The 282617-nt window shown below is 44.4% G+C and overlaps 1 protein-coding gene across 8 annotated transcripts; it reads right to left on the reverse strand.

Annotated features, from left to right (window-relative positions):
• Window positions 1–121721: 121721 nt before the first annotated feature.
• LOC144781502 (uncharacterized) lies at window positions 121722–243457 on the reverse strand. 8 transcript variants are annotated; one of them, XM_078660388.1, is made up of 10 exons: window positions 243256–243457; window positions 236496–236616; window positions 187761–187871; window positions 180456–180572; window positions 177870–177983; window positions 176256–176318; window positions 176016–176144; window positions 175657–175770; window positions 170898–171144; window positions 121722–123397 (listed from the first exon to the last, which is right to left on the reverse strand). In XM_078660388.1, the coding sequence occupies exons 1-10, from the start codon at window positions 243277–243279 to the stop codon at window positions 123223–123225; spliced, it is 1215 nt and encodes a 404-aa protein (XP_078516514.1). In that variant the 5' UTR covers window positions 243280–243457; the 3' UTR covers window positions 121722–123222. The 8 variants fall into 8 exon arrangements, with proteins under 8 accessions (XP_078516514.1, XP_078516510.1, XP_078516509.1 ...); XM_078660384.1 differs by having other exon boundaries at window positions 175657–175767; window positions 176016–176126; window positions 243256–243443; XM_078660383.1 differs by having other exon boundaries at window positions 176016–176126; window positions 243256–243443.
• Window positions 243458–282617: the final 39160 nt, after the last annotated feature.

Consider the following 282617-nt stretch of genomic DNA (forward strand, 5'->3'; position numbering starts at 1 on the left):
CAGCAGTCTTGTGTGAGGCTGATGGTGTACTCTATTCTTAACAAGGAGGGGGCATTGGGAAAGAAATGCATTTTAAAAGCTCATCCCGATACCAGGTAGCGATTTCTTTATAACATAATCCACATGCAATGTGGGGATTTGTGTCAGCAGTCCTCAGTAAGGGCTGATGGTGTCAGGCACATTTAACATGGAGTGGACTTTGGAACGGAAATACATTTCAAATGCTCATCCCAATAATTTGTAGAGATGCAGTGGGCGTTGCTTAATTGCCAAGTATTTATATACAAAGTTTCTCTTTTCCATTCAAAAGCAGCAGTCCTTTGTAAGGTCTGGTGGGGTGCAACAAAATTAGCATAAAGTTGGCTTTCAGAAGGAAATGCATGGGGAAAACACATCCCATTAATGGGGCGATGTATTGGTGGCATATTCCACAGGCAATGATAATTACGAAAATCACTCATAATTAGGGTGGCTTTCCTAAAAAATTGGCCCAGTATTTATAGGCAAAAACAGGTTTTTCCCTTTCTCTCACATATCAGCTATACTTTGGTGAACGGATGGCTGTGCGACACAATTAACATGTAGTGGCCCTTGGGGAGGAAATCAATTTTAAGCACTTATCCCAATAACGGGTACTGATCTTTGGGGCTTTACTTAATTTGTCAAATATTTACTTGCAAGGTTTCTCTTTCGTTTTTAGGTGTCAGCAGTCCTTAGTGAGGTCTGCTGGTGCATAGCACAAATTAACATGGAATAAGCCTCAGGAACAGAATGTATTTTAAAGCAAGCAAACCCTAATAACGGGTATCGATTTATTTCTGTAGTTATCCTCAGACACTGGGAATTGCTAACAAATCTATTTACAGTAACACACCCAAATGTGTCGGAGCGCTTTACACAAGCACCAGTTGCATTACAGACAGACACATTCATTTTAGCCAAAGGGCGAATCACAGGATGTTTGAGCCTCCCGCCAGACTCGAAGCGGGTTTTCCAGCTTCAGGGTGTGCCACCCTAGCCATTAAGTCACACCGTCTCCTTTTTAGGTCTCGCCCTGGAACAGGGACGGAGACTTATAGGCGGCTGATGCCGGGGAATGAGGGACACAAAACTGGCACGATTTTTATCATTCGGATTTGGCTGCGCGAACGCGCACGTTCCGTCCTGCGCCGCCCTCCCAGCCTACTGCGCATGCGCCGCCCTCCCAGCCTACCGCGCATGCATGCATGCACACAGACACAGACACACACACACACACACACACACACACACGTCGCAGACAGACACTCGCTCACACACACACCCCCTCCCCCACAGTCACACACACGCACTCCAAGACACATACACACACGCACGCACACACATACACACACATACACAGGCCGCCCCCCCCCCGCGCCTACATGCTCCTCTCCCTCCGCCCGCCCGCCGCTCAGCAACGCACTCACCGGCTTCCTCTCCTCAGCTGCAAGGCCCGGCAGCAGGACTCTTCTTCCCTCCTTCGGCACCGGGGCGCAGGGTAGGCTCCTGCCTGCTCCGGTGCTCCCTGCTCCCAACACGGCTCCAATCGCGGCTCTTCCGTGGGAGGCGGGGTAGGCTCCCGCCCTCCTACTTCCTGTTTCCGGGTGTCGCGCCGGCCTGCCTGACTTCCTGGTCGCAGGCCGGCAGAGTAACGAGGATGTTTTGCGGTATGTATTTATTTATTTAAATATGCATTTTTATATAGCGCAGACTTTACCCGAAGGCGGTATTTATTTATTTAAATTACAAATGGACATTTAGTCAATTACCATTAAAAAGTTTAACTTTTTTGCTAAGATATTCTTGTAATCTTTTATGCAAACAAATTTAAATACTGCATAAATAATTTTAACAACAAATACTTTATATGTAGCTTTTTATGTACATAAGAAAACTATAGCATAAAGCAAAAAACATTGCCATTTACAATAATAATAGCTCAAACTTAAATAATGCGAGACCTATTGCATTGCAAATGCTTGTTCTCTTTTACTCTGTCTGGCTCAAAGTTTGATGAGAAATAATTCTTGCTGCTCAAAAATGAATGGCTGGGCGTACAACCTGCAATCACTGACGCAATTCAAGCACTGACAGTGAGACAAAGTAAACAAGTACAGGTTATCTTTAATAACAATGTAGTAAAACTACTCAAAGTGAATAGACAACACTGTTTGTTATGGTTCAGAATCAAAGGCATCTAGTAGCATCTGATGATGTCAGCCTAAGAGATAAGAAGCCAATCCAATAATGTGTGCACGCAGGTGAAAGGGGAGTGATTGGCCGACCACCTTCAGCAATAGTCACTTAAACCCTTCTTTAAACTCCCCCCCAAAAAACTATAGACGGAGGTCTCTTTTTCATTTCAGTGTCAGCAGGACTGAGTTATTTTAAATGCATTTTGGAACACATCATATGTTTGTGGCGCTCTACCACTCCACAGCACTCAAAGCTGGAGAAGTTTTGAAAACTTTTCTAACAGCTAAGGTTGAATAATAGACAATATCTTAAGTATCTTGATATGTTCCATGTGCTGAGCGCCAAAAATTTAGTTTACAGTATTATTGTATGGTATCATTCAGCCCTCATCAGCGCGGAGATTGGACTGCTTCCGGCCGAGATGGTATTTATTTTGCCTATATGGGGTATCGTTAACAGGTTGCTAACAGGTGCAAGCTGCCATAGATATAGGTTGTCTATACATATCTCGCTTCAGTTCTTGTGCAACTGTATAGCTTTGCTGGTGTTGCTAATGCGCATACTCTCAGTCCTAAGTGTTGGTGCTATCTTGCACACGTACAGTACAAGCTGGCGATCTTGGGGATTTTACCGGTGATCAGGTATCCTGGTGGCAGTGCTTCCTTGGTGAAAGAGTGAGGACAGGTGCACAAACATTTTTCTGCTCAAAAGCCCACTATAAAATATAGGTGCCGGTCCCTGTAGATAAATTAGTGGCCGGCATTGCCCAGTGGGCCAATACGGTAGGCAGTGCCCCTCTTCCTGATGATGGAGGAGATGTACGGGTGGTGAAGTTGTCAGATTAATTGTTCGGCAAACTCACCTTTTCGTACGGGCAGGGATGCCTTAGGTGAAACCTGGGGGAAATGGTTGTTGCAAGGCGGGGCCTGCTGGCACACTCCGCACAGTGAATGTTGCAAGAAGTATGTTCTCCCCTGGCAGTGAAGGATATTGACATGTGTTGATGTTGTTCCGCTTATTTAGGAACGGGCAGGAATGTCCTGATTGGCACCTTGGAACAGCTGTTGCAAAGCGAGGCCTGCTGGTACACTCTGCACAGCGGATGGCATACTCTGCTCAGCGGAGGTCACATTAATGGGTGCAGGATGTTCTTGGAATGGGGAGAGTGATAGTTCACTTGGGTATTCAGCTTCGATAACGCCAGCGGTATGGGCGGGGGGGTGTTCCAGTCAAAGCAATTAACATATTCTTAAAAAGCTGAACAAGTAACAAGTCAATCAAAGGAATTTAACAGGTTCCACAATGGGCACAATTGGAACAATTAGCTCCAGCTAGGAATTAGGCATTGTTCTGTAGGACTAAGGTACTTCTGTAGGCAAAGGGCGAGAGCTTTCATACAGGTAATGCTGGGGACTATTGTGGAGCAAAGTCAGCGCCAGGGGGGAGGGCGAGTGCGCCGGGGAGCTTCTCATCCTGTGGCAGAGCGCAGCCATTCGATGGACCCCAGGAGGGGGCAGATTCCATGTGTGCACTGGGTAGGCTGGGAGGAGGGACTGACCTGCTGGTAGTCCTGGACTCTACTGCCCTAACCCACAATGTATGGACTGAGTAGAATCTTGGGGAGGTTGCCTGTGTTCAGGTACCCCGGTGGGCCGGTGTGTTATGCGGTGCCCTGGATGTCAGGTAATGCAACTGTTGGCTGTAGCGCGTTGGGGCCTGCCAGCACAATGTGCGCAGCAGACAGGGAGATTGTTGGTCTGGGACGGCCAAGTTCAAATGTACGGCCAAATTCTAGTGTACGGCCGAGTTAAAAAGGGAAAGTGTAATGTCGTACCTAATTTGCTTACTGTTGGCTGTAGCGTGTTGAGGCCTGCTGGCACAATGTGCGCAGCAGAGTGGGGGATTGGTGGGCCGAAACGGCCAAGTTCAAATGAAGGGCCATTTTCTAGTGTACGGCCGAGTGAAAAAGTTAGTGTAATGTCGTACCTAATTTCCTTACCGCCGTTAACATGTTGATGCAGATAAAAGTGATGCTGTGAATAATTGTTATATACCCAAGAAAAATACTTTTCTCTGGTAATGGTCTGTGGTGAATTACTTGGGTTGATGTGAATAAAAGGCTACTCTGTAGACAGCATACTGTGAATCTGAGAGTTCTTGGGCGTAGCGGGCGGTAAAGGTGATGGAATTTGGGGAGGAGGGAATGTCACATTGTGCGCTTACTATGAGCAGGCGCCCCCCACACCTAGGGGAGGAGCACTCTTAGTAGCGCCACGGGGCTGAGCCTCCTCCAGGGCCCTGAAAAGGGGGGGCTGGTTATGGATGGGCTGGCTGAGTTGATGTCATTGGGAGGCGGCACAGAGAAACGAAACGTAGCAGGTATTTAAGGCTGTGCCCAGGGGGTTTTGTTCTCTTTGTCCACTCGGACCACAGCAGGGCTACAGGAGCGTTGTCGACCACCCACTCACCCGGCAGAAGAGCAAGGATTTACAGAGGTGGAGGCGGAGTGCTGAGAGTTCAACACAAAGGGTGATGCACAACAATGGAGGTGCAGCCATTCGATGGACCCCAGGAGAGGGTCGATTCCATGTGTGCACTGGGTAGGCGGGGAGGAGGGACTGACCTGCCGATAGTTCTGGACTCTACTGCCCTAACCCACAATGTATGGACTGAGTAGAATCTTGGGGAGGCTGCCTGTGTTCAGGTACCCCGGTGGGCCGGTGAGGTACGCGGTGCCCTGGATGTCAAGTAATGCAACTGTTGGCTGTAGCGAGTTGGGGCCTGCTGGCACAATGTGCGCAGCAGAGTGGGAGATTGGTGGCCGAGACGGCCAAGTTCAAATGTACTGCCAATTTCTAGTGTACGGCTGAGTTAAAAAGTTAAAGTGTAATGGTGTACCTAATTTTTTTACTGCCGTTGACATGTTGATGCAGATAAAAGTGATGCTGTGAATAATTGTTATATACCCAAGAAAAATATTTTTCTCTGGTAATGGTCTGTGGTGAATTACTTGGATTGATGTGAATAAAAGGCTACGCTGTGGACAACATACCCTGATTCTGAGAGTTCTTGGGCATAGCAGGGCGGTAATGGGCGATGGAATTTGGGGAGGAGGGAATGTCATGTTGTGCGCTTACTATAGCTTTTTAACAAGCGTCAATTCTGTTTTGTGTTTTTGCCATAAATGGAGCAGAGCTCCTGCTCTGTCAAACTGTTGGCTGCCACACCTCGGATGACTATGTCCATGTCATCATGGACACTATTTCCAGTACACGAATTGTCACAAACAAATCCATATTTTTTAAACGTTTGGTCACTCTGAATTTTGAAAGAATGTGTGCTTTGTATTTCAACAGAATCATCTTTTGAGCTCTATTTCCTTAAAATCTCAAACATGAATGTCATCCACACAAACCTGAAATTAACATTTTCCATCCTGCGCTCTGACACCCTTTGGGCCTTACCTGTGCTCACTACAACTCTTAAACAAATGTATCAGCACACTGTTGAGCTTGGGTGGGCACCGTGCATCATAGCAAGCTTACCATACTGTGTATCTTAGCAATCTCATCACAGACAAACAAATATATTAAACAACGTGGGAGGTAAAACACAGTCATGTGTTAAACACTTTTAGATAGGTTTGAACTTTAGCTCCCAGTTACCCTTGTTTCCAGATATTTGGATAAAGGTTACTTGACAACAAGAAGCAAGCGACACAAATTCAAAGCTAAATTGGTTACCAGCTGAAGGGGGCACAACCATGTACAACTCCTAGACGCCTTTGTTGTTTATGTGGTTGCGCCTGAAAGTGATTTCAGGAGCTAGGTTTACACCCTGGTGGTCAGAAGACAGTTGGGCATGCCTGTCGCCTATTTGCACATAAAGAAGCGACGTGAAAACGTCTCCAGGCAATATATTTCAACAATATGAATGCAATCACAAACCTTTATGTTAGACAATGCAGATTGCGTCACCTCATTTTTATAGTTGACCTACAGTAGAGGATATATTATGTTTTTTCTGTTTTTTAATATGCTTTTTTTGTTTGCACCCTTTCACTCAGCACTTCAGCATCCGCCAGATGGGTTGAGTCACCGCTTCCCTTCATACTGCAGCTGTCTGGCCCGATGACAAAAGTACACTTCCTTACACAGTGTATGTCAGCAAGAGGAAGCTTTTAGAAAGGGGGCCAAAATGATATTTATCAAAATTATACACTCTTTAACATTTGGTAATCATACTTGAACAATGGACACTCCCTTGAAAACCAACTTGGGAGGTGTGTAAGTCAACAAGAGGAAGCTTTTAGAAAAGGAGCCAAAATGACACTTCTCCCAAAATGATATGCTGTTTAACATATTGTACCATACTTGAACAATGGGCACTCACGTGAAAATCAACTTGGGACTTGTGGAATTTTGACTGTTGCTGTTTCTTGAGAAATTAATTAGGTTTAACTGCCTATAGGCCAAACCCTCTTGTGACTCACACAAAACACTTTTACTGGACTCACAGCCAGTCCATTGATTACACTTTGTTGCTTTATTGTCACTCTTGCTTGCTTCTTTTTTCGTTGGCTTGCTTTCCTCCTCTTGTAGTGGTCTCTCACCCGGAGAATAACCTCTTTACCATCCTTTTGAGTAGTTTACTTGTATCCTTCCACTGCTCACATTTAGGGAAGTACTTTTTTATTTTTCAACAGGCACTCCAGGAGAGAGCATATTTCCTTGCTCTCTCTTGTGTTGTACTGTCACCTTCCATGAAATACCCACCCCGCCTGTTACTTACCCTTCGGGTTCGCCATTGTTCTCCAACCCTTCACAGTAGTTTACATTTTTTGCATGGGCCCTGCAGCTGGCATTTGCTGCTGGGCCTCTTTGAATTGCATAAAGTGTGTTTATGCATATGCACTACTCCCTTGTCCACTACCCATTGCTTTCACCCCCTGCCCCTCCTCTCAGGTACTTCCCAGCTCTCTGCAGTTATTTATTTATTTATTGAAAAAGGACTTGCAGCTGCCCTTTTCTGCTGGGCTGCCTGGCTAGACAAAAAAGAGCTTTCGCGCAAACACAATTACTTTGTTTATTGACCAAAGTGGCGTCTGCTTATTTTGATCAGTAAATAAAAAAAGAAAATGGCGGCAACATTGTACTGTAAGCACGTGCATACCCGATGACATATGTTCGAACACATCCTTACACCGTGCTTACAGAGTGATGCGGTTGTCCGCAACAGCTGTTTCCCCATGCCTTTTCACTCTCTTTTTTTTGCAGATGCCTCAAGCCATTGGCAGAAAACATGTTGCTGATGCTGAGCAGTACTGCCAAAAAGCATTGGCAAAGCCAATAGGTCAACCAGGGGAGAGCTTTTAGTGTGTTCCTATGCCTCTCATGCATAAGCTTAGCAAAACAAAAAATGTAGTGTGCATATCAGAGTACTACTCTTTCACCTTTCTTTTTCGTCTCTCTCACCTTATCCCTGCATTTTCAACCGCTCATCGTTCTGTTCCGTTTCTCTCCCCTTATTCATGTAACCTCACGCTTCCAATGTCCTTTCTTTCATGTCTTTCCTGGACCCTAACACAATACAGCTTACATTTGCAGTTCCAAGTTTTTTTGTCGCTGATCTACCAGAATAAGCCCATTGAGCTTTCCTTACGTGCATTCTTTATTTGCCTGCCCCCATCTGTTTTGTTTTCTTGTCTATTTTGTTATTTTTTGCCTTTTTATGTCTTCATTTGAGAAGAGGTCATAGGTTTCCTCCTACCTTAGGTTTATTTTGTCCACTGTATAATTTTTCTTTTTATTTAACAGTGTGTGCTTGGGCTATTTTGCACAAAGAATAGACCCCGCACCCTTCGAATTTCAATTGCAATAATCCTTCAATCAGTCTCAATTATTAACCATAAATACTGGTAAACATCAAATTGTTCTCCCAAGAATTTTTCGGAATCAGTTTCTTCAAGGAAAAAGTTCTTTTATTCATCAATCATAACAGAATCAATAGCCAACGCGTTTCGTCCGTGATCGGACTTCTTCAGGGCTTGCTTAGTTTCTCCTTTAATTTTAGAACAAGTATTCTTCACATACGTAAGATCTGGTGATAGCATGGGGCATGAACAATCAAAATTCAATACAGTGGAATGTTCCAAGAAAAAGGATCTTTCAATGTAGAAAGCCGCAAAGAGTATCGGCACGTAGTTGATGTGTGGTCATCTGGTTCAGTGCTTGGGCTATTTGCCTGCAGGGTGCTTGCTGCGCCCTTATTCTAAGGGGAAACTGGCATCTGAGTTTGAGGTAACTGCTCAATGAGTTGCTTTACTGTTGAGGGAATGTGTGCTTTTGAGTGTTCTTGGACAGTAAGGATAATGCCAGAAGTCAGTTAGGGAGCCAAGTAGGAGAAACTCTGACAGAAGTTAACATCTATACTACCGAAGGGGTTGCACACATAGGGGCAGATTTACAAGCCCCTTGCGCCACTTTTGCGTCACTTTTCCCATGTTAAAAATGACGCAAAAGTGGCGCAAGGGGCTTGTAAATCTGCCCCATAGGACTTTAACTTGTAAGCAATTAGTAAAGGTAATGGGCTGCCCTCCTCTATGCATGGACAGTGGATCTACATCTACATAAACCACTGTCAGCTTAATAGAAACGGACAGGGCTTGTGGCACATCAGTGTACCACCAACACTCTCACCTACAGTTCTCAAAATATTTTTATATCTCCTCCTACTTCCCAGCCTTAAACTGAGGTAAAAATGAAAAGCTACCTACCATCTTAGTATGCCCACTCCCAGGTAAAGAACCATTATTAGCAAGTTGTCCACCACAGTTTCTATAACTGTGACTTTCATAAACTCCTACTAATCCGGCTCCAATACAGTAAAGAAAAATACTTCCCTCATGTGACGATCTGGGTGTAATATATGATATGGCTGTGAGGCTTTGTCGTGGACTACACTCACAGATACCTTCTTGGGTCCAGTCAGTATCACTTACTGAACCTTAAGCTCAACTCTGGGTAGCTGTGGGCAGTAAGGCTTGGCAAAGGAGCTTAGTGTTAAGCATTAACACTGCCAAACAATGAAATAAGAAAATCACACATCAATAAAAAGACATGTAAGCAATTTATACAAATAGAATGCATTTTAATGAATTTTTAGACAGCTTGATCACCAAAATCCACTGGGGGGTTCCGAAGGTGCAGATTTCAGAAACTTTTATAATTTTTAAATGCAACTGTAAACAAGCATTGGCAAAGGGAAAGTTTGAAAACTTTTGAAAAGTTGGGAACAGTTATTTTGAGTACTCCGGCCCACTGTGGGCAACCAAATCCAGCAGGGATAATGTCTAGGGGCCAAAAAGGATACTTTAGGCAGTAACCTGGTCACCGGAGCATTTTTGAAGCAAGTTTTCAACTTTAAAGGATGACCGCTATAGTGTTTAATGGAGTGGTCCTTATGCTGAGAGATGCAAACAAAGGAGGGTCAAACAATGCTCCTGATGCTGTGCGGTCAACGGGAGCGAGGTCTGGTTGAGTCCTTGGTCCGGGGGCGACTCTGTCGATGGATCTTGAGGTCCCACAATATCCTCTATGCAGTGTTCCAAAGGCTGCCAATGCAGACCTTGAGCTATTGCAAAACAGTGGTTACAATGTAAATCTTTGGTGCAGCCTGGTGACCCTCTTAGGCGACGAATCCAGTCACAACCAACACCCATGGGTCCAGCAGACACGGGTGCACCTTTTGGCTATCTCTGAATTATCCTTTGGGTGGTGATGGAGCAAGGTGAAGAACAAGATTTTGTTCAAACTTGCGAAGTTAATCTCCCATAACAGTAGTAATTAAATTAATAAGCATGTGGTGAAATTACTAATCAACTTAGTTCAAGAATACATTCATTAATACACGCGGGATAAACTAATGTGCTTTATGTTGCAATCGCAAAGAAAAATAATAAACTAACCTTGTCTATTGTCTTTGTCAGTATTAAATGTGGCTGTTTAACTAATGGCATGTGCTTATTTTGTGTGCTTATGTTATGTCTTTTCTGTGATGAAAGCTCATGGAGATCGTGCAGTTCAAAGAAGAATGGTAATTATAATGCTGCTTGATTGTGCTTTGCTAGGTAACATAATTAACAGGATTAATTAGTAAAGGGGGTGGGTAACATAATGGGTCTCAATTCTTTAATTAATTGATGTCTTGTGTTTGTTTAATAATAGTTTCCAAAGTGAGGCCTAAAGGTGGTTCAGAAAATATGGTTGACAGAGCTGCAGACGTAAAAGCTTGTCCAGAGTGGAGCCCTTGCACATGCGTAGCTGTGAAGATTTCTACTGCATTGTCATCGTTAATTGAAAAAGCAGTTCTTTGGTGTGCTGAACGTGCTCTTGGAGAAAAGGCTCAAGGACAGGAACTTAATGTGTCTGCCAAGGCTAGGAAGTAGATGTTTGAAACTCGAGGAAAAGTAACTTTCTTGAGGAAGCCGAAAGTTGTGGAAGCAAAAGACAATAGGGCTTATGTGAAGCCTGGACTTGGTCAAGAAACGGAGATGAGCTAATGTTTTTATCATGGACTGACACAGGACAGCCAATGAAAAGCTTGGATTCGCTCATAGGAATTAAAATGTAGAAAGTTTAGCTAGGAAGAAAGGTATAAAACCTGACATTATGAGCAGAGAAAAAACTCTCGCTTTCCGAATCTTGAATGACGTGACATGCTGTTGGACTTGTGGCGCACGTTAGGACAGCAGACTTTAAATGATTTTTCCTTTCTAGATGAAGTGAGAAATAGACAGGGAAATAGATCTAGGGAATGGAAACTGTTATTTTGTTAATATTTCATGTTTCTCAGCTTGCTTTGATAATGTCAGTTCATTAATTCATTTCCTTATTAAAATGCTGCTTTCTTAATTGCTTATAAAATAAAGATTCTAAAACGTAAATGCTTTTTCTTTATGAAAAATAAAGTTAATAAAATTAGATTTGAAAAGACAAGCTGATCTTGTTTATTCATGGTCTAGTTTCCATCAGTTGATCTGATCGCCTTAGTGGCCTGATTAATAAATGATAAATGTTTAAAACCATGGTGAAAATAGATAAACTGCAGTTGTATATAGTTTTGTAAATAATATGAGAGTAGATTAGTTAATCAGACCACATGATTCAGTTGCTCAAAATTGTCTCATTGGTACTTTGGGCCTTTGTTTGTGATTTATGTTTAATGGTGAGTATTGAGGTGATAGGTAGCGTTTATGAGACAGTTTTTCAATAAGAGCGCTGGATCAATTACTTGGTAGCAGAGGATGGATTATTCAGACAAATATGGTACCATCCAAAATTCAGAATAATTGCAGAATCTTTGTGTCAGAGGTGCCTTATCTGCCAACAGATGGTCCATTTACCAGAAAACAGCTTGACTTCATTGACATGCCACCTCACAACAAACTCAGATATGTCTTGGTGATAATCTCTTTGTTTTCAAGATGGGTAGAAGCATTCCCAACACGTCACAATGATTCAGTTACTGTGGCAAAATTGCTTTTGAGAGAAATCATACCAAGGTATGGATTTCCAGTGACGATCGAGACAGATCGTGGCACACATTTTTAAAACAGATTGCTAAAATTGATTTGTGAAGCACTGGATATTAAGCAAAAATTACATTGTGCTTACAGACCAGATGCATCAGGTGTTGTTGAGCAAGTGAATGGTACAATAAAAAACAGAATAGCAAAAATGTGCTTAGCAACAGGAATGAAGTGGACAGACACACTTCCACTTGTTTTGATGTCTCTGAGAAGAATTCCAGATAGAAAAACAGGTTTGAGTTATCATGAGATTTTAATGGGCAGGGACATGAGGCAAGCATTTGTTCCAGTTGATAAACTGTTGAGCATTAATGATAGCATCATTATGGATTACTGCAAAAATCTATCTGATGTGGTGACTTCTGTGTTCCATCAGGTGGGAACTGAAGTAATTACAAAAGAGAAAGAACAAGCTCATGATCTGTTACCAGGAGACTGGGTAAGGACAAAAGTACACAGAAGAAAAAACTGCCTAGTACCAAGGTGGCAGAAGGCAAGACAGGTGATATTAGTCACAACAAATGAAGTAAAGTGTAGAGGATTGAAGAGATGGATTCATGCTAGCCATACCATACGAGTGCCAGCACCTGAGAATCCTGACGAAGGTGAAACAACAGCTGATTCAGAAGAAGAACCTGAAAGAAATCCAGATCCTGAAGATCGACAAGAAAGTCGGCATCTGGGAAATTCAAATGTGAATGAAGCATTGAATGAAGAAATAGTGATACAAGATTCTGAAAATGATGAAGATCTGTTAGATCAAGAAGCAGAAAAAGAAACTGAACAAGGAGTGATTCAAGATCAAGATCAGGAGAGTATTGAAAAGCAGATTGGAAGCTCTGGAAGAAGGAACGAAAATTCTGAAACTGGAAAATTGGAAGTAATTGAAGAAGAAGAAGAAATTCCAAATACCAGCTATAAGGATGATGTTCCAAACAGAGTGAAACTGCCGAGTAAAGAAGTACCTGAATCTAAAGAAGAATCTGATACAATAAAACTGATTATTAATGAATCAGCTGACAACACTGAAAGTGAAACAGATGAAAGTGCAGATGAATCAAAAGTGAAAAGATCAAGAAAAAGAGCTTGGAGAGTGGAATATAATTTGGCAGAGCCAAAAAGGAAAATAACAAGAAAAGGAGATAATTGGCCAACTGAAAACAAAGGACTAAAATTTAAATTAGTGAATAATGCAAAAGAGCAGGTGGACGAGATCACAAGTCAAAAAGAAGAAGACTCAAATAAGAAAAAACAAGCAGAAAAGAAAATTGAAGTGATAAACAGCAGAGCAAAAAGAATAATTAAGCCAAATCAGAAGTACAAGTCACCTGAGTGGACTTACATCATAATTCCACCAGTAGTAGAAGTAAATAGTAGTCAAGGAAATTTAGATGATGCCAGTGATAATGATTGATTTTGTTCATTTGGTGACACAAGGTCGAAGAAATTGTGTTAGTTGGAAAACACATTGATGTATGACATAAGGTCGAGGAAAAGCTGTTAGAAAGTAAAGTTATCAGTTAAAAAAAAAAGAGGGGAGTATATTTAGTAATTTTTCATTTTTTTTATAAGGTTCTTGTTTAGAAGTAAAGATGCCTTCTACTAATAATAATTTGAGATGCTCAATTTTCAGAAGATGTTGTAAATTGTCTTCAATATGTGTAATCTTGATAATTTTAGTTTGTTAATTTTAGCTGTCATTTTTCCTTTTGGAATAGATAAAGAGATGTATAAAGCTAACATGACTAGTAAAGTTGTGGTTAATCATGATAAAGATGATAAGACAAATAACATTATTGTACATAAACCAGAGATTCACCAAAATAGATCTGTAGGAGATTTTTCTAGCAATACCTTCTCAAGACTTTTATCTGAATACGTTAAGGTGATGGATGCAAAAGACTGTTACATTGGTGTAAAATTACCTACTTCTGTTTCTGAAGGTGTTACGTATAATATGCTTCCTCTTACTTATGACATAACATGTAGTGTAATAGCTAGTTTTTTTTATCAAACTGGACATCTGGAATATTATTATTCAGATTTTGATGAGATTTTTGCAAATTTAAAAGTTGAAAATAGTTTGAATAAAGTGAAACATGCTAAACTGATGAGGGAATTTTTCCTAGTGACTAGTGAACTCACTTATGAGTATGCATTTAAAAATAATTTAATATAAAAATTGAGAACAGAAGAGAAAACATTCTTAAATATGGTGGAAGAGAGAAGGGCAATTTACAAGCGAAATGAGATGATGAAACATACTAAGTCAAAATTTTGGCAGATGGAAGATGAAAAGCTTAATGGAAGAAATGAAAATGTTGCAATTCACATAGATAAACCTGTTAGCGGAAAACTTTGTATAAGAAGAGACAATACTTTGTTTGATAATTATTTTGTTGGTGCAAGTCAATGTGAAGACACTTATCGTATAATAGGGGGTTGGGGATTTAAAGGAGGCAAAGATCCAATTTTTCCTGGAATTTAATTTGTTTGTGGTAATAGAGCTTATTACAATCTCCCAGACCACTGGTATGGGACATGTTATGTAGGTTTCGTTTTTCCAAAATGTTTCATGTAGATAGAAATGCAAAGGGTTCATTTGAAATTGGCAATCACCTGAATAGATTCAGGAGGGAAAGCTTTTCAGAAATATTGGGAGACGTATTTGGTGCAATAATACCCATGGTAGGAATAACACTGAATGTAAATAAAATCAGAAAAATGTCTACAATTGTTGATAGATTGTCAACAGATACTGCTAGTGGATTTCAATTAGTGAATACAGAGCTTATTGCTATGAGAACTATGGTGATGCAAAATCGTCTTGCTTTAGACATTTTGCTGGCAAAAGAGGGTGGAGTCTGTGGAATTTGTATGTCCAACATTGTTGGACATACATACCTGACAAAAGTCAGAATATAGAAATGTACATTAAGAATATCACAGAATTACATATTGAAGTTGAACCTTTAGAAGACGATAGCTTTTCAGATCTCTTAAGTAAAAGATTTGCAGCAATTAAACACTGGTTTCAAGAGATTGGTAGTTCAATTATAGGTAAAATAGTTTTTCCTTTAATAGTTATAGCTATAGTGATATTTTTGTTAAAAATTAGTTGTATGATACACAAAAGAAGAAAACATCTAATAGAAAAGAAAAGAATTTACAAACTAAGAAAAGAAAAGGAAAAAGAAATAGAATTAGAAGAGTTTCGGAGAACTCAATATGAGAAATGCAGAAAAACAGATGAATCTAAAGTTTAGAAATACTAATATTAAGAAAGTCCAAAACATGTTTAAGGGTTGAAAATTTATAACATTTTTGGGTATTATTTGGTGATTTTGAAATCACCAGATGAGGGAGTTGATGGAGCAAGGTGAAGAACAAGATTTTGTTCAAACTTGCGAAGTTAATCTCCCATAACAGTAGTAATTAAATTAATAAGCATGTGGTGAAATTACTAATCAACTTAGTTTAAGAATACATTCATTGATACACGCGGGATAAACTAATGTACTTTATGTTGCAATCGCAAAGAATAATAAATTAACCTTGTCTATTGTCTTTGTCAGTATTAAATGCGGCTGTTTAACTAATGGCATGTGCTTATTTTGTGTCCTTATGTTATGTCTTTTCTGTGATGAAAGCTCATGGAGATTGTGCAGTTTAAAGAAGAATGGTAATTATAATGCTGCTTGATTGTGCTTTGCTAGGTAACATAATTAACAGGATTAATTAGTAAAGGGGGTGGGTAACAGAATGAGTCTCAATTCTTTAATTAATTGATGTCTTGTGTTTGTTTAATAATAGTTTCCAAAGTGAGGCCTAAAGGTGGTTCAGAAAATATGGCTGACAGAGCTGCAGACGTAAAAGCTTGTCCAGAGTGGAGCCCTTGCACATGCGTAGCTGTGAAGATTTCTACTGCATTGCCATCGTTTATTGAAAAAGCAGTTCTTTGGTTGTGCTGAACGTGCTCTTGGAGAAAAGGCTCAAGGACAGGAACTTAATGTGTCTGCCAAGGCTAGGAAGTAGATGTTTGAAACTCGAGGAAAAGTAACTTTCTTGAGGAAGCCGAAAGTTGTGGAAGCAAAAGACAATAGGGCTTATGTGAAGCCTGGACTTGGTCAAGAAACGGAGATGAGCTAATGTTTTTATCATGGACTGACACAGGACAGCCAATTAAAAGCTTGGATTCGCTCAAAGGAATGTAAAATGTAGAACGTTTAGCTAGGAAGAAAGGTATAAAACCTGACATTATGAGCAGAGAAAAAAATCGCTTTCCGATTCCTGAATGACGTGACATGCTGTTGGACTTTTGGCGCACGTAAGGACAGCGGACTTTAAATGATTTTTCCTTTCTAGGTGAAGTGAGAAATAGACAGGGAAAAAGATCTAGGGAATGGAAACTGTTATTTTGTTAATATTTCATGTTTCTGAGCTTGCTTTGATAATGTCAGTTCATTAATTCATTTCCTTATTAAAATGATGCTTTCTTAATTGCTTATAAAATAAAGATTCTAAAACGTAAATGCTTTTTCTTTATGAAAAATAAAGTTAATAAAATTAGATTTGAAAAGACAAGCTGGTCTTGTTTATTCATGGTCTAGTTTCCATCAGTTGATCCAATCGCCTTAGTGGCCTGATTAATAAATGATAAATGTTTAAAACCATGGTGAAAATAGATAAACTGCAGTTGTATATAGTTTTGTAAATAATATGAGAGTAGATTAGTTAATCAGACCACATGATTCAGTTGCTCAAAATTGTCTCATTGGTATTATGGGCCTTTGTTTGTGATTTACGATTAATGGTGAGTATTGAGGTGATAGGTAGCGTTTATGAGACAGTTTTTAAATAAGAGCGCTGGATCAGTGGCCCATCGTCTGGTAGCAACAAAACATCGGCGATGGTCCCAAATGTCATTCTGGGATGTCAGCCAACTGACCTTTGGAGTCTCTCCTTTGAACTGGGGCTGGGTGTCAACTTTTCTCTGAGCCAAACTCCGCTAGCCCAAAGTGCAGCCGATGCAGGCGCTTCAGCATTGCAGCCTCTTTTTGTGTGCTTCCAACGGGTGCAAAGTGGTCTTCTTCTGCTCTTATTTCTAAATCTAGTGAGTATGCATGGGTTTCGGTGATCCCGATTTTAGAACTTTTTATCACTTTGCATAACTGCCAACTTGAAGAGAGATCTCACTGTGTGAGGAGGAGGCTGGACCTTGGATGGGGGCCTCATGCAGAGAAGTACCCAAGAGGTGGTTTTGCACCCACCCAGCCCCCAAGTATCCTCCACCAAATACAAAAAAAGCTTACTAAGGCAGGTGCCCAGGACCTGAGGTGTTTTCACACCCCTTAATGGAAGTCAGCAGTTCAATGCCTTTGACAACGAGTTAGAAAGCCATTGTTTACAGTGGTTTTCAGCTTGTTTTCCCTGCCACAGTGTGATCACTGGGTGAGTATGTGATGGGAACCGATATTGTGTGTCACACGGTGGTACAGTGTGAATTGGCAGGTCTGACTTTGAAATGCAACCACAAACAAGTATTGGCAAACGTAATGCCTTAAAACTTTTGAAAAGTTTGAAAGAATGAGTACTCCAGCCTGACATGGATGAGCAGAACCAGCAGGGATAAGGTCTAGGTGACCAGAAATTATACTTTTGACTGTTGCCTGTTCACCACAGTGTATTTGAAGCAAGTTCCTAACGTTACAGGACAACCTCCAAAGAAGCCAATGGTCCTGATGTTGAGGGATGCAGGCAAATATGCTCAAAAGGATTCTTCCTTTGTGGTGCATTCGATGGGAGTGTCAAGATAGCGGTTTCGCCGACCACGGGTGATATGGGGTGACTTTGGCCAAGGGGATCTGAATCCCTCAAAGTCCTCTGCGTGGGGGCTGGTGTCCTTTGTGAACAACAAATCCACACTTTAATAGCACTCCTTGGTCCACCAGACTTGGGTGCAGTTTTTCGCTATCTCAGATTTGCCCTTTGGCTGGTAGTGGCAACATTTCTGCAGTGGCTACCACTTTGTTCATGTGGGCTCTTTCAGCTCTTGATGTCCTGGCGCTTGTTCCAGGAGATCAGCAAACTAATCCTCGAAGTCACTGGTCTTCGTGAAGCTGGGAAATCAACTTTTCCCAGGGTCAGAAGCCACAGGCACAGTCCCAGTCTTACTAGCCGAGAAGTGCAGCAAGTGCAGTCCTCTCAATAGTGCCCCCTTTCTTTGTGCAGATCAAGAACAGCAGAGCAGCCCTTCTTTGGTACTCTCTTCTCCAATGTAAACTAGGGAAGGGAGCCAGGGGTGCCCTACTCATGCCAGGAAAGGGCCAGAGGGGACCATGCGGTCACTAGCCAATGGGCTACTGGGTCTCCCACTCTCTAGAGACAATGTTCCTGTCATGTGTGGCATCTGGCTATTCTAGAGTGCTCCATTCTTGCCCTCATCAAAATGGCATGACCCTTCTTTGGTCATTGGAAGCAGGGTAGCCCACCCTAGAGGTTTGAACGCAGGTTTTCCTCCCTTATCTCTGTCTCCTGAATGTCTGCCAGGAGAAAAGGCATTTTTCTCAGGGATGTTGGCCCAAGCGGCCTTTCAAAGGCGACTTAAACTTTGAAGCTTGCATTTTGGGCTAACACCCTGAGAGGCTAGCCTGGGAGAGGCGGTGACACCTCACTCTGTGGGAACTGCCTTTGTTCCTGGGCGTGGGAGTTGTTCAAAAGTCTCCTTGAGTGGCCAGAAACCTGTCTATGTGTCCGTGCCATCGTGAGGCCACTGTACCAGCTAGAGTGCAGAGTGACAACTTTCTAAAAGTTGCTTACCATTAGTAGGGACTTTGAATCTGGCCTGTGCATCAGGTCGGATTTAATGTCCCAATGAATTTGCTACCCTACTTGACCCTGTTAGGTGGTCCCATTTAGGAGTTAAACGGGTGGGGTGGCAACTGTTTAACCCTGTATTAGCCAATCAGGCTCCTCACCTTTCCGTAGAAAAACAACAACTTTGAGGTGTTGCTGCTGGAATGGATGGAATGGATGTAGATTTATAGAGCGCGAATTGCTGCCCGAAGGCGTCCAAGCGCTATGCTATGCTAAGACATATAGAATAGCATAAGTGTTACTTAAGTGTATATAGCTCCTTGTCATAGGGCTTCCTAGGTCTTCCTTATGGTAGACTTACATTTATCCTTTTAAAAAGTGGTGGGCTTGCCATTAGGTGTAATAGCAGAGTTGAACTATCGGTGTCACACACTGCCTGTAAGTCTGCAGTGGCAGGCTAGGGTCCATTTTGTCTCTGTCACATGCAGGGTGGCACAAACAGTGCTGCAGACCTGGGTAAACACTCTATCTTACATGCACTGGGAGCCTGGGTACCATATAGTAGGGACTTAAAAGTAAGTCAGTATTTGCCAAATGGATGAATCCAATTAAACAGACCTTTTGCAATAGGTCAGAACACTAGCGCTGAGATCTGGTTAGCAGGTTTCAGTGCACTCTCAGAGTCGAAAAGCCAGCAATTAATAGTCCAAATGGAACACAAATGAGGGAGAAAACTGCATAAAAGCCTGTTTCCTTACATCTCAACACACAGTCTCCTCCTCTTGTGCCTTCTATGTAGACAGTCATAACGCCGGGCCTGGTGATATGTCATTGTGATCTTCTTCCCACCAAAAATCCACTCCTTCTGCTGAGAAGTAGTCTGGGAATCCCTTGCATCAAAACTCTTTTGGGGTCCTTTGGGGAACTCTGTATTATCCTGGTCTTCCCCTTCCCTCTATAAAGAGGAACCTGAATCACCCTTCTTGCGGTCACTCCTGGGTACCCTTTTGGACGTCTGGTACTGATCCAGAGGACAACTTCCTTGTCAATCTCTTTGGGCACTGTGAGCTTGGAGTCTATCAGGTGCTGACGTAACTCTGTAAAGCAATTGCTCAAGATGTGCTCCTCATAAACAAATGTTACAGCCCATCACAACCCTTTACCTCACTATATTTCACCCAACCCTCCAGTGCCTTACTCGATGACTCTACAAAATCCACCAAATACTGGTGTGACTGTTTCTAGCTAGCCCTGAAATACAGGCAATACTTTTCGGGGGTTAAGGCAAATATTTATATGAAGGTATTTTTCAGGGGGGCATACCTAACCAGTTATGTTGCATCTAGAGCCAATAGTGTACCCCTCCCACAAATGGGCATGTGCTTCCTCAAGCTAAACCCCAGTCTTCCCTCTCTATGACATTCCCCACCACACAAGTAGGCACCAGTGGGTTTGGGATGTGGACTCTTCATTTACCCATACACAGCATTTTTGAATTCCTGCCACCACCATCAATGGACTAGGAGACCCTTCTGGGCCTCTAGTGCAGTTAGCACAGGCACCTATCACGAGCCAACAAGGCCTTCTTTTTTGTCTGAGGCCAGGGTCATTTTTTTCTCCTCCAGTGCAAGGGTTACGGATGTCACCCCTGCATCAACAAACAAGGTCAACTTGTTTGCTTTTCATCAGTAAACAAGGCCAACCTTTTCTCTTGAAGGGCAAGGGCGGATGTAAAGAAATGGGTTCTGCCCATTAAATCTTTCTGGATTTTTTAGCTTTTTGATCTATGTTCGCTTTTTAAGATAAGGCCACTGCGGCACAGCAAGGGTAAGAGGAGGCACTTGGCTGGTTACACATGAACATGTGTGCACACATGTGAGGGCTGTGCATGGGAGATGCCTATTCCACACAGCCCAGTAGCTGCGCACATGCAGCCAGGTGCAAACGGGACTCTGCAGGATTGGGTATTGACCTGGGGTAGGCCTTATAATGTTAGTGTACACATATAGGGAAAGTCAGTGTGGTTTACTGTCTTGTATGCAGTGACACTCCATTATACACTTATGTGGAAGGCTGACTTAGACTGCAGCTCAGCTTCCCCATGGTCTACAGACACCAGAGTCATACAGATTTACAGTGTAACCAGTGCAAAAAGAAAAATTCTACAAAGTGCAAAGACACATCTGTACAGTTTATGGGTAATCCAGGAATGTCATATTCTCTGGCTCAGCTCAGGATCAGAGCCCTGGCCTTTTGTCACCCTGCTGGGCTGGGTCGAATACTTTTCTCTCCAGATGCAGCAACGAAGGCCTCCTCACACAAAGGAAGCAATTAACAGTGATCCATTCAGCTCCTCAGAAACAAAGGAGTGGGGCAGACTGCTCAGCATCAATTAGCCAGCTGTCACCCTGTGCCAGGAAGAGGGTCTGCCCAAGCCCACTAAACAAATGAGGGAGCCAAGACCTAGGGAGGCAAACCAGGAGGGAGGATCCTTTGAGATTTTGCTGGCTAAGGCCCTGGCAGTGATGTCAGCGAGGGGTGGAGCTGAGACCCCCAGAGCAGATGTGGCAAGTGATCCTGGGTGATGGCTTTTTGAAATATCCCAGAAGGCTGTGCAGGGAGGTTGGGGCATGGCTTAGAGGTGATGTGCCACAATAGGATAAGTTAATTGTTTGTCCCAAAGCGGCTTGTAGGAGACGCACACCTGGTGTATGATGTAGTCAATGTCTATATGGGTGGGTGGTGCCCGTGGAGTAACTCCCCCTGTACCTGGGGTGAAAATGATACTATGAATTGCACTTTTTCCCTCGAGATCAGTGTCCCTCCCGGGCACTCAGTAAAATCTTTCCTTGGTTTGTTCAAAAAAGGTAGTGAGATTTTCTTATGAGGTTGATATCATTCTTTTGTTTATTATTTTTGTTGTTCATTCATCACATTATTGTTTTCATAATGTTCAGGCAAATGGCCCGGTGGCCTAATGCATTTCGGGCATAGCCCTTCCTCAGGGACCGTATAAGTTTCTGTAAATAACCAAGTACAATGTCAAGTCCAGAGTTCATTCACAATACATGTGGTACATGTTAACACTTTATAGTGCGTTTGTAATCATGCATAAGGGTAAAATTAGGAGATTTCAAAGTGATTCATCAAGTATAACGCATGTTTACATCGTGCATGTCAAACAGTGGGGGTGACTGAATAACGTGTGTGACACGATAAAGTAATAAAATGGAGTGCCGGCAGTGTGTTAAACTATGGGGATGAAGATGTGAGGGTTTAGTGACGTTACTACTCGTGAACTCGTGCTCACACTTTAACAGTGAAATACATGCAGCGTTTGCTGTATAGCAGTTCTGACCTGATTCAAGTGTGAATCATGTCTTTCGAGAGGGTTACTTCGAGGCTGCAAAAAAAAAAAAGTTGAAGCTGGATCAGATAAACGGATCAACATGGTGGCGAATTCTCTGTATTATCCCAAAGGACAAATGGTATCTAGTTCCAAAGGGTTGTATTGCTTACCGGAAAGTGAAAGAACTATCGGTGTTCCGCGCTCGTAAATTCGAAAGGTTCAAAATTCTGACAATGTTCATGCGTTTGAATGCCGTGCTCTAAAAGGATGTGGGATGTCATGTGATGACGGTAATGTCTACCGTACTCTGATTGGCTTGAACGTCGTCGCGCGTATATAAGCATGAATGCTCGTACGAACGAATAAAAATAGTGTAAATCCGAACAAAGATCGACATGAGATAACAGTCGCGTTATGAAATAATGTTAATTCTGTATACCTCCTGTATACAGTGAAAGAAATGGCCCGCCTGTGATTGGCTGCGCGGCCGATCACGTGTTCACCCGGTGAAGTGAAAGTATTGAAAGCTTTACGTGGGTTGGGGAGCGAACAAGGAGCCATGTGTAAATAACAATGGTTAACATTCTGTGTGTTTGCCTGGTGGATGTGAACACGTTACGTATCCAATTAGATGTTACATTCTTGATAATTACAATGGAATACACTAAGTACAAATTGAATTTAAACAAATTTAAAGACAAATTAAAACGATTTTTTTGTGAACTTAATGCTCATGGTAAACATATTCTAGATACAAAGGGTGCTGTGGCTTGTTTATAAATAGCGACTGAATTCAAGTCGTTCATTTAACCCTCGTGGCACGGTCGATGAAAGTCTTTGTATCCAATAAAGTTCTCTTCTCAAAAGATGTTGGTCATTGTCTCTTCCTGGCAATATAGGTACCATTTCAAGTATAGAATATTTTAACTGGCTGGGGTTATGTTGATGTTCATTGTAATGTACTGCAACTGTTGATTTGGTAGATTTCAATCTGATATTGCTTCTGTGTTCGGTTAATCGGGTTTTCATTTTTCTTGATGTTTTGCCCAGATATGGAAGTCCACATGGGCATTTTAACATGTAGATCAAATTTGTACTGTCACAAGTGCCATTAACTTGTAATTTGATTTTGGTTCCACTTGATGGGTGATTGATTTCATTTCCTTTGATTATTGAATTGCAGTTTCCGAAATTGTGACATGGTAGTGTTGTCAGGAACGGCTCCTGACTCCCGTCTGAGCTATGCGCCTGCCTAAGACTATAACTCCCAGAAGGCAGCGGGAGTTATTCAGGGGTTAAAACGGCGACGGTCGCGCACACTCGTGTGCGTAATTCCTGTCCGGAGGTTCCAGCATGGAGGTCTCCCGTGAGGAAAGTCCCGCTTGCACCAAGGTCCTGGTGAGTACTGGGGATTCTAGTTACGAGTGGTGTTAAACGTAACTTGTGTTTGTTCTTATTCTCGCTTCGTTGGAGCGACTTCAGCGTGGATGCGCTTGGTGATTCGTAAGACACTCTGCTCTAAGTTGCGGGTTGTCCGAAGGAGTCGGAGGTGGAGTTCACTTACATCGACCCTGGAATCAGGGTTTTTATCTACCTCCCCTGTTGTGTCTTCGAACTGGGCATCCTATAATGTGTATAATTACTGGCTCATAAGTATCTGTCTCATATATAAGGAAGTTTATAGGTCTCACTAAGAAACTTCATAGAGGAGGCGGCGGTTATACTAATACCGTGGAAGCCAAGTCCTCTGGGATAGTGTGTTGGAATAAGGATATTCGTTTATCCAGCGGCGACGTAACCTCTGGGTTCATATCGTTTTGTGGCAGGATTTTCAATTGGGTAGGGCGGCGGTTATGCTAATACCGTGGAAGCCCATCCAATTAATACTTTGAATGAATAAGAATCAACATTGTTCTGTAATAGCGGAAATACTGTGGAGCCCATAACCTAATTGGTGAATCATATTCTGCTATACACATACCGCCTTTTTCCCTTCCCTTAGAACCGGTGAGTTGTTTGCATGTTATACCTGATAACTTGTAAGGAAGTATTGTCTATCGGCCCTGCTTACCTTCTACTCCTTTGTGCATTAGATGGTATCGTTTGGATGTGCTCTAGCGAATTGGATGGTCCACATAGAGTATGCAGTTCCAGGTGATTTCCAAGGTATGCAAGGGTTATCTAGCGAGACAAACGGGGAGTAGATAGTCGTATGTTCTGTTGTCTGATCTTTTTGCTTTTCTTCTTTCAGGTTCTCCTTCTCGCTGTCCAGGTTCCTTTTTGTTATTTTAGTTTGTTATCTTTTCCCTCACCTGATAACCTTTCAACTCTGTTATAATTTATGTTCAGAGTTCAGGGATGTCTGGAGGTGGACCCCTTAATGCATCATCCGGATCCTGAGGAGTGCTGGTTCTGACAAGTGTACCTTTATATATTTTCGGAGATGCGGTGGATTTTGGTTTCAACAATTCTTTGAGGTTTCTGGTTCTTTCATAAGCGAACCATGGGTTGAGAGTAAAAATTCCATGGAAATCATCTTCCAGAGCTAGTAGCGGCCAGTGTTTCAAAATGATTCTTTTTATGCTCTGACTTCTTGTAGAATATTTAGAGACAAATACTGATCTCCTTTCTTCCCTTATGCATGTTGGTGTTAATAGTTGTTGTCTGTTCATAGTTTTTAATCTATCCACAGCGTGTTTCAACGTGGTTTCTGGATATCCGCACTCCTTGAATCTTTTGATAATGTTTTCTTTCTGTTGTTCATACATTTCTTGAGAGGAGGCAATTCTTTTGATTCTAATTAGTTGAGAATATGGAAGGTGATTTTTCAACGATGGTTGGTGAAAACTCTGATGGTGTAATAGATTGTTCCTGTCTGTGGATTTTTGAAACACTGTTGTGTGTAACTTGTCGTTTTCCTTCATGACTAACACGTCCAGAAAAGGTAATTGACTTTCGTTAATGTTGTATGTGAATTGAATGCGTTCATTGATGTTGTTCAAATCCTGAATGGCTGAAAGTCATTGAGTGGTGGATCCATTCCAAAGAATGAAGATGTCGTCGATGAATCGTTTGTACAGTATGAGGTGATCTTGCCATATTTGATTAAATAAAATGTGCTGGGTCTGGTAGTGGTGCATGAAAATATTGGCGTACGCCGGTGCCGCACAATTCCCCATTGAAGTACCTGTACATTGTGCAAAAAATTGATCTTTCCACTGGAAGTAGCTATGAAATAGCGTGAAATGCATTAATTCAATGATTAACAATTTGAGGTCATCTTCCATTTCACAATCAAGTAGGATGTTCTCCAAAGCTGTCAATCCCAAATCATGAGGGATTGAAGTGTATACTGCTTTCACATCAATGCTAGTTAGAATCATATTGGGTGTGAACGATGTTTTGTGATCTTCCAGTATGTTCAAAAAGTGGGTAGTATCTTTTATATATGTCGGAATTCTTTGTACAAGTGGTTGTAGATGTTTATCGATAAACTTTCCAACGGGTTCATGAATTGAGATGACTGTGGAAACGATTGGGCGGAATGGAGGAACTGTAGGATGTTTATGTATTTTTGGACATATTCTTTTGTCGGATCTCCCATCAGTTTCATGTATGTGTTGATGTCATTGATGTGTTCACACACATTTCTGTTGTAAAAATCAGTATCCATGATTATGAGGGCTCCCCCCTTATCTGCCTGTCTTATCGTGATGTCTTTGTTTTCAGATAAGGTTTGGATGGCCTGCCTCTCTTTTTTTGTGAAGTTGGTTGTTTTGGTTCTTGGAGTTTTAAAAATCTTGACAATATCTTGGTTCACAACTTTTTCAAAAGCGTCAAGCACTTTGTGACTCACGGGAGATACGAATCGACTGGGATTCCTAAGTCCCATGAGTTTGTCTGGTTCCATGTCTTGTCCTGTAATTGGTCTTTCACAACATTCGTAAAGAAATGTCTTAAACGTAAACTTCTCAAGAATTTGTATACACAAATCTGTGTTTCTAGTATATTGGAGTGATAAGTTGGAACAAAAGACGTACCTTTTTTAAGGTTTGTAATTGGAAGTTAGAGATGTTGTGATTAGAAATGTTAATAACTAAGTTCTGTGACTCCTGGTGTTTTTGATACACTCTCTATTGAGTGACTCCTTCCTGTTTCTGGATCTCCCCCTCCTGGTTCTTTTTGGTGTCCACGGCCTCTCTCTAAAAAAGAAGTTGCAGTAGTTGAAGTAGTTGCGTTTTGTTGTTGTCTGTTATCTGTAATTTGTGTTTCATCTTGAGTTCTTTGAGTATTTCTTGAGGTCGTGGGGCCTCTTCTGTTTGATTGCGAATCATCGGAAGCTGTTTCATCCGATGATTTGTATTGGGTTGGTTTTTGTTGACGTCGACGGGCGTAAATATCTGCCCAATTGTAAACTTCCCCTGTTCGGTAATCTGTGGTGTCTCTCTTAAACTTCCTGATTTTGCGGTCACTTATCTCTTTAGTGTAGATGTCCAATTGTGTATTGATAGCTATTAAAACCTGATCCCATTCTTCCTTGGATAACATGGAATTTAATTCGTCTTTTAGTTTTGCGGTTTCTTTGTTCAAATCCTCGATTAGTTTGGCTAGCTCTTCAATTATTAATAATATCAGGTCAAGCGAACATTTATTGAGAATTGCGAACCATTATTCTGTAAATCGTGCGTTGATTTTGCACAGGGTTGATTTTAATGATATCCGTAGACCACGTGGAATCCGTTGGGCCTTATGATATTTGATTAAGGTACTCGCATGGAGTCGTTGGTTGACAATGCGTTTCGACATGTATATAAATTGTTTTATATTTGCTTGAGTTGAACCTGTACTTGTGCTTGGACTTTCTTCCTCTTGTATTAGTGAATAAATTCGCTTAGAATCTTCCTCTGTGTATACCAGAGTTTCCGCTCTTTGGTCAGTGGAATGTAATATATCTTCAAATTGCATGGCCGGTTGGGTGCTGTATCCTCAATAGTACAGTTGAGTTAATTGTTTGTCCCAAAGCGGCTTGTAGGAGACACACACCTGGTGTATGATGTAGTCAATGTCTATATGGGTGGGTGGTGCCCGTGGAGTAACTCCCCCTGTACCTGGGGTGAAAATGATACTATGAATTGCGCTGTTTCCCTCGAGATCAGTGTCCCTCCCGGGCACTCAGTAAAATCTTTCCTTGGTTTGTTCAAAAAAGGTAGTGAGATTTTCTTATGAGGTTGATATCATTCTTTTGTTTATTATTTTTGTTGTACATTCATCACATTATTGTTTTCATAATGTTCAGGCAAATGGCCCGGTGGCCCAATGCATTTCAGGCATAGCCCTTCCTCAGGGGCCGTATAAGTTTCTGTAAATGACTAAGTACAATGTCAAGTCAAATGTTCATTCACAATACATGTGGTGCATGTTAACACTGTATAGTGTGTTTGTAATCATGTATAAGGGTAATACAACCATTTGGAACTAGATACCATTTGTCCTTTGGGATAATACAGAGAATTCGCCACCATGTTGATCCGTTTATCTGATCCAGCTTCAACTTTTGTTTTGCAGCCTCGAAGTAACCCTCTCGAAAGACATGATTCACACTTGAATCAGGTCAGAACTGCTATACAGCAAACGCTGCATGTATTTCACTGTTAAAGTGTGAGCACGAGTTCACGAGTAGTACCATCACTAAACCCTCACATCGTCATCCCCATAGTTTAACACACCGCCGGCACTCCATTTTATTACTTTATCGTGTCACACATGTTATTCAGTCACCCCCACTGTTTGACATGCACGATGTAAACATGCGTTATACTTGATGAATCACTTTGAAATCTCCTAATTTTACCCTTATGCATGATTACAAACACACTATACAGTGTTAACATGTACCACATGTATTGTGAATGAACATTTGACTTGACATTGTACTTGGTCATTTACAGAAACTTATACGGACCCTGAGGAAGGGCTATGCCCGAAATGCATTGGGCCACCGGGCCATTTGCCTGAACATTATGAAAACAATAACGTGATGAATGTACAACAAAAATAATAAACAAAAGAATGATATCAACCTCATAAGAAAATCTCAATACCTTTTTTGAACAAACCAAGGAAAGATTTTACTGAGTGCCTGGGAGGGACACTGATCTTGAGGGAAACAGTGCAATTCATAGTACCACACTATGATAAGCCAGGGGTGCATCCATGCTAAGTCACTTCCGCTCCCACCTAAAGGGTCCTGTGCAGGGGAGAGAGCTCTCTTGGGTGTGCTTTTTTGTTGCACACTGAGACTGGAGACAGCCGCAGTGGACAATTGAAAAGAAGAACCCCCTGATCGCCATCTGAACTAAGGACCCCAGGACCTGTGAGGCACTCGCCAGGTCCAGGGATGCTTGTCCCCTTACTCCCTCTGAGGACTAGTTTGGGAAAAGACTGTGCATATGTGCAAGAAAATATAGAAGCCCAGAGAAAAAGTAAAGAGAGAGGCTGGCACAAGGAGCCAGTGCTACCAGCTCCTTGCAAAGTTTGACACCTTTTAGGCCAGGAGGCTCACCACCAACACCAAAACAAGAACAAAAGCAAGGAAATCGGCCTCATGGGGCCCGAGATAAGGCCTTTTCAAGATCTTTGACCACTACTTGCGATAAAGCGCATGGGGATCCCACGGGGAAAGCTAGGGGTGGGCTCTCTGAGCTACAGGGGGCTCCCTGAGCCGTCCCACAATGAGTAACCAGTGCATGGTGACTGGGTGAAACCGGGCACCCCAAAGGAAACCGCAAGGAAACAAGGAAAGCGTTGCACCTCTCCCTAGCACAGTGGAAGAGCTGCTGTTCAAAAGTTCATGAAGCTCTGAGAAGCGCCCCATAATACCCTGCCGACTTGCCCACATTTTACTAGAAAAAACACTTATTTTTTGCAAGAACAGAGCAGTCTCCAGCCAAAAAGATTTTAGAAGTCCCCACCTTAGATTGGACTCTCAAAGAATAACTTGCCAGGATTTTACTGGTATCCTCAAGCATTCCCCAGGCTGGAGCATGTGCTCTACAGCTGCGAGTGCTGTGCCTTCTAGGGGCAAAGTCTATGGCTGCAGTCTCTGTGGCCTGAAGATAGTCAACAGTAGTTTTCATGTCGTGCAAACACCTTCTAGGGGTGAAGGGTTGTAATTGCACATGTTGTGATTGTAAACGTGATGCCTTTAGGAGCTATGGTTAAATTGCAACATTTTATGCAAAAGCTATTATGAGTGTATTGTGCAAACACCCTATAGGGGTGAAAGGTTGCAATTGAACAGATTGTGATTATAAATGTAATGCCCTTTAGGATCTATGTTTTAAATACGTTATTCATGCTAAAAATTATGCTAAATACACCCAGACAGGCATAGACATATTCTCTTGTGAAAGTTTAATGAAATAATGATGCTAACAAACCTTTATGTTCATGGTATACATGCTTTATTGCAAATATTATCTTCATTCAAAGATATATTCAATTACTGCATTTCGATACAAGTGAATGTCTTGACATGTGAATTTTTGATTTAGAACTCCCTTTGGCTGGGGAAAGAATAATTATGCAATGTCATCAAGAAGCATTTCCATCAGCTGATTTATTTTTGTAAATTGCTGCATAGTATTAAGCAATGTGTGTGTGTAACAAATGTACTTTTTTTCCTTTTTTTAAAAACATAAGCACAGACTGGACAATCATTTATTGAGTGTGTTATTATTGTGCAGCTGTGAATGGTGATTACTAGCCCACATCACCACCTTTGAGTACGCCTTGGATTGCTCTGCTTCGCTACCCTGTGAGAGTCAAGTGCTACAATTGGGTGTTTGGTTCCCAGTGGAGGACAAATGCGGTCCAATTACTTGTGCAGGCCACACAACTAATGACCTGTTTTCTTACATTGGGCAGCTGCAATTTCAAGGCACACTCTACCAGCCTGTCCTCCATCTCCTGTGGGGACAAATTGTGAGTGGACACACTGCTCTCTGCCCTGAACAATTCATGTGAAGCTGCTCCTTGGTGATAATACTCAGCTGGCACTGGGGCTTCCGCAACTTCATCTGCATTCTCCTCTAAGGTAGACTGTAACTGACAGACTTCCTTCCAGGTTCTGAGGGGTAATATGTTAATCCTCCTTCTTATATGGCTTCTTTAGCTTCAGTTCTAGTTGCGTGCACATGCTACTCAGTTCTGCAATACTAAGGCTCTCCACATTAGCCAAATCCACCTCCATGTTCCCAAATTCTTAAGATGCAAAAATCGACCCAAGTAGAAATTACCCATGGACTAATCACAGAAGTTGTCAAAGTGATCCACAAAGGCAAACAATTAACTTGAGTTCAAATCCCTCGTTGGTATTGCACAGAGCAGGCAGACTTAACTTAAGGCAAGGGGAGGGTATATTAAGGCACGTGAAAGCGGACGCGCAGCTTGGGAAATGTTGTCACATCTGCTACATGCACTTTATCACGCTCTGATTGCTTTTGCACATAGATTTTAATACTGCTTTTAGACATTTTAAAACGAGTAATTCTAGAACTCTTGCTCTTTATCTGCTATTCCCCGGTCTATCGCTGCTGGTGCACTTTGTGTGGAGGGAATCAGTGCAGGGTCCAAATCAGCGGCGGCCATTAATTGGAGTTAGCGCTCTAGCGGCTCCAAGAAGGGTGAAGGGGAGGGTAAATTAAGACACGTGAGAGCGGACACACCGAAGGCGCGCCTAAGGCAAGCCCGTCTGCGCCAGTCCGCGCTTGTGCAGCGCTCAGTGCCAGTTGTTATGCCCGTTTTTTCTACCATGTCACCTTTGAAATTGTGCTATTCTAGAGACGAGATTCTGAGGTTGCAACTGCCCTCACATTCATGTCCTGGGCCCAAACATGGGGGTCCACATGACAAGGGGGCCTCACGTTGCCCGTATTGCTGCTTGTCTTTGACAAACTTAAAATGCTCCACTAGCTCCCTCAGTTATCCCCTATTTTTATCAAAAAAGACGCCTCAGCTCCCAGACCTGGGAGAACCCTCGTCTGGTGAAGCCCCTTATGGCCCTAGCGCCCCGTCGAAACTATCTTGTGTTCTTTTAAATGCAAGATCAATGATCAAACATAAGTGTGAATTAAATGAATGTATTTGTTCTTTTTCTTTTGACTTGATCTTTGTTGTTGAAACCTGGGCGGACGAAGTGTCCGGCCCAGACATGGCTAGTGCCATCCCGGCAGGCTATGGAATCGCCAGGAGGGATAGAATTGGAAAAAGGGGAGGAGGATTAGCAATTATTTATAAACAACAATTTAGAGCCTCCTTCAAAGATTCCTTCGATGATTCGGAGGCGGAGATCCTTGCTTTCAAAATTGCTACTAGCCCCATCTACTCCTTCAGTGGGTTATTAATATATAGGCCTCCTGGACCGCGCTCCAAATTCTTAAAGACCCTAGGACATCTTCTTGAAGCCAAGGGTTTGAATCAAGACTTTAATATCCTGGGGGACTTAAATTATCATTTAGACAACATGGAAAATAAAGACTCTCTTGCCTTGCTGGATTTGATGTCAGGGGCAGGCATGGTACAAAAAGTACAAGGACCTACACATTTAGCCAGTCACTTGTTAGATGCAGTTTTTACAGACTCTCCCCAGCTTGAATTCCGGGAGTGTTTGAGTCTTCATTTGCCCGACCATCAGGCTGCATCCTTTACCCTTTCACAAACTTTTGAATACAGGTGACATAAGAGTGGGACCGCCTCTAGTTATTACTCCTGGAACCCATTGTACAAGGAGCTGTTCCTTTCACATTTAACATCTACCCCGCTGCCAGGTGCAGACAACACTGAATCTGCATCACTGCAATATCACGATTGGTTAAGAAATGCGGTACATATAGCAGTCCCCCTGAAAAAGTGTAAGAATTGCAGATTAGTACCTACTGAACCCTGGTTCTCGGAAGAACTTAGAACTTCTAGAAGACATTGTCGTGTAGCAGAAAGGCGCTGGCGGAAACTCTACAAAGACTGTGACAAAGAATTTTATAAAAAATGTCTGATCGAATACAAAGTTCTGATTAAATACGCTAAAACAGAATACTTCACGGAAAGGATAAATTTGGCTAAGAATAACTCAAAGGAACTTTTTGCCACGGTGCTTAAGTTAAGTAATGCTTCTAGTATCGATGATAATTCAATAGATCAGCAATTCTGTAACGAACTGGCCTTAGCATTTCGTAAGAAAGTATCTGATATCTTCGATACCTTTTCCAGTCAAGGACTCTCAAAGCCACAAAAAACCATTTTAGGCTTAACCATCTCAATGCCCATTCCCATTCAGGGCCTTAATTATATTGATACCGATTTTTCTTTTAATGAGTTCCCTATACTATCTACTGAGCAAACCTATAATCTGTTAGCCACGATAAAATGCGGTTCTCCCCTGGATCCTTGTCCTCCCAGGGTGATTGGTATAGCAGCAGATTTAATATCACAGCAACTCACACTAGTCTTAAATATGGCTTTGGAGTATGGTGTGTTTCCTTTAGCCTGGAAGCAGACCTCGATACTGCCAATTAAAAAAAAAACATTTGGATAAAGCAGAGACAGGTAACTATCGTCCTATTGCTCGCCTCCCCCTACCAACTAAGATTTTGGAAAAACACATGAACCTCTATCTTTCCTTCTATCTCGAGAAAAACTTTAAATTGGATTCCTCTCAATTTTGACTTAGAACATCTCGCAGAACTGAGCTGGCTCTTATTACTGCCACTGAGGATGTTAGGAAGCGGTTAACTCAGGAGGTATTGCTGTATTGATCCTCCTTGATTGGTCGGCCGCCTTCGACACGGTGGATCATGGTCTTCTTATCCACCGCCTTCAAGCAGCTGGTGTCGGAGGCACTGCTCTTGCTCTGCTGACCTCCCTTTTAACCCACAGATGTCATTATATTGAAGTAGGAGGATTTAAGTCGGAAGAATTTAGACTTCCTTGTGGGGTTCCCCAAGGCTCCTCCCTAAGCTCTACTCTTTTTAATGTTTATATAGCCCCCCTTGCTAATCTTATAAGAAGTCAAGGTTTTAATTTAGTTTCTTATGCTGACGATACACAGATTATTGTGTCTGTTTCTAGTAATATTTCTGAGTCAGCTTCTAATTTTCAAAAATGCATGAGTGATCTCAGCAGATGGATGGACACCAACTGTTTAAAGTTTAATTCAAATAAGACCGAGGTATTGATATTCGGAAAGGATGCTTCGTTGTGGTCTGCTGACTGGTGGCCCACCAAGCTCAGCCCCACTCTGCTCCCGGTACTAAAGGCTAAAAACCTTGGTGTTATTATTGATCCTTCACTTGGTTTCTCCCAACACCTAAATATGTTGCCATCCTCCACCTACTATGCCCTTCGTATTCTTCGAAAAATATTCCCTTTTATTCCAGTTCACCAGCAAAGAACAGTGATGGCAGCGCTGGTTTTGTCTAAGCTGGATTATTGTAATGGACTGATGGTGGGCGCTTGCAACTCTGTGATTGCTAAGCTTCAGGTCCTCCAAAACGCAGCGGCCCGCCTTTTGTTCGGACTTTCCCGTTTTTCTTCGGCAAAACATGCCTTGAATGAATTACACTGGCTTCCTATCATAAAGCGGATCCACTTTAAAGCCTTGTGTATCTCCTTTAAGGCCTTACATGGCATCGGCCCAGAGTATTTACAGAATCTTTTTCAATGGTATCTACCTACCAGGATGCTTTGTTCCTCATCGGCTAATAATGTTAAGGTTCCTAACTACCGTCTACAGAGATGGGGAGGGAAAAGCTTTCATCACATTACAGCTAGGTGGTGGAATTCACTCCCCACCCATTTGAAATCAGCTCGAGATCTCTTGCTTTTTAGAAAAAGATTTAAAAACTTGGCTCTATACCATCTAATCTTATGGGTTTCTTTCTTATGTGGCAGTTGTGATTTGTTTTCTTGTGGCCAGCGCCTAGACGCCTTCGGGTCATAGTGCGCTATATAAATAAATAAATAAATAAATAAAGGCAATGTGCAAAGGATTTATACAGTACCAAAACAGTTATAAAGTCAAAATAGAAACAATAAAAACCTCAAACCAAATTAGAAAAATAGAGTACAATTTAATATCATAATGATACCAAAATGAAAAAAAATCCAAGAAGATAAACCCAAAATATGAATTATAATTTTTTTTTATGGAAATAGCACCAAAAAGTACCAAGCACCAGTGTTAGTCAATGGTCACAGTAGACTGGGACAAGGAGCAATTTGAGTCTCAACGTGATGGAGCATGGATTGGATACACCAGGCAAGTTTATTTTGAGTATAGATATTACCTTCAGACTTAGGGCCCGATTTGTATGTTGGCAGATGCGACTGGACCATCGAGAATTGTCGTAGCATGAGCATCCATCCAGTGTTTTTTGATGGAGAAGTTAGGAGAGATAGGGTGGGTGAAGTGGTAGATTGGGAGTTAATGGGTGCTGGGATGGGTGAAGTGCTTGGTGATGGTTCTGTGTGTTGGTGTGAGGGTGAGTGTGTGTGTGAGGTTCTTGTATCAGGTGTGATGGTGGTTTCTGGTGTATCTTTAGGTTTGGGTGAAGGTGTGTGTTTGGGTGGAGGTGTGCATTTGGGTCAAGCTGTGGGTTTGGATGAGGGCGTGGGTTTGGGTGAGGGTGTGTGTTTGGATGAGGGCGTGGGTTTGAGTGAGGGTGTTTATTTAAGAGTCTGCTTCGGTGAGAGTGTGGGTTTTGGTGACAGTGTTTCTGGGTGTCTGCTTGGCTCAGGGTGTGGGTGTAGATGTTTTTTTGGATGAGGGACTGGTTGTATCTGGGTGCTTGGTAGAGGGTGAGCAGTTTGGTATAGGTGGGTGTTGGGTTGCAGGTGGGTGTGTATGTGTTGCTTGTGTCTGTGATGGTTGTTGTGATAGTTGTGATCAGAGGTGTGTGCATGCCTATCTGTGAGTCAGTATGTGTGTATTGGGTATGTCTGTGGTGGAGGTTGTACTATCTGTAGTGTTAGCTTGTTTATTTTTTGTTTGTGAGTTTTTGCTTTTGAGGGTTAGTGATGCCATGGGTGTCTATGTTTTTATTTTTCTGTGGAGTGGGTGGATGTGAGTGTAGTTATGGGGTTTGGGGTGGGTGTTGTCACTTCTGAGGAAGGTGGTGTAGAATGTTGGTTGGAGGAAGGGTTAGGGAAAAGGAAGGATCAGGGAGAAGGAAGGGGCAAGTGGCGGTGGGTGGGAAGATATGACAATTAAGGGGGCTGTAGTCCATGACAAGCCTTTCTGGATGGCAAACACAGCACAGTGTATGTCAACCACGAAAGCCACTAACTACATGCTCTGTTGGCTGATTCCCTGGATGGCAAACAACAGTGCAGTTTGCCCTACAAAGAGGCTAGGGGCCACATCCAGAAGCTCCTCAGAGATCCCTGATGGGTAGACAGGGGAGGAGCTCATGTGCCAGAGTCAAAGGAGACCCCAGCCTATTTGGTAACAGGTATTGGCCTACGTTATGGGAGAAGAAGGCTGGGTGCTGATGAGTCTGGTGGTGGTGGACAAGTTAGAAAGTCCAGAAGATGGTCTAAGGCCCACCACAATTTTTAGGTTGTCCGATGGGGAGGCCTCAGAGTAGGTTGATGGAGTGGCCTCCTTTCTAGCCCTGTCACCTTACATGCAACTGGGTCCTTCTGTGTCGGTGGTGGGACCTTCAGGCTCCCAGTAGATGTTCTGTTCCCCTCCTTCTCAGCCAACATCTTTTTTGGTAGCACAGGCGGATGCTTATGAGAGAAATAGTGCAATGATAACGTAATATAGCACTGTTCAGTAAAAAAGCTACATTATTTAATTTGACATGCCTGCAGCATTTGAGTTGTTACTTTCTGTCAACACTGAACATATATTAGTACAATACAGTGAGGATTAAGAATTGGATTTTGATAGGAGACAGTTATGCAGCCACCATGGTACCTGATCACTTGGCTTTGAAATGGGAGTGAAGAATGCCCACAACCAAAACTCTGGAACCACCCCTCCCTTCAGGAAGGTCTCATTAAAAATGCAGGACACGCACCTTGGAGGAACACGCTAGGAAGCTATAAATATTTTCTATGAACAAAGGAACACCTTATGCACACACCGGCTGCTGCTGGGTATATTCCATCAGCCCATTGATAAATTACATCAGTAGTTGCCCTGTGAAGACAGAAGAGGGGTAGCCATGATGTATGAACTAAAAATAATAATTCACATGCTTGCCTTTACTCAAGGATGTTAACATTAACTACTAAGTTCACATGACTTACCTTATTTTTCAGCTACAGGAACAGAAACACGTTCCTTTGTAAGAAAATATCACACCACATCTGCTGTCATATTGTACTTTAACAACTTAAAGGCTGCTGTGGACGCAGACCACATGTCTAGATGAAATTGGACACACATAGTCTCTTTTCTGGAATGTGCACAAATAAGTAAACATTACACACACACACACACTACCTGTCAAGGGCTTGAACACTAGCTGATGGTTTAAAATCAAGTAATTGAAAGAAAATATACATGGGAAGATAGACACATTTTAATTTTTATTTCACTATGTAAACCACAGTTTAGTGTGACACAACAGTTAATTGTATTTTACAAAGGCAACACCTATGACCTTTGACTCAATACAGCAAGGACATGCAGCAGCAGGTAGTACGTTTCCACTGTATCTAGAGCTTGTAGTGTTCCTTTATCTCACAAAAGAGTGGATGCAGATAGACCTTGAAGTCAATGTGTTTTGGCACCATGTTGGAGAGCAGACCCAATCTTAATTTCTCAGGCAACTGGCCTGCATGCCAGTCCTGCTTCTCAGTGTCCCAAAGTGCCAGGCATCTTCACAATAGTGGGTCTGGGTATCCATTATTTATAACTGAAGTCTACATACTTTATCTATGAATATGGAAATGTCATAAACAATAATCACTACAGGCGGCAGTGTCAGGCCTCATACTAGTTATAAATTATTCTTTTACTGGGAGGCTCAGTGAGTAATGTGGGTCCCAATAGTAGTTCAACTATTATATGTCATGGGAACATGTACTGCTGCTTTGCAGGAACTTACAAAATTCTAATTAATACTATGTCAAACCTATCATGTTTGTGTGAGAGAGCAGAAGAACTTAAGCAATGGTTCAAAATAAACATAGTGCACCGAGGCCTAATGGCAACAAACATCATTTTCTATCAAGTTCTGGGTAGGCCACCGCCAAGATGTGGGCCATTAAGTGGGTCAGAGTGTGCCACACCCGCTTCCAGGAGGACTTTCCAAATGACCTTTCAAGCTGGGCCTCAACTGTTATTCTGGTCCAATGTGGCTGGTGCTCCCATCGCTTCTGGCAATGCAGGCTATGGCGCTTATAGACCCCAAGGTCTGCAATTTCCTTGCCATGGCCCACCAGATCTTGTTATGATCGGAGTTGATCTACAAATAAGAAAAATAAAAGCAAAATATAACATATATCTATATCTATCTATATATATATATATATATATATATATATATATATATATATATATATATATATATATATATATATATATATATGGGATTCAGTCTGGCCCAGGGTCGGAGGCTCCCGGGTGCTCTGGGGCGGTGCACGCGAGGCGCAGCAGGACCCGCTGCGATTTACAAGAATTCTGCTTTTCCCGTAGGGAAGTCTTTTCCTCATGCACTCCCGTGTGAAAAATTCGAAAACCACACCGGGTTTGAAGTCAAATTATAATTTCTTTATTCCAGCAACCAGCAAAACCCAACGCGTTTCGGTCTCTACGGAGACCTTGCTCACAGGTTAGTATTTTTGAACAAATGTTACTGTTAAATAAACAAAAACAAAAAAAAAAGGGAGAGAAGGGGGTGGGAACCCTTGCAAATTACATCACTTCCTGTAAATTTGTACAGGCATTCTGGGACATGTAGTTTGTTAATTTTGTTCATACGTGGCGCAGAACGTTGAATTTGTTGGTCTTTTTCAAAAAAATACATATTTTTACAATTCAAACTTATTTGTACCTTGAGCATTGAACTCATGCATTTGTATTATAATTGGACCATAAAGGAAATTCGATTTCTCAACACAATCTTAATGAAGCCCTCAAGTGGGCAAATTTAACCATTTTTACGATTTTTGCACGAGTTCGTCGATTATGCATTTGAATCATACATTTCAATTAATATATAAACAACTGAAGTAAACACTAATGTAATCGCAGCCCTCTAGTGGGCAAAAACGGGTTCTGCACCTTAAATCATGCTTTAACATTTAACTGTGTTAATCCAACGTGTCCTGAATGAAGAACATTTTGTGAGAATAAAGAGTTTTTGTAAAAAAGATACTGAGTGGGCATCAGTCATTCTCTGATAAGTGCAACTTTACAGATGGCAGTGTAGTTCTTCGTCCTGATTGTGCCCGAACGGGCTCAAAGTGCGGAAATTCATAATATGTTTCGACTCTTTTTGTCTCATCACCAATTCACGGTCTCCGCCTCTTCGATTTGGTCCAACACTTTCGATTCCGTAAAAGATTAAGGATTTCCAATCACCTTTGTGTTCCTTCTCCATATGTCTTGCCATGGCATTGCTACGATCACAGTTGATTGTGGCACGAACATGCTCCAAAATCCGGAGTTTTAGTTCTTTTTTGGTGCTTCCAATATATTTCTGGGAGCAAGGGCACTCAAGGGCATAAACAACAAACTGAGTTTTACAATTGATTAATTGTTCAATTTTCCAAGTTTTTTTGTTTGCCATTTGTATCTCCTTGGTTGTCTTAGCAATACAGCATACTTTGCATCCTGAGCATTTGTAGAATCCTTTAGGTCTACGCCATGCTTCCGGTTTCTTTTGTTCCTGAAAATGACTGTGAATCAATTTGTCTTTCAAGTTTTTTGTCCTATGATAGGTTACATTTGGGTGATCTCCTACAATTTGAGCTACTGTGGAATCCATATGGAGAATATGCCAGTTTTTTTTAAGAATCTTAGTGATGGCCTGGTTGGCCGTTGAATGGGTTGTGATGAAGCGAATTTTGACTGATTCATCCTCTTTTGATTTATGTTTGTCCGCCAATAAATCAGTTCTTTCTATCATTGCGGAGCGATTGGAGGCAGTTTGTATCCATGCTGGATTGTATTTCCTCATTAAAAATCTGTTCCTGGCAGCTTCTTTGTGTTTTTGGCCATCATTTTCGTTTGAACAGATTCTTTTGATTCGGAGAAATTCTCCATATGGGATATTTCGCAGAAGACTAGATTGATGAAAACTCTGCGCATGCAAAACCGCATTTGTCGCGGTGCTTTTTCGGTGCAGTGTAGTGTGCAAAACATTGTCTTTGACAAAGATCTCCGTGTCTAGAAACACAACTCTGGAGTCACTGATAGTGTAGGTAAAATTTAAACCAAAATTGGAATTGTTAAGAATGTCAAAGTACTTTTCAAACTCCTCATTAGTTCCTTCCCAAATAAGCAACAAGTCGTCTATATATCTGAACCAAGCTATGGTTTTTTGAACTGCTTGGTCGTTTTGTGATCTCCATGCCCAAGTCTTTTCCCATTGCCCCATTGTCAGGCAGGCATACGAAGGGCTAAAAGAAAAGCCCATCGCGGTGCCTTTCGCTTGGCGATAGATTTCATTTCCAAATAAGAAAATGTTTTGCTCCAGGCACATCGAGATCATCTCCAACAGCATGTTACTGTGATCGGCCAATTGTAAAACTCAGTTTGTTGTTTATGCCCTTGAGTGCCCTTGCTCCCAGAAATATATTGGAAGCACCAAAAAAGAACTAAAACTCCGGATTTTGGAGCATGTTCGTGCCACAATCAACTGTGATCGTAGCAATGCCATGGCAAGACATATGGAGAAGGAACACAAAGGTGATTGGAAATCCTTAATCTTTTACGGAATCGAAAGTGTTGGACCAAATCGAAGAGGCGGAGACCGTGAATTGGTGATGAGACAAAAAGAGTCGAAACATATTATGAATTTCCGCACTTTGAGCCCGTTCGGGCACAATCAGGACGAAGAACTACACTGCCATCTGTAAAGTTGCACTTATCAGAGAATGACTGATGCCCACTCAGTATCTTTTTTACAAAAACTCTTTATTCTCACAAAATGTTCTTCATTCAGGACACGTTGGATTAACACAGTTAAATGTTAAAGCATGATTTAAGGTGCAGAACCCGTTTTTGCCCACTAGAGGGCTGCGATTACATTAGTGTTTACTTCAGTTGTTTAGATATTAATTGAAATGTATGATTCAAATGCATAATCGACGAACTCGTGCAAAAATCGTAAAAATGGTTAAATTTGCCCACTTGAGGGCTTCATTAAGATTGTGTTGAGAAATCGAATTTCCTTTATGGTCCAATTATAATACAAATGCATGAGTTCAATGCTCAAGGTACAAATAAGTTTGAATTGTAAAAATATGTATTTTTTTGAAAAAGACCAACAAATTCAACGTTCTGCGCCACGTATGAACAAAATTAACAAACTACATGTCCCAGAATGCCTGTACAAATTTACAGGAAGTGATGTAATTTGCAAGGGTTCCCACCCCCTTCTCTCCCTTTTTTTTTTGTTTTGTTTATTTAACAGTAACATTTGTTCAAAAATACTAACCTGTGAGCAAGGTCTCCGTAGAGACCGAAACGCGTTGGGTTTTGCTGGTTGCTGGAATAAAGAAATTATAATTTGACTTCAAACCCGGTGTGGTTTTCGAATTTTTCACACGGGAGTGCATGAGGAAAAGACTTCCCTACGGGAAAAGCAGAATTCATATATATATATATATATATATATATATAATATATATATATTTATATATATATATATATATATTTCATATATATATGTATATATATATTACCTACTGGCGGTCGCCAGTAGGTATATATAGTTAGGATTTTTTCTCTATGGGATTTTTGAAAATTCTATGTCTAATAACTTTGGCGTTTGTGGACGGAATTGGCTGAAATTTACAGGAAAATGGCACATTTTGTTTCTGAGCAGCCCTTGAAAATTTGGGGGGGGTTCGTCAAGGGGGGGCCGAGAAAAAAGGGGGGTCCCAAAACGTGTTTTTAACATTGAGTTTTCCATAGGGCGGTTGGCCTCACTTTTAGCCCGAACGGCTGAATGGATTTGCACGAAAGTTGGCAAAATTGTAGGGACTGGTAGCCCGATGTGCCTTTTGTAGGTCTCAATACATGTGCTCCAGTGGATTTTGAGAAATTAACGTTTAAAAAAAGATATATATCTGTAACAGCGGACCGGGCAGCGTCCCAGGACGCGTACTTTTCGCGCAACGGAGCTTTGTGAAGCGAAGCTGATTGGTTCTCTGGCGTCTGTCAACATTCCAAAAAGTCCGTAGCGGCCGCCATCTTGTCTCTCGGTAGGATCGAGAGACAAGAGGAGGCCAAAACAAAGGGGGAAATAACCATAAGGGGGCATAGTAGATCCTCGCTGACCCCCTAGGTTTGATGTGGAGGTTTTAAAAGGGCCCCGCGGGGCAAAAAAAATAATAATAAAAATAATCGAACGGCTGAATGGATTTGCACGAAACTTGGCAAAATATTAGGGACTGGTAGCCCGATGTGCCTTTGCTAGGTCTCAATATATGTGCTCCAGTGGATTTTGAGAAATTAACGTTCAAAAAAAGATATATATCTGTAACAGCGCTCCGCTTCGCGTAACGGAGGTTTGCGAAGCTGATTGGTCATTCTGTCACTGGGCTATAGTTGGGCTACATCTGGCTGATATTTGGGCTACATTTGTTTTTTTGTGTGTCTGGCGGCCATCTTTGGGCTACATTGGGCTACATTGGGCTTCATTGGGCTACATTGGGCTACATTTGGGCTCCAACATATATATAGGCCAATGTAGCCCAATATATATTTTTCAAAGTTAATTTTCGTAAAAACCACTGGAGCATATATCTTGAGACATAGCAAAGGCACATCGGGCTACCAGTCCCTACAATTTTGCCAAGTTTCGTGGAAATCCATTCAGCCGTTCGAGCTAAAAGTGAGTCCAACCGCCCTATGGAAATGAAGGAAATGAATGGGTAATTTGTAATTAGCAAATAGCTAATCGCAAACTAGGAATGGTAAAGAATCGCTATTTATTCCTTAAAGTTCGCTATTTAGGAAATGCAAAAAACTTTGATGATACATATGGCGGTTCATCTCTAACAAGATAAGAAGCATAGGGATACATTTATGATGACTGGCGCATCACCAGGGATGTGTTAGTCATTCTGTGCCGCTGTTCCGTCACCTATGGTGTGCTGCATTTACAATGCGGCGCATCATGGGGCAAAAACAGCACAGATGCGTGATGTATCTGTGCCGTAAAGGTGGCGCATTGCTGGAGTTGTATCGCAAGTGTGATGAAGCTCCAGCAAGGGTCGGGGGTGCCCCTGTCGCAGGGTTTCTGTTCTCACACAGAACTGTGGACAGAGGATTGGAACCTCGGCGAATTAGGGTGTCCCAAAACTCACGTTAGTAATCAAAAACTCCTTAGCAAGCTAGGTACAGTGTCACATTGGATATAACAAACTCTCAATGTTTAGACAATCCAGAATATGAACTTATAGTACCTCAGGATACGTGGAACTCATGAACAGTCGGTCGTTATATATTTCTTAGAAACCAGAACATGGAGTTAAGAAGAACACATGTGTATTTGAAATGTTTATTTACTAATGCCGTCTTCTCAGGCGTAGTATCTTAGATAATACAAGTACACATATTATCAGTAGCAAAATTACCAGCATAGTTACTAGTACATAAAAAGCGAATGGTGATAGTATGTTAACATGCTGTAAATGAATAAGAGTTAGCAACACTTATAAGCAGCCGCGGGCCGTGGAGGGAGTTACGGTGAGGCAGGGAGGCGGGGAGGGGGAGAAGCAGGGTGGAGAATACAAGTACACATATTATCAGTAGCAAAATTACCAGCATAGTTACTAGTACATAAAAAGCGAATGGTGACAGTATGTTAACATGCTGTAAATGAATAAGAGTTAGCAACACTTATAAGCAGCCGCGGGCCGTGGAGGGAGTTACGGTGGGGCAGGGAGGCGGGGAGAGGGAGGGGCAGGGTAGAGAGGGCTCCACCCTGCTTCTCCCCCTCCCCGCCTCCCTGCCTCACCGTAACTCCCTCCACGGCCCGCGGCTGCTTATATCTCACCCTCCCTAATACACATATTATATTATTTGCTAAGAAGGTCTCTTTGTGTTGGTTTAGGGCGTGCCCATACTTTAGTGTCTTAGATTTGAAGGAATCACATCAGCATACACCAGCTCTCTCTTCATGTGAACCGCATCAACTGTTGTGTATGTGTGTTCGGCAAAGCAATATAAAACCCGCCTCATGCCCAGAATTGGCAGAAGTTGCACTTATGTTATGAGTATGAAGTCGTGGAGATCAGACCTCATAACAATTCTGTATCGTGTTGTTCTTGAAACTTTAGCACTCGCTGTACAGATATAGTTTAACAAGCAAAGCAGATAGTAGAGCAATAACATATTATTCTCATGTAAACCACGATGAACTACTAGGTGGAAAGCTAAAGCAACAACTAAGTGTCGTGTGCAGAAGTTGCAAAAAAGGAAAAATGGCGTTTAAACCGGTAATGAGCCCATGCTAACTTAACACGGTGTAAAGATATCCAGGACCTAGATGACACCTCCCCATGATCCGGAAACGAACTGAATAAGATAATAGAAGTGCCATCTCATGAGAGCAGATTGCAAGTTTATATGTGGACGGTCCGCAAGGTAAAGCATTAAAAACTAGGAAAATTTAATGCTAAAGAAAAATAAAACAGCCAAGTACTTTATCGAGTCTTAAGCCAATAGGCAAGGTAAATAATAAAAACTTGACAAATAAGTCAATGAATTGTCAATGAAATGCTAGTACTCAGCATATCAAACATGAAAAAGGTCTATGACATAACTGTGTATGCAAAATAAGCTGCAACAGCCTCCAATAGGAAGTCACCGTCTTCATCCGAAAACAGGTCAGCCATCCAATTTAAAAGCGGAAAAGAACATACGTGCTCTCCCAGCACCGGATCCTCTATCACCATCAGAGGACAGCTCGGTGGGTTTTCAAGAAAGCTCTGTTCCAAGAAAGACTGTGCTGCCGCCAGTAAATTCCAGGGACCAATTAGTCCATGCATCAATGCCACAGCCATAATCCTTTCGCCAGGACAAACCAACTCGTGAGTAATGATAGGAGTCATCAGCTGATTAAAGTCGACGTCAGGAGAAACCGGTCCGCAGAGACACAAATCAATGGCCCAATCGAAATCACAGGTCAGGCAGTGAAATACAGGCTGGACACAGGTGAAGTAGGAGAATCGAAAAGATAATCCATATGCCGTGCTTAATATCGCCAACGGCATTGTGCCATAATATTCTAGCATGCGATTGCGGAACAGTGTCAGCAGCTGCAGGGTGGGAGGTTGCATAGGAGGGACATCCATATTTAAAAATGTAAAAAAGCACAAGAGCGTCCGCTGGTAATGCAAGTAAAAATGCCAATCCACGAAGCAGAGTGGAGAAAATAGAATGAAAGAAAGCAGGGATGACTCCAAAGATTTTCTCAAATGAAGTCACGAGACCACTGGTAACAACTTTAAAAAAGTGCGCCAGGGCCTTTGTGGAGGATGCGTTAAAGATAGTCCGAACCATCTTGCTGAAATTGAAAGGCAAATCTGAATTGAAAAGGGTCTGCACCTCTGTACGGGTGTTCGCTATGTGAAGCACGAAAGTTTCACGGGCCAAACTCAAGGCCACCTCTCTCTGAGACAAAAGAGCTCTTATTCTTGCCATGCCGTTGAAATCTCTCCCAAGGTTGGTATTTGTGGCCAGATTGAAAACTCCCTATGTTCATGTGTGGGAGGAAATAGAACATTTCTGCAGCAAATAACCCGTTCACTTACTGTTACGATAAAAGGAATACTTTTAATTAACTCAGAACAATCTTCATTATTGAGCATCAAATAACTACCATTTTCCAACAACTTGAACGTGGGGATGATAGCAGGAACTGGCGTGCCTTGCAACACGCAAGCCATATTTGGTCGGTGTTTGTTGCATGAACCGTGTAACTGTATGTGCCTACACATTAGTGAATGATCTGGCGTCTCAGTGCATTCCTCTCCATTCAGATAAACTTCTTGATCATCTTTGAAACATCTGTATGTGTATGGAAGCGACCAGACCTCATGAAGAAAAGCACTACCTAAAGGTTCATAACGACCTATTGGTATATATTTCATACAATTTGAAAACTTATATAAAGCAAAAGGCAGCGTTATTAAACCGTGGATAAGGCACGTTGCTAAAAAACCCGCAATCCTCTGCTGATGATGTCACTGAGCATGTCATGAATGATGTAATATGTGACATCATCAGCAGTGGATTACGGGTAATAGTATCTCTAGTTTACTCACCTATAGCTGTCTTTCTTTTAACATAAGTGTCTGTTTCCTTCCCTTATACTTACTGTTTTTGGTTCGCTTCCGGTTCGCGTACCGGCGAGCGAACTGGGAAGCGAACTAAGAGAAATAGAGGTTGGCACAGTTCCAAATATTGTACCAATTTTTTAATAACGGGGCGGTAGGTCTGAAAAGAACTTTTTTTTAATTGTTTTTGTTGTTTTATATTTTTTTTATTATTTTTCAGAATTTTTTTTACTTTTTTTTAATTTTTCTGAACAGTTTTATATTTTTTGGGGTTTTTCTTGGAGGGGGCAATGAAAACGATTCATTGTAAAGGGCTCAACAGGAGCAACAAAACAAAAAAAAAGTATTTATTATTTTGGGCGTTTCGTACAAACTTGCATATGATAGTCAATAGCTCTGTTGATCAGAGTGATGCTTCTTTCTCCGTAGCAAATGAATCCATCGCAAAATACGCAGATGTGTTTTACTTCACCAAATCTCATTTGTATATTTGGCACCATCTCCCTGCCCTCTGGTCCCGTTACTTCCGGTACAACAGATCTTCTGGCCATAATAGGGAGATTATCTAGGTCGTTCCGAAACTGTGCAGCACTGTAGTTGTTAGGATGCCACCTAGTCATATGGCGATGCATTGTGTAGTTTCCGAAACTGTATTTTTTCTCGGTTCCTCTGGACAGTCTATCTTGACATATAAGGCAAGTTACGTATCTTGCATTTACTTTTTTCTGACCTTTGGGAATTTTAAAAAATTGCCAAATGAAGTTTTCTTTCCGGTGAGACGTCCTGGGTTCCTCAGGCAAAAACTGCCTCTCTTCCTGCTCTTCCTCGTCTTCCTCTTCTTGCTGAATTATAACTTGAGCAGGTGGTCCACTCTTCCTTGGATGTGGTGGAGGTGGTGGGGAAGCACCAGCTGAAGCTACTAAAGAAGCCATTGCTCAGTGATCACAAAGGGTCTTTCTCTCACAATGATGAAAGTCAGAGTGAGGAAAGAAGGAGGGATTTTCATCATTTGGGAAAAACAAGAGTTCTCAACCAATGAAAAGTGTTCATTTTAGATTATATGACCTAGTCTTACATCATTAGGAAACCAAAAGTGAAATGAACCAATGAAAAGTGTTATTACCAAGTCACATGACTTGCTGTGTTTACGTTAAGCGCTTTGCAGGGCCTCCCGGTTTGCTTCCAGAAACCTGCGCTTTGCGACTCGCTTCGCGTACCAGTTCGCTAACGTAGCACGTCATATGACGTATCACGCGACAACGTGAAACGTCATGCGGACGGGAGGCGTCACGATGTTGTTTTCTAACGCGGCACTTGCGGTAAAGAAACGTTTACCGGCTCGCGGTCTATTTCGCGGCATCAAGGTCAGCTAACGGGAAGCTTCCCGATTCGCGAAGCGGGAACGAAGAAAAAAAAATATTTAAAAAAAAAAATTATTCATAAACATATAAAATATATTTTTGGATTTAAAGAAGAATACATTTTACAGCTACAGATATTAGCTGTTAAAAAACCAATGAAATTCACTGAAAAAACCATAGGTTATAGACCATATATAGTTAGGAATTAGCATTTACAAAACCTTGAAAATTCACTGAAAAAACCATAGGTTATAGACCATATATAGTTAGGAATTAGCATTTAGAAAACCTTATTTTACTCACACAAAACCATTGAAATTCCATATATAGTTAGTTGCACTAACTATATATCGCGCACCCGCAATCCACTGCTGATGATGTCACATATTACATCATTCATGACATGGTCAGTGACATCACTGATGACATCACTGATGACATCTCAAATGACATCACTGATGACATCACTGATGACATCTCAAATGACATCACTGATGACATCATGACACACCAATACCAGTTACTACATACGCACTCACTGATTCCTACGTCTACACACACATTCACTCATTCACCCATACAATGACTCATACATACAGTCACTTATTATTACAACACTATCATATGCACTCTTACACCTATGCAGACAGTCACACACTGCCACTCATCCATGGAGTTACTCACACACCAAGTCAGTCCTGTAAAGAATCAATCACACTTCCATTTCTTCATCTATACAGTTAAACACAGAACACCATACTTCAGTGACATCACTGATGACATCACTAACGACATCTGAAATGACATCACTGATGACATCTCAAATGACATCACTGATGACATCATGACACACCAATACCAGTTACTACATACGCACTCACTGATTCGTACGTCTACACACACATTCACTCATTCACCCATACAATTACTCATACATACAGTCAGTTATTATTAGAACACTATCATATGCACTCATACACCTAGTCAGTCCTGTGAAGAATCAATCACACTTCGATTTCCTCATCTATAGTTAAACACAGAACACCATACTTTTCACACATATACTAACACATACTTACTCTCTTATACAATCACTGATACAAGTACACATTGATATGCACAGAGTCACACACCTCCCAGCCAGCCACACACACACTCAGTCTTCCATACATCCAGTCATTCTTCAATATGTAAAACGTATTTAAACTTTACAAAAACACACAGACACTAGATGATGTCATCAGTGATGTCATTTGAGATGTCATCAGTGATGTCATCAGTGATGTCACTGACCATGTCATGAATGATGTAATATGTGACATCATCAGCAGTGGATTGCGGGTGCGCGATATATAGTTAGTGCAACTAACTATATATGGAATTTCAATGGTTTTGTGTGAGTAAAATAAGGTTTTCTAAATGCTAATTCCTAACTATATATGGTCTATAACCTATGGTTTTCTCAGTGAATTTTCAAGGTTTTGTAAATGCTAATTCCTAACTATATATGGTCTATAACCTATGGTTTTTTCAGTGAATATATATATGTATATATATATATATATATATATATATATATACATATATATATTACCTACTGGCGGTCGCCAGTAGGTATATATAGTTAGGATTTTTTCCCTATGGGATTTTTGAAAATTCTATGTCTAATAACTTTGGCGTTTGTGGACGGAATTGGCTGAAATTTTCAGGAAAATGGCACATTTTGTTTCTGAGCAGCCCCCGAAAATGTTGGGGGGGTTCGTCAAGGGGGGGGCCGAGAAAAAAGGGGGGTCCCAAAACGCGTTTTTCCCATGTTAATTTCCATAGGGCGGTTGGCCTCACTTTTAGCCCGAACGGCTGAATGGATTTGCACGAAACTTGGCAAAATTGTAGGGACTGGTAGCCCAATGTGCCTTTTGTAGGTCTCAATATATGTGCTCCAGTGGATTTTGAGAAATTAACGTTTAAAAAAAGATATATATCTGTAACAGCGGACCGGGCAGCGCCCCAGGACGCGTACTTTTCGCGCAACGGAGCTTTGTGAAGCGAAGCTGATTGGTTCTCCGGCGTCTGTCAACATTCCAAACAGTCCGTAGCGGCCGCCATCTTGTCTCTCGGTAGGATCGAGAGACAAGAGGAGGCCAAAGCGAAGGGGCAAATGACCATAAGGGGGCATAGTACATTGTCGCTGACCCCCTAGGTTTGATGTGGAGGTTTTAAAAGGGCCCCGCGGGGCAAAAGAAAATAAAAATAATAATAATCGAACAGCTGAATGGATTTGCACGAAACTTGGCAAAATTGTAGGGACTGGTAGCCCGATGTGCCTTTGCTAGATCTCAATATATGTGCTCCAGTGGATTTTGAGAAATTAACGTTCAAAAAAAGATATATATCTGTAACAGCGCACCGCTTCGCGTACTTTTCGCGTTACGGAGCTTTGCGAAGCGAAGCTGATTGGCTCTCCGGTGTCTGTAAACATTCCAAACAGTCCGTAGCGGCCGCCATCTTGTCTCTCGGTAGGATCGAACAGCTGAATGGATTTGCACGAAACTTGGCAAAATTGTAGGGACTGGTAGCCCGATGTGCCTTTGCTAGGTCTCAATATATGTGCTTCAGTGCATTTTGAGAAATTAACGTTCAAAAACAAGATATATATCTGTAACAGCGCTCCGCTTCGCGGAGATAAAATTATATGTGTATTACCTAGCTGTTGCTAACACCAGTTAGCGACGGCTAGTAGAAGATAGCGACCATCTTGGGCCCCACTTTGCATGTGAGTGATATTTATCACTAATGACATGCAAAGTGGGCATGCCAAGATGTTAGCGACTGGAAACAGTCGCTAACATCGCTATCTCCTATTATCCATTTTTGGAAATATTCGAGATAAGCGCGAATATCTCCAAAAGCTACCACCTGCCCTGAGCAGTTCTTAGCCATGTTATCCAATGGGAGGTGGATAACATGGCTAAGAGCATTAGCTCGGTAATGCATGAATATCGCTGAGTTTTCAGCGATATTAATGCATTGCGGTCGTTTTTTATCGTATTTCCGATAAACCTTGATAATAGCAAGGTTTATCTGCGATAATTTCTGACGGTAAAAAAATCGTTGCTAAGCATCGTTAGGGATAAATATTGCTTAACTTTGGTAATATGCCCCAACGTCTGTTAACGTTCGATTCGAAGGAAATCAGGAAGTGTTGAAAAACATTGTCTGCGCCATCTTGTCTTTTTTCAAATGCCACACTTTTGTCGTGCACGGCAGCCATTTTAGATGCCTTGACCAGACCCACTCTGTGCACGCTGTCGATCCTTAGCATGGCTCCCCACCCTCGCAAGCATCTCCCCCAGGCAGTGGTCACCCCCGCTCTCTGTCTTATGCATGGGTAATAAACCTCCCCCCATCTGCGCTGCTCTTCCCTGAGAATCACACCCTGTGCCCGCCCGACACCTCCCTTTCGCCCTATTCACTACCGCACCCTCTGACACTCCTTTTCCTCTGTGTCCGATTGTCCAGGCTGGTCCTAGGGTAGCAGCTAGCCCTGCAGATGTAGTTTATGGCCACAGCTGTAAAGAATCACCCCTCTTCAAAGGAGTTATAGTAGATCAAGGCCCACACTCGATGAGATCCGTCACAGCAGAAGCGTTGCTATTATCTGAAAACCATCCTGTATTGTGATTGGGGAGGGGACCGAGCCTGAAGCGGAAGATTCCAGGGATGACTCTTTGTACATCAAAGTTTTTACAATTATGTGTCACATTAAAAATATATAGCACTCCGACAAAGTAGTAAGATTATAAAACTTTAATAATTTATAAATATATACAAGGAAACAAAAATAGTAATAACATATAAACATTTTTAGGGAAAAACAACGAAGTAGCGGTCGGCTGTGCGAATAGTCCCAACGCAGCACAACGTCCAGATTTCCGGCGTGGGGCGTCGCGGGGGGTGGGTCATCAGTAGCAAACTGTTGTGCGAATAGTTCCAAGGCAGCAGAACGCGCTGAAATCTAGATGACACGAAAGTGATGTCTAGTAAGTTGCCACCCAGCAAATAACGGCATGGGGCGTCGCGGGGGGTGGGTCATCAGTAGCAAACTGTTGCGCGAATAGTTCCAAGGCAGCAGAACGATGGCACCAAGGTGATGTCCAGTAAGTTGCCGCACTGGTTTTGGTATCCTACAATGCTGCTCCGAATAACGGCGTGGGGCGCCCCGGGGGAGGCGGCGTGAACGGGCCTCTTCAGGTGGAGTGTCATCTGTTGTAGTGGGGCGCCCCTTTACCGTTTCAGTTGCCATTCCGTCCGTTTTTGGTCCACTGTGTCAAAAGCCGCAATTCAGCTGAGTTGCGCCCACTCTTGCGGTGCAGCGATAGGCGGCTGTCACAGGACTCTCAAAATGGCGGCAGGCTGTTTCCTTTTTGGGCCTGGTCCACTGAAATCGCCCTGGGACACCTTGGAAATCGGACGCTTGTCTGCTAGGTCTTGGACCCCATTCTCGAAAGCGTCCCCTCCGCCTTGAGAATTCATCAAAAGTTTTGGGGGCTCCGACTCCTGCAGGCTTCTGGTGGGGAGCGGCTGCCATGATTGCTCGCGGAATGACCACGACTGAGCTACGAGATGGTGGTGCTCTCATGCTGACGCCAGCTTCAGTCTGAAACATCCAGAAACAAGGTGGGGCTTTCATCGTTTGGGAAAAAAAAAAAGTTTTCATCCAATGAAAAGTGTTGTTTTTAGGTCACATGATCAAGCCTTCCATCATTAGGAAACCAAAAGTAAAATGAACCAATGAAAAGTTTTATAAACAAGTCACATGACCTGTTATGCGGCATAGGGTGTAAAATGCGGAGAAAATACGTTGGCACGTGAGGCGGCGTCAGTAGCGGACCGATGTGCGAATAGGCCGAAGGCAATACAACGCGCCAAGATCCGGATGGCACCGAGGTGGTGTCATAGTTGAGAGTTCTGAGCAGCGGTTGTAACACTGTCTGAAGCTTATTTGCAGCTGGTGCAGCTTCACTACGCGCCAAGATCCGGATGGCACCGAGGTGGTGTCTAGTAAGGTGCACTGGTGTGGCCATCCTACAATGCTGAAAGTCGGCGTGGGGTGCCCCGTTGGCCTGTGAGTTTGCGTCAGTAGTGGACCGATGTGCGAATAGGCCGAAGGCAGCACAACGCGCCAAGATCCGGATGGCACCGAGGTGGTGTCTAGTAAGTTGCCGCACTGGTGTGGCCATCCAACAATGCTGAAAGTCGGCGTGGGGCGTCCCGTTGGCCTGTGAGTTTGCGTCAGTAGCGGACCGATGTGCGAATAGGCCGAAGGCAGCACAACGCGCCAAGATCCGGATGGCACCGAGGTGGTGTCTAGTAAGTTGCCGCACTGGTGTGGCCATCCTACAATGCTGAAAGTCGGCGTGGGGCGCCGCGTTGGCCTGTGAGATGGCGTCAGTAGCGGACCGATGTGTGAATGGGGCCGAAGGCAGCGCAACAATATTTTCGGAATAGAAGACACCACTAGGCGCTGAGATGCCAAGATCCGGATGGCACCGAGGTGGTGTGTAGCAAGTTGCCGCACTGGTGTGGCCATCCTACAATGCTGAAAGTCGGCGTGGGGCGCCCCGTTGGCCTGTGAGTTTGCGTCAGTAGCGGACCGATGTGTGAATAGGCCGAAGGCAGCACAACGCGCCAAGATCCGGATGGCACCGAGGTGGTGTCTAGTAAGTTGTCGCACTTCTGTGGCCATCCTACAATGTTGAAAGTCGGCGTGGGGCGCCCCGTTGGCCTGTGAGATGGCGTCAGTAGCGGACCGATGTGCGAATGGGGCCAAAGGCAGCGCAACAATATTTTCTGATTTGAAGACACCACAAGGCGCTGAGATGCCAAGATCCGGATGGCACCGAGGTGGTGTCTAGCAAGTTGTGGCACTGGTGTGGCTATTGTACAATGGTAAAAGTCGGCGTGGGGCGCCCTGTTGGCCTGTGAGATGGTGTCAGTAGCGGACTGATGTGTGAATGGGGCCAAAGGCAGCGCAACAATATTTTCTACAATATTTTCGGAGTAGAAGACACCACAAGGCGCTGAGATGCCAAGATCCGGATGGCACCGAGGTGATGTTTAAGTTGCGGACCGATGTGCGAATGGGGCCAAAGGCAGCGCAACAATATTTTCTGAAGAGAATACACCACAAGGCGCTGAGATGCCAAGATCCGGATGGCACCGAGGTGATGTCTAAGTTGCGGACCGATGTGCGAATGGGGCCAAAGGTAGCGTAACAAGATTTTCTGTATGGAAGATACCACTAGGCGTTGAGATGCCAAGATTCGGATGGCACCGAGGTGATGTCTAGCAAGTTGTGCCACTGGTGTGGCCATCGTACAATGGTAAAAGTCGGCGTGGGGCGCCCTAATGGCCTGTGAGATGGTGTCAGTAGCGGACTGATGTGCGAATGGGGCCAAAGGCAGCGCAACAATATTTTCTGACTGACACCACAAGGCGCTGAGATGCCAAGATCCGGATGGCACCGAGGTGATGTCTAAGTTGCGGACTGATGTGCGAATGGGGCCAAAGGCAGCGTAACAATATTTTCTGTATGGAAGATACCACTAGGCGTTGAGATGCCAAGATTCGGATGGCACCGTGGTGATGTCTAGCAAGTTGGTGTGGTCATCCTACAATGCTGAAACTCGGCGTGGGTCACCCCATTAGCCTGTGAGATGGCGTCAGTAGCGGACCGATGTGCGAATAGGCCGAAGGCAGCACAACGCGCCAAGATCCGGATGTCACCGTGGTGGTTTCATAGTTGAGAGGCACTTCATCTGCAGTGGGGCGCCGAGATCCGGATGGCACCGAGGTGATGTCTAGCAAGTTGCTGTACTGGTGTGGTCATCCTACAATGCTGAAATGTAGTGGGGCGCCCATTTACCGTTTCAGTTGCCATTCAGCTGAGTTTCGGCTGCTCTTGATGCTACAGCGACAGGCGGCTGCAAGAGGACTCTCAAAATGGCGGCCTGTTCTTTGGATTTGGGCCTGGTCCACTAAAATGGCCCTGGGACACCTTAGAACTCGGACGCTCGATTTTTTTTTCCTTTCCTGTACATGCAAAAAAAGGTAAATGCCCGGTACGTTACACGCTTCATCTGCCACGATGAACTCTCCAGAGGAACCGAAAAAAAATATAGTTGTGGTAACTATACCATGCATCGTCATATGGAGAGGTGGCACCAATTAATTATAGTGCTGCATAAAAGAGAGATTTGGAGGAGAACCCCTGACCTGCTAGTACATTCATCAAAGAAGTGGCACTGAGAGCTTCAGAGGCAAGGGAAACGGTCCCAAATATTTAGAAGAACTTTGGAAAGATTAAAATGACATGTTTAGATTGTGGTAAATTAATTTCATGTGGACAGATGAGTGTTACTCTAATAAATACAGCATATGAACATCATCATAGTCGATGGTTGGTAGAGACATTTTGACTATATCCTGGACCTGCCCGTCCTCGCCCAAAATGGCGCCGGAATAAATGGGACTCGTAACTCCTTGTTGTGTACTGGTTGCAGAACCTTGAAATCACGAGATACGTATGCAGTTTTGAAGCACATGGCGGGCGGGGACGAGAATTGATTGAATATTTCGACATCCCTATTGATATTAAGTTCTGATGTGTTATTGATTACTGTACTGTTGAAAATTCGAATTAACGTCACCCATGGTACTTGCCCGCAAATGTATATCTAGATAATTTTATTGTAACTGGCCCTGTCGTATTTTAATTATAAAATGTACGTCCACCGATTCCGTAACTGTTAGACACCTTAGTTCTTGCAACCTAATGGCCCGCCCGTTACGTTCCTCTACAGTGTAAATGTCTACTCATCATATACGATTACAGTTTGCTCCGTGGCAGGCCCACGTGGTTATAGGCTCGTATTTGTATAATGAAATTTTCACAATAAAGGTTTTTAAAAGAAAACATGGTAGTAGTATATACATTGGTAAAGTTTTTAATAATAGTCACTGTTTTAGAATCATTAAAAGGCAAGTGAAATAAAGTAGACCAATTACATGAAGGGTAAAAGGTATAATACGAAGGAACGCAGTAAAGATAAATGGTCAAGGGCTGTTGTGTTTTCTATTCCTGCAACATAAAGTGATCGATAAGAATCTCATATTCAGGCGTATCGGCGACTAAGACAGCAGGTCGACCCTCTTTTGCTCAACGGCTCCGTCATGGGACGAAGAAACGCTCTTTTTCTCGAAAAAAGAATATATTTTACTTGCAGGACAGTTGTAAAATTTCCGGGAAAGTACATTAGCCTGGAACATTATAACATATATTTAAGAAAAAATAATGTTGGGAAGTAATTAAAAGCGTAATTTTTAGGTGATATGACCAAGGCTTTCATCATTAGAATAAGAAAAGTAAAATGAACCAATGAAAAGTTTTATTAACAAGTCACATGACTTGTACGTTACGCACTGCGCGCCCCGGATGACTTCCGGATGCGCTAACGCGGCGCGTCATATGACGCATTACGCGACAACGCAGGTCCAGAATATAGTCAAAATGTCTCCACCAACCAGCGGTCGAAACACAACCCCTTTCAGCAGGCTAAATAGTTCTGTTAAATGACAACAGAAGGGACAGGCAACAAGAACCATCAGTCAAAGAGGGGAGGGCTAGTTCTTCTCTACCGGGTTACATTGGGGCGCTACCGGAACTGATCGAATTGGTAGTCTACAGTGTTTCTGGATGTTTCAGACTGAAGGTGGGGTTAGCATGAGAGCACCACCATTTCGTAGCTCCGTTGTGGCCATTCCGCAACCAATCATGGCAGCCGCTCTTTATCGTTATTTTGGGCGGGGTGGGTGGCGGAGCCGAGCTGTTTTGCAGCCATCATTGTGTGGAGTTCAGTTCATCTCACTAGTTTTGTATTTGTCATGAGGGGTTGTTCCTAATGTTTCTATTTTAGCGAGGTCAAAAAGAGATCCCATTAGTGGCCTACTGATTTTACTCGATTCCTTTTCTTTTTTTTTACACGATTTTTCGTTATCTGCAAAGACTAAACAGAGTATTGCGACTCTGTGTTTGTTTGTAAATAGAGAATGAACCAAAGAGAACTAATTCTAAAACAGTAAATACTTGGATAACAATCAATCAAATGGAGAGAGAAGCAGGCACGACGGATTACAACGGGGGCAAAGGCCTGCGTTAACTACCTTTCACTATCTGCAAAGAGAGAGTACTCCTAATAGAAATGAGGGGGGGGGCACCATTCAAAGCAGATCAGTGTGCATAAACACGAAAATGTTTTCACTTACCACGTACTTGACATTCGACAGCTTATGATATTTGCTATTAAAAAACCATTGAAATTCACTGAAAAAACCATAGGTTATAGACCATATATAGTTAGGAATTAGCATTTACAAAACCTTGAAAATTCACTGAAAAAACCATAGGTTATAGACCATATATAGTTAGGAATTAGCATTTAAAAAACCTTATTTTACTCACACAAAACCATTGAAATTCCATATATAGTTAGTTGCACTAACTATATATCGCGCACCCGCAATCCACTGCTGATCATGTCACATATTACATCATTCATGACATGGTCAGTGACATCACTGATGACATCACTGATGACATCTCAAATGACATCACTGATGACATCACTGATGACATCTCAAATGACATCACTGATGACATCACTGATGACATCTCAAATGACATCACTGATGACATCACTGATGACATCTCATTTGACATTACTGATCACATCACTGATGACATCATTCATGTGATAATACGATGAACCTCTTCAGACTCTAATATAACGTTAGATACACTCAGTGTAAACAGACACTCATAGACTGTCACTCATCCATGGAGTTACTCAGACACTTAGTCAGTCATGCAAAGAATCAATCACACCTCCATTTCCTCAACTATACAGTTATACACACCTTACTTATTCAAACATATACTAAAACATATTTACTCACTTATACAATCCTGGATACAAGTTCACAATGATCCATACAGCCACTCACACATTCACTGGCTCTTATGCACAGTTATTTATATATGTCAACTCTCACATGTACTGTGTTTTACATATGTACTTACTTTGACATGTAGCACTGAGATATCCATTCACTCACCAATACACTCATGCACACAGTCAACCGCCCATACAGCTGTTTCCACATGCACTTTTGAACTCATACATCTAGTCAATCAACTGCTCACACATCTATGCAGAGAGTCATACACCTCCCAGCCACCCACACACACACTCAGTCTCCCATACAAATGCTTGGGCAACCAATCAATAACCCATACAGTTAATCATATAGCTAATGATCAACACATGCAGCAGTTTACAGAACAACAGACATAATGATGCACACATTAAGACAGTTTAGTCACTAACCCATGCACTCAGTGAGACACATTTAATTAGTCACTCATACAGTCAGCCATGCCCCTACTAAATCCTTCATCAAGACACTTATACATCCACTCATTCTTCAATATGTAAGACATATTTTAACTTTACAGAATTATACAGTCACTGGATGTAGTCATCAGTGATGTCATTTGAGATGTCATCAGTGATGTCATCAGTGATGTCATTTGAGATGTCATCAGTGATGTCATCAGTGATGTCATTTGAGATGTCATCAGTGATGTCATCAGTGATGTCACTGACCATGTCATGAATGATGTAATATGTGACATGATCAGCAGTGGATTGCGGGTGCGCGATATATAGTTAGTGCAACTAACTATATATGGAATTTCAATGGTTTTGTGTGAGTAAAATAAGGTTTTTTAAATGCTAATTCCTAACTATATATGGTCTATAACCTATGGTTTTTTCAGTGAATATATATATGTTTAACTTGCTTGTTCCTTCTGCTTTCCCTCGCCCTCGCAGTGGATCGCATAGGGTTAGCGGAGTGCGCCAACATTAAATTCCAAAAATAAAGCTGCAATGATGCGATCACACAGAGGTTAAGTAGCCACCAGTGTTGGTATTTATTTCAGGTTACCTATTTCGCTCGCTGAACGAGCTTGGTCACACAGTGATACATGGTAAAGTAAGGCATTACATAGGCAAACTTAGAAACTGACATAGGACCAATACAAGGCACAATATCACATAGCCAAATGGCATCCATTTTGTAGTGTGTTTCCTATGGAGACAATTGGTGGAGTATTCACTCATACCCTCACCCTCACATCATTTGGTTGATGCAATTAAATAAATACATAATGGCAGTGTCAAATGCTATTTAACAAGTAGGACTCAGGAAGACAAAATTATAAATAACGTATACACAATTGTTTGTCACATTCTTGAAAATGTAAGCAGACTAATTTCCTATTTTCTGGAGAGTTGACCTTTCATTCCTATGACTTACATTTCATTCGGACTAGTGCCAATGAAAGGTTAAGTGGGAAATGTTACCATCGGAAACATTCACTCAGCTTAGTGCTGTTAACCAGATTTACTTGGTCAGAACATCCCGCTTATCAAATACAGCCCCACCTGTAAATGGACCAATAGAATGCTGTGAGTTTTATCAGTGTGCTGAATAGTGTCTGCCTCAATTCCCCATTGATCAAAACTACATCCACGTCCAACAAAAATTATATATAAAGTGAACAATGTGTGTAAAAAACAACAAAATAAGCAGAATTAAAAGGAGATAAAGATAAAGTCTCTTATCTGTGCAGTTTGGCCCTCCACCATTGTAAAGAAGAAAAGGGTAGGGGGTAGTTAGACGAGAGGTAGTCCTTCTTAATCTGCCCGTTCCTTTTCTCCTGTAAAAGAAGAAAACACACATCTTAAAATCCATGAGACATCTCATTGGGGATTAAAAACATTTCAACAACGAAAGCACAGGTGCATTCTTTTCAAGGGGAAATATTCATCGTTCGATATTAAACATGATCTATTACATAGTATCATTCGTGGAGATGTATGCTCATCTCCTCATCATAACTCAGCCCATCAGGGCTTTTCGTTTGGAGGTCAATGATGTGCCATGGTTCTTTCTTGCACAAAAGCAGGACCCTGTTCCCCCCTCTCTGTGGGTATTCAATTTGTTTGATGGCAAAAAATGTCAGGAGGGAACTGTTTGAGAGATGGAACTCCGCAAAATGCCTTGTTACAGGGTAGCGTTGGTCTTTGTTAGTTATGGCCATCATGTGCTCTAACTCCCTTTTCTTTGTGGCTAGGGTGGTACTTCCCACATACCTCTTCTTACACGGACATTCCAGAATCTATATGGTAAAGATGCTGCCACATGTGAGAAAATGTTTTATGTGTTTAGCTATAGCACCCCCACAGGAGAAAAACACATAAAACAGTTCCTCACATGTGGCCACATGGTATGTTTGCACACATGTGAACTCAGGCCCCGCCCCCCCTTTCACCACTCTGCAAACGCGCCCATGGCGCGTTTTAAGTTGGGCGATTAACTCCCCTTGAATCCTGAGGGTCCCTGGGGTGCAACTAGCCCACCAGCTACCTCCACTAAGCACCACAGAGCTGCGTTGCAGAGAGGTGTAAAATGGGGCATGGCCTTAGAACACCTCTCTGCAATGCAGCCCCCTGGCGCATACTGGAGGTTCCTGGCGGTCTAATTGGCCCCCAGGGACCCCCAGTATTCAAGGGGAATTCGTTCCCCATCTGCAAACGTGCCAGGGGGGCGCATTTGCACAGTGATTAAAGGTGGGGGCGCAATGCCGGTCTTTTAAAAAAAGAAATCTATTTTTTTGGCCCTGGGGACCCCATCCCCCAGGGCCTGCCCCCTAATTTTTTTTTTTTAAATAAAAAAATTTAAAAAATGTGGAAGGGGGCCCGGTGGCCCCCCTCCCGAGGCCGGCCTTTTTAAAAAAAAAAAAAAAAAATTTTTTAATAACTTTATGGGAGGGGGGCCCCCCTCCCGGGCCACTTGCTATGGCAGAGCGGGAGCCGCGAGGCTCTTGCCCTGCCATAGCAAACTACAGTGTCCCAGGGGTAGGCACCCCGGGACACCCCAGCGCCATCAATGGCTCCAGGAGGGGGGACACCCGCGGCCCCCCTCCTCACATTTTCAAAACCTCGGGGGTGGTGGTCCCCGGGACTGGGGGGTCTGTCACGGACCCCCCAATGTAAATATTTAGAGCCACGGGGGTGGCGGTCCCCGGGGCATGTAGGGGGGCTTGAGCCCCACCACACAGGGTATTTTTTTAAAAAGCCCCAGGGGTGGCGGTCCCCGGGGCTGCGGGCGGGGGCAGTGTGCCCCCCTGCAATCAAAATTAATTAAAGCCCCGGGGCTGGCAGTCCCCGGGGCTTGTGTGGGTGTTAGAGCCCCCCCACATTCTATTAACCAGCCCCGGGAGGTGGCAGTCCCCGGGCAGCGGGTGCCGTGTGCCCCTCGCAACTATAAATGGTTTGCCCCGGGGTGGCGGTCCCCGGGGCAGTGTGGGGGGGATTGGGCCCCACACTTTTTTTTTACCATGCCTCTGAGACTTGGCCTCCCGGGGACTAATTAGCAGCGAAGCGCGGGAGCCCTTTGTTTTTTTTTTAACGGCAGCATCCGCTCACTGTGGGCGGATTTTGCCGATTTAAAAAAATATATATATATTTTTTGGGCCATGGGGTTCCTTGTGGGACCCCCTGAGCAGGCCTAGGGGGTCAGGGTGTTTCTACCCTTCCCCCTTTTTACGTTCCTGACGTTTTTTTCTGCTTTCTTGTGCCTCGGTTCTACCCCCCCATACAGAGATATTGCCTACTGGCGGTCGCCAGTTGGTAGTTATAGTTAGGACCCTGTTTCTATTCAGAAATAATTTTTTTCTTTTGCCAATATCTTTGTCGTCGCTTGACAAATCTTTGCTAGGTTTGCTGAGGGTCAAAAAAAAAGCATGTTATTTAAAAAAATTGGGCAAGATTTGCATTTCGGCAATGTTTTTTTTAAAATGAAGCATGGTCTGGTGCGCTTTGTTTGTGCAGGCCCTCACAGCCTGAGGACCACGTGGGAGCCCCGGCAGGCCCGAGGTCCACCACATCCCCGGGGCTTTCTTTTTAAAATGATTATGTGGCTCCTGGCCCCCACGAAGCCCCGGGGACCATTACCTCCAGGGGCTATTTTCATAAAAAATTCCCCCACTTTCCCCCTGCAGCCCAGGGGACTGCCATCTCCCCGGGTCTATTTACAATAAAATGCGGGGGCAATATGATGCTCCCCACTGCCCCTGGGACTACCACCTCCCCAGGGCTACATTACAACATGCGTGGGGGGCTCTTGCCCCCCCCATGCAGCCCCGGAGACTGCCACTCCCCAGGGCACAAATCAAGTAAAGGCCAGGGTCCGTTGCGGCTGCCCGGCCCCGGGGACCAACACCTCCCTGAGGCTACAAAGAAGATGGGAGGGGGCTCCGCCCCAGGAGCCCTCCATGGCCTTGGCGACGGCCTCCCCCCAGGGCCAGCTCCATCTGAGGTTCCCAACGAATTGGCCACGCCCCGGGGGATAGGGGTCCCTTTTTCGTTCTTTAAAAAAATGGCCCAGCCCCGAGGGCTAAAATCAGCCTAGGGAGGGGGGCTGCGCGCCCCCCTTTTAAAAAAAAATGCAATGGCCTGTCCCCGGGGGATGGGGTTCCTGGGACCAAAATTGGGCCAGGAGGGGAGCTGCTGGGCCCCCCTCCCTTAAACAATTTTTTTTAATGGCCATGCCCCGGGGATGGGGTCCTCAGGGCCTAAATCGGCCTTGGGAGGGGGGCCCCCCTTTTCTGAATATTATTTAAAAAAAGAAAAATCTAGCCCCAGAGGAAGGGGTCCGTGGGGCAAAATTGGCCTCCGTATGGGGGCCACATCACCCCCTCCTTTTTTTCTCATTTAGAAAAAATAATGGGGCAGGCGCCATGGGATAGGGTCCCTGGGACCCAAAATGATCGAGGGAAGGGGGGGCACACAGCTGCCCTTCCTAAAAAAAATGAGCTGGCAACTCGCTGTAGTCCCCGATCTCCTCTGCACTACTCTGCAAACGCACCTCCTGGCACGCTCTTGGATGATGCGGGTCCTTAGGGGCCAACTAGCCCACCTCTTACCTCCAGTAAGCCCCACACAGTGGGATTGCTGAGAGTGGTCGGAGGCCACACCCCTGTTACAGCACTCTACAAATGCACCTCTTGGCGCACTGCCGGTGGGGCGATATTTATTGCTGTGTCAGGAGAGTTTCACCAAAATGGGCGCTATCTTAGCAAGCTCCTTAATGTTAAAGTCGTTTTCAAATCAAACTACTAAATTCATGTTGTTACAAGATTCACCTATGATAAATAAAATCTTTTATATCCAAATCACCACTTAAGTTATTGTGTAATATAAAATCTCAACAGACTAGCATGTAATATATGATGGCATCTATCGTCAATAACCAAGAGATAAACATCATTCATGTTCTCCAGATCTGTGATTCATCATGATACACACTGCAGAACAGGAATCATGTATGAATAAGTTATTTCTTATAGTTGTTTGGAAACGTTAGCACATAGAGTGACTGAATTGTTGTTGGCCCCTTAAAAAAGAATCTTTTACAACCACAATGAGAACATATTTTGTTTTTCTTACATGTTGATCTGCAGAGTCGTAGAGCTGGCTGTAGTCAGACAGAGCCTCCTCTGTCAACATTTGAAGTTCATCTTATGTGAAGTTTAGGGCCCAGTCTCTAGAGGAATCAGCCATTTTAGCTCACAGAGGTCTTAAAACAACAAGGTTGAGCAAGGTGTTCAAAGCTTTAGAGGTAGGTGATGAAACATTATGGATACATGTACATACGTCAACAGCCACATGCACCAATCATTGGACTTGCTAAAGTCAATCTCACAATGTTAACCTATGGGTGTGTACGCCATTGATGGACGCAAGTTCCTGTTGTTGTACTTTGTCTGTCTTGCATGATGGTCAAATCAGGCATCCGCCATTTTAGCTGTACAATGTGGTTATTTCTTGAATGTTTGACAGATTTGCATAACATTACGGATTGCGTTGACACTAATGGTGTAACTGTAGTTTATCCATCACAGATACTTAGCAAACATTATAGAGTATACAGGTTTGGAATGATAAATAAATATAATGCAAGATGAACATCTGCTGACAGAAAAAAAATATATATATTTATAATGCTAACAAAATATAACTCGCGCACCCTTTATATATGTATGTATATTGTTTGTTGTAAAATATGTCATGATTGCAATTTATATGAAGCGATATGTTTGAAATTAATTTTCATCTTTATCAATTTTTCTTTTTTTTTTAACACAAGTTCTGAAACCACTTTAAATTATTCCTGGCAGAGTCCGAAGATGGCAGCCAAGAGTATTCCATCCATTTCCAGACCTTGCCGCCTTGCAAGAGTGTGAGATAATAAAAAATGTACACTTAACCCACATATCATATAGGATTTGGTACATCAGCAGTCCCCAGAACGTTTGCCTCTGAATACATATTCCATGGCTATACCACCACTCATAAAGACAATGGCAGTACTGTATTTCACAGCAAGTGACTCGTTCCAGTACATCGTCGAGGGGCACAATGGAATGTCCCAAGCCAGTGTCTCATATGTGCTACAACAGCTTCAAAATGTGATGATCATTTACAGAATTTACTTCCTTCAATTCCCTAATGATGTGGCCCCCTGAACAATGTAATGGCAGACTTGTTAGCATAGGGTGGCATACCACATGTTGTTAGTGTCACTGATGGGACACGTAGTGGTTTGGTTCCACCCTGCGACAGAAAACAAGTTTACAGCAACAGGAAATATTTCCAATCAATCTGCAGGTTGTGTTCATTGCGGATCTATACATCACCAGTGTATGTGCCATATTTCCTGGATCCACCCATGATGCCTTTGTGTTATGCAGTAGCAGCATAGAACAGCAGATGTGAAGACTTGCAAATATGAGAGCCTGGCTTGTTGGTAAGTGCTGGGTTCAAACATTGTAAACCATAGCATTAATTAGTGGCCAGATACCAGAGCATGGGTGTTGGACTTGGCCCTTTTTGGCTAAAATTCACTAAACTTTTTGCCTTCCCCCTAGTCCTTTTTTTAACTTGGTGTTGCCAACTTAGATGCTTTGGGCACTTTGCCACTGCTGATCAGTGTCTAAGTGCAAGTGCTCCCTGTGTAAAGTGTGATGGTAATTGGTTGTCCATGATTGGTATGTTTGCCTTACTAGTAAAGTCCCTAGTAAAGTGCACTATGCGTGCCAGGGCTAGTAATGCAACTGCTGCTAGTGGGCCTGCAGCACTAATTGTGCCACCCACACCAGTAGCCTTAAAGAGAGAACTCAGGCCTGCCACTGCAGTGCCTGTGCGCAGTTTGTTAAAATGCCATGTTGTCCTGACAAGTGCACCCACTTGCCAGGCCTTACCCTTCCCTTTTTATGCACATCAGACACCTATATGGTAGTTTCCAAGGTACCCTCCTGGGCAGGGTGCAGTGTATGTGAAAGGTAGGAAATGTATTAAGGTGTGTACCATATCCTGACAGAGAAATACTCTCCATTTCGTTTTTCACTGTTGCAAGGCCATTTGCCCATAGGACAGAATGGGGGAGGCTGTGTAATATGTTTCCAGCCTACCTTCCCATAGGCGTAAGATGGAGAGGTGAAGGTTAATGTGCCTGAACTCACAATTTAATAACACATCTTTTTGTGAAGGTGGTTTTTGTGTTGTGTGTTTAGAAACCATTCTTTTAGAAGTGGCTGGGTTTTTGTGTTTTAACATTTCTGTGTGTCTCTGCCTGGTTGTGGATTGACTGTCTGGATTTGAATGGGATAGACTCTGGGTAATGTGTCTTGACCCAGGGGAGGAGGTGAGACAGCAACAGGCTGACCTGCATCTGGAGTGTAGGAGGAAGGAGTAGCCCCTGGAGGTAAAGAGACCTGGGCTGCTGCCATAAACTAATGGTTCCATCTCCTGCTGAGTGATTAAGGATCCAGACCCCCATAATCAAAGGAAGAAGTTGTCACTGGTCAGGGAGATACCCATAACTGGTTTGGACAGGGGCCAGCCCCCCCTGAGCACAAATACTTCAAAGACATTTAGGGGTATAACTATGAGAGCTGAAACCCCTGAACGTTGGAATGGAACGGATCAAGACTGAACAGGAATGGAATTGCTCAAGACTGTTGAAACTAGTTCTTGGTCAAGAGTAACCTCTGCGAAGGAAGAAACAGTTGAAGAGACTGAAGGAAAGGACTGACCCTTGCTGTGTGTTCTGGGGCTGGCCTGTAGTTTGCTGATTTAACCAAGGAGAGGCTAAAGGGACTTTGCTGTGTGCTGTGTCCCCCTGCTTGAAAGGACTTTGCTGTGTGCTGTGTCCTGAAGTAACTTATCCCCAAGGGCCTGAGGATAGCTGGCTCCCTGTTGTGGAAACTCAGAAACACAAAAAATTCCAGGTGTGTCTCAGCAACGATGTGTGCGTGTGCTTTTTGCAGCCTGAGAACCTCATAAGAATTGCGCTGTGATCGTTGGCACCAGGAGTACAAGTGAGTCTCAGCGATGCTGTGTGCTTGTGCTTTGTGCAGCCTGAGACCTTTGTGAAGATCGTCCTATGATTGCGTGCACCCGGAATCCAAGTGAGTCTCAGCGATGCTGCTTGCGCATGCTTTGTGCAGCCTGAGACCTTCGTGAGGATTGCCCTGTGATTGTGTGCACCCGGAGCTCAAGTGTGTCTCAGCGACGCTGTGTGTATGTGCTTTTTGCAGCCTGAGACCCTCATAAGAATTGCCCTGTGATCGTGGGCACCAGGAGTCCAAGTGAGTCTCAGCGATGCTGTGTGTGTGCTTTGTGCGGCCTGAGACCTTCGTGAGGATCGTCCTGTGATTGTGCGCACCCAGAACCCAAGTGAGACTCAGCAATGCTGTGTGCATGTGCTTTGTGCAGCCTGAGACCTTCATGAGGATTGTCCTGTGACCGCGTGCATCCGGAACTCAAGTGAGTCCCAGCGACGCTGTGTGCTTGTGCCCTGTTGCAGCCTGAGATCTTCATCATTGCCGTTAGCCAGGACCGGCATCCCCAGAGGGGCTGTGCTGCCAGCCCGAGCCTGCCTTTAACAAGGAGGGACCTTGAACCATCTCCGTCATCTGGGCGGGCCCGAGTTCCACTGCCCAAGTCAACGATGTCACATCGGAGGCCCAAGTTGCGAGAAGAGTGAGGTTGCACCCCCCAGGTAACGCTCAGCGAGCATGCGTGTGCCGCCGCCTGGGGCGGGGTATGGGCTTGGAGAGGAACGCTCTCGGCCTTTCCCATTCTCACAGCACGAGCCTCCGCTCAAGCTCATATTGAGGCCCGTACTTCCCGATGAGTGGCAGTACTGAGGCCGAGGTGTGGAGCTACACTTTGTTTTACACCATACCCGTGTTGGAGGCATATTGTGGCAGTAGCTGACTGCAAGTCAGCAAGAGTGGCATAGAGACCGTCCAGAGCACCATGATCGGTGCTGGAGTACATTATTTTGGTATTACAAACTGCCCAATTGTTGGATTACGTATTGCTTTATTTCTGCATAACAAACTACCTGATAGTTGTATTACGGATCAAAAGAACCTAGCCAAGGACATACGGGTGGTTCACCAATTGGGTGGAAACCAACCTCTGTTAGCCGAAAAGAAAAATGTATTTTCTTGAGTACCCTCACTCACCCAGGGTTGCTCCTAGGTGACATGCTTCATCATTGGGGCCATCCCAAGCATCTACTGCTTGGGGCGTGCTGCGACTTGTGGAGTTATGTAGGAGCACTTATTTTGTGAGGATATGTGTAGTGCAGTGTAGGGGGAGTGGTGTAAGTGATATTTAAAACTTTACCTAACTAGTGAGGCAAAGTTTTATTCCAGCTCTCAGTTGGCAAGGATAAAAAGGGGTTAATAAAAGGTCAGAAATAACTGTTATGTAATAATAATCCCTAGTATTGTGTCGATATTAGATCTCTCGGGCAATCCCTTGCGGTTGTCCCGCGTTTCAGGCTTAGCCGGATGGGCGGTCGTTCCTTTCGGGTGAGAGCTGCGACCCTCTAGAACGCTCTCCCTTTAGAAATCCGCCTGTTAGAGGATCTATTAGTATTTCGTGGGGCCGTGAAAACTTACCTCTTTTAATTCATCTTATATTCACCTTTCTGTTCCTTTTAGCGTTGTGTTATGTTCTCCATTCCCTGCGCCAGGACGCTCCTTAGCTGGAGCATCTGTGCGCAAAATAAATGTTACTAACATAACATAACATAACATATGTTTCGAGGTATCCCCTAAACCTCTTCTTCAGGACAACAAAGGGACCAGCCCCTTGTGTACCACTCCGTGCAGGTCCTATAGTTAAGTGAAAATAAAGATAATGAATGCACACCTACTGGGTGAGTATTTTGAAAAAATACATATGGTTGATTCCCAACACGTAGTATTTATTTTATGGCCAAATTGCACCTCATGGTCTGTCTGGGTGGAGGGACCTGTAGAACCTGTGCTCAGCAACCCTCCTTCAATTTGACCTACTCGTTCCCAGGGTGGACCGCATCTAGGCGGTAGGGTTGCTGAGGCCTGGCTGCTCGTGCCAAGCTACCGAGGGGGTGAGCAGGGGCTAGCTGAGAAGGTGTCCTTCCTTTCCCTGACTTAGAAGCAAGGGTCCCTATTTGGCCTAAGGTACCTACCTCAGTCAACTAGAAACCCAGTTCTGACAATGGGTGTTACCACCACTGAGGAATCTGGCAATGCCAGATGAAGTCTGCTTTAGTGAGGCACCTGTTAGAACTAAGAGGCCTGTGGAGTGGGCTTTTGAGCTCCTCAAAGCACAATTTTGTGGCCTAGACAAGTCTGGTGGAGCCCATCTCTAAAAGGTGTCCTAAGTAACTATTATAGTGCCTTATGGCAGAGCCTCCCTTTTATCCCTGATGATGACTACAATGTAGATGCACAGGGTGATGTTGCTGATTTGCTCCATGAAGATGACAGCTGTGAGGAAGACGGAAATTACCTTAGACAAGACGTTATAAACAATTTCCTCCCAAGAGCGTATGTTTTTGAAGTACCAAAAACAATTTGTAATTTAATCCTTTATTACCTAACATTGACATTGTTACCATTAAATTCTGGTCGATGTTTAATGTAGGTGGTGGGACATGATTAATTACATGTTTGTGGGAGTTTGATACATTGAACACTCACATAGTTTGTATGTGCAGGTTGGTTGTTTCCTAACGTTTAAATGTCAAGGCCATAAATATAAGTGCAAAATGAGATTAGTTGTAATATGAAGATGTCAATATACAGTATTATACAGAGCTCAAATTTAGATTATTTTCCTGATTGATCTTAAAGGCCACATCACATTGCCATATTCTGTATCACTAGAGAATCATTGGTGATTCTTGAATTGCGCAACATATAACTAGTGAGGTACAGATCGAGTAGGTGAGATACTTGCATATTCATGTTAGTGTGGATATCTTGTTATCAAACTACATTCACAGAGTCATGGATGGATTCTATTGTGTGTGTGTTTTCAGAAATGGCAAGTACTACTATGGGTGTATGCCAAACCCCTAAATTGCTAAGAAGGTTTTAGGATGATTTTATAGTTCTAAATGGTATTTAATCATACATATTGGGCAAAACACAAGTGGAAGTGGCCTCAGACAGATTTTTCGAAAGCAAACATTTGATTGTTTTTAAGTATCTTTGTGCAATGTGAAGACACATATTATTAATAAATGATTTGTTGTTTTAAAGTGGAAAATGAAAGCATTCTTTATTTTAAAAAGTTTTGTGTAATTTACATATGGATGAACTAAAAATATATCAATATGCTGGATCTGAACTATAATCACACCAAGTGTAACATTCACATTAATTTTCTCAAAAATATTTGTATATAGTACATATAAAAGGCTTTTATAATTCTGTTTGATAAATTATTAATCATTTATCTATGTTGGCAATCTTTTTTTCAGTTCAAAATGTTGTTATTGATTTCTTTTAATAAAGAGAAAACCGAACAGAAGAAAACAAGGAGGGAGGAAAAAAGTTAAATTAAACATTTGACATTTGCATAATGTGTACATCAATGTGGCACCTATGATCCTTATCAGCAGAGTACGTTGAAAGCAGTTCGCTGTAGAACAGACCCATAGATTATAGTGTTGGTTCAGCATCTTGAGATTTGGCGGAGATATGGGCCTTAGTGTAGGTAAACAAGCATCCATGCAAGATGTACATATTCTATGAGTGCATCTGGCATCCTGTCTATGGTGGAAGTGGGTGGGGGGAAGAGGAGAAGCCATGTGATAATGCATGAGAGATGTGGAAAACATAAAGGAGGAGAGTTAGCGGATTTACCTCTAGGGTGGCGTGTTGCAGATAAAGCGATCAATCGTATCCCAGATGCGCTAGGAGATTACAAGACAACTTTTGTTATTAGATTGGGTTATATGTGTGCTCCTTAGAAAGGTCACCCAGGCCCACCAGGTGTGGTAAGATACATTGTTACTGGATTTCCAATCATTTCATTTTATTTTTATAGCAATGGTGAGTAGAAGGTCAAGGAGGGAAAGGTCCTTGTCAGGGAGTTCAATTGGGGGTCTGCCAGATAAGGTTGTAGTAGGTGCATCGGGAAGGGGAGTGGAATTGTCGTTTTGAAACATTTTTGAAGCTGTAGGGACACATCATGCAAGTAGGATTGCAGGCAAGGGCAAGAGAAGAACATATGCTCTTTATCACCGGGGGACGAGTCACATGCCAAGCATGTATTGGCGTCCTCAATTGTAATCAAAACACTTTTGCTGGGGTCCAGTACATGCAGTGCACTGCAGACAATCTGGTCTGGGTTAGGGAGGGAATCTGTTTGTGGTGAAGCACGTGTGATCCCATTTTAGCCCAGGGGTCTTTGACCAGGGAAGCAAGGTTTTTGAATGAAAAGTAAGAAGTAAACTTTTGTGCTAAGGGTGGGTGGCGTTGGGTTTTAGAGGAGGTAAGTGTTTTATAGAGTTTTGAGGCAACATGACCGCCTAGTAGGATCAGTTGGAGGTTCTGTAGTATGAATGAACTGTTGGATATCTTGGCCTTAAGTTGAAGAAAGCTACAGAAGTCCATGGTAGTGAGATTGTGTTTATGTTTCAGGGAGGCAAAAGAGAGCGGATCTGAGTTATCATAGAGGTCTGATATCCTTACAATCCCTTTTCGAGCCCATTTTGGTCTGATGGTGTGCGAGTTAGGAATGCGTAGTTTCTTAATTTGCCATAATGGCAACAGAGTCAGTTGTCAAACCAGTATCTTCGGAAAGTGTGGCAAAAACTGTGTCTTTAAAAATTATACAGGACTGGGTGTCAGGAAACTGTGACATAGTCAGAGTTGTTATGAGTGGATAAGATTGGCAGATGGAAGATTCAACGTTGAGCCAAATAGGTTTTTTCAGCACATTAGATTCAAATCACCAGGAGCCCTATGAGGCCAGGTAGGCAGTTTGGTAGGAGATCCAATCGGGGAACCTGCGACCACTGACTTACACAGGCATTATCTTTTTTTTAAGGCTAATTCCGGGCTTTTTATTCTTCCAGAGGAAGTGTAAAACAGCACTAATCAATTTTAAGGAAGACATCTAGGGAGAGACAAGAGGGTAACATACTTGATAAGAAGTTAACCAAAGGTGAGACCATCATTTTAATGGTTCTGAATCTACCCCACCAAGAAATGTGTTTTGGTGACCACATTGATAATAGATTTTTTACTTTATTTAGTGTTTTATCTTCATTATGGGAAACAGAATCGGCAAGGTCTTTGCAAAACCATATTCCTAGGTATTTTATAGTGAATTTCCATTGGAAGTTGGATAAGCCACCCACTGAGGGATGGCAGTGGAAATTCAGTCAGAGAATTTCAGTCTTTTTCTTAAGGGACTATCCTGAGAATTTGGTGAAACGATCAATGTCACAGTCATTGCAAGTTCTGGAGATTCAGAAAATATTAGGATATCATTTGCATACACAGCATTTTCATATGGGATGTTGTTGAAGGAGATTGTCAGGACCATACAGGTTGCGCCTGCATTGCTGGACACTTGCTGTGCCAGCGCATGGATCACGATCATGGTAGTCGTAAACGGGAGTCCGAACTACAACTCCCAGACTTCCCTGTGAAGGGGAGTATTTGTACAGGTCAAACACGCTTCCTGTTGCGTGTAATTCTTGTCAGGTTCCGGGTTCCTGGAGCCGGTCAGAGACGCCGTACTGCTGCTCGTGGTGTTATGGATCCCTGACGGGTTTTATTCCCGTTGTGCCCCCCGTGATCCAGGTAGGATCGGAACTGTGGAAGCGCCTTGGTGTCCACGGGCGTTCTTCGCGCCCCTCCGTGTTTGTTCCTTCTTCGTTGAGCGGAACGCGGTGGTTCTCTGCCACGCGTTGCCGTTTCACCCTTTGGTCAGAATTCTGTTCGCTTCGGGGAAAGCACCAAAGGGACTTTTCTTTATCTTGAACTGCTTCTTTGTTTTCGGGGATTCGCGGTTCGCGGAGCGTTGTGGTGGTCGAAACCACACGCTACCGTGCACTGACAAGTATCCTGCTTTATTTTCATTGAATTCCTACTTCCTAAGTGAGGAGGTTTACTCGCTACTCATCTCGGCATTTTGGCCGAACTGTGTTGACTACAGCTGGGGACATTGTTATCATTTATTTTACCCTTATGACGTTGAGAGCGGATTGATGTGGTTTTTGCTTCCCACTCACTACCGTTTCCACAAATAAGGAACTTGGATTATTATTGGATGACCTGGATCTGTGTTCCTTGTTCTAATCTGCCTAGTGCCTCATTGGTTTACCAGATTCCCAGTTCTCATCCCTCTGGCATTCTGTCATGGTATGTGTGGTGCTCAGGGGACGAATGAGGTGGTCTATGTTTCTGCGAAGGTGTACATGTTCTTTGACCTATGTTTATGTTCCTGTAGGTTTTCACTGAGTGTCAAGAGGTGGTTGCTGTGTTTTCACCAAGGCTGGTTTCTCACATACCACAAGGTACTTAGGGTTTCAGTTAGTGAGAATTACTGAGTGTAGACTGTTGTCACTTGAGTATAATAAGTATATGTTCTTGTCGTTTCAGGTATATCCCTTCCCCAGCTGACCCTTCCCTTTCCCTTCCCTGTTCTGTTTATCCCTCGCCTAATGGCCCAAGACCTCTGTGTGTTTATACGAGAGTTCTTGTGACTTTGGGAGGTGGACCCTTATAAGCAACGATCGGATTCTGTGGAGCAATTCTGGACAGAATTACACGCCCACAAACTTAGCTCTACCCGATTCGATCGTGCTTATAATGGCAACTCTGGAAGACGTGCTACAGGCCTTGGTGCTGGTTCAGCAAGAGCTAGCCGCTTCCAAAACAGAAGCAGCATCTCTGAGGGATAAGGTAGACAGATTGAGTCGTAACCCTTTTGATGCGTCCTCTTCACAGGTTCAGGTCACCGTTCCCCCACCCATTCCGTTGGCTAGTCCGGAACGGTATTCTGGGGATCCCACTAAGACGCAGGTGTTTTTAACATAGATAATGCTTCATTTCTCCTGCAAACTGGCCTCTTTTCCGAATCATCACTCAAGGGTAGCTTTTGCCATTTCATATCTGGTCGGGGATGCCGCCAATTGGGCAGTACCCTTGGTAAGAAATAATGACGCAATTTTATCAGATTGGACAGCCTTCCGTGCTGAATTCGAGAGGGTGTTTGATAGACGGGCCACTACTTTTAGTGCAGATAGAGAATTGCTCACTCTTAGGCAGGGCAGGAGGGATTTAGTATCTTACTTGACTGACTTCAACAGGTTAGTGGCAGAGACGTCATGGCCAGAGGAAAAGAGGATGTCTCTTTTCTACCAAGGGTTGAGGGACGGGCTAAAAGACATCATAGCGCATATAGACCCTCAACCGGTTACCTGCACGGATATGATAAATCTCACCTTACGATTAGATGGCAGACAAAGCGAAAGAGGAGGAGAAAGAAGAAGGTGGGACAGGGTTCCTGTTGGGTCCGAGTCGGTCTCACGGAGGTCATTGCATTCCTCTGACTCTAGCTCAGAACCCATGGAGATCGGAGCGGTAAGAGCTCCTTTGTCTAGAGAAGAAAAAGAAAGCCGTAGAGCCCTGGGGTTATGTCTTTACTGTGGAAAGAAAGGGCATTTCGTTAAAGAATGCCCCACTAAACCTAAGACCTCTGGAGTATGGAACAAAAGTAAGAGAATAGCGGTCTCTTTGGTTGGTGAGTCAGAGGCAGTGACAGGGAGTCCTCAGGAAGTACATAGGGAATCCCAGCCTTTGAAAATTCCTTCGTTAACAGTTCTGGCTTTGAAGGATACGGAGACACATATAGTTCTTCCCATGAGTCTGGAGAGCCAGCGGAGAATACATCAGGTCAAAGTCATGATTGACTCGGGGCCACTGGGAACTTTATAGATAGCAGTCTAGTAGCTTCTTTGTCACTGTTCAGAGTCACTAGAGAGACCCCCGAGGAGGTGTTAGCCGTGGATGGGAAGCCTCTAATATCAGGGCTCATTACGGAACAGACTGATGTAGTGGAATTGTCCTTCAAAGGACCTGAGGGCTGGCACAGAGAAAGGCTGTCTTTAAACATCATAGTGGCCCCTCAGTATGAAGTCATTCTAGGAATGCCCTGGCTAAGCTATCATAACCCTTTGATTGATTGGAATACGAAAGAGGTCCGGTTTTTGTCGGAGGTATGCAAGGAACATCTGAACACTTCCCAGACACAGCCTACGGCAGCCTTTTTTCTTCCAGTGGTGGTGGCTACTGCCGCGGAGAAAAAGGTCATTCTACCCTCCGAATACCATTGTTTTGAGGACGTCTTTAGTGAAAGCCAGGCAGAACAACTACCCCCACACCGGATGTATGATTGTAGGATAGATCTAGTGGAGGGTGCCACGCTGCCGTCATGTCGCGGCTACGCACTGTCGGTTCCGGAGACGGCGCACCTAAAAGAATACCTTGACCATTATGTTGAGATAGGGTTCATCAGACCCTCTAGATCCCCAGCAGCCTCTCCTTTGTTTTTCATCAAAAAAGCAAACGGAGAATTGAGAGCCTGTGTGGACTATCGGGTATTAAATAAGAACACAGTAAGAAACAGATACCCTTTGCCTCTTATTACGGTCTTGTTAGATCAAGTGAGGTATGCCCAGATATACACCTGCTTGGATTTAAGGGGTGCGTACCATCTGGTTCGTGTCAAGGAAGGCGACGAATGGAAAACTGCCTTCAAGACTCTGACGGATTGTACGAATATACTGTAATGCCGTTTGGGTTGTGTAACGCCCCGGCGGCATTTCAGTATTTTCTTAACGATGTCTTGAAGGAGTTTGTGGACGTATGTGCGGTCGTCTACATTGAAGACATTCTCATTTATTCAGATAAGACCGAGAACCACAGGCACCATGTCTCTCAAATGTTACAGAGACTGGGGGAAAACAAACTTTATTGTAAGCTGAGTAAGTGCGAATTCAGTGAGCAAGAGGTGGAATTCCTGGGGGTGATTCTGAGTCCTACAGGGTTGCAGATGTCAGAGAGAAAAGTGAAGGCTGTCCAAGACTGGCCGGTCCCCACTAGTGTAAAGGATGTTTTTTTTTTTTTTTGTTTTTTTTTTGTTTTCAAAAACCTTTATTGTCTGGTAAGAAAGTGAACACAGCTGGTGGCCTACAACCTTCCAAGGGCCGGCCGCTCCATAAACTTATGTCAGTTAACACAGCGTCCCGCCAACAACCCCGCAGGGCCGGCCGCAGTTAAATCCTCATGGCTATCATATCAAAGAGAGCACAAATGACTTAAGTGGAGACGGCATGGTGAAGTATGCATTATTGTAGTGCTGTGGAGCGCTCCACTTGTCCATAACTGTTAAACCCATAGGAACATTATCAACAATTTCTCATTGTAAGTCGTAAGCTTAGCGATCCCAAATAAGGTAACCATATCAACCTATATACAGAGCACAGCCAGTACAGTGAAATTAGGTCAAGCAGCAAGCGACATCACGCCTCCCGTTCTCGCCAAACACTCAAGCCAAGTTAGACAATGAAAAACCTGTAAGGATAAGGAACCTGTCAGCACGATGTCTCATATCAATGCAGTGCAGTCAATTAACTTGCCCCAGTAGTCCCATTGCTCCCGCCAGTGTAGAAGATAAGTGTGGTAAGGGCCCTCACAGCCTGTTTCAGTCGGCCTCAGAGTCAGACTCTGCTCTAGTAAGCATATAAGCAGTGTATGGTCCCCAAATATCGGTAGGCCGAGAGCCAGCCGGCAGTTCTTCGTGGTAACAGAGCAGTTGATCCCGGCAGTACGCCAGGTCCTTCAGCCAGTCTTGCAGGGCAGGTGCTCTCCTGCCACCCCAACACACTGCAACTCTTCGTTTAGCCATTTGCAGCGACAGGCATACAAGTTTACGCACTCCCCTCGGGACCCCTGATATCAAGCCTAGGAGACACACTCGAGGGGTACAGTCAATCACAACCTCAGCCATAGCAGATACTGTCGCGACCACAGCAGCCCAGAATTCTCCCACCTTAGTGCAACCCCAAGCCAGATGCAGAAAGTCCGCAGCCCCAAGTCCGCAACGCGTGCAATTATCGGTTTCACGAAGCCCATACCTGCACAATTGCACCGGAGTATAATAGAGTTGATGCAAATACTTATAATGAATAAGTCGAAAATTGCCATTTGCAGCATAATTACCCGTCATGGAGCAGCACTCCTCCCATTCATCGTCCGTCAATGGGTGCTGTAATACCGCGTCCCATTTACTTTTGGAGCTAGCATCCAACACACCCTCATCTCGCTGCGCAGCTCTATACAACCGAGATACCAGCTTCGTTCTGTCTTTTGCCGAATAAAGGAGTTGCAACCCCTCCAGCACCGGAGGTTCTGCCGGAAAAGACGGATAGTGGCTCCGAAGTGCAGCTCGGAGTCGAATGTATATAAACGTAGCCATACTGGCATTGCCGCCCTTTGCCAAAAAGGCCAGTGTAAAGGATGTTCAGAGCTTTTTGGGCTTTGCGAACTACTACCGCAGGTTTATTTCACAGTTTTCCTTGGTAGCATCACCTTTGTCAAAATTGCTCAGAAAAGGAGTTGTTTTTCTTTGGTCTATAGAAGCAAATAACGCTTTCATGACTCTGAAAGAAGCCTTTACCACCGCCCCGATATTGGCCCATCCCAAACCAGAACTACCGTTTGTAGTGGAAGCGGATGCTTCTGACACAGCAATAGGGGCCATCCTGTCACAACGGAACCAGACCACAGGGCAAATACATCCAGTAGCCTACATGTCCAAGAAGCTTTGTCCAGCAGAGACAAACTATACAATAGCTGAGAAAGAGCTGTTAGCTATAAAGAAAGCGTTTCAGGAGTGGTGTCAACATTTGTGGGGTGCGGCATTCCCGGTCACGGTGTTCTCAGATCACAGGAACCTTCAGTACATGAAGACAGCGAGGAACCTCACTCAGAGACAGATGAGGTGGATGTTGTTTTTCTCTGAATATGATTTCATGATCACGTATAGGCCTGGGGTGGAGAACTGGAAAGCCGATACCCTGTCCAGACAGTCCCATCCTCGCAACGTTTCTGGTATAAAACCCTTAGAAGCGATAGTAGACCCAGGAAAGGTGGTTTGCGTGGTTCAGGCAAACACCTTTTTGGATATGATACGTAACTCAAGATCTCACGATGCATGGGTGTCTTGGGCTACGTTGGGGAGTGGTCGCACTCTGAAGCATGGATTACCCTTTCAGGATGGCAAACTTTCCCTACCTAGTGTAGCCTTAAGGAAGAAGGCTTTTGAATGGTGTCATGATACCTTGCTGGCTGGTCACTCCGGAGTGACCAAGACGGTTCAGTTATTGCAACACCATTTCTGGTGGTAAACCATCAAGAGAGACGTGACCACATGGGTAGGGATTTGTGAGGAGTGTGCCCGAGCCAAAAATGAGACAGGGAAAAGGAAAGGGCTGCTGATGCCTCTACCCACACCAAAGAGACCTTGGCAGACTATCAGTGTTGATTTTGTTATGGGTCTACCCCCAGATCAAGGCAAGACGGCAATCCTGGTGATAGTCGATAGTCTCACCAAAATGGGTCACTTCGTTCCCTGTGTGAATCTCCCTACTGCCAGTCAAACTGCTCAGTTACTGTTAAGCAATGTGGTTCGTTTGCACGGGATACCTGAGGTGATAGTCTCGGATAGAGGTCCGCAATTCATCGCCAGGTTCTGGAAGGCCTGGTGCAAAGCCATGCAGATCCAGTCTTCTCTCTCCACTAGCTTCCACCCGCAGACAGATGGGCAGACAGAGAGACTGAATCAAACGCTAAAGAAATACCTCAGATGTTATGCTGCTGAAGCTCAGGATTCATGGGTCGCCCTGTTGTGGATGGTCGAAGTGGCATACAACAATGCCTGGCACAGTTCACTGGGGGTTTCTCCTTTCTGCGCCACCTATGGTTTTGACGCCCGAATCCTCCCCATCAACATCCCGGAAGCGGTGGCTGATCAACCTACTGTTTTGGGGCAAATGCGCAAAATACATGCAGTGCAAAAAAAGATACGAGCTCATCTGCAGAAAGCGAAGGCTGAGTACAAGAGAGGAGAAGACAAACACCGAAGGGCTTGCCCGACATATGCTGTGGGGGATAAGGTCTGGCTTTCCACCAAGAACATCCGATTCAAATTGCGCAGTATCTTCCACCCTAGATACATTGGCCCTTATGTCATCACAAAGCAGATCAATCCGGTGGCATACAAGTTAAAACTACCGGGTACGCTTCGAATCCATCCAGTGTTCCATTGCAACTTATTGAAACCTGCTTTTGATGCCAAGAGGCGTGCTCCTCCTCCTGTTTTATGTGATGATGGTTTTGAGTATGTGGTGAGGAGTATCAAGGACTCCAAATATCGGAGGGGTGTGTTGTGGTATATGGTTTCCTGGAAAGGATACTCGGCTGAGGATGATTCTTGGGAGCCTGTGCAGAACATTCATGCTCCTGAGCTGTACGTTCGTATCACTGTAGGTTCCCTCGGCGGCCTGGCCCTAGAAGGCGCTAGGAGGGAGGACATACTGTCAGGACCATACAGGTTACGCCTGCATTGCTGGACACTCGCTGTGCCAGCGCATGGATCACGATCATGGTAGTCGGAAACAGGAGTCCGAACTACAACTCCCAGACTCCCCGGTGAAGGGGAGTATTTGTACAGCCCAAACACGCTTCCTGTTGCGTGTAATTCTTGTCAGGTTCCGGGTTCCTGGAGCCGGTCAGAGACGACGTACTGCTGCTCGTGGTGTAATGGATCCCTGCCGGGTTTTATTCCCGTTGTGCCCCCCGTGATCCAGGTAGGATTGGAACTGTGGAAGCGCCTTGGTGTCCACGGGCGTTCTTCCCGCCCCTCCGTGTTTGTTCCTTCTTCGTTGAGCGTAACGCGGTGGTTCTCTGCCACGCGTTGCCGTTTCACCCTTTGGTCAGAATTCTGTTCGCTTCGGGGAAAGCACCAAAGGGACTTTTCTTTATCTTGAACTGCTTCTTTGTTTTCGGGGATTCGCGGTTCGCGGAGCGTTGTGGTGGTCGAAACCACACGCTACCGTGCACTGACAAGTATCTTGCTTTATTTTCATTGAATTCCTACTTCCTAAGTGAGGAGGTTTACTCGCTACTCATCTCGGCATTTTGGCCGAACTGTGTTGACTACAGCTGGGGACATTGTTATCATTTATTTTACCCTTATGACGTTGAGAGCGGAATGATGTGGTTTTTGCTTCCCACTCACTACCGTTTCCACAAATAAGGAACTTGGATTATTATTGGATGACCTGGATCTGTGTTCCCTGTTCTAATCTACCTAGTGCCTCATTGGTTTACCAGATTCCCAGTTCTCATCCCTCTGGCATTCTGTCATGGTATGTGTGGTGCTCAGGGGACGAATGAGGTGGTCTATGTTTCTGCGAAGGTGTACATGTTCTTTGACCTATGTTTATGTTCCTGTAGGTTTTCACTGAGTGTCAAGAGGTGGTTGCTGTGTTTTCACCAAGGCTGGTTTCTCGCATACCACAAGGTACTTAGGGTTTCAGTTAGTGAGAATTACTGAGTGTAGACTGTTGTCACTTGAGTATAATAAGTATATGTTCTTGTCGTTTCAGGTATATCCCTTCCCCAGCTGACCCTTCCCTTTCCCTTCCCTGTTCTGTTTATCCCTCGCCTAATGGCTCAAGACCTCTGTGTGTTTATACGAGAGTTCTTGTGACGTTGGGAGGTGGACCCTTATAAGCAACGATCGGATTCTGTGGAGCAATTCTGGACAGAGATGCCTGGAATATTGTGCGATTCGTTGAGCACCAAGAGCAAAGATCATTGGCAAGCAAGAACAGTAGTAGGGATGGAGACAGTCTTGTTGGGTACCCTGCTGTTGCATAAAAGGGTGGGAGAGAGTTCCATTGATTCTAATTTTTGCAGAAGGGTTGGAGTAGAGGACCTTGATCATCGTGATAAAACCTTTTTCTTTGGCGTGTCTCTAAAGGACAGCTTTGAGATATGGCCAGGAGACCTTGTTGGATGGCTTCTCCTCGTCAAGGGCGATAACCACAGTCAGCGGAGAAAACTGGTTAAAGGCTTTTTAATTTATATGGGAGAAGAGACGGATGTTGTCGCCAATAAGGCGACCTTTGACAAAAGCCTGATTGGGTATGGTGGGTCAGGGGAGCAAGAAGGTGTGCTAAAATATTTCCATAGATATTAGCATCCGTATTTATGAGGGAAATTGGCCTAAAATATTTGGAGTCGGAGTGGACTTTGTTGTCCTGGGGAGAACCAAAATGGTGGCTTCAGAGTCGCATTCTGTTACTCTACTGGAGGTGGCAAAGGTAGAGAGAGTCAGCGCTAATGTGAAAATGGGTGAGCAGACAGAGGTTTTGTAAAATTCGGGAAACCGTCCAGTCCTGGTGGCTTGACGGATAGAATACTTTTGATCACAAGGATTATCTCCTTTCTGGTGATAGGGTTGGCAAGGGAAATGGGGTGCGTTGACAGAGGGGTTGTACAGTTTGGTATAAAATCATTGGAACGTTTTTTTTTTTTTATAAATCTTTTTATTATTATAACACAAGAGGAGAAATATACATATCAGATGTCGTCATCGAATACAACACATCTGTGGACGGGCAAGTGAGTGAAGAAATACCGAGCCCAGAAAACCCCGGGAGCTCAACAGGGCCTCCGGGCAGCGGAACCCCGAACAAATATTCGGTACAATAGGCCACCGTAGGTGCCGGGTAGAGCTGTCACCAATCACCATCCATAACGGGAGAGGAAAAACGCCACTTCTGGAGACCGGAGCCGCCCACAGTCCGCGGCCGACGTTGTTCAACTCCAACTCGGCCGGATTAAAACTCGAGGCCCCGGCTTCAAATCTGGGGCAGGCCAAGAATGGCACACGACCTATCTTTGTCGTCTGAGCCGCTAGAAAATCCGGGAGTGCACCTTTCGAGTCAGGCGCCGTTCACCTGCACAGGGGTCCGGCGGGAAATCAGGATAGGAGTCAGGATTCATGAGCTTCTGGCGGAGGTCGGCGGAGCCGGGAGCTTAAGCGGCCATCTTGGTTACGAGCGTAGCTCCTCCCCACCTGGAACGTTTTTTAAGTCATATTGGTCAAAGTTTGTTGTGTGTTGTGTTTGTCCTTGATTGTTTGAATGAGGGTAGCATTGCATTTAAACTTCAAGTAAGCTGCAATCGACTTCCCAGCCTTGTTCAGGTAGAACAATTGTGTACCTTTTTGGGCTTGGACCCAGAGATGGCGCTTTTGCTGACAACTGAACTGAATTCATATTTAAGTTGTTTAAAGTGTGCCAATGTTGTTGGGTCATTATTTTGTCAGGAGGTAACTTCTTTAGCTTACATTTCTAAGGTCAATTGGTCTAGGGATGGCTTGATGAGTTTACTCTTTTGTGACATTACTTATGATTTGGCCTCTGATATAGCATTTCAGAGAGTCCCAAAGGGTAACCGGAGAGGATACAGAATCTTGAGTAAATTGGGTTAACACATTGTGGAGGTCCTTGACCGTGGTTGAGTCCTCAAGAATTTCTAAGTTCATGCCCCATTATGAATGGAAGATTAAGGAGGATACTGACATTCAGAAGGAGACTTTCAATGTACTTAGAGAGCTGAGCCAAAAGAAAGAACAAAGGACGATTGCAAAGTAGGTTGATTATGATAAGATACAGGACTTTTTCTTGGCCAAGGTCTGAGACTTGGTCAGAGAAATAGGCAATACCCGTATAAGTCTGTGTCCTCTTCCTGTGTTGAATCCACCTGACCTTCAGGACAACATACTCTCAGTCTTTCCTGCACTTGACTTAAACAGTCTAGCCCAGTGATTCCCAAACTTTTGACTCCTGAGGACCCCCACTGAATCACTACTGGAAGCCGGGGACCCTCAAACAATTTGTACAATTTAGATTTCTTTTTAAAAACGCCTTTTGAAGCAGAGGCAATTTCAAGAGGGAGACAGCCTGAATTGGGTCTATTGGCATGGACATGTATGCATACAGCAGTGTATTATTTAGTTGTACCCAAGGGCTTATGGAAAGTGAGCAATCAGACAGAAGCACGAAAATCCTACTGCTGATCCTGGCTGCATCTATTGTTACCTGCCTGCCAAGTAACGGTAACCTATACACATGTGCCTTTCAACATTTTATTGCTTTTATTGTATTGCCTGTATTTTCATTGTTGTGTCTGTGACTGCTGTTGTCTGTCTTCCCCCGCTGCCTGTACTTGGTCCGTGCCCCTTTTTCTTCCCTCTGTTCCCCTCGCTGTCCCGTGCTCTCTCTGCCCGGTCTTTTCTTCTGCACCCCTCGCTGCCCCGTGTCTCTGCCCGGTTTTCCCTTCTGTTCCCCTCGCTGCCCCCGTGCCTCTCTGCCCGTTCTTAGCTGCCCCAATATTTCTGTATTCTGTATTTTGCCTCTGTGCCATTCGTGTTTTGTGCCTGTCTGCCCTCTGTGCCACTCGTTTTTCCCTTGTTTTTGTGCCCCTTTTGCCTTCTGTTCCACTCGTTTTTCCCTCATTTTTTGTGCCTTCCTGCCCTCTGTTCCACTCATTTTTCCCTCGTTTTTTGTGCCTTTCTGCCCTCTGTTCCACTCGTTTTTTGTGCCTTTCTGCCCTCTGTTCCACTCGTTTTCCCCTCGTTTTTTTGTGCCCTTCTGCCCTCTGTTCCACTCGTTTCTTGTGCCTTTCTGCCCTCTGTTCCACTTCGTTTTCCCCTCATTTTTTGTGCCCTTCTGCCCTCTGTTCCACTCATTTTTTGTGTCTTTCTGCCCTCTGTTCCACTCGTTTTCCCCTAGTTTTTTGTGCCCTTCTGCCCTCTGTATCACTCGTTTTTTTGTGCACTTCTGCCCTCTGTTCCACTCGTTTTTTGTGCCTTTCTGCCCTCTGTTCCACCCGTTTTCCCCTCGTTTTGGGTGCCCTTCTGCCCTTTGTTCCACTTGTTTTTTTTGTGCCCTTCTGCCTTCTGTGTCACAGCTCTTGTGTGCTGTGAGGACGCATGGGCGTTTAATTTATCAGTACGACAGGCACTCGAGTCCTGCGGACCCCCTGGGAATGTCTCACGGACCACTGGGGGTCCGCGGACCACAGTTTGGGAAACGCTGGTCTAGTCCATATCTTGGCCAAAGTAAAATCTGGGTCACCAGATGATCCCTGTCCTCCTAGGGTGTTTAAAATAAGCTTCCTGGGGGTGAGCCCAGAAATTCTGTCCTTGCTAAATTTATCACTGGCAACGGGGAAGGTCCACAAACATTTTAAGGAAGCCCTGGTGATCCCATTACTAAAGAAAGCTGGGTCAGACAGTAAGAATTTTAGAAAATGTCGCCCCATTTCCAGACTCCCTTTCTTAACCAAAGTATTGAAGCAACACATGTTTAGAATACGCTCTTCCATTCTGGAAGACCACCAGCTGCTACATGTTTGGCAAGCGGGATTTAGAGCCCATAACAGCACAGAGCTGGTGATGCTCTCAGTGTTGGATGAGCTAAGGCTCACAGCCGACAGAAAGATCCCCTCCGCACTGACCTCTCAGTCGCATTCGACATGGTGAACCAGGCACAGTTGGTGGCCCGGGTCCAGCAGCTGGGAGTTACCGGGACTGTCCTCCATTGGATCATTTCCTTCCTGGAGGATCGGTCCCAAAATGTCCAATTAGGGGAGTATACATGTAGGCATGGAGTCTTGTCATGTGGGGTTCCGCAGGGCTTTGCGCTGTCCCCCATGCTTTTTAATATCTACCTTTAGCCATTGGTGGAAGCATTGGCCAAACTGGACTGTCAGGTTTTCAATTATGCAGATGACACTCAACTAATTGGTCGTATTGGCAATTATACCCAGGCACAGCATAAGGTACACAACATCCTCCGGTTTACGATGAATTGGATGACCTCCAATTCACTCAAGGTAAACCCTGACAAGACAGAGGTTCTTGCCCTTACCACAGGGACTAACCCTTGGTCTAGTCTCTTCTGGCCACAAGAGCTTGGTACCACTCCTACACCGGTGCCAGCTGTGAAAAGCTTGTGTATCAGGTTAGATTCTAAGCTAACCATGAACAACCAGGTAACTGTAGTAGTGGGGAGTTGCGTCGGATTGGACAACTCTGGAAACTTGCACCTCTGCTATCTTTTTCCACCATGCGCACTGTTGTGTCGGCATTAATTCTGTCACGCCTGGATTATGGCAACGCAGTTTACATAGGGCTTTCCGAGAAACTCTTGGGGAAACTTCAGGTCGTCCTAAATGATGCGGCAAGACTGATTTTCAAACTACCAAGAACACAAGCCACAGCCGTGCTTCAACAACTACACTGGCTCCCTATCAAGCAGAGGGTTAGGTTTAAAGGACTGTGCATTGCACATAAAGCCAAGCTTGGTGCCGCGCCTTGCTACATCAAATATTGCCTGAAGTCTTACGTGCCCGGTCGTTGTCTCTGTTCATCTGAAACAAACCAGCTGGCCTACACGCGTTTTAATAGAGCCCCTCTGGGAAGGCGTGCCTTCTCGGTTGTGATTCCCCAGCTCTGGAGCAAGTTACCGGAGAGCCTTTGGGATGAAGCTAGGTTACTCCCTTTCAGAAAGAAACTTAAAACTATTTTGTTTTCTGAGTCATTCGGATAAGCCCCCCCCCCATTCTCTGTGCGATCAGCAATTAACTAAGGAACTTCGGGGTTCTGGGTCAAGAGCGCTTAGAGACCATTGGTGATTTGGCGCTTTACAAATGCAAATTAGCAATAACAATTTGGATTTAGGAGCGGTGGGAAGGAGGTTGAGTTGCAACAATATGGCTGCATAGTCCGAGATAATGCTCACCTGTATGGAGGTAGAGATGGCTTGAAAAAGGAGAGTGGAGTCAACCAGAAGGTTGTCAATTCTGGAGAAAGTGTTTAGAGAGGGTGAGAAAGAGGTTAAGCCGCTACCAGTGGGATTGTGAAGCCTCCATAGGTCTGCCAGCTTGTGAGCCAAGCATAAGGCTTGAAGCTCTTTTAGTGATTTTGTTTAGTGGTTCTGTACCTGAAGACGAATTGTCTGTCCAGGGAGAGGGTCATTTGAGAGATTAAAACAGCCGCCAAGTATTATCTGTGCATCCGAGAGGAGGAGAGCGAGTTTGGCTGACAAAGCGTCACAGAATTTAGGATTGTCTATGTTAGGGGCATATGTATCCACAGCATAAATTTCAGTAGAGGGGTGTGGGTGTTGCAGTCGTGTAATTAACCATCTACCTTTATCGTCTGGTTCTGATGAAATAATTGAAAGCCCGAGTTCTTGGAAATCAATATGGGTACCCCTTTCTTTTTGGATAAGGCAGGGGAGCAGGCAATGTCAGATACCCAGCCCTCACAAAAGGAAAGTGCTTCATTATAGCCAATTTTGGTACCTTGCAGGAAAACCATATTGCCCTTAAGAGAGTGGCAATAGTCTGTAAATTTCCTATGTTTAAATTGGTGATTGAGTTCCTTGGCACTAAGGGCAATCACTTTAAGCATGGAGTTATTAGACACAGGGTCAAGACTGATTTGCATATAGCTGTGTCTGAACTGGGGTGGCGAAGTGAGCTAAAAAACAATGGATTCAACCCAGATTGGTGACTAGGGGTGAGTGTCTGAAAAGTTTCAGTTGCTTTGTTCACCCTAAGTTGACAGGGTATGCCCAGACGTAGGTCCCTTGCTCACTTTGCCACTGGATTCAAGCTAGCCTGGCTGATGAGGGCTGTTAGCCATAAACCGGTCCCATGATGCTTGTTTCTGGTCCATGGAAGACATGGCTTGGCAGTTCGGGCTGGACTGTTCCCATGAGGCACAGGGTTAAGACTGATTTGCATATAGCTGTGTCTGAACTGGGGTGGCGAAGTGAGCTAAAGAACGATGATGGATTCAACCCAGATCTGCGACTGGGGGTGAGTGTCTGAAAAGTTTCAGTCCTCCGTCCATCATCTCCTTGTGTTTGGGTTATTAGCGTCAGCCACTGATTGATGATGGGCGCGTATAAGACCTGGTATTGTAGGTGGCCTCAAGTTGTCGTGTGGTCAGTGGGGGTTCATGAGGCGAAACAGCCATTATAACGCAGCTGTTACCACGCCTGCCTTTACCATGCATGTTTTGCAATGCATGCACCTTTACCACACATAACCTTTAGCACACATTTTTTTTTCAACGCATATGCCTTTATCATGCATACATTTACAATGAATTAATGTTGTAAAAGTATGCATGGTAAGGGCATATGTGAGGTACTTGTTGTAAGGATATATGTGTGGTGAAGGTGCTACCGTTTTGGTAAGGCCATATGCTGGTGAAGCTCGACGTCGTTAGAGGAAATGGAAAGACCCTTCCGTCTCCTCTTTACTACCAGTGCTGCACCTGAAGAAATGCCTTGTCGTCGTTGTGAGTGAGTTAAGGGGGATTGTGCCGGGGGGGGGGTGAGGGCTCTAGGGGGCGGGGTAAGGTTTTAGGGCTTTTAGGATATTTTTAAAAAGGGCTAAGGGGATCACGCAGGGGTACTGTTTTAGGACTTAGGGCAGGGGGTGGGTATTATTTAGATGGGCTGGGGGCCGGGGGGTCACACTAAGGTCCACTTTCAGGGATTAGGGTAGGGGTTGGGTATTTGTAATAAGGGGAGCGGACCAAGGGGGCATCACAACGGGGACCAGTTTTAGGGATCAGGTCAGCGGCCAGGGAAAACCTTTACCACACATATGCCTTTAACATTGATGCTTTTTCAACTAAATTACTTGTTAAAGCATGTGTGGTAAGGGCATCTTGATTGTTAATAAATGTGTGGTAAAGCATTCGCATTGTAACACACGTGTGTTAAAGGCATGCGTTGAAATGGAATTCGTTGTACCGTCATACAACCACTCAATCACACTACTCTGGGTAGGTGGGGAGCTGGAAAGGACAGCGAGTAGTGCAATAATGCACTGGGTCTTGGGAGCACAATTGTTATCCAGCTGTGAGAAGATAAGTGAGAAGAAGAAGTGTAGGGTATGGGCTGTGGATGTTATCTGCAAAACAAGCAGGAGGCTGTAAGCAAGATATACAAAAGAGAAGGCACGAGCTTGCTGGTACAATTGCAAGGTGATAAGATTTACCAGATAAATAGATGGGCCCTGTTAGGCTATGAAAGCTAGTAAGCAATAATGTGAACATTAGATGTGAGCATTTGACACACAAATCTTGGAGCAACCATCCGTAAACATGTTTGAATAGACAAAAACAAATGATAAAACGTGGCTATAAAACAGACTCGGAAATGCAAGGAGTAAGTGGGGACATCGTGAGACATCATGGAGACTTTGTAGGAGACCCCAAGTGTACCCATCGAGATGTTCCAGAGGGTGTTATGTTGCGAATTATTTCATAGTCATTGTGTCATAGTGTAGGAAACATACAACCTCTCAGATTTTGGTAAAAGATCAAAAATAGAAAAAGAGGGAACTAGCTCAAGAATAATGAAAATGCAGGAAATATAACATTTTTTATGACTTTTCACAAAGTTATAGATCACTGTGACAACATTCCGGTCTGAGTTTTTGAGGCAATGTATGTTTTTAGACTCCTTACTACATTACTGTAAAGATTACAAATGATATTATACTCATAGTACTGCTAAAACAAATTATTGAGAAACATGGATCAACAATTTATTATGAGCATGGAGAGATTATATCTCCAATTACAGACTTTCCTGATGACTAATGAAGGACTCCATGTTGACTTGAAAGGTAAAATGTGATTTAGGACCCAACATAAAATGGTATCAAATAATTACATTGAACATCTATTCTGAGACAAATGTTAATAAGATTAACTAGCGCTTGGCTGATGACATACAGTGAATTAACTTACCTGTTTCCACTTGACCAAGGATTCCTGCAAAACCTTCAGTGTGCAGGATTTCATACAACTTCTCCTCCCAGGGAATGAGGTTCACAGACCTAGGAGAACTACCACCAGTCTGCTGGTCCTCGAGGTGGGTTTTTTTCGGGGCATACAGTGCACTCTCCCCCGCAGATCATGCCAGCGCTTTCTAATGTCCTCCTGTGAGCACCCGATATTAGTTACTGCATTCACTCTTGTGACATTTATATCCCACATTTCCCTTTTCTGGGTAATATTCTGAACAAGGGCACCAAACGACTGTGACTGTACCCTAATAATCTTGACAACCATGACAGCTACTTCAGTCTCTGAAAATCTAGGGTTCCTTCTTCCAGCCATGGCAAGACTAAATAGAAAAAACAAAAAAACAAAAAGCCAAGTGAAGAGAAGAGAAAAAAAAGATGAAGAAGTTAAGGGTAAAACTTGCTGAATTTGTTGCTGCTTCCAGGTGTGAAAGGCAAAGGATTGTTGGTTAGGAAGGGGTGTATTTCATAGTGTGTTCGACAGATGTGATTAATATAGACATTACACTCAGGTGTGTGTGATTTACGTGGCCTTCACTAAGACAAATGGATACGACAATGTTAAATAAGTCCATGAAATAATAACTCCAACACAACACCCCTGCATTGTATTGTAATTGTATTGTAATTGCATTAATATAGCGCTTACTACCCCTGACGAAGCGTCAAAGCGCTTTTTCAGTGGGTAGCACGCTACTCCGGTACCCATAGAGCATTAGTGTTGAATTAGTATAGTGAAACATTCAAGTACATTTTAAGTGGTGGATAGGTTAGTCAGTTATTTGGATTCGGAATGATAGAAGAAGGATGGAGGAGGAAAAAAAGGTTTGTATTTATATAGAGCTTGTTACCCCTGATGGGGTGTTGAAACATACTATTCAGGAAGCCCATAAAGGATTAGTGGTGAGTTAGTATGGTGAAATGTGAAAGTAATTTCAGTGGTGGATATTAGTCAGTTATTTGGAGTGAGAAGGATACCGGAGGGATAAAAGGGGAAGAAAGGTTTGCATTCATATAGCACTTGTTATCCCTGATGGATGTTGAAGCACTTTTCTGGCGAGTAGCAAGCCACTCCGGAACTCATAAAGGATTAGTGTTGAAAATTAGCATAGTAAAATATGAAGTAATGTGAGTAGTGGATATGTTATTCAGTTATTTGGGTAGGGAAGGGTAGGTGGCAGGATAGTGAAGGGAAAAGAGGTTTGTATTTATATAGCGTTTGCTACCCCTGATGGGGTTTTGAAGCGCAAGTAGCACGCTACTCTGGGACCCATCAGGATTAGTGTTGAATTAGTATGGTGAAACATGAAAGTAATTTTAGTGGTGGATATGTTAGTCAGTTATTTGGATTGAGAAGGGTTGGGAAGGGGTAGAAAAGAGGGAAGAGTTTAGAAAGGTTTGTTTTGGGTGATCGGTATAGTAAAAGAGGTGTAAGATGATGCAAGGAGGGGTAGAGTAGGAGAGAGCATAAAAAGGGTTATTTTGGGGATCATAGAGTGGTATGGGGTTTGGGGTTAAATGAGAGAGTGGATGTAGAGGATATATTGAGCAAAGTATAGGCTGAGAAATAGGGAAGTGCATTGGAAATGCTAAATTAGAAGAAAGTGATAAATATATAGATCCATAAGTACATTGAAAGTATATAGATGGAGGTATGTATATTGGGCAGCATTTCTGGTCCTGGACCTGACCAGTCTCGAACAGGCTCAAACAGGCAACTGCCCTTGTCCTCTCCACCCTCAACAGGATCAAACAGGCAACTGCCCTTGTCCTCTCCGCCCTCAACAGGCAACTGTCCTTGTCCTCTCCGCCCTCAGCCTCGACGCCCAGGCTGAGACGCGCTAAGCCTGGCATTTTATAGCCCTAGTAATCAGGTGACCCCGTCAGCCAATGGGAACCCTAGCCCTAACACTATCCAATCACAACACTAGCCCTAAAAATCTAATACCAATATTAGACCAGGACCTTACAGCCAATCTTAGCCCTAGTCCAAGCACCCAATCAGTTCAAAAACCTAATCTCTACGTACAGTAGAGGCCCTAGCCCTACCAGTAGTCCCACCCCAAGTCCAAGCAACCAATGGCACAGGAAGCCCTTGTCCCTACTTCCAACAGAAAGCCTAACCCTACTCTTAGTTCCACAACCAGTTCAGCAACCAATCACACCAGAATCCCTAATCGCTACTTCCAATTAAAAGTCTAACCCTAGCCCTAGTCCCAACAACCAATAACACAGGAAACCCTAGTCCCTACTTCCAATAGAAATCCTAACCCTAGCCCTAGTCCCAACCCTACATTGATTGAATCACAGACCCAGAAACCAATCAGAACACTCAAATACCCAACCAATGAGGACACTAACCTTAATCCAATAGAAGCCTCAGATATAACCACCAATCAGTGTACACATGTAACAAACAATATCAGACCATATAAGGTCCCAGCGACCTTATATGGTCGCTGTGGAATAATTAAAATCATTACAAAACGACGGACCAGTACAACATTTTAAAAAAATCTGTCACAGATAAAACACAAATTCAATTGATGCAGAGTGCTTTTTTGGGTTTAAAAAGTAAATTAATGGGGGGCGGACTTGGCCGCAATCAAACATGGCCGCCATGAGAAGCTGGGACAGATTAGAGGAGATAGAACTTGCATACGCACAGCGAGAGGAGATGGTAAAACCAAAGGGGTCGGGGGCTTGCCAGTCTAACAAAATGGATAATCATGTGATTCAAAACGTCCCACAACAGTAGAGGGAGAAGCAGAGCAGGACACTCACTGGGAGCAATCATGGCAGCAATAGTAGATCTTAAAGGCACACTATAATCCAAGATAGACCAAGTGACTACAGAGGTCACCCTGATTAGAGCAGACCTACAGAAACTAACAAAAAAGGTCAGAACGGCAGAGACCCATATACTCCAACTACAGTCCATGTCCAAACGTCTGGAGGACAAAAATCAAGAGTGCCACGCACAGCCTATAAGTATTCAAAGTAAACAAGTTGTCGCGTGTTCCTAAGGTGTCACTCTCCAATCCTTTGAAGTGTTGTGCGAAATAAACTCAATAAGCATCTCCTGACTAGGGGATGTCCCTTAGTGCACAGCCGTCTGTCCTGTAAAGGCATACAATGTTCAAATCCAATGATTGTATCAATCTAAACAGGATGTAGTTTGAATAAAACTTTAATAAAGTAGGTTTTTCTTGCTTTGTTATTTTCCAATCTGATATATAATCTCAGATGTTCTTTCTTTTCACAAACATTTTTTAACTTTCAACATAAAACATTCCCGATGCATTTTGGGCAACTAAGTGCCCTTCTTCAGGGGACCCATCTGTAAATGAAACCAAATAATACGCGCTATTCATCAACTCATGTTTCAACATGTTCATAAAGTGTTAAGTTTCAAAATGTTCAGATGATATTCACATCTACAGTGGGTACACATGCATTTGTAGTTGCTAGGTAATTTAGTGAAGCTGATAGTCTCTGTAAAGTAGAAGATGGTGAATAACGTTCTAAGGAGGTAATCAAAAACGAAAGTGCGAGCTGTAGTAGAGACCTTCAACAACTGTGGTGAATAAACCAGTGATTTATGGAAAGAAGTGCCCCATGTGAGACAATAATATGGACCATGCAGTGAAAAAATGCCATGAATAAAACGAGCAAGTAGTATGAAGACGCAGTGACTGCTCAATGTAAATACAGAGCAACTTACAACGCCCAAATCATGACTATGTACGTCTGTAATACGAAAAAAACACATATAACCAAGTGCTCATGTTCACAAGGTGGAACCAAAGGAACCCAGGATACTAATAGATCCACTTACATGGTGATGCGAAAAAACGCGTCTCTAGAAAATGACTGATAACAAATTACAAACCGCGAGCAGATCGCGGGCCGTTGCCGATGCGAAGCATCTGAAAAAAGAATAGACCATCACGAGTCTATCGAAATTATGAAGCAATATATGCTGTCACTACAAAGTACGAAGACTGTACTTACATGAAACCACAGACACGATGTCCAAACGGTACCGTTGCAGGCACGGTGAGAAAACAGCTGTAAGAACACAGAGTTCGCGGGGAAAGCTTAAGGCGGGCGAGAGGATATCGTCATGTGGTCACATGACCGCGTATGCAACAGCGGCCATCTTATAATGGTGAACAAGCAAAGTGATTTAAACGGGTGCAATAAAGTAAAAAACAACGTGAGAACCATGTGTTTGGGAGTGTAATCACACGGAAAGTTTCCGTAACTGGTGCAACCAAATGTGAAAAAAACAATAACTAAAAGTAGAAACGAACTTCGTTCAAAAAGTCCTAAATGACTAAACACGTAATGTGTATATTAGAGTGTGAGGAAAGTATCCTACATGAATCAACTATAATAATGCATGTGTTACTATACCGCTCAAGTTTCTTCCTGTCAATTGCAGAAAATATCTTAAGAATGTCAATGAACATTTCTCAATAATCAAGTTCTCATTTGTCACATAGATCTATCATATGTACAAGGTTCAACTCATCCTCCTATACACAGAAAAACATTGTTCAATTACTGTTGGAAAGTTAAAGGTAACATAAAAATCCCATCCTATCGTTGAGTCCATTAGGATGCTTTGTGTTCAGAAACGTCTGGAGGCCCAGACACAGTCCTTGACACAGCAGGCCAGGATAATGGAGGCTAAACTCAAATATCAAGACGGGAGAGCGAGAAGAAATAATATCTGTGTGGTGGAGGTCCCAGAGGGGGGTGAGGGTCAGAGGGCTGACTTCTTCCTGGAGGACTTTATAGTAAACACCCTGAAACCTTTAAGACTGTCCAAATTTTTCTCGTCTCGATTGAAAGGGTGCACCAGGCGCCGGTGCCCCTGCCCAAGCTTGGGTGCTCCCTCAAGAACAATAATAGTGTAACTCTTCAACTATCACTACCATGACACAATCCTACAAGCTGCTAGGGCTAGACGGGACATACACATTGAAAATACACAAATGTGCTTCTTTCCAGACTTTACACTACAAGTACCAAAACAACAGAGGAGCTTTGGAAGAGTAATGCGTGAATTGCGAGAGAGAGACATCAAATATATGATTCTCTTCCCTGCCAGACTCAGGATACTATCAGAGGGCAAAACATGGCACTTTGCTATTATTATTATTATTATTAAATTAGTTTTGTAACACGCGCAGCTACCCAAAAAGGGTTTCCCGGCGCCTAGCACACAAATTGCTAGAAAAGAGCAGTCAAGAACCATTTGCTACTAAAAAAGTCACGTTTTAAGATTTGTTCGAAAACTGAGATAGGACGGTTCATTCTTCAGGGACACCGGAAGAGAATTCCAGATTTTAGGGCCAAGACAAGAAAAGGAACGGCCTCCCATTCTTGCAAGTTTAAATCTGGGAATCACGAAGTCTCCATGGGCTGTAGAGCGCAGGGGACGAGAAGGAATGTAAGGATGGATGAGCTCTTGCAGATACGCTGGTGCCACACCTTGTTTGATTTTAAAGATGTAACAAAGGGTTTTCAATTTAATTCTTTGATCAATTCGAAGCCAGTGAAGGTCATGTAAATATGGCGAGATGGAAGCATGTCTAGGAACTTGACAAAGAAGGCATACTGCAGAGTTCTGGACTACCAGTAACTTTCTCAATACCGTTTGGCAGCTACCGAGATAGAGAACATTGCCGTAATCGAGGCGAGAGGTGATGAGTGCCTGGACTACCGTGCGTTGGGTTGAGGCAGGAAGCATCCAAATGATCTTACGAAGCCACGTCAAGATCGTAAAACAGATGGCAGCAACAATCACCTGTTGTCTCATAGAGAGACTATCATCAATAATGATGCCCAGATTACGGACATGGGTGACAGGTCGGGGAAAGGAACCCATTTCCTAAGGCCAGTGGTGAGGGCCCTTTAGGTCCTTGTGCTTGTCCAGGATAAGGACCTCAGTCTTATCCCCGTTTAACTTCAAAAAGTTAAGGCGCATCCACTCTGTCACTTGCCGTAGGCCGTACTGAAGGGCAGATGTCGTAGTGTCTTTAGTGGTGGGCAGCGAAAAGACATTCTGCGTATCATCCGCATATGAATATAGGGAAAGACCCGCCTCTTCCACAATCTCTGCCAGAGGTCTGACATAGATGTTGAAGAGCAGGGGGCTTAAAATGGATCCCTGTTGGACTCCATATGCTGATACGGAGTTATTGGATGATGCCTTAGCAGAAAACACTTGAAAAGTGCGACCATCAAGGAATGAAGCAAACCAGGATAGGGCAGTGCCGTGCAGCCCAAGAGACCTAAGGGCGTTGAGCTAGATGTTATGCGACACAGTGTCGAATGCGGCACTCAAATCTAATAGAATGGGTGCAGCGGTTTCCCCTTGATCTAAATGCTGGCGTAGTTTCTCAGTGAACCCAAGCAGAGCGGTTATAGGTTTACTACACCTGAGGAAGCCTGGAAGTGGTTGGAGGGGTGGCATATGGCCTCCTGGTATGGGGGCAAAGGACCGAGGCTCCCAAGAAGAGAAGTTAACAGCGACAGGAAGACACAAGCACAACAGGATCACCGGGACACAGGAGCCCAGCCGGAACCCCGACACAACGATGATGGGGCGCAGGGAGCAGAATGAGGGGGAACCGTGATAAGTGAGAGACGCTCACAATACACTGACTGATGTAGGCAAAGGACCCGGGTTCTGTGACTGTGCCAGATTAGAGTAATGACACTGCAATTAGCGAAGGTGCCAGGGCGAATGTCAAGCTGGTAAACCATTGGTTGAATTAAGAATGTGTCTTAAACAAGCTTGATTGCTTATACCTATTTGGAGCAGCTTAGGCAACCCCCCAGAAGGGTATTTAGCGCAAACTGTTAATGGGGTGACAGGCTCTCTACAAGTCGGGAAGTTAGGGTAGAAATAGCTGATTCAGCAGGGTAGCAGGGAGGGGGAACGCGGGAGATGGTTGGGGGATATGGGGTTTCAGTTATGAGGTTACTTGTTTTAAACCTAGCGCTCAAGTGAAATTGAGGAGGATCAGACACCATTCATTACATGAGTTCCCGCAGACAGGGGAAGCTGCAGAAAATCAGTTGGAGAGGATGGGAGACAGAATAGGCCCACACCGGGATGGCCCAAGATAACAGAAGGAGTGATGTAGAAATATGGTCCTGGAACGTAAATGGTCTAAATGGTAGAATCAAGCAGACAGACGTATTTAAATTAATCAAAAGACACGCCCCAGACATTATCCTGCTACAAGAGTCACTTCTCTGAGGCAACACATGTAAGGCACTGATTCGCTTTGGCTACATATTGCAGGCACATTCAGGGTATACCCCTGGGGGGTGGGAATTCTATACAAAGCCTTGTTTCCCCTTCAGGTGAATGAGGTGTGGACGCACCCACTTGGGAGATACACTGCGTTAAGTGGCCACTGGGAAGGGAGACAACTCAATCTCTGCTCTGTGTACGTCCCACTGAGGATGCAAATACCTGCACTTGATATGTTGGAGTGCAGACTTCTAGAACTCCCGGTTATTGGGGGGGGACATGAACGATATAGTCTCTACGGAACTGGACACAATGGGTTGGTCATCCACAGGGAGGAAAGCGGGCCACCTATAAGACTTTCTGGTTGCCTTGGGCCTCAGCGATATCTGGAGATGTCAGCACCACACAGCAAACAGTATGCGCAACTATCTGCAGCCCATGGCAGCCAGTCCAGACTAGACTACATACTTACACTGACAGGACGCCTGCGGGACTTCATAGAGGCTACATATGTGGCAAGGTGGGCTGTCGGACCATGCACCTGTAGAGGTGGCACTGAGGGACCCCAAGAGGGACTTTGCCCTACCCCGAGAATAGATCCATGGTACCTAATGGACAAAAATGATCAGAAGATATTAGGAAGGGAGTTGACCATTTCTTTACCGAAAATGAGAGCTCAGTGGACTCCAGGGTTATGCTATGGGAGGTGTTTAAGGTAGTGTTGCAGGGATCTGCACAGGCCATGATTGAGGCTGTTAGGAAAGAAGCAAAGCTTAAAAGTACAGTTCTAGAGTCCGAGATATCTACTATAGAAGCTAGTATAGCGGAAAAAGGGGAGACAGCACCAGATTTGAAACACCAGCTCCAATTGTGACAAAAAGAGTTGAGGGACACACTGGAAGACAGTGCAAGGGTGCAAGCATTTACAACCCAGCACAAATGATATGAAGTTGGAGACAAGGCCAGCAAACACCTAGCATGGCTAGATAAAGGGAGATAAAGAAAGAACAGGTAATTGATGGGTCCCAGAGATTATAGACGCAGATGGGCTGCACCACCAGTCTGGGGAGGAGATAGCAGAACCATTCACTACTTACTATGAGGAGCTAAATACTCCAGAGACCAATAAAACAGAGGAGGAATGCCCAGATTTCCAGTGGGATATACACTTACCGAAGCGTACTAATAAAAATATGGAAATCTTAAAGGGAGACTTGACTGTAGAGGAAGTCGGGAATGTGACTCAATCCTTACAATCGGGAAAAGAAACAGGCCCAAACGTCCTACCGGTGGACATTTTTAAATGTACACTGAGCAAAATCACGACCCATTTGCTGGCTATGCTAGGGGAGGTGGGAGAGATGGGTTCCCTACCCTGCGACCAGGAAACAGCATTGATAGCTGTTACCCAAAGGAATGGAAAGTGCCCAAAAGTTGCGGTTCCTACAGGCCAATCTCTTTACTCAACTATGTGGTGTAGCTGCTAGCTAAGATCTTGGCTTCACACCTTCGAAAAGTAATCACATCTCTGGTACACCCAGACCAATTAGGATTTATGCCTCTTAGGGGCAACATACTTAACCGTAGAAGACTGTTTGGGGTCCTCCCCGCAACAGGTGGAGGTGAGACAGAACCTGCGGCCCTCCTGTCCCTTGATGGCAGGATGGCTTTTGACAGCGTGAAATGGGACTATCTCTTTGCTGTCCTGAGGCACCTGGGATTCGGTAGGAACTTCATAGGCTGGAGGAAACTACTTTAAGTCAACCTTTGGTGAGAGTACGTGTCAACGGCACCGTGTCCAGAGAGTTTCCTATGCGGAAGGGGACGAGACAGGTTTGCCCCCTTTCGCCCATGTTGTTGCCCTAGCTTTGGACCCACTGGCAGCCTGGGTAAGGCAGGACCCCTTGATTTGGGAAATCTCAGTGAGTGAGGAGTGGGAGGAATGCGTTTCCCTCTATGCGGACAACATATTACTATACTCAAGCCAAGGCAATCGGTAGATAGGATACTCCAGATTTTTTGTATCTTTGGAGATTACTCTGGATACAGAATCAACTGGGATAAAGCTCTGCTGTTGCCGTTGACAGGCAGGGTCCTGGTGGAGACAAAAGGTTTTAGGTACCTAGGAATACATATCAACAAAGACCCACGAGACATCTACAATAGAAATTTGGTGTCACAACTAGAGAGATTGACAAAAGATGCAACACTTTGGCGAACACTCCAGCTCACATTAATGGGTCGAGCAGCCCTTTACAAAATGAGGACACTCCCCCGCTTCATGTATGTTCTGCAAAACACACCATATAAGATCCCCCAGGGATTCTGTCAACGGGTGGAGACGGATCTATGCTCATTAATCTAGGGTGTATGAAGAAGGCTTAGCCATCCCAGAAGTCAAAAGTTACTATTGGGCCTCACAATTAGTTACCATAAATGAGTGGCTGTTCGGCAACGGACCGTGCGTGGAGAGTAGATAGGGGAGCCATGGGAGAAAGAGGGTGTCTCCCCTTGTTGTATGACACACAATGACTTAAAGGGCTTCTGACACACAAGTACGGTAGTAAAAATGTGGAACGCTGCAAACGAATACCTGGGTTCGGAAGGGAAACTCACAAAAATGAATTCACTCTGGGAAACTTCTGGGATTGGAGTCGCTAGGAAACATATGGAGAGACCAGGCATACATTACGTTTAACACATTACAACATGCCTACGAAATGGTAAAGGGGGAGTGGTTGAATTACGTACAGCTGGGCCATGCCCTTAGGAAACATATTACAGAGAGAGTGGCTCTGTAAGAAGCATCTCCCCTTTAGGATTGTCTACTAACTGACTCCCTGACCACCACAGCGATATCATTAATATACAAAAAACTAATAAACAACTCTCCGGACGTGCTCGGACCACTGAGGTCGCCATGGGAGGGTGATCTAGGAACCCTAGATGATGACGAGTGGGTGGAAGTGATATAGAGTTGGAGGGAGGTTGCAATAAGATCCAGATTCAGGTTGTTCCAACTGAAAATCCTGCACCGGTCATACTACACTAAAAAGATGCTATACCTCATTGGTCGGATGGAGACAGGGCAGTGCCAGAGAGGCTGCGACCGGGAGGGGACATTCTATCATTTATCGAGGGATTACCCGATCATACCAGGCTACTTACAAGAAATAGGGAGGATCATGGCCAAAGTTGTGGGAAATTAGCTCCCAATTGAACCCAGGAGGTTTCTTGTAAATATCTCGGGTGAGGAAACCTGGCCTAGATACGCCAGAACCTGGCTGACGCTAGCGGCAATGGTGCAAAACTAAATGCTGGGGTGTGGCCTCTCCCCCACAGGTAGCGGAATGGAAATCTGATTTAGATTGGTGTACATTAGCAGAGACAACAATATACCTGAGCATTAGCTGCCCAAAGAAATGGCAGAAAATTTGGGGAAATTGAGAAGATTATAGAGGGTTCTGGGGGGGGGCAGAGAATCAATCGTGCCGACTATACCCACGGAACACCCAAAAGGTCCTCACTCCACAAAGGGTCCACTTAGGGAGGTAACCGAACACTAGCACCATCGATAGTCTCAACTAGAGAGGAGCAGGGTTGGTACAACCGAAAAAGTTGTTCAGCATATTCTTACGATATTTGTTTGTAATGATGTCCTGATCCAAGTTCTAGTGGCCTGACTCTTTGTATTTCACCAATTCCTAGATGTATCGTACATTGGGCGCCATGTTAATAAAAAGAGCCTTAAAAAAATAAAAAAGTACATTCATTTTAAACCGGCCAAAAATCTGAAGGGGCAGAGAATCTCCATAATTACTACGATGCAGTGCTATTGTTTCTAAGCAAAAAACTGTATAGAGGGGACCATGGGGTTGCACGCCATGCTTGAGCTGCCACTCCCGGTCCCCGCACAATGCCCCTGCTGTGCTTGTAACAGTCTGTTAGTTTCTAGTAGGAACTTTGCTGCGTTGCAAGAGAGCTGAGGCAACATACCCTTCAAAAGGGTAAACAGCATTTACAACGCAACTTTTACAACGCAGTACCTTTACCACGCAACTTTTACAACGAAAGTCGTTACAACGACTTGCGCTGGGGGGCGCTCTAGGATAGGGAATAGTTAATTTACTATGCAAAACCTTCCCTACTATCCACGGGGACTGGAGTTGGAATAGTAAATTAAACTATTCACTATCCAGCACCCCCCAACGCAAGTCGTTGTAACGACTTGCGTTGTAAAAGTTGCGTGGTAAAGGCATGCGTTGTAAAAGCATGCGTGGTAATGACATACATCCGTTCAAAAGTGTCATCAGGGTGGAACAACAGGATCCTTGGATGGCCCGGAGGGCTGGTCATAGCAGTTTCCGTCTCAGCTGGCTGACAGAGGGGCAGATGCCCAAAAAATGTAATATCATCTCCCCGGATTGGCCGCATAAACGACATTAAGAGTCCAACCAGGTTTGTTTTCAGGCTTGTACCTGGTCTTTTGATGGGAATGCCCAATTCCGGCCTTGCATCCACCCCCTCAAGAATAAATACATCAAGGAAACCTCTCTGTAGGAGCAGCAAAATTATAGAATTTCCTCCTGACAATCACAAGAAATATCACTTGGAATTCAGGAAGGGAGTAAATAAGTGGCTCTTCACAAACCTGTGCTGAACAATCACAACAATCAACCACCAAATTCTGTTACCCACAAAGAATGTATGGACATCATTTCATACTGCAGATTAACCACCTAAGAACCAGACCCTTTTCATGCTCAAGGATGGTGTACACAGTCACATGCGCAACTATCTTTCATGCTACTTCATTTCGCTCAAAGCTAGAGCACCACTACATGATCACAATGACATGAGAAAACCATTCCATTGCTCATCATGCATGACACCAAAACACTCCCACACACAGAGTACTTTCACAGCCCACACATTTCCAAAGACAAAACAAATTAAATACAAAACTAATGCATTCTATCTCTCACCCGTTCACTCCACTGGTCATCTAAGCACTAAAACACTTCAGCCATTGGCTACACTGTAGTTCAACAATCTTCCAATTAGGCGATCCAAAAAGTGCATAGCACGCAACCCGCCCACTATTGCTCTTCGGTGCTTTGTCAGGTGTTTTAAACGCTATACAAATGCAAACATCATCACAATACAATACTTTACGCAATATGCACCACCAGTTTGAAGAGTCTTTAGCAGCATTGATTGCTAGCTTGCATGGCAGTGAAGCTCAAGCGTGACATTCTGACCATTGCTCACAGGCACTAATGCATTACTTAGAAGTACTGGAAAAAAAACTCAGGCATTGAGAACGTCAACCACTGTGTTGCAGATGACACTGGCAAAAATCTATGGCATAGATGCATCAAGGTAAAATCCGCTCGCAAAGGGGCAGATTCTCAGAATCTGCCCCTTTGCGACCGGTATTTTTGCATTTGGGATTGCGATTACTTGCATTTAAGGAATCTCAAATTGAGATTCCTTAAATGCAATGCATTAAAGTTTAAAAAATAGTGATTTCGCTAATAGGGATCGCAAATTACCATGAAGTTGAACTTCATGGTAATTTGCAAAAACTTAGAAAAATGCACTTGCGCACACACATGCCCTAAGGGCATGTGTGTGCTCAACATATGTGCACAGATCAATTTCAGGGGTGCAACAGGGTGTCCTTTGGACACTCCTGCACCCTTGAAATCGCATTCTCAATTTGCGATTCGCTAATTGCGATTCCCAAATTGAGAATGTCCTCCCATTCATTCCTATAGGCCTCTAGGCCCATAGGAATGAATGGGGAGGCATTCCTTAATTGCGAGCAATTTGCAAGTCGCAATTAAGGAATTTTAAGAAATCGCTAATTTTTTTGTGATTTCTTCATGCATTGCATTTTGCTATTCCTTAATAGCGAATCGTTATTTTTCGCTATTATGGAATAGCAAAATGGGTTCTTGATGCATCTGGGGGTTCATCTTTTTATTGCGAAGTGAGGGGTGATCATGTTTTACAAGTAGGTGTCTGGAGTGTATATCATCACCCTAATGGCACATTCACATCTTATGTCTTCATTTCATATTTGAAAATTAGACTTTGATTACCAAATTTATGAACCTCATGAAATGAAATGTGGGTTTTTGTAGAGCGCGTGTTTGCCGTGGCGTCTTAGCGCTTGCTACCATAGGTTACAGTCGGAGAATCAGCCAGCCGGTTAGGTACAAGTAAATGACCAGGTTTTAAGATCATCAATACAATTGCAATAAAACAGAGGTCCACCCAGGGTTATTACTTTAAACTTTAACTACACCTTAAAAGTGACACACAGCTAACATTAAAACAATTGATAAAAGTCAAAACCCTGTAACTGACAACAGTATGAAGTTGTAACTCCCAAATGTCCTGTTCGCGGTTGCTGTGATATTCGGGAGACCAGTGCCATTCCCAACACACTGTTCAAGTGGCAGAGGAAGCATGCAAAGAAAATCTTGTTGCTATAAAGTTGGGATGTTTTTGGTAATCACATGACGTGGCTATGCAACCTCTACACTAATCTGATCAACGCACCTACACCGGGCCTGGTGAAGATTGCACAGAATGTTCCAAAACACTACATGCAGTATTTTTCAAGTTTGTGTTAGAGGCACTGACATGCTTATCAAAAATAACAATGTAGAAAAATGTAAAGTGAAATATATTTGATAATCAGTGCATTTTCCATTTATTCGGTGTGCATAATGTACTTGTTACATTCATTACCCAAGCCAAGGAATAGAAAAATGGGTGCAGAAGATTAGAAATGTGCTTACATTCTGCATGCTTGTGCATGAGATGTCCGCAACACGTCAGTCGTGCAGCAATAAACATTCTATGACCCATGGGTAGTGTAAAAGGCCAACTTTATTAGGACATGCTTGCATAGTGATACTTTCTTTATTAACATTAAACATCAACTTATAACTTAAAAACTACGATCCCCCAACATCATCACCCGTCCAATCGCCTCTCAGAGCAACTTTCAAACCCCAACCGTCCTTTCTCATTCGATTCTTTCCCAACAAGGTACCGCCCCTGCTGTTCTTCCCCCCCCTCCCCGGGTGTGTAAGAGCCTGCATGTGACTTTTCAGCCACTTGCTAGCCTTGCAACCCGTCCTACCATTGGCATATAAAACACACTTCGCACCCCCCAATCTCCACACTCCCTTGACCCTCTCCCAAGTAGGGTGGGTGGGTGGACAAGAAAACCTACCCCACGCTGACTCCCCCCTGGTGATGCCCAGGGACCGTAAGAGCCGTTAATGCCTCACTGGGCCGGTAATTGACCCACCCTTCCCCCCATAACGGCCTATCCCTAACCATGTCCTCAATCAATCAATCAATCAGGAATTTATAAAGCGTGCTACTCACCCATGAGGGTCTCAAGGCGCTAGAGGGGGGGGCAGCTCTAGGTCAGTCAAACAGCCAGACCTTGAGGTCCTTCCCGAACGTGTGCCTGGTTGGGGAGCGTCTGATGTTCACAGGGAGTTTGTTTCAGGTTTTGGCTGCGATGTAGGAGAAAGCTCTCCCGCTGGTTCTGTTTCTGCAGATGCGGGGGACCTCTGCCAGGGCGAGGCCGGCGGAGCAGAGGTTCTTTTTGGGTGCGTGGAAGGACACTCTCTCGTTGAGGAATTTGGGTCCGATGTTGTGGAGGGATTTGTAGGCGTGGGTGAGGGGTTTGAAGATGACTCTCTTCTCGACGGGTAGCCAGTGGAGGCCTCCTATGTGTTGGGTCATCTGCTCATGCCGAGGTGTCCTGAGGACGAGACTTGCTGCAGAGTTCTGGATGGTCTGGAGTCTGTGCAGAAGAGTTCTGTTGATTCTGGCGTAGAGGGCGTTGCCGTAGTCCAGTCTGATGGTAATGAGTGCGTGGGTGACAGTCCTTCTGCAGTCGGGGGGAATCCACTTGAAGGTCTTTCAAAGGATGCTTAGACAGTTGAAACTGGTGGTGTCGATGGCGTTGATCTGGTGGTCATGGAGAGAGAGGAGTCAAGGATGATGCTGAGGTTCCGAGAGTGGTCAGTAGGGGTGGGTGGGCTCCCGAGGGCGGCGCGCCACCAGGTGTTGTCCCAGTCAGAGGTGCAGGGACCGAGGATGAGGACCTCTGTCTTCTCTGAATTCAGCTTCAGGCAACTGTTCTTCATCCAGGCTGCCACGTTCTTCATACCTTCCTGGAAGCAGAGTCTGGTGTCCTCGTGATTCTTCATGAGTGAAAGAATGAGCTGGGTGTCATTGGTGTAGGATACGGTGGTGAGCCCATGCTGTTTGACGATGGCAGCGAGGGGGGGGCATGTAGAGGTTGAAGAGCATGGAGCTGAGTGAAGATCCCTGGGGTACTCCACAGTTGATTTCCGAGGGTTTGGAGAGGAAGGCAGGGAGTCGGATCCTCTGGGTTCTGCCAGAGGGGAAGAATTGGATCCAGTCGTGGGCGGCTCCTTGTATTCCCATGTAGTGTAGTATGGCTGCGAGAGTGTGATGTGAGATGGTGTAGAAGGCTGCGGAGAGGTCTAGAAGGATGAGGGACGGGGTGTGTCCCTGGGGGAAGCATCCTTTACAACGTAACTTTTACCACGCAGTGCCTTTACGACGCAACTTTTACAACGCAAACCATTACAACGCATTGCGCTGGGGGGCGCTCTAGGATAGGGAATAGGTTTAATTTACTATCCAACACCTTCCCTACTATCCACGGGGACTGGAGTTGGAATAGTAAATTAAACTATTCACTATCCAGCGCCCCAAAGCACTATGCGTTGTAAAGGCATGCGTTGTAAAAACAGCGTTGTAAAGGCATGCGATGTAAAAGCATGTGTTGTAATGTCATACATCCGTCCCTGGTCAAGTAGCATGCGGATGTCTTCAGTGGCGACGAGGAGGGTGGCCTCGGTGCTGTGGTTGCTGCGGAATCCAGACTGGGAGGCATCCAGGATGGAGTTCTCTTCTATGAAGGCAGTCAGCTGGGCGTTTACAAGTCTCTTGATGACTTTGGCCGCCAAGGGGAGGAGAGAGATGGGGCGGTAGTTCTTCAGGTCCGTTGGGTCGGCTGATGGTGTCTTGTGGAGGGGTTTAACTTCCGCCCGTTTCCAGTCGTCTGGGCAGAGGCCTGATCTGAGGGAGGCATTGATGGTGCGTTCTAGTTCGGGTGCGATGATGGTGGCGGCCCTGTGGAATATGTGCTGTGGGCAAGCACCTGGAACCAACTATTTAACAGAAAATATATTTACAGGGGGGGGAGGGGGCGTAACACCCCCAAACATCCACGGAGCTACGCCCCTGACATTTTCTAAACAAATATGCGTGTTCATATAAAAGGCCTGTGCAGCTGTGCTTTTCAAAGATGAGCAAAATCAGCTGCTTTGCATCGTCTTCCTTCAGTTGTGAAATAGTTTTCAACACGTGCTGCATTTTTTTGTGGCTGAGATAAGAACATTTGAAGAATTTCTAATCGAAACAAACATCCAAGATAAATTTCTCTTGATAGTGAACATACTTTATGCGATCCTCCTGGCTAGGAGACAAATCTGCAAAGTTTGGGTGGAGAACACAGCCCGACACACTCAGGTTGGCTTACATCGCTATACGAAACTTCTAAAGTGGACCTTGCTAGAACAGGGAACAAAAGAAATCTGGCCTTTTGGGACATGTTGGTTCAGTGGAGAGGTTGAGCCCGGGTTTTTTTCCCCCAGGTCCAATGATTATGCCTAGAATACTCCATGGACCAAGTAAAAGGGCGCCCGTAGACTATCGGTCCGGCAGGTTGAGACATACCGAGCTGGAGATGGAGTTATGGTGTGCTTGCACTCTACCCTCCCCCCCTCATTTCTTTCGGGATTCCCCTCCCGCCAGTATAAATAATCGTGTCTCAACACATGAGGGGCAAAGATCTGAAGGCTTCTGGCATGTGACACGCGAGGTGGTTGGCAATCCTGAATGGAGGGCAAGGCAAATGAGGATACAAACAAAAAAAAAATACAAAAAAAAATACTTAGTTTGCTGGAAATAAAACATAAAAGAGGAGCCCGAGGGCGACATCAAAATCGTGATCTTAATTGAGTCTCCCTGTTTTCCTTTTTTACTGCTTTTCACGCATAAATACAGACAGAAAATAATTTTTCTTGTCTGTATTTATTTTTAAATGTGGATAAAAAAGGAAATTGGGTGCTTTTTGAGTGATTCTAAATACACTTTGCCATAACTGCTAAGCCAATAACTGTGTGGATTGATAGGCAAAGGGGATAAAAAAGAAAGGAATTTTAGTAAAGAGGCTTAAATAGCAGTAGATATGCACAAGGCTGATACTGAAATGTGCATATTTTCATATAAATGCATTGGTTTATCTTCTGCCGGTGTTCATATCACTGAAACCTGGCAGGTATTCAAGCATGACTGTATATTTATTGGTTAAATAAATGTGGAAATATACCAGTTTCAGCTTTATTTTTTTCACAAAACCCATAATGAGTATGGATAAATACAGATAAAGTTGACAAAAAATAAATAAGGATAAATATAAACGGAAATGTCCAAAAAATAAATACCATAAAACCGGGAGCCCTCATCCTAATATATGTTTATACATTACACAGTGGGCAATAGTTATAGTTATGTTTAGGTCAGAGTTGCCACTGAAAGGACATTTTTATTTTATGAATAACTTTGGTACCATTTGCCGAATGCGCACGAACCTTTCCCAAAGAAAAGTCCCCCGATTTGTTTTCGGTATGCACAAAGGGCATATACAAGAAGTAAAGGTAGACTTTTGTCTCAGTTTAACTTAAGGTTTGGTCTTAAGTCTAACTGAGACCAAAATTTAAGATAAACTGAGACAAATCTAACTTTACTACTCATAAATGCCCTTTGTGAATACCGAAAGTCATAAAGTTAGACTTTCGTCTCAGTTTACCTTTGTGAATCGGGCCCTATATCTAGAATACTGATTTAATGTAATTAATATTGAAGGCAGATTTAAGTAATGGGCTATAATTTTAAGATAAAAGCCACAATGCGAAGTAGAATGTGACAGCCCTCTTTCAACTCCAGAATATCAAGGTGCTTAGAAGGAAGAACATTGTTTCCGAATGAGTACATTTTTGTCTGCTTCCATCTTGCCAACTTTGAAGATTAAATTAGGTTATGTCTATCTTTGGAAATCCTCTTGTTGAAGTACTGCTAACAGTGTTTGTATGGACTTGGAAAACGTTTTTAAAGCCAGTATTGTTTTGTGATTGACTGAACTGAACTTAATTATGTACTCTTCTGCGGAGTGACAATCTCTTATTCAGTCTTAAGACTTGAATTTTGGCTTTCTGAACATATTATGAAGTGGGTTCAACAATATTCAAGGTAGTTGAAGGATTAGCTTCTGTATGCATACATCATTACACTCGGGGAGTAGACTGACTCATATACCACAGTATATGTTGCAGGTGAATCATTGATTCAAGCACACATAGCTGCTGAGTGTTACCCAACTCTAAAGGGTATATCATACTGTTGTACCATAAGACATTGCAGTAATGTATGGAGTGTGAGGTACATTTAAGAACTTGTTATGAGGGAGCAAGCTCTTGCTTGGCAGAGTGAGGACACTTGTGAATAGTAAATGCATTCAGGTTGCTATGTTTCCTTTTAAGTTTCTGCTTTATGGTCTGTGATGCTGTCTGTCATTGGACAGGCTGTGTGCAGGCTCCTTATTTATTACCTTGTACTTCACAAAATAACCACCGTACTTATCTTCGCTTGGCTCCTGAAGTCTCTATATAACACACACACAGTATATTAGCTCAGTTTTGGAGTTTGTTTGTTTATTCTCTTTAGGATCCAAACACGTAAGACAATCCATACCAGATCCCAATTCCATTTCCCTTCTTCCTTCTCAGAAGTGGCTTTTAGACCCCTTGAACAACAAAGTGTGTAAGACGGAGAAGCATTGAAGTCCAGGCTTCTGACAGTTTGCAAAGTCCACATTGACACACTGGTCGGGTGTCATGCATCCAAATGCTTACTCCTTGAGTGAAATAGGGCTAGTTGTTAATTCCCTACAAAAGAATATGACTGAGGGTCGATCAGTGAATCAAACCTTACATCAGCAGTTATCAGACTTTTGTCATCGATTAGATTAATTACAGCAGTTAGAATTACTTTATCAGATGTGAAAGTTAATTTATCCAGTTCGTCTGTGTTGCCGTCTGTGACTGTTGCCTCAGTGCCAACCACTACATTTCTAGTTCCACCAACGCAGTAGAACTCCAAGTATTACAGCAGCGCCTGACCGAAGGCCTTGAGCAGTAGTTGAGCGTACTCTTTCTTTGAAGTTGGATGTAGTATAGCATTAAAAAAAACACTGTAATAAACCAAGTTTAATGTGATGTTATGATTTGCTTTACCGTAACAGTTGCTTTAAAAAAAACTCAGCTAGTTACTTAAAAAACACACCGATTTAAAGCACAGTTATAGACATGAATTAAAACTGAAAGAATATTGAGGTATGCACGTTATGGGTAGCTCCAGAATCCATAACACACAACAGCCATGCACACCATAGATTGCAGACCAAATGTAACGATTATCACCCCACATTATTTATATCAAAAAGAAAAAACACCTACAAACACATTATTAAAGAACAACACATATATGAACCACTTAGTAATACTAAATTGATAGTCATCGCTTTTAAGGTGTATTTGGGTAATGTGATCCCACTTGTAAGATATTTGTAATTGCATTTGTCATATCAAGGGTAATGTCAAGTGACCTGCAATTTTGTGTGCAATTTATGGTTTGCACGGCCTATTGTGTGAGTTGATTGCAGAGGTAAATATAACTTGTGAGTGCAAGTTTTCTTCGATTTTAATTCATCATCACAACTATAATTTAAATGTGTTTTTAAGTGAATATACACATACTCAATTGAAAAACACAGACACTCGCCAGGTATGTTTCTAAGTAAACAATGATATAGCTTATGATGTCATCAATGATGTAATTTGTAATGCCTTACAAAGTACAAAGGGGTGGCACAAGTTATGGTTTTGTGTCATGAAAAATAAAAAGCAAATATCAGTGCTTATTCTTGTTTGTTCCAGAACCATAATTTTATTGATCAATAATTCTATTTAATTCCTAGGATAGATTCTTTTATGATTCACTTCATTCATCTCATCGCCCTGAGCCTTTTGCCAGGCCATGCGCCCATATTGTTGCCTTGGCCAATTCTACAGTGGGGGTTCGCTGCCCCAAACCCATGATGGATACCCAACGTTGCTGCACACACCTTTTACAACCTAGCCTGCAGCAAGGCTCTGCAACTACTAAACTGCCACAGGCGTACGCGCAGCAGAGTTTGGGTAGTTGTCCAAAAGGTTTGGCCCTGTTGCCAACCACCCATCCACACAGGCAACCTCTTCATTTTGTCTGTTTCTCAAAAGACCCATTAATTTGCTTTTATATTTGTGTTTGGCTGGTGTTTCTTGTGTCTGTTAACAACTGAAGTAGCAGAGGGGTGGGTTAAGAATTGCAGGATGAATGGAGGCCTTAGATGTTTTCTCCTGCTCCATCATCTCTGCAGTGCAAATCTCTTCATCTCCATCAGCTACTGCTGATGATGTAGATCAGTAATACTCAAAGTACGTCCCGGAAGCCACAAACGGCCCTCCTGATCTTTCCATGTGGCCCCCTGGTCAATAGCAGAACTGAGCTGTTGTTTCTCCACTCAGCACCAACATTACGAAATAAGTTAAATAAACTGGCAAGCCTTTATTTAATAGTTAATTGAAGTTAAAGAAAAGAAGTATTAGGTTATCCTACACCTCCAAACTTTAGAAACACCTTTATTTTTAAAGGGATCTTGCAGCAAAGGTGTAAAAATATGATAAGGTCTCTTCAAAATTCAAAAAGATTATTTCAATAACATGCAGAACATTTTTACCTTGGTACATCACAATATATCAGAGCATTGAGAAGTATTTTAGTTTTTTTAAATCAATAGTTTTCAAACATGAATTTACACACATTCATTCCTTTACCCACCCTAACAATATTGTCAATAGTGAACTAAGATGCAAGTCAGTTGTTAAGTGCACTCTCAGTGCTGGGTTACTATTATACATGAAAGATATTATAGTTTATTAAATCAAACACAGGAGGTTTTGTACAATGCACATCCAGAAGTCATATATTTTAAACTCATTTTACATATGACAATGAAGAAAAAGGAGGGAAAGCGAAATTAAACAAATGCCTAGGATCATACAGTTCGATAAAGTGAGGAAACCGAGATTAATCCCAGGTTTTCTGGTTTCACATTGTGCAATTCAGCCACTAGATGCATATGCTTTGCTTCCACACCCACCTTACTAGCACTGCCCCCCGGAACACCCCACCCCAACCGCCACCCTGCCGGCATCAATGTGGCCCTCGGTCACATCACAGACAAAACTTTTGGCCCCTAGAAAAATATCTGTGAGTACCCATGATGTAGATTGTCCTGCTGCATATGGCTGGGTATTCTCTACCATCTTCTATCTGGAACTGAGCAGTTTCTCCCTCAGGCAACTGTTCAGGGTTTCTGCTCTATTCAAAATTGTCGATGTGCCTTCTATTACCAATGTAAAGGTACTTTTTGCTGTGTTGCAAGGTTACCTAGGCTCTCAGAAAACAAAAAGCTCAGAATGTTCTTGTTATATCCCTTCTTTTAGTCTTCTTTAGTTTAATTCTCCTAATGCCTATTTTGTATATACTGTGTTTTCTTTTAAGTTGTACTGCTTTAGGCCATTCCTATCTATGTCATCGTTGCTTAGCAATATTGGAATGCTGGGGCTCTTGCTGCTCAATTGAGACTGGATCTTGACTGAGTGACACTCTGGTGGTTTGAGAGCTGAACTTGTTATTATGAATAAATCTTATTTAACCTATTGAACTGGATCTGTCTTCACTGGATGGAACATAAATTTGGCGACGAGGTGGTCAAGTCAGCCCTCTTTGGACCCACATCCAACTAAAGACTTTCAAATTTTATCAAGATTTATATATAACCTCCAGACTACAGTACCCTCTCTGAATTGCTTCATTTGATCCAGCTTGAAGAGTCTTCCAAGATAAATGAATCCAAGACGCAACTAAGATAAGTCATCAAGATAAGTTACTTTTCTACTTTCTATTGAGAGCTTTACTGCATTGGTCTGTCTATCCTCAAGAGACAACTATTTTAATCTCCATGCAAGCTCATAGATCTACTTATCTTTGAACCTCCATTCAAATTTTGACTTATTTTATACCTTAGTCTTATACTCATACGATTTCATCTTCATTTTAAGTCTCCTGGGACACTCGTGCTTGCTGCAAGGAATGAATTGATCGAGTGATTTATGATCTTTCTGTGAAGAAAAACTAAGCGAGTGATTTCCATCGAGAGTACTGTTATGAGGAAGTCTGAGTCCGTTTTTTTTTTCTTTTTCACATTTTCGATTTTGCCCAGCTGATATTCTGACTTTGTTCTCATTGCTCGCGCTTCCCTTCATACCTCACAGCAACATTTGAAACTTTCATTCAACGCTTACCGGCTTTTCCTCAGAACTCCCTGACGTCCTTGCCAGTGCTCTCAGAACTTCCACACACAGCCATTCTCTCCATCTCCCCTTCGTCTTCACGACTCTTCGTCATCACGCAACGCTACTACGCTGCGTAACATCACCGCCATTTTGTCTGTTACCTGGCAACCTCTATCAATACACCATCGCGCAACTTTCATTACCTGATTCCTCTTTTCCCCACTCTCGCTAACGTGCACAGCTACGATTTTTCAACGTCTATTACATTTGCACGTTGTCCGGTACACTTACTCCATAGTGCACTCGCTGATGTGCACAGCTACATTTAAACTTTACTTCGTTGTCTTCACGCTCATAGGCACAGCAACTCCAATTGAACTTTACTTCGTTGCCTTCACGCTGATAGGCACAGCAACTCCAATTGACCTTTACTTCGTTGCCTTCACGCTGATAGGCACAGCAACTCCAATTACACATTCTTGGATATTTCTTCTCTGCCTTCACGCTGACAGGCACAGCTAAGTCAAACTTCACTTTATTATCTTAATTTATATTGCCTTTTGAAATTTACATTCTTTGTTGTTCTTTTTACTCTTTATTTCCTCATACTTACCTTTATTTTTGCCTTTCATTTCCTCATTATGGCCATGCAAACGGCTATTCTTCCTTCTCCTTTCCTTCCTGAACCAGGTTGTCCCAAAATAAAATGTACTCAATGGTACAAGTCTTTCAACAGTTATATCATAGCTATTGATGGGATTAAGTTTCCTCCTGTACGTAAAAATGCTATGTTGTATAATGCTTTAGATGCAGAGGGTCAGAGGATTTTTGACCATCAACCCAAGATTATACGCCCACCCTCTGATGATTGGAATGAATACACTGAAGCAGTTCTCAGATTAGAAACGCATTTTATTGATGAACCAAGCATTATTGTTGAAAGACACAAATTTTATACTCGGAAACAAAGAGAATATGAGAATGTTGATACCTTTTTGGCTGAATTGAGAGTTTTAGCTGCTTCTTGTGAATTTGAAGGTCCTATTGATCAATATTTGGGAGATCAACTAGTTGTTAATTGTCATTCTAATGAAGTCCAAAAGAGAATTCTCTGTTGTAGAAATCCCTCACTCACTGAGACCTTAGAAATTGCAAGAGGCATTGAAAGATCAGTTTCAGCTTCTAAAGAACTTAGCAATAATAAACCTTCTATTTCAGAAACAGTTAACAAAATTTCTCAACAAACATCACAATCTATTTCACAACGAGAAAAAGATAAAACTCCTAACAAATCTGAATGGAAAAAGTCTGACAAATCTCTTCAATGTTTTAGATGTGGTTCAAAATCTCATCTTGCTAATTCTCCAACTTGTCCGGCCTTAAAAAAACAATGCACTAATTGTAAAACAATTGGTCATTTTAATTCTGTTTGCAAATTTAAAGCTAAGACTATGTGTGTTGTAACTGAGAATCCTACTGAAGTAAATTTAATAACTAGGGACAAATCTATAAACAAAATATTACTATCAGTGGACATGATTAATTCACAACAAGATTCAGATAGTGGTGATCCTAAATGTGATGTCTTAATAGGAAAAATTCCTCTCAATGTTACAGTTGATTCAGGTTCTCCAGTTACCATTATTCCAGATTCATTTTTCTTTAAAGAATGGGCTGGGATTGATTTATTACCACCTGACATACATACGGTGGCTTTCAACGATATTGAAATTGAAATGATGGGATATTTTATTGATAATATCACCTTTGAAGATAGAACCATTGATGCTAAGATTTATGTTTCAACAAAGGTTACAAAATCCTAGGTTGGAAGGATCAAGGAAAATTTAAAATGATATTGAGACCAGGTACTGATAATCCCATTTCCTTGGATCGCTTTGAAAATGTCTATTCTGTTACAATGGATCCTTCTTCATTAGACACTATTATGAACAAACATCAAGATGTCTTTTCTGATAAGTTAGGTTCAGTTATAGGTTTTGAACACAAAATAATACTTAAACCAGATGCCATTCCTGTAATCCATAAGGTTAGACATGTTCCCCTAAGCATTAAGGACAGACTTAAAACTCATCTTGACCAATTATGCACTGAGGGCGTGATTGAACAGATTGATTCATCACTATGGATTTCTCCAATTGTCGTTGCCCTTAAAAAGAATTGTGACGAAATTCGGCTCTGTATTGACCGTAGGTCTTTAAATAAGAACATACAGATTGATTGTTTTCCTTTGCCTCGTATTCAAGGGGACGAAAGTCTTTTCTACGATAGATTTAAGAGCGGCATACCATCAAATTGAGCTGAATGATGAGTCCAAGGATCTCACTGCTTTTAACACTCCATTTGGTCCTTTTAGATTCTTAAGATACCCTTTGGCCTTGCGTCAGCGGCGTCGGTCTTTCAGAAACTAATGTCCCAACTCTTTGGCAATGTCAAAGATGTTTTGGCTTACCAAGACGACATATTAATTTCCACCAATACTGTTCAAGAACATCTTGTTAAATTAGATCAAGTTTTAGATATTTTGAACAAACATGGCATGACTGTAAAAAAACAAAAGTGCAGATTTTTACTTGACAAAGTGGAATATTTAGGTCATGTTATTTCTCAAGAAGGCATTAGCCCTAAACAAGACCTGCTTAAGGCTATTCGAGAGTGTGCTCAACCGTCCAATAAGGATCAATTGAGGTCATTTTTAGGGTTGAGCGAGTTTTATTCAAGATTTGTACAAAACTTTGCTCTAATCAGTGAACCTTTAAGATTATTAACCAGGAACAAAGTTAAATTTGTGTGGGGTAATGATCAAAATTCAGCTTTTGAAAAATTAAAAGACTTGATTATTGCTGCTCCCGCACTTAAACCTTTTAATGAAAATGTTACCACTTATATTACTGTTGATGCCAGCAACACAGGTCTGGGTGCCATACTTAGTCAGTTGGACAATGGGAATGAGAACATTGTTGCGTTTGCTTCTAGGCAGCTTTCGTTTTCAGAAAAAAACTACAGTACTATAGAAAAGGAAGCCCTAGCTTGTGTATGGGGTGTCAAACACTTTTCTACTTATGTATGGGGCAAATAATTTGTTTCTGATCACAAACCTCTCATTTTCATTTGGAAAGACAAAGGTTTAAGAAATGCTAGTCCTAGATTGGTTCGTCTATTTTCTAAATTATATGATTTTAATTTTGTAATGAGACATATCCCTGGTGGAAAAAACTTTAAGGCTGATTTTTTATCAAGATGTCCTGTAAATACCTCAGAGGGTGATTCCATTCTTGATGATAAGGAAGTGGTAATTAGTTTGGTTGATGGCCTTAAGTTAACTGAAGGGGTCATCTCCAAATCTGACTGGCTACGAGCTTCAGAATGTGATATTTCTCAAATTCTCTTGAAGAAATTAATATCTGATGGTTGGCCGAGAGAAAGTCAAATTGACAAGAACATAATTCCTTTCTCTAAAATTAAGGATGAATTGAGTCTTGAAGAAAATCTTGTCATGAGAGGGTCTTTACTTATTCCTCCTATGTCTATTAGAGACAAAGTGATTGCTTTAGCTCACAAGGGACATGGAGGAATCACCAGTACAAAGAAAAGATTAAGACTACATTTCTGGTGGCCGGGCATGGATGTTTCCGTAGAAACTTTATTGAACAACTGTGTTGAATGTTCTCATGCTGAAAAATCTTTACGCACGGTCAATTCTCCTTTGTCTCCAGTAAAGTTTCCTGAACATCCCTGGATGAAACTAGGCATAGATTTCGTGGGACCAATCGGAGGTTTAAACCAAGGTTTTAGGTTTATCTTAACCGTTGTGGACTATCATTCTAAATGGGTGTCTTTCAAATTCATGAAGGATCCCAATACTGAAAATGTGATCGGTTTTTTGACCAAATTATTTAGATCAGAGGGAATCCCTAGTTTTCTTATTTCGGACAATGGTGTGCAATTTGTTTCACACAGCATGAGGGATTTTTTAAACAATCTTGGTATAAAACATCTAACTACTGCTTTATACAGTCCACAAGGCAATGGTTTAGTGGAAAGGGTGAACCGTATTTTAAAAGACTATATCCAACTCGCCATTTCTTCTGGCCAAACTGTACAAGATGTGGTGAGTGATAGAGTCTGATCATATAATAATACTCCTCACTCCACTACAGGTATCACTCCATTTGCTTTGTTGCGTGGCAGAGAATCTTTTAATGAATTGTCTCCTGAATGGATGGTCAGTAAAACCAAGAGTCAAGGGAGTTCTTTCAATTTGGATACAGTTAAGGACAGGGTTGAAAATTCTCAAATTCAGTCCAAAATCAGATATGATGACAGTAAACATGTTAAGAATGAATGTTTTTCAGTTGGAGATAAAGTTAGAATAAGAAGACCAGGTAAAGTAAAAGGATCAAGATTTTATCCTGAGACTACCATTGTCAGAGTGGGTAAACATTCTGTCATGGTTTCAGGTGGGAAATGGTGGAGCAACAGATGTGTTGCTAGGGTTGCCGGTGGTAAGTCTGGATCTTCTTCTGATTCTGGTCTGTTGTCACAATCTGTTGAGAGTTTTTATAATACTGTTTCTAATCTTCCATTCTATTCTTCTGGTACTGCATTATCTGTTAGTAATGACTCTACAGTTCCTGATAATATTTCGGATGGTCCTGAGCTTGTTTCTGATGACTCTTTTGTTAGAGTCAGCTCCAGGCTGAGAGCTACTCCGAGATATCTTGATGATTATGTGACCTGAATTTTTTTTCTTTTTACAGGAGAGGAGGTGTGTTATATCCCTTCTTTTAGTCTTCTTTAGTTTAATTCTCCTAATGCCTATTTTGTATATACTGTGTTTTCTTTTAAGTTGTACTGCTTTAGGCCATTCCTATCTATGTCATCGTTGCTTAGCAATATTGGAATGCTGGGGCTCTTGCTGCTCAATTGAGACTGGATCTTGACTGAGTGACACTCTGGTGGTTTGAGAGCTGAACTTGTTATTATGAATAAATCTTATTTAACCTATTGAACTGGATCTGTCTTCACTGGATGGAACAGTTCTTTACAATGCAAAACAGTTCACAGACTACATAGGGAATACAGCACTTATTGCTAGACATGCTGGGTCCATGGTGTCACGAGAGAGTTCGCAAACATGTTGGTTTAAAATAAAGTGAGTTCAGTATAAACAACCCCCTAAAATTACAATTGATCCAAGGGCAAAACTAGTGGAATGTATTTTTAGGTACATAAAGTTATGTTTTACAATTTACAGAGCCTCCAAATGCCTTGGTAGTGCAGGGACTAGTTTTCGAGCCCAAGGAAGCAACACATCCAAGAAGGCACTGGTAATCTGTGGCCTCAAAAACTAAACTGCAAACTTGGCATATCTAAGTTGGAGCCCGTATTCTGCAGTCTAGTTGTACAAAGCCATTATCTTGTGTGTATTGCGTCTGCAGCCTTTGTTAAGCCCACAGAATACCAGCAACATCTTAGGGGCAGCAAATCCATGGCCTTGGGAAATAGTTCAAAGATTATGGCAACACAATCACGTTTTATATTTTACACCATGTTGTTTGGATGGTCCCATTAAGGTTTACCCCACTAAAGCCTTGTGGTCAAGGTTGGTTCTCCCTGTACCCATATATGGCCTTTATTACTATTTTTCAGCTTGCTGGCAATTTCCCCATATCCTGTATTGGTGGTAACAAGAGAATATTTTCTCCCTAGACCAATCAAACCAAGCATTAGAGTATGTAGGCCAAATAAAAGGATGACAGGTAATAAAAGATCCCTCATGCATTTGGAGACCTTTATTATTTACATTTGGTTCCATTAATGGGCCTTGGACTAGCCCGGAGATCAACTGTGGACTGAAATGGTCAAGCTATACAAATGTGTTAACCATTTCAAGCACATCTAGCACCTTTTTTAAAACACTTTTGTCTCATTAACTACTAAACAAGTTTACAGCAAACACAAAAACATATTTCTTAGTAAATTCCAATTTTCATGCTAATTTTGGTGTACATCCGTTCAGCAGTTTTGGCTACAAGTGTGACCAAAAATTCCTATGGGATCCATAATGGAAAGACATCTTTTTGGCCCACCTCCACTTTTTACCCCCTGCATGGAATGTAACAACATTTAGCATGATGGACATTAACTGACTATGCATTAAATGACTGCCAAATTTAGCGATGATCCAAACAAGGGCCCAAGTTAGGCGCAAGTCAACAAAATAACTTTTCAATGGACAGTGTGGTTGAACCATACCTTCACAGTGGTATATGCCAATGGATACATCTTTAAGCATTTGTTACCTTACTGTTCATCACATTCTTGCCACCTTGCTTCTATTTTTGTCTCTGAAATTTCTTCTTTATGTTGGAATTTACACTGATTCTACTTCTCGGTATACTTGATTGGCTCTTTCCTGTTCTCTGATGACAGGGGGAGTTTGGTGTTGTGCAAGTAACGTCTGTGTTACTGTCCATCTTCAATCAAGAGCTACAAGATTGCCACGGAGGTTTTTACCACATACAGAAAGCAAAGTGGCAAGGGTATATGCTGCAGTGCTGTAGCAGGCATCAGGTGTTTCCCTGGGAGGCTAGGATAGTGGGGCCAGTTTTGCAGCGGTGTGGGCCGGTTTTGTTACTGGGGGCCGGCTCTGACGCAGTGCTACAATATCAGCTCCCAATAACAAATACAGCTGTGCTTAAACAGCCTCCCCCATATTCACCCCAGTAGGGGGTGGTCCAAAAAAATTGGCAGGGCTGCTTTGGGTTCCCAGTCCGGCCCTGGTTATATTTCTGCCCTGAATTGTGTGTACCAAAATGTTTTTTAAACCACTATTTCCTGCTGGTTCTCCAAGAAGAGAATGTAGCCACAAAACCCTTCATTTGGGAGACACTGACCCCTACAACAAATGCATAAACTCCTGAGCACCAAAAGTTCAAAAAACTTTTCTTCAGTCTTGATAATTACAAAGTAGACAATGTTAATGTATTCAGTTACCCATATGCATCCAAACAGGTCCAGAAAATTCCAGTAGCCAGCATGGACTAACTGGTAATCTTATTGCCATTATATAATGAAGGAGAGTACTCAAATCCGCATGTGTATTCAACATCGTTTAACTTAGGCACCATCTAAAAACATCTATACGTTAACACATATTGAGCTAGGGTATTTTTATGACTTACCTGAGGCCATAGTGTAAAGTACAGCTGAAGAACGGACATTTTATTGTGATATAATATGGCTTACATAATATGTTTCAAGATGGCCACAGAGTACGCACCATCATACTGTTTCGTCACTGTGGTTTTAGTCACCACCGACTTCCTCAGGGCTACAATAAACAAAATATGCCTTCTATATCCAAAACATATAGTAAACGCAGACATCCATCAACACATCATCGGTGGCATGTAAATGTAAATGTGTGGGACTTGTAAAGCGCACAGCTGCCCGTAAGCGTCCCGGCGCTGAAGACTGCTGGGGAACCCGTCCTGGCTTTCCCTGTGAGATGGCCCCTTCTCGGTATCTCCAAGGTGAAACCAGGCATCCCCGGCGTCTGTAGGGGGCCGTTGTAGAGATGAGGCAAGCTTAATGCCCAGAGTTGCCGAGTGTGATCCCTGGTTAGAGTAGGCACCGAGGCGAGAATTATCGAGTCCGCTGACCCTGGTCCACGACCCTGCCGCGTCGGGAATTGAACCCTGGTCCCGGGCCGTTCTCTGCTTCCCGGTCTGCCGCCTCTAACCAGTGAGCCACACCACTCCACTTACCAGTGAGCCACACCACTCCACTTTGGACATGGAGCTGTCAAACCCTTTTATTTTCATTCCTTGTGCGCAGTCCTAATGGTAGAATAAAGTTAGTGCAACCTCTGAATTTGGTGCATATTTCATGCAGTAAAACATTTTCAAGTACAAATAAAAACAAAAGAGCAGCATGTAAACAAAAACAATGGCTAAAGTCCAGGCTTCTCCAATGAATAACTTGTGAGCTACTGGTAGCTCTCCAGCTACACATGAGTGGCTCTCATGTGTGCTGCTCTGCCTACTAAATTACAAGCTTTATTTGGCTGAATTAATAAATACATACCAACATTGAAAATCGTGCATTTTTCAGAACTCATAAGCTGACGTTTGGCGAAAAAAGCTTTTACTTGGCTGAATATATTTGTAACAAAATTGAAAAGTGTGTATTCAAGACGAAAATGTGTGCATTGTCGGAACTCATAAGATATTTGGAGGAAAATGCCTGAATTTCCAAAAGATTTTTAAAGCTAATATTTAAATGATAAATCATGTAGCGATGGAGAGACTTATTTTGTATTTATTACGTTGGTGGCACAAGAACAGCAACTACGACTGTAGGCATTCCAGATTGGGAAAATCTGGTTTTCACATTGCTACTGCCTTATGCACTGAGGTGATCATTGCTAGTAATCTAGCATAGCGTGGCCACTAATGTAATCTCTTATGGTGTGTTCACTATTGCAACACTATAATATTAGTAGCTCAGGATAATTTTTGTTGAACATAAGTAACTCTTGTTTCAGAAGAAGTTGAAGACCTCTGGTATAGTCAAATCACCATGGTGCAACCTATAACAAAATTACCCAAAAGTACAGTTCATCCTTTGAAAAAACTTTTGTGTTGGAATAACATAGTATAAGAGATCCAAAAAAAGGTAATCTGCCCCTTTAAATCTTTTTCACTCATTGCCAGTATACAAGCCACGCCTTAAGCTTACCTAGGAATTCTCGTAATAACCAATATTAGCACAAATGTCGTAGTCAACAAGTACGCATACAGATAAAATTCAATACTGCAACGCCAAAAATGTAAAATAGAGTATCAAGAACCCCTTCAAATTAAAGTGTGACCATAACTGACTGTCCAAACTTCCACATCTTACCTATTCTGTATTGCAAACCAATACATCTTGTCTATGGACTCCCAATATATGAAAATGTGATTTATATGAGATACTAATATCGCCTATATGTGCATCAGCAGACAATCACAGTATAAGGACCATTCCACTCAATCACAACAATAATAAGGGACCCGTTCACCAGAACGCTTAGCATGTTAAGAGCAAAATTACCCCACCATACATATTAACATCGTTTAAGCATAAACTTAGCCTTGCATGTAAACGCAAACACAAAATAGAGCACAATACGCTGTAACATAGCCACCCTTATTTAGCCATTTGCAGCCCAAACTCATCACAATCGTTCAAACACTAGCTAAGCCTTGCATATCAATCCAACACGTCATTAGTCATTCAAAATCTAATAACTGTTATATAGTGAAGGAGAGTACTCCAGTCTGCAGGTGAATCCATCAGCATTTTACTTGGGTGTCATGTTGAAACACCTATCCATACCTCTTGACTCTGACCACATTACTATCCTGGTAACCAATCACCTGCTACTTACGTGCGTATAGCACCAAATAGTATATCGGTGCATACTCCGTGGCCATCTTGTAACATATTGCCTAAGCCACGTTGTCTCACAAAAAAATGTCCATTCTTCAGCCGTCCTTCACACTAGGTACTCGGGTATGTCAAAAAAATACCCTGGCTCAATATGTGTTAACATATAGGTGTTTCAAGATGGCACCTAAGTTAAACACTGAATGACACATGTGCGGATTGGAGTACTACCCTTAATTATATAATGGTAATAAGATTACCAGTCAGTCCATGTTAGAAACTATGCTCTCCCATTCAAGCTCCTAAATTGTAACTAACTGTCTCTTTTGGTTTTAAGATTTTGAGTAGGAGGCCACAGACATCCATCATATATTACTTCAAAATATAGGGCCAGATCTACGATCCATTTTTGCATGCGCAACCAGGTTTGCAAACCCATTTGTGCATGCAAAAACATATTGGGCCATGTACATAGCCTGTTTAGCGAGTCACAATCTTTTGAGACTCACTAAATAGGTTTTGCGACTCGCTATTTGGAAGGGGCGTTCAAAACAATGTACTAATGTAGTAATATACTAATGTTTTGCAACTGCGACTACTTCAAGTAGGTGGTAATGCATTTGCAAATGGGAAGGGGCCCCCAGGGGACCCCTTCCCCTTTGCAAATGCATGCAAAATAATTATTTAAGGGCAGGCAGTGGTCCCAGGGACCACAGCCTGCCCTTAAAAAATTAAATGAAAAAACGTTTAATATATATATTTTTAATGCATTCCATTTTCCTTTAAGGAAAACGGCATTAAAAAAAAAACAGCTTTATTAAAAAGCAGTCCCAGACATGGTGGTCTGCTGAGCCCAGCAGGCCACCATCCCTGGGAGGGCTGTCATTCACAATGGGCTTGCAAATTGCGAGAGGCTCATTAATATTAATGAGCCTCGCAATTTGCGACCCCATTGGGAATCACAAAACAGTGTAAACACACTGTTGTACATTTCAATTAGTGCCTGGCAATTTGCGACTCGCAATGTGCCGCAAATTGCGAGGCACTAAATGAAAGGGTTGTATATCCGGTCCATAGTTATTTAAATGATCTGTGATTGAACCCATATCCGAAATGTAAATGCCCAACAAGTTAGAAATGTGCTTAACTGCATTAATCACAGAAAGTGCTGGGATAAATAAATGTTGCATAAATGTGTTGCTTTTCGGCACAAGTACATGCAAAAGCACATTTATCAACTAATAAAATGTTTATCTGTCTCTATAACCTTGCCCATCAGGACTGACCTCAGTGTAAGTGTAGGCCACCACCCCTTTTACTGTACAAGTATTTGATTTTAGCATTAAGCTTTAAAAAATACCATAATAGCTTTTAAGGAGAGAGGTTAAGGAAACTAGGAAACCAAGTCTCCTAAAGCCATAGAGTCTCAAACTCCAGATTGTGACTAATCACATCTGGAACATCCAGCCATATAAGGAACTCGATATATTCCAAGAGATCATCACATTTGGAAATCTAACTAGTGACTTAATTGTACCATCTTCTTCTAGGATGGGCTTTGCACTGGTAAAGATGTCTCCCTGATCCCTGTGCCACTGATGATGGAGCCAAAGTGAAATTCCTACAGTCTATCACCATTCAACTGTGGAAACGTTACCCTTATTAATCTGCTATTGAAATGATGTCTACTGTTCAGTACAAATAGTAAAGATAATAATTTCATATTTGTTTGCATCACTTCATACCCCAGTGTTGTTGTCTTAAAGTGGGAAAGATACGAGGCGTTACTACCACCCAATGTAATGGCATTTTATTTATGGAAATTAAAAGGACATAAGGCTGAGTTCACCTTGCCAGATTTCTAATGTGTTTGACCTGCTGTTGACAATATATGTGAGAATACTTTCTCAATCATTTTGCCTGCTTCTAGTAAGAAAAGGACTCCACACTAATGTCGTACATTTAACTTTGTTGATACCTAAAAGAATGTTCGCAATCATCTGCAGACCAATAGACATTTCCATAGACTTTTTATTGCTTTCTATATAAAGCACAAAATAATGACAAAACAAAATGATCAGAAATATGCTTTCCAGCCCCTCCTGAATATTATTTAAAACATATATAGATATCCGCCTCTTAAAGTTTATTACAACAAGTACACTTTGATAAATCCATCCCATATGTCCATTCACACACAAAGGCCACTTATACATCAATTCCAATTATACGGACCAATAAACCAACCATCAGGAAATTGTGTATTAGACAGTCATTAGAACTCAATGAGTCAAAAAGACTCATACGCAGAAATATTTTTGACAAAATGTAACTCAACAAACTGTGAATAAAATAAGTTAACATGAACGACAGCATTTTCTGTATCCAGCCTCACCAGATATGTGCTATTTGCCACTAGAGGTGCAGATTAGAGTGAACAACATTATCTGAAGTTTAATTGTGTATTCAGACTCATCCCTAATTTGTCACTGGAGATGACTGGGCTACAGTGTACTCACTCTGCCTTTGTCCCTCTTCTGACCTTTGGCCTTGCCTTCACACTTTCACCAGTCCAGCTGTCAATAAATAAAAGTAGTAAAATCTGGGTGGCTAAAAGTACCTTCACCGGCTCATTTGTCTGCAGGCATACCATATAATACAGTTCATAGAATTTACTCAATTAGTTTGTCACAAAGGGCACATAAGGTTTCCTCTTCTACCCTGCTATTTCAGTTGTTGCAGCAACACAACACCAAAGTAAACTTTGGCTCATATTTAAATGAGAGGATCTCCCATGAGAGGATAGTCTCCAATATATGGAGTAATCTTTTCCGACATATACACACCGCGAAGGACGTGGAGTATCAACAAGATTCCGACACCACCAGTTGTCCTGTTTACTGTCCTAAATAGCAAATCCAAGACAAAATCTGTGTCTGAAAATTATGCTAAACAAACTCCTATTAAGTATTTTTTTCCATTTTATGGAGCCTACGTTTTAGATTGGTGGATATATCTTATGTCAAAATAGCTGGCTTCCCACAATCCACCACCATGTTTAGCTAAAATTACTAGAACACACAAATTGATCAACAAACCACTGAATTGACACTGGTGACCCACCAGGAGTCACTTTAAAAATAGAAATGCATATTTTTGGCATTTTTACATTTCAGCACACAAAAGGCTTAATACGCATTGTCGAACACGCTCATAATCCAGCATTGCACCAACTAATGCCATTTTGGATGGTTTATGTGGCACTTTTCACCTGTGTCAAACTTCAGGTGTCCATTGTTTCATTCTGTTGTGCAACACCTTTAATCTCTTATGTTTATTTGTTGAAATATTAGTCCTATTTCCACCTTCACCAATATTTTGCAGGTTATCCACTTAATCTCATTTCTTTAGGGAACTTCAGCAGGTAGCTGATACCTGTGACATATTTGCTGTCGACTGATTCTGAGTAAGTCTGTTAATTTTCTCTATGTTGTTTAAGATTGAGAAGCCAAGTTCATCTAATAGTGTTGTTTCTTCTTTTTCGGATGGAGCGTGTTTCACGAGTTTTGTCAGGAAAGTTCATTGAGCCGTGATGCTTATGTTCCAGTACTGCTTGCTTGATCACGAAAACATCTTTCACTCTGTCAACACTGGCGTATATCTTGGCATTGCAGCCAATTTTAAAAGTTCTGAAACAACAAATTAAATATGTATTGTTTGCATCTGCATGTTTTCCTACTGCACATGCTGCTTACTTTAAATCATATGTAACCCGTATCACAAGATCACTTCCATTGTTTGCTAATACATAATTTATTTTCCTCATCATCGGACAAACCTTTATTAGACTAACTAAATTGCCATACAACTTTTGACATAAAACATTCATGAATTCAATGATTCAGTTACCACATACTAAAACAATTTCACAATTCAGCAATATTACAATAAAATCCATTGCACTTTTAGCCAATTTAATAACATACTTTCTAAAAATAGTTAAGATAAGTAAAGAACTTGAGAAACTGAGCTATATGGAGATACACAATCAATGAAACAGATTATCCAATATTTGAATCAAACATGGACAGGCCTCTGGTAAAATGAAAAACTCACTTATAAAAACTGTGGCAAGGATCTAAACCTAGACTTTCCATTAAGAGTAAACAGGTGTATCCTGTAAATCTTTCAAATAAATAAATTCTGCCAGTAATCGGAATACCACAATATCTTTGAAGGTTATTCATATACTTCAAGTCTTTCGCATAAAAGTTCATCTCTTATGCAATTTTAACCGAGTTTAAGTGTACAACAGGCTTTAAAAATAAAAATTGAATTGCTATAGTACACCAATTAAAAACTATTGACACATACCCTTTTGCTAGCACAAGACCATTCAGCTTAATTTTTTCAATGTTTGATCTAAAAGCCTTAGCAATATTTTTTTTGTTTTCTGCCAATAAATTAAGGGCTAGCTTTATTAACAAACGACATAATGAACTGTTAGATCTGTCATCTTTTGGGTGGTCTTCCCCCAAGCTTTATGCATGCTTGCTTCCTCTATTTGCTGATTCTTCTTGTTGACTTTAGGACTCTGAGCACTTTACCACTGCTGACCAGTGCTAAAGTGCATGAGCTTCTCCCCTGAACATGGTAACATTGGTGTATACACAATTGGCATATTTAGTTTACTTGTAAGTTCCTTGTGAAGTGGTATACCACAAACCCAGGGCATGTAAATAAAATGCTAGTAGTGGGCCTGCAGCACTGATTGTGCCACCCACACAAGTAGCCATGCAAACCTGTCTCAGGCCTGCCATTGTAAGGCCTGTGTGTACAGTTTACTGCCACTTCGACTTGGCATTTAAAACTACTTGCCAAGCCTTAATTTCACTTTTTATTACTAAACACCCCTCAGGTAGGTCCTAGGTTGCCCATAGGGTGTGATGCTTTGTAAGCAAAAGCTAGGACATGTATTGATACGTTTTTGCAAATCCTAGTAGTGGCAAATGCCCAAACTCGTTTTTAACTACTCTGAGGCCTACTTCTCTCATAGGCTAGCATTAGGAATCTCTTAACCCCTTTGCTGCTAGGCCTCACCCCCCCCCCCCTTGTGCTAAGCCGTTTATTGGCTATTTGGGGTCTTTTGTGCTTGGGCCCTTGTAACTTTCTGACCACATAAGGTATCCACGTCAAATTTACATCCTTTTCTTCCAACATCATGGGGATGTTAAAGGTACCCAGGGTTTGTGGATTCCCCTGGAGGGGACCCAAAAATTAGCCAAAATACAGCTAATTTATTTTTTAGGGGGGAAATGGGAAAAAAAGGCTACAGATGAAAGCATCTGTTTTTTTTTCCTGCAAATGGTATCAACAAAGGGTTTGTGGTGCTGAAATCACCATCTTTCCAGCTTTCAGAGACAAGCAGACTTTTGTCAGAAAACCAAAAATGTTTACACAGTTTTTGCATTTTACTGGGACATAGCCTATTTTGCAAATTTTTGTGCTTTTAACCTCCTTCCAGTTAATGGTAAAAACGGGTATGAAAGCGATGATGGATCCTGGAACGCTATACATTTATAAAAGGATACACAATTCTGAATTTAGCAAGCGGTCATTTGTGTAAATCCTTCAAGGTTTTCTTATAGAAGCTAACAGTTGAAAATAGGAACATTTTAAAATGAATTAAAAAAAACTGCCATTTGTACCAACGTTTTCACCTGTAACTTCTTCTAAGTATGACAGATTTTTGCAATATACTGTTAAATTTGCTGGACCCTTCTGGTTGCGGGATATATAGGACTTGTAGGTTCACCAAGAACCCGAGGAACCCAGAGCCAATAACTGAGTAGCGTCTTGCAATGGTTTTTATTGTGTACCGGGTATAAGCAATTAATTTGGGAAAATATAAACAGGGAAAAATCGGTATGAAAGACACCTATGTATTTCTGAAATGGGAACAAAATATAGAGTTTAGAAACAGTAGCTATTTGCACATCTCAGAAATTGTTGGTACCCATACCAGCATGTGAATTATAGGACGATTTTCTAAGTGACTTATTTTTTACACATTGTGTTACATTTGGAAGGCAGAAATGCTTTGAAAGTCAATAGGTAATAACAGTTGCTCTACATTTCTGTGATCCCCTAAGTCTCCCAATAAAAATGGTACCTCACTTGTGTGGGTAGGTGTAGTGCCCGTAACAGGAAATGGCCCAAAATGCTACGTGGACACACCACATTTTCAAAGTGAAAACTGACCCTTTTTTTGCACAGTGCCGAGCTGTAGATTTTGAGCCCTAGCTCTGCCGGCACCAAGGGAAACCTAGCAAACCTATACATTTATGAAAACTAGACACCCAATAGAATAGAGGGGGTGACTTGCAAACCTCAAAGTTTGTAAAAAGAAGAACACACTTTCCTCACATTTCTCTGATGAAAAATTCTGGAATCTGCATGGATCCACAAATTTCCTACCAACCAACGTTCCCCCAGGTCTCCCGATAAAAATGGTAACTCAGTGGCGACAGGCAAGGGCCCAAAACATATTGAGGAAACATCAAAATTACCTATCACAAAACAACCTGGTTTTGTAAGAAGGGTCACCTGAGTTTTTGGCCCCGGGCTCGGCGGCCATCTTGGGAAACTACCAAACCCAAACATTTCTGAAAACTAGACATGCGGGGGAGTCCAGCGAGCAAAGGCTTGCATGGACCCCCAAACGTTTTCCTACCCAGAATCCCCTGCAAACCTAAAATTTAGCTGAAAAAAACACATTTTTCACTTATTTTTGTGTGGAATCAGCGTGCCGGCAGGAATGCCCTACCCCACAGCGTTCCCCTCAGTCTCTCGAGTAAAATGATACCTCACTTGTGTGGGTGCCCAATGCAGAATTGGCTAAAAACTTATTTTTTTTAAAAATTAGTGCTTAGAATTCTTGGTGATATACCCTCAATCCCTATGTTTTGCCTCTTCCCAGTCACAGGCCCTTGCCCTACCCACACACGTGAGGAATCATTTTACTAGGGAGACTGAGGGCAACGGTGTGGGGTAGGACATTTGTGCCGGCACAGTGATTCCACACAAAAATATGTGGAACATGTGGTTTTTTCAGCAAAATTTGAGGCTTGCAGGGTATTCTGGGTAGGAAAACATTGGGGGATCCACGCAAGCCATACCTCGCTGACCTCCGGCTGGTGTCTAGATTTCAGAAATGTGTGGGCTTGGTAGTTTCCCAAGAAGGCAGCTGAGCATGGGCCAAAAACCCAGGTGACCCACCCCTTGCAAAAACAGGTTGTTTTGTGATAGGTAATTTTGATGTCTTCTCAATACGTTCTGGGCCCTTGCCTGTCGTGGGTACTTGACCCACCCACGTGAGTGAGGTACCATTTTTATCTGGAGACCTGGAGGAACGCTGGGTGGTAGGAAATTTGTGGATCTATGCAGATTCCAGAGCTTTTCCACCCAGAAATTTGAGAAAAATCAGATTTTTTCAGCTAAATTTGAGGTTGGTAGGAGGTTTCCCAAGATGGCCACGAGCCCCGGGCCAAAAAACCAGCCCCCCCTGCAAAACCAGGTAGTTTTATGATAGGGAATTTTGAAGAGTTCACAGTACGATTTGGGCCATTTACTGTTGCAGCCACTATGCCTACCTACACGTTGGGGATACCATTTTATCAGGAGACTTGGGGGGAATGCTAGGAGGTAGGACTTTTGTGTCAGCTCGGTGATCCCACAACTTTCCCACACAGAAAAGTGAATAAAATGTTATTTTTTTGTCAGCTAAATTTGAGGTTTCCAGGGGATTTTGGGTAGGGAATCTTTGGGGGATCAATGCAAGCCATACCTCACTGGACTCCCAATGGTGTCTAGTTTTCAGAAATGTGTGGGTTTGGTAGGTTTTCCTAGATGGCTGATGAGCTGGGGCCAAAAACCCAGGTGCCCCCCCCTTACAAAAGCAGGTCATTTTGTGATAGGTAATTTTAAAGTCTCCACAATACGTTTAGGGCCCTTGTCTGTGGCGATCCATAAAGATTCCATAACTTTCTATCACAGAAATGTGAGGAAAAGGTGTTTTTTTTAACAAAGTTTGAGGTTTGCAAGGGATTCTGGATAAAAGAACCTGGTGAGAGTCAGACAAGTCACCCCATTCTGGATTCCCCAGGGTTCCTAGTTTTCAAAAATGTATAGGTTTGCTAGGTTTCCGTAGGTGAAGAACAACACAACTGCCAATACTGGACATCACTTTCTCATTTTTATACTGACCTTTATGAATGAAACATACCGGTACGTTTTTTAGTTTCCGTCACTAGTTTATTATTTCATTTTTTTCACTAGTGGAACACTATTTTTTCATAAGCATCTCATCAACTTTTTTGTGCATGTACAAACAAATATAAAACATAAAATATTACACTTAGATACAACAAAATGTCAATGTGCAATACATTTACACATTTTAACACATCCTACCCACATTCTGGCCCATCCATTCATCCTTCACTCATACAACAAAACAAACTCTTTGGACCTATTGTCAGCAATGAATTATCTATCCATATAGATGGTTTTGTGCTTCATAATTTGCAGTCTTGTTTGGTCAGATAAATCATTTGGAAGCAAACCCTGTTATTCAAACTAAATTCTCTCTTAATCTGATTGACAATAGGCACCAAACCAAGTCGACACGTTTCGAACCTCCAAATGCAGGGTTCTCCTCAGGACCAACAGTCTCTAAAAAACAAAAAACGCTAATTTAAAAACTTGCTACAAACAACAGACTTAATTATTAACACTGGCACCACCCGTCGGTACCCAGACACCCTACCTTGTTAATGTGGAACGCAGTCCCTTACTAAAGGTGAAGTTGATTTAGCACAGGTCGCAAGACACACTAAACAGAAGACAAGAAACAGAACCCACAGCACAGTCACAAGTATGTATAAATCGCGTGTCCAGTATAAATACATACAACGCTGTAGAAACACTCACCTATTTAATTGTGTGGGTGCATTTCTGTCGGGGAGGAAAAAGGAAAGGATGAATGAACTATGCACCTGTTAGTCGTGCTCATGCTTACAAATGTAATTGGATAAGACAGCGAAACTCCTAAAGGTGAGCTTACCAAGTCTGGGTACAGCTGTAGTCAAAACCCAGTGGTGGCTTGTCGCAGCACGGCTTTCTTAATTTTCGCTCTGCAACAAAAAACAAAAAACGGGCCTGAATGTAAAAGAGTTCGAACTACGGTGAGAAATAAAGTGCGGAGGAAAACGGGGAGCCTTTTTACCTTTAGCTCAGTCGAACGCTCCTCTCACAGTGTTTGGAGAAATGTAATTTAGACGCAATCCTGCATCTCTTTCAGTTATTGGTTGAAGTGCCGGTCACATGACCGGAATTGAAGTTGCAGCCAGCAGATTCTTAAAGAGAAAGTGAAGTATTTTTTCTTTACCGCATAAAACTTTACTCAGTCCTAAGTGTGCAGGAGCGCTACGCAAGGGACTCATGATAGATTTGACAACTAAAACGGGTCCAAATAATAAACGCACGCAACTGGTGCACACCTTTCCTTGAAACAATTGCGCGATCGTAAACAAGCCATACAATGGCCTTTCATATGGCTGATCATTGTAGCTGCATTAATGAGCTCTTGTGAAATGGACTGACTTATGAATCACATTCGTATCCATAGATACTGGGCCAATACGTTCAGAGCCCTAAATGACGGTTCGATCTCTACTGGCTGGTTAGTGGTTGGATGAACGACATCACAAAGAGAACAATCTATAACACATTGTGTCGAACCCAGTTATCCACTGCATATGATAAAGCATATTGCTCATGAATTCCCTTTAAAAATGTCAGAAATCTCATTAGGACCTATCGCTGCTGTATTGTATTTCATTATCAATAATGCTTCACGCTGGTTGAATTTACCCTCAATATCACCTCCCCGCGGGTCTTTATCGATTTTTGAAATAATGGTCCAGCGTAAATCCTCCTCTTTATGTTTATTCGACAGCCAATGTTGAACCAAAGGCACATTTGGTGTCTCTTTCCTTATTCTGGACTTGTGTTGCGTAATCAGCTGTCGTGCCTCCTGGGTGGTCTTTCCTATGTATAATTTGGAGCACGGACAGGTAATCCCATATACGACATTTTTTGTTTGACAATTTGTTAAGACTTCATGTCTCCAATGAATCCCATTAAAAGTGAATACCGCTCCCTCAATTGTCTGCGCGCAGCAGAAGCAATGCCCACATTTATGGTGGCCTACTACAGGAGGCATTCCCATCATGCTCCTTAAAGTTGTTTTAGGGGTAGAGGGTAATGCTGCCCTGACAATATGTTGCCCAACACTCTTTTCTTTTTTAAAGGCAAAAAGCGGCGGTTCCTTGAAGTCGCTATGTAGGTCCTTAACCAGATGCCAGTTTTGCGTCACCATCTTGCGTAACTGATTGGCATTAGAGCCAAACGTTGTGACACAAACAATTCTTTTTTGTTCTGGTCGTGTTTTCTTTTTTAGTAAAATCTCTCTAGGTACCCACAAACCACGTTTCAATGAGTGACTTAGCAGTTTCTTTGGGTAACCTCTGACAAGCAGTCGCTCAACCAATTCATTTCCATGAAAAAAATATTCCTCCTTATTTGAACAGTTTCTTCTTATTCGAAGGAACTGCCCAAAGGGTAGATTTTGTTTGAGGCTTCTGGGGTGGTGGCTTGTGTAATGGAGTGCTTTATTTGGGTCCGTTGTTTTGCGGAACAGTGTGGTACCCAACATGCCTTCCGACGCATACATTTTTACATCCAGAAAAGTAATGTTTTTATTGGAAGAGGTAAAGCTGAATTTGATATCTTCAGTCTTTTGATTGATCCAAGACATGAATTCGTCTAATTTTTCTTGGGAGCCTGGCCAGACCATAAATACATCATCAATGTATCTCATATACTTTGTGATGTGTTCGGCATATGGGTTGTTGTTATAAATAAATTTGTTTTCATATAGGCACCGCCAGTTCCGGCGCAAAGGGGCAGCCCATGGCCACCCCTTTGGTCTGGAAAAAGAAATCCGTGTCAAATTGAAAATAATTTGTTTGCAACGCAAACTTGTCCAGCTGAACTATGAAGGTTGTGGAGACTCTTGTTGGTCTTTCCCTTTGTTCTAAAAAAAAGGTGAGGGTTTCCAACGCCTGTTCCTGGGGTATCTGAGTGTACAACGAAACTACGCCAATTGTTACTAGTAGTTGTCTTGATTCGTCGAATTCTACCGATGTTATTTGGTTCAAGAAAGCTGTTGTATCTTTTAGATGTGCTGGGATCTCTTCAACAAAGGGTTTGAGAAAAAAGTCAATGTATTTTGACACTGGTTCACTCAGTGACGCACAGCCCGAAACTATCGGGCGGCCCGGAGGGTCCATTTCGTCCTTATGCATTTTAGGAAGGACATAAAACATTGGTGTCCTTGGGTGTTTATTTTGGAGAAAAGCAAATTCTTTGGATCCTAGGATTCCTGAATCCAGACCTTCTTGGAGGATGGAGAAGAGCTCTTTTTGCAAATCATCCGTGGGATTTTTGTTGATCATCCTATAGCAGCTTGGATCATCCAATTGGCGTCTGACTTCCTTTTTGTATTTGTTAATGTCCCAAAGTACTACCGCACCACCTTTGTCCGCCTGTTTTATTACTAGCGATTTGTCATTTTTCAATGAAAAAATAGCTTCTTTTTCTTCTTTGGATATATTGTAGTTGACATAATGTTTTTCATTTTCCAAGGCAGCTATTCCTGAAAGTAATGCTCTCTCAAATGTAATTATTTCTTTGGGAGTTTTGAACCCCGGTGGACAAAAGGATGATTTGTTGCGGAGTCCTGTGACCTCCATGGTTATTTGTTCAGGTGTATCCTTGAAAAATGTTTTTAATCGAAGTTTTCGGCAAAATTCCAAGATTTCCAGCTTCATTTTAACAAAGACAGTGGGTCGCACAGGGACATAGGATAGTCCTTTCTTTAAGATTGATATTTCCGAAGCTGATAGAATTCGGTCCGACAAATTAAACAAAGGTGATTGATCTAACTCCTGTAGTATTGACGCCTGGTTCGCATTTCCCATGGTTGATGATTTGGACGAGTACGTCCTCTTGTTCTTCATTGGCCTCTGACTAAAAAAGGCTGAGGATTTTGCGGTTGGTTTTGCTGGTTTCCTCTATAATTTGGATTACTCCTTGTATCACTCGTGTCTGTCTCGCCTCCCGATGACGAAGATGATGTGTCCGAAAACGTCAGATACTTGTTCCTATAACGGCCTTATGCTTTACCATATGCAGTGGATAACTGGGTTCGACACAATGTGTTATAGATTGTTCTCTTTGTGATGTTGTTCATCCAACCACTAACCAGCCAGTAGAGATTGAACCATCATGTAGGGCTCTGAACGTATTGGCCCAGTATCTATGGATACGAATGTGATTCATAAGTCAGTCCATTTCACAAGAGCTCATTCATGCAGCTACAATGATCAGCCATATGAAAGGCCATTGTATGGCTTGTTTACGATCGCGCGATTGTTTCAAGGAAAGGTGTGCACCAGTTGCGTGCGTTTATTATTTGGACCCGTTTTAGTTGTCAAATCTATCATTAGTCCCTTGTGTATCGCTCCTGCACACTTAGGACTGAATAAAGTTTTATGCGGTAAAGAAAAAATACTTCACTTTCTCTTTAAGAATCTGCTGGCTGCAACTTCAATTCTGGTCATGTGACCGGCACTTCAACCAATAACTGAAAGAGATGCAGGATTGCGTCTGAATTACATTTCTCCAAACACTGTAAAAAGGAGCGTTCGACTGAGCTAAAGGTAAAAAGGCTCCCCGTTTTCCTCCGCACTTTATTTCTCGCCGTAGTTCGATCTCTTTTACATTCAGGCCCGTTTTTTGTTTTTTGTTGCAGAGCGAAAATTAAGAAACCCACGTTGCGACAAGCCACCACTGGGTTTTGACTACAGCTGTACCCAGACTTGGTAAGCGCACCTTTAGGAGTTTCGCTGTCTTATCCAATTACATTTGTAAGCATGAGCACGACTAACACGTGCATAGTTCATTCATCCTTTCCTTTTTCCTCCCCGACAGAAATGCACCCACACAATTAAATAGGTGAGTGTTTCTACAGCGTTGTATGTATTAATACTGGACACGCGATTTATACATACTTGTGACTGTGCTGTGTGTTCTGTTACTTGTCTTCTGTTTAGTGTGTCTTGCGACCTGTGCTAAATCAACTTCACCTTTAGTAAGGGACTACGTTCCACATTAACAAGGTAGGGTGGCTGGGTACCGACGGGTGGTGCCAGTGTTAATAATTAAGTCTGTTGTTTGTAGCAAGTTTTTAAATTAGCGTTTTTTGTTTTGTAGAGACAGTTGGTCCTGAGGAGAACCACGCAATTGGGGGTTCGAAACGCATCAACCTGGTTTGGTGCCTAGTGTCAATCAGATTAAGAGAGAATTTTGTTTGAATAACAGGGTTTGCTTCCAAATGATTTATCTGACCAAACAAGACTGCAAATTATGAAGCACAAAACCATCTATATGGATAGATAATTCATTGCTGACAATAGGTCCAAAGAGTTTGTTTTGTTGTATGAGTGAAGGATGAATGGATTGGCCAGAATGTGGGTAGGATGTGTTAAAAATTTGTAAATGTATTGTACATTGACTTTTTGTTGTATCTAAGTGTAATATTTTATGTTTAATATTTGTTTGTACATGCACAAAAAAGTTGATGAGATGCTTATGAAAAAATAGTGTTCCACTAGTGAAAAAAATGAAATAATAAACCAGTGACGGAAACTAAAAAACGGACCGGTATGTTTCATTCATAAAGGTCAGTATAAAAATGAGAAAGTGATGTCCAGTATTGACAGTTGTGTTGTTCTTTAGTTACATTGGGCTTAGCCTTACTGGGTCAGAGCCACAACCCTGTGTTGTTTTTCCTAGGTTTCCCTAGGTGCCAGAAGAGCTAGGGCTCAAAATCTACATTGAAGCACTTTGCAAAAAAAGGGTCTGTTTTCACTGTAAAAATGTAGTGTGTCCATGTTGCGTTTTGGGCCATTTCCTGTTGCGGGCACTAGACCTACCCACGCAAGTGAGGAACCATTTTTATCGGAAGACTTTGGGGAATGCGCAGTGGGTGGAATTTTGTGGATCCACGCAGCTCCCAAAACTTTCCATCACAGAAATATGAGGAAAATGTGTTTTTTAAATTAAGTTTGAGGTTTTCAAGGGAACCTGGGTAACAGAACTTGGTGAAAGGCACACAAGTCACCCCATCTTGGATTCCACTTGATGTCTAGTTTTTAAAAATGTATAGGTTTGCTAGGTTTTCCTATGTGCCGGCTGCATTAAGACCCAAAATCCACAGGTAGGCACATTGCTAAAAACAAGTCTGTTGCTAGTGGGCTTTCTGCCGCCCTGGGAGGGAATCGGAGGGGGTTGGTGGTTTGCCCGGATATGCCTCCAAGGGCATAAATATAAGCTAATGCAAGCCCTGGTGCCTAGTGGGCTCTCTGACGCCCCCTGTGGGGCAGATTAGGGGCTACTGCCTCCATTTGTCTCCTGGGGGGGGGAAAGACTTTGCCATTTTTTGGGGTGTGTTGGGGGCATTGGTATGTCAATTCTGGCTTGCCCACACCCCTGAATTAAAAAAAAACAATATTCCCTGATGCCTATTGGGCTTTCTGCCCCCCCCCCCCTCCCACGGGAGGCAGACAAGGGGCTTTCGCCCCTATCTGCCTCCCGGGCGCAGAAAGACAGTGGCAATTTTTTGGGGGTTGGGGCATTGGCAGCCCCCACCCCTACGTATATTTAAAAAAATCCCAGATGCTTCATGGCCTTTCTGCCCCCCTGGGGGGCAATTGAGGGGCTACTGCCCCCATCTGCCTCCTGGGGGGGCAGAAATACTGAGGCATTTTTTGGTGGGTGGGGGCATTGGCATGCTGATTCTGGGCAGCCCCCACCCTGAACTTTGGGGGGAAAAAATCCCTGGTTCCTAGTGGGCTTTCTACCTCTGGGGGGGCAGATAAGGGGCTACTGCTCCATCTGCCTCCCAGGGGTGGCAGAAAAACTGTACCTTTATTGGGGGGTGGCGGCATTAGCATGCCCATTTTGGGTAGCCGCCACCCCTATGTATAAAAAAAAACCAAACAAAACCTGGTGCGTAGTGGGTTTCAGCCTAACTGGGGGCCATCAGGGGCTAGTTACCCATCTGCCTCCTGGGGGGGGGGGAGAAGGTCCTTTGCCTTCTTTGGGGGGATAGGGTGGGGGCACTGGGATACCCATTCTGGGCAGCCCACACCCCTGGCATATAGAAAAAGAATCCCTGGCTTCTAGGGTGCTTTCTGCCCCCCAGAAAGTCAGTCTGTGCCAAAAATGTATGGGGGAGTAAAGGTCCTTGCCCAAGGGGCCGCTCTCCCCTCCCAGGTGCTAGTGGGGTGAACCCCAAGCGGGGATCCACTAGGGAAAAGTGCCATTGGAAAGGGGAGATTCTCTCAACAATGCCTTTCCCATGTGTTTCGGTCCTCGGGGGCTGAGATAGCCCCACAAACACCGAAAGTAAGAAACTGAAACTAAGTTTCAGTTTCGTTTTCATTGTAAGGATGATAGCACGCCATGCGCCCAGTCGTCATTTCAAGGAAGACCAAAAACAGGCCTCGGGAGGTTGGGGAAGCTCTTCCCCTCTTCCCAAGGCAAAAACAATGGAAATACCTATGCTGTCTGCAGCAGAGGGATTTTCTGAGCCTGTACTCATGACGGAATGGTTCTGTCATGAGCACAGGAGCACTGGTGCTCATGAAGGAACCATTCCGTCATGAGCACCCAAAGGGTTAATACACTTTAAGCTGAAAGATTAGAATGGAGTAGCTGCACCATGTTTATATCTTTGGAATTGTAATGATACATCATATTTACTGGTAAAGTTGGATTTAACATTACTCCTATCTCCTACGCCGACGACACCCAGCTGATCCTCTCCCTCACCAACGACCCCGCCACCGCCAGAGCCAACCTACACGAAGGGATGACAGACGTAGCCAAGTGGATGATGAACAGCCGCCTGAAACTGAACTCGGACAAGACGGAAGTCCTCATCCTGGGATCTTCACCCTCCGCCTGGGACGACTCCTGGTGGCCCCCAGCCCTGGGCAGCGCACCCAAACCAACAGACCACGCACGCAACCTGGGCTTCATCCTGGACTCCTCCCTCTCCATGACCAGACAAGTCAACGCCGTCTCCTCGTCGTGCTTCAACATCCTGCGCATGCTACGTAAGATCTTCCGGTAGATCCCCACCGAGACCAGGAAGACGGTCACCCAGGCCCTCGTCACCAGCCGTCTGGACTACGGCAACTCCCTCTACGCCGGAACCACCGCCAAACTCCAGAAGAGACTCCAGCAGATTCAGAACACCTCAGCACGACTCATCCTGGACATCCCCCGTCGCAGCCACATCTCCGGACACCTGAGAGATCTGCACTGGCTCCCGGTCAACAAGAGAATCACCTTCCATCTCCTCACCCACGCACACAAAGCCCTACACAACCAAGGCCCAGGATACCTCAACAGCCGCCTCAACTTCTACGCTCCCACATGCCAACTTCGATCGACCGGCCACGCCCTCGCCGCCGTCCCCCGCATCCGAAAAGCCACCACAGGAGGAAGGTCCTTCTCCTACCTGGCCGCCAAGACTTGGAACTCCCTCCCGACCCACCTCCGCCTGACCCAGGACCACCCTGCCTTCAGGAAGCAGCTCAAGACCTGGCTGTTCGAGCAGTAGCGGACACCCCCATCCACCAGCGCCTTGAGACCCACCGGGTGAGTAGTGCGCTATATAAATGCTCTGATTGATTGATTGATTGAACATTACTGTTTTAGAAATGCTACTTTTAGAAAGTGGACATTTCTCTGCTCTGACTGCCCTTTGTGCCTTCAGCCTGTCTCCAATACACGTATGGAGTGGGTTGTGGTAAATAAATAAATTACCGGTACTATTTTTCTATGCATTAAATGAAAAGGATAGCTCAATAAATGAGAGGCAGAGTCCGTGGTATCTGAGTCATACGGGCTTTAATTAAGTGGCTCGAGCCAATGGACATCGGGTTCCACCACCTACTAAGGTTCAGGAAGGGATATTCAACATTTCATTAACATCATACAATATATATAGTAAAACAGTACAGTTGCATTGAATACAGTAGGCGTAACAAGTGAAAAAGAGGAAGATAAGAACATATGGGCGTGAAAGAAGGCGTGCACGGAGGTGTGTGATGTAGACGTCACAGAAGTCGTCACAGAAGTGTCATAAGTGGGTGGACATATGGAGGGGGTTTCATGAGCAGCTGGAACCTTTAACCTACTGGTGCGCGCAAAACGAGTCATGACGTGTAACTGGAGAGGGCTGGGGGGCGCTGACTTCTAGCACTCGTAGAGGAGACTGAAGTCTGGGATGTCAGAACGACCTGTACCTCTAGCGTATCTGATATCTTGTGTTTGGAGTACATGTTGCTTGATTCTAAAAGTCATCAGGGCAAAGGCTGCTTGTCACTAAAGGCTAGTGTAAGCATATATTTCTTCATGTATTGCGTGTGCTATGGGTCTTCTATGGATACTAATTCGGTAAATCACTTGCATGGAGACAGAATGACTGGACTGTAGACGGATATGTTTATGCTGTTCGTTAGCTAGGAATGTGAAGCCGGGGAGCTGAACAGATAACTGTAGGCATAACATATTCTTGGCAGGCAGGCCAGGCCTAGCCGGGCACCGCGTTGCTTGGCAGGAAGTAAGGGAAGGGTCAGGGATGCGGGCGGGGCTGCTTCTCTCGGAGTGGTTCAGGAGGCTTGAGGCCTGGATCTCGTGTCCGGGCCCTGTGGAGCCCTAGAAACGGGTGCAACTCGATGATTTAACGTGCACCATGTAAAGATGTTGGCAACATAGGCCTAAAAGCCTAATTCACGTTGCTTTCACGGAGGACTGGATAATTGACATACTAACGTTGGACGCAACTTATAAATGCGTCTTTATATTCGGCCATGGAGGGAAAATGCATAGAAATCATGCACATATATTACATGATGGGGAACACGTAGGGACACATAACAAGGCAAAATTCAATTTTCCTCAGGGTGACAGCTACACTTTGTGCATTTCCTGTATACAGCCACAAACACAGGAAAGGTAGGTGTGATGGAGAGCTCATCTGCATTATGACAGCCATAACCGGGCAGGAAGAGTGGGGGGAGCTGACACTTACAACTGAATAGGCAGTGTCCTGTTTCCCACACAAAGGGCTGATTACCCCTTACTGAAAGTCTGGAGCCAGGGCTTGGAAGAAAGGACCCATGTCCAGTTCGAAGACTTCCTTAAACTTAGCAACAGCAACTGGCCTCTGCATCTTTGAGTCCTGCCCTGCCAAGTGGTACGAATACAGTCCTGGACCCTTGAAAGGTGATTTCTGCTGCCCAGAACCATCACAATTAATGCAGTGACAACTTTGCGCCGATTGGAACTAACGTACTGCCCTTTGACACCGATGCAGGAGCAGATCAATGACATCGCTTCGATGGAGTGCGCTGATTGACGATGACGGATGGCGTGGCTCGATGACAACGCAGTGCCTGCATTGTAAAGTGGTTCATCAATAAAGCCTTCATCACCTGGGCGGATTGGAACCGGCACATCAAGTCTTCGACGTCGATGCTTGCTCCATCCAAAGTACTTTTTCAATGGAACCTGTGTGAGTCCTGTAGGCCACTTGCCCTCTATTATGGTCAGTCTGAACTTTGGATTTACCCTGGTCCAGCATGACCTCCAGTAACCTCTAAGCACTATTTGACTTAAAGTACTAGATTTTGATTAAATCTTTAAAAATTCATAACTCCAGTTTTACTTATTGGATTTTTGTTGTTTTAGTCTTGTTTTACTCATAAAAATATAATCTTTTATTCTATGTGAAGTATTTTTGTGGTGTTTTCATTGTGTTACTGTGTGTTTGTGTTGCACAAATTCTTTAAACATTGCCTCTTTAGATAAGCCCATCTGCTTACATTGTAATACAATGCTGTGCAGCATAAGCAAAAAGAAAACATAAAAGTGCAAAGACATGCACACGCATATAAGTAATCACACATGCGTGGGCATATGTCATTTCATTACATTGGTCTACCGTGATGACATATGCGCATTAATGCATCACTTTGCATACACTTGCATACGACATGCCACCATTTAAAAAAAGAGAAGTGTTTTTACTTACTTCTTCAAGTAGGTAGCCACCAATCAAAGTGGTAAGTTAACAATATAGTGTAAGTACACAATTAGAGAGGAAAATAAACAATATGTGAAAGCGCATACTTAAAGTGGCCTTGCAGTAAACTGCATGTGCCAGGTAGGAAACAAACTTTAGATCACATGCTTTACATCAAATGCCATTACAACACTGTTGTTACAGCTGTAGGGGGCGTGCTGGTGTTGGATTCACAATCCAACATCTTCCCTGCTGCTGCACAAACTGTAGTAGCAATAGTAAATTATATCATTCCTAAGTCCAGCGTTCCCCCAACAGCAAGTCGTTAAAACTACTTTCGATGTACTAGTTCTCGATGTAACAACGCAGTCGTTGTAACGCTCGCGTTGTAATGGCATGCAATGTAAAGCATGCGTAGTAAAAGTATATATTCGTGCCAGGTGAGCAAATATATTTTTACTAAACATTTTTTTATAGTGTAACAGGTGGTGAAGCAAGAACAGAGAAGCGGGAGGGAGTGAAATTGAAGGGGGAGCAACATTAGCAATTGAGGAGCTTGAATTCAAGTATGTAAAATATGAATAAATACAGGCGGGGGAAGCATTGGATGAGAATGGGAAACAGGCAACATGGAGCCCACTGGAGGAGGGGTGAAACAGCACACAAGGTAGAGATTAACAAAACTGATTCACTCCTATGGTGTGCTGAAAGAGAAAGAAATAATAGTTCCCTGAATGTGAGGAGTGGAAGGGCACAAGTCATCCAATCAAAAGTATGGTAAAGAATCCAGACTCCACGAGATGGCACAACATAAGAAGAGGAAGGGAAAACATTGAATAAGAAGCAATCAAATGAGACTGTTAAGAAAACCAAACAATGCGAAGCCAGCTCAAAACCCACTGCAAGTACTGGTAGTGCCCACAATAGGTATTTTCAACTAAAAGGATCACCCAGTTGTAAGGAAATGCCTCTTTTGGGATGTTCATCCCCACATTTTCAGACTGATGCTGCTGGTTTGTCGATTCTGAGAATGCACTGAGGCCTGCTTATCACACCTCAGTTCCAGTTTTCTAACCCAATACAAAGTGTATGTCGAATTAGCAATTGGCAAGAGCTGACTTACTTATAAGTCCCTACTATATGGTACCTAGGGCATTTTAAGCAGGGTGTCCACCCAGGGCTGCAGCACTGATTGCACCAACCTGTGGGCAATGTACAAAATGGCTCCCAGCCTGCCACTGCAGACTGGAACAGCAGTGGTAACATTGCTAGTTTGACTTTGCCATTTAAACTAATGGCAAAGCCCCCACTCCCCTTAGCAATATATGTAAGTCTGCCCTAAGGAAGGCATATTGAGCTATAAGGCAGGGAGCTGAATACTATTATGTAGGACATGTATTTTTATAAATGTCTTAATAGTAACTTCTAATTTGTCGTTTTGCTGTGAAAGGGCTAGTCGCCCCATTGTCCAATCCAGGGTTACCGGCAGACCCCTCAGCTAGGCTAACTTCTGAATGGGACAAACTAGCTGGGAACTGTAAGGTATCAAATTGATTGTGGCATTAAACCTGACATGATGCCCAGGTCGAATTTAATGTCACTAATAAAGAAATGCAGCTTTTAGAAATTTGCCACTCTGTGACCCAGTTTGTCCAGTGGCCTTACACCCTCACTGGCCAACAGACATCGCTCTGCCAGCCTGGGGAGTCTTGTGAACGACTTCCAGGCTTAGGAACAAAAGCAGCCTGCTAGAGGGCGAGGTGTCACCTCCCCTTCAAAGGAACCCTTCAGCCCAAAAGGTGAGCTTTAAAGGTGAAGTTGCATTTGGTGAGCAAAAGACGTTCACACTGATGATGAGCTGTACTTTGTACAGGTAGATGGGCTGGAGACAGGGACAGAGAGGGGAGACCAATGCCCAAGCCAGTTTTCCTGCGGGTGTGTAGCCAACAAGTAGCCACACCTCTAGGATGGGCTACCAAGCTCCTGACACTCAAGGAAGTGTCCCGACATCTTTAAAGGGGACTCAATAGTGCACTATGAGATTGCTAGATGCCACACATAGCCGGAAAGTCGTCCCCAAGAGGGGGGGGACAGGTAGCCCATTAGCTAGTGACCACATCATCCCCCCAAGGGCTCTTTATGGAAATAAATATGGCACAGCTGCCTCCTTGACCTTTATATCACGTTGGAGCTGAAACAATAAACGAAGAAGGACAGCCCTGCTGCCCAAAGAGAGGCTGCCCTGTCTGCTGGACTGCACCAATTGCACCCTGGGCTAACAAAGAGAAGACTGTGCCTGTGGCTCCTGGCTCGATGAAAAGTCATCTCCTAGCTTCAGACCAAATGAGTGACTCAAAAGAACAGTGGACTGACCACCTGGAATCTGCTCCAGGGTCAGAACAACTTGCCCATGTCGGCAAGCTGATAGACACTATGGAAGATTTGCTACTAGCTGCTGCTGGGCATCCTAAGGTACCGATCCTCAATTGCCTAAAGTTGCACCCGAGTCAGCCAGACCACGGAGTGCCATCCGAGTCCAGATTGGTCACACAAGAGGGACACCAGCCCCCAAAAACGTATATTGTTGGGACTGCTAGGGACAGAGAACCATAGCCCAGCCACTGCTGGCCTTCTACGGTCTCTAAGAGGACTTCAAGGGACCTCGACCTCTGTGGCAAAAATCACCCCGCCTAACCTGTGGACCGAGGAATAACCGCAAAGGCACCACAGTCGAACCCACAGCACCTGGAAAATCCTTGAGCATCTTCCTCTTCTGCAGTGTCAGGACCACTCCATTGAAGACTATGGCGGTCATGCTGTAAAGTTTGTAACTGAACTGGAAAAAGCTCTGGTGGCCAAGGAACTGTCAGAATCTACCCCATTGGACCCTCAACCCTTTTGATTTGGGTGCGCAAGCCAAACTAACTTTTACAATCTTGTCAAAAGTTTACAAACTTTATGGTTACCAATGCTTGTTTGTGGTTGTATCAAAAATTTGGTTTTCCCTAAAAATCTGTATTTATGGAACCCTCCAGTGGATTTTGCTCATCTTAGAATAAAAAAATTCATAAAAATATTATTATTTTAATAAATTGGTGTATTTCTTTCCTGTTGCGTGGCTTTTGTTTGGTACTGTTAAATGCTTTATGCTAGTTCCTTTGTCAAGCCTTGCTCCTTGAAATGAGTGAGTTGGAAAAAATTAAATTTTTCCTGGAGAAACACGGGACCTATCTTTCTATTGGCTGTGGACCATATACAGTGCTTTATGTTCAATGAGTCCAGAAATCTGAAGCCATTGTACTTCATGCTGGTGTAATATGGTCTCTTCAAAGCAAGTGAAGCAAAGTGCATGCAGCTCTGTTCGCAGGTATCGTGATTTAGTTAATAGGTTCTGATGTTTGCCCAGCTATGTCGGCATGGCCACGACATTCTGCACAAAGGTAGGATATTTTAAGATATTCCACACTAAGTACTTACTTAAGAATTTTTCCTCAATAAAGGTGATCGATGAAGCCTGTGCCACCTTAGTCAAGCCTGAATCTATCAGATTTGCATTTCACAAACTGAAGGTAGGAGACAAAGAAGATACATCAGATCTCTATGTCCCATGTTATAAGTAAGCCTGGGCAGAGTTTGAGGAGTTCTGCTACGTGGAACTCCACAAAGTAACCAAAAAACTTCGCTGATAAGCGGAGTTCCGTAAGTGGCAGAGTGCACTTGGTCATACCTTTTCGCATTGATGTTCAGTGCCAGGTGCTTGCCTGCGCTGGAAAATCAACGTGTATGGCACCATGCACAGCGCAAGAAGGCACTGCTTCTTTTTTGCTGCTCGAGTAGATTTTCTACTCGAGTGGCAAATTTCTCAACGCGAACAGGTTTCTCAACGCGAGCGGCCGCGATTGAGAAATCACTGGGAGGTGGATTTTTCTCGCTCGTGCTCAGCAACGTGACCTTGGGGAGTACAAGTGAAGAAAAATCTCGTTGGGAGGTGGATTTTCCCCACTTGCGCCCGCCAGCTTGACGCTGGGGAATGAGAGCGAGGGAAAAAAAACTGCTCCGCGTTTTGCAACACGCATTCTCCATGGAGTGTGTAAAACTCTGCAAACTCCATGAAGAGAACGGAGTTCACCACCTGGGCTTAGTTATAGGTGGTTAACCGGATTAATATTATCTCAGTTGTACAGACATTGAGGTTATAGTGCTTCACACACATCTAGATGTCGATCTCAATTGAGTCCTGTTTCCTATTCAGTAGTGAATCATTAACATAAAGGTGGTTGCCACATTTGCTAACTACTTATTGACATTTCTGGGTTGGCCTTTTAGACTGTCATATCCTTAAAGTCAAAATGGCCTTCTAGTTGAATTATTTTTATATCTTTTCTTCACCAGAGCATAGGGATGTATATCTTGGAGCTATGTGGAACAGAAGAACTCTCATTTTTTCGTATGATTAGTTTTATTTTCTCAGAAACACATCAAGATCTGTTTTTTCCAATATCCTCCACAAATTTGGTTGAGCTTAGTTAATAGCTTTATTCATGAAAGTTCCTTATGTATTATTTCTGAAAAGAATTAACACATTGTGAAATATTTTATTGCACATGTAGACTCTGTTCAAAGCCTGTCCTCTGCTTCAGTTCAAAAATTAACTGCCACTGTTTCAAGCAGCAGTATCCTAGTGACTGCATTGCTGAAATGTGTTCAACCTAAGCCAGACCAGGAATACTCTGTAGTATCTTTACCTAGTTAATCACAAGTATAACCACAAAGTATTCTGATTGTTCTAAATTAGATCATGGCTCTAACTATGATTGAACTTTGCTAACTATTAACACACAAAGTGAATTTAAAACAGTATGCTGGAAAGCCACATCAGGGTGATAGCAGAATACCTGACTTAGCTAACTGAAGCAGCAATATCTTTGAGATGCACAAGATAAGCTTACACCTACAATAAAGTGCTCTGGGGAACATAAATCGCTTTGAAGTTGTTGCAAGACAATCTTCTAGCAACATCTAAAATCAAACTACACAATTCAATAACCAAAATGTTTCTAAAAATAGTGTTATTAGGAGAAAGTAAAAAAAATATTAATAGGGATTCAATCTATTCAATCTACCAACCCGCACGTCCAATTCATTTTGAAATATTAGCAATCTTGTTTCCTAAAAATGGACAGGCATAGAAAGCTGAGTGTGCATGTTTAGGATAACAGAAAGAGGGGGTCGAGGAAGTGGAGTCACAAGTGAAGGATATTTTAGCAAATATATATATATATATATATATATATATATATATATATATATATATATATATATATATATATATATATATATATATGTGTGTATATATATATGTATATATGTGTGTATATATATATATGTATATATGTATATATATATACACACACATAATCATACATAGTGTAACATAATTAATAAAAATGATTGTTTTACATTCTATTATTCTTTTATTTTAAATGTACTACTATAAAAAGCATATATGAAGATATGTATGACATGTATTTTATATAATATATAACACATACATTTAAAAAACTAAAATATATTATTTCAGAAAATAAATAAAATATTAAAAAAGTTAAAACCCCAAAACCACATTTGCTAAAAAGACTATAAAAACTTTTTTTTAAAAACAATAAAAACAAATACTTTAAAATATTGAAAAAAAAAAACAAATAGTACCTTAAAATCTATTTAACAAATATTAGGAAAAGTAGTCTCAGACTATTTCATTTACAATTTCCACTCCAGTCCAAGCAACCGTAGGCAAAGTGTTGGACTTTGGAAAGGTTATATTTATTATTCCACCTCTAATGAGCACAACAGTAGGGAAAGTGTTGGACATTTGAGGGAATAGATTTACATTTCCCACTCCAGTCTAAACAATAGTAGGGAAAGTGTTGGACTTTAGAAGGGTTAAATTGACTTTTCCCACTTCAGTCTAAGCAACAGTATGGAAAGTGTTGGACTTCAGAGGGATTAGAATTATTACTTCTACTCTAGTCAAAGTGACAGTAGGGAAAGTATTGGACTTTGGAGGGGTTAGATCTACTATTTCCAATCCAGTATAAGCAACAGTAAGGAAAGTGCCGGACTTTGGGTTAGTCTTAACCCTCCAGTCTAACCAACAGCAGGAAAAGGGTTTCACGTAAAAAGGATTATGTACATGAAGACATATTTTATTAATTTAGTCAAACATTTTGAATTCTCAATCCAAAACGTTATTAAATTATAGTATATAGGAGCACTGCAAGCTGCAGAGAAAGATGGCCACAAATTAACACGGCACCAAGACCATTACCTCATAATACCCTGTCATCTGTCTATAAATCCTGAACTTGCTGACCGCTTTCATTATGTGAGCAATCGGACACAGAGCGCTGGCAGCAGAGCAGCTGAAACAAATGAGTTTCCATCTGGCTAGGCTGGGTCCTCAGAGAGGCCTGAAAGTAGCGAGGCATAGCTAAAGATCGGAGGTGTTGCCTGGCACTGGAAGCCGGTGTTGCCTAATGGACCTCCGGTGGGTCTTGAGAGTGTCAGGTACGATGCTGCTCCCCGCATCAGAGCCGCAGAAGCAGAGAGAAAGTGGAGTTGATACCGCTGGGGCCTTGGAGGTCAAACAGGACAGACTGCACACAGAGGGGCGTAGAAGGAGGAGCAAAGACAGAGAAATCCTGCTGCGGTGCTGAGAGCATTTAGTGCGTGATGACCGATATGGGAAAGGAGGGTTGGAGAAAGGCGGGCCGGCTTCGGCCCCACCGCAAGTATGGCGGGCACACCGGCCCCCATCTGCTCTCAGTGGTGGGGCGCGCCCTGTCACGTCACAATGACGGGGCGGGCGCGCCTTAACCCTGATTGGACCCCGGGTCTCCTAGTGACCCGGAAGTGATTGAATCACTTCCGGGTCACTGGGGAGCAAAGGCCAGGCCGGTTAGAACCGGCCTGGCAAGTGAGGGGTTTAAAGGCCGGGGAGCGCGGGAGTCTGCCTCTTTGACTCCGCGCTCCACGGCCTGCCCCTCCAGCCTCTAGGAGGCTGTAATTCTTTTTCTTTTGTTTTGAGTGTAAGTATGCCCGCTCCCGCCGCAGAATTGTGTGTTGCGACACGTAGGCATTGATGGCTTGTATGGTCCTGCAGTGAGAGACGTGCGTACTTTTGAACTGTGCCCTTCGTCGTATTTGTTGGACCTTATATTGCAATTTGGGCGCAGGGACGGCAGACAGTCATTTTTAGTTCATGGGCATGTTGCGCTTTTGTCTGCTTTAATTTGTCGTAGCGGTCGGCGGGCGGATTGCTGACCTTGTTTCTCGTTGTTACAGCCAGCGTTACGATTATCCAGATAGTATGCACACGTTTATTCACATAGTGGCTCAAGAGCATTTGGGGGGCTGTAGATAGCGTTGTACTATGTTGGTGTTTATGCACCCATGGGAGAGCAGGCATCGCCAACCAAATTGTTTCAGACACACTCGCTTGAGTCATCTAGGTCAGCTTTCATAGTAGTACTGCTGTGCGCTCCATGTACTTGGTGTTGGTACCGGCAGCATTAGCTCTGTCCCCCTGATTAATATCAGCAGTTGTGAGGTCTCAGCTGTGAGCCATAGCTGATCACGTGTTTCGTTTCTATTGCGATAGTGCGAGCAGCGCGCACTTGAGGTCAGGATTTAAAGCACTGAGGATCCCTGTAAAGTGTAGATGGGGAAAACATTTGAATAGTGCTGGTGGGGGGGAGTATTACCCATTGTTTAACGCTACAGTTACCATTCCACTGTTTTGGCTGTACCCAAGCGGAAGCGGGATGTGGTCAAGTGTGTTTGTTTCAATTGCTATTGCTATAGCGCGAGCAGCGTGCGCTTGAGGTTAGGTTTTAAAGCACTGAGGCTGGGACTGCAGACTACACAGAGCCCTCTGCAGAAGGTGCTGCACTCGTTGGAGAATTGTATGTTAAGTGAGTTATTCATGCCATCTTCAGAAATAGAGTGTCTCTTTTGGTGTTTAAATGTGTGATGTCTCAAACTTCTGCATCGAGCTTCTCCCAGCAGTGATGGTGATCCACAGTGGCAGGATCCGTAGTGTGTGAATATTACCCAGTAATAGGGATAGCTGAAAATTAAATCGGAGGTTATCATCGAGGCTTCTTTTCAGACCCAGGATTGGCATCTGGTGTATTGCTCAGCATTCAGTAGGGATATGAGTCTAAACCACTGTCCAATCACAGAGCGTTTCCCCACTCCAGTGTCTCTTAATCTTGAAATGAGGCCTAAGATTTATTTTGTAGTAAGCCAAGTTTTTAGAACTTGAATAAGATCGATGGTGGCTTTGAGTCACGCAGCCTAAGGACATTCTGGAGCTTCTGGGAGCAATGGGGACTGGTGTTGGGACATGCCAGGCCAGGAAAAAACCGACATAAATTGTTAGCTGACTAGATTGGAGATGTCTAGCCATCTACCTTTCAATAACTTTGCTCATTTGCAATCAGTTGTTGTTGATATTAGTATACCCCAAGCTGTTTTTGTGCTACACTAACAGATGTTATTGTTCCGCAACACAATTACACATTTTATCGTCCATAATAGAATAGATCAGTAACAGTGCTGCTGAATGCGAATATGGGACCCACTCCTTGTGCACATCTTGGTAAGAGGTGTCAACTCACCAGCCATTCTTAGTGGCTGTGCAGGGGCATCTGGATTTATATGTATATTTAGAGACCTAACACCTTTATCCTAAGCCTATCCTGGGAGATGCTCCTGTGGCCTCCTGTGTGTGATCAAGACGTTCCTTACTTTGAGACTCTGTACATTGAGATCGAGAAATGCTTAAACCATTTGTCGCAACTGGCTGCTTCTCGGTGCAGATCACGTAGGTTGGCAGGAGTCATTTGGCGCCACCTGCTATCAATAATTGGCCTAATCAGCACAATCTTTAGCTGGGGGTAATGACATTGGGCACATTATAGCAGTTGTATATAAAAAGGGCGTTGGTTCACTTTTGCTGTGCGATTAGGCATTTTAATAGCAGGACACTTGCATTATATTTGCACAGGAGCATTTCTGACCTCGACCCATGCGCAGTAGTACTATAGCAGGAGTCTGCACACAGGCTCATTATAACCCGGAGAGTAGCTGATATATGTACAATGAAACAAGCCAGCCAGTAGAGAATTACCATTGGGGGGTTATTAAATGAGGCGCGCTGCCGCATAAATGTTACAGTCAGCTCAGTGACTGTGAGATTGAGCCAGGCTGGGCCTGTCCGCCAGGTTGTAAAATTCTACATCTCCCCAGACCTAACGGTAGGGGTGGCGGGGTGGGGGTCATCTATAGGGCCTCCTGCCAAATTGGGACCATTAATATGGATCCGGGGAATGGGGTGGAGCTACTTGGCCTGGCTATAAATAATGCCGCTGGGCTTATCTTTACTGGGGTAATCTGTTATAGACCCCCTGGGGTTTTTACTGTTCAACAACAACAATCGTTGTTAGCCACTCTCACCAACATGGCAGCCACTCACAACAAATTAATAGTCCTAGGGGACTTTAATCTTTGGCTAAATGGTTCCCTTGATGCAGGGTTTCTTAATCTACTCCACTCGTGCCAAGGCCTGGGCCTTTTTCAGCATGTTTTGGGTGCTACGCATAAGGGGGGTCATAGCCTTGACCTTCTCTTCTCGGGTCCTCATTTGCTGCACATGGGGGAAATCTCGCCCATGGACTGGACAGACCACTTCCTAATTAAATTTTATGTTAATTTTTATGTTGCCCAGACCCGGCCTGCACGTACCACCACTGAAATTCACTGTAGGGACTGGAAGGCCCTTGCACGACTGAGATCCTCAGATCTGGTGTTTAAGGTCGGAGACTGCTTTTCCTGGGACAAACAGGTCGACGAGAATTTTGCCTCGTTGTGCCTCAGGATTACTACGACGGTAGACTCTCATGCCCCTTTAAGAAAACGTAGTCGTAAGGGCAGAGCCTCCGCCCCTTGGTTTACTGATACTCTGAAATCCATTAAATTAGCATGTAAACAGGCAGAGAGGAAATGGAGGTGGGGCTACAAAGAATCAGAAAGGCTGCTTTGGAAGCTCAAAATTACCGAGTATAAGACCTTGATTCATAAATCCAAAGCAGAGTACTTTTGCTCCACGATTTGCAATGCTTCTAACAGTTCTAGGAGCATTTGTAACATTCTGAACAGCCTCACCAGTCCCGATTGTTCCAAGAACTCGATACCCCCTTCGCAGGAGCTCTGTGAGAACTTGGCTAAGTTCTTCAGAGAGAAAATTGAGATAATTATCAACGATCTCAAAATTCCCACTGATTCCAGCTGCTCCCATACTCTGGGAGATCAGGCCCTGGAGGGCGGGGATACTGGCCCCTGTTGGCAGCCTGCTGATCAATTATCAGAGTTTCTGCCCCTTGGGGAGGAGGACTTCAGTAGGCTGGCACGGGACATTTCCTCTGGCTCGCCCTTGGACCCGGTCCTGCATAAGATCTGGAAAGAGTATGAGGGGGAATTATTTCCTACGCTTCGCCTGATTTGCAACCAGTCTTTGGCCAGCAGTATGGTACCCGCTCGCTGGAAACAAGCTCTGGTATCCCCACTGCTGAAAAAAACATCATTGGATACAAAATGCTTTAAGAATTACAGACCAATCTCCTTGCTACCTTTTCCTGCAAAGATTGTCGAACGCAGGGTCAGTGTGGCACTTTCTAAACATCTGAAGCAATATCAGCAGCTTGAGGAACTGCAAGTCGGCTTTCGCCCGGCCCATGGGACGGAGACAGCTCTGGTCACTGCCATGGATGAGCTTCAAATGCGTGCAGACAGAGGTCAGGCAGCAGCTTTGATTCTGCTCGACCTGTCTGCCGCATTTGATACCGTCAACCATGTGACCCTCCTGAGTAGACTGTGCGAGGCCGGGGTGAGAGGGTGTGCCCTACGCTGGTTTTGGTCCTTTCTGGAGGATAGACAGCAGGCTGTGTCCCTCCCCCCTTTCCAATCTGCGTTCTTCCCTGTGCCGCACGGGGTCCCTCAGGGTTCGGCAATCAGCCCCATTCTGTTCAATCTTTATTTAAAACCTTTGATATCTTTGATCAAATCATATAAGATCAATACGATCAATTATGCGGACGACACTCAACTGATCCTCTCCTTTAAGGGTGAGGACTCAACACCGATGGAGGTGTTTCATGAGTGTCTGCAGGATATTGCCGGCTGGCTACAGGACAACTCCCTCCAATTTAACGCTGGCAAAACTGAGGTGCTTTTCCTTGCGGGGAACATGGTCCAGTGTCCTTTTCCTGTCAATTTCTGGCCTCCTGAAACATCGACTAAGGTTTTGCCAGTTAAAACTGTGCGTAACCTTGGCATTATGTTAGACAACAAGTTGACCATGGAGGCTCAGGTTGCGAATACCGTGTCTTGCTGCTTTGCCCTGATTAGGTCCCTTCGCAAGATTATGCCACTATTACCAACCCACACTCGTGCTTTGGTGGCCAGATGTAAAATCTTGAGCAGACTCCACTATTGTAACGCCCTCCTACTTGAGTCCCCCAGCTTTCTGTTAGATAGACTGCAAAGAATTCAATCAGCGGCTGCTAAAATGGCCTTGGGTTGGCCTAGAGGAGCGTCTGCATCGGCAGCTCTGGCTGAACTCGACTGGCTTCCCCTCAGGCAGAGAGTACAATTTAAGTCTCTCTGCCTTGTGTTTAAAGCCCTTCATGGACTAGGCCCTAGAGCATTGCAATCTAAATTTTTCTGGTACACCCCCACCAGGGCGCTTCGTTCTTCCTCGGCCCGGCTGGTGAGAATTCCTAGATTCAAGAAAGTCAGGGCAGGAGGAAGATCCTTTAGGGTGGCTGCGGCCAAACTCTGGAACAGTCTACCTTGGGAGATTAGACAAGTTGACAAACTTCTCCCGTTTAGAAAATGTGTGAAGACCTGGCTGTTCCCCATTGGCTGAGTCCTTTGGTTCCTTCCTGACTCCCCTCTCCCTCACTTCTCATGGAGCATCAGCGCCAGGATGCCTGCAAGGCGACAGTGCGCTCTATAAGACTTATAAATAAATAAATAAATAAGCTCCTTGTACCTATGCAGTACACCTGGTGCGCTGCTCTTATGGGTAGTTTATGTTGAGGGTGTGTTCAGATAGTGACGTGCCCACGTTTGAGAGTGGCAAGTGTTTAAAGGGAAACTGACTAGCCAAAAACAGAACCTGGGTGAGGGTGTTTTGGAAGCGTTTGCCTTTTTAACTCATAATTTGCTGACCTTGTTTCTGTGGGTTATAGGTGTTGGGCACTTTGCTGCTATTGATCAAGTGCTAGTAATGCATATGCCCTCTGTGGGATTGTGACAGTGACTACGTTTTCTACGGTGGTCGTATTTAATTTAATGCTAAGTCTCTTGGAAATACATGTGTGTGCCAAGGGCCGGTAAGCTAAATACTACTAGCGGGCTTGCAGCACCAGTTGTGCCACCCGCAGGGGTAGCCCTGTGAATGTATGTCAGACCTATCATTGTAGGGTCTGCGCACGCAGTTGGTAAATTGTCATGTTGGCTAAAAACCTTCTTTTCTTTACACATTACCTACCTCTAGGTAGGCTCCAGGATTCCACTTTTGGTGACATTACTTACTGAGGGATTTATGCTTAGCATGTACAGCAATTTATTTACATGTTTTTGAGGTCAGGTCTACTTGGCACTGGCCTCGGTGAGGGTCATTCACGTACACTATCAAGATCTAAGACGTCAAAACAGTACATCCCAAGGGAATCCTCGCATGTGCGGCGTTACATAGGAAATTAGGGGTCTGTGTCAAAAAACCCTAGGCACCTATTGCAGGTACACATAAGCTTTAGGAGTGCGTGATTTCATGAGGTGCCTCTACACCGAGCTGCTTATACACGTATGCATTGTATGCCGGTGTCTGCCACACAGTATCTATACACTCTCATGCTCATACAGGTAGGCACAATAAAGTATTGTATCACATAGTACCTCTGCACCCATGTGCCTGTGCACTTGTGCCTTTGATATTCGTCTGGCCTCACACGTTACCGCCGCACCCCTGTGCGTGTACAACAAGGCATTATAGGCCTAGAGTTGTCACGCGGTATCTGAGCACCCTTGTGCCTGTGCACCTATACAGTGGGAACGCTCTGTAGGCTGTATCCAGGGGTAGTATCACGCTGTATTGATGCATCCGTGTGGTGTCACACAGTACCGGCGCACCCCTATGCGTGTACAAGGTGGCATTATATGCCTAGGGTTTGTCATGCGGTATCTCTGCACCCTTGTGCCTATCAGCTATTCCTGTGTTGTCGCACAGGACCAGCTCCCCCTGGGGCTGGATTTGGGGCATTTAGATGTCTATGTCAGACAATATACCTGTGAACCATTGGGTGCGGACAGTATCTCAGCACCCTAAGCTGGGGGTGGGTGTGAAAAGGGGGGTGTACAGTCTCACAAAGTAGCGCTGACTTGCGAATTGTGTTTGGTCATCTAAATGCAAAAGGCACTAATCATTGATGTTTGATTTTCATTTATGTATGACTGGATCCACGCCTGATGCCTGGGAAGTGCTCCTCACCGCTGGAACTGCAAGATGTGGACAACCAAGGGGACCAGTAGATCCGAAACGTGAGTGGCAAGCTACGGCATCACGTGTGATGGGCGATCAATTCAAGGGCTCAGTCGGTACCAACAGGAGACGGTGCGGCCCATGCACTATAGTTGAAGTGTATAAGTGTGTCAACCATTGGGGGTTCAATAAACAGTTAGTGCTTCCAAGGATCTTGGTTGCATCCCCCTTCGTCCACTCCACTTATATCCAATAGGATTTTAAATAATTGTAGTTGTAACTTTCATCCTGTTTCATGAATTCATTCATTCATTGTCATTATGCTTTTTGATTATTCTAAATGCTCCATATGTTAATTCTTCTTAACACATTGTTTCTTCACAATGCCTTTCTTTCTATGTGATACACTCCAAAGCATTTCGAGCATTACAGCTCTTCATCAGGGAGTAAAATCTACAATGCAAATTACATTATGAATACATGATAGTAACAGGACTTATGACTGCATGAGATTTTTATTCATTTCATGGTGAAACTGTCATGCACTTTATTATAGTGCCCATTTGTGCAGTAGTGTGTACATAAAGTGTAGTGCCCAGAAAGGAAATCGTGCTCTTCATGTGTTTAGGAGTGTTGGATAATAAAGTTTTAAGAAAATCATTAACAAACATTGGCCAATGTTAGCCATGGAGCCAGATTTCAATAATGCATTTTCTCAACTTCCTATTTTTGCATACACAAGGCACAGAAACGGACGTATGACGTTACAATGCATGCTTTTACCACGCATGATGTTACAACCCAAGTATTACAACGCAAACCTTTACAACGCATAGCGCTTTGGGGTGCTGGATAGTGAATAGTTTAATTTGCTATTCCAACTCCAATGCCCGTGTACACTGGGGAAAGTGTTGGATAGTAAATTAAATCTATTCCCTATCCTAGAGCGCCCCCCAGCGCAATGTGTTGTAATGGTTTTCGTTGTAAAACCTGCGTTGTAAAAGCACTGCGTTGTAAAAGTTTCGTTGTAAAGGATGTTTCTTCACAGAAACATAGGTGAAATACTTAGAAGGATTCGCAAAACCAATCATACAGTGGAACTAAACCCTGTTTAAATTGCCAAAACTGCAACAACATCATACGTGGAACAACTATTAACCACCCGATAATGGGTTATAAAATCAAACTACGTTTAAGTGCCACATGTGACACAACCAATGTCATCTACTTGTTAAAATGCCCATGTGGCAAAGTTTATGTGGGGAAGACCGAGAGGAAACTACGTATAAGAATTAATGAACATAAGTCAAACATAAGGACTAAAAACATAAAGTCAACGGTTGCGACACATTTCTCGGAACAGATGCATAATATATCACAACTGAGATTTATGATTCTGGAAACGGTTGACAGAAAAGAAAGCAGAGACAATCACAAAAATGTATTGAGGTGAGAGAACTTTTGGATATTTAAATTACAGTCTTGGAGACCACATGGTCTTAACGAACATATAGAATATGCCTGCTACCTTTGAGTAACAGGTTTCCATGTTTGCTCATAAGGAACTGTACTAGCTGCCGCCCAATTTCAAGATAACACATTATGTGAACCATGTCATGTACACCGTGCACAATGTTTACAGGAATCATAGATTGTTAAACTTGCTTCAGTTTTTTCTTTCTTTCCTTTCCTCCCTTTCTTACTTGTTTCTTTAGCGTTCTACTCATTATCACTTACATTCACTTTCAAACATTATCGTTGCTGATATGCATACACATCACTATATTCACCACACAGGTAGATATTGCGTTTATGTTATTCCAAAATGTCCGCCACGCTTTTTTCCGACATTCGTCCGTCTTTACCCTCCAGTTTTCCACGTAAAGCCTTAACACGCATGCACAGTATTTATCACCACACACAGGCGAGACTTCGTCCTCGCAAGAAATTTGCTGGCAACAGAAGTTGTACCGTCAGAAACCGCGTAATACAACACAAAGTAATTCCGAAATTTAGTGAAGCGTCTTGATAGATGCGCGAGTGGGAATGTTCGACTTACTAACTTAACGCGCTGTTTGCCATCGCCTTGTTAAGACCATCGGTACATTTTTAACTGTCAAAACCGCCGGACTGTTTATATTTCAAGCCTGCTCAAAAGGTTTTGTGTTTTGAATGTTCTATTTGAACGTCCCGCCTTGAACGCGTTGAACGTTTTTTTTTCTTGCTCAATAATTGTGACTCTTTTCACACAGCATCCGGTGAAGTACATTACTCTGAATTCTAATCGTGAGTAACACCATTTTATTATCCAACACTCCTAAACACATGAAGAGCACGTTTTTCCTTTCAGGGCACTACACTTTATACACCCACTACTGCACAAATGGGCACTATAATAAAGTGCATGACAGTTTCACCATGAAATTAATAAAAATCTCATGCAGTCCTGGTACTATCATGTATTCATAACGTAATTTGCATTGTAGATTGTACTCCCTGATGAAGAGCTGTAATGCTCGAAATGCATTGGAGTGTATCACATAGAAAGAAAGGCATAGTGAAGAAATAATGTGTTAAGAAGAATTAACATATGGAACATTAAGAATAATCAAAAAGCATAATGACAATGAATAAATTCATGAAAACATGATGAAAGTTAAGACTACAATTATTTAAAATCCTATTGGATATAAGAGGAGTGCCCGAAGGGGGATGCAACTAAGATCCTTGGAAGCACTAACTGTTTATTGAATTTCATGATGTTACATCATAGGGACGGAAAGGTCACCCCTAGGAGCAACAAATAATACAAAAAAGAAATAATCAAAGAAATAAGGAAATTTCACCAAACATACTGGCTGTGCGCAAGCTAACTACATAGAATTTAACCATTGGGGGTTGCCATTTCTGGTAAGTTAGCAGTACGCTGCCTTACAGGTGGATACCTTGCAAGCTAGACAAGAACACAGGTATTACGGGCGGATGCGACACATCAACACCCTTGTCGTGGAACGGTTATCTGCCATTACAGCGCCTGTGCTCGAGGGCGCCTTCATAGCGGACACTGCAGTGTTGGAATGCTCCGTAGTAGGAGGATAGGCTTGCACAGAGCTTATCCCAGTAACATAGTGGTCAGGGGTAGATAGTTCAATGTGTACATGATATGCTTATGGGAGAGTTCAAGTGGTGCCAGCACTATATTGGTTGTGTATAGGTGCGTTACCAAATGGTTGTGCCAGCCGTAGTAATGTAGCAGTATGCTGCTTCACAGGTGTATGCCGTGCCAGCTTGACCAAACCCAGGGGTAATGGGCGTATGCAACACCTCAACACCCCTTGTCGGGAAACAGTATTCTTCAGTTATGGCGCCTGTGCTCACACGTGCCATCGTAGCGGACACTGCGTGGTTGGGATATACCGTAGTAGGGAGGTAGGCATACACAGAGAATTTCCCAGAGCCTAGTGGTCAGGTGTAGGTGGTTCACGGACTTCATGATATGCCTATGGGAGATCTTGGGGCCTGTGGTTCTCTGGGTAGCCTTTCAATTGCACCAACAATGAGTGTCAGTGTCTGGGGTGACGGGCTTATCGGTAACAGCATGATGCCATCAATTGAGCCCATTTAGTGGCCCCATGGCGGCATGTCCACTTTCCCTGAGTCAGACAGCCCTAGCATCTCTATCCCGCACTTGGGAGGGTGGTGGGGAAGCACTGGGTACCCCTGGGTAGAAGGGGGGTCTACATGTCTGTGCCCAGGGTACACCCTGTCGCAGAGACTCCAGAGATTGCAATGGGGGGAAGCAAGTCTGTGAGGGCATTGAGCCACTGGGAAAAAAATAACTAGTAACAAACTGGTGAGGCTAGCTAGGGCTTGACACTTACAGACTATGGCCCAGGGGTGCAATCGGGGGGGAGTCGTGCTTCTTAAAAGAGGGCGTCCATTTGTCCACATCAGGGGGAGAAATTGTCCGGGAGAATCTTCTTGCCTACTTAGTAGTGTATAGTGACCTTTAAGTGAGTTTTTAAGGGGGGCCTGCACAGAGCTTATCCCAGTAACATAGTGGTCAGGGGTAGATAGTTCACGGTGTACATGATATGCTTATGGGAGAGTTCAATTGGTGCCAGCACTATATTGGTTGTGTATAGGTGCGTTACCAATTGGTTGTGCCAGCCGTAGTAATGTAGCAGTATGCTGCTTCACAGGTGTATGCCGTGCCAGCTTGACCAAACTCAGGGGTAATGGGCGTATGCAACACCTCAACAGCCCTTGTCAGGAAACAGTATTCTGCAGTTACGGCGCCTGTGCTCACACGTGCCATTGTAGCGGACACTGCGTGGTTGGGATATACCGTAGTAGGGAGGTAGGCATACACAGAGAATTTCTCAGAGCATAGTGGTCAGGTGTAGGTGGTTCACGGATTAATGATATGCCTATGGGAGATCTTGGGGCCTGTGGTTCCCTGGGTAGCCTTTCAATTGCACCAACAATGAGTGTCAGTGTCTGGGGTGACGTGGCTTATCGGTAACAGCATGATGCCATCAATTGAGCCCATTTAGTGGCCCCATGGCGGTATGTCCACTTTCCCTGAGTCAGACAGCCCTAGCATCTCTATACCGCACTTGGAAGGGGGGTGGGGAAGGACTGGGTATGCCTGGGTAGAAGGGGGGTCTACATGTCTGTGCCCAGGATACACCCTGTCGCAGAGACTCCAGAGATTGCAATGGGGGGCAAGCAAGTCTGTGAGGGCATTGAGCCACTGGGAAAAAAATAACTAGTAACAAACTGCTGAGGCTAGCTAGGGCTTGACACTTACAGACTATGGCCCAGGGGTGCAATCGGGGGGGAGTCGTGCTTCTTAAAAGACGGCGTCCATTTGTCCACATCAGGGGAAGAAATCGTTGCAGAGAATCTTCTTGCTTAGTTAGTAGTGTATAGTGACAGGGCATGACCTTTAAGTGAGTTTTTAAGGGGGGGCCTGATTGTCGGAATACAAAATATAATGGCTTGGCTTGTGAATTTTAAGGACATGGCATGACCTTTCAGTGTGGAGGGTAGGGGGGGCCAGATAGTCGGTCAACTACGCTGGCCTGTGGCGGTAAGGTCATGATTGGTGAGCAGTATATTTAAGGTCCTTAGAGGGCGGCGCCATTCTTGAATGGGGTCGCCCAAGGGGAGGGACAAGTGGTCTCTCCTAGAACTCCAGGGGCAGTTACAGCCTGTTGGCTAGATGGGTGAGGGGGAGGGGGGGAGTCACACTTTCTCTATGCTGGTTGGCCACCCTGCACGTGCACAATGACGTCAGTAAACGATGCAGAGATGTAAGGGCCCCCTTTAATAGAGTTAATAGAGGGTACGGGGGTAACCGGGGGGGGAGTACCCTCACGGTAAACGGGCCCTCAGCGGATGTGCACTCTGCCGGGAGGGCGTGGTTGATAGAGCGTACGGGGGAACGGGCGGAAGTACCCTCACGGTAAACGGGCCCTCTGCACATGCGCACTCCGACTGGAGGGCGTGGTTAATTGATAAGGATCTGACATCAGTTAGTGGCCTTGCTGTAGGCCCAAATAGGATACGCAGAAAAGTAATTACTGTATGATTATGTTTCAGATATAGATTCGGATAGAAATTACCTTGTACTAGAATTATGTTAAGGTTAGCCATCTGATATCTGTATATATCAATTGTAATCAAATGACATGGAACGTTTTCTGCGTAATTGTATAAATATTGATTTATTTCAATTTTGATTTAATTTTATGCTATAATAAATACGGCCGGGGGTTGTACGACCCCCGCCTCCAAAGAAATCCCTCTCATTTCATTTTAATAATGTTTGTTGAAGGAAGGGGGGTTATTCCGGCAGTCCTTGGCCATATTGAAAAGGCTGTTGCACAGCTGTGATGATGGAGGAGCCAGTGAATAGATAGCTGGGCGTTCTAATTGAATCATCTACGAAGGGGGTGATGCGCCCATGAGCTGCATGAAAGGGTCGCTGGTCAGTTGCCAGAGGTCTCTTGCAGGTTAGGCCCCCTCCCCCTGCCGGCATGAACCAGTGTAAGTTTATGGAGTGCGGCAGATTTTAGCAGTCCGCGGAGGGGAGAATGTGCTGACCATTATTAAATGCAGCCCCATAGAGCTGGCAGAGCGCGATGCATCCCTTGTGAGGCCATTGTGAGAGAGGCCAACAGTTACACAGGGATAATGGTCTGGAGCACAGGTGGGTGAAGAATTTGCCAGGCGGAGGTTGGGATACCCAACAGGCCACAGAGGGAGTGAGGTTTCACTTTGCTGAATCTATCGGGTCGGAGTCAGTGAGTTGCTCCTCCCCTGAGACTTAAACACACAAGGGCCGATCGTTTGCAACAGCACCAGGGGCTGGCCCCTGTCCACCTCTGGCGGATGTACATGGCGGGTGGTAAATGTAGTAAACTTACCCAACAAACGAAGCTGGATAGGTACCCGGTGCGGGCGGCAGAGGCAGACGCGAATGTGGGAGAACCCTTACTCAAATGAAAGCCATCATGACAGCAGTCGAGGACATGCTAGAACCTAAATTGGACACGGTGACAACAGAACTAACACTCCTACGGGAAGACATCCGAAAGTTTTGCATGAGAGTCACAGCGGCTGAAGCCACAGTGCAAGTCCTGCAGTCTGACACAGGTGCCTTTCGGGACCAAGTTCAACACATACTGCGGGATAATGAGACTATCCTGGCGAAACTGGAGGATTATTAAAGACTTTCGCGACAGACTAATATACGGGTAGGGGGGGCCCAGAGACAGCGGGTGCCCAAGCGTTGAACTGTTTATAGAAGAACTCATACCGCAAGTGCTACAGCCAAAGGGATTGTTGAAGTTCTTCTTGGTAGGAGGGCTCATCGGGCCCTGTTGCAATGCCCCCTGAACCATCATTGCACAAATCTTTATTCACCTAGATTGGGATGCTTACTACAGGCTGCCTGGTGCTCTTGTGACTTAAAGTATGAAAATGCTATAATCTGCATGTTTCCAGACTTCACCTAAAAAGTACAACAGCAACGTAAAAGCTTTGAGAGGGTAAAAAGGAACTGAGAGCAAGAGACTTGAAATACATGATGCTACACCCCGCAAAGCTCCAAGTGATCGTGGAAGAAAAACCTGGCACTTTGGAATGCTTGTGGAGGCATGGGAGAGGCTGGAGGGTTGGAGGCCAGCTGGCCCCCTGAGAAATGCACATGTTGGAACTCGTCATCTGCACAAGGTTCACATGATGCCCACAACCCCGGAAAGAATGCTGAGACAAGAGAGCAGATGCAGAGTCTGTGGGGCGGGCAAACTCAGTGGCTGGAAAGAACATGGCTGAGGCGTCGGCTGTGAGCAGTCCAGAGTGAGAGAAAGTCAGCAAGCAAGGGTCAAGTGAGTGAAAAACTTTACAGGAGGCAATGAAGTGGTATAAATGACAAACTCTTCTTGGCACTGGCGAGGCCTTTGACAAGAAAGTTACACAGTTTAGGGCAACAGCCATTCTGTACTCTCATCCCCACTTTAACTATCTCCTGACTCAACAAATATCAATCAATGCTTTCACAGGGCCCAGACACCTGACATGGGGCATTTCTGATTATGCACCACAGACGGAAATTGTGGGCAGGGCTGCCTAGGAGCAGGGGCACTGCGCACTACACCTGTGGTACTTACAAAATGAGGAGATACAAAAAGAAAATAGACGTCCTGTAGACGGAACTCCAAGAACTAGGAGGGTCTTAAAACTCATGCATAGTGTCAGACTAAGAACAGACGTGACTTAAAGAGACAGACTATAGAGATTTAGTGGAGGTGGATGTCAAGGCGATGTTTCGAGCTACTCAGTGTCGTCGTTATGAAGTCAGCAATAAAGCAGGTAGGTTGCTGGCCTGGATGGACCATACCAATCACATAGATATCAGGGTTCTCAAGATCAAAGGTGCTGGGAGACTGGTCCGCAAAGAAAATGGTTACAGAGCAAAAGAATTTGCCAAATACTACTCGCAAGTATATACCTCTAATACCGCCCAAACAGTAGCAGAGACAGAGGACTTACTGGTAGGTATCTCATTGCCCCGTCTAACTATACATGATATAATGGCAACAATTAGGGAGCTGCAACCGGGGAAAGCTACGGGACTGAGTGGACTCTCCGTAGAGCTCTACAAGTAACTAGTCACAAAGCTTATGCCTCACTTATTAGCTAGGTACAAAAAGGCAAAGGAGGTGGACCTACTTATTTGTGAGCCTAGGCTGGCCGCCATAGTAGTAATACTAAAGGCGGGCAAATCCCCGGACAAATGCACCTCGTACCGGCCAATCTCTCTGTTTAATGCAGAAGTCAAAATACTAGCAAAGCTTCTAGCAACCAGGCTGAGAGCGGTGATTAACACTCTCATACATCCCAACTAGCCAGGCATTATGCCAAATAGAAGTATAAGATTTAACTTATGTAGATTGTTAGGAGGACTGGGTGCGGCATAAGAATTGCAGTAGCAGACAGCGATACTGTCCCAAGATGGCATTCAACATCCCGGAATGGGAGTATTCGTTTGCAGCGCTCAGCAGACTAAGCTTTGGGTCAAACTTCATGGCATGGATAGCACTATTGTATAGCCACCTGCTGGCACGAGTTAAGGTAAATGGAACATACTCTGGAATGTTTTAGCTAAAGGGAGGCACCAGGCAGTACTACCCACTGTTGCCAATGATATTTGCACTGGCCCTCGAACTCCTGGAAATGTGGATCAGGCAAGGCCCTCTAGTGAAAGGAATATACTGGGAGAAAAGCTGGGAGGACCTATATCTCTTGATGTGGGCGATAGAGTGCTCTAAGTGACAGACCCTGAACTTACCATAGATATGCTGATGAAGATCATTCTCAACTTTGGGAAGTACGCTGGATACCATATAAATTGGGACAAATCTCTAGCATAACCCTTAATGGGAGATGTTCCAGGACTGCCCTGAGATTGCAAAATGTCAGTGAAGACACAGATGGGTTTTAATTTTTGGGTGTCAACATTACTAAAGATTAAAACGAGTGTATGGCCTAAAACCTGTATACATCTTTGGATCGATTCCGGCTTGATGTCCTTCATTGGAGACGACTTCCATTGTCGCTAATGGGAAGAGCAGCAGTTTTTAAAATGATGGGTCTTTTGTTGTTCTTATATGCACTCCAAACCACACCATAAAGGGTCCCAGTACACTTCTCTAGGCTGCTACAGGTGAGAGATTCAGCTGCTATTGTGGGACAGAGGTCCCTCTAGAATCGCAAGGAACAAATTTACACGAGGAGTATATGAAGGGGGGGAATAGATAGCTCGGCCAGGTATCTGAATGTACTACTACTGGGCAGCACAACTGCATGTCATAAACTATTGGGCCTTTGCAGACCAGTCGGAGCAGGCAGTGAAAATGGACAAGCATAAACTAGGGGTAAGAGGATCCTTCTGCTACACTGTATGGGAATACCTCCCTCAGAGATCTTATCCCACATACCAGAATGGTGGTATCCCTTTGGCGGGAGGCCACAGTTTATTTGCGATGCAAAAGGCAAACTCACTGTGGAGATGCCCCTGTTGCATAGTCAGAGTCTTAAGGCTGTAGGTAGTCTCATAGGTGCATCTTAAACTCTTTGGGACCTGACTTGCTCTTAAAATTGGGAGACCTTTGGAAGAGGGGTACAATCATGCTACAAGAAAAACTGTAGAAAGACTACAATTTCGCAAGGCTGAAACTTTCCACTACGTACAGGTCAGGCATGCCCTATTCTTACATATTTCTCCAGGAACAGAAGTGCCAGATGCCTCCCCATTGGCGGTAGGAGTGCTAGAGGAGCCCTTAGACAAAGGAGCTACCTCCTTCTACAAACAAATAGTAAATAATTTGCCAGGGCAACTGCATCATCTGAGGGAAGTGTGGGAGCCACATTTTGGCCCACTCGAAGAAGAAGAGTGGGAAGAGGCACCGCAGAGCCTGAGAGAGGTGGCAATATGGTTGGGGTTCCGCACGGTGCAACTCAGTGTACTGTATAGAGCATATTACTCCAGGACTGCCCTAAGCAGAATGGCTTGAGCTGCAGACGAGCGGTGTCTGCTGGGTTATCTGCTGTCATGTCTGCTGTGGAGTGGTAGGGTCCTTTTTCCATATTCTTTGGGAGTGCTCTGTAATACAGACCTACTGGCAGGAGGCTTTCACAGATATGAGGCCAACCTTGGGGACTCAAATAGAAAATAATTCAAAAGGAAATTACTTAATATATTAGATACATAAACGACCACAGTGTACCAGATAATGTGGTTTGCATTGAAACTGATAGTAGCAAAAAATAATACTGTGTGCAAGTGGGGTGTTTTGGACGCTCCTGGACTGTGGGGCTGGAGAAAAGACATAGACTGGTGCATGCAGGCAGAGAAAATATAAATGAGGGCAGGAGGTGCCCACAGAAATGGACCAAGATTTGGGCAATGTGAGATGTTAGAGATGGACCATGAAGAGGGGCAAAACTGGCATTTCGATCTAGGAACGAGGCCAGGTTGGATTGGCTCCCAGGTCGGAGGGGCATGATGAAGGAAGAGAAGGACATGAAGTGTACATGAGTGGGTGGGCAGTGTTAAAGATGCTTCCAGCAGGGTCTGACGGGCAGTTATATTTTGTGGTGTGTCTTTGTTTTATTACAAATGTTAATGAAAACACATTTAAACAAAATTACAGTGCACAGAAATAACTATAAATATTTATTAAAAATGCTAAAATAGAACTAATAAAAAAAGAAAGAACATTTTAAGTAACAAATATCAATTCAGAAACAAATTCTCACAAACACATACGACTGACTATGTTTTAAATAAATATAACAAATTATACATAATTCATTTTATTTAATGAATTACATATAAATATAAATTAATATAAAACATATGATATATTTTTATTTTCTTAACCTACAATACAGCATTTATAGAAATACATGTTTAATAAACATATACAAAGGAAAATACATATTAAAATAAACAAAACATTACAATTGCACAATAATTAACAAATTAGGTAATATACAATTATTAATGATCAAATAAAAGTAATTGCTACAAAAATAGCATTAAATTAAAATGCATTTAATTTAATTCAATTTCCCACCCTATTCCCCTACAAACCCAGCAACCAACAACTAAGATATAACTTAAATAAATCAGTATTAAATAATACACATAATTAACAATCAATTAAATAATTAACAATTAAAAACATATTAACAATAATTGATAATGTGTATAACTTAATGAACTTCCCACCCTGTACCCCTCCAAATCCAACAACCCACTACTAAAATTTAACTTATTTAACTTACTATAACTAATAATAAAATTGAGTTAAAAATAAAAATGTACATTTTAAATTCAAATTATAATATAAAACAACAATATTCTTAAAAATAATATTCTTGACAATAATATTCTACATCATTATATTTTTACATCATTATATTTTTTTCCGATATTTATGAGTTCCAATATTTCGAAGTTGTTATTTTGTCCAAACACCCACAGACTCACATGGAACAGTGACAGTATGAGCAACCACAGTGTAGATTTTCCTCACACGTGCAACAGGTACCACAAGGTTGCAGCAGTGTAAGCATCCTTTACACACAGAGCACATACAGCATGGGTGACGGCAAACAGTGCAAGCTCCATAAACACAAGGAATGAGTATAGGTGGGCATCAAAAGTGCTAAGTTTCATCATAAAAAGAACAGAAACAACATCCTAAAGGGGGTGGAGAACTGCTTTACATTAAAGCTCCAAACCAGATAAATTACTGATGCCCTATATGCATTGCATTCCTGGATCTCAACATGCTACAACTGAGACCAGTGATGTATAAGAATGGAGGAGGGCCCTGCCGATAAAGTGGTGGAGAACCTAGGTAGAATTATCTGTGGTCTTCCTTCTCCCTTTCCCGCCTTTTAGCCCAAGATTGGTGATAGTGGCCATATGGGTCATGTGACAGCGAAGAACGTCATTAGTATGGAGGAGAGCCTCTTTCTGTGACCCAACAAACAAAAGTGAGGATGAGTTAGTGTCTATCATAGCCACAGAGAGCCACTGTTAAGCCATTGTGTAACTTCAGGCCCATTCCTCTTCAATGCCACATGCATGTTGCAACGTTCTGCATTGTCTCCAGCATTAATCAGTGTCCAAATGTGTTCGCTCACCAACATTCTCAATGGCATTGAGACTAAATACCTTATGTATGAAGCCGGCACACAGTTTCATCTTAAGCTGAAAGTTGACTGTCTTAAACTTCCAAACTTGACACTCCAAAATCACATGTCCACAAGAGGATACAGAAAATGTGGTTATGCCTTAGTGGTAAGAAAACTAAAATCAAATCCTGCTCATAGAGCCTGTCTAGCCAGTCCTCTTGCCTTTTTCTTAGCACAAACCACTGCGATCTGTCTAAGGACCAGCTTTAAAGGTCAGCTTTATTTCCATACCATTTGATAGTACTGTGGGGTAAAGTATTTATCAAATAGGCTAAATAGTACCTATCGCAAGTTTGTGCGGAATAACATGGATTCTTATGTTTGCCGCACCAAACTCCACATGGTATGAGTTATGCCAGCAACCCTACATGTGGCCACGGTAAATGCAGGAACCGCCACTGGGAGCACTAGGTCTAGCTACGCCGCAGCTCCCCGTAATTTCTGGATGCAGTAAATACCACTCAAATTGTTAATCCAACCCCTGAGAAAACAAGTGTTTCTGCAGGGGTCAGAATACACCAACTCACTCTTAATCAGAGCCTAAAAGCTATTTAACTACTCCTTCATCTCTCTAAAAAAAAACGCATTAAACTATGCATCAACTCCCACAACAGTTATTGGAACAATCTCTACACCGGCATCCCCAACAAATCAACTCCAAACTCTAAAGAAGCCAGAATCATGCAGGTAATTTACTGTTTGGCTTGAAAGAACGCAATCCCATTTCACTGATTGAACCTCTACTGGCTCCTACTAAAGGAAAGGAAAAAAATCTAATATCTTAGTCTGCTCTACCAAGCAGCACACAGCTGATAACCAGACTACCTCACTAAGCTGTTCGTCCCTGCCTCTCAACTGCTAATCACAACATAAAGACCACACGACTGATGCTTCCAAGAAGTACAACATAAAGACCACACGACTGATGCTTCCAAGAAGTATTAAGGAAGGACACTCCAAGGAAAGAATAATCTCTGTGAAACTCTCTATCACTGTCTCTCAGATGGAAACTGACTTTCTCTAATTGAAGAGCCCGTTAAAAACACACCTTATTAGGCAGATGTTTAGTTAGAACACTGCATTGTGCTACCCTCTTATGTCTTCTTTTGTGCTCAAGGACTAACAGGTTAGATCCCTAAACTAGCATTTGCAATGCAATAGGTCTCGCATTTGCGAGAGTTTAAGCTATTGGCATTGTAAATGACAATGCCTTTTATTTATCTGTTTTGCTAATTAATAAATAAAAACCATTGTCATTTACAATGCCAATAGCTCAAAATCTTGTAAATGTGAGACCTATGTAAAGAAGCGGCCGTCATTGTGCCTGCAGTAGGAGAAACTCACTAAAGGACATACAGCCTGATTCATCAAGAAAGGAAACAGCGACTCTCAACTAGCGAATCACAGCGAATCGCAAATGGAAAGGCGCAGATCGGAATTCATCATAGATAGCGAGTAATCTAAGCGATTCGCACACGGGCGCTAAAATCGATAGCGAGAAAATGAAATCGCCGAAAAAGTCGCAAAAACCCAGATATTCCGTCTCTATTTAGCGCCACGCAAATCCACATTTGCGACATCTCGCCAGTAGCGAGAACTCACCAACGGGAAGTCGCTTTACGAGCGCCGTGATGACGTCGCAACCAGGAAGCAGCCAGTTGCCACACCCATTCTGAACTGCGAGGCTGACCGCGAGTCTGCAGCGAAACTGAGAGCTCCTACCGGGACACCTCCAAAGTAGCGCTAGTCACCCTTTAGCGACAGTAGCAATGACAGAGGAGACTGCACCCGGGCCCAGTGACAGCGGGCGCAAGAGAAAGCTCAAGTTTACCGAGCCGGAGTTGGAGCACCTCATCGAGGGAGTGGTTGAAAACCACGCTAAACTCTTCGGAAAGGACTCCCGGAGGGTGCCAGAGATGGAGAGACGTCGCATCTGGCTAGGAATTTCTGCCAAAGTGAACGCTGTGGGCGTGACACACAGGTCACTGGACGAATTAAAGAAGAGGTGGTACGACCTCCGAGGTCGTGCCAAGGAAAGGGTGGCAGAGAGGCTGGGCGAGACATCTGGTACTGGGGGCGGAGACCCTACTGTCCCTCCCAATACCCCCATGGAGGACCGCGTGGAGGACACCCTCGAGACAGAGGCATGCATAGGTGTCACCAACCTGGACTCATCCCGACCCAGCCAAGACAGCCAAGGTAAGTGGCATGCGACTGCGACCCTGTCCCCTACCAATGGCCATGGCCCTATAGCCTCCCATATGCATTCCAAGTCATACAAACAATGCACATGAGATCATGGCCACAAGCAATGTCGGACATGTACACTGCCCATAATGTAAAATAACCCCAAAGCAGCCAGACGTAACCCAAAATGAGCTATCGCTAAGCTGTACGTGTGACAGATACATGGCATTAATGTAAGTCCAATTCCCCTCACAGGTGGCGGCGACTACAGCAGCGACAGCGACATGCTGCAGATCGCTGAGTCAGAAGAGGATGCGGAGGAGGTGCCAACACCAACACCTCATGCACCATCAGGGGTAGCCCCACACACCGCAGCCAGGCCAACACCAACAGGTCCAGCACCATCCTTGGCAGCACCAATCCCTGCAGCCAGGGCAAGACATACAGCGCCAGCAACATCCGGCGCTGCACCTAACCCTGCAGCCAGGGCCAGAGCAACAGTGCCAGCAACATCCGGCGCTGCACCTAACCCTGCAGCCAGGGCCAGAGCAACAGTGCCAGCAACATCCGGCGCTGCACCTAACCCTGCAGCCAGGGCCAGACCAACAGTGCCAGCAACATCCGGCGCTGCACCCAACCCTGCAGGCAGGGCCAGACCAACAGTGCCAGCAACATCCGGCGCTGCACCTAACCCTGCAGGCAGGGCCAGACCAACAGCTTCAGCACCATCAGGTGCTGCACCTTTGCCAAGCACAACTCCACCACCCGTGGCACCATCTACTCCTGGTGCATCAACTGCGGTGACTGTGCACACACCCACTGTGGACAGCCAGCAGAGCAGCCATGTCAGGGCTTCCCACCATGACACATCACACAGCAGCAGGAGGGGGATGGCTGTGCGCAAGCCAGGCATGAGCACTGAGCGTCGGATGCTACGCATTCACCAACAGCAGGCACGACGGCAAGCGGCCATCCAGCTGCAACTACATAAAATTGGCCGCAATGTGGCCAATGTGGGTGATAGTATTGAGCGCATGGCGGCGGCCATGGAGGCCAACACTGCTGCAGTTATATCGCAGCGCACCTCCGCCCGCCGACGCCACCGGCAGCTCCTAACGCGCCTGACAGCCTACACCCGCTCAAATTACATAATGGGGAATGCCACCTCCCAGCTATCACGACGGTGCCTGGCGCAGCAGCAGCAGCTGATACAATGTGTCGAGGATGTTGGACGGGTGCTGGAGCAGGTCACCACTGCCGTACTGGCACTCCATCCTACTGGTGAAGGCAATGTGGGGAGGGACGACACCAGTGAGTGCGCCTCCAGTGCCAGCAGCTTGTCTGCCTCAATGGTTGGCGTGTTACGCCGCAGCACCAGGCCCACTGCAGGGACACGTGCCGTCCCAGAGGAAGAGCCAGAGCGTCGTTTGGGGGCTGCGCGGCGGAGGCGCAATTGAGTTCCTTGCAAGTTGCCTAGATAATGCTGATGAAACAAGCATGTCCAGTGGCTAGTTAGGAGCAGTATGGCGCAATACTGCTGCAATATTATGAATGTATACTTTACGTTATTATTGTGGATTTAACAATAAGATTTATTCATGCAACATACATGGGCCTCCTGTCATTTTTTACATTGCCATGCAGGAGTGAATGTTGGGTGAGTGGATTGTGGCCTTCAGAAACTGTTCATAGTGATGTGGTTGCGCCGTCTGTGTCCTTCAGCAGGGTTCTCCCCGCGTGCATGCCGCACATGTGCTGGTGGACGGTCGTCCCCTTCAGACTCACTGCCAGAGATCTCGACTGGTATCCGGCGCTTGGTTGCAATGTTGTGTAATATTGCGCAGACAGCCACAATGCGGCAGCACACATCAGGACTGTAGTACATGGCCCCACCTGTCTTGTGCAGTATGCGGAACCGGCTCTTGAGTAGGCCGAATGTCCGTTCTATACAATTCCTTGTCCGTATGTGAGAAACATTGTACCGCCGTTGCTGTTGTGTAGCCGGGTTGAGGTATGGGGTGAGGAGGTATTCCCGGAGGGCGTAGCCGCTGTCACCTGCATGTGAGGAGCAGAGGGTGAGTGCCTGAGCTGCGCAGCTACATCATTGCAATGTGTATTTGTTGACAATGTGTACTTTCCAAGTAGGTGTCCTTCCCCAAATTCTCCCCTGGCCAGTCGTGTGTGGAGGCCGCTGTGCCGGAATATAAAAGAGTCATGGGTACTCCCTGGGTACTGGGCCACGATGTCAGTTATGGTAGTCTTGGCATTGCAGACCATCTGTATGTTGAGGGAGTGGTATGACTTTCGATTCCGGTACATGTACTCCGTCGCAGCTGGGGGGCAGATGGCAATGTGGGTGCAGTCTATGCATCCTATCACAGATGGGAAATGGGCCACATTGTAGAAGTTTAACTTTGTCAAGTCCAGTTCCTGTTGGCTGGTGGGGAATCTGATGTGTCGGTGTAGCTGGGTGAGCATTGCGTCAACAAAAGTCCGGAGGCAGCGTGACATGGTGGGCTGGGATATCCCCCCTGCTGCGGCTACTATCCCCTGGAAGCTACCAGAGGCCAGGAGGTGCAGGCTACACAATACCTGTACATGTGTAGGCACAGCATTGGTCCGCCTTGTTGTGTGCTGCATCAGGGGGTCAAGGTCGTGTATGAGTTGAATTATCATGGCCCCATTCAACCGGTACTTCGCATAGATCTGCTCCCTGGTTTGTCCCAGCAGGGTGATCCGCTGGCGGAATATCCTCTCCTGCATTCTGCGTCTCCTCCGTGCTGCTCGCTGTAGCCTTCGCCGCCTGACCACCATGTACATTCCTGGCATTGTGAGACACCAACTGCTGCTGCTGTGTCTCCTTATGTGTGTTTGGTCAGCCCTGTCCCTGTTCCTGATTGGCCAACAGTTTTTCAAAATTTTCGCAAATCACTTTTATGGTTACCACCTGCTTTGGGTTGTCCTTAATTTGCGCGGCGCTAATGGAGATTTTGAGGTTTTTCGCTATTAGAGAATTTTCATGAATTCCGATTGCGCTAGTATTGCGAATTCGCTAACTTTATTCTCTAATTCCGTGCTTTGGCGCAAATTATTAGCGAATTCGCAATCTGCGTTTTGCGCTTTGGTTATTTTCTTCATGAATGCCGATTTGGGTAATTGCGGGCGCAATGCCATTTTCGCAGCTATTGCGCCCGCAATTTAGCTTCATGAATCAGGCTGATAGTGCTTACAGACTAAAAATAACGTACTGTGTAACAACCAAAGTAAAAGGGCCAGTCCTCATGGGAGGTTACAAATGAAGACAAGGCGGTACTAAGGAGGGACTAACAAGCCTATTAATGAATCAGAAGCCGGCATTTAGGAAGGGCAATGACACAAGCCAATGACAAATATTGGCAGAGAGTGGACCGGGCTTCAATTCCATACTCCAATAGAGAATGACACAGAGAAGTGCATGCGCTAAACAGGCTTGACCTAAAATGGCTATTGCCTCACCTCCCTGAGCATGCAACTGACTTGTTGACTCCACTTCAATTCTTCACAACCTTTATACCATCATATGTGAATCAAGTCTCCATCAGTGGATCATAGACCATTGCTTGTTGATTGTCAAACATCGACCCATGACTATATTCCACATACTTTTTACATATTCCTGAAAGTGCTCTGAGGGAACTGCTAGATAAGTAAATATATAAATATATTGAGAGGCGCAAGGGGCTTTTGCAAGGGAACAACCCATGTATCCATTGCAGAATGGGTTTGAAATGAACTCCCCCCCCCCGACATTTCACAGTCTACAGTACGTAAGAACATCAGAACGTAAGCATACCTTTGGTTTGGACGAATTCCTGTACTCTTTGATTTGTAATCTCCGAAATGCTTGCAAACATATTTAATGTATGCATATTTGAATTTCATGTTGTATTTCCTTTGATCGACAGCAACTCTTTTGTTAAATGTTTCAACAGTTCGGCAGTCTTTCTTTAGGAAAACAACTTTTTGTTGCTTTCCAAGGGAGGAGACAAATTCATCCAGTGTTTCGTAGTCTGCAAATTCTTTTCCAATGACGTCAATTTCTGTAACAGAGCAATTTAACATATCAGAAGACGTTGCTGCAAAAGTTGAGGCCTTGGGCCTCATGTATCAAATAGATTTACCCATTCAATCGCTTTGTGAAGACCTTAACACAATAATTAACCACATATCTCTTTGGAGTTTGGTCAGTATTAATTTCTGTCATGTGCTTGCATAGGGGTGTTTAAAAGTGACTGCAGTCTGGAAGCATGCAGCACCTAGCCTACAAAATAGGATTGCAGTAAATACTTAAAACAAAACATATTTCTAGTTCGCTGTTTGATACGTTGTCACCTGTCTAGACACAGTCTGACTATGTTCACAGTAACAGTGTGATTTACAGTATTCTTTACACAGGAGTCTTCCACAATTCCTAACTTGTGTGGCTCCACAAATGTGTAGAATACACTGGATGCTGTTTAACAAAATTTGTATGTATCAGTCAGTGGTGCATGCATAAACAGCTATATAGCTCTCAGGGCTAGGCCCTGTCCCATAAATGATTGTGTACAGGCTAGCATCTCATTCCACACTCCCATACTACAGATCATACAGAGAAGGATTCCTGAGCTGGGCAAAGAATGAGACAAGGGCATTGTGAATTGGTGGCGGGCTAATTAGAACAGAAGTTAATTTGCCAACATGCCACGGGCAGCAGAATATCTCGCACCCTTTGACCCCAATGACATTTTAGGTTTTTCCTTTGTCCACTCTCAGCCCCTTAACAGTCTCTTATTTACTTTTGAGAGGCTAGGCAAATGGCAAGCAGTGACAATTATAGGGCTCGAAGATCTCTGTATACAAAGACGCGTTTCACCAAAATGCCAGTGACAGCGAAAGTGGCATCACACTCTTAGTCCTTTGGACGCCTCCTATTTGTTGTGAAGCCATTCTAATGATAAAAAATGCAATTTTTCGGAAGCAAACTTCACCATTAGAATCACTGTGTACTTCCCCTTCCTGCCCCTGACTTCAGGGCTCTCAAGACCTGTGACGGACAGGTCAGTGTCAGCGGTACCAAAGGGCAAGCCGTGGCAGCATCTGCTATCCGTGGATGTTCCTAAACACCTTCATGCTTGTTTACCTTCATTTCCTGTTGCTGCTTTCTTCAGGAACCCTAAAACCCTCTATCAAGCAATTGCAGTGCCATAAGTCCCATAAGTATCATAGCGCATGACAAGGGTAGCATCTACTAGCCAGTTCAAGTTTAAATTGGTGTAAATGCTACTCACAAAATAATTCATGCAAGTAAACAGTGCATCTTTTAAAGATTATTTTCATACAACTTCCATCCATCATATTTCACAGCAAAGATAAGATAAAATAAAGAAACCGGAATATTGGTTAACCCTGGGCAGTGAACTCTGCTCCGTTCGTGGAGTTCGCGGAGTTTTCGCACTCCGCAGGGCACGCTGAGTTTTTCTCTTTGCTAGCGCTCGTCAACATCAAGCTTGTAATCGCGAGTATGGAAAATCCACATCCGGGCAAGATTTTTGCTTGCTCGCGCTCGCCAAAGTCTTGGTGGCGAGCGCGAGCGTGGAAAATCAACCTCCTAGCGAGATATCTTAATGCAGGCGGTTGGATAGAGCGACTGAGTTGTTTTGTCACTCCGCGAGCTCTGCCCAGGCTTAATATTACATAAGAAATGTCTTCACTATACAAACACGTAAAGAATCGTCCAAATTTGAGATTTCGCTGGAGAGTAAGGCAAGACTAATTTAGTGGCATACATATTTTGCAACAGGGGGGTTGTTTTAAACTTTTTACCCTTTAGCTGCATTGGCTCTAGTATAATGAGCAGTGATTTCAGCAGCCATATTTTTTTTTTTAAACTTCTAGAAATTAGATATGCAATCGCTGTACAGGAGGCTAAGTTGATCAGACACCTTAGCGTTATACTTACAATAGGCTGATCATTGTTCAGAGGCAGGCTATGCTAATGTAAAGGCTGGATAACGGCGTTGAAAGAACGAGCGTGATAAAATAATTTAAGCAGTTGTGGTGTGGAGAAATTAAAGGGTGAACCACAATCATTACGTCATGGTATGAAGGCAAGAAGGCAATCTTATTTCTGAATAAAATGCTTTTTCACCACATCTGGAACCCCAGGTTCTTAGGAATCTTCCCAATGAATCTGAAAATAGATACCCAAGCTACACCATGATGGGATGCGAATGAGTGGGCCTACAAATTTGACCCTCAATGCGTGCCTGGGTGTAAATCATGGTGAACAGTCACAATATCGAAAAAAAAATATCGACTGGACAGAATATCGAATTTTTTATATAGAATGGACAGAATATCGAATTGCAAAAATATAGTGGTGCAGAATATCAAAATTCAGGTAAGAAATATCGATTTTCATAATATCGAAGTTAGTAATATCGACAGTCATAATATAGTTGTTAAAAATATCGAATTTTTTATAGTGTTTTAAGTGTTAGTATATGTATTAAAAGTATGTATTATTTTTGTAATGTATGTTTGAAATTTTTTAAAGTAATGAATTTTATGTTATTTAATTTTTGCATAATTTAATTTCGTAGCGGGTTGTGGGTTTATAGGGGAATAGGGTGGGTAGTAATTCTAATTATAGTAAATTAAATATACCTTTTTAGGAATTATTAATTATTTATAATTTAATTTTGCATTTTAGTTCTGTAGCGGGTTGTGGGTTTATAGGGGAATAGGGTGGGAAGTAATTTAATTGTTATTAAGTAATTATTTATTTTTATTTATTGGTATTGATAATTAATGTATTGTTAATTAATTATTAATTGGTAATTACATGTTTATTAATTGGTCATTCTGTATTATTATTTGGTAATTAATTTTTATTAATTGACAAATTGATAATTATATTAATGATAATTATATTAATTGTATTAATTTATTATTCAGAGCGGGTTGTGGGTTTATAGGGGAATAGGGTGGGAAGTAATTTAATTGTAATTAAGTAATTATTGAAATCATCTTTGTGTATTGATAATTAATTTACTGTTAATTAATTATTAATTGGTAATATATTTTTAATTAATAATATTTATTGGTATTCATAATTAATTAATTATTAAATATTTTGTAATTGGTAATTATTTTAATTAATTTTCTATTGGTATTTATACTTAATTTATTTTTATTTAAATATTAAATCATTACTTTCCCTACTGTTGCACTCACTGGAGTGGAAATAGTAATTTTTACCCCTACGCTATCCAACACTTTCCCTACTGTTGCACTCTCTGGAGTGGGAATAGTAAGTTTTACCCCTAAGCTATCCAACACTTTCCCTATTGTTGCACTCACTGCTGTGGGAATAGTAATTTTTTATCCCTACGCTATCCAACACTTTCCCTACTGTTGCACTCACAGGAGTGGGAATAGTAATTTTTACCCCTATGCTATCCAACACTTTCCCTACTGTTGCACTCTCTGGAGTGGGAATAGTAATTATTACCTGTACGCTATCCAACGCTTTCCCTACTGTTGTACTCACTGGAGTGGGAATAGTAATTTTTACCCTCCCGCTATCCAACGCTTTCCCTACTGTTGCACTCACTGGAGTGGGAATAGTAATTTTTACCCCTACGCTATCCAACACTTTCCCTACTGTTGCACTCACTGGAGTAGGAATAGTAATGTTTACCCCTACGCTATCCAACGTTTTCCCTACTGTTGCACTCACTGGAGTAGGAATAGTAATGTTTACCCCTACGCTATCCAACACTTTCCCTACTGTTGCACTCTCTGGAGTGGGAATAGTAATTATTACCTGTACGCTATCCAACGCTTTCCCTACTGTTGTACTCACTGGAGTGGGAATAGTAATTTTTACCCTCCCGCTATCCAACGCTTTCCCTACTGTTGCACTCACTGGAGTGGGAATAGTAATTTTTACCCCTACGCTATCCAACACTTTCCCTACTGTTGCACTCACTGGAGTAGGAATAGTAATGTTTACCCCTACGCTATCCAACGCTTTCCCTACTGTTGCACTCACTGGAGTGCGAATAGTAATTTTTACCCTCCCGCTATCCAACTCTTTCCCTACTGTTGCACTCACTGGAGTGGGAATAGTACATTCTCCCCTCCCGCTATCCTACGCTAAAAATATTGAATATTCTTTATTAATATTAAGTTAATATATATATGTATTACAAAAATGCATGTTTATTATATTTCTTTCTTATTAATTGTAAGGTTATTTATGTATTTTTAAGTATGGTTTAGTTAATTATATTTATTATTTCATTAATTTAACATTACTTTTAAGACATTTAAAAAATTTGATATTTTAACAAACTATATTATTTACAACGATATGTTGGATTCAATATTTTTGTACTTACCCGTTTGTAGATAGGAATTAGATATTCTGGCATTCTATATTTTTTCCTCGATATTTTGGCAGGTCGATATTTTGCTCCTCGATATTCTGTCAGTGATCTGTAAATCATAGGGTCCTCAAACTATCCTATTCATTCCATTTTAAAATGATGAGAACCATTCTTTACCTGTTGGAGTAAGGATGCTATCTTGAGAGTCACAGTCCGGGTGGCCTACACCATCACCCTCTTCCTCTTCTTTAACCTTTACTACAAGTATGTCAGGGATGGCCACTTGCTCTGCTGATGAAAATTAAAAACCAAGTTAAACATTAGAATATATTATAATCAAAAGATGGCATGTACAATCAGCACAAGAAACTTCCAACTATAACAAGACTGATATAACTCGTCTACTCTGAGAACGGATCATTTTGGCTAAATGTAAAAAACTATGGAGGAGAGACAATATTGTGCAATTTACAGATAACGCATTACTGTTTGACCAATCAAAGAACTGTAACATTCAAAACACATTTTTTGCTTACCAGTGCTCTGGAAAGTGCTACTTTCTCCTCCTTCATCAGGGTGACCCATCAAACTTATAGGTAACTTTGCTTCATTTTTCAAACAAAGGTCCGAATGAAAAGACGGGAATCCTGCTGAATGATACATAGCTGAAAAAGTCTGGGGTATGAAGTTCACAACAACCTTGGAAAATAACCATACTGTGCCCATAACACAACAGAGGTCTACTTTTTTCTGTTAATTCAATATGCTGTTATTACCTTGCTTGGTGTCGTCCATTGCCATTTCTCGATGTGGAATGTGTCTCTGTGTGTTCTCCCAGCCTACAAAGAAATCAATAAAATTATCACGGTGGAAGGGCGTTTGTTTGAATAATTCATTTTTTGTATGTTTCAGGGAGAGTAGGGCATTTTTGGGAGCAATCGAATATGCACTGAGAGCGTTCAAGAGCGTATGGCCTATAATCACATCAATGTGCCCCGCGTATTTATGGTTGGAACTTTAGTTGGCAAGGAATCAGCATGTTGGCTGATCGCAGGTTCCCACTTGGCAAGTAACAGGTGGCAATTAAGCTGGCCCATTGTTCAAAATGCCTTATGTGTAGTGTCTAGAACAATTCAAACTTTTGCCGGGAGACAGTGGAATATTTGTACTGGTGTCTTGACCAGGACGTGTTTCTTCCCATTGAGGACTTTTCTTGGAGTCTGATTTTCCACTGGTTTCAGTTAGTCAATGAAGTTCTCTTGCAGGCCAGTTCAAATCACATTACAGAAGCCCAACTCTGAAGGCCAAGAGGCCCAGCCACTCCACCGAGTGGTTCATTTGAAGAAACTGCAGGGGAATATTCGTTGTCTGACCCCATGAATAAGGGAGACAACTAGAGGACACGTTTTAGTGACCCCTTTCTAGAACTTTTAAGGAAACCATTATAGAAAGAGGCATACCAGCTCCAAAGACTTATATTTCGGAAGGCAAGTAATGCAGTAAAAACAAAGGGAGGGAAACAAACTGCTATATGACATTTAGATTAACACTCACATTGGCAACAATCTTCATCAGAAATTAAACAAATCTTTATGAAAATATATTTTAGAGGTATATTGTAGTTTTAACTTATTGAAAGCAAAGATTTTGGTGAGGTTTATTTTTGCATTCATATATGGAGCGTACAGTCCCACAATATTAGGGACAAAACATTGTCCTACAAAAACATTGTGGCTAAAACATTGATAACTAAAATATCTTGAAGGTAAACATCTATATAGGGATCCATAGGTATATACTATTTTTAAAGCCAAACATATGTTCAATGACTAAATATAATTACATGGATGATGAGTTGAGGAAAGAACATCTATACTTATCTTGAAATACTTAACTTCACAATATTTTGTTACTCAAAATTCTGGCCACAATATTGTTTTTAGGACACTATTTCTAGCCTCAACATTCTACCCTACAACCTAATTGAGTTGATTAAATAATAGCTATAAATATTGTGTTCTACTCTCAGGGAGATTTCAGATGTTAGTAAAGTTATTTTGGGTGGGGAGGTACCTATAAACAATCTGTATTCTTCTGCGATGCTTACGTAAATACCATAGAAGAAATTCGGAGTTAGGTGGTAATGGAAAATACTGTGATTTCTGAAACAAAAGCTATACACAGAGGAGATTTCACTGGAGAAGTTTCCTCCAGCATAATAAGCATATCTTGGAGGAAATTCCACAAGTTGAGACTCCTTAAGATTTAGCACATACTGCAGATATTTAGGCATTTTCCAATACTCCCTGACTCAAAACCACATTATAAGACTTTTGTCTGAGCTTCAATGCGAGTTTGGTTGTCAGAAGATAATAAACCAAGAGTGATACCTGCACATGCATCGGATGTAGGCTCATGACAAAGCTGGTTTAAGTCCCTGGACATTTCAGAAAAGTCACGGGAGTAGAATGAATCACCAAAATCCCCATGAACAACAGGTTTGACTGAAAAAGATATAAAAATGATGTGTATATTGTGGGTAGAGGTGACTTATACCAGGAACAAAATTACAGTAAAACCATTCAATAGTCGCAGCATTTTTCAAATCAATTTTAGACAAAACTATAATACTTGCACTGGTTACTGCCACTGTGCATCTTTGAGGTACCTTAAACTTCAATGTTTGACTAATCCTCCATAAATAGCACAATTTAACCCAGAGAATATCTCTAGGTACTGACGTCATTCCAGACCTGCATTAGAAGAACATAAATGTTTTAGGTTTATGTCTGCACATCAGGACGAAACATGTTCCACATTACCATATGAAGCATGCGTTCATGTTTTATAAACCTGGACTGAGAATACCTCACCTTCCTTCAGGATGAATCTTAAGCAATGGCCAGTCAGGGACTGATGCCCAGAACACTTGAGGGTAGTTGTATGTCAAATTATCATTGTCAGGTGTATAGTAATATAAAAATAAATATTATTTGCAAAAGCACTGTGCCATTGGGTTTAGATTTTCCATTATTAGCACAAACATATTTAGAACACAATATTTATGTCAGAAGATATATGACAATGATATTCTGGTACCACACCTTTATGGTCTGCCTGGGATTGTACATGACTCAAGAGGGGGTATTTTCAGGTGGAAATTTAAAGGCCAGGCAGGCGTTCTCAAAATGAACTCCACCTGAAATAGGTTACCAAGGAAGGAATTTTCTAGTACTTGACACAAGGTCTTTCTTTCTCACCACACCTACCAGTTAAACCCCAATATTTTGCATAATTTTCAGCCTGGATTTAGGGTTAAGTTGGAGACCTTCATGGAGCTCTAAATAACTTAGGTGCAAGTTGACACTTACCACGCTTGTTTATTAGTCCTGAGCGAGTTTACGGCTTGATAAGTTTGTTTTAATTTATGACAGTGGAAATACAATTGAAGGCAATGCTCTGTTATGGAGTCATGGTTATAATGGTGATCAACATGAAATTATTTTTACTTAATAAGGTGCTGCCATTCGCTGCATTTAATAAAGGTGCACCCTTCAAATGAGTTTGGCGTTATTTCCACTTAGCTCCAAAGAACGGCCTTCTTATGGACAAGAGCATGACATTACTGAGGTGGGTTGAAAATGTTGGCAATAGCCATAATATTCTGGGAAGGTTTTGGGTTGTTGAATAGGAGGGTTGACCAGACGCCATAAAATGACTCACAAGTGAAGAGCAGTCAAATAAACATTACATAAAACTGGAGGCAAAGGAGAGACCAGAGGGACCCTGAAAGTAAGTCCAGCGGTGGGGCAAAAATCAAGCCATTACAAAGTGGACACTGATGGTTAACTAAGAAATAAGGAATTTCCACAGGAAATGATTATTCATGTCCATTTCCCTTGGTTGTTATTCATTCTGGCCCACACTTACACTTGTAGGTTTTCTCAGATAAAACTCTGGGTGAAAGTATACATCTCCTAAAACTGAAGGGGCCAGTAACTGCTAAAACTAGCGCCATTAGAGTTAAGTGGCTACACTTAAAGATGGCCTTCCTAGCACACAACTATATCAGAGGGTATCCTGTCAAAGGCTGTTCCTATGGTCTGAACAAGTTGCAAAGTAAACCTATGTAGTCCTACTCAGTTCGTTCAGGGTCTACCTCCTTTCTTCAGTGGAAGATCCCTCAAAGACTTCTGAGGAGCACCAGCATAGGTTGTATGGGACCTCATGCCCTTTTATACTTTTCACTCACTAAAATAATGATCTAGCTCTCTTAATGCACTTTCCTGGTGGACGTCCATGACAAGAGCTCTGGGTTTTCTTTTGCTGAAGCAACATCAGGAAAATGTGCTTAACAATGTACACAATATAATTTTGACAAGCCAACGTTATTCCAGGAAATGTGACTAAGGGAGTGGGTATTTAGTTTTCTGTGAATAGAAAAAATAAATGGCACTGGCACAAAGGGCGTTCACTCCTTTCACATGAGTTACGATTTAACATTTTCCCTGCCTTTCATAGAAGGCAAGAGCAGGAAAACTGAGTGACGATGTTAAGATCCTCAATAGGGCACAATGGCTACCACTGTAACAAGATGGCTGCTTGGTGGACAAGCACCAGGTCAAAGGTCTACAGTAGCAGAGCCAGCAGAGGTTCCGCTGGTGTACACTTGGCCCTATCCTGACTCTAAATGGAGCAGGGGAACCACAGCTTTGGCTTGCGTAAGTACTGTGGGTTAACTGTGGTGTTTCTGCACCAGCAAACTCTACATAAGGTCTGATGTCTGGAGAAAGATCACTGACCAGAACCACATATGCAATGGTTTGTGCAAAGTTTCATCTCTCTGCCCTACTTGCTAAGACTACGGGGTTAAGAAGAAATGAGAGGAGTACAGATGGGTGTACTGAATAGCAAGAAAGGCTTTCTCACATGTTCACCATTTACAATTCTGTGTATTGAAAGAGCATCAAACTCACATGAACTCATCCGCCCACTAAGTTCTATTCCCTCTGAGCTTTGCTGGTTGCTGTAATATGACTCTTCTTCATGCATGACTCTGAATAATATGTCTGGAGAGACTGCGGGATGAAAAGCTACAAAGACAAACAAATGTGGTTATAAACAATGGCTCCTGATTTTGTTTTGATGATGTAAACATAAACATGACTGAAGGTGAGGACCACCATACTAGAGCAGCAGAATTTAGTAGAACTCATAGTAATTTCATTGTGATAAAGAAAGTGCAGCCACAATATGTAAACTCTGCTACATCCACATACCATTACATAGATCCTACCACATCAACACTTACCAATAAACTGAATACACTATATCTTTATAACACTTACATAAACACCAGTGCATTGGCATGGTTAAGTTAAGTGTTTGTTTTAAGGTTGGTTAGGTAAAGGGTAAAGATAAGATTGATTGTTGAGCTTAGTCTAGGGGTCTACAATAAGGGTAAGAAGAAGGAGTTGAAAGTATGGTCAGGTTTAAGGTAAGGGTCTGAATTAGACTTAGAAATATTATGCGGTTAGAGTTTGCATTATCTTCAGAGGAAAATGTGGGTTTGTGCTCATGATTAGAGAAAGGAGGAGGTTTAAACTTATGGTGTTGGTAAGGGTGTACATTTGCCTCAGGGTTAGGGTCAGGGTATCTATTAGCATTAGAGGTAGTATCTGTGGCAGATAATTGCAATTAACAGTGAATCCAAGTCAGGATGCCTGCTATATGGGCAGCTCATTACATTAGAAAAATAGGCCTGATTTATATGTAGGCGGGCGGCCCGCCATAGCGCCATGGTGGTGGAGTTAACTACTCCGTCGCCATGGTGGAGAGGCTGCTCAGCTAATTTATAAATGAACACTATGCAGGTAGTCAGACAGGGATGTGGAATTCCTATAGCCCAACGCCCAGGCCATATTGTTTGGGGTCAAGGACAACAAGTTTTCAGTGTATTTTGTCCTTGGGACAAGTAGGCCCCACCCCCTGCAGCACAAATCCTTTGGCTGCCATTTTGCAGTACCACATATGGATCAGGGAAGGGCACTGACTGCAGTTAAGGAAAAAATTTTGTCCATATATTAATGCTATTCAAACTTGTATTTATGGTTCATTAATTGAAAGCCTTTATTATTACGGTGGGCGCTCTACGTAAATGTTGTAAGCTCTGACTACACTACTGAGAATTGTTCCAGTATAAAATTTTGTGTTCACACGTTTTCAAAGTTTAGCAATATGAGGCTATGCATAATGCTTCCAGAATGCTGTCTGATTTGATGCAAATATTGGCAGAAGCTTGAAAGCAAGATTGATGATTCTTTGCTTTCAATATAAAATTTTAATAAAAAATGAAAGCAGGAAAAAAACCATTTTGCTAAACCATTGTAAAATTTTAGGTACCATTTCTTCGCAGCATCATTTAGTAACGTGTTGAAGCATGCTAAAATTTCCCAAAAAATATTCATAATGGAATATCAGTAAAACCAGTTTCAATAAGATTGTAGGAAACAAAAGTAAACAAGCATTGGCATAGCCAGTAGGTCTGAAATTGGTGGTCAGCTTTTTAGTTTTGTCAATGTGTGACTTGTTTTGGCTTGGTTTTTGTAAAACCTTATATTGTGTGGGAGCTGCCGGTCCTCACCATTATAACAAACATTGGCAAAAGCAAAAGTTATTTTTGCTCTCAAAAAGCACACACTTCCACAGTAGTTACTGGCACGGAACAAAACGACCTTGTGTGCCGACATGCTCCTTGTGAAAGAGCAGAATGCTGTCACTCACAGTGCAGCCAGATGATACAGAGCAAGAGAGACAGAATTTTAATAAACTCAAAAGGACACATTCAACACCAGAGCAAATTAGGGGCAAAATAATTTTTAAAAGTCTCAAAAGTGCACACATGGTATATGTCCAGAAATTAAATGCAGCTATACGGCTTTCTTGAATCTCCAATAATTTCCAGAAGTAGGACAAGAAATAGTATTTCTAGAAAATATTTGTGAACTCCATTTAAGCATGAGCAAATTTGCTTGTGTAGATTTGCTCATGCGAAAATCTGAGTGTTTGCAAGTTCACTTTCCCTCCAACCACTTTTTTCCCAACTCTGGAAGAAGGTTTACGGCTGCCATTGTCAGGAGTAAATTGCGATCATTTCTCAGTTTGGAAACAGATTAGAGCAGAGTTGTTAAAAACCCTTAAAACATGCAAGTTAGTAGGTTTGAACAGACTGAAAAGGGCATTCTAACCCTGAAATTATTGCTTACCACTACCTTCAGCCCCAGTATGTAGATCTGCAGAAAGGCGGCAAAATAAGGGGATTGCAAGTATTCAGGCACTTCTATGGTATGAAACCTGGCATAACTAGTGAGGATATATCAGAGCTCTTATTTAATAAGTTTGCTGCCATAATGTGTCGCCGCACTACATGGCACCAAAGAGACAAGTGGATTTTGTTACAGGACAAGCAGATTTATGAAGCAACCTGCCCCATGGACATGTAGATATTGTATTAAATTCCACACCCCTGCCTGGTCATTTATAAAGGCTTTGGCAGTGGCCTCCAGTGCCTGCTCATTCAAGCCGGATCCAGTTGCCGCCTTTTGGCCAGGTGAAACAGCTGCCGCCTGGGTTTTGCCACCCAGATTTGTCCCGCTCACCGTTCTTCCCGACAACAGAAGCTTCACCCTCCCCAGTACCTACTTAATGCAGGCCACAGTGCAACCATGCTGCAGGTGCACCAAAAGCTCACCAAAGGCAAGCCCGTCTGTGTCCATCCAAGACTGGACTGGGCCCAGCGACAGGAATCCTGGCCCCACGACCATCCAACGCAACACCACAACCACAGCCACCACAGAGCCAATAAACACAATCACTACTCCTCCGCGAACTCATCAACACACACCAGCAAACACGTTGCTCCTGAGCATCCCTCAGCTCCACGGTAAGGCCTTCCTACTTCACCCATTGTGATTTCACGTGCGACACCTCAGACTCCAACACCACCACCTCCAAACAACCGATGCATGCCAAAACCACCACCCTACACCAACTGTCCACCATGCTCCTCAACTTCCCGTCTCTCTGGAAACACTCCACCAAAATCTGGGACCTCTTCAACAGCAACACACCCGACCTTCTCTTCCTGACCGACACATGATTCAACCCAGCCTCCAGCCCGTACATTGCTGCAGCCATCCCGCCTGCCTACAAAATCATACACCAGGACTGAACCAACAAACTAGGTGGAGGACGCGCAATCATCTACAAAAACGCAATTGACTGTACCACCCCCACGGACTCGGACAACAACCTCATGAAACACCTCCACTTCAAAATGCAAACATACTACAAAGCTACCTGTAACGGGGTAGCAAGAGGTCCATCCCCGAGTGACTGGTGAGTCGCTGATACTGCCTCCCCTCCATCCCTTCAGAAGGAATGGGCTACCTGCCCACTACTCCCCGACATCGAGGAAAAGGAGGAAGGCACCTTTAACTGGGCGTTCAATGATAGTGAGACCACGCCGCCATATGACGTCCAAGGATCCGGAGCAGGGAAAAACCAGGAAGTCCTCTACACAGCGTGCGACGTCACCCCGGAGGAAGTAGAGCGGAGAGAGGAGGTCGAGAGAGAAAGCGGAGAGAGCGCAGGACGGAGAGAGGAGGTCGGGAGAGAAGGCGAGGAGAGCGGAGAGTCGAGAGGATCCGGAGGAGTCCTGCCAGGAGGCCAACGACCCTGTGGAGCGCCGTGCCACACTCCCGAGGGAGGAGTGTGGCTTAAACAGGTACGGCGGCGTTTGTCGACCTGGGTTGGGAGAAGGGGAGACGGTCCTCCCGTGTAAATACCTGTATATATTCCATCCCTATTTTCCCACGTCCTTCCCATCCCCCCCTCCTACACCCGTCCCTCGCGTTAAACCCCGGCACTGTAAATACTTGTACAGCACTCGTCAGCGGTGTACCCTGCACCCCGGTCTCCTCACGGGTCTCAATTATTCAGATTGTGCAACTGACGGCATTCCCTCTGTTGGTTTTCTTATGGGCTGAACGATGCCGAGAGCCAGAGGGTCACCTCCCGACGGATAGCGGCCGGAAGAGAAGGAGAACAATACAGACGCGGAAGACCAAAGCCGCAGCCACGGATCAATCAGACTTTGCCAGAGAGAGACTGACCTCCCGTAGTAGGAGAGCACTGTTAAAAATAAAACCTTGCCTACCAAAGAAAAGTCTCCGGTCTATCCCTACACCCACGCTACACTACCCCTAAACAAACCCTCGCATACCATCCCCTGGGCCCCAGAGCGGAATTTTGTAACCACATCGTAGACTTCATCCCTCCCCTCTCCATCAGATCAACCAACTACATCCTCATCGGGGACCTCAATTTTCATCTGAAAGACACCAAATACCCTACCTCAACTGCCCTCCTCAACAGTCTCAGCAACCTCGGACTCACCCAGCTTGTCCAAGGTCCAACCCAAACAGCAGGCCACACCATCGACCCTGATTTTCTCCTCCAAGAGGATCGCCACAACCAACATGACTCCGCTCACATGGTCTGACCACTACATCATACATTTCAAGACAATCGCCCACCAAGCCACCCCATCAGAAATACCCAAAGCACCATCAAGACACTGGGGCAAAATATCTGAAAAAAACAGGACCAAGACTCTACAGGAACGTTCACCGGGGACCCTGATGTCGACACCGAGGTCTTCAATAAATGGCACACCAACTGCACCAACCGCTCCGACCTACAAAAACAACAAACGAACCAGCTGGTATGCAAAAAACCTCATGGAGTTCAAGCACCTCTGCAAAAAACTAGAAAGAAAATTTGAGACTCACAAATACAGCACCGCAAGATTCACTTACAAAGCCTCCCTCAACCTCTACCACCAACATCTACGAGATGCAAAGAAAAAGGCCCTAAATCTTAGACTTGTAGCTAGCTCCATCAGCGGCAAAAAACTTGTCACCATCGCCAATTAATTCAACAATTTTGCAGCTGTCAACAAAGACAACATCCGATCACAAGCACTCTGCAATGACCACTCTAACTTCTTCGAACAGAAAATTACCAAGATCTACAAAACATTCTACCCACAGCATAACGATACTAACTCCCCCACGAGCTGGACACTTCCTTCATTGGAAACAGCAGCTAAGCAAAGGACGCCCTTCTCAAATGAAGGAACCACTGCCCTGATGAATACTATCCACTCAGGAGCCCACTCAGACCCATGCCCCTACTTCATATACAACCCTGGAAGAACCCCCATCTCCCCCGTGATCACCACTGTCAACAACTCCATAACCACTGCCACCTTCCCATCTTGCTGGACAAATGGAGAAGTCAACACCCTATTGAAGAAACCAACAGAAGACCCCAACACCCTTAGCAGCTACAGACCTATCTCACTCAAACCTTCTCCAGCTAAAGTCATGGAGAAAGTCATCAATACCCAACTCACATATCACTCAGAACTCCATCATCTCCTAGACAGCTCTCAATCAGGCTTTCGCACTAACCACAGCAGAGAGACAGCCCTCATTGCAGCAACAAATGACCTCTGAAGCATCCTCAACCAAGGTAAAACAGCCCCACTCATCCTCCTCAACCTCTCCTCAGCTTTTGATACGGTCTCTCACAAGTCACTCATTAGAACGTTTTTACACTTGGGTATCAGAGGACCGGCCCTCAAGTGGATATCCTCCTTCCTCACGGACAGAACTCAACGAGTTAGACTTCCCCCCTACACCTCAGAACTAAAGAAATGTATCTGCGGATTCCCTCAAGGATCGTCACTCAGCCCAACATTCTTCATCGCCAGTGCCCACGGCATCAACGTACTATCCTACGCCAACGACACACAGCTCATCCTTTCTCTTCTACAGACTCAACCAGCACCGCCAAATCAAACTTTGCCAACTGCATTAGCCAACGTCACTACTTGGATGAAAAACAACTGCCTCCAGCTCAACACAGACAAAACCGAAGTCCAAACTTCTGCAACAACCACTCCCCCTGGAAGCCTTTTGAGGGCCTCTTAACTTGGCCACGCCACCCACCCTGGTGGACCATCCCAAGAACCTCGGGATCATCCAGAACACCAAACTCACCATGTGCATACGGAACAATGCCGTCTCATCATGCTTTCACATCCTGGGAATGCTACGCAAGATTTTCAAGTGGATCCCACTGAACACCAGACGAACAGTCACTCTGGCTGTTATCATGAGTAGGCTTGATTAGGGAAACACCCTCTACATCGGAATCCCAGCCCATGTCCTACGACGACTTCAGAACACCGCTGCCAGACACATCCAGAACATCACATAACATAACCAAATCTCTTCACACCTCAACAATCTCTACTGGCTCCCAGTCCATAAAGATGTAAGTTCAAGCTACTCACCGATGCCCACAAAGATCTCCACAACCACGGTCCAGCTTACCTCAACCACCGCCTCAACTTCTACCAACCACCTAGACACCATTGATTTGCATCAGGAACAAGAGCACACCTCCCTCGCATCAAGAAGACCAGAAGCGGAGGATGCTCCTTCTCATACCCAGAAGCCAAGTACTGCAACGAAGTCCTGATACACCCCAGAACTTGCCCCTCCCTTGTGGACTTCTGAAGGAAACTCAAAACATGGCTCCTCCAGACAAAACAGGCATGATCCCCTCCTCCCCTCCCCCTCCTCAGGGCTGCCCTACTAAGCGCCTGGATACCCTCATGGGTGATTAGCCATGATCTACAAATTCACATAGCCTAACAACAGGAACAGCCATCATGGCGGTTCTTGTCAATGCTTTTTACTGTTTGCTACGGGGCTGAGTCGGAAGAACACAGCCCTGCAGCAAACTGTTTTCTTTTTTTTCAAAAAGAAAGTCCTGAAACCAGATTTCCTGTCCCCTAAGGCGAGTTGGAGCGTTTCAATAGTTTTCATTGTTCAAGGAACAGTAAAACATGACTACATGTCTGCTGATCTAAATTGGGTGGGCAGACATGTAGCCATTTCTTCGACAGTCGTTACTCTCCATGGCTGTTGGAGAAGTTTGTCCTCAGTGGAGACGGTGCAGTCTTTGCTGTGGAAAAACGTAAGGTCCACTCACAATGAAATTTGGCAAGCTGAACATAATATTGGCATGGAGGGATCTCCGAAGCTGTTGCGATGGAGTATCCCACTCCGCCAATATACAAATCAGGTCCAAAGTCTGTTCTGTTCGCAATTACCTCTCAGAGAAAGGTTTTACTTTGTAGCACTTACATTCAATAGGATAATGCATGTTGGTTCTCTCCACATCCAGTGTATCTTGGGTGTATTCTTCTTTCACCTTGTAAATCCGTAGTAAAGTGCCTGGATTGACAATCTGATAGCCTGTTATTAAAGATGTGTAAAAGTTATTGTCTTTTAGAACCTGAACTAAACAGTTGGAGAGAAACAGAGAAATAGAGAGATGCATCACATTGCCGCAAAAAAGAAATTGACTGAAAAACAATAAGACAGAGGATAAATTCGTAGAGTGAGAGAGAAACAAAAAAGACATAATGAGCTCTAAAATGAGAATTTGAAAAAGTCAAAGATGATGTAAATTAAGTAACATATACACACAGATAGCGTGAAAGAGACAGAAAGAAAAATCAATTGCCAAGAGAAATTACAACCAGGCCCTGATCCTGGTGCACTCAAGCTAGCATTTCCAATGTTGAGGTCTGACCTAGCTGTTTCACTAGCCTCGTGTTTTAAAAACATAAAAATATATATATACACACACTGAAAAAAACAAAGGTTTAAAGCAACTTTATAGTGAGATATGGCAATAATAGCTTATATTAAAACATTGAAATTCACAACAAAAACAATGGTTAAAGTGATATTACAGTTATGGTTTGAACTGACATAAAACTAGTATTTAAAAAACAAAGAACCACTGAAATTCACAAGTTATAGTTTACTGAGTTACCTATAACTTGCCCCCCCATGCACAGCTTATAACCTCACATTTTACATAACTCATGACATAAATAACATCATTAAAGATATTACTGATGACACCAGAGTCATATACATCATAGAGCTATCGAGTCTAAACATGTGGGTCCATAGCAGTGGACCAAAGACAAGTGTGATTGTGCATGTTGAAAGTTGTATGGTGCACTGTTTACAAGCCATTAAAGACTGGGGTGCAAGTATTACTCCATGTTAAACAAGGTAAAGGCTGAGTGCAACTGATGTGGATTGCAGAGGTATGTTTCTAAGAAGGTGTGGCTTGAAGCCAAAGCCTGGTCCAAAACATCTGTGAGAAAGGCCAAAGCTTCTGTTGACAACAGGTTAGCCACAACTAGATATCTGGGAATGTGCCCATGTTAAAGAGCCAAAAACAGTGCTGTACATAGATTCTATGTTGCCATGATGTTTCTAAGGTGTGGATGTTTATTTCCAGAACTTTGCTTAAGATTTCAAGTCACTAAAGATTGCTGAATTATGTAAAACATAGATTGTCCTTAGAGGTGGTTTATCTCACAATGGCATTGTTAGCATGGTTCTAAGATATATGTTATGTGACCATGTCAGGAATGTGAGTACTGTATTTCACCAAACTATGAAGGGTTGTCCACAGGGCTTGGAAAAGGGTGTTTTTCCAAAGGCAAATGTATACCGTTGGACCGTGTGACTTAAAACTGTGATGTGAAGTCTTTAAGAGGGTAATCCTATTAAGGTGAACACAAAAGTGGCCTTAAGGGGTAGTGTTTAGGATTACGTTACATCCAAAAACTCTATAGAGCCCTGTCACAATGACTGGATAATATTATCAGTGATGTCATTTGAAACATCATCAGTGATATCATTAAACATGTCATAAGTGACGTACTATGTGAGGTCATAAGCAGTGCATGGAAAAGGCATGTTATAATTAGCTCAGTAAACAAAAATTTTAAAAATCCTTTTTTTGTTTTTGTAAACATTAGTTTTATATCAGTTCAACACCTAACCAGAGGATTACTATAACTTTTGTTTTCTTCTCAGTGATTTTTTTAATGTAAGCTAAGACCTTATTACCATACCTAACTACAATTTTACTTTAACCTTTGTTTTTTGAGTGAAATTCTGAGTTTTTAAAAATCATATTCAGCCAACACCTGTGTTGGTTACCAACCCTTCATGGGTGCATAACACACCAAAGCACAAGGTCTATGCCGCGGGGGTTGGCAGCAGGTCATGGACGTCCAGCCATGCTGCAGAAGCCCATTCCTAATGCAGGGTTTACTATGGAGGGTTGGCTCTGTGACCAATGTGCTGTGAGCGCCCAACCTCCTGCTGTGCATGGCCTTCAGCCATGTCTAGCAGGAGGTTGACCACAGGGCTTGGCCTGTAGTCTGGCCTTCTATCCAAATCCCCTACATATGCCTAACCCACTGATTCTTGATTTTTTTTTCACATTATTTTGGGGTACTTCCACGATATTCACCACACAATCTTGAACCCCATGGTACTATGCAGCTTCATTTGTGAAGCTTGCACGATTAGCTTAAATGGCAAAGGACCACAGTACCTCACAGGAGGACAGCGCTGCATGCAAGCGGGAGTACAACAATATATAAGGCGTGAAATAGCTTTTTTAATTTTGTCTCGAGGTGGAAGGAAATCCCTCTGGGCACCCGCCCCTCAACAAAAGTGCCCTGGCAGTCATGGTTTCTATACAATGGCCCCCTTATATTCTATTGTCTAATGGCCACTGCATCATTTTCTTCTCAGTTCCAGCCAGCCAATCAGATCCTGCGGTACCAAAATGGCCCAATGAGAGAAATAGCTCTCTTTGCAAATCAGAAGACCCTGTTTTATAACATTCAGTAGCATGGCACTCACGCAGGACCTAACATCCAGAGATATTTCTTTAAACATCTTCAAGCTCAACCTGAACATCTTTTTAAGAACAAATTTCTCGAATACAGCTGAATGGATTTACATCAAATCACAAAAAAAGCACACTTTCTGACTAATGTTCTAACTTTCTGCCAAATTTGGTGCAATTGCATGCAACCATTTTTCTGTATTAAAGAGCAACATTTCCTATGGGAATTACCATAATAAATAAACATTTGGGACCATCCTTTATCTTGGCCCCTGCATCACAGATCTTCGTGAAACTTTCCATGAAGGAACTGACGTGGATTATTTTTTTTTAGGAAAGTTTAGCAATGATACGTCAAATGGTGCCAAAGTTATTAGTGAAACATTAAAAACTCCTTCTGAAAAAACAAAGGTTATAGCATAGTTAAAGTTAACAAAACGTTTTTTTCCCTAAACAAACCAAGTTTAACCTACACAAACTTTATAAATTCTAAAGTTATAGTAATAACTTTCATTTACAATGTATCCATCACCTTCAAATTATTATATATGGCGAGTGGTATAGAGTCTTGAAGAGTGGGGTTATATAGAGTGGAGGAGAGTACAGTGGAGAGGCACAGAGTGGGAGTAGTGAACAATGGAGTGGCATAAAATAACAGAGTGGAGTGGCACAAAGTGAAACAGCATATAGTAGAGTGGTGTACAGTGGAGTAGCATAGACTGGAGTGGTGTACAGTGGAGTGGAGTAGAGTGTAATAGCGTATAGTGTAGTAGCATACAGTGCAGTGGCATACATTGATGTGGTGTAGACTGGAGTGGTGTAGTGTAGGGTGGGGTCGAGTGAATAGCATAGAGTGGAGTGGGGTAGAGTGGAATACCATACAGCAGAGTGGTAGAGATTGAAGTTGCATACATTGTAATAGCATAGAGTGGAGTGGCGTACAGTGGAATAGCATAGAGTGGAGTACAGTGGAGTGTCCTAGAGTAGAATAGCGTTGAGTGTAATAGCGTAGAGTGGAGTGGCATACAGTGAAGTCGTGTAGACTGAAGTGCTGTACAGTGGCGTGGGTTACAGTGGAATAGCATTTAGTCAAGTAGCATAGAGTGGAGTGGTGTCCTAATGCACAAGCGTAGAATGGAGTTGCATAGAGTGGAGTGATGTAGAGTGGAGTAGCATATAGTGGAGTGGCATACAGTGGAATAGCATAGAGTGGAGTGGTGTACAGTAGAGCGTCATAGAGTGGAATAGCATATACTGGAGTAGCATATAGCGGAGTGGCATACAGTGGAGTGGTGTATACTGAAGTGGCATATAGTGGATTAGTGTACAGTGTAATAAGGTAGAATGGACTGACATAGAGTGGAGTTGTGTACAGTGTAACAGCCTAGAGTGGAGTGGCGTACAGTGGTGTGGCGTAGAGAGCAATAATGTATAGTTGAGTAGCATACAATGTAGTGGTCATACGTACAGAAACTTGCTTGGACTTAGTCCTCTCGAAATAACATGTAACTAATTAATCAACATGTTTTGTTTACTAATATTTGCATTACACAACATTATTAGTAAGATGGGGAAGCTTGCATATTTGCTTTTACTAACAGTAACCCGAGTGTCCTAAAATGGCCGCCGAAAACGTGGGAACTATTCTACGCATGCGCCTGCCACATCTACCTGGTATGATGTCTTTCGCTTCTGGTGGGAATTTCTTGCATCTGCGCACTAGTGTCAAGATGGCCGCTTCATGTCTCACACATTAAAGCACCTGCTACTGCTTCAACTAAACTTTGTTTGTTCTGCTTAACTATTAATGCTATAGTAAAAATACAGTAATGTGGTTAGAGTAGAGATAAGTGGTATACAGTGCATTCATGTATTTTTGTAATCTAATGTGTCTCTCTTTGATTTTATTAATAGCTCGTATTTGGGCCTAAGGGTGACACGAACAGCCAGATTGAAAACCGCTCTGCGCATGAGTCGAGAACTTTAAGAGACCTCAAGCAGTGGCATTGAACTGGTGCCAGTGACTGTCTTTCCGGCAACGTGCTTGGGAACCACAAATTCATAACCTGGGAAAGGAAAAGAACTTGAAAGTTTGTATAATAAAATGAAATAATATTGATGGGCGGAATAAAGACATGGGAAAATAAATTATGGGCGGGAACATTGATCAACTATATCAAATTGAATTTTCCTCATCTTAGTATGGTGTGATGACCTCTCCTCGTCTTTCTGACCAATCACTGAAAGGGGAACACATAGATTTGCAACAATTAGGGGTGGTACACTGCCCAGAAAATGGTATAACTAAGGTAGGCTTAGTTAGAGAAATTGCCCGACTTGTCCGATTATCTGACCTGTCACTGACCCAATGTATGCTGTAGAAGATCGAGAGCAGTGGTGCTGGCGGAGCACTATGTCAGAAGAATCGGGGTGTTGCTGAGGGAGAATTATCGATTACCCAGTCGAGGTCCGTAACTGCCGTAGAGAGGGGTGTGACGCTGGCGTTGCACCAGTGGAGGTTACCTGTCCCGTTCTGCACCTGTCCTGTCCTATTGGCACCTGATTAGTCGGGAGCCTTTTCTTTGCACCAGCCCGTGGCTAGGATTGGTCCTTACACCATTCTAGGTAAATATAATCTATGTGGTATGTCCTTGTGGTATTTCCCTTTCTCACCCTTCCCAGGTACCAATGTCTAAAGGTGTTACTGTGACTTGCTATTGATTATATTCTTACTTGTAAAATTTCTGGTCACTGTATTGTGGCCGCTGACTCACCAAAAATTTGTATAGATAAAGAGTTTAAAACTTCTCCCGAGTCTGTGGTTATTACAGGAAAGGTAAATTATTAAAATTGCTACCTATTATGGTAACTCCCTTTTCGATCCCTAGGACTTATAGCCTAGGTGACAAGGACTGGTAAGTCATGGTATACAGGTATAAGTCCTAAAAGGAATTAAGATCCTGATAGGCTGTAAGTAAAAGCAGGATTACTGGTTCAAAGGAGTGAATGTTTATTGGCCCAGGTGAGTATGGTAAATTGAGCTGGTAGTCCTGCGCACCATCAATATACTTTTCTGGTAGCAGTATGATGGTTAGGGTTTAGTTAAAGATACATAGTTAGTTGCATATTTGATTTTATGTACTAACCAAAACCCGTTTGTATTGTTATTTGTTGTTTGGAAATCCCGGGATATTGAATAGCGGGTGGTTAATGGTAGCCACACTGCAGTGAGGTTACTTGCCTTGATGAAGTAAGTGCGGAAAGTTAGGTAAAGCTTGAAGCACTAGTTAGGGATTATTTATTAGTATAAAAGTGAGGGTGATTGGTAGCAAAGGAGTTCGCTGGTGAAACTTTGTCTTATATCACCTAGATAGGGTAATTCTGAAGGAGTAACAGGTTCTTTTTTTTGCTTGGGTAAAGAGTAAGCGGAAGGTTGTTTTGCTTGTAGTGCATGAAGGGTAGACGGAAAAAGGTTTACTCGTTGTGAAAGAAATTATCTTTTCTCTTGAATTTAGTCAATCAGGCCCAATAGAAAATATTTTCATGTTGTTAATTAATGAAATGTGTAATTAAAATTTGAAAGAAATTGAGTTGTCGTATTACCTTGCAAAGGAGGAGTAGTTGTGGATGCTGCACTGACGTCATAGAGAGCCGCGCTGGGATTGGTAGCAGCAGCGGGTGGGTAGCAGTGAGAAAATTGTAAAGGAGGGGTGAGTGCAGCGAGTGAGACTCACGTCACAGAAAAGCAGCGCAAGCATTGGTCAACGCTGCTTGTAGCCAGTAAAAACTAGAGAGGGAATTATTATTCCATCACCCAAAACGCCCGCATCATACATGATGATAGAAAGAGGCTACCACACTTGTGTATGGTTAGAAAATTGGATAGAATACACCAAGGAAGATGGTATATTAGCATTTCCAGAACATGGTACATTTAATGGTAGAATACTACACAATTTACAAACTCGTATGAATGAATTAGATCCCAGACCAAAATTAACACAGTATGAAGCTTAAGAAGAGTGGGAGACAGAAGCTTTTGAGCAAGATAGATCTCAAAGTGACAGAAATGTTAGCAGATTTTATCCCAGATTTCCCAAGGAGACTAGAGAGAAGCAGATGAAACAATGGAGACAGTCAATGCTAGTGGAAGGATTATATCCTGTTTTTACCACAGAAGAACCGACTGGAAGTACAAGTACAGAGAAAACAAAACGTTTAATGACTAGTGGTGATGATTCGGATGATGATTATTTCGATGATTTATTAATGAAAAATCTGCCACCTTACCAGGAAGAAACTAATAAAGTTATTCCTAGTGCCCCATTTTTACTACCACCTTTGGTTCCGCAGATTATACATGAAACCTCATTGGAAAAGGTAATACAAGAAAGAGAGAAAGAAGCATTAAACAAACAGCGTAGTGGGTTAATTCAAAAAATCACCCAATTAAATACAAGTCCTGAGCTTTGACAATACCAGTAACTATGGGTCCCGTAGTGCCTTTATATGGAGATAAGCAGCCCAGTCCTAAAACTCCTGTTATGACTACACCCATAGTACATCAGAAAAAACAAGGGTGGCTGGGCCCAAACGGGAAGGAGGGTAGGCAGGGCCACACTAATATGAAGAAGAAACAGTTGCCTAAGCCTCCGGGCTAATTCAAGTACACAATGATTTATGTACAGGTAAACCACAGTTTATTAGTTTACCCAAAAACAGTTTATGTTTTCAATTTTTGCTCAATTTACAAAAAAGGATGTTCGAAAAGACAGAAATAAGGCCACTATCAACCTCATGTCTTAGCCATATACAATTTCAGACAAATGTATATGGCTAAGACATGAGGTTGATAGTGGCCTTATTTCTGTCTTTTCGAACATCCTTTTTTGTAAATTGAGCAAAAATTGAAAACATAAACTGTTTTTGGGTAAACTAATAAACTGTGGTTTACCTGTACATAAATCATTGTGTACTTTAATTAGCCCGGAGGCTTAGGCAACTGTTTCTTCTTCATACACCCATAGTACAGCATAGGAAAGAAAATCTAATAGTTGATCACCAAGCAAGTGAATGCGAGTCAGTAATTTGCTTAAAGGATTTACCTATACAAGAACCAGTGAGTGACTCGATCAGGAAAATTACTCCCCGGTGCTCAAAGGAAGTACAGATTGAAACATCCTCAGGAACGAGAAGTGCAACTGTAGTGAGCCCTGACGAATTAGAAAGATGGACCCGAGACATAGAAAAGCCAAAAACACAGCCAAAGGTATTAGACATATTCAAATTAAGGGTACAATTAGAAGAGATGGTAGCTGGAAATGTAGGATTGGAAAGGTTAAATTCTTTTAATGAAGAAGAATTGTTGTTTATATGCAGAAGTATTACTTGAAATACAAATATATACCTTGAAAAATTGATGAATTTGGCTTCAGAAATGGGAATTGAAATTGGCAAATCAAAGGTATTACAGAAACCATATAGAACTGAATGTTCTGACAAAGATTTGGAAAACATGAATGTGTCAGGACGAAAATTGCAGATAAAGGAATTATTGTCGTTGTTGCAAAAATGGGGAGATTTGGACTAATGGAAAGTCAGATGGACAAAGAAAAAGGAAGAAGCACAGGGAAATAGAAATGTATCTGAGTATTTACAAACAGAAACAGAAAAGCCTGAAAGGTTGTGTCCGATGAGAGAAGTGCCTGGAGGAGGTTATGTACATGTCCAATGGTCCTGACAGGATATTTTAGCATTTACTAATGACTTCCCAAAGCTTAGAGAAAAACCTGTGGAATGGTATCGGCAAGTTGAAAGGTTTGTAAAAGTTTCAATGATACTGTTGAAAGATTTAGAGGGTTTATTTGACATAGTTGTTCCAGCTGACTTATGGACCGAGTGTAAATTTACAGTAGATTGGCCAAATTATGAATACCCTAGAGATCCAAAGACAGGAGCCCCGTCAAAAGAGGTAATGAAAAAGTATAATCAACCTATGTAAGGGAAAGATACCTCCAAAAGAAACAGATTGGACAAAAATAGACAGAACCACCCAAAATAAAGATGAATCTGTACTTGCATATTATGAACGCCTATTGCAGGTATTTAAACAGTACAGTGGTATAGAAAACATTGATAATAAGGACATGACACATTTTATATATCATTTTGTGTCCAGAATAAAACCAGAAATCTCCCAAACAATTAAAGAACATAAACTATGTTGGCATGGGAAGCCTGTCGACGAGATTCTCAAGTATGCAAAATACTGTGAGGATGAAATTGATAATAAGCGAAAGAAATTGGAAGAAAAAGTAATGTGGGCTCAAGTAAAAATGGCAGAGCAGCAGAAACTTCAGTTAAGTCAGCAGGCAAATAATCAAAGGAAAGGAGAAGGCCAAGGTGAAAGTAGAGGGGAAAACCCAGAGGGAAAATGAGTAAGGTAGAGGCACAGAAAAAGTTTCCCTGTCATGGGTGCGGAAAATTGGGGAATTGGAGAAACACATGTAAATTAATACAGAATAATAATGTCCAAAATCAAAATTTAAATGCACAGATGCAGAATGAGGTTTCAATGATACAGCTGCAACAGGTAAAACAGAATCAATTACCTCCTGCCCCTATGCCTGATTTTGTGAGTCAAGCCAAATACAGTGTGGACACCGGATTTCGAGAGGGAAGTGGTAAGAAAAATACGGTAACACTACAGTTTCTTTTACAGGACACATTCTTTGAAGACACTTACTGATGGTGCCTGAGAGGGGGGAAGAGGAATGCGTACTTGGCGCATCCTTACCGGTAGATCAGTCAGGTCCTTACATTGAGGGAAAAGTGGAAGGAAATGATGTTACCTTTTTGTTGGACACTGGTGCTACCCGTTCTACTGTGAGAACAGCAGACATCCCAAACCTACCCCTCTCGGGAGAAGTGATCCAAGTAGTGAGCATTTCTAATAAACAAATTAGGACCCCTGTCACAGAACCAATGGAAGTGTGCATAGGTAATTTTAAAGAGATGCACAAATTCGTCGTGTGCGACTCTAGCCCTGTAAACTTGCTAGGGAGGGATCTACTATGCAAGATGAATTGAACAATCTTTTGCACACCAAATGGTGTTGAAATTCAGACTCCAGATGAAGACGGAGTGTACAAAATTATGTTAACTAAACACGAAACAGAAGTTAAAAAGTTGTCGGTAGGAGATTTACCAGAAGAGCTTCAAACCTATGTAAATCCTGATGTGTGGGATTTTTCTGGAAAGGAAGTAGGTTTGATGGCAAATGTCGATCCCATAAAAGTGACAGTGAAAGAAGGTGCAGTTTACCCAAATATTCGACAGTACAAAATTAGCCCTGAAATAAAAGCAGGTGTTGCAAAAGAAATAGAGCGTTTGGTTGAACAAGGCATTTTAGAAGAAATAATGAGCAGTCCTTGTAATTCGCCTACAATTGGCATAAAGAGACCAAATGGAAAGTACAGGGTGGTCCAAGACCTTCGAAAGGTAAATAAAATTGTTGTCCCATGTTGCCCAGTAGTACCAAATCCAGCAGTGATTCTGTACCAAATACCATGGAGGGCAAGATGGTTCACTGTAATTGATTTATGTCATGCCTTCTTTTCCATTCCATTGCATCCAGACAGCAAGTTTTTATTGTTGTTCAAATTTGATGAGCATGTTTATGTCTGGAATCGTGTTCCACAAGGGTACATGGAAAGCCCATCCATCTTTAATCAGATTTTGGAAAAGTGTCTTGAATCACTGGTGCTGCCCGGACAATCTGTTCTGGTGCAGTATATCGATGATCTATTAATAGCATCGAGAACCAGAGATGACTGCATGATTGATTCCATTGCATCATTGAACCACTTAGCAAAGGGTGGACATAAAGTGTCCCCTGAAAAATTGCAATACTGTACAACCTTAGTCAAGTATCTGGCACACCAGATAAAAAGAGGGGTCAGAAGAGTGACATCTGAAAGAATCAAAATAATTCAAAACATGAAACTATCCAAAACTCAGAAAGAAATCAGAATGTTACTCGGAGTTGTAGGTTACTGCAGGCAGTAAATTGTGGGATTTGCAGTACTAGCTAAACCATTGATTCAGCTGACAAAGAAACGGGCAAAAGATCCAGTCGAATGGGATGATGAAAATATGACCGCTTTTCTAAGATTACGCAACTGCCTGTGTGAAGCACTAGCATTAGGAATGCCTGATTACTCAAAGGCGTTTGCACTATTTTGTGACGCAAGCGACAATCGTGCTCTCTCAGTTCTAACCCAGACCTATGAGTTAAGGCGACGTCCTTTGGCATATTTTTCTGCCATATTGGACACAGTGGCATTAACACTACCAGGCTGTCTAAAATCTGTAGCTACAACTTGTATGAGTCTAGAGCAAAGTGAATCTATTGCCATGGGACACCCTGTAACAGTATATGTTCCACATGCAGTCGTGAATCTGTTAACACAAACTCAGTACTTAACTCCTAGTCGAATGACTAAATATGAAAGAATTATTCTTGGATCAGAGAATGTGACAATTGTCAGGTGTACAGGTCTAAATCAGGCAACCCTGTTACCAAAGTCACACTTTGAAGAAGTAAGGGAGGAAGTTGAACATGATTGTATAGACCTCAATAAATTCAGAACTAAACCACACGCAGACATACAAGAAGAACCTTTAAAAGACCCCGAACATGAGCTATTTGTAGATGGCTCGTGTGTGCGCCATGAGGAAGGAGGATTGAACGCAGCTTATGCTGTGTGTACATTATCTAGTATAGTGGAAGCATCCTAGTCAAGTCTGAACAAATAGCCGAATTGATTGCTTTAATAAAAGCGTGGAAAATTGGGAAAAATTGGCAAGTCACCATTTACACTGACAGCCAGTATGGGTACGGGGTTGTGCATGACTTTGGCCAACTATGGATGCAAAGGGAGTTCATGACTTCTTCAGGGACCCCTATTAAAAATGGACAGTTTGTATAAGAATTACTTGAAGCAATTCAATTGCCAAAAGAATTGGCCGTGGTCAAGTGTGCTGCTCACCAATCTAGAAATGACAAAGTGCCAGCTGGTAATCGTTATGCTGACCAAGTGGCCCAACATTGTGCCAGATACAGAATGGCAGTAAACAAGAAAATAGATACATGTGGAATCAGCTGCCAACTTATGCTGTTAAGAGGAGTAAATACATGGGAGGAAGTGAGAGATTTGCAAAATGAAGTAGAACCCAAAGAAAAGGAAGACTGGGAGAAAATAGGGTGTCAGATAAGACCTGAAGATGGTGTGATAGTTTACCTAGATGAGAGACCAGTATTACCTGATTGTATGCTTGCACCAATGGCCAGGATGTACCATGGGGACACACACATAGGCAGAGATGCAATGATAAGGTTGTTCAGACAGGATTGGTTTAATGCGAAGTTCAGGAACATAGCAGAGAATCTTTGCCAGAGATGCTTGATTTGTCAACGTATGAACCCTGGTAGGAAAAGTGTGGTTTGTCCTGGGAAAATTGTGAAGGCAGAAGGCCAATTTATCAGATTACAAATTGATTTCATTCAGTTACCTGCTTGTCGAGGATTAAAATATGTGCTTGTCATCGCCTGTTTATTTTCCAAGTGGGTAGAAGCATATCCAACCAGATGGAATGACAGCTTAACTGTAGCCAAACTCTTTTTAAGAGAGCTCATTCCTCGGTTCGGTTTTCCAGTAACGATTGAAAAAGACCGAGGGTCTCATTTTAATAATGAAATATTTTGACTGATTTGTGAAGCATTCAAAATTTAACAAAAGCTGCACTGTGCATATCGCCTAGAGGCTTCTGGAGTGGTAGAACAACTGAATGGCACGATAAAAGAAAGATTAGGAAAGATGTGTGAATCTATCAATCAATCAATCAATCAATCAGAGTACTTGTAAAGCGAGCTACTTACCCGTGAGGGTCCCAGGGCGCTGAGGGGAGAGGGGGGTGCTGCTACTGCTTGAAGAGCCAGGTCTTGAGGAGTCTTCTGAAGGCGAGTAGGTCTTGGGTCTCCGGTATGTGGGTAGGGAGGGTGTTCCAGGTCTTGGCGGCGAGGTAGGAGAAGGATCTGCCGCCGGAGGTCGTTCATTGGATGCCGGGGACAGCGGCGAGGGCGAGGCTGGCGGAGCGGAGCTGGCGGGTGGGGGTGTGGAAGCTGAGTCTGCTGTTCAGGTAGGCTGGTCCGGCGTTGTGGAGTGCTTTGTGTGTGTGGGTGAGGAGCTTGAAGGTGATCCTCTTGTCGACGGGGAACCAGTGTAGGTCTCTCAGGTGGGGGGTGAGGTGGCTGCGGCGGGGGACGTTGACGGTCAGTCGGACGGAGGCGTTTTGGATGCGTTGTAGTCGTCGCAGGTGTTTGGCTGGGATTCCTGCGTAGAGTGCGTTGCTGTAGTCCAGTCTGGTGCTGACGAGGGCCTGTGTCACCGTTCTTCTTGTTTCGGTTGGGATCCACTTGTAGATCCTGCAGAGCATGCAGAGGGTGTTGTAGCAAGAGGAGGAGACGGCGTTGACCTGCTTAGACATGGAGAGGGAGGAGTCGAGGAGGAATCCTAGATTGCGTGCATGGTCGGTGGGTGTTGGTGCTGTTCCCTGTGTGGTCGGCCACCAGGAGTCGTCCCAGGCTGAGGGGCTGGGTCCGACGATGAGGACCTCCGTCTTGTCCGAGTTCAGCTTCAGACGGATGCTCCTCATCCAGTCGCGATGGCCTTCATTCCCTCTTGGAGGTTGGTTTTGGCGGTGTGTGGGTCCTTGGTGAGGGAGAGGATGTTGTCAGCGTAGGAGATGATGTTGAGGTCGTGATGGCAGGCCACTTGTGCGAGGGGGGCCATGTAGACATTGAACAGCGTTGGGCTGAGGGATGAGCCCTGGGGGACACCGCAGATGATGTCGGTGGCTTCGGATCGGAAGGGTGGGAGGCGGACGCTCTGTGTTCTGCCGGAGAGGAAGGACGTGGTCCAGTCAAGAGCCTTCTCTTGGATTCCAGCTTCTTGGAGGCGTGTCTTTAGAGTGCAATGGCAGACCGTGTCGAAGGTGGCTGACAGGTCCAGGAGGATGAGGGCTGATGTTTCGCCGTTGTCTAGTTGGCGCCTGATGTCGTCTGTGGCAGCGATGAGGGCTGTCTCTGTGCTGTGGTTTCATCTGAATCCAGACTGGGATGGGTCCAAGATGTTGTTGTCTTCCAGGTGGCGGGCCAGTTGCATCTTGAGGATTTTCTCGATGACGTTTGCCGGGAACGGGAGCAGGGAGATGGGCCAGAAGTTCTTGAGGTCCTTGGGGTCCGCTTTGGGCTTCTTGAGGAGGGCGTTGATTTCGGCGTGCTTCAGCTTTCCGGGAATGTTGCTGTTTCGAAGGAGATGTTGATGACCTTCCGTAGTTGGGGTGCGATGGCTGTGTCTGCTTTGTTGAATACGTGGTGTGGGCATGGGTCAGACGGGGATCCTGAGTGGATGGAGATCATGACCTTGCGTGTCTTGTCGTTGATGTTGGACCAGGAGGTCAGGCGGTTGGCGCTGGTGGTGTTCACAGGGGAGGTGGAGTCTGGCATAGTCGGGACGGTCGTGGTGTTGAAGCTGTCGTGGATGTCAGCGATCTTGTGGTGGAAGAAGATGGCTAGTGAGTCGCACATTTCTTGTGAGGGCGGGATGTTGTTGGTGTTGGCGCTGGGGTTGGAGAGTTCCTTTACGATGCTGAAGAGCTCTTTGCTGTCGTGTGCATTGTTATCCAAGCGGTCTTTGAAGGAGGATCTCTTGGCTAATCTGATGAGGTGGTGGTGTCTGCGGGTGGCGTCCTTGTGGGCTGCGTGGTTGTCCGGTGTGCTTTCGTGGAGCCATGTCTTCTCCAGTTTCCGGCATGCGCGTTTAGAGTTCTGGAGCTCGTCGGTGAACCAGGTGGCTCTCTTGTTGGCATGGCTGTTGGAGGGTTTTTTGAGCGGGGTGAGGGTGTTGGCGCAGTCGTCGATCCACTGTCTGAGGTTTCGGGCTGCGGCGTCTGTGTTGATGGGGTCGGTGGGTGGGTTCTTGGCGAGGGAGGTGATCAGCTGGTCTTCGGTGACTTTGCTCCAGCAGGGGTGAGGCAGATGTTGGGTGCGGTGGTGCGTGGTTGGTTTCTTGAAGGTGGAATGGATGCAGCGGTGGTTGGTCCAGTGGAGTTTGGTGATGTGGTCGAAGGCGACGTGGGAGCCCGTGGAAAAGACGGGATCCAGCGTGTGGCCAGCGGCGTGGGTGGGTGTGGTGACGAGTTGTCTGAGGCCGAGGTTGCCGAGGTTGTCGATCAGGGTGGCGGAGTTGGCGTCGTTGTTGTTTTCGAGGTGGAAGTTCAGGTCCCCGAGGAGTATGTAGTCCGTGGAGGCGAGTGCATGGGTGCTGGCGGGGTCGGCGATGGAGTCGCTGAACTGAGCCCGGGGTCCGGGGGGGTCTGTAGATGAGTGTTCCTCTGAGGGTGGTGTTGGGGTCGGTGTGGATCCGGAAGTGCAGGTGTTCAGCAGTGTTGAGGGTGTCATCTGCGTGGGTGGTGACCTTGAGGGTGGAATTGTGGACGATGGCTATTCCTCCTCCGATTCTGTTGGCGCGATTCCTGCGGGTGATCTTGTAGCCGTCTGGGATGGCTATGGCGATGTCGGGTGCCGAGGAGTCGTTCCACCAGGTCTCGGTCAGGAAGGCCACGTCTGGGGCGGAGGTGTCGAGCAGATCCCAGAGCACGACGGCGTGTTTGCGTGTGGAGAGGGTGTTGAGGAGTATGCAGCGGAGGTGGTTGAGTCCAGTCCTTGGAGGTTTGGTGGTCCTGTCGCAGGTGAAGCTGCAGGTGTGGCAGGAGAAGGGTCGGTGGGTCCGTTTCGGGGCGGCCTGGAAGCAGGTGTGGTTTCGGCTGGCATTGAGTACGTGGAGGGTGCTGGTGTCGTAGTGGATTCGGGTGTTGTGGCGTTCGCGGGGTCCAGGGGTTCCAGCGCTGAGTGTGGTCCAGGCGCGGACGGGAGCAGAAGGGCTTGCCTTAGGCGCGCCTTCAGCACGCCAGCTGCGTGCGGCCGCTTCTCGGCCTGCATATGAGGTGGCTTGGGAGGGAGGAGCAGCTGGGAGGCGGGAGCGGGGAGGCGAATGGGTGTGCAGGGGGGGCGGGGCCGCAGGGAAGCAGCGGCGGGAAAGGGCCGGATCGGGAGCCTCGGGGGGCAGGAGGAACTGGCGCACAGGGCAGAGGGGAGGGAAAAACCCAGGAAACAAGGAGGCAGCAGGGAGGCAAGAACCAGGCAGTCAGGTGACGAGCAGCGGAGTGGGGGCAACCTGCCTGCGAGCAGGGTCAAAGGTCACAAAAAAGCGCTGAAAGGTCACAATAAACAGGGGGAAACGAGTGGCACAAAGGTTACAAGAAAGGGCAGAAAATGTCACAAAAAACGGGGGAAACGAGTGGCACAGAGGCAGAAAGCTCACAAGAAAGGGCGCAAAGGTCACAAAAAAACAGGGGGGAAACGAGTGGCACAGAGGCAGAAAGGTCCCAAGAAAGGGCAGAAAGGTCACAGAAATGTAGGGGCAGCTAAGCAACAGAAGGGAAAACGGGCAGGGAGACACGGGGGCCGCGAGGGAAGCAGAAGGAAAAAACGGGCAGAGAGACATGGGGGCAGCGAGGGAGAGAACGGGCACAGGCGGTGCTGTGCGGAGGGGGAGCGACCTACCTGGAAGGGTCAAGGGCCGGTCTCCTCACCGCGCAGTGGCCAGCCTATATGGGGAGGTCACAAGAATACAGGGGGAAACAAGTGGCACAGAGGCAGAAAGGTCCCAAGAAAGGGCAGAAAAGGTCACAAAAAACGGGGGGAAACGAGTGGCACAGAGGCAGAGAGGTCCCAAGAAAGGGCAGAAAAGGTCACAAAAAACAGGGAAAAACGAGTGGCACAGAGGCACAAAGGTCACAAGAAAGGGCAAAAAAGGTCACAAAAAACAGGGGGAAATGAGTGGACATCTACGCAATTGGAATGGCCTGATGCTTTACCTCTTGTCCTGGAAAGACTCAGAGGCATTCCAGACAAGAAAACAGGATTGAGTCCCCATGAAATACTCATGGGAAGGGCAATGAGGCAGGCATATGTGCCAGGACACAAGCTGTTAACTATATCTGATGATTTAGTGTTGGAGTACTGCAAAGAGTTGGCTGACCAAGTGCCTTCTATCTCTCACCAGGTTGGGAAAGACGCTGTGGCCAGACAATCAACTCCAGCACTTGAGATTGGGTAGTGATAAAAGATCACACCCGGGAATCTTGCATAGCACCAAGGTGGGGAGAGCCACACCAAGTGATACTGGTTACCACCACAGCTGTAAAGTCTAAGGGAATTCCAAACTGGATCCATGCCAGTCATACAAAAAGAGTAACAGAACCTGACGAAGTAGAGGCTGAAGGTTGCGCAGCTGAAGGGTCTCAAGAAGTTGATCCTGAAGTAGTTGACGAAGAACAACCGAGCACCAGTCAGGATGAATGGATTCCAGTAGTTGACATACCTGAAATAAGAATAACAACAAGAAGCCAAAAGTATTTAGATAGTCAGAGTGATAGTGAGGACAAGACAGGAATAGAAGAACACACAGAAATCAAAGCTAATGGTAATCTTGAGGAGGAGCAGATAAGGAGAGAGTAACATACTCAGACCGACGAAAAGCCCATCAGAACTCCTGTGTCTGAGGAGGGACAGATAGGTATTAGAGAAAACGCACAGGCAGAAGACAAACAAGAAATTTTAAGCCCTGAGCAGGACCAGACAGGTCTAGAAAAATTTGTTCAGGAAGCAGAGAAATCCCCAGGCCGAACAAAGCAGAATCCTGAACAAGGTCAGACTAGTATAGAAGAATCCATCCAGGCAGAAACGTCAACAGTAATAAGCCCTAGACAAGGTCAGATAGAGAGGATACCTGAAGACAACGAAAATCAAATTGTGCCACAACTCAAGGAAAACAAAAGAACATCTAAAGAAATTGAAAGCACAGTGCCAGCTAAAAGACTCAGAAAAGGTGATACTTGGCCTGGTTTTGTTAAAGGACTGAAATATCGCCTAGTCACAATAAATGAAGAGCCTGAACAAGTGGATGAAGTGACAAGTCAAACTGAACCGTTGACAAGTAATCAAAGAAGAAGAAGTACATGCTTGAAAAAACTGGACAATAAATTCAAGGGTCCTGAATGGGCTTATGTGATGCTTGAAGAATTTGAGAATCTGGAAATGAGTGATGAAAGTGATGAAGAATTGATTGCTGATCAGTCTATCGAAGAAGTGTGACCAACTTGAAATAAATTCATATTTACATTCTGTGTAAAGTGTACAAGGAGGGGCTAAGTTTCCTTAGCCAAAATGGCTGATACCAGAGTTACTGGAAACTCGAAAAGAAATTGTATAGAGACATGCTGTAGAATATGCATATGATAGTGATTATAGTATGGCTAGGATTGACAAAAGCAATACCTTACTTGATGGCTGCTAAACAGAATGACACTAGTATATATGGAAAGGTAGCTCACCATAAACAAGAGTAGATTTAGAAGCACCAGATGAGATAGAATTACAATATGGTAGAAATAGAAATGAGACGAATTTGAATGTATTTGCAGACCTATTAGTACATTATGTAGAGACAATGCAAGTTAGTGATTGCTACGTCTGTATGAAATTACCGACATCAGTAGCTGAAGGGGCTACTTACCATCATTTACCACTGACATATGGTATTTCATGTAGTATATTAACTAGTTTTTTTTATAGAACTGGAAAGTTACAGTATTATTATTCTAATCTAGACGTAATTTTTTCTGAAATTCCTATACACAGAAAAATGAATCCTGTCCTTAGCAGTAGAGACTCGCAGTTCATGGGTGAATATTTTCTAACAATGAAAACAATAGATATAGCTGAAGCTTATAAAGACAATTTAACTTGTAGATTACATGAGGAAAAGAAAATATTTTTGAATTTAGTGGAGAAAAGGAGACAGGATTTCCACAGAAAGGCCACTGAACCGAAACCCCAGATTCCCAAATGGGCTGAAAGGGAAGAATTTATGGCAACTGACAAGACTCATGCTGCTATGTCTTTGGATTTTGAAAAGAAGGGGAAAACCTGTCTCCATAGGTTGAAAACAGAATATAACCATGTATTCATCGGTTCCAGTGAATGTGAACCCAATTTCCTGATAATTGGGGGTTGGGGACTGAAAGGGGGAACTGATCCAGTATTTCCTGGACTCTATTATATTTGTGGGAACAAAGCTTATTATAAGCTGCCTGATAATCGGTATAGGAGTTGCTATTTCGGAATAGCATTCTCAAAGGTATACCATGTAAAAAGAATCACTGGAAGCAATGAAAATGATAATGAACTAACACAACATAAAAGAGCTAGTTTTTCTGCGCAAGCGGCTGCCACATCTACGTGGTGTGACGTCTTTCGCTTCTGGTGGGAATGTCTTGCATCTGCACACTAGTGCCAAGATGGCCGCTTCATGTCTCACACATTAAAGCACCTGCTATTGCTTCAACTAAATTTTGTTCGTTCTGCTTAACTATTAATGCTATAGTTAAAATGAAGTAATGGGGTTAGAGTAGAGATAAGGGGTATACAGTGCATTCATTTATTTTTGTAATCTAATGTGTCTCTCTTGGATTTTATTAATAGCTCGTATTTGGGCCTAAGGGTGACATGAACAGCCATATTGAAAACCGCTCTGAGCATGAGTCGAGTACTTTGAGAGACCTCAAGCAGTGGCATCGAACTGGTGCCAGTGACTGTCTTTCAGGCAATGTGCGTGGGAACCACGAATTTATAACCTGGGAAAGGAAAAGAACTCAAAACTTTGTATATTAAAATAATATTGATGGGCGGAATACAGACATGGGAAAATAAATTATGGGCGGGAACATTGATCAACTATATTAAATTAAAATGACCTCATCTTAGTATGGTGTGATGACCTCTCCTCGTATTTCTGACCAATCACTGAAAGGGGAACACATAGATTTGCAACAATTAGGGGGGGGTAAACTGCCCAGAAAATGGTATAACTAAGGTAGGCTTAGTTAGAGAAATTGTCCGACTTGTCCGATTATCTGACGTGTCACTGACCAACGTATGCTGTATGAGATCGATAGCAGAGGTGCTGGCTGAGCACTCTGTCAGAAGAATCGGAATGTTGCTGAGGGAGAATTATCGATTACCCAGTCGGGGTACCTAACTGCTGTAGAGAGGAGTGTGACGCTGGGGTTGCACTAGGGGGGGTTACCTGTCCTGTTCTGTACCTGTCCTGTCCTATTGGCACCTGATTAGTCGGTGGCCTTTTCTTTACCCCAGTCTGTGGTTAAGATTGGTCCTTACACCATTCTAGGTAAATATAATCTATGTGGTATGTCCTTGTGCTATTTTCCTTTCTCACCCTTCCCAGGTACCAATGTCTAAAGGTGTTACTATGATTTCTTGAAAACTTTATGTCCTATTGATTATATTCTTACTTGTAAAATTTCTGGTCACTGTATTGTGGCCGCTGATTCACCAAAAATTTACATAGATTACAGGAAAGGTAAATTATTGAAAATCTGCTACCAATTATGCTAACTCCCTTTTCGATCCCTAGGACTTATAGCATAGGTGACAAGGATTGGTAAGTCATAGTATACAGGTATAAGTCCTAAAAGTAATTAAAATCCTGATAGGCTGTAAGTAGAAGCATGATCACTGGTTCAAAGGTGTGAATGTTTATGGGCCCAGGTGAGTATGGTAAATTGAGCTGGTAATCCTGCGCGCCATCAGTGGCTTACAGTGCAGTGGTGTAGACTGGAGTGGCATACAGTGGAGTGGGGTAGAGTGTTATAGTATGCAGTGAAGTGACGTACATTGGAGTGGGGTCCAAAGGTATAGCATAGAATGAAGTGGCATAGGGTGGAGAGCCATACACTAAGTTAAGTTTAAGCTTGTATATTTATATAGAGAGCCTTATCACCCATAAGGGTATTCAGTAAGTATGGGCGAATTTTGCAAAATGGCAAATAATTCTGTGAGTTCGCGGATTTTCCCGTGAACTCGCAGATTTTTTTGCCATTTGCACAAATATGTGACCACATGTGTCTGTAACTTTGCCACCACGCCGAAAGGCGCCGAGGTCCCTCGAGTGAGCTGTCCATCATAGTGAGGAAAGGGCGGGAAGACGTTGCATACCCTAGTGTGTGTGTGGTGGGGCCAAACGGGCGGGGCTTCTACGCGAGTTCACATGCCTCTTGTTTATAAAGGGTCAGAGACCCATCAGAGCGCCAGATGAGGAGAAAGCAGCCTCCTGGTCACAGGAAGTACACGGGGATTGCGATCGAGAAACTCGTGGATGCAAAGACCTCCATCAAGGATTAATCTAATTGTAGGTGGTAGATATGGGGAGGAAGCACACCTGCCTAGCCTAGACCGTGCTCACTAGTTGTTTGGGCTGATTATAATGCGTGACTAAATTTGAGCTTCAACTCAGGCATGCATGACTTAGTTGTACTTGTAACTATTCTCTGACCCTGCCTCAGGCCCCCGGCTGTTTAGGGTCAGGACAGGGTCAGAGAATAGCTGCAATTTCGCGAGATTCGCAGATCACAAAATTGCCAAAAATCCGCAAATTCCGCGAGCGGAACGGATTTCGCGCCCATATTTGGGATAAAGGCATTGTCCATGGGTACGGGGAGATTACGTGATTTGCCCAGAATCACAGGATGTTGAGCCGATGCTGAGGCTCGAACCCGGAACCCCAGCTCCTGAGGCAGCAGCTCTGGACGCTGTGCCATATCCTCTCACTGGAATGGTATAGAGTGGAGTAGCATACAGTGTAGTGGCATACAATGGAATACCGGAATGTAGAGAGTTGTAAAATGGAGTGGCATACAGTGGAATAGCGAAGTGGTGGACAGTGGAATGGTGTAGAGCGGAATAGTGTATAGTGGAGTAGCATCCAGTGGAGTGGCATACAGTGGAGTGGCGTATGGTGGAGTGTCATTGACTGGAATGGCATAAAGCAGAGGTGTGTACAGTGTACGAGTGTATAGTGTAGTGACGTACAGTGGAGATGCGTACAATGTAAGAGTGTAGAGTGGAGTGGCATAGAGTAGAGTTTAGTACAGTGGAGAGGCATAGAGTGGAGTGGCATACAGCAAAGAAGCATAAAGTGGAGTGGTGTACAGTGGCATGGTGTATGGATGTATGTTAAATTTAGCAGCAATGTAAATTATGGTGTGAAAAGTAACGCAAAATAAACATGTGCGCTGCCTTGCATTTCTCCAGATTTACCAATCAATGCAGGGCAACGCATTGTGGCCTTGCACTGCTTTGTAAATCTTAAGTATTGAACTGCCCATGCAACACCCTGCTTGACCCACAGGTACTGAAATCCAACAATACAGCTAGGCCTTAGTAATATTTTAGGCCATAGAATACTGCTGTTACCTTGCAGTGCACCGTGGTACATGGCAGTAATAAGCCAGTATGTGATAGGGTAATAGCCATTTTTAGGGAATGAAAAGGTGGCCATATTACTTTTACTACACTTTGGCTGTGATAAGTTTAAAGGCCTTAGATATAGGTAAATAGCAGGTCCCTATCTATGAACATTTTAATAAAGTGGTAATAGGTAGCAACATTTATTTATATTTTTTTATTTGAATATTTGTATTAAATATGTTTCCATTATTCTACTAGAGGAGAGAACATAAGTGTAACATACCCCAATGTTAATTTCAAAAGATCCACAAAAGCAGTAATTACAATGAAAATTGCTATTATTACATGATGGAATATACAACTAATCAGATGCAGTAATCACAAGGGAAACAGTGCAAAACATAAAAAAGCATATTCATGTCGACTAGTCTGTTCCAGTATCCCATAGTTCCATATACTTCAATCACATCTCAGGGGCAAAAGAGAGACTCAGGGGACAAAGCCAACATGCAGATAATGCTTCCCAAGAAAAAAATACAAGAGATAGAGAATTCATATGAAAGAAATCATTTAACACAGTTTATGGAAAGGAATATAATGAAAAAAGGCCTATGCCTTTTCATTCCCCCCATATAGATAAATGTGTCCCAGCCCATATATGAAGAGTGGCCCATATCTGTTCTTCCCTTTTCCCAGCTGTCCTGACTTTTCAGATATATAAATTATATTCTAGAATTTAAATTGATAGCAAATGGCCATTGATGAAATGTCGGGGGATGTGGATCACGCCATGCTGAAGGTAAGCGGATGTGGATAATGGCCTTAGCTATAAAAACAAAAACATTTTTTTTAAACTGCCCTCACCTCATGAAAAATGTCATTGTGTATACCCAGTAATATTAATTGGCGGGTCAAAGTAATGTCCAGGGACAGTGCAATTTCCATAAATTCCAGACAAGAGCTAAACATATGCCCAGGTCTGCCTCTTGGCTTTGACAGCGGGCAGCAGACAACAGCATTCCCTCCCCATTTAGCAATTTTGGTCATCGTATAGCATAGGTCAAAAAGTGTTTTAAAATGTTGCGCCTGCAATCCTGCGACTTAACTTCAAAGACTCATAAAAACAACATTCAGTAGTATCCAGTTTCCTCTGCCATTTGCTGACGTGTTTTTCCAAATCATCAGGCTTGACACCATTCAAATATTCATACATTTGGCTAATAGTACATCTGGACTTATTCCCCCGATCTTCATCGAGGTTCACTTAACAAATCCGGTCAGCTTCCTTCTCTTTTTTAAAAGAAAGTCACAAATCTGAATATAGTTAAAGACTTCCCTCTTGGGGGAGGAGCCGCGCCAGCGACCAAGATGGCCGCTTGAGCATCGGCTCCGCCGGCCGCCACATCCTGACCGCCTATCCGGCATACTATCCTGTACCCCGTCCCCACTGTCTTGTGGGGGACCGTCGCCTGAGTCACTAGGCGAAATTTGGATTTGATTGCCTGCTCTGGCGTCCGAGTATCGTCGTCGGAAGAATTGGGGCCTACGACCACGAAGACCGGGACCCCGGGTGTGCCACCATCCGGGGTGAAGTGCGACAACATCGGCTGCTGAGACCGGAAGTGGCCGGTCGGTCCCTTGTTTGCTGGGCCCGGGTGGCGATCGAAGCTTCCTTGCCCGCTCTGCACTACCCTACAGACATTCGCAGCAAGACTCTTCTTCGCTCGACTGAGGAGTGGTGGGTTTCTCCTGCGTTTGCGGTTGTGATGGCGTCACGGGACCCGGACAGGAACCTCCCGAAGGCTCAGAAATCGCACCGTCAGGTCCAGTCGAATCGGATCGACAAATATGCTGTCTCAAAGGGATCCCCGTCGGATGCGAAGCGTCCCCCTTCTGGAGGCCCAGAGGGGGACCCAGCCGGAGATGATCCGACCATGAAGGAACTGATGGCGGCCATCAGGGGGTTCAATCCTCTTTGGGGACGATAGACGCTAAGTTGGACACGGTCTCTATCGAGGTGGGTCTTGTCCGGGCCGACCTCAACAAAACTTCCGAGAAGGTCAAGGACCTGGAAATAAAGACGGGGAGCCTCATCGAGGATGTGTCGGAACTTCAAAAGGTGGTGTCCGATCTCAAGGTGGCCCATACCCACTTCGACCAGAAGCTCGATGAGTACGAAGGTCGGGCACGCCGGAATACCATTCGCATCTTTGGGGTTCCGGAGCGATCGGAAGGGGATACCCCGGAACTTTTTGTCGAGGATCTCATCCTGAAACATCTTCAGCCCAAGGGTCTGAGGAAGTTTTTTACTGTGGAGAGGGCCCACAGGGTGCCCGGTAGTCGCCCGAAAACCGGGGCACTTCCGCGTCCCATCATAGCCCGTGTCCTGAATTTTCGGGACAGGGACGCCATTTTACAGTCCGCTAGATCCTCGGGCCCGCTGGCCTACGAAAACGCTTCCTTGCTGTTCTTCCCTGACTTTACCCGGAAGGTGGAGAGGCAGAGGCAGGGATTTGTGACAATCAAAAGGAGACTTCGAGATCGGGACATGAAGTACTCGATGATGTACCCGGCCCACCTCCGAATTGAACACAAAGGCAAGACGTGGTTCTTCGACTCTCAAGAGGTGGTGGCGGACTGGCTTGATCGACTCGGGGACCCTGGTCCCGAGGGACATACCCAGGCGGAGGACGGCGGCGGATGAACTGTTTGGCCTAGGCAACTAACATTTCCTATCATCGATGTAGAGGGCTTGACGGGGGGTTTGTTACTCTTCTCTTCACCCCCTCTGCCATTTCTCGTTTCTGTTTACTGTATACGTTTTAGAAGGGGGGGGAATTGGTAGGTCTGGGTGGTGGGGGCTGGCGACCTGTTGTAAGGTCCTCCTCCATTTTCTACTTTTAGATCTTAGTTAGTGGGGGCGACAGGCACATTGCGAGTTGGGGATGTGTACACGTTACATGCAGGGGTGCAGGGTGGGGGGAGTAGTGTTCGGGAGTTGGGGGGGTTGGGATGTTGTTTTGTTTGTGGTTTGTGACCGGTGTATGCTATGGGACCCTTTGAAACACTCTTGCTTTTCAATGACTGATGGCTTCCTCTAAACAGGGCATGGGACTCTCGGTCCTTAGTTGGAATGTTAATGGCCTGGGAGACAGAATAAAGCGCACTGCCGTGAATCAATTTATCAGACGGCGGTCACCCGATGTTGTCCTGTTGCAGGAGACCCACTTGCTGGGGAAACGCTGTATGGCTCTGCACAGGGGTGGCTATAAGCTGGTGGCACATGCTGGTTTCACCTCGGGCTCCAGGGTGGTGGGCATTCTGGTTAGAAACTCACTCCCACTTACGATCCAGTCTACTTGGTCTGACAACCGCGGTCGTTACGTCGGTGTCTCTGGGGTTTGGGAGGGGAAAACGGTCTCGTTTCTCTCTGTCTATGTCCCCCCATCGCTGCAGACTGACACTTTTTGTGACTTGGGCCGGGTGTTTCTTGCTTTGCCTATGGGCCTTATGGTGATCGGTGGTGATTTTAACGCCGTTATGGACGGTGAATTGGACAGGCTCCCCTCCCGTGTGTTGTTGCCCTCCCGAAGGTGGCTGCCTGATTTCCTCTCGGTTTCGGGTTTGATTGATGGCTGGCGCTTGTGACACCCGGGTAAGGTGGAATACACACACTCGTCTGCGGCGCATCGTTCCCTTTCTCGCATTGACTATGTATTGTTGCCGGCGGCCAATGCGACCGCGGTCAGCGTAGTGACACACTTGGTGCAAGGGGTCTCAGACCACTCGCCGGTTTGGCTGCGATTGTGTGTGGGGCGGAGGGACGTGGGTAGGATTGCTCTCATCCCCGCCTGGCGCTTGCGAGACCCAGTTGTAAAGAGGGAACTGGAGTGTGTCACCAACAGTTTTTTCAGCGAGAACGAGGGCTCGGTCGCTTCCCACTGCTCCTTATGGGAGGCGTATAAGACAGTTGTCAGGGGGGAGGTTCTTTCCCTTGTTGCCGAACAAAAACGGAAGAGAAGGGCTGAGCTGGATAGGGTGGAGGCAGAGCTTTTGGCCTTGGAGACAGCTGCCTCCTCTGGGGGCGACCCGTGGGCGGTTCACCGCCTCGGGCTGCTCCGGGACGAATACAGAACTTTAACTAGGGATACAGCCAGGGCGCAGCTCGACGCCACTCAGGATAGGATCTACGAACACGGCGATAAGGCCGGGAAACTGATTGCTTGGCTAGAGAAGGGCGACTGGGGCTCTAGGCTGGTCCCGGAGCTGCACGTTGCTGGTTCTGCGGACACGTCGGACCCCCAGATGATTGTAGGGGAGTTTGCCCGTTATTACGCTGAGATTTACACCTCCACGGGCGCGTTTTCGGAAGCTGACAACTCAGATATGTTGCGTAATATTCTCCTGCCTGTGTTGTAGGAGGTACCTGGACTCCGCTCTCACAAACGACGAGGTGGCAATGGCTATTAGGGGTGTACATTCCGGTAGGGCCTCTGGCCCTAACGGTCTCCCCATTGAATGATTCAAACCTCATGCCGATAGACTAGCTCCGTATCTGAAGGACATGTTTGTAGAGAGGTTGGAGCGTGGTCAGTTGCCTTACGACCAGCGAATCGCTAATATAGTCGTCATTCATAAGGAGGGTAAGCCTCGGCTGGACTGCTCTTCGTATCGACCTATATCGTTATTGAATGTGGAGCCCAAGGTGTTGGCGAAGCTGCTCGCTACGCGCCTTGTGAAGGTCATCTCCGCCCTGGTCCATCCCGACCAATCCGGCTTTATGCCCAGACGAAATACTGCCCTCAATCTTAGACGCCTTCACGGTGTTCTGGCCAGCGCATCTTATATTCACGAGCCCGCAATATTGCTGTCCCTAGACGCCACCATGGCTTTTGACTGTGTGGAATGGCCCTATCTTTTTGCGGTGTTGGCTAACCTGCGATTCGGCCCCGGCTTCATCGGCTGGGTCCGCCTCCTTTACTCTGCCCCCTGGTCGCGTGTTGTCGTGAACAATCATAGATCCGGTGACTTTTCTCTCTGGCGTGGTACCCGTCAGGGGTGCCCCCTTTCACCGTTGCTGTTCGCTCTGGCCCTGGAGCCCCTTGCGGCCTGGGTGCGCTGGGACCGCTCCATAAAGGGATTGCGCTGGACCCCGGAGTGGGAAGATAAGATCTCGCTTTATGCGGATGATATCCTGTTGTATCTGACTTCCCCCGGGCATCATTGATCGTGTTTATGGACGTCCTCGCCATCTTCAGCAGGTATTCTGGCTTCCTAATCAATTGGACGAAGTCGGTTTTGTTTGTATTGAGCGGGACCCCGCCCCGAGTGCCCGCGGACTGTCCCGTACGGGTGGAGACGACAAGCTTTCGCTATTTAGGGATTCATATCTCTTTAGATCCCACAGTACGTCACCGCTTAAATTTGTTGCCCCCCCTGGCTCGGCTCCGGGCGGACTCGGCTCGGTGGAAGGCGTTGCCTCTCTCCTTGCTGGGTCGCGCCACTCTTTTTAAAATGATGGCCCTCCCGCGCTTTTTGTATGCTCTTCAGAATTCTTTTGATCCTGTGCCCCCCTCGTCCTTTCGCGAGATTGAGTCTCTTCAGCGCGGCCTTCTGTGGGAGGGGAGGCCGCGCATAGCACTTTCTAAATTGATGCTTCCTTGGTACGATGGTGGAATAGGCTTGCCGAATGTTCGCAAATATTATTGGGCGTCACAGCTGGCTCCCATTAATCACGCAATTTATGCATCCCCGGCTGATCCGGGTTACGCCATGGACCGGGGTCAGCTGCCGGGGGGTGAGTTTACCCGAGTGTTGTACGCACGGTGAGGCCGTTTCCCGCTGCATGGGCCAGCCTTGTGCTCTACGAGAGTGTGGCATGAGGCCAATGGTGCCCTTCACTGGCTGGACGTCCGACCTGGTCCACGCCGTTGTGGAGTTCTGAAAAGCTCGGGATGCTTTGGAAGTCGAAGGGGTTCGATCGGTGGGACCTGATAGGCATTTCTCAGATTAAGGATATATGGGGAAAGGACAGGATATTGACCTTTGAGGAGCTGCAGGCCAAGTACCAGTTTGTGATACTGAGCCGTTTCGTTACCTTCAGATTAGCCATGCATTGAGCGCGGTGGTGTCCGGCGGGGCGGAGCTCCCAGAGGCCTCCCCGCTGGAGGATCGCCTGCTTGATGGCCTCTTACCGACCAAGGCGATCTCCCTCACGTACCGTAAATTGGTCAACCATACGGACGACCCGCTGGTGCGCCTTAGCGAGCAGTGGGTTGCCGATGGCCTTGTCCTGGATGATGAAGATTGGAGGGAGGCGGTAGCCTCCCCTAGGGAAGTGACGGTTCCCATGAGGCTCCGCTTGGTTCAGCTTCGGATCTTGCATCGCTCTTATGTAACGGGCCTCGGCCTGCAGAGGATGGTACTGACTGAAACACCTGATTGTCGCTGGGGATGTGGGCTGCCGGGGTCCTTCATGCATATTCTTTGGGAGTGCCGGGAGGTCCGGGTGTTCTGGACCCGAACACATGCAAAGATGAGTGAAGTGTGGGAGATGCGAGTTGATCCCGAGGCAAGGCGCTGCTTGTTAAACGTGTGGGAACCCACGGACCTGCCGACTCATGGTAGGGTGTGGGTGACTCTAGCGTGTGCGATCGCCAAACGCAACATTGCGCAGCTTTGGGGGGCGGCTCGGGCTCCCAGGGTTGGGAAATGGATGGAAGATCTTAATTGGTGCATGTTTCGGGAGAAGTCTGTGTATGTCTCGAGGGGGAGACCCCAGAAATGGGTCAAGGTATGGAGCGCATGGAATGCATATCGTGGAGATATCTGTGAACCAAGCGATACAAAAGGGGATGATGGACGGAGCGTTTGAGCAAATCAAACACTTACCCCCAGTCAACTGATCTGGGTTTAATCCATCACCATTCTTTAGCCCACTCAGCCACCCCATTTCAAACATGGCTATATGCAAATCAGTCTGACCCTGTGCCTCATGGGAACAGTACAGCCCGAACTGCCAAGCCATGTCTTCCATGGACCGGAAACAAGCATCCTGGGACCGGTTTCGGATTCATAATCCTCATCAGCCAGGCTATCTTGAATCCAGTGGCCAAGTGAGCAAGGGACTCACGTCTGGGCATACCCTGCCAGACATAGGGTGAGCAAAGCGATACAAAAGGGGATGATGGACGGAGCGTTTGAGCAAATCAAACACTTACCCCCAGTCAACTGATCTGGGTTTAATCCATCACCATTCTTTAGCCCACTCAGCCACGCCATTTCAAACATGGCTATATGCAAATCAGTCTGACCGTGTGCCTCATGGGAACAGTACAGCCCGAACTGCCAAGCCATGTCTTCCATGGACCGGAAACAAGCATCCTGGGACCGGTTTCGGATTCATAATCCTCATCAGCCAGGCTATCTTGAATCCAGTGGCCAAGTGAGCAAGGGACTCACGTCTGAGCATACCCTGCCAGACTTAGGGCGAACAAAGCGATACAAAAGGGGATGATGGACGGAGCGTTTGAGCAAATCAAACACTTACCCCCAGTCAACTGATCTGGGTTTAATCCATCACCATTCTTTAGCCCACTCAGCCACCCCATTTCAAACATGGCTATATGCAAATCAGTCTGACCCTGTGCCTCATGGGAACAGTACAGCCCGAACTGCCAAGCCATGTCTTCCATGGACCGGAAACAAGCATCCTGGGACCGGTTTCAGATTCATAATCCTCATCAGCCAGGCTATCTTGAATCCAGTGGCCAAGTGAGCAAGGGACTCACGTCTGAGCATACCCTGCCAGACTTAGGGCGAACAAAGCGATACAAAAGGGGATGATGGACGGAGCGTTTGAGCAAATCAAACACTTACCCCCAGTCAACTGATCTGGGTTTAATCCATCACCATTCATTAGCCCACTCAGCCACCCCATTTCAAACATGGCTATATGCAAATCAGTCTGACCCTGTGCCTCATGGGAACAGTACAGCCCGAACTGCCAAGCCATGTCTTCCATGGACCGGAAACAAGCATCCTGGGACCGGTTTCGGATTCATAATCCTCATCAGCCAGGCTATCTTGAATCCAGTGGCCAAGTGAGCAAGGGACTCACGTCTGAGCATACCCTGCCAGACTTAGGGCGAACAAAGCGATACAAAAGGGGATGATGGACGGAGCGTTTGAGCAAATCAAACACTTACCCCCAGTCAACTGATCTGGGTTTAATCCATCACCATTCTTTAGCCCACTCAGCCACCCCATTTCAAACATGGCTATATGCAAATCAGTCTGACCCTGTGCCTCATGGGAACAGTACAGCCCGAACTGCCAAGCCATGTCTTCCATGGACCGGAAACAAGCATCCTGGGACCGGTTTCGGATTCATAATCCTCATCAGCCAGGCCATCTTGAATCCAGTGGCCAAGTGAGCAAGGGACTCACGTCTGAGCATACCCTGCCAGACTTAGGGCGAACAAAGCTCACTTTGCCACTGGAGTCAAGCAAGCCCAGCTGAAGACGGCTGTAATGCCAGAAACCGGTCCTGGGAAGCTTGATTCCTGTCCAGTGACGACAAGGCTTGGCAGTTCGGGCTGGACTGTTGCCATGAGGCACAGGGTCAGACTGATTTGCATATGGCCATGTCTGAACTGGGGTGGCGGAGTGAGCTAAAGAACGGTGATGGATTAAACCCAGATCAGTTGACTGGGGGTGAGTGTTTGTATTGTCAACGCTCCGTCCATCACCACCTTTGGTTTTTCTTTGTTCGCCCTAAGTTGGCAGGGTATGCTCAGACGTGAGCCCCTTGCTCACTTTGCCACTGGAGTCAAGCAAGCCCGGCTGAAGACGGCTGTAATGCCAGAAACCGGTCCTGGGAAGCTTGATTCCGGTCCAGTGAAGACAAGGCTTGGCAGTTCGGGCTGGACTGTTCCCATGAGGCACAGGGTCAGACTGATTTGCATATGGCCATGTCTGAACTGGGGTGGCGGAGTGAGCTAAAGAACGGTGATGGATTAAACCCAGATCAGTTGACTGGGGGTGGGTGTTTGTATTGTCAACGCTCCGTCCATCACCACCTTTGGTTTTTCTTTGATATCTGTGAACCCCCCGCATTGGAGCCATCGCTTGTGGACCTGGAGAGTTCTTAGGTCTGGACTTTTTACTATCTGTCATGTACTGTATAACGCCTAATAGTCAATGTTGGATCTTGCGCTTGTGGTCTTTGCATTTCGGTCACTGTTTGTATGTGTTTTTTGTTTCAATAAAAAGAATTAAAAACCAAAAAGACTTCCCTCTTAACCAGTCCGTAATCCTGCTGCAATTCTTCACATGATGCAATTGTGTCTCTTGTGTAAAAATCCCCTAGTCTCCTAAGCCCCCAGGCCTCCCATCTAAGACAGCAAGTGTCCTGGAACAATGAGGGAAGACAATTAGTTCCCCATATATATTGGGGTATAATAGTTGAATTTCCCTAGTCCAATTCTTTTCTTCATGATTTCCCAGATCTTAAAAGCGTTGCTAAGGGTCTTAAACTTAACTTTATGAAAATAGCTTGGTTAAATTATATTTAAAAAACACATTTTTACCTTCCTCCCCAATAAGTAAATCATAAATGTTGGGGAAATTCTCTACAACATAGTTTCCTACACACCCACAAAGAAGAGGTCTCATTTATTGTGGAGCAGCGGCCCACTGATAAAGTTTAAAATTGGGAAAGGCCCAACCACCTCTTTCCTTACTTAGCGTCAAGTATTTAGGAGCCCTTCTGGCTTTAGCATAAAGCTGCTAACCATATCTTCCATCATTTGAAACCATCGATTTTCAAATTCAAGTGGGATCGCCCTGAAGAAATATAACACACTGGTTTAGGGAAAAGGCAGATTGTTTCCCGAATTCTAAGGCTTCTTTTTCCACTTCCCACATTGATGCCGTTGGATCGGATGTCACAACTGCAAAATCTTTGGCATACGCCAGGATCTTAGTGCTCTTGCCATGAAATCACATAGGCTTGATGAGAGCGTTAGACTCCAGAATCCTGATCAAGAGATCTACGTAAAGGGCAAACAATAAAGGAGAACAGGAGCCTCTCATGATTCTGATGGGGCACGACTGCACCCCCATTATTTGAAGTCGAGCAGCAGGGTTAGGATAGGCAGATTGAATCGCCCTGACATAACCTCGCCCTATTCAAAATAATGTCATACCTGCCCAAAGAGAGTCCCAGGCAACCCTGTCAAATACTTTCTCTGTGTCTAACAGGGCCAGAGCCATAGGTTCATCTGAAATCGCTGCAGCATCAAACTTCATTATAACCCAGCTGATATGATCCGTAGTTCCTCTACCTGGGAGAAAGTCATGTTGCCACCTTGGCAATAACTTGGCACAGCCTTGTTGCTGGGACTTTTGAATATAGCTTAGTCTCAGTGTTAATTAATGTAATGAGCCTATAAGACCCCAGGTCCTGCGGAAACTTCCCGTTTTTGGGTAACACCACTATATCAGTCACAGCCCAAGATTCAGGTATCTGTTGTCCCGTTTGCACCTTCTGGAATAACTTGACCAAATCGGCACCTAAATCTGAACAAAATACTTTATAAAATTCTAGTGGAATTCTATCCACCCTGACAACCTTACGGAAGGGGAGCTCCCTGAGGGCCGTAAATATGTCATCCTTGCTGAGGGACATCAATAAAATTCCTATCTTCAGGGCTGACTTTAATTCAAAAAATGAATCTGAGCTATTACTCAATCTCTTTATCATCCTTTGCCCCCTTCACACCATACAATACGCTGTGGAAGTCTTGAAACACTTCACAGATTCCCCCAGGGTCAGTAACAGAGTGCCCCCCTGTATCGTTGATATCAGTGATTTCCCCATATGTTACTCTCTGCCTGGTGCGCACAGCAAGCAGATGACCTACACGCTTGCTTTATTCATGGCACTCCTTTTTGAAAGACAGATACTTTTCTGCCACTTTATTTGCAGAGATGCTGTTTATGGGCGATTTAGCTTGGGTGACATTTTGTTGGACTACTAGTAGATCATCACCTGAGGCACCAGCAATTAGTTGAACCTCAGCATCCTTTAACTCCCTATATAGTCTTTTCAATATCTGAGTTTGTGCCTTCTGGCAGATAAAACTAAAACTGTGTGCCTCTTCCCTGACTCCTGCGTTAAAGACATCCCAAACTATTCTGGGGGGGAGGTGGGAAGGGGCACTGCTACGATTGCGATCTAGAAACTCCGGAATCCAGTTATTCATACAGGCAATAAATCTCTGAACATGGAGTAGACCTTTTTCGAATGGCCAGGCCGGCATTGACCCTACGCTGCTAATATTCGGTATTTCAGTGGCCAAGGGATTGTGATCAAACATGACTGTTGAGTGTTTCTCAGTTAATATTCCCTGAGCCAAACAGCGGGATACCAAGAAATAGTCCAAATAGATGTATTTTCTATGGGGACCAAACAAAAATTGCATCCAAAGTCCAGCGCATTATTTTTATGCCTCTAAGATGCTGTAGTGCCAAAAAGGCGCAAGGCTTTTGGCCTGAATAACAGTTAACTGCTGAATCAGGTTGACCCACGGGGAAGTTAATGCTCAGATGCCCGCACATTATATTTAGGGTCGGCCATAAGGCCAATTCGAGCAAACCGACATTCAGAGACCATCCATCTGCCATACGTGTCAGATGAGGATTGTTTAGAGCTGCAAATATTTTGGCGGACTAAGATGGCCACCCCTCGAGTATTCGTGCTCTGTGTCATGCATGCTCCTGGCACAAAACCCAAAGATTCAAGCACCATTTTCCTCTAGCACCTCTATGTGCGTTTCTTGCATACATAAAATATCAGCCCGGAGAACTTCAAGATCTTCAGCATTTGTTCAACTTTTTACATTATCATTCAAGCCACAGATGTTCACAGATGCAATAAGTATCTACATTACATAGGTCATAAAGGTAGTCTGAGTTATCTAGTGACTTCTGCAAAATGACTTTACCCTCCATCAAGACTGGGCTGCCCACTGGAGAAATGCCAATTAGGATTGCTTAGTTTTTCTTCCTCCTCTTGTGTAGTGCACCCCACCACATCCCAGCACCTCCTCAGTGACCCCCCCCCTTTTGACCCTGACTAGCACCACCCCACTCTCCGCCCTCCCCCGCACTCTGCCCTCAACCTATTATGAGAAGCAATCAGAACACCACTGGCCTGAATGATGGCTCCCGTGCTCAAATTCCTCCCCAGCTCCAGAGCTCTAATACCTGTAATTCTTGAATAGACCATAAAAGAGTGTGAGACGTAAGAAAAAGAGATTATTGCTTGAAACCCCAAAGCATCACAAATAGGCAAATATGTCTCTGTCCCAAATGCCATTTTTATCCCGAAATAGACAGAAATACATAAATCAAAAAGAATTAATGTGTGCAGAATTAAGCTGTACAAAAACATTGCTGAGACATTATAGTTCAGGCAGTACCCACCTGACAGTTCACTCATGCATTCCTTGGCCTTAATCTCCAAAATAAAAACACAGGTTTTATTGTTAAAGACAATCTTAAGGTGGGTGGGGTTCATCAAATATGCCTCAGTGCCTAATTATCTGACATGGCGTAATAAGCTGTCTGACCCTCCATCTCCTTTGGACTGGTACGTGACATGGCCTTGCAAAAAAAAGAGTGTTCATCAAAGTTTCTCTTTGCGTCGGGCTGAGTTTTCTCGAAAACAACTTGCCGGAGCAGAAAACACCCAAAGTGTACAATGATTGCTCTCGGCCTACTAATGCTTTCGGTTTGGGTGGAACTCGCTTTCTTTATCATTAAGGGAAATCGATGTGCTCTCTGAATTTCTGATTCCCATTCCAGGCAGCCAACTCAGGAAAAGCCCCTTTGAGCAGGTTTACCCTAAACCCCCTAACATCATTGCCTTCAACCCTTTTTTCTAATCCACGAAATCGCAGATTATTGTGTCTCTGCCTATCCTCGAAGTCTTCAAGTTTCCATTGTATATCTGCAATTTCAGACCCTTAAGCATCTGATTGGGCCTTCATCATCCCCATATCGGTTCCCAATGTTGCAGCTCTGTTTTCTATAGAAGTTATACTCTCTCCGATCTCAACAGAAACTTTAGTGATTTTCCTTAGCGCACCCTGCAGCATCTTTGTGGGCACCATAGCCTTCCGGCCATCAGAGCGAGTCTCCTCCTGGAGTTCGTTAATTGAGCTATATATTAGCTTCAAAGATGGCTCTTCTGCAGTGTCAGAGATCTCCATTCCCAAATAAGTCTGACTTTGGCCCTGACTTTGACCCTGCAGCTCCATATACACATGCTTTCTTGTGGAGTAATCCCAAAAATGCAGAGGCTGACAGTTTATTAGTTATCCACCTTTGGGCACTTTTGACTTTCGGTTTGATCTTTGGACTTTCTATTTTGCTTCGCTCGTCTAATCATAATGCCTGGCCTGTCTGGAGACCTGCTTAAAGTAGTACTAGAGGCTGACAAACAGCTTCCGTCTTCTGACTCCCCTGGGCTGGAGATGTTGAAACTATCAGTGAGTGAAAATAACTTATCTACCAGTGCCAAAGTCTTGAAATCTTTATTGTGTGCTTTGGCTGTACGGGGCCTTCTTCAGCCTCTTTTGCACAATTTGACCCTGTCAGGTTAGGGAGAGGAGGTTTGTCCCCCCAGAAGACTGCATAATGAGATTTTCGGTGTTCCCTGTGAAATTTAGGCCAGTCCACTTATTGTGCATGACATGAACATCTAGGCATATGCCTAGAGTGTTACTGTTCACACCACTAAGTGAGAGCAGAGTAGATTGTAGATTAAATGCCCTAGGAAACTTCAACACCAGTCATTATTCCCTTCATTTGGATACCATAACGTAGATGGTTCAGTGGCTGTCCCCATACAACTATTCATTCCTCACAAGAGAATTCTTCCTTCATCAAAGCATGCCGAGACCCACCACTGACCTGGGGATTGAGCTTTGCTGCCATGTGGCAGGATTGCAAGAGGGGCATGCTTTGTTGAACACTGCATCCCCCTTCTCCCAGGGTAGCAGTTCCTGATTCACCAACTGGCTCCAGCCCTAATTCTGAATCCGCAATGAGACCTCCAGTGCGAGCCGCACTAATATTGTCAGCTGCTTCATCATAGTCTACCTGCTTGGCCAGGGGCTGTGCATTACAGGCATTGCAGAGGAAAAAAACTATGTGATGGGGGGTGTGATCTGTGGGTCAGTTCACAATTGCCTGTGTTCAACTCAGCTGTGGGTTGAGGATCCATATTCTTGATATTTTTAAGACCAAGATTCTTTCCCACTCCGTTTGCACCATCACTCCTATCCTGATTGAAGCAGGGCAGACCTGAGGGGCGCAGTGCCGCCATTGGATTCTCTGCCAATCAGTCCCGGTTCATCCATACACTTTTCGGCAGCATAACTCTTGCCAGGGACACTCGCACCGCAAGCCACCCGGACCTCAAAAAACTGGGGTGCATACTGGGCCCAGCACACTATAGTATCCTTACAGCATGCCTAACCTCTCGGACTACTGCTGCCGTATTTGCCCATCAAGCTAAAAAACCCAGCATATTTGCATCCTCGCTTGTGGCCATGCATCTGGACACTGACTACAGCACCTGCATATATCGATGAGTCCCATCGAGCTCTGCCACACGCCGTAGACCTCATGCGTCGACCTGGAACTAGAGAGGAGTGAGCCAAAATGTGACTGCTCACACAGATGCCATCTTGCCTCTCATTCAAGCACAGAATGAAGTGGTGTACTGTGGAATGGTGTAAAGTGTAGTAGCATATAGTGGAGTAGCATCCAGTGGAGTGGCGTTTCCATGGAGTGGCGTAGACTGGATGTGTGTGCAGTGCAAGAGCGTAGAATGTAGTGGCATAAGTGGAGTTGCGTAGAGTGTAATAGCATACAGTGGAGAAGCATAGAGTGGATTGGCATAGAGCAGAATAGCGCATAGTGGAATGGTGTACAGTGGTGTGGCATAAGGATGTATGTAAAATTTAGCAGCAATGTACATTATGGTGTGCGGAGTAACGTAAAACAGCACATTTTGCTGCCTTGCGTTTCTCTAGATGTCATGCAATGCCTTCCTCCTGGGAGTGTCAGCCCATCTCTCGGTCTTGCAGCCAGCGAGACCACAAGTGCTCCTAGGTCCTCATGGATTGCGCCCATCCGAATGATGCCCTACTTGATGATGCACCTCCTTGCATTGTTTGGGGATGGCGTGGTCTTTGTGTGCTGTGTACCCTGAGCGTGCGAGGGCGCAGTGTGGTCTGCTTTTGCACTGTTCCATCGCAGCGCATCTAGAACTCCAGCAGCGGAAGTAATCACTTGGATGAGCAAACATGCTTGTGCTGACTCTGCCCTTTTCCTTTCAGGTCAAGCTCACCATCGCGGAGTCACGCAAGATCTGCAACTGCCAGCTGCCATGTTGAGTGAGGACAGTAAACACGATAAAAATGCACCACGCTCTTTTCAGAACGCTCGTGTTTCAGCGTCTGAGCTGGCAGCAACAACGCTGCGGTTTCTCCTACAGAATCACAGTAGGAAATTTTGTTTGTCTAGTCTGTCATAGAGATTGGCCATCACAGCGATTTCGTTCTGAACCAGAAAGGGAGGCATGGAGAGATTATCAGACTTGGCCTAATGTTGGAATCGCTTAAGATTCGTATGAGTAGTGTTGAGAGGCTGAAATCCCACACATGATGAAAAGAGTCAATATCCCAGAATAACATTATTGAAACAGCACTCTGGTTGACATTACTTCATAAGAGATAAGTAGATGAGTTTCATAAAGACTGGTATTGTTCATGTTCAATATTTTGTTGTTATAGCGTACACAGACTGCGCATAGAACCCTATGTATGGAAAATTATACAGCAGTGCCTAAAGTCTATAGAAAGCAAATAAAGATTTGTCTATAGAATATTGCACAGAGAATGCAATCTGTGTACTAGATGTGGCATAACAGTGACTATCAATCAATCAGGGAATTGTAAGCGTGCTGCTCACCCGTGAGGGTCTCAAGGCACTGAGGGGGGAGTCTGTAGATCTGTTTAGCCGAAGAGCCAGGTCTTTAGGGTTTTTCTGAAGGTGTTCAGGGAGGGGGCGCGTCTGATGTCTGCCTGTAGCTCGTTCCAGGTCTTGGCTGCAATGTGAGAGAAGGATCTTCCACCTGCTCTGTGGATGCGTGGGGTTTCGACCAGTGCGAGGTTGGAAGATCGGAGGTTTCTTTTGGGTACGTGGAAGTTGATACTGTCATTGAGGTATTTGGGTCCGTTGTTGTGTAGGCATTTGTAGGCGTGTGTGAGGATTTTGAAAGTGAATCTTTAATCCACAGGGAGCCAGTGGAGACTTCGTAGGTGTTGGCTGATGTGTTTGTGTCGGGGGATGCTGAGGACGAGTCTGGCCGTGGTGATCTGTATTATCTGGATTTTGCGGAGTAGGGACTTGTTGATGCCGGCGTAGATTGTGTTTCCATAGTCCAGTCTGCTGGTGATGAGTGCGTGGGTGACTGTCTTCCTTGACTCGGGGGGATCCACTTGAAGGTCTTGCGGATTATGCGGAGGGTGTTGAAGCAGCTGGAGGTGACGGCGTTGACCTGTCGGTTCATGGTGAGTGATGAGTGGAGTATGATGCCGAGGATCTTGGCATGGTCTGAGGGGGTAGGTGGGCTTTCGAGGGCGATCGGCCACCAAAGATGTCCCATGCAGAAGGGGTGGTACCGAGGACATCTGTCTTCTCGGCGTTGAGCTTCAGGCAGCTGTTGGTCATCCAGACTGCGACGTCTTGTATTCCTTTCTGGAAGTTGAGTCTTGGAGTGGGGGGGGTCTTTGGTGAGGGAGAGGATGAGCTGGGTGTCGTCTGCGTAGGATACAATGTTGAGGCCGTGTTGTCGGACGATGGCTATGAGGGGGGCCATGTAGATGTTGAAGAGGGTGGGGCTCAGTGATGAACCCTGTGGGACTCCACGGGTGATTTTCGTGGGGCGGGGGAGGAAGGGTGGAGTCTGATCCTTTGGCTTCTTCCGGTGAGGAATGATCGGATCCAGTCCAGGGCTGTTCCTTTTATGCCTGCGTCGTGTAGTCTGGCGACTAGAGTGCAGTGGAAGACAGTGTCAAAGGCCGCTGATAGGTCGAGAAGGATGAGGTCTACGGAGTGGCCTTGATCCATGAGGGTGCGGATATCGTCTGTGTTGGCGAGTAGGGAGGTCTCTGTACTATGGTTGCTTCGGAATCTGGATTAGGATGGGTTGAGGACGGCGTTCTCTTCAATGAATTTTGTCAGTTTCCTGTTGACTGTTTTCTCTTTGGCTGTGAAGGGGAGGAGCGAGATGGGCCGATAGTTCTTGAGGTCGGTGGGGTCAGCTGTGGGCTTCTTGAGCAGGGGTCTGACTTCTGCGCTCTACCATTCATCTGGGAAGGTGCCTGTTTTGAAGGCGGTAGTGATGGGGCGTTGTAGGTCGGGCGGTGGCGGCTGTAGTTCTGTGGTAGATGTGGGGGGGCAGGGGTTGGTGGGGGTCCCTGAGTGGATCTTTTCATGGTCGAGGCGGTGTCTTTGGCCGTTATCGGTGTGTCCAGTTGGAGATGGTGGGCTGGCTGGTGTTTCTGGGGGGCGGGGGGCCGTCTGTGACGCCTAGTAAATGGTCCATGGAGTTGTCATTGAGATTTTTGATCTTGAGGTGGAAACAGGTTCCAAGCTTGTCGCAGAGGTCTTGGGATGTGGTGATGTCTGTGGCTTCGCTGCGTGGGTTGGTGAATTCTTGAATGACAGTGAAAAGTTCCTTGGAGTTGGCGAGGATTTTTTTGTGGATGAAGTTCCTCTTAGTGGCTCTGATCTGGTTGTGGTAGTCCGTCATGGCGTCCTTGTAGGTGGTGTGGTTTTTGGTTGTCTTGGTGTTTCTCCACTTCTTCTCCAGGCATCTGCAGGTGCGTCTGGCTTCTTGGAGATTGGTGGTGAATCAGGTGGCATTCCTGGAGCGTTGTCTGTCGGGGTTGCATAGCGGGCGGGCTCGTCTGTGTAGTTGGAGATCCAGGTGTGGAGTTCTCTGGCTGCGTCATTTACGTTGTTTGCGTCGGGTGCCCAGGTGTGGTTGTCTCGGGTGAGGGTGGAGTTAATTTGCTCGTCGGTAACCTTGCACCAGTTCCTTCGTGGTGGGCGTTGGGCTGGTTTGGGTGCCTTGGGTTTGTTGATGGCGAAGTGTACGCAGTGGTGGTCGGACCATGACAGCTGCGTTCTGTGGCTGAATTGGACGCTGTTTCCTGCCGCGAAGTTGGGGTCGAGGGTGTGTCCTGCTCTGTTGGTCGGTGTGTTGACGAGTTGTTTAAGTCCGATGCTGGCGAGGTTGTCACGAAAGATAATGGAGTTGAGGCCGCTGGGGTTATCAAGGCGGAAGTTCAGGTCTCTAATGAGTATGTAGATTGTTAAGGTTATGGTTTGGGGTGCAATGAAGTTGGCGATGGCGAAGGGTGTTCGGGGGGTCTGTAGACGAGGTTTCCTCGGAGCGCGGCTTTGGGGGTGGTCTGTATCTGGAAGTGCAGGTGTTTGGCGGAGGGGAAGGTTTCACTGCAGGTGGTAAGGCGGAGGGTGCTCTTGTGGGCGATGGCGAGGCCCCCTCCTGGGTGGTTGGGGTGGTCTTTCCTCTGGATCTTGTATCCGTCTGGGATGGCGGTGCTGATGTCGGGGCGGAGGGTGCGTTGGTCCAGGTCTCTGTGAAGAAGGCGGTGTCAGGCGAGAGAGAGTCGAGTAAGTTCTAGATTTCCATGGCATGTTTGTGTATGGAGCGTACATTGAGGAGAATGCATTTTAGTGTGTCGCCGGAGCTGGCGTTGGCGGTAATGGGGGCCCGGGGTGGTGGTGAGTGTCTGGCGGCAGTGGAGGCAGGAGAACTGGCCGTGAGAGTGTTCAGCGAGGAATGTTGGCATTCTCTAAATCTTCCAGGGTTGAGTGCGAGGACAGTGGTGGTGTCGCAGCGATGGGTAGTGGGAGATCCAGGGTTCCTGGCGCTGGTTGCAGTCGTGTCGCGGAAGGGCGCGAACGCACTGCGGCCGTCATTAAGTAGGGGTGATGGGAGGGAGGAGAGGCTGGAAGGCAGGAGCAGGGGAATTCGGGGGAGAGATTAGAGCAAGACACAGATGGGCACAATAACAGTGGCACAACAGGGAAAAATTAAGAATAAAATGGCTGAGAAAGGTTACAGTGGTTGCAGGCAGTCTGGTCCCAGTTGGAGCGGGTAGCAGGCGCAGGAGCGGGCAGCAGCATCGAACCTCCCAAGGAGGAGGTCGGGGCCTGGGGGCAAGAGACGGCACAGCGGAGCTGCGGGGAGATAGTGGACCTAGACCGAGGACTGTGACACACCGCAAACAGCATTGCCAGGTACCAAAACGCATATAGTGCAATACTCACATTTAAGTGACTAAATAAAAAACATAAGAATATTGCTTCTAGAGGGATGATAGAGTGAGTACACCGAATAAATGTACAGTGCTTCTTTAATTCCCTCACAGGTAAGGTTGGTTTTCGCATAGGTTACAGAAGAAAGTTGATCACAGTCACAGTATAGCTAGTAGTCTTACAACAAAGGCTCTATGTCATTTCCGGTCTCCCTCAAGCAGTACCCTCCCCAAAACCCTTCCCCCCGTCTGGCCAATCCGATCCTCTTGTGTTATTAATCACAGAGTTTGTGCTGCCAGAAGGTGGGCAATGGAGGGTACTGCTCCAGAGGAACCGGTTCTTGACACCAGATTTGCCAATCCACGCAGGGCCATGCATGGTAGCCTTGCATTGCTTTGTAAATCTGACTTAAATATTGCGCTGCCCAAAGGTACCGTAATCCAATAAAACAGCTAGGCCATAGTTATATTTTGGGCCATGGTATTCTGTGGTTACTTTGCAATATACTGTGGTACATGGCGATAACAAGACAACATATATAATTGGGTAATGGACCTTTTTAGAGAATAAAAAGATAGTCATTGCTTTAACTACACTTTGGCTGTGTTCAGTGTTAGGGCTTTAGGTATAGGCAAACAGATAGGTCCCTATCTATAACCACTTTAGTAAAGTGGTAATAGGTAGGGAAATGTATTTATATTTTTTTACGTATTTTTAAATAAGGTTACGGCCATGTAGCACAGTTGTTTTACAACATTTTGAGAAATCCTGTGAAAGTACCGCCCTAACAGATATCACTAAATTTAAATGTCTTATAACTTAAAAAAATACTTACCATACTTAGCTGCAGTACCCCAAAAGCATAATCTGTGCTCCATAATGTATAATCCTGCCAAATTTCATGTAAATCCGTTCAGCCCTTCTGGAAAGTTTTGAGGTGATTCGTCAAATGGGTGAAAAGTTATTAGAAAGCTAAAATCCAAGGAATTCCTATCTCTGGGAATACTAACTATAACTAAAGTGGCAATCAGATTTAATGTAATTGCTTTCTTTTTATCTATTGTACTTGTTATGCATTTGTTTATTGGTTTATATAATCATGTGATCATAAATGTGTCTTTTGTTGTTCCTATTAATTCTGAAACTTTACATATGCAGTCTAGTTTATTTTTTGGACTTCCTTGATACTTTTAGTAGGATTGTGCTATATATGAAGCCAAAAGTGAATGAAAGACAATCATTGTTGTTACAAAAATTGAGCTTTTTCGTTTTTTCCCTAGTGGCCAATTATCAAGGCCTCCAAATAGTCGTTTGTGTAGCTCACTGCTAGGTCACTGTTTCATTTTATTGCACAGGGGTGCATAAGGAAGACAGTTTTTGTTTGGCTTGTTGGGCACAATTTTATTTTGTGCGTGAGAGAGCTTGCAAGGAAAACCTATGTAGATCAAGATTTATTCTATTGGTTATGTCTTTGTTTATATCTTTTCATTAGCAAGTGATCATAAATGGGTATTTAGGTTGCTCATAAAGAAAATCTGAAACTTTACAATATGCAGTCTAGTTTATTTTTTTTGACTTCCATACTACTTTTAGTAGTATTGTGTTACACAGACATCACTAAGTTGTTGGCCTCTATAACTTCATAAAATCACATGCAATAGCAAAAAGAATCCTCTATGTAGTCTAATATACATTGCTGTGAAATTTCATTACAAACCGTTCAGCCGTTTTGCCACTAACTGAAATACAAAGTTCTATGTAAAATGCATTGGAGTGCAAGTGTGTTATGCGGTCCGGAGGTTGCAGTGTAGGTGACTAAGCCAGCGTATCTTATGAGCAAATTCAAGAGATACCAACAACTCTCCGCGAACATGGGGCAAAGCTAGGTACCCATTAATATACTACGTGACTATCAATATACATATGTACTAACGCATGATTTACTGTTGCAGCATTTAATTATTAAGAATTTAACTCACTTGAGTACAACTAGGAGTGGCGAACACAGGGCTGGTCCCTGTGTAGTCCTGACGAAGAGCTTGGGGAACGTTCGAAACATGTTGACTCGAATTACTAGGTACACTTAACTCATTGTAATTAGGACCCCTAGTGTTCTACCCCGTTTTTAATCATACCTTCTAGGAGCAAGAATAAATCATCGTCGCCCACTAGATAGGTAGTTTTAACTCACTTTTAAACCCACTCCACTTCACTACACTGACTGCACTACACATAGTCCATCACTTCAGTGCTCCTACGTAATTCCGCAAGTCATAGCACGCCTCAGTCCGTAGAGGACTGGGATGGCCCCAATGATGAAGCATGTCACCGTGGGGAAACCCTGGTGAGTGAGGGGACTCAAGAAAGAAAGCTTTTTCTTTCTGACACTTAACTATTCCAACTATAGCGAGTGTTGTGAATACCAGTCATCCAATGGCTAGGTTGTTGATCCCTAGATTCAGGGATTTGCAGGTCTACATAACTTTAGGAGGGTGAGCCTAGCCATCTTTCCCTCTTTCTCCGCCTTCCTTTTGAGTATGCAATAAGTTTGCAACATTGTGCGTAGATTAGTCAAATCGGTGCAAAGTTATTAAGGGACAAAAATCCGAGGAACTCCTATCTCTGGTAACCCTAACTATAACTGCACAGTGGCTACTCTGTAATATAAATATGTGTGTGTGTGTGTGTGTGTGTGTGTGTATATATATATATATATATATATATATATATATATATATATATATATATATATATATATATATATATATATATATATATTCCTCACCAAAAACGGTTTATTTAACCAGCTATCATTTTACAGGCAGGTTTTGATCACGGTGCAAACATTAGTCATCTACAGTTTCTCCCATTCATACCTCTAGCCCAGTTGGCATTTTAAGGTGCATTCTGGGACTGGTAGTTCAATTGAGCAAAAAACATACAATTTGTGCCGCAAAAAACTTTTTGTAAACAAATTGTCATCAATGTCAATAAAGTTGTTGTTAAAAGAGTATTGGGCAGTAGCCTCAGCCTTAGTATGGATGATTGATTATTTACAGATCTCTGGAATAGTTTAAACTGATAACAAACATACACGGCTAAGTGACTTCGTTTGATGCACACAGTTGTTAAAATACACATGTATCTGTTAGTAGCTGTATGATTTACTTAATCGTCCTCCAACTATTGCTCAGTGCCTCAGCGGTTGCCATATAAGTAGGGGAGGGGGGAGGGGCTTGCGGCTGTGAGGCGGGAGGGGGGCTGGAAGCGGTGGGAAAAATTAATGCAGGATGAGCGATAAAGGCAGCGGGGGAGCAGGCAAGAAAAAAGAGAGAAGACCAAGATCCAAGTCAAGCCAAGATCGGGACACAGCAGGGAGAAGGTTCGAACACTGCCTTGTCTGGACCAAAGCCGAGCACTGTCAGGCGGAGCTGCGGGGGCAGAGCTGATCTCTGACCGAGGGTCAGGGCACTAGCTCGCGCTCCCCGCAGCGGTTGCCATATAAGTAGGGCAGGGGCTTGAGGCTGGGAGGCGGGAGCGGGGCTGGAAGCGGCGGGAAAAATTAACGCAGGATGAGCGTTAAGGGCAGCGGGGGAGCAGGCGAGAAAAAAGAGAGAAGACCAAGACCCAAGCAAAGCCAAGCTCAGGACCTAGCAGGGAGAAGGCTCGAACCCTGCCTTGTCTGGACCAAAGCCGAGCGCTGTCAGGCGGAGCTGCGGGGGAAGAGATGATCTCTGACCGAGGGTCAGGAGTCTAGCTCGCGCTCCCCGCAGCGGTCGCCATATAAGTAGGGGAGGTGCTTGAGGCTGGGAGGCGGGAGCGGGGCTGGAAGCGGCGGGAAAAATTAACGCAGGATGAGCGTTAAGGGCAGCGGGGGAGCAGGTGAGAAAAAAGAGAGAAGACCAAGACCCAAGCCAAGCCAAGCTCAGGACCTAGCAAGGAGAAGGCTCGAACCCTGTCTTTTTTTGGACCAAAGCCGAGCGCTGTCAGGCGGAGCTACGGGGGGAGAGCTGATCTCTGACCGAGGGTCAGGAGTCTAGCTCGCTCTCCCCACAGCGGACGCCATATAAGTAGGGGAGGGGGGAGGGGCTTGCGACTGGGAGGCGGGAGTGGGGCTGGAAGCGGCAGGAAAAATTAATGAAGGATGAGCGATAAGGGCAGCAGGGGAGCAGGCGAGAAGACCGAGATCCAATTCAACCCAAGATCGGGACCCAGCAGGGAGAAGGCTCGAACCCTGCCTTGGCTGGACCAAAGACGAGCTCTGTCAGGCAGAGCTGCGGGGGGAGCTGATCTCTGACCGAAGGTAAGGGTTCTGGCTCACGCTCCCCGCAGCGGTCACCATATAAGTAGGGGAGGGGAGAGGGGCTTGTGGCTGGGAGGCGGGAGCAGGGCTGGAAGCGGCATGAAAAATTAACGCAAGATGGGCGCTAAGGGCAGCGGGGGAGCAGGCGAGAAAAAAGAGAGAAGACCAAAATCCAAGTCAAGCCAAGATCGGGACCCAGCAGGGAGAAGGCTTGAACCTTGCCTTGTCTGGACCAAAGCCGAACGCTGTCAGGCGGAGCTGCGGGGGGAGAGCTTGTCTCTGACTGGGGGTCTATAAATTACTATGGGATTAGAGGCCTGCCAGTAAGTGCAAAAGGAGATCATCAGCTATCATTCCTGCCATCACAGATACAACTCCCTTAGGTGTAGAAAGCATGCATTATGTGCAACACTGACCCTATACCATACACTTTACAGCTAGCATAGTTCATATTAACAGTCAACCACAGATATATAGCAAACTCTCATTGATTATGGTGTCCAATCTGCATACAACGTTCAAAGAAAGCCAAGTTCCTAAAAATAGTGAATGTCAGTTCCAAAACAAATGACCTACTACAGACAGCTTTTACCTGTATCAAACACCTGAAACTCACCTAACCTACATCGAGAAATTAAGTTGATATCAGTAGAGAACTGGGTACTGTAAACAGTGCTTACTCTATGAAGAGAGTTTAACTTATACTGCACTATTTGCAAACAGTGACACTTTCATAAGAAACACACCACAGAGTGTTAAAAATTATCTATTATGAACAGCGTACGCTGTTTGCAACAGTTGTCAAAAAAGAGACTATTTACTGAAAATAACCGCGATCTGAAGGTGCTAAACACCCTACTACCGGCACCCTTTATACTGTTGTGAAAACTTTAGATAACCCATCTTCTCAAGCAAACCACGCACATGTATATAAGTTAGTACCTGGTGCACACAGTCTTCTAAATTTTGTAAAAATTGTCAGGCTGACACGATTCAGTCAAAAAACTCAAGGCTGCTTACAAAAGTTAGTATCTACTATGTAGAATCTTACTCCTGTTGAAAACCTTTTTTTGCAGAACCAAATAACTTGCGTGGAACATAATGAACACAAGTCAACTGACACTAGCGCAAGAGTTAGTCTTCAATACAAAGATTGGCAACATGTTCAATACCTCCAGACAGCTGTAGTGCATTAGGAGCAGATGTGTAACATGTTCAATACCTCTAGGCATCTATAGTGCATTAGGAGCAGATGTGTTCTCTAAACGCTTACACCCATTAGCTGGACCCAGGCTGCACACAATTTGGTAGACAAGTAATATGGTACTTACCCGCCACTATGTAAACTATAAAACAAACTATCACACTCATTGGATGATGTCATTTGCAATGTCATCAGGGATGTCATCAATTATATCACAGAACGTGTCCAGAGTGATGCCATTTGTGAGGTCATTAGCAGTGCATGGCTGGGGAGCAAGTTATAGTTAGCGCTGCTAACTATACGGCGACACCAATTCCAGGCATCCATATTACTTATATTTGTCAAACCGCAGAAGGTGATTTAGAGCATATTTATTTGATTAAATTCATCATGTCAAACAATTTCTGGCAAAAATGCAATGGCCGGCGCGTTTCAGCATGACGCCTTCTACTGGGCCTTTAACACACACATCGGTTTGCCCTTTACATAAACAATAAGTTTCTCTTTGATTTCAGCGCCCACACAACTAGATCAGTACCATTAGGGTAACATTGGGACACATTTACCACCATTTTTCCACATTGAGTCTTCCAATATATATTGGAAATATCAACGCTGTTCATCCTATGTCTCCTTATTTGATCCAAATACCATATTTCTTTTCCGATATTCAATCAAGTTCAGTACAATTTTTTAAATTATGAATTTCCAACAAAAATTATTTTCAGGCGTTATCAGAGATGGCATTTTAGTCCAAAATCATAAGGTGCACAAGTACATTTATGTAAACCGAGAGGGAAACATCCTTTACAACGAAACTTTTACAACGCAGTGCTTTTACAACGCAGGTTTACAACGAAAACCATTACAACGCATTGCGCTGGGGGGGCGCTCTAGGATAGGGAATAGATTTAATTTACTATCCAACACCTTCCCTAGTGTCCACGGGGACTGGAGTTGGAATAGTAAATTAAACTATTCACTATCCAGCACCCCAAAGCGCTATGCGTTGTAAAGGTTTGCGTTGTAAAAGCTGCGTTGTAACAGCATGCGTGGTAAAAGCATGCGTTGTAACATCATACATCCAAACCGAGAATATACTACAATATGGGACAATAGTTCAGCCCACTTCAGCTATTGGTTCCCTTCACCGAGAGTGACAACATTTTGCTTGTTCATATAAGCACATCTACCGAAAACGTAGTTCAATTCAATGCAAGACTGGTAGCCAATTCCTGCTTTTATATTCTTTAAAATGTATTTTTCTGATAGGCCATTATCTACTCAGGTTCTTAATGTTTTTTAAAACATACACGTTACCTTTAGACAATGGCATTTTAAATATGTATTATGTTTAATGCCGATTCCATATGTTTGGAAAAATCAAAACAGAGCAGGATTGACAGGAGCAGGCTGATTGTCCCTGTCAATGCCCACTAAGAGTACGGCTGGGTCAGTAAGCAAGGGCTGGTCCCTTGATTTGTTGTATTGGTACACGTTCTCTCGAAATAATGAAATCAATAAAAAAACACACACACACATATGCATTTTAATGCCAGAGCTAGTTAAAGGTATCACACAAGATATCGGGCTATTTGGCTGCTATGCACCCCACCACGTAAGCCTACTACCCTACCTAGTACCAAAGTAGGTATTTCTATTTGACTTAACAGATTTTGGAAAACGAACCCAAAATATACATTAAAGTAGAGCGAATTCACAATTTGTCTCTTTTAAAAACGCAAACAGTGCATATTTACCCAAATAGACCAAGGTTTGGTGAATTTCCTTCATCACATTCCTGTAAAAATTCCTCTGCCAGTGAGGTAAAAGCTTCCACTCCTCTTCAGAAAAACAGGCGGCAACATCACGGAATTTAACCTGTTGGAAGAAAAGAATCTCGTCTCACAAGGTCCCAAAAAAATTATCCAAGCATCTACTGAGAATGTGCAATCTAGTTTCCTACCAAGCAGGAATATGCAGTAAGCTCAGAAAAGGCAAGCACTTTATCAAAAGAAATATATTTTCTAAATGGCAAGAGAAAGACCACAGAGACATTTGCCATGTTGCCGAAGGAAAATGGCATTATTAGTTATTGGTGCTGATCATCACTTACTCATTCTATAAGGGTGAGTTCACGCGCTGGGCAAGTGCATTGCCTTCTAAGCCCTAAAGTAAACATTCTCGTCTTAAAACACTTGCCAAAAAATACCCGACAGAATGTTTTAGCTCATTCCTTCCTGCTGTTAATGAAGCTCTCGCCCCTTCTGCTTCCTGTACAATGCCGATCTGTAATATGCAGCAGCAGAGTAGGAGTGAGACTTTTCTAGGGACTGCTAGCATGGGATACAGAACTGTGATGATTTAAGAGCTACTCTGGCAAATGTCCCAGCCTGCTGCCATCTCGCACTTAAGACCAGGAACAGAATGCACAAAAACAGAGAGCTGCAGGAACCCCGTAAATGCTTTAGAACGGGAAACCTACTGGAAGCTGGGAATAAATACCTGCAGAAGAGGCACTGAGATCCAGAAATATGATCCAGGCCAACCCTCTCTGGCACGAAGGCTCGGCTGTAAGAAGTGGAGCTCGACCTACAGCTGTGGGACAACAATCACCAACCACACAGTCGAGTGTCAGAACCCCTAACTGCTTGACAAGTTAACCAAAGAAAGCAAGGACAGGTATGAATGGAAGAAATGAAGGTGGTTTGTGTAAACTAGTAATCTATTAACTATACAGTCACTAACATAGAGCATAAATTGTAGTTGCGGTGATCCGCGGCTTGTTCTAACTAAACCATTCCAAAATGCAGAGTCCAAGAAAGCCTGAACCCATGGGACCAGAAAGCCGAACCTGGTCTCCCAGCAATAACAAATGGAAGCTCAGAACAGTCCACTCGAAACCCGCCAAAGGGTTGCATCCGAAGGAACAAGAATCTTGGAGCAGAGGACTTTAAATTCCCTAAAACATCTCGTTCTTTTTTTCATAAAAGGTACAAGACTTAGTTTCTCTCTCTTTCCCCATTATCACTTAATATCGGCAGGGAGCCTCTTGTTAGGCAGTTTTGTCTTGATGAAGGTATTGTTAATCTTCCACACAATTATACATCTTATAATAAAATTTCTACTTACTATGCTGTTCCGGGGATTTCTATGCGTAAAAGGAAAGAAGGGTACATACTTTTGGAAGATGTTTAGGATATATGTTACTCAACAGAAGCTTAGCAGACACATTTATTTGTGAGACAACTTGTCATGCTGGCTTAATGGATTAAGCATTCATTAAACTTCTTGGAAGGGCTACGACACTTACCATGCATATCAACAGACAAGTTGCAAATCTAGTGCATACATTAATGTAAGTCAGAAGTGCCTGACTTCTGTGTATGGGGGAGTGCCTCGGTAGTGTAAGTGCATCAGAAAAGAAAGAATTAACATTTACATACTGTTGGACTTGGCCCTTTTCCCCCCGAATTTTTTCGCTTTTCACCCCCCTATTTGAGGATATCTCCTCCGTGGTAGAGAAATGTATAGGCCATGTGTGGTGTGAGATGCCATAGTACATGCTGTGCAATGGCGTGCGCAGACTGATTTTCCCTAATAAAAACATGTCATGTGATGGATGGGAAATACAAATGTTAAATGTGATGCAATGGTGTACGCACCTGTAATTCCCCATTATAAGAATGTACCCTGGTAAAATTTCGCTTTTAAATTGGATGCCATGGCTATGTGTTGTGCCACCTGACTGAGGTGGGCTACCAGTCTAGTTGTTGTTTCCCAGCAGCCCCAGCGTTTCGAGGGAAACCTGGCACCCAGGGTGCTCTACTCCTCCCCCTAGACCAGTTAGAACCAGTTTCCCCAGATGCTTCTAGAAGCTTCTGGCACTGTCTGGTAGGTGGGGTGAGGGGCGTATAAATTAGAGGGCTGTGCCACCATGTGCTCAGTCAGAGCGTGGACATGAATGTGAGGGGACCCGCTGCCAGGAGGCACCGCCACATGGGCCTGTGTGCTGGACCCTGTGCCTAACTGTTACCCCTCTGCTGTCCACAGGGCTAGTGAGAGCCCCTCTGCCGGAGGCAAGGCTGCTGTATCAGGAGGAGTGCCACGTTACAGAGGAGGATGGTTTCTAGGACCTACCGCTCTATCCTGATGAGTGCCCACTGACTGCTGACCTTGCCCAGTAGGGCCTGCTGCTCTGCTACCTGGCCCCTGAAGAAGAAGAGCGCTATATTGGGCTGTACTGGACCCCCAGGAGGTGAGGAGCGCTACCTTGGGTCCATGAGGCTGCTGGTGAGACCTTGCGCCTCGTGAGCGCTACGTGTGGAGTGCCAGGGGAAGAGAAGCTCGATGTTTGGATTGCCTGTACGCCCCCTGCCTGCTACCTAGCGCTTAGTGAGGGCGGCACTAGCTACCGAGTGCCCAGGAGAAGGGGGGCCCTGTCTTCTGTCCCCAGAAGCTGGTGGCGCTGCCTAGTGCCTGTTAAGCTCTATTCTTCATGGCCCTAGGAAGAACTGTTTTATTTAAAAGTGCTGCGGGAGCCAACCCAGCGTGATTGCGCCCTTGTGCTGATTTAAATGAAAGCGGGTGCCCACCCCGCATGAGGACGCTCTGCTGTCTGGAAATCACAGAAGCCTACCCCGCAGTCTACTACCTTTCGCGGATGCCCACCCCGCATATTGCTGCCAGGAATTAATTACCTCCGCAGCCCGGGGTGAGAAGAAAGGAAAAGCGCTGACGTGGGGAACTCACCGCTGCTGGCCGGGAATCGGTATACCAGCGCATTGCCCCCGAGAAGCGCCATGGTCCAAAATCCCCGCTGTGGCCCCAGAGCTGCTCAAGAAGATTGAGTCGTCCTGAAAACCGGCGCGTCATCGGCCGCGCCCCCAAGAAGCCGTGCTGGGATTGGCGCCAGTGGGAGCCTACCCCGCCTCCCCGAACAGCAAACCGGAAGTCCCGGGGGAAGAGGAGAGAGGGAAACGCGCCACCTCAGTGCTTGGAAGCCGGAGCGAGAGCCCACCCCGCCGGTTCGTGCCCCCGCCGTCGGGAGAAGCCGCCGGAAAGGTGCTGCGGCTGGCGGGGCTCCCACGTTGAAGAGGAGAGCCCCGCACGTCCAGAGGAGCAGCAGAAGGGGGGGGTCTGTTGCAGCTAGAGGCCCCGGACTGCCGGTGAGTGGGCTGCTTGTGTAGGCTGCTGGGGGCCGGCCGAGGCACATTGTCGGTGCTTAAGGCCCCCGGGGAGCATTTTGGTTAGGTGAGAGCCCCAGGAGAGGGGCCCCGACTTGGTCAGCATTCGCCCGACTGCCTAGCTGCCCCGTTGGACAGGAGACCGCAGTTGCCACGTTGGGGCCAAGTATATTTCCTGTGAATCCCAGTAGGGGGGCACACCTTAAGTTGGGGTTGAGGCCCCACATACATGGGAAATGTTACCTGGATAAGGTTGTGCCTAATTGAAATAGGGATCTGCCTAGAAAGGGTCGCTGGTACTGACTGGACACCTGCAATAGCCCTGCCACAAAGGGGCAATTACGATGACTAGAGTCCCGGAGTAAGAGGGGCTCCTCAGGCGCTGTGGCGCCAAAGGCGACTACCACGTTGGGGCAGTGATAGTGTGTGCAGCTTGTCCCTAAAGCCATTACCCTGCTGATTTGAGGCCTAATTTATTCATGTTCCCAGACCTACTGAGATTTACGCCCTAATGTGAGGCCTAAGGTGGTGTTACCCCCCCACCTAAAGTGCTAATATGTTCATGCATGATGAGCCTATGTTTTATGTGGGATGCACTTATGCTCTGATTGGTGCCAAATATTTCTCCTAACGCTCCCAGGCGGGGGGTTCTGCATAACGTGTCTTCAGGCAAGCCTGCCTAATGTCAGGAGATTATGCCCACAGGTTCCTATGCCGAATACTACTGTCATGCAATGATGTTTCCCTGCCTAGTGGTCGATGCTATTGAGATGCCACGTGTTAATGTAATTGCATGCCTGACCCGAAGATGATGATGCCAACTGCTGAGATTATGGTGGCAAATGGGGTGTTTGATGCCTACCTGTGCTAAAGCCTTTATATGCCTAATGATATTGCCCATATGACTCAGGGTTAGGTCTAATGTTTTACGCTTATGGGGATGCCATAATGTTTCCATTGCAGGTGTTCCGGCCTAGTGCCTAATGTCACGCCCTGATGTTTTTATTGCAGGATTGAGACTGATGGACTTACCTTTGTTTTCTTTGTCCTCTGCGATGGTTCCGGCAGTGGCCCGATTGGCCCTGTCATGTATATAATCCCCCTGTAAATATTGCCTTGGCGCCAGTTGGTGCAGTATAGAGACTACTGTGATTACTATCATATGTTTGACACAATACAAAAGTTATTCTTACACAACCTTGTGTAGCGTCTCTTTTTGGAGTGTGCCTTGTGTGTCGCCTGTGTGTACTGCGTGGATGCTTTACGCATGTCCTCTGGAGTTTGGCCCGCCCGCTCTGCACCACGCTACCCATTTCTAACACATACATTTTTGGAAAAACGCACTGATGAATCAAGGGGTGTCTTAACTAATTAACTATACGATACACTATCTGTGCTACTTTGTGTTTATTCTAGTCACATGCATGTCTGTGAAAGATTATTGTGGTATGAAACAAATGCGATTGAATGGCCACATGAACGTGCGTGCACTGTTTAAATCTGCTAAATACATATTATTCAAAAGTTATTTCAGCAGGCGGTTTAACCTATGCTTGGGTGATATTATCCAGGACACGCAGCTCTTAATGGGAAGGTCTTCGGCATTACTTTAATGGACTAGTCTGAGTCTACTGGGCTAACCAGTTGACATGCCCAGGGCAGGTCAGTGAAATAGGTGTTTGTGGAAGAAATCTACAGATCAGAGATTTAAATCTCAGCATACCTAACTTTGCCTAACAAAGGTTGACACCTGGTTGGTATTCTATTGGCCTGGTTTGTATTTTTAAGTCCATACCAGTAATAAATATGGAAAAAGCAGTAAAATCCAGGATTTCCCCCCTTTTTAAATAGAAATCTAACTCAACAAATGCATAAAAAATCACTTCTATGTTGGCCTTTTGTTTTTTCAGAATTAGTTCTTAGGTTCTCTATCGCCTCCTTGCTAGTGACAACTTTGTTTTGCTATTGTTATTTTGCTTTTATGTTTACCTAGCCAATATATTAACTCGTAATGTATATATATGTATATATATATATATATATATATATATATATATATAGGAAGACTTTCTATACACATTTTGTTTTCTATTATTGGTATTTTATCATCATTAGGTGAATTTTTCTTCCTGTTCATTTGATTATTTTCTATTGAAGTCATTAGATATGCTTAATACTTTTTATTGTAAGTGTGCCTTAGATATATATCTGCATGTCCCCTTTTTTGTCTTGTGCAATTTCTTTATAAAAAAACTAATAAAATAGTTGGAACAAAAAAACGTATTTGAGAGCTGCCTAATTTTAACATGATTATTAAAGCAAACCTAGGGCTAATTGCCATGTTACAAAAGAATACTATGAATTTTACACAAATTATTTTTTTTACCTACAAGCTCTTCACCTTTCCAGTAAGCAAAATGTAAACAAGTAGCTGGTCATTTTCTGAGAAAGGTGACTAGCCTACCCTTACATGCTTCTCAATTCATTAAGCTAAGGACGTGATCTACAGCTTTGCAAATATGTTAATCTGTCACAAACATGACGGATATCCTGTCTGTCTTATTACAAGTGCCATAGGACATAAGCTGCTTATAATACAGCAGACAGGATATCCGTTACTTGTGTGACACAAGTACCCATCCGCCAAACTTAAATCAGGCCATAAATTATTTGAAATTGAGCAATAGCAATACTGTCATTTATTGGGTTATGAGCATGCAATAAATATGTGGTAGGAAACAGAATAGTAAAAAAGACAGTAGAAAAAAACAAGCTGTTCCTATTGGTCCCTCTTACTTCACGTTGGAGGACACAGTTTTTCCATTTATCTAACCTTGCATTTTAACAACCTAAAGCATTTTAGGGCATGTGTATTCTTGGGTTGCTGCCAAGGAAGCAATTGGATTAACTCACCAGAAAACATACCTGTCAACGCACGCACATTTGACAGGTGTCACTCTCCTTTTACTTCTATTCACCAGTCTGACAAACAAACTTTAACAGTATCAGCCTCTTTTCAAATCTACATCACCCACACAAAAAAAGGCTCATTCCTCATTCATCTTGTTGAGCTCATCCTCATACATGCCTGGCTTCACCTGAATTTTTGAGTCAAGAGGATAACAGGCATGAGATGATGTATAGTGACAGAATAGATCAGCACTGGTGTCCAGCAAGGTGCAAGCTGCATTACCATATCTCACCTTGCTTTGAGCGAAAGCGGCGCGAATGTGAGGTGACATCAGTGGGCATTACTTCAACTCAAAAACTGTCTGCCAACTGCCAACCACCAAATTTGGAATTTTTTGAAGCCAAGCCACAACCTTTGACTCACCACTCCTGAATTATTTCCAGACATTTCAGTTCCTTGACACTGAATGTACTTCGCCACGCTGTTCGCTTGTAGTACTCTGTCTGAGGACGAGGGGTCAAGGGTCAGCCCAATAACCAGTGGGACTGATCTGATTCTAGACAGCCGCTCGGACAAGAAGCTTCCTCCTAGCCAACGCGGCGCGGCGCTGTTTACACAAGCCCAATCTCCAACTGCACACGCTCAGAACAGGGGACACTGACCTACTGCGCATGCTTGGAGGCTGCTCTTTTCCCGGAGCGCTCGTGAGGAGGGGTGGTGCGGCGATTTAGCAGCCGGAGATTTTTATTGTATTTATTTATTTTATGCGTTTTTATACAGCGCGGACTTTACCCGAAGGTGTCAGAGCGCTTCACAATAGGAACAGTACTGATACATGAGGAGAAAATTACAAGTGAACAAATTACAAAAGCAAACTTTAAGTTACATAAGGCAAAAGTGACAATTGTGAGCAAACAAAATAAAAGAGGTAGCAAACAGTACATTACAGAAGGAAAAAGATCGCTGATGGATGATGTATATAAGTAGGTTCCGTGAGTGATGTAGATGAGCAATGGATGGACTATCGATTTGCACTCTTTTCTTACATCTGAACCGAATTAAGGCACAAAACCATTTTTTTTAACCATTTCCGACCAAGAGAAACTTCACTCACTTGTGTTAATTGCACAATATCACCCTGCTGCACATAGAGCATGCGCACCTGAATAATTCGTAGTTAAAATGCAAACTCGAAAGATTTTTCTGAGCACTTAGTGTTTCAAGTGCAAGAGTTTCTACATTAAGCGTTCTCTAGAACATATCCTTGTTTTCTGTCTTTGTTTTATTTTATTGTAATTGCATCCGTTTAGCGCTAAATACCCCTGATGAGGTGTTCAAGTGCTTTATGCGGGCAGCAATGGGGCCCCAGGGGGACCGTGGCGCGAGCCGGTGTCCCCCTGGGAGGTTTCGCGCGGTGGAACAATCCACCTAGCGTGATTGGGCAGCAGGGTGGGAAAGGGGTGGGCTTAGGTAGGAGGATAGGTGTGGTGGGAGGGAATTACGTCATTCGGTAGGCGGGAGGAGTGTGGCGCAGTTTGTTTGTGCTGCGTTTATCCTGTCAGCTGAGGTGGTTTTGGAGTTTGAAGCAGCCTGGGAGACGAGAGTCGGAAGGTTGCCATGGTGGAAGACAGCGTCGTGAGGGACGCCGTTCGCGCACTGGTGGAGGCAGGGCGGAGTGACCTGCTTCGGCCGGGAGCTCCGTTGGAGGCGGAAGCTGGCGCCAAACGCCCGAAACGTGCTGCAGCTACGAGGGTAAGTCGGGCGGTGGCGGCGTGTCTGCCGTCTTCCAGCCGCGCACCGCCGACCCCACCACATGCCCCCAGTATGCCGATGCTGATGCGACGCGCCCGCTCTTCAGGGAGGAGCGCGCGTCGAAAACAGGTACAGCAGCGCTCTGCCTCTGCGCCGGACATACAACAGGGCAGGCAGGGTCAGTTCTTAGCCCACAGTATAAGGAGGGCTGACAAAAGAGGGGGCAGGAGCGGTGCTGTGGGTTCGGGCAGCGTGCCGGCTACTTCATTACTTGAGGGGAATGTTAGCAGTGGCTGCCAGGTTGGGGAGGTATAACGTGTCATGACTAAGGGGCCTTTTTTCTTACATAAGGAGGCTGCATTCTCTGGCATGGTTCCCCCACAAGTTTCTGCATTTTCTGGAGCTTTTGCTAACATCGATATCGCTCCTAATGTCAGGGAGGTGGGCCACAGTGCTGCCCTGGTGGATTACCCTTCGGACAGTGAAGGGGAAGAGGAGGGCCATCCTGAGGTAGCAGATGACATAATGGCGCACAATGTTGAAGATGTTTTTCGTGGAGAAGGGGAGGACTGCGGGGGTCGGGCAAGTTTGCAGACTGTATTGACCCTCAAACCTAGAGGCCCCCCCCAGGTCAAAGGTCATCGTTGAACAGCCGCCATTGGATTTCAATGCAGAATTGAGTTTCCCAGTCAATGTTGATGAGGAGGAAGTTATTTTAGATCAAGATATAGACTTATGGCCTATCAAGGACTGTAACCAAAGTCAGGTAATAGATTGTGGTCATGATGCAGAGGTGGTTGCCATTTTTCCAGAACCTCGCCACCCACCCTGCCAACCTCAGGTGGACTTTGACTCTTCTTTTGGTCCTCAATGTGGCCAATGGGTTTGGGTGGAACATTCGGATATTTCAGAGGAGGAGGCGTCAGGTGACATCAGGGATTCTGTGATGGGTAAGTCTTTGGCGGTTTCTGGCCGGAGCGGTAAGAAATTGATGGCGGGCCCTGCCTCTAGGTTAGGTTCCTAGGGTTCCATTTCAACTTTTGCGAAGCATAGTGCGGCTTTTGGTAGGTCGAGGTATTCACGAGGCGGATCCAGTGCGGATTTTGGGGCAACGGCCGGGCTCTCTCAGCGGAGACCTGTGACCTCTTGGGTGGATTATGATGGTGGAATTGGAGATGGTGAGCTGCCAAGTACAAGTGATAACATGAGAAATTTTCCTATGACTCAAAGTGATACATGTTATGGGCATGATAACGAAAATGGAGATAAATATGTGGAGGTTTTGTTTCAAAAGGCGTCTCCTTCAGTTGTCACTCAGGAGTTGGGAACTGGGGATCGGGGTAAATTCACGTCTTCTAGTATTTTACAGAGATCAAGAGCGGATTTCTCAACGGATCGAATGCAGCACGGCGGACATCGTGGGCGCGATGATCCTCAAGAATTTCAGAAGCGGGCTACGCAGCTAACTACAGGTAAGACAAATTGGTGGGCTGCGTGGTCACGACCTTTGGCGAGCGGCAATAATGTCGTTCAGGGGGGCGGAAATGCAAGGAGTGTAACTAGTACATTGGATTCGGAGACTTTTTCAAAGGTAACTCCGGTGTCATGTACAGTACAACAAGGAAATGATTTGTGTGAAGACAATACAAGGTCTGTTAAGAATGTTACTAGTAATAAACAGATTTCAGGTACTGGTACTAGTCGGACAAAACTGCCATATATGGGTTTGGCCATGCCTTTGGGTATGCATCTCTCAGACAAAACTAGACAAAAGATTTGGAACCACGAATTTGTAGACGTTTTTAGACTATTACACAGAGACATTCAGGCCAAGGAGGGTTCAAAAGAAGAAGAATGGGAACTGTCTTGTCGCCCTAGAGTACCCAAGAACATTGAAAATTGGACGGCTGCCTTTCTCATTTACGCTAGTGTGTACTGTGAGAGGCATCCTGAAAGGGCAGTGGCAATGTTTAAATATATAGATATTATTAGGAAAGCGCACTTACAAGTGGGTGGTTACGCCTGGCTCAAATATGATGAGGAATTTCGGGCCAGAGTCAGCATTTTCAATGACAAACCTTGGGGGGAAGTGGACCAGGAACTTTGACTGCAATGGATGTCTTCTAATCAGACATCAACAACCATACATACTGCTAGTGGTCTGCCTATAACTTACCGGCCCTTTCTGCAGCGTCCCGCCCCATTGGGGGTGGGTGGGATGGGTAGAGCACAATTGCCTGCAGCAGGTACATGTTGGAACTTCAACTGCGGCACCTGCATCAGGCAATTCTGAAAATTTAAACACGAATGCTCGCAATGTGGTGGTAGGCATCCCATTGCACAGTGTTTCCCCAACCAACAATTTGGTGACCATGGGAGGGCACAGAGAGGCAGATGGTCCATTCCACCTGTTATTCTAAAAGGCTCCTACCCCGGTTAATTTACAGGCTATGCTGGTATGTTTGGGCGAGTATCCAGATGCAGATGCGGCCTCTGAATTATTCTGGGGCTTTAAAGTAGGATTTAGAATAGGTTATCAGGGGCCTCGTTATCATCGTTGGGCAGATAACTTGAAGTCTGCTAAGGATTTGCCTCATATTGTGCAATTGAAACTGGACAAAGAATTACAAGCTGGAAGAATAGTGGGACCCTTTAGCCAGTGTCCTTTAAACAATTTGATGGTATCTCCTCTGGGGGTGATTCCCAAGAAGGCAGCGGGTGAATTTCGGCTAATCCATCAGCCGGAGGGCCAATCAGTCAATGATTTTATTTCATTAGAGGATGCTAATGTTTCCTATACATTGGTGGATGACGCTTTGCGCTTAGTGCGTTTGGCGGGCACTGGTGCGGAGCTTGCCAAATGTGATGTGCAGTCTGCGTTTCGTTTGTTGCCTATCCACCCATTAGACTTTGAGCTGTTAGGAATGTTTTTTTAGGACGCGTACTATGTTGACAGAGTATTGCCTATGGGTTATTCCATTTCCTGCGCTTTGTTTGAAACATTTAGCACATTTTTACAGTGGTGCTTGGTGCGGACATGTGGACATACATCTGTTTGCCATTACTTAGACGATTTCTTATTTATTGGCCAGGCAAAACTTAACCAATGTCGTAAAGTGTTAGAGTGTTTCCAGGAGATGGCGAGAGAATTTGGCTTGCCATTAGCTTAAGAAAAGACAGAGGGCCCATCTACCAGACTGACATTCTTGGTTTTTGAGATTGACACGGAAGTGATGATGGCTCGATTACCAGCGGACAAAGTAGATGAAATTAGGTCCTTTTTGCGAGAAGTGCTAGGCAAACAGAAGATTGAGCTCAGACAAGTGCAGCGATTGCTTGGCTATTTGAATTTTGCTTGTAGAGTAGTGAGGGCAGGCAGAACGCGATAGCTGGAGCGCTGCTGTAATCATTTTAACTATTGTCCTGCTGACTACGGGTAGCGACATTTACTTTTTAAATATTGTGATTTTTGTTTTTAACCTTCTGCCCTGAAAATCAACAGGTTACTAACTTCACTTTACCTTCTTAGAGGCCAAGCTGCCTGCTGTGGGCTGTTCGCTTAGACGGGCTCCCCAGCGGCCGCGGGCGCCATCTTGGGTTGGGTTGGCCGGCGAGTTGGAGCTTCGCCACACCCCCCTCGTCATTCTCCTATTTAGGAGTGAACCTTTCTCCCTCCAAGTGATCGCAAAGCTGCCTGGTGGCAGAGGGCTAGTGCGCGATAGCTGGAGCGCTGCTGTAATCATTTTAACTATTGTCCTGCTGACTACGAGTAGCGACATTTACTTTTTAAATATTGTGATTTTTGTTTTTAACCTTCTGCCCTGAAAATCAACAGGTTACTAACTTCACTTTACCTTCTTAGAGGCCAAGCTGCCTGCTGTGGGCTGTTCGCTAACACGGGCTCCCCAGCGGCCGCGGGCGCCATCTTGGGTTGGGTTGGCCGGCGAGTTGGAGCTTCGCCACACCCCCCTCGTCATTCTCCTATTTAGGAGTGAACCTTTCTCCCTCCAAGTGATCGCAAAGCTGCCTGGTGGCAGAGGGCTAGTGCGCGATAGCTGGAGCGCTGCTGTAATCATTTTAACTATTGTCCTGCTGACTACGAGTAGCGACATTTACTTTTTAAATATTGTGATTTTTGTTTTTAACCTTCTGTCCTGAAAATCAACAGGTTACTAACTTCACTTTACCTTCTTAGAGGCCAAGCTGCCTGCTGTGGGCTGTTCGCTTAGACGGGCTACCCAGCGGCCGCGGGCGCCATCTTGGGTTGGGTTGGCCGGCGAGTTGGAGCTTCGCCACACCCCCCTCGTCATTCTCCTATTTAGGAGTGAACCTTTCTCCCTCCAAGTGATCGCAAAGCTGCCTGGTGGCAGAGGGCTAGTGCGCGATAGCTGGAGCGCTGCTGTAATCATTTTAACTATTGTCCTGCTGACTACGAGTAGCGACATTTACTTTTTAAATATTGTGATTTTTGTTTTTAACCTTCTGCCCTGAAAATCAACAGGTTACTAACTTCACTTTACCTTCTTAGAGGCCAAGCTGCCTGCTGTGGGCTGTTCGCTTAGACGGGCTCCCCAGCGGCTGCGGGTGCCATCTTGGGTTGGGTTGGCCGGCGAGTTGGAGCTTCGCCACACCCCCCTCGTCATTCTCCTATTTAAACGCCCACTATGTGTCAGCGCAGCGGACGAGCGCAGCGGGCGCGTCGTAGGCGCGCCGGAGTTGCGCCAGAGTTTAGCCCGTCTGCGCCCGTCCGCCTCCGGACGGGCTCAGGGTCAGGGGATACTAGCCATATCATTCCATATACAGCTAGGCAATTGTGGGACCTTAATTTACCTTGTCATGCTCCCTCTGTAGCTACCTTGGGGAAACTTACTGCACTCGGCATCCTACGCAAATCCCCTTCTCTTTACGACCTTTGTACCCCTCCGATTGTCCCCTTAAAGAACCATACCTCCATCCGGGTATTATATTTAAACACCCGATCAATGGTGAGACATCAGGCAGACATCTTTATCTTGCTGACACAAGAAAAACCTGACCTACTCCTGTTGACTGAGTCCTGGCTTACGGAGGATTCTCTTCCCGACATTTTGGCTGCCCTTCCCCCAGATTATTTCTTTCTCCATGCTGACCGTATCGCTGACCACCCTGGTGGCGGGGTGGCGGCTATCATCTCAAAACTATTTCATCTCATTTCCTCGTCCTCACTCGTATTATCACAAGCAGAGAATCTGTTTATTAGTCTGGGAACGGAAGCCGGGGCTTTCTCTTTTGCCCTTTTATATTGCCCTCCTCGACCCATGCCGGACTTCGCTGAGAAACTATGCGAACAATTGACTGCTCTTCTGCCATCATTTTCTAGTTTCGCCCTCTTTGGGGATTTTAATTATTGGTTCAATGACGCCAATGCTGGTGCACAAGCCACCGCACTATCCGAGACCCTGACAAGCTTGAACATGAGTCAACATGTCTCTTCACCCACTCAAGTAAAAGGTCACATATTAGATCAGGTTTGGACCACCAATTTAACCCTCTCCCAACCTCTTACACTTCCATGTGTGTGGTCGGACCATTACATAATTGACACGACCATCACTCTTAGTGGGCGGACTAAGGCCTCTATGATGGCAGGCGGTTCCTCACGCAAATGGAATAAATACGACTCTAAGGGATTTTTAGCAACCCTGGCCTCTACCTGCCCTATTACTTCCCCCCATGATGATGTTAATAGGAAGGACATGGACATCGGTGGCTGGTTAAAAGGGGCCAGTGACCAATTTGCCCCAGTAATCAAGTTCCCCTGCACCAGACATCCTAATGCCAACCGGTGGTTCTCTGACAACCTCAAGCAATTAAAACTCGAGGTTCGCCTACTGGAACGTACATGGAGGCGGGATTACTCCAACTCATCTAGACAGAGATATGTAACAGCCCGCAGAGAATATAAACTAGCTATTCTCTCAGCTAAATCGGAGCATATCTCCGATAGAATTCTCTCAGCTACTAATAAATCTCGAGAGGTGTTTAGGATTATGAATGAGTTGACTACTGACGACAGGACTCTCCCAGCCCAAACCCCGACTAAGGAAACCTGTGAGGCCCTTAATCTTTTCTTTATCGAGAAGATTATTAAAATTAAAGACTCCATTATCCCTGCCTCACAGTCGTCATCATTTCTCGACGCTTCCCTGGATAACCCTCTATCCCTCACTTTGCTCCCTACCCTAGATTTCCCTACCATAGCAAAATTAGCCACCCGTGTAGGATCGGGTTCACCGAATGACCACTGTCCTCCCTCGGTACTGCGGGACATCTGCCTTAAGCTGCCAGAATGCATACTACCTTTCTTGAATGCATCCCTTATTTCTGGCACAGTACCCAGCTCCTTTAAGGAAGCAATCCTCGTGCCGCTCTTGAAAAAACCAGGGGCGGATCCTGCTGAACCCTCTAACTATCGACCAATATCCCTGTTGCCTTATTTGTCAAAACTCCTCGAAGCCCATGTCACCCGGTGTTTTTCAAACTTCATCAAGAGTTCTTGCTTCCTTGCGCTCAATCAGTCCGGCTTTAGGCCGGCCCATTCAACGGAAGCTGTTATTTTGGCAGTCATGGATACTCTGAGAGGGAATGCAGATGCTAAGAGACCACAGGCCCTTGTTCTTCTGGACCTGTCTGCCGCGTTCGACACGGTGGATCATGACATCCTTCTCCACCGTGTCGGACAGGCCGGCATTCAGGGTTCTGCTCTTAGGTGGGTCGAGTCATTCCTTACAGGCAGGTCACAAGCCGTACGTCTAGGTCCCTTCACCGCGTCTAAATCTTCCACCACTTGCGGAGTCCCCCAAGGCTCTTCACTTTCCCCTTTATTATTTAATCTTTACCTCCGCCCTTTAATTTGTTCTCTCCATAATTGGGACGTCACAGTCTTCAATTATGCAGATGACTTGCAGCTCGTCTTTCCACTTGATTCTCCACAGGCGGTTAACAACTTTCACGCCGTTATGACTCACATCCAACAATGGATGAATCAAAACCAGTTAAAACTTAACCCTGGAAAGACTGAGCTGCTCCTCCCTGGCTCAAGTGCTGCATATTGGGGCCCGCAGTTTTGGCCCCTTGACTTTGGTCCCCCTCCTACACCACTCAAGGCAGTTAGGAGCTTGGGGGTGACGATTGACGCGGAGCTGTCACTTAAGGCTCAAGTGGGTGCCACGATCTCTTCGTGCATGTTCCACCTTCGAAAGATCCGGAAGATCAGGCACCTACTCCCACATGCGGCTCTGTGTCAGGTCGTCATGTCCCTTGTCCTATCGCGCCTTGATTTTTCCAATTCCCTTTACCATGCACTCCCACGATTTCTTCTGCACCGTCTTCAGGTCGTGCAGAATCAGGCAGCCCGCCTCATCTTTAAGATCCCTAGGTGGCAATCTGCGAAGCACTTGCTCCGCAAGCTCCATTGGCTGCCAGTGGAGGAGAGGGCAGCCTTCAAGATAGGCTGCATGGTATTTAAATCCCTTCACTGCCCTTGTCCTGCTTTTTTGAAATCCTTGGTCACTTTGTATCGACCCGCACGCTCCCTCCGTTCAGCTCATCATCACCTGCTTGTCACTCCCAAATTTAAAATCAATAAATTTTGGGGTCGCCGTTTTGCTTCTCTCGCCCCTAAATTCTGGAATCCCCTCCCCCAGGCCATTAAATCTAGTGCCTCCCTCTTCCAGTTCAGGAAACTCCTTAAAACTTTCCTTTTTACTCTTTCTGGGTAATCCTCTCCTCGTTTTTCTTTTACACGTCCCTCCAGCAAGCGCCAGGAAACCTTCGGGTGTCAGTGCGCTCAAAAAGTGCCACTTAACATAACATAACATAACAGAACTTTCTGCAGAAGGCTGGGTTTCGCCATGTCGGGAGCTTCTCTTCCTCACCATCGGATAAGACTTACTAAGGCTTTAAAAGATGACCTGGTGATTTGGCTGCAGTTTTTGGAGGCATTTAATGGTGTTTCTCTCTTTTTTTATCGAAGATAACACTGTCTGGCAGATTCAAATATTTTCCGATGCATCCGGGGCTCATGGTTTTGGGCTATTCTGGGAAGGACGTTGGTGTGCAGAGCGATGGCCGCAACAGTGGGTGCAACAAGGCTGCAGTATTGCCTTCCTTGAGTTTTTCCCCCTACTAGCAGCTCTAAGGGTCTGGGGTGAGGATTTCAGAGACAGGTGTGTCTTATTTCATATTGACAACATGTCTGTAGTGGAGCTGGTCAATAGGCAACGAGCTAGAGATGTGCGTGTTTTGCATCTGTTGAGATCTTTCATGTTGCAAAGTCTCAAATTGAACATTGTCTTTAGAGCAAAACACATCCCAGGTGTTAATAATACAATCGCAGATGCTCTATCTCGTTCTAATTGGCAGACATTTCGTTCTTTGGCGCCAAGGGCGGACAGCTGCAAAACTGCGATTCCTTCAGACATCTGGGTACTGGGGGATTGAGGATCGTCTAGCTGGTGGAACGCTCCATTGCTCCGTCCACCAGACGCAGTTATCGCCAGGCGTGGTCTGAGTTTTTAAGCTATGCTTCATCACAGAATCAGTGCGGTTTATCGGTTGGTAACTAAGAGTTCATTTTACAGTTTGTTTTGTCTTTGATGGACAAAGGTTTGTCACATACTACAATTGCGGCCAAACTTTCTGGGATTTCCTTTTATGGCCAGTTGTTTTTTGGGATAGAGTTAAAGGGTGGGGTGTTATTACGTAGGATGTTAAAAGTTTTCTGTAAAATCAGGGCTCATCCATTGCCTTTGCAGGAGCCAATTACGTTTAGTCTTTTACAGCAGCTTTTAGTGTATTTGCCCAGTTGCTGTTTTAATGGGTGGGAGGTGATTAGGTTTCGGCTTTGTATGATATAGTTGTTCTTTGGGGCATTTCGAGTATCAGAATTGCTAGGTTTAAGGGGACAAAAGGGCATATAAACTACTGGCATACAGGTTCTGAATGGTTTTGTTTTGAGAATTTGGTTGCGACAGTCAAAAACAGATCAAATGGGTAAAGGGACATGGATTAAGTTGAGTGGGAGCGGAGTTGTGGGTTGTTGACCGCTGGGTGAATGGGAATCTTTTTTGCTGTCTCCTGCCTTTCGTCATGGGGTGATATTTTGTCATCCTAATGGGGACAATATTACCTGTTTCCAGTTGCTAGCAGTATTGAGGAAAGTTTTAACTTTAGCAGGCAAAAAACCCCTGTTATTTGGGGCCCACTCTTTCAGAATTGGGGCTGCTACCGAGGCGTCAAGGCTGGGCTGGGGTTGGGAGGAAATACAAAAAATAGGTAGATGGAAATCTGATTGATATATTCGAAAATGACTGCATTAAGTTTGGTAAGGATGCCGGACTAATATTGTTTTTCTCACCTTAGGTCGAGTTGTTTCTTTACCAAGAAAAATGAGGACCTGGATTATAGGACATTCTTTTGTCAAATGGTCGGCTACATTTGCGGAGCAACACATTTGTGGCAGAGCCTTGGGATTACACAGCAAGGGTCATGAAGCATTTTGGAAGGGGGTGGGTGGGATGAAATGGGGAAATCTATTTTCTTTGCTTTCAAAGTTGTCACGGGAGAGGGGGTTCCCAGATCTATTGATTATTCATTTAGGTGAGAATGATCTTGTCGAGCTATCAGGTTTAACGCTAATAAAAAGGATGAAGCTGTATTTAGCTGTCGTAAAAGACAACTGGTTGGGTACATCTGTGGTGTGGACGGAATTCATTTATCGTCATCAATGGAGGGGGGCTCGTAACCATGCTGCAGGGGAGAAAGCTTGCAGGAAGTTAAATCGAGCAATGAAAATTGACTGTACGGCTATGGGTATTAGAGTTTTGGTCCATGAAAATATTACGGGTAAGGAACAACACCTTTTTCGAGATGATGGGGTACATCTGTCCCAGATGGGCCAAGCCTATTACTTGATGGAGTTAAGAGATTTGTTGTCGGGTTTTTGGGGTGTAAACTTGTGGTGTGATAGCAATATAAAATAATTTTCATTTTCTTTCACATTTTGGGTGGGGCCAGGAAAACTCTCGCTCTGTGGGGGGGTCTGGATAGTCTAGAGCGGGCTTATCCTTTCCCTCTGGGGGTGGGGGGAGGGTAGGGGAAAAAATGGTTATGGAAAGATAATGAGGAGAAAAACAATTGTTGGGATTGTACAGTATTGGGGGTATTGATTGATAAGTTTTTGGTAAATGTTTTTGGTTTACATTTATTATGGAAATGTTTGGGGGAAATGTAAGGTGTGTTCTTTCTTTAGTAATAATTGCAAAGATATGGATATCAGTCAGTCAAGAGGTCTTTATTCGATTCACATCATAAAAGACAAATACATATATATATAAAAAACACAATTCATTTTACATATAAGATAATAAATACATTACATTTTAAAACCATGTTAAAAAGGTATTACATTTTTAGACAATGATGAACGAGAAGACCCCTTGCTACATAAAAACAATGCTACTTTAAACAAATAGTCATAAAAACTGTACAATGGGAACTTCATTTGCCAAGGTTACGGGTTCGGATTGACCACGCCCAGCTCACAAATTTTGCTACACCAATAGCGATGGAGGGGGAAGTATCAGTTTTAAGTATCCTAAACGCTGCGACAGCAGATCTGGTGCCTAGTAACCGACAAACTGGTAAAAGCCAAACTTTCCTGGGTAACAAATACATGGGGCAGCAGAAAAAAAGATGTTCAATATTCTCTACTGCTGTTACACAGAAGGGGCACTTATCACTACCACCAGTTGTCAAAGAGTGCGTGAGCCCCCGCACAGGTAACAAGCCTACTCGTAGTTGGTGGTACAGTTTGCGATCATTTGGCTTGGTGATTAAGTCCCAATAGGCTTCGTATTTAGGGACATCTTTTATGACCAAAAATTCCAGTGTCATGGTAGGACCATCAACCATAGCGGATCTCCTCTCAGTGATCCAATGCCAGTAAATATCTTTAAGTGCCTTCTTTGAAGGAAAGGTCGCGCGTGCTGGATCAACCCATAGTGCCTCCAGGTTTAAATTTTTCAGGAGCATCCTGAGGTGACAGAACCAGGGTACCCTGTGAGACCCTTCAAGACCCCTCACATCATCGATGGCCTCAGCGAACAGGGATAATTCCGGTGTAGTCCACAGACGCCGCCAAAACGCCAGTGGTCTATACCGTACCTCATCCTCAATGGATTTGACACCTAGGTCTAGCCGCAGGGGTAAGCAGGGTGTCGATTGTGGGAGGCCAGTTGCCATTCTCAGGAACCTATTCTGAGCCACCCTCAAAGAGGATAAATCACTATACCCCCACAGTACGGCACCGTAGATAGTTGCAGGACACCTTGATAAACCTGCCTTGCTGACCGGATTGCCCGTGGATTCTTTGCCTCTCCTCCAACGCCTCGCGGAACCCGCTGCGCGGGTCCCGCTTCGCAGAGGGGCATTTTCCTTTCCTTTGTGGGCTGTTAGCTGCTGCTGGGGTAAGACAGGGGCTGAGGGCTGCGAGCAAGAGGGCTGGGACTACATTTCCCAGGAGTCCCAGTAACCCCGCCCGTTCCACCTGGGCTGCTCTCCCTCCCCGCCCCGCCCCCAACGACCGGGTGATCAAATACCGGCTTTCACTGCACTTCGTGGGACACCTTGATAAACCTGCCTTGCTGACCGGATTGCCCGTGGATTCTTTGCCTCTCCTCCAACGCCTCGCGGAACCCGCTGCGCGGGTCCCGCTTCGCAGAGGGGCATTTTCCTTTCCTTTGTGGGCTGTTAGCTGCTGCTGGGGTAAGACAGGGGCTGAGGGCTGCGAGCAAGAGGGCTGGGACTACATTTCCCAGGAGTCCCAGTAACCCCGCCCGTTCCACCTGGGCTGCTCTCCCTCCCCGCCCCGCCCCCAACGACCGGGTGATCAAATACCGGCTTTCACTGCACTTCGTGGGACACCTTGATAAACCTGCCTTGCTGACCGGATTGCCCGTGGATTCTTTGCCTCTCCTCCAACGCCTCGCGGAACCCGCTGCGCGGGTCCCGCTTCGCAGAGGGGCATTTTCCTTTCCTTTGTGGGCTGTTAGCTGCTGCTGGGGTAAGACAGGGGCTGAGGGCTGCGAGCAAGAGGGCTGGGACTACATTTCCCAGGAGTCCCAGTAACCCCGCCCGTTCCACCTGGGCTGCTCTCCCTCCCCGCCCCGCCCCCAACGACCGGGTGATCAAATACCGGCTTTCACTGCACTTCGTGGGACACCTTGATAAACCTGCCTTGCTGACCGGATTGCCCGTGGATTCTTTGCCTCTCCTCCAACGCCTCGCGGAACCCGCTGCGCGGGTCCCGCTTCGCAGAGGGGCATTTTCCTTTCCTTTGTGGGCTGTTAGCTGCTGCTGGGGTAAGACAGGGGCTGAGGGCTGCGAGCAAGAGGGCTGGGACTACATTTCCCAGGAGTCCCAGTAACCCCGCCCGTTCCACCTGGGCTGCTCTCCCTCCCCGCCCCGCCCCCAACGACCGGGTGATTATCGTAATAGCTATTTATTAACGTGTGCATACCGCTGCGCGGGAGCGCGCGGGAGCTCGCCGGGAGAAGCCCGCGGACAAGGGCGGGACCGTCTGCGGCCGTCAGAGGCCTAAAGAGACTGGACTGGGCCAGAATCCCTGGACGATTACTAAACGACCTAGGACTCTTGTGTAAGTGCTTGCGGGGTTATACTATATTATCAATCATTATGTCAATCGAAATACTAACCCCGGAGTTGGTTGGCCCTGAGAAACCTGTGAGTTTGATAAATGGGAAATTAGATAATTACTTTAAGAAAACTCTTTTGGATTCTCCAACCACCGCCACCCTTGAAGAACTTCGGGCCGAGCGACGGCGGTCGGTTGAAAGCCTAAAGAATAGACCATTCCCGGGTTCACCAGTGTTAATTAGCTCCACGGGGGACGGAACTCTTACAGAAAATATCTGTACCCCCTTGCAGGACAGCATCCCTCTAATATTTAGAGAGGGAACATCTACGAGCGAATTTGAACCCTTAGGCACTACTAGTAAATTGCCAACCATTGCTACCACTCCTAGTACAACTAAATCTATTGTTATAACCAAAGCACAAATTACCCCTATTCCTAAACAATCTAAAGCAGTTAAAAGTAGGGCAAAAAAAGTCACACCAGTTAAAATTTATGGCCCTCCTCCGACAAAAAGGCGTAAAAAATCCGACCTTTCAAAGAGGAAAATTAATCATGCAGACTTTGGCATTAAAAAGGACGACAGTATTAGGGGAGAACGGGTTAAAGTAACAGAAAAAGGAAGGATAGTTATATCACCTACGCATTCATGCGTAACCACCTTTATAGACCCTGTTATCTCCACCGCCGACAGTCCCCCCGCGGATGTGACGCTACAGGAACCACTAAATGGTGCCCTGATCGATAGTATAGAGTCTATAATGAGGACCCATACTCTGGCTATCGTAGACAGACTTAATAAATTAGAAAATAGACTTGAGAAGATAGAACATGAACTGGGAATCAAGATAGGGATTAATAAAGTGATGCCTAATCCCCTTATACCACCTCCGATTTTACTTACCTCACCAGGAATTCCCGCTATAACTATTATACCTACCCCTGTTCAGACTACCATCTTGCCTCAATCTTCTTCAAATAATATGAGTGGAAGCACACCAGGGAGTAAGCCTGTTGTACTTAAAAGTAAACCCACATTGTCCCCGGCTGTAACGTCTAATGGACAGCCGAATAACCTTGGTCAAGCTCCAGGGATTAAGACGAGAGTTAGAGGAAACGAGTGGCCGGCTCGAGGTAACTATAATAAGGGCCCCCTTCCAGAACTCCCACCAGAAGCTGTACCCTTTGTAGTAGTTCTTACTGGGGTACCAGAGCTAGAGAAGAATAAACGGGAGGGCTTTGCCCAGCTGAAAAATAAAATATCACACTGGTTAAGTCTACACAGACCTATTGCAAATAATATCAATGGAGAAATTGTCCATGTCCGCCGCCTTCCCTGGCTGGGAGGAAGACCCAAAGATATTGAGGGAGACATAGTGGTCATTAATTTTAGAGATCAGAATGCTGTCCATTTTATACTTAACTGGCATTCTGACCACGGTAGTAAATCTATTACCCCTCGTCCCCTAACATATTTTTACCCTCGCTCAGTGGTGTTCCCACCCAATCATCCATCAAGGCGAGCTCCTCCCCCCCCCTTATTGAGGCAAATGCTCTCAAACCCATATCGTCCACCTGTCTACAAAAATGGATCTATTTTTAACGACAAGCAACCTCCCATAGTTGTAGATTCGTATGGGTGGAATACTGTAGGCCCAAGGTACAACTCCCTAACACACAGGAGAATGGATCATCTTAAACCTTTTACACCCCTAGATACCACCAACAGGTTTGACGTGTTTAGTGGCCTGGAAGACTGCGATTGATGCCATCGAGCCACAGGGGAGGGGGGTAAGGAATTCTGTGGAGACACAGGGGGAGATACGGGTGCAGGCACGGGGGAAAAAGGCTTAACTGATATTAACCCACCCAATGGGTACAATGTTACTTGTAGCTCTGGGGGTAATACATGTAATTCTGGGCAGCTTCATTGTAACTCAGATATTCCTACCCCGGCCAATGGAAGTACAACTCCGACCCGACTGTCTGAAGACCCCGTGCCAGGGGAAGTAATCCACATCCATACCCTACCCCCACCATCTAGGGAGGCTGTTAGTTTAACAGAACGGGGATATAAGATGGCGAGTTGGAATATTGCTGGGTGGAATAATAAGATAGATTGTCTAGGATGGTTAGAATTTATAACCCAATTTGACATCTTGTGTCTCCAGGAGACTTGGGCGGCCGAAGATGTCTATCTTGATGGGTATGTTGCCTATAATTGCCATGCTCAGCCATCCAACATGGGGAGAGCTAGTGGTGGGATGGTGATATTGCTCTCTGTGAGGTTGCCGGTTCGAGTGAAAACCCACCGGATTGTTGGTCTGCACTCCCAGCTGTTGTGGTTACAACACAGGAATGGGCGAAATGTTTTAGTAATAAACCATTATAACAATGTCTTTAACCATTCAAAAACATATATGGTTGATGAACTAGAAGCGGAGGTGGAAAGGCTACATGGGCGCAGTGATGTGTCTTTTGATATTCTGTGGGGCGGAGATTTCAACATTCACATGTGCCCATTTGCTGGCAAAAGGGTGTGTGGGTATGGGGGTGAGGTGGGGGAAGATCAGACCCATTTTCTACATTCGGTTTATGGGGAATCTCTAAACACTCTTATGCTTAAAATGGATTTATGCATTATGTTACCTGGCGTAGACAGTGAGGGTAACTCGGTACCGACCTTTATTGGTAGGAATTGTGCCACGGTTATCGACTACCTCATTGCCTCCTCCAGTATTACAGCTTTGTGTTCCTTACCCGTAATAGTAGACCCAGCCTTAAGCGATCATAACTGTCTAACAATGTATCTCTCCTTATGGGGGGATAAAGTAAAGGCGTCACATGGTGCAGTGACAGATGTAGTCCCATATAGACCTAATGGCCCTAGAATTAAATGGGGTAGGCAAAATGAGGAACGTTTACTATGTACCATTGTGTCTGCCTGTATAGATGAGGTGGAATGCTGTCTCGAACCCGAAAAGGATAATGCTGATATTCTAGCTAGCTTCGACATCATTAATAAAAACATTGCAAAAATTTTAACTGGAAGAAAACCAAAGGGCCCTAGGATTAACGGGGGATGGTTTAACAGGGAATGTACTAACTCCTTACAAAAACTCAAAGTTGCTCTTAAAGGTAAACCCAGGGATAAGGAAGCAATTAAAACCCTTAGAAGGGAATACTCAATTCATCTGAGGGATAGAAAACAGGAACTGAGGGAAGAGGCCTGGAACAACTTGACTAAGGCAGTGGATCTTAAGGATGCCAAGCTTTTCTGGTCCACTGTCAATAGTCCCTTCCTCCATAATGAAGAAGCCCCGGTAATGTCTGCTCAGGTGTCTGAGGAACAATGGGTGGCTCATTTTACTAGCATTTTTAACCCTGAAGGACTAGTTGTAGAGGGTGATAGGGAGACCGTGGCTTTTATCCCCCTACCTCTTAATATCACAGTCTCTGAGGTGGATGCCGCCATCCGGGTCAGTAAGGGGGGAAAGGCGCCGGGCCCTGATGGGGTACCCGTTGACCTTTATAAAGCCGAGGTTTCTATCTGGAGTCCATTGTTAACAAAGGTTTTTAATGCAGCTGCAATGATTGCGGCCCCACAGATCTGGGGGGAATCAATCATTATCCCGGTGTATAAAAAAGGGGAGAGGGGTGAGGCAAAAAATTACCGCCCGATTTCTCTCCTCACTGCTTCCCTAAAAATTATGAGTAGGGTATTACTGAGTCGTCTGGAGGAATGGGTAGAAGATAAAGGGATCCTTGCGGATTCTCAGTATGGATTCCGCAAGGGGTTAGGCACCATAGAACAATGCATTAATTTAGATCTTATTATATGCAAATATACAAGGGCTAAACAAGGCTCGTTGTTTCTTTGTTTTGCCGACCTGACCAGTGCCTTCGACCTGGTTGATCATGGTCTTCTGTGGTCAACCTTGTTGGACATGGGTGCCCCACAGGATATTATCTATTTTTTGGCCCAACTTTATAGGAATCTGACGGCTAAGATACGCTACGGGCAATCGGGGGAGTGTACACCCAGTATCAAAGTAGGTTCTGGAATTAGGCAGGGATGTGTCCTTGCACCTCTTCTTTTCTCCCTTTTTATAAACGCAATTGAGTCGGAACTACGGACCATCAGTGCAGATGCACCGACTGCTGACGGCCTTTCCATCCCAATATTGCTTTACGCGGATGACGCGGTTCTGCTCTCACAAACCCCTCTTGGGTTGCAAAAACTTATGAATAAATTTGCAGATTTTATTAATGGGAGAAAATTAAAAATTAATAATTCAAAAACTTTTATAATGCCCTGTGGGAAGAAAATTAAAAACTTAAGGCCCTTTACAGTTATGGACCAAACTATAAAAGTGGTGGACAAATTTTGTTATTTAGGTATCACCTTTAACAGAGGGGGGATGTGGACACCTGAAATGATTAATGTAAGAGCCAAAATGGCCAAGTGTTCTTTTGGCATATTTAAGTTCGCATCCAAGTTAGGCTCAAGACGGATACCAGACATGTTGTACTTATACCGCCATAAATGTGTTGCTCTGGCCCTATATGGCTCAGGAGTGTGGGGCCATTGTAATAACAACATGCTCCAGGTTGAGGAAAACAAATTTGTCAAAAAACTCCTGTGTTTACCATCTTCTGCCTCAACAAAGCTGATCCATCAGGAGGTTGGTCTAGAACATCTATCTGACTTGATCAGATTAAGACCCCTGTTAGTATGGAGATCTATATGGATTAAGGAACAGACTGGCTTCACAAGAAAAATTATTTTAGACTGTCTTCATATGGACAAATGTTCCCGCATCCCTTGGCTTAACTATATTATTCGAACATTTAATGATGTTTTTAACCTTACTGTGCGTGATAACCCTTTTTGTGTTTTAGATATACCGAAGAGTGAGCTTAAACATGAATTTTTGAGGGTTAGCATGGGGAAGCGTAACGCAGCTACTGCCCAGTTCTCTACACATGTTTTTTACGACAGATACACTAAGGAAGAAATGGGGCTTTCAGGATACCTTAAATTGGTCACTATCCGATCCCACCAATATGTATTGACAAGATTACGGATGGGGATTGTTCATTTGCTTGTCGCTTATCCTGTAATGAAGACCTATACTACTGACCCCTGTCCGTGTGATGGGACCACAAAACAAAGTACGGAGCACTTTTTATTGTTATGCCCTCTTTATCTTCACCTCCGAAAAATATATCTGAAACCGCTTTTCAAAAAATATAATGTATCCACTATTGTATCGGCCATGGGGCTTTTATTTGGACTTGATTCACAGGACATCTGTTTTTTTACTGCTGTATTTATCTTAAAATCGATTTGTTTGAGGAAAAGCACCCTTTTTTGATATGTGATTAACTTAAAATTTGCTGTATCCTCATGTTTTATCACTTATGTATGTATGTACTTTTATGATCATTAATCAATGATCGAATAAAGTTTTTGAATTTGAATTTGATAGTTGCAGGAATTACCTTGGAACCATAAATTTTAACCAACGGTGCCATGGGTTTGGTGAGAGATTTTGCATACTCCTTCAATAAGGCTCCCCCAAGTTGCGCATGTTTCAGGGTCATAAGATCCATTTGAGGTTTCCAGCTCAAATTCTCACTTAATGTGACACCCAAGTATGTGAAAACCTCCGTTTGATCCAAAATGGCACCGCTCATTGACACCTTGGCCTTCACAGCCTTGGGGCCTCGCAGAACCATGAATTTGGTCTTATTGACATTCACCTCTAACTCGTGCTTTTGCTCGCTGCAGAAACACTCAAAACGGGCCAGGGCGGACTGCAGTCCCTGCCTCGTTTTAGAAATAATAAGCGTGTCGTACGCGAACATGAGGAGGGGAATTTTCCTTCCAGCAAGGGTGGGCGCGTCCGTTGGGTAGTTAGAAAAATACTTGGTCACCCCATTAATAAACAAAGAGAAAAGGGTGGGGGCCAACACACACCCTTGTCTAACCCCCTTAGCAACTTTAAAGCTATCAGTGACTTCCCCTGGACCACCCCATCTTACTTTGGCGTAGGTATTTGAGTGCAGATTGATCAGCAGCACCACCAGCTCTTTGGGCATGCCTAAATCCAGCAAAACTTCCCAGAGCTTAATCCTGGGTACAAGGTCGAAGGCTGACCTGAGGTCCACGAATGCCGCAAACAACAGGCCTCCCCCAAGATGGACCACCTTCCAATATATTAGCATAAATCTAAAAACTTGCTCTAAGGTCCCCATATGTTGCCGAAAACCCGCCTGGAGAGGACTTAAAACATCATGGTCAGAAATCCAAGTCTGGATCCTACCCAAAAGAAGGCGGGCCACAATCTTTTGTACAGCATCAATGAGGCTTATGGGTCGATAGTTAGCCGTTACTGAGCGGTCACCCTTCTTATAATATGGATATCTGTTTTTGACTGTCTTAAATAAAAAGTGACCTTTTTTGCTATAAATATCTAAGTGTGGATTGTTCTTATTGCGCGATGGGTACCCAGGGGGACCTTGGCGCGAGCCGGTGTCCCCATGGGAGGTTTCGCGCGGTGGAACAATCCACCTAGCGTGATTGGGCAGCAGGGTGGGAAAGGGGCGGGGTTAGGTAGGAGGATTGGTGTGGTAGGAGGGAATTATGTCATTCAGTAGGCGGGAGGAGTGTGGCGCAGTTTTGTGTCCCACCCACCCTTCCCTCTTTTTTAATTTTATTTCTTTTTCTTTGTTTTTATAAAAAAAAAATTGTAAGTTGCCACGTTAAGACAGTCGTTACAGTTGTATCCTTTATTAGTTTTTAAACTCATTAGGCGCTCTGTGGGTGGGGGGTCTGGATAGTCTAGAGCGGGCTTATCCTTTCCCTCTGGGGGCGGGGGGAGGGTAGGGGAAAAATGGTTATGGAAAGATAATGAGGAGAAAAACAATTGTTGGGATTGTACAGTATTGGGGATATTGATTGATAAGTTTTTGGTAAATGTTTATGGTTTACATTTATTATGGAAATGTTTGGGGGAAATGTAGTAAGGTGTGTTCTTTCTTTAGTAATAATTGCAAAGATATGGATATCTGTTTTTGACTGTCTTAAATAAAAAGTGACCTTTTTTGCTATAAATATCTAAGTGTGGATTGTTCTTATTGCGCGAAGTTAGTGGTTAATCCAGTGGTTATTAATTTTTGGTGTAGATTTGTTGGCTGTTTAGTTAGTCTTGTGCTGTAAGGAAAATTAAACCATTTCTACATATTCAAGTTGAGACATATTACTGTAATAGAAGTTAGATGTAAGTATTAGAGTGAGTTTATAAGAGGAAAAGAGTGGTAAAGAAATTGTGTGAAGGAGATTAACCCCTTAACTTCTGAGGCTATACAACCCAGTCCTGAGCCCTTTTTTAGGTCAAGCATTAGGCCTGTTGTAACGTCTCTTGTGGGCTTAAAGCCATCCTCATCCTTTTCATTTGTTTGTTTTAGTGTGCTTTAAAAATCCTTGTTTGCTAGAGGTCAGTCCTGCCTCTTTGTCCCTCCTTCTGTTTGTTTCTCCCTTTGAGCAGAGACCAAATACTGTATAATCACGCTTTTGTTCTTTAACTGTTCTTGGGGGACTATTTTATCTTAAATTGACCCAGTCCTAAAGGCAAACAATAATGTAGAACTGTAAACAGCTATAGTTTGTCAAATGATCATTCTAATTATACCTCTAATTATAGAGATTATTGCTCTGTTTCAGTCCAATGCCATAAATAAAAGATAGCCCGTCTCTGATAAACAAATAACCGGACAACACAGTACAAACATCCACTAGAAGGACAACATTTGAAAAAAATGTGAATAGCTAGATGACACCTCACGGGCGCACCACCAATGGGACCCCTGGTTGGTACTCACCAGGATGGCCCTGTTCTCATCATCGGTGTCAAATAGCTTAACGTAAACGTGTCCGAAAACCCAAAGTAAAGAGAAAGACAGTGAATGGTGCAGTGTACGCAAAACGTATATGTGACGAGGACTAACAACGTTCAACATATAACACACACGCTACTGCGCAACAAGATGCAACTACCTTTTTATTTATATTTTCTTGTTGCTTACAGTAAACATATAATATAAAAAAGGGGGGTACGAATACTACGGTCTTGCCTCCCTTCTATTTTCATCAGTGGAGGGGCTTCAATCGGCGTCTTCTCGGCTCCGGTGCCGAGAAGACGCCGATTGAAGCCCCTCCACTGATGAAAATAGAAGGGAGGCAAGACCATACTTACCGGTTGGAAGTGGGTCCAAGACTTTTATATAGCCATATTGGTAACGGTATGAAAGCTAAAGGTGCCCCCCAGCATTTAAAGCACAGTATCGCTGGCAGTGGCACCCTAATTTTCGTTTGCCCTGAAGAAATTGCCTGATAAAATACCTAAGGCAATGAAACATGTCGGCTGTGGGCTGAGTATGAATCGATAGGTAGTATTCGTACCCCCCTTTTTTATATTATATGTTTACTGTAAGGAACAAGAAAATATAAATAAAAAGGTAGTTGCATCTTGTTGCGCAGTAGCTTGTGTGTTATATGTTGAACGTTGTTAGTACCAACCAGGGGTCCCATTGGTGGTGCGCCCGTGAGGTGTCATCTAGCTATTCACATTTTTTTCAAATGTTGTCCTTCTAGTGGATGTTTGTACTGTGTTGTCCGGTTATTTGTTTATCAGAGACGGGCTATCTTTTATTTATGGCATTGGACTGACACAGAGCGATAATCTCTATAATTAGAGGTATAATTAGAATGATCCTTTGACAAACTATAGCTGTTTACAGTTCTACATTATTGTTGCCTTTAGGACTGGGTCAATTTATGATTAATGCTTGACTGAGTGGAGGGCGACCTAGTCCTTTATGTCCCTCTTGACTCCTATTATCTGGACTATTTTATCTTGCCTGCCTGCTCCTGTTTGCCTATGTCCAGCTTCACCTGTAGCTCCCGGCCTTTTTAATGCAGCATTACTTCCTCCCATGTCTGCATGCCCCCCCACCCGCGTATGCTGTTTGTTTTTAAATTTTCTTTACAATGCTGTTGGAAAGATGATGTTAAGATTACAACAGCTATTTTGTTTTCCGTGGAGTGCTTTGATTTACAACTATTTACAATGTCACGTGGGCGTGCTTTTGAGGTCTGCAGCAGATGGAGTGGAGCCCAACAGCACTTCCTCCTTGTCATGGCCGTTGGGCACTGCCTTTGCAACTTCTGTTGACAGAGAATCGTGGTGGCCATCTGAGCGGAAAGACATATCCGAGGTGCAACCGCAGCGGTTGTAGAGCAAAGGCACATGTTCAACAGGCGTTCCCGTGTGCTACCATGGGTGTGGAAGGAGGTTCAAGTTAAAAAGTTTGCAAATGGCATTTTGCCACTGAAGTAGCAAAAGTAGCAAAATCAAAAAATGTCCAAAAAATTATTGAGGATGACAAAACACTTAGAAAAGAAGCTTGTCTGTAAACCCCTATTCCATGCAAGGCTGCCCGCGGTTGCGATATCCCTGTCTGTGTCATCTAATCAGTTGACAGGCAGGAAGCAACCCAAGTCATCCTGCCGCCTAGGGTCCGACAGTAGCAGCAAACATAAATGTGCGTCGTGCAGGTCTAAAATCAAATCAAAGTGATTTCATAGACTACTCCATTGCAGGAAGACGGTAACCAAATTGTATCTATTTTAAAGCTTTCATATGTCCTTGAGCAAGGCTCACACAAAGAAAAAGTGCCCAAAATATATTTTTATTTTGCCTCTCACCTACCCTCTAATCTTGCACTTCAGAACAAACAAGCATTAATAATTGATGTCAGAGCAAGATCCCCATCTGGTGGCTGAATTGCACAGTGTCATACTGGAAAACATGGGTTAAGTACCACCTTTTCTGAACTAATTGTGTGATCAAATGTTTTAATTATTGTTTTTATGTACTAAAGTATACTTTTCTTCCTCGAGGTAGAGATGGTTGTTATAATACTTCAGAAATACAACTTTTCACTTTATGGAAATAATTTTATTTGCGAAACCTAAAACATTTTTTACTTTAACCAATTTTTTTTGTTTTTTAGATTTACCATGGCCTGGCTTACTTCTGAACAATAAGGTTTTGCGTAAACCATGAAAGAACAAAATAAAGCATTGCCAAATCTAAAAGGCTTTGCCAAAGCTTTTTTATCTTCCTTCTTACTTTCTTTTATTTGCCTTCCTTCCATTTTTTCCTTTGTTTCTTGCTTTATTTCCGGCTTTCTGACCTTCTTTCTCAAAGACGAGGCTAGCGCACAATACCATGCTAATAGCTTTTTTAGGTATGTGTTAGCAAGACCGTTTGACTTTACTAAAGGTATTTTCAGACAGCCTTTATCTATTAGTCTGTGACTGTCATTTACATTTTATTCCACCCACTCCAGCATGCATCAAATTCCATTTCTTTCCTTCTCATCCTTGTTTTGTTTGTAATTGTCCCTGTCTGTTATTCTCCTCCTGTCAATTTAACCACTAACTCGATACATAATAGCGTTCTTTCCCTATGTAGTTCCATATGTGTCCTTCTCAAAACAAGCCAAAGCTTTTGCTGTCATGTTTTTTTAGTAATTTTAGTAACAGCAGTCTGCGTTCATTACGAATTAGCTCCTCCCCCATCAATTCAAAAGCCACATGCCCATGGTATACCGCTTAAAAATATTTAAATTTTATGTAACAATCACAGGCTTTCTCGTCCAGTTTCATATGTTTCCTTTTCCATACTATTCTAAAATGTAGCTGCTTGTTTCACGCTCCTGTATTATTTATAAGTTCAAAACAACCCTATTTGCAAAAGTGACCCACTTTTTCAGCTAGTTGATTCACTAATAGGTATCACTTTTATTTTGGTACCCGTGTAAATTCGGCCCACTAGCGATTCCTTTTGATATTTACTGAACAGTAGGCAGTTGGAATATTCATGCTCTTACCAGCAAACAGGTGTTTGGACACATAACGAACTGCATGCAGGTTGTTGGTTTCTCACCTTTTCCATTGGTTTCAGCTGTCGAATTTTAATATGTAGACTATAACATGTTTATTTTTGTTTGCTAGACTTTCATACGAGTACCCAGCAGGAAGTTTTTGGATGTAGTCAACTGACATATCTGTTTGTATTGGTTCTTAGTTTATTAATTCTTTTTACTGCCTAATTTGTTTTATTTCAACTTTTGTGTGTTTTAGAAAAGTTAAGAGCTCAGGCTCATGTACCAAAGAAGGCAGTGCTTTATATTTAATAGCACGGAAGCCCATCATTGTTAATAAAATGGCAGCACTTCTACTGTATTGTTTTGTTCGCTGTCTAGCAAAAGTTGGTTAATGAGTTTGTCTATTTGGAGGCAATAAGTTACAGTTATCAAGAGCACTGTCAAACTTCTGTTCTTTGGATGGGTTTTTAACATACTGGCATCAGCGAGGCATCCTACAATGTCATAGTTGACTATTTATCTGTGGTGGTGGATAATGTTGCTTTTGATTTCTATTAGTACTTTTAAAACAAATGTACTGTTATGAAGCTGAAACATTGCCACACGTTTAACACCCAAAACTAAGAAGGCCTTACCTTTCTCCTCGTAAATCTCAATTTGTATAACTTTTCTGATTTGAGGATCACTGATGGCATAGTACATCAACTGCGGTGCTATTTGGTCCCAAAGAACACAATTCAACTCCATATACCATTCCACATAATGAACTCCATGTTAGACCTGGAGAAACCAGTCCACATACGGTAGCCTGGCACCGAGTGGGAATGGCTTTTCTCGAAGGCTTTCGTGTTGTACTTACATCACTCACTTACAGTAACCCTGCGTCCAACCACCAAAAATAAATGACACTACACCGGTTTAGAAAAATACAGGTACCTTTTATAAAAGTTCTTTGAATTATCTTCTACCTCTAGCAGTGTTTAAATTCAGTACAGTACAATCTTCCACATGCAAATATTGGATTACATAAGCTTTTTAGTACGTTACTTGATACATCTTGTCATCCCCTACTGAAAGAGTCCCAGCAATAACATCTGCACCTTATCTCTTCCCCAATATTTCCGCAGTGTAATCAGGGTACCAGCAAGAACAAATTCCTTTTAGGTTGAAATCAATTGGTACCTTACCCTCGGGGTCACAGTGTCATCATTAGCTAGAGGAATCAGCTGCTCAGCACATATCTCCACAAGTTTTATACTGGTAACTCATTCTACACAGCTGAATTTCTAAATAGAAACAGGCAGTTTTAGTTGATTATTACATTTAGCCATATAGCTCACTCTACAGCCACCTCTAATTGTTAGGTTTTCACAATAACTCTCCTGGGCCTAGAATGATCGGTATAAACATAGGCCCCTCAACCAACTAGGCCTTATCTTAGAATAAGCCTTACTACTCCGTCTTCTCATTAGTTGAGATTAATAAACTGCATACAGAATTCTCACTCTCTCCCAGAATGGTCTTTACCCGGTAAGAAAGAAACTAGAATAAACGAGTTCAGTCAGTAGGTACGTTGTTCGTTGCACAGTTCAGCAGGCTTGAGGTAATCAAAGCCGGTGCTTCACTTTCTAGGCCCTGATAGCTCCCGCCACTGTAGGCCTGTTAACGATCTTTCCCGCCCACCGGACTCGTTTCCCCGCTTACTTCAATTGCCAGGCTGACAGGCAGTTCTTACTCGGGTCCGATCTGTTCTCACTGACAAGAGAAGGCCCCGCTCTGGGCGCTTGCCTTCTCGTTTGCTGCTCTTCGACCTGCCGGCCTCGGTGGACGCCTGTCAGCGCTTCCGCATTCCTTCCCTCATCGGCTTCTCACAGGCAAGTCTCCGCCCAGGCCCGGCCTCCACCAGCGTCTCTCCTCCCCTTTCCGACGTCGCAACACTCTCGCCAGACAGAGGTCGATTCGCTCCCTCCGGCTCCCGCTTCGCTTCCACAGCGGTGAGCTCGTGTCTAAGGCACTCGCATGCAGGAAAGGATGACGGCGAGCCGCCAGGTACTTCACCCCCTCTCGGTGAGTTCAGTCTTCCGTCTGATGGAATATATCTCCGCTTTTCTCTCTCAATGGTCCCGCCCTAAACTAAACTTTGGGCAGGTAATGTAAGGCTTCACCGCCCCACGGTGCAGAGCTCTTCACACGGTGATTAGGTTTCGTCTGAAATTGCCACAGTTTTTGGACACTTCTACTTCCTAGATCCAGACGGGCGACCCACAGCTTATGAGGGGCAGCACAGGGTCATCTGAACAGAGGCACTCCACAGGCCAAAGGAGTTAACCGGGACAAATGTGGTAGGGTTCAGTCAACAGGCAGGGGGTCACGTCAGAAGAAAAGAGCAGCCAGCCCAAGGGATGATCTAACCCCAATCAATGCGCCTTCCTCCCCACACTATTGCCTCACTCCTCACCAGACTCTACCCAAGTCTCCTGGTCACTCTAAAATGGCCGCACTAGTCCTGACCTTTTATAGGCTGGGCTCTGGCTACCGGAACTGGCTAGAAGGTTCTGGAACTTCCCTATTAAGTCCTATGGGTCAGAACTTCTGAGGTAAAAGATTTGGCAGTTACAAGCCACCATTTTGTGTCTCTGTTTTCACCACTTCTTAAAAGTGCGTCAAGGCCTCAAAAAGTTATAGGGACAAAGTAGCACCTAACCCCCAGGACAACACCAAAAATCCCAGTGGACATTAAAAAAAGCAAAAGGAGTTAGGAGGCAAAAAGGAGACAAAAATAAATAAATAAATAGGAGGGACCACCCAAACGGCTGACAGGTCTAACACGCGTCCCCCCCAGCTGAAAATAGGGAGAGCTACCCAACCCCTTGGGAGTTCTCATCACTAAGGCGGAAATACCTAGAGAGACCGTCTGCATTGGCGTGGTCCACTCCAGGCCGATGTTCCACCCGGAAGTCCATTCCCTGTAGGGAGATGGACCATCTCAACAGCTTGGGATTTTCTCCCTTCATTTGCATCAGCCAACGAAGGGGCCAGTGGTCAGTCTGAACCAGGAAGTGTGAGCCAAACAGATATGGCCGCAACTTCTTCAGAGCCCATACCACCGCAAAGGCTTCCCTCTCAATTGCACTCCACTTTTGTTCCCGGGGAAGTAGTCTCCTTGACAAGAAGACAACAGGTTGATCCAAGCCCTCCTCATTGAGTTGCGATAACACTGCCCCAATGCCATGCTCTGATGCATCCGTTTGGACAATGAATTCCTTAGAAAAATCAGGGGCCCTTAGGACTGGAGCTGCACACATTATCTGTTTCAAGGTGTCAAAGGCTCGCTGACAAGCCTCTGTCCAGACTACCCGTCGGGGTTGCTTCTTGGATGTGAGTTCAGTTAGGGGTGCCACAATTGTACCATACCCCTTCACAAAGCGACGCTAGTATCCTGTGAGGCCCAGAAAAGCTTGAACCTCAGTTTGGGTCTTGGGGGGCTCCCAGGCCATGATGGCCTCGATCTTGGCTTGGAGGGGCTGCACCGTTCCCCTGCCCACCAAGTGGCCTAGGTACACCACCGACCCCTGCCCGATCTGACATTTGCTGGCCTTGATTGTCAAGCCAGCCTGTTTCATAGCTTGGAGAACAGCTTGTAGGTGACACAGGTGGTCCTCCCAGCTGCTGCTGAAGACGGCAATGTCATCTAGGTAAGCAGCAGAGAAGGCCTCCATCCCAGAGAGGACCTTGTTCACCAGCCGCTGAAAGGTGGCAGGAACGTTCTTGAGCCCAAAGGGCATCACGCAGTACTGGTAGTGGCCCTCAGGCGTGGAGAATGCTGACCTTTCCCTTGCTCCATCTGTAAGGGAGATCTGCCAGTACCCTGATGTGAGGTCAAAAGTACTCAGATATTGGGCAGCTCCCAGCCGGTCAATGAGCTCATCCGCCCTAGGGATCGGATGAGCATCAGTTTTGGTCACTGAATTCAGTCCCCGGTAATCCACACAGAACCTGAGTTCTGGAGTGGTGCCCGGTGGGGCTGCTTTTGGTACCAGAACCACCGGACTGGACCAGGGGCTACTTGAAGGTACAATCACTCCTAGCTCCAGCATTTTAATGACTTCGCTATGAATGCTGGCCTTCACCTTATCTGACAGCCGGTAGGTCTTAGACTTCACAGGTGGGCTGTCTCCTGTGTCCACATCATGGGTACACAGGTGGGTCCTTCCCAGGATAAGGGAGAACAGCGAGGAGTACTGCTCCAGAACCTGTTGGCAGTCCCTACGCTGTTCAGGAGTTAGGGATGGGAAGAGAATCACTCCCTCCACCGACCCATCCTTTTCCTGAGACGAAAATAGATCAGGGAGAGGCTCACTCTCCTCTTCCTCTGCTCCATCAGTCACCATCATTAAGATGACCTTGGGCCTCTCATGGTGGGGTTTGAGGCGATTAGCATGGAGCACCCAATGGGGCTGCCTGGGGGTCTTAAGATCCACTAAGTAAGTGGCCTTACCCTTCTTCTCAATCACCTCAAAGGGGCCTGTCCAGCGATCCTGGAGGGCACTTAGCTCTCCAGGCTCCATCACCCACACTTTCTGGCCAGGCTCCAACTCCACCGGGTGAGCATTGTGGTCATACCACTCCTTCATCACTGCCTGGCTGGCTTCCAAGTTGTCAGAAGCTTGCTTCCACAACTTAGCCATTTGGCTTCGGAAAGCCAGCATGTAGCTCACCACATCCTGGGGAAGCTTCCTGGGAGTATTTTCCCATCCGTCTTTCACCAGGCTGAGAGGTCCACGCACAGGGTGCCCATACAGAAGTTCGAAGGGGCTGAAGCCCACTCCCTTCTGTGGAACTTCCCTGTATGAAAACAACAGACAGGGTAGGAGGACGTCCCATTTCCATTGCAGGCTCTCAGGCAGACTTCTGATCATGCCTTTCAAGGTTTTATTAAAACCTTTCAACCAGACCATTGGTCTGGGGGTGATAGGGGTAGAGAACCGGTAGGTACCCCCACACTCCTTCCACATAGCCCGTATGTAGGCTGACATGAAGTTAGTCCCCCTGTCGGACACAACTTCCTTGGGGAAACCCACTCGGGTAAAAATCCCCATTAGGGCCCTAGCCATTGCAGATGCAGTAACGGTTCTCAAAGGAATTGCCTCTGGGTACCGAGTGGCGTGATCCACCAAAACCAGGATAAACCTGTGACCAGCTGAAGTGGGTGGATCCAATGGCCCAACAATGTCGATGCCCACCCTTTCAAAGGGGTTGCTAACGACAGGTAGTGGTTCCAGGGGAGCTTTCAGCTTCACCCATGTTTTCCCACTGGCTTGGCAAGACACACACGTCCTACAGTAAGTGTCGGACGCCACCCTCATTTGAGGCCAGTAAAAATGGGGGACAAGCCGGGCAAAGGTCTTGTCCTGACCCAAGTGTCCTGCCAAGAGTATTTCATGAGCCAGTTCTAAGAGAAAGGCTGGGTAATGTTGAGGGACAACCAAGGCCCGTGACGAACCGTGCACTGGAGCCTTGGGTTCAGTGTATAGGAGTCCATCCTCCCAGTAAATGTGGTAATTCCCTGCAATGTTACGCGCTGCCTGGGCTTCGACCTGTCCCCTCAAACCCTCAAGGGTAGGGCACTCCTTCTGGCCCTTACAAAACTCTTCCCTGGTAGGCCCCCCTCTACATGCTACTCGGCAGGGATAGGTAGGTTCTCCAGGGAGACAACATCCCCCTCCGTGGACTCCGGGTCTACCACCACAGGTGGCCTATCCATCTCACGGGGTGTGGATGCCGAGGCAGGCTGCTCCTGTCCCCGGATCTTTCCCTTTCTGGCAGCTGGCTGTGCCTTTGTTCCAGGCTCTAGCCCTGGCGAACTCCTCTGGGTAGTTGCGGACCTTGTGCTGGCACAGGCCCAGTCAGGTGTACACAGCATCTCTGAGTGAGTCCGGTATTCCACCTTCTTCCAAGCATTGGGCTCCATATCATTCCCCAACAGACAATCAACTGGCACGGCAGGGCTTACGGCAACTCGAAGAGGACCTGCGACCCCTTACCACTCAAAGGGAACTTCGGCCACAGGGTAGTGGCCTAATCTGCCGTCAGCCATCGCGGCGGGGTGGAGTACGTGTGGAATCACCTGCTCCGGGGACACCAGATGACTCCTTACCATAGTCATACTGGCACCTGTGTCCCTCAGAGCTTCCCCTCTTTGGCCATTGATGGTGACCCACTGCCCATACTTGGTGGTATTTGGGGGCACCTGGATCTTAGGAACCATCTCCCGATCTCCCAGGGACACTAGGGTGACTCCCGCCCACTCCCCTCCCTTATCTAAGGGCAACTCCTCCCCGAGCACTATACTAGCTACTCCCGGGGCTTCTCCTCCAGTGGGAGGGGGTGGTCTCTTTGGGCACTTGACATCTCCTTTATAGTGCCCAACCCCATCACATTCATAGCAGCGGACAACCCTTGGCTGCTGACTTTGGTCAGGATGAGGGTTTTTCGGCGGGTTGGTCCTGGGAATGAATCCTGAACCCTTTCATTGGAAACTGTTTTGGGGGCCTCTGGAGAACTCCCTCTTTTTATCTCCCCCTTCTTTCTTCTGGGGAGCGCCCTGAGCAGTCCTTTGAGAATCCCCTTCAGTCCCCTTTGAGGACACCCGGGTACTAGCCCAGATGTCCGCCTCCTCAGCAAGCTTCCGGGGGCTGGTCAGCTTACTGTCCACCAGGTATTGTTGCAGCTCGGGCAAACATTTCTCGAGTAGGTGCTCCTTTTGGATTAGATCATACAACCCCTCATAGTCCCTCACCTCACTGCCTTGCACCCTTCCCTCTAGGGCCTTCTTAGCGTAGTCTAGGAAATCCACCCAATTCTGTGTAGCCAGTTTGTGACTGTTCCTGAATTTCTGTCGGTACTTCTCAGGAGTCAGTCCAAACTTTCTTATTAGCGCCACTTTCATGGTGGGGTAATTGGTTTGCTCCTCTTGCTCCAGTGCCAAAAGTGCATCCCTTCCTCCCGGAGGCATGTATTTGTACAGGCCACCCCCCCAGTGTCTTTCCAATATCCCATGGACTCTTAATGAGACCTCATAGGCAGCCAACCATTTCGCAATATCGTCCCCTGCACTATAGCTGGCGACTACGTCCTTTGGCAGATAGGGTCTGGGTTCCCTGGTTATCTCTTTGGGTTCGCTGCCACCAACAGGAGTACTGGAAGTCCCTAATTGCAGGGCCTTGAGGTCTAACTCCTTTAAACTCAATTCATGAGCCAGCCTCTGTTCCACCCTCTCCTTCTCCATCTTAGCTAACTCCCACTTCAACTGCCTTTCCTCTCTCCGGTCAGCTAATTCGGCTTCGGTCAAGCTCCTCACAGAGACACTGCTGCCCTCCCTCGAAAGTGTCCCAGGACCTTGCAGTAGGTTCCCCCTTTCGGTTTGGTACAATTCATCCACTCTGATGACAGTGTCCCGATCCCCCTCTTCCTCCTCCTTCTTCCTATCTGGATGAGCTGCCACCCATGCTCTCAAACTGGTCTGGAGTTCCCCCTTTTTAGCACCACGCTTGAAAAACACCCCCTTACTTTAACAAAATTCCCTGAGTTGGGCCGCAGTGTAGGTCTCCAACTCCTCCAATTCGAATTCCATTTTGCCAACAGGGTCTCTGACAGTCACTTGGAAGAAGTCAAGAAAGGGTGATAATTAAAAGCTACCTCCACCCACCACCAGGAAAGAATTTGAAAAAAAGACAACTTTTAATTAGGGAGTCCGCTGGGAGAAAACTCCAGGTGTAGGCATGTGGTGCACACCAAGCTACTACTAAGTGGATGTAAGCACAAGCTCTGATCCCACCGCTGAACACCAATTATGTTAGACCTGGATAAACCAGTCCACATAGGGTAGCCTGGCACCGAGTGGGAATGGCTTTTCTCACTTACAGTAACCCAGCGTCCAACCACCAAAAAAAAATGACACTACACCGGTTTAGAAAAATACAGGTACCTTTTATAAAAGTTCTTTGAATTATCTTCTACCTCTAGCAGTGTTTAAATTCAGTACAGTACAATCTTCCACATGCAAATATTGGATTACATAAGCTTTTCAGTACATTACTTGATACATCTTTTCATCCCCTACTGAAAGAGTCACAGCAATAACATCTGCACCTTATCTCTTCTCCAATATTTTCGCAGTTTATTCAGGGTACCAGCAAGAACAAATTCCTTTTAGGTTGAAATCAATTGGTACCTTACCCTCGGGGTCACAGTGTCATCATTAGCTAGAGGAATCAGCTGCTCAGCACATATCTCCACAAGATTTATAGTGGTAACTCATTCTACACAGCTGAATTTCTAAATAGAAACAGGAAGTTTTAGTTGATTATTACATTTAGCCATATAGCTCACTCTACAGCCACCTCTAATTGTTAGGTTTTCACAATAACTCTCCTGGGCCTAGAATGATCGGTATAAACATAGGCCCCTCAACCAACTAGGCCTTATCTTAGAATAAGCCTTACTACTCCGTCTTCTCATTAGTTGGGATTAATAAACTGCATACAGAATTCTCACTCTCTCCCAGAATGGTCATAACCCGGTAAGAAAGAAACTAGAATAAACGAGTTCAGTCAGTAGGTACGTTGTTCGCTGCACAGTTCAGCAGGCTTGAGGTAATCAAAGCCGGTGCTTCACTTTCTAGGCCTTGATAGCTCCCGCCACTGTAGGCCTGTTAACGATCTTCCCGACCACCAAACTCGTTTCCCAGCTTACTTCAATTGCCAGGCTGACAGGCAGTTCTTACTCGGGTCCGATCTGTTCTCACTGACAAGAGAAGGCCCCCCTCTGGGCTGGTTCCGCTTGCCTTCTCGTTTGCTGCTCTTCGACCTGCCGGCCTCGGTGGACGCCTGTCAGCGCTTCCGCATTCCTTCCCTCATCGGCTTCTCACAGGCAAGTCTCCGCCCAGGCCCGGCCTGCACCAGCGTCTCTCCTCCCCTTTCCAACGTCGCAACACTCTCGCCAGACAGAGGTCGATTCGCTCCCTCTGGCTCCCGCTTCGCTTCCACAGCGGTGAGCTCGTGTCTAAGGCACTCGCATGCAGGAAAGGATGACGGCGAGCCGCCAGGCACTTCACCCCCCTCTCGGTGAGTTCAGTCTTCCGTCTGATGAAATATATCTCTGCTTTTCTCTCTCAATGGTTCCTCCCTAAACTAAACTTTGGGCAGGTAATGTAAGGCTTCACCGCCCCACGGTGCAGAGCTCTTCACACAGTGATTAGGTTTCGTCTGAAATTGCCAGTTTTTGGACGCTTCTACTTCCTAGATCCAGACGGGCTACCCACAGCTTATGAGGGGCAGCACAGGGTCATCTGACCAGAGGCACTCCACAGGCCAAAGGAGTTAACCGGGACAAATGTGGTAGGGTTCAGTCAACAGGCAGGGGGTCACGTCAGAAGAAAAGAGCAGCCAGCCCAAGGTATGATCTAACCCCAATCAATGCGCCTTCCTCCCCACACTATTGCCTCACTCCTCACCAGACTCTACCCAAGTCTCCTGGTCACTCTAAAGTGGCCGCCCTAGTCCTGACCTTTTATAGGCTGGGCTCTGGCTACCGGAACTGGCTAGAAGGTTCTGGAACTTCCCTATTAAGTCCTATGGGTCAGAACTTCTGAGGTAAAAGATTTGGCAGTTACAAGCCACCATTTTGTGTCTCTGTTTTCACCACTTCTTAAAAGTGCGTCAAGGCCTCAAAAAGTTATAGGGACAAAGTAGCACCTAATCCCCAGGACAACACCAAAAATCCCAGTGGACATAAAAAAAAAGCGAAAGGAGTTAGGAGGCAAAAAGGAGAAAAAAAAAATAAATAAATAGGAGGGACCACCCAAAGGGCTGACAGGTCTAACACTCCACAACACATAATCTCACATCAAAATAATTCCACTACTGTTAGTACCATTTAATTACTATCCACATAATTCCACAGCACACCATTTTCCACTACACAACTCCACACCACACAATCCCACACCACACAATTCCACAACAAACAATTGTAATACAATCCATCTCTACACCACACTTCCACCAACCCTGTCACCTCTACCCCACACACCCAATGCCCCTTTCATCTCTCCCTCACACTCACACTCTCCCTCTCTTCTCGCAATTCCACTGCCACTCTCATCCCTCCCTCACACTCTCAGTCTCCTCTCTATACTGTCTGCGCACACATACTACCTTCCTGTACCTCCTTGTACTGTGCACTGGTCCACCTCTCACATCCCTCTGCTCTCAGGTGCTCACCCCTCTCTCTCTCTCTAACTTATCTCTCACTTTTCTCTCACTCTTTCCGCCTCTCTCATATTGGTTTGCTTCAGGTCTTCGAGCACAGTTTTTCCCCGTGCCTTTTCAAGATTTCTGTCCCTCAAGCCCACGCTCTCCTCCTCTTCTTGGGGTGTCTTCTGCGTACACAGGCACACCATCTTTATGCTGTCCGTGACCACCTCTCCCATTCTTTCTCTTTTACTCACACACTCTTTCTGCTCTGCTGCCTGGAGTTCATTAACCACATTATGGAGAAACTACCTATCCCTCTCTATCTTCCTTTCTATCTATTCTGTGCAGCTATCACCCCTAACTAGTCACCATAACACATAATTCCAGTACACAAATACACTACATACCACACAATTCCACACCACAAAATTCCACAACTAACAATTCCAGTTCAACCCACATAATTCCACTCCAAACCACATACATCAACTCCACTCTAACCCAAAAGACATGTGTAAAATACATTGTCATTTACAACACCAATAGCTCTAACTCTTGCAAATGCTTGTTTGCTCTTTGGGATACTTCGCTCTTACACCTCCATAACATTTTCTTTCCACATAAGGTATCCATGCCAAATTTGTGACCTTTTTTCCCAACATCATAGGGATTTTAAGCGTCCATGGCCTGTGGATTCTCATGGAGGTGACCAGAAACATAGCCAAAATATAGCAAAATGTTGTACTTTTGGAATAGAAATGGGGAAAAGTGCTGTGCAAGAAAATTTGTTTATTTTTCTAAAATGGCATCACCAAAAGGTTTGATGTGCTAAAATGACCACCTTCAGGAACAAGCAGAGCTGAATTTAAAAAAAAGAAAAACTTTTTTTTACCACAGTTTTGGCATTATTTAAGAGGTAGCTTATTTTTCCAAAGTTTTTGCTTTCAACCTACTTACATTCTGTTGGGGAACCCTCCTAATTCAGGTGGAAGAATTTGGATTCCAAAGCTAGTCTCCCACCTCCTGATTCCTGCATGCAGAAATCAGATTCAGAGTTTTGTAAAACTACCAAAAATAAAATGATGATGCTTTTCACACATGCGTTAAACTCCCTCCAAGAACTGCCTCTGACATCAAAGGTTAACACTATGTCCTTAATTTTATTGTATTCAGTTCCACACAGCACAAATAAAAAGAGAGCTTAGAACTCTATTTTTATTCGCCAGAATTTGGAACTGTGTTTATGTTTGCACCATGCTATTAGAATTGCCAAAAATGAAATGCTGATTGTCTGTCACCATATCTGTCACCATGCATAGCAATAGACCCACTTCAGGCTGACTGCCCCTGCTCCTGACTATTTTTTTTAAATATCTCCCACTTGTCTGCTCTAATATGTTGGCATGAATGGAAACGGGTGAAACCTATGGATGATCCCAGAAAGCCATTAATTTCGGAAAAGTATATAACATTCTGAATTCCGCAAGGAACCATTTGTGTAGATCCCTCAAGCATTTTCCAAAGAAACTAACTGCTGATATAAAAAAATTATATATATTTAAAATGAGTAGGAAGAAACAGCTATTTATGACAATATTTAAATCGTTAATTTCTTGTCACAATGGCCGATTTGAAAAAGCAATATAGCGTTCCGTCCACTAGACCTTCTAATGATGGGGCTATATATGGTTTGAAGGTACTCCATAAACCCGAGGTACACAGAGCCACAACTGAGCTTCACCTTGCAATGGTTTTTCATTGTGTATCGAGTATAGAGCAATTCATATGGTAAAAAATGTTATGAAGGAAACCTAGGTATTTTTGAAATGTATACCAGATGCTGATTTTTAGAGCAGTGTTTTTTTGTGCGTCTCTGAATCTATGGGTACCCATGCTAGCATCTGATTCAGGGAGCATTTTGCAAAATGTCTTCTTTCTTGTAAACTGGCATACACTTGGAACAATTAAATGCAGAGAAATACAATAGGTAATTGCAAATGTTTTACTACTGTGCATTTCCATACTTCTCCAAATAAAAATGGTACCTCACTTTTGTGGCTGGGCCTAACGCTTGCAACACAAAAACCTTAAAACTTGATATGGAGGCATATTTTACCCTGCAGAATACATGCTTTTTTTACAACTTGGGTAGCTCCAGATTTTGGGTGCTATCTCAGCCACCACCCGGCAAAACCTACCATACCAAGATATTTCTGACAAGCAAATACCTGGAGGTGTCCAGGGTAGTGTGACTTGAGCGGTTCCAACAAGGTTTCTTTTACCCAAAAGCCCTTGCGGACAACAAACTGCGGATAAAAACATACATTTTTCTCATATTTTTGTGAGGGCAAGCTCTGCAGTCTGCAGGGATCCTCAAATTGCTTACCATCCAAGGTTCCCCTAAGTCTTCTGAAGAAAATGGTACCTCACTTGTGTGGTGGGACCTCAACCCCCCGACAGGAAAAGGCCCAAAACACAGCGTGGACAGATTAAATAAAACGCAACGTGGACAGATAAAATGTTTACACCAAAAAACGGACCCTTTTTTTCAGTGTCAGTGGCTGTGGAATTTGGGCCCTAATTCAGCCGGCAACCAGGGATACCTGCCAAGCCTGTATATTTCTAAAAACGAGTCGCCCGAGGAAGTCCAGGGTGCTATGACTTGCATGGCTCTCACCAGGTTTCTTTTACCCAGCAGCCGTTATAAACTTCCAACTTTGTCTAAAACAGGTTATCCTCACATTTCTGTGATGGAGAGTTCTGGAATCTGAGGGGAGCCACAATTTTCCTACCTCTTGTAGTTCCCCTAAGCCTACAGATAAAAATGGTACTTCTTGTGTGGGTTGGCCTAGTGTCCACAACAGGGAAGTGCCCAAATCGCAACATGTACACATTAACTTTTTCACTGAAAACCAACCCTTTTATTTTTTAATTTGGAAAGCTCTGAATATTGGAACCAGCTCAGCCAACATCTAGACCTACCAAACCTGCACAATGATGAAAACTAGACCCCCAGAGGAGTCCATGGTGGAAGACTTGCATGGCTATTACCAGGTTTTTTTACGCAGACAACCTTGCAAACTTCAAACTTTGGCTAAAAACACATGCTTTCCTCATAGTTCTGTGATGGAAAGATCTGGAATCTGAGCTGAACGACATATTTTCCACCACCTAGCATTCCCTCAAGTCTCATGGTAAAAGTGGACCTCACATGTGTGGTGGGCCTAGCGCCCGAGAAAAGAAAGGACCTAAAACGGAATGTGGAGACATCAACATTACATATTTAAAAAATGACCTGATTTGGCAGTGGTAGTAGTGGTGATATTTGGGCCCAGGTTCTGCGGCCACCCATGGAAACCGACTAAACCTAGACATTTCTGAAAACTAGACATGTAGGGGAGTGCAGGGTGGTGTTCCTTGCATGACTCTCAAATTTGTTTCGTGCCCAAAATGCTCTGCAAATCCCAAACTTTGCCGAAAGTCATACATTTTCCTTTCATTTTTGTGTCATAAACTACCAGAAGCTGCAGGGATCCACAAAATTCCACACAAGGTACACCAAACTGGCCTTCCGCCGGGTGTATAGTTTTCAGAATATCTGGGTCTGATAGTTTTTTCTGAGTGACCTTTCAGCCCAGGCCCAAATACCGCCACTACCCCTACTGCTGATTTCTCCATGTTTCATTTTGGGGCATTTTGTGATGAAGGTCTTTGGGTCAGCCACACATGGGGTACTGTTTATTTCTATAAGTGGGGGAACACAGGGTAGTAGGAAATTTGTGATTCCCCACAGATTCTGGAACTTTACTTCACAGAGGAAAATGAATGCTTTTAGGCATAGTTTGAGTTTTACAGTACATTGTGGGATTCATGCAATGCACACCATCCTAGAGTTCCCTGGGTGTCTTGTTTTCTAAGTGGCTGAGCTTATTTGGTTTCCCTGCGTGGCAGAGCATGATCCATAATAGCACACCGATTACCATGTTAAGTAGGAGGAAATTGGATTTAGTCAAAGTCAAAGCTACAACCAAAAAAAAATCAACATTTCCTCTTGCTTGCCATGGGCAAGAGGCTCTTCGCCCCAGGTGGGCATAAATGCTGTTGGGGTATAAGACCTGGAGGAG

This window comes from Lissotriton helveticus, chromosome 9 (assembly GCF_964261635.1).
Source record: "Lissotriton helveticus chromosome 9, aLisHel1.1, whole genome shotgun sequence".
In the NCBI taxonomy this organism is placed as follows: domain Eukaryota; kingdom Metazoa; phylum Chordata; class Amphibia; order Caudata; family Salamandridae; genus Lissotriton; species Lissotriton helveticus.

Coding starts and splice junctions, on each gene's coding strand:
- LOC144781502 (XM_078660388.1), bottom strand. CDS start 243,279: ATGTCTGGAAATAATTCAGGAGTG. Junction 177,984..180,455: donor TAGTGGGCGGATGAGTTCAT/GTGAGTTTGATG, acceptor TATCTTTTTCAG/TCAAACCTGTTGTTCATGGG. Junction 171,145..175,656: donor TAGCATCCTTACTCCAACAG/GTAAAGAATGGT, acceptor GCTCTGTTACAG/AAATTGACGTCATTGGAAAA.